At 37.7% G+C, this 288,358-nt stretch overlaps 6 protein-coding genes and 2 non-coding genes across 8 annotated transcripts; 3 read left to right on the top strand and 5 right to left on the bottom strand.

Moving 5' to 3' along the window:
- The first annotated feature begins 9,861 nt into the window (after positions 1-9,861).
- LOC120419526 (dendritic arbor reduction protein 1-like) lies at positions 9,862-210,858 on the top strand. The gene is made up of 6 exons (XM_039582238.2): positions 9,862-10,803; positions 93,898-94,102; positions 98,077-98,846; positions 98,906-99,338; positions 113,595-113,654; positions 209,383-210,858. Exons 1-6 carry the CDS (start codon positions 10,750-10,752, stop codon positions 209,568-209,570), a joined length of 1,710 nt encoding a protein of 569 aa, XP_039438172.1. The 5' UTR covers positions 9,862-10,749; the 3' UTR covers positions 209,571-210,858.
- Positions 159,439-159,510, bottom strand: Trnap-cgg (transfer RNA proline (anticodon CGG)). The gene has a single exon. It is a non-coding gene; the product is annotated as a tRNA-Pro (tRNA).
- Trnap-ugg (transfer RNA proline (anticodon UGG)) lies at positions 159,686-159,757 on the top strand. Its single transcript has one exon. It is a non-coding gene; the product is annotated as a tRNA-Pro (tRNA).
- A 23,661-nt stretch (positions 210,859-234,519) lies between the features above and the next one.
- LOC120419519 (BTB/POZ domain-containing protein 6-like) lies at positions 234,520-235,931 on the bottom strand. Its single transcript, XM_039582228.2, has 2 exons — positions 235,772-235,931; positions 234,520-235,709 (listed from the first exon to the last, which is right to left on the bottom strand). The coding sequence occupies exon 2, from the start codon at positions 235,706-235,708 to the stop codon at positions 234,584-234,586; it is 1,125 nt and encodes a 374-aa protein (XP_039438162.1). The 5' UTR covers position 235,709; positions 235,772-235,931; the 3' UTR covers positions 234,520-234,583.
- Positions 235,932-248,054: 12,123 nt separating this feature from the next.
- Positions 248,055-249,723, top strand: LOC120419528 (BTB/POZ domain-containing protein 6-like). The gene is made up of 2 exons (XM_039582240.1): positions 248,055-248,192; positions 248,259-249,723. The coding sequence occupies exon 2, from the start codon at positions 248,260-248,262 to the stop codon at positions 249,391-249,393; it is 1,134 nt and encodes a 377-aa protein (XP_039438174.1). The 5' UTR covers positions 248,055-248,192; position 248,259; the 3' UTR covers positions 249,394-249,723.
- Positions 249,724-250,034: 311 nt separating this feature from the next.
- LOC120419527 (laminin subunit alpha) lies at positions 250,035-273,806 on the bottom strand. Its single transcript, XM_039582239.2, has 11 exons — positions 273,502-273,806; positions 266,084-266,387; positions 265,661-265,807; positions 261,672-261,908; positions 261,432-261,602; positions 261,153-261,369; positions 260,224-260,433; positions 259,890-260,162; positions 259,687-259,824; positions 250,278-259,627; positions 250,035-250,214 (listed from the first exon to the last, which is right to left on the bottom strand). Exons 2-11 carry the CDS (start codon positions 266,321-266,323, stop codon positions 250,083-250,085), a joined length of 11,115 nt encoding a protein of 3,704 aa, XP_039438173.1. The 5' UTR covers positions 266,324-266,387; positions 273,502-273,806; the 3' UTR covers positions 250,035-250,082.
- An 8,432-nt stretch (positions 273,807-282,238) lies between these two features.
- On the bottom strand, positions 282,239-283,680 carry LOC120419540 (prostaglandin E synthase 2). The gene is made up of 2 exons (XM_039582249.2): positions 282,816-283,680; positions 282,239-282,760 (listed from the first exon to the last, which is right to left on the bottom strand). Exons 1-2 carry the CDS (start codon positions 283,550-283,552, stop codon positions 282,295-282,297), a joined length of 1,203 nt encoding a protein of 400 aa, XP_039438183.1. The 5' UTR covers positions 283,553-283,680; the 3' UTR covers positions 282,239-282,294.
- A 645-nt stretch (positions 283,681-284,325) lies between these two features.
- On the bottom strand, positions 284,326-285,339 carry LOC120419516 (proteasome subunit beta type-1). The gene is given in 3 exon segments (XM_039582216.2): positions 284,326-285,002; positions 285,005-285,051; positions 285,153-285,339. Coding segments are annotated over 3 exon segments (666 nt in total). The 5' UTR covers positions 285,236-285,339; the 3' UTR covers positions 284,326-284,466.
- Positions 285,340-288,358: the final 3,019 nt, after the last annotated feature.

Consider the following 288,358-nt stretch of genomic DNA (forward strand, 5'->3'; position numbering starts at 1 on the left):
TCTTGCCGATATCCTCTGACTCACCCTGGTCACGCCGGAACCGGTTACCGGTGGCCACTGGGGGACACTTCCGGAGTATGCAGGGAAGCATATCATGCGACATATCAAACTTCATGAAATTGAAAATTATGACCATCTGAGGTCATGCCAATATCCTCTGACCAAACCTGGTCACTCCGGAACCGGTTACCGGTGGCCACTGGGGGACAATTTCGGAGTATTCAAAGAAGCATATCATTCGACATATCAAACGTCATGAAATAGAAAATTATGACCATCTAAGGTCATGCCAATATCCTATGACCCAACCTGGTCACGCCGGAATAGGTTACCGGAGGCCACTGGGGGACACTGCCGGAGTATGCAAAGAACCCTACCATGCGACGTATCAAACTTCATGAAATAGAAAATTATGACCATCTGAGGTCATGCCAATATCCTATGACCCAACCTGGTCACTCCGGAACCGGTTACCGGTGGCCACTGGGGGACACTTCCGGAGTATGCAGGGAAGCATATCATGCGACATATCAAACTTCATGAAATAGAAAATTATGACCATCTGAGGTCATGCCAATATCTTATGACCCAACTGGTCACGCCGAAACCGGTTACCGGTAGCCACTGGGGGACACTTCCGGAGTATGCAGGGAAGCATATAATGCGACATATCAAACTTCATGAAATTGAAAATTATGACCATCTGAGGTCATGCCAATATCCTCTGACTCACCCTGGTCACGCCGGAACCGGTTACCGGTGGACACTGGGGGACACTTCCGGGGTATGCAGGGAAGCATATCATGCGACATATCAAACTTCATGAAATTGAAAATTACGATTATCTGAGGTCATACCGATATCCTATGACCCAACCTGGTCACGCCGGAATCGGTTACCGGTGGACACGGGGGGACACTTACGGAGTATGCAAGGAAGCATATCATGCGACATATCAAACTTCATGAAATAGAAAATTATGACCATCTGAGGTCATGCCAATATCCTATGACCCAACCTGGTCACTCCGGAACCGGTTACCGGTAGCCACTGGGGGACACTTCCGGAGTATGCAGGGAAGCATATAATGCGACATATCAAACTTCATGAAATTGAAAATTATGACCATCTGAGGTCATGCCAATATCCTCTGACTCACCCTGGTCACGCCGGAACCGGTTACCGGTGGACACTGGGGGACACTGGGACACTGGGGGACACTTCCGGGGTATGCAAGGAAGCATATCATGCGACATATCAAACTTCATGAAATAGAAAATTATGACCATCTGAGGTCATGCCAATATCTTATGACCCAACCTGGTCACGCCGGAACCGGTTACCGGTAGCCACTGGGGGACACTTCCGGAGTATGCAGGGAAGCATATCATGCGACATATCAAACTTCATGAAATAGCAAATAATGACCATCTAAGGACATGCCGCTATTCTTTAACCCAACCTGGTTACGCCAGATCCGGTTGCCGCTGGACACTAGGGGACAATTCCGGAGTATGCAAGGAAGCATATCATGTGACATATCAAACCTCATGAAATTGCAAATTATGACCACCAAAGGTCTTGCCCACGTTTTGCCTTTCTTACTAAAGAAAGGTATAGGTTTTACTTTAAGCCAGGACGTCATTTCCATTTTCGTAAATATGTCGATTCAGCATGAATTTTAATCGGAAAAATCGTCAAAAAATCACACTGCATCGATTTTTGACGCTCTATCGATTCACCTTGACAGAACTCGTCTATCTCCAACCCTCGAATTTTGAGAAAATAAATTCCGTGGAGGTCGAGTGATGTTCGTATGTGGTAAAATTTTGCTAAATTTTGTGTCGCGCCGTTCTCAGCTCCCATATATCCGATTTCGATTCTTCTAAATGCAGATGAAAGCTAGTATGCTGAACCTGGGCGAGTTGCCGTGCAAATTTCGAAATATCCATCTGTTTTCGGATGCGGCCAGACTTTTCAACAAAATACACAGTTTTCAAATGAAAATATGGTAATTTTTTTTCATTTTCATATCTTTTATTTATCTCAAAAATTGCATTTTTTGAGCCCTACAACCTCCCAAATTTTCATCCAGATTCATAATATGGTTCTGGAGTTAGAGCCGTTTGATTGACCTACCATAAGAAAAAAAATCCCTAAAAAAAGGTAAAAGCCCACCTGGTGAACTTCGCCAACATTTTTCATTTCTGATTTTATTCAAAATTTCTTGCTACATTCATAGTACAGACCATGAGTGAGCATCTGAAACAAATTTGACATCGATCGGCAATCCCGATCAATTTTTAGAACGATTTACTTTTTGCCTTTCTTACTAAAGAAAGGTATAGGGTTTACTTTAAGGCAGGACGTCATTTCCATCTTCGTAAATATGTCGATTCAGCATCAATTTTAATCGGAAAAATCGTCAAAAAATCACACTGCATCGATTATCGACGCTTCGTCGCCAAGTCGTTGTCAAGTTGAGCTTCAAATACTGGCGCGAGAATGCTGGCGCATATATTTGCTGGCTCGACTTATACTCTTTTGTAGTAGCTTGTCTACCGATGTTTCCTACAACATGTAAGATATCGTAGCTTTTCGGTTTCTTTTACCCTGTTTGTTTTTGCATAACTGTCCTATGTTTATTTAAAAACTTTTGTGACATAGGACATTCATCCCGCTACAATCTATTTGTTTTCCGTGGGCTCCGAAAATCGCCTAAAAGTAGACTAAATTTTTTCGTGATTTCGTAAGTTTATTTAACAGGGTTCATTGGATTCCAATAGGAGCTTTCCAAGCTTTTCATCGTTTATATCGTTTTCAAAGTTTTCAATGCTGGCAACTGGATGAGTTGAGGAGTAGTCCGAACTGTTACAGCCCCACGGTCCAGTACGAGGTCCAGCGGATGAAGGAGTACACGGCCGTACTGAAACACACCATCGAAGAGCAGCATAGTTTCGAGCTGGGGAACACGCAGGTCCTGGATCAACATCGCCGCTCAGCTGCCCTGGACGTTTTAGAGATGTGCCATATCATCAACACAGATCACACCGTAAACAAACGGAGTGATGTTGATGGTATTAGTAGCACCTACGCCGGCATTTTGCATACAGTGAAGAAGATGTGTAGATCGAGACAGTCTTCACAAACACATGCCCCAAACCTTAGCTTCCAGTAGTAGTAGTAGTAGTTACTCCCATTCTCCCCACCTTAACCCACTATTTGTTTCCCCCCACACAAGTTTTCGATCTGTTTAGTAGTTTGATTGCAAGTTTCCGAAAAGTGGTTCAAAACAGTCGTTCGTGCCAGTAATAATGTTAATTTGTGTCCATCTACTCTCCCAACTCTTACATTTCGACCTTCTTTACAGCAGGTTGATGCTAGCCCCCCTTTTCCATTTCCTGACCGTTGATGCCCAACTAATTAGGCCCCCAGACGATAAAACGATTATGCTCTGTAAGATTTTAGACAGCTTTTGCTCTTGGGTTATTTTTATGTTTCTATGTTTAATGTTTTTGTAGAATCCCTGAAGAAGATGTCAAATACATCGAAACGTCGGAAGTAGAACAAAAACGGATCGTTTTTGATTGATTATTTACGACTGCTAAGCCGAAAACAGCCATATTAACTGTCCCAGTCGAGATAAACGAGTACCTTATCAAAAAAAAGTCAAGAATTGTTGTACAATTCGACAATATTTCACTTGAAAAATATATATTTTTTTGTTATATTTATAATAACTTTTTTTTGTTGATAATTATTTTCTTGGTTTTGCGTACACATTTGGTTTGATTGTTCTATTTAAGCTTTGAATGTTTTGCTATTTTTTTCAATGATTTTTTGAGTGAATTTTGAAGTAACAGTAATAAGTTTTGAATTATTCGTATGTTATAGGAAAAAATCATATTTATTGAAATTTAGAAGTTTATTTTGCTTCGAAAAAATTGTATTATTGAACAAGATAAAAAAGTGTTTTTTTCAATGATTTTGAAATTTTTTAAGATCTTTTCGTACGAAGTACAATCTTCTCGTTTCATTTTGAATCAAAGATTAGGGCACAAAAAACAAAAAAAAATCAAAAATATAATCAAATAGAATTTTTATGTTCTGTCGATTTTTTAGGATAACAAAATTGAACCAAAAAATATTAGCTCGGAATACATATTTTATAATTTCTTAATTCAATATTTCTAACAAGTTTTAGTCAGAAAGTGATCTGATGTTTAGAACTGTTGGATTTTTATTTATTCTTAGTATTTTTAGCAACGTGATTCCCAGATAATAGAAAGTGTTTGTCACACTATCACATTCATAATTTTATATTTTTAAAGGAATGAATGTTTCATATTCATTATTTCCAAATTTAGTAATTTAATCGTTTTATAAATTCTTCAGGAAAATAAGGCACCACTAGTTTATTACTTCCCACGACCTTATAAATATTGTAGAAACCTGAAATCAATTATGGTTATTTCGTCAAAAAAAACATATTTTTTCTTTTTAAAGAAACTTAGTTCTTGATTTCTCTAGCGAACTTCATATGAGAACGCAAAGTGGTCCGGATTCCAAAATAATTTCAAAACCATCCTGATGGCCGTACAGAAGACCTCGGTAAGCCACATACGGCCCGCAGGTCGCATTTTGGTGACCACCGCCTTAGATGGTTATAATTTTCAAATTCATGAAGTTTGATACGTCGCTTGATATCAGGGTTACCAGGTCTGAAGAGTAAAAAATCTGGCAAAAAGACTGGGAAAAATCTGGCAAGCCACTTTTCTCAAAGTAATAAGTATTTTTTTGTTCAAAAACTGTGTATTTTCACTTTTTATACATTAAAACTTCACAAAATAAACAAAATACGTCAATAAAACAATGTGAGGAAGAAATAGAAAATTATTTTTTTCTAATTGGCGCTCAAAAAATCTGGCAATGCCAGATTTATCTGGCAAACTGGCACCCCTGCTTGATATGCTTCTCTGCATACTCCGTAAGTGTCCCCCAGTGGCCACAGGTTCCGGCGTGACCAGGTTGGGTCATAGGATATGTGCATGACCTTAGATGGTCATAATTTTCTATTTCATGAAGTTTGATACGTCGCATGGTAGGGTTCATTGCATAATCCGGAAGTGTCCCCCAGTAGCCACCGGTAATCGGTTCCGGAGTGACCAGGTTGGGTCATGGGATATCGGCATGACCTCAGATAAACGTAATTTTCTATTTCATGAAGTTTGATGTGTCGCATGATATGCTTGCCTGCATACTCCGGAAGTGTCCCCCAGTGGCCACCGGTAACCGGTTCCGGCGTGACCAGGTTGGGTCATAGGATATTGGCATGACCTTAGATAGTCATAATTTTCTATTTCATGACGTTTGATATGTCGCATGATATGCTTCCTTGAATACTCCGGAATTGTCCCCCAGTGTCCACCGGTAACCGGTTCCGGAGTGACCAGGTTGGGTCAGAGGATATTGGCAAGACCTTAGGTGGTCATAATTTTCTATTTCATGACGTTTGATATGTCGCATGATATGCTTCCTTGCATACTCCGGAATTGTCCCCCAGTGGCCACCGGTAACCGGTTCCGGAGTGACCAAGTTGGGTCAGAGGTTATCGGTATGACCTCAGATGGTCATAATTTTCAATTTCATGAAGTTTGATATGTCGCATGATATGCTTCCCTGCATACTCCGGAAGTGTCCCCCAGTGGCCACCGGTAACCGGTTCCGGCGTGACCAGGTTGAGTCAGAGGATATCGGCATGACCTCAGATGGTCATAATTTTCAATTTCATGAAGTTTGATATGCAACATGACGGGTTTCTAGCGATACCATTATTGGAACCGTTTTGGTGGTACCCTGGAACCGGTTCCGGATTGGCCACAGTTGGCCGGAACGATCCCAAACAGTCAGGGGTAGTATGTAGTGTACGTATGTAATGATTTACAAAAAATCCGGTTGAAAAAATTTACTAATGTGTTGATTTTATAACAAAAGCTGAAAAAATCATGTTTTTCGGATGTTCCGGGTTAACGGAACCGGTGTCCACTTTTGACAAATCATCTCTACGGGAGCTTAAAGTTGAGGTTATTACCCGTCAAATGCAACTGGAAGCAACCCGCTATGTGTTATCGTTCCGGAGATACAGGTCCTCAAAGTCGGGGCCTCAAAAAGGACTTTTTTCGGTTGTAGCAGGTTCCCGGTGGCCACAGTGCCCAAAACCGGTTCTGCTAGTCGGAATCGCAAAGTAGACATTCTAACCTTTCATTTGCGGCCAAGACATCCAAAATCGGTCAAGGTTCCGAATTTTGGCAGCCAAAAACATTTCTGGGTCATATAGACCCGAGTACCATAAGTGTGACTTTTTTTCTGGGGGGCACTTCCGGTGGCCACCGGAAGTCCATTTTTGGCTCAAATGTGTGTCTTGGTAAGATACACAAAGTCATAAAATTTCAGCTCTGTAAGTGCCAAAGGTCAAAAGTTACGATAACTTTTATCATGCTCTTGGGTCATATAGACCCGAAGACCATGCCCGGGTTAAGAACAATAAATTTGTAACAAAAAGCCAAATTGATGCTGATATGTTGATGTTGATTCAAATTTTAATGCATAACATTTTTTATCGATTACTATGCATTCAACTTGTCATCTACTCCCTACAACCAAATCTGAATTTCCAGACCAAAATTTGATTTTTTTTCATTTTCGGGACTTTTCGGGACAAATTATAAAAAAAATCCCGGGATTCGGGAATTCCTGGTTTTGGAAAAATCCCGGGATTTTTGTCCCGGGAAATTCCGGGATGGACGCACTATTGAATGCAGAATAGCTTAAGGAGATTTTTAAACAATAATAATTTTGACGTTTAAAACAATTAAACCACTCATAAACATTGATTGAAATAATATTATTTTCATTCAAATCTGTTTTAATCTGATAACATAAAAAATATAATGCTTATTTTTTATTCATGATTGCACTCCCATGAACTAAATATAAGAAATTAATATAATTAACATTCTCAAATTAATCAAAAGAGAGTACTTTTGCAAACAAGTTTAAAAACATTGGATTTCTATTTCATCCACATCCACCAACAATAGCCAAACTTCCCACAGGAGGAGAATTACTCACCGGTTGAGAAATTAATTTTGATTGTTGTAAAAAAAGGCAACAACAAAAACTTTTGGAAAAATCTCATTGATTTTTTTATGGTTTAAACGATAAAACCGTTGCCTCCATTTACTTCTCTAAGTTATAGTCACGAATGAGAACAGAAAAAAAATAAAATTTAATATCCTTTTCTTTTTTTACGAATAACAGTTGCCTTAAGAAAATTAAACACTTTTCCTTTGAACGTAAAAAGAAATCCTTGACAAGCCTCTTTGGACATTTGAAATGATTTTGTCTTACTACAGGAATGAAATAATAAAAACTTTTGGCAGCAGCAAAACTATAGTTTTTTTTGTAGCAAGATTTTTTTTTATTTAAATAAACAATTCTTTTCCTAACTTGAACCTAAGCAAAAGCCGATAGAATCGTAGAGATTAAATGTTATTTTAGGCATGAAAATTATCAAAAACAAAGAAAGTTTGAAGTATCAAACATTATATACAAAAAACAAACACAAAATCAATTGTATTTTTGTGCAAGCTTAAATAAAAAACTTGTTTGCTTTCCATTTCAATCGCATTCTCTCTAAAGATTCCACAGTGGTCCAGATCGCAAAATTAAGTAGAAAACGGATTTTCCAAAAAAATGTAAAGTGCAATTTTAAAACTCAAATTCGATCATCCCACATATTCGGAACAGTTTACAGATCGGTCAGTGTTAATAAAAAACATAGAAAATCGATAATTGAATATTATGATTCACTTCCAGAGTTTTTTTTTTTTGAAAAGGACCAATAAACTATTGTCTTTCATATGTTTATAGGACCTAATAAAAAAAACTCTAGACTTAAATCTTCAGTCGACGTCGTTGTACTATCTTGTCGCATCCGCCATTTCGACGTTCCGAGAAAAACGCGTTTTAATGTTTGACCTTGAATTGAATACAGAGCACGCAATATAACGAACGAACGAAGTTGACTTTATAGCTGTCGGCCACCATTGCTAGTACCAACCACTAGTGTCTTCCTTTTTATCTACAAGGACTTCGCCGCCCTGGGCTCCTAAGTGTATGAAAGTATGGCACGGAGCGACGGCGCCGAATACCCATATTTACACAAAGAATTTTAGAGCGCCCGCCGCGGGATTCGAACCGGCGACCTCTGGATTGTGAGTCCAGTGCGCGGTCCGATTGATCCACACGGGCGGGACAGTGACGCAATATAAACAATAACAAAAACGTTTTGTTTGGCTGACCATTCTGTGCATTGTCCCGAAGTTTGGTTGAAGTTTTGCTTTTAAAGTGATTGCTGGAGTCCCGAGTTATAATTACACATGTTTACAGTAGTCTAACTTGTACGTGCGTCAAACGCGTTCTGACCTGAAATCCCTTTGGCCAGTTGTCGCTTTTACATCAATTTTCAAAGAGTGACAAGATGAAAAAAATGCACGGAGTATTTTCGGTTTTTATTGAATATCTCAGGATTGAAATCGAATTTTGGGGATCTGTCAAGGTCAAAAGGTGAGGCATTGTTAGCTGCCCGAAATGGCATTCTTAACTCAATTTGGCCCAGAATGCACGTGCGACGGCGACGATGTGAGAGCTTTTCTTGTAAGTTCAAGTTTTTAAAGAAAAACATTGTCAAGGGTCAATCCACAAATTCGGTACATTTTTTTCACGGATGTAAACAAACTTTGGTTCTATCTAGGAGAACTTTTTTTCACAAAATAATGTCTTCACACAATAAAACCAATGAATTTCAAGCATAGTTATGTTTTATGAATGGTCTGATAACTGTTTTGTGAAAATGTCAATTAAATTCAGGTGTTCCACAATTGCTATAGGCACATTAACATCCCACAAATATGGAACAGGCAATTTGGAGGCAGTATTTTGCTGTTGTAGGTAAATTAGTCTTTAAATGCACTTTTTTTTGTTTTAAAACAACTGCTTTTACCAGTGAAAAGCAAGAGAATGTTAAAATAAAGGTCTGAATCGGCTCTCAGAATTGCCAAAACCAAAGTGTCCAAATATCGATTTTGGTCACATAGCAGGTTTCAATGTAGAATAATCATTTAACCAACAAAAACTTAATAATACGACAAATCATCGATTTTTATACTCAATTGTGGAGACCACTTTTTTTCTGGAAAATTCGATATTTTCAATTCTAATTATCTCGAGTTTCAAAAACTAATAACCTGAGATTTTTTCAGATTAAATAATATAAACAAAAAAACTGATTCGAGTAAAGTGCTGTCCACCAAACGTATGCTGAAATTTAAAACCAAACCACCAATACTACACTTAACAACAGGTGGTCACCACCCACCAAAAAGATGCAAAACAAAAAAACAAGCGGTCCGTTACACTTAATGAAACCCCTCTCAAAAGAGACGAGCCAAACCGCATCCCCACCTGAAGATCATCTTCCACGCGCGCATCACCAGTAGATCACCACACGCATCAAACGGCACCACAGACAAGACGCGTGCCGCGATGTCTGAATGAAGTCTCACCTGAACGATCTAGTGTTCCCCCTCTAACGTACAGCGTTCAACGGCTGCAGTTGAAACGGGACCACTCTACCACCACCTCAGAACAAGAAAGAGAGCGGTGATACGCCACAGGTGAGCGAGGGTCTCTTTCGTCGACTTCGCTCGGGCGGCTGTTTTGTGCCGTTTTTCAGCCGCCGCTCACTTTTTGAACTCGCGGGGACTCTACGGAGACCTACGAAGTCCAAGCGGCGGCTTGCCGGTGTTCAGTGTCGGTTCGACTGGCGGTGAGTTCGTACACACAGCGCACAGACACGTGTCCGTAGTTGCGGTGAGTTCAGGAAGAGGAGTTCGTGTTTTTCATTTTTGTGCTGGCGTTTAAATCTGTCGCGTGCACGTTTTGGAGAGAAAGAGAGAGAAGGTCTACGCCCACGTGCGTGCGGATCAGCGTGGATCAGCGGATGCTGTACCTGTACATCACACAGCTCACGGAAGCTGAAAGAAGCTGGTGACCTGCAGACGTTTGTCGGCAACTACGTAACCGGAGGCTACGGAAGAACGGTGGAACGCTATAGGTGTGAAACTGAAGAAACAAAAAGTTAATCGATTTTGATGTGGCCAATTTACCGCCGTCATTAGGGAAGAGGGTAACTTCCCTGGCAGTAGTAGCGACAGAGTGAAGATCCGGAGAAGAAGAGTGCTGAACACAGGCGGAACAACCTTTCTTTTCGGCGCTCAAGTGGTTCAAAGTGGTTCAAATTGAGCATAAAACATGAAAACAAGCCGGTGATTGATAGCATTAGGGCTGCTGCTCAATAGTTTACACCTCCTGGGAAGAAACCATCGGAGAAGAGAGTTTTGTGAGGAGGTCCAAATTAAGGGTGATGATTTTACGTGCTGGATGATAAATGGATAGCTGAAGCAAACGGGTGGTCCAGATCTTCAACGCATCGAAGACTGCTTGGGAAGATCGAAGAAGAAAGTGAGAGTTGTGAATTAACATCAACAATTGTGAGTGTGTTTCTGAAGGGATTGCTCGACTGGACGAGGTGAAGAAGGAGTGATCTGTTTGCAGTTATTGCATAGTGTAGCAAATCGTGAAGAGAAGCTGCGCATTTGTCGTCCACGCCGTTTGGGTTGGACGTTTATGGATACAATAGGCGATCAGATTGTACCGTCGCCAAGCTTTTGGGTAATGCAGGTTAGTCAAGATTTTTTTTTTCTTTTTTGACAAGTTGTTTAGCAAATATTGAAGTTAGAGCTAACAAGACTGTTAAGTTATTACCTGTTATGAATAAGTTGTTTGAATAGTGAAAATCACCAAATTTGATATCCGGAACTGGCTTGGACGACTTTGTCCAAATCAGTGTCATTCGCTCCGAGTTCCTATTAGTTTTTTTTTAATATTGTCAGCAGGGTTGCCAGGTTGCCAGATAAATCTGGGAATGCCAGATTTTTCAAGTGTCAGCCAGAATAAAGATTTACTCTTCTCTGTGCCAGATATTGACAGATTTTGCCAGATTTTTAACACTATGCCCATTTTAAACATATTTTTTAATTAAAATAAACTTATTTAATTGAAAATCAAACAAAAACAGAATGTGATTTTCAAAAAGAAGATGTAAATTAAATATTTTTGAGGTCATAAAATCAGTTAAACCATCTTAATTCTACAAATTTTTGAATCAATTCAATTTCCCCTCCCCTTTAACACTCAAAATTGTTAAATTTTCGTCTGCCAGATTTTCCCAGATTTTTAATCAATATTTTGCCAGATTTTTCTAATTTTGACCTGGTAACCCTGATTGTCAGTGACATTTATTGACATTGGGTCTGGGGGTTGAGATTGGGTCAAAGTCATTTTTTTACGGATTTTACCATTTCTTGGGTTCTTCTTAATAAAACAATAAAACTAAATTCAGTTAAAAGGGTTGTGTAGGGGACTTCTTAAGATGACATAGCTGAAAAAATCTCGTTTTGGTAGCTGTCTAAGTCTAAGCTGTTATTTACTTCGTTTTTGTTATTAACAAATTACGAGAGGTGTATCGTTTTTTAACCCATAGTCACCCCTACTGACGATGTTATTGAAATAAGTCGAATATTTAAAAAAAAAACAATTTTGGTTAGAATTGCAAAATTTGTAAAATGGATGTGTTTTATAAGATAACCTGTAATGTTATACATTTTTAGAAAGGTACTCTAAAATCCTTTTGCTATCGTAGGTATATTTATTATATTTTATGTAAGGCAGTTGATTTTTGGCTACTTGATGAGTTTTTAAGTTAGCTTTAGAATTCTGATATTAAATTCATAATTTGTAGAGTGTACATTTGAAGGCTGAATGAATGTGAGGAAAGCACCAATCACTAAAAGGTGAATTTTGAAACGTTTTGAGAGTAAAACGATTTTTGTAAGTTTATTTCTTTCTTTAAAATTAAAAAAAGAACCGTAATCCGAAGAAACTTCGATGGAATTTTGATATATTCCACATTTATTGATAAATCAATAAGGTTTGTTTCAAGATGACTTTGACAGTTACTGTGTTTCTTACAAGTTTAAGATTAAAAGTGTGCCAAATTGAATTAAGTACATCAAATGGGCCATAAACAAAATTGTTTTTTTTTATTAAATTTCAAAAATTCACATGAAAATGTGTTTTAAATTTATATATGTGTTTTAAATTTATATATGACCCATACCGAAATTCGGTTGTATAAAATCACACAGTGCTCAAAACATACAACATTGTTCAGCAAAGTTGTAATTTATGAGTTTCTCTACCTAGGAAAAAATGTTTGAGTGGTTGTTAATGGCCTTTTTGACGACCTAGAACATCCTGAAAACCTGAAATTTGGAATCTTCCGAAATTTTTGAATAAAAATCAAGCTAACAACGATTTTTCCAGGCAAATGAAGTTAAGTTATAACCAGCCACAACCTCGCGACCATTTGGCACCACTTCGATCCCTTTGGATCTCCTTTGGGATGTTCTGGGTCCTCCAAAGTGTCCTGGAATACAGATCTTGGAGTCTACCGCCGTAACAACAAGATTCTACCAAGTTTCCGATTATGGTTCATATTCCGTGATGTCCCTGGGACCCTTTGGCAACACTCTGCATTCCAGGACACTTTGGAGGACCCAGAACATCACAAAAGTGATTCACATAGCTCAGAGTGTTGCCAAGGGGTCCCAGGGACATCACTGAATATGAACCATAATCGTAAACTTGCTAGAATCTTGTTGCTACGGTGGTAGACTCCAAGATCTGTATTACAGGACACTTTGGAGGACCCAGAACGTCCAATAATGAAATGTAACTTTTTTTGCCTGTTTCTGTTTAGTTATGTAAAAATTTAAGTACTGATACCAAAATTTTAGAATAACACAGCTCAGAAAAATTCAGGCCTGAAAGGGTTAAAATCCAAAAAATTCAAAATGCCAATGACACATTCTCCGGCAATGTACACCTTAGGATGAAATTTTGAAAAGCGTGTATGAGCTATTTGGATATTTTTCCTCGATTCTAGACTACTTGAAGCTTCAAAAATCATGGTTTTCATTAATTGAACTTTTGAATATCATTATGTACAAGTTGATTAAGTTATGCAACAATTTGTGATAAAATCAGCGTTTTAAAACATTTTTCTAAAAACTCCTGGTTTTCAGCGAAATAAAATCCAAAAATTATTCTTTTAATTGCATTTTGTAGGTTTTTGGATGTACTAAACGGAAATGTCATGGATTTACAGTTTATCTTAAGTTAAGTATTTTTTCAAACTAGTGTAAGTTTACCATTTTATTGCGTTGCAACGTCACGAAAAAGGGACAGTTGTTTATGTCAACAGAAAACTAAACATTCAATCATTTTGATATTTCGGATGCTCTTTGTACTTGGAAAGAGCTTTCAAATGCAACCTAGAGCGACTAAATTGGTTGTCTAGATCCAAAGTTACAACAGGTTTAAGTTTGCGTTGCAACGTCACGAAATTTTAAATCATATTGGTCACATGGCAAAAAAGGTGTATGCGTAGTTGATTGTTGGAGATCAAAGGATAATAAATATTATATATGTTTTATATAATGTTTTCGAGCCTATTTACAGAAAAATTGTACATGGGTCATTCACAAATTCCGTCACTTAGGTTTGTAGCAACTCGAAAAAAGTAGGTATTTTATAAAACTTGTTGAGTAAATCAAAAGAGACCGATGTTCACAATGGGGAAAAATTCTATAACTTTCAAATAAATAATCACGTGGTTACTGGATTGCCCCTTTATGATAAACTGATTTATGTGAGGGTTCATTCTAATACAACGCAACGAATTTTTTTATCGCACACCCTTATGTAGGTCAATTTACGATGAAATTCACCAAACAATAATAATCACGTGATTCGATTGTTTTTTTACAAACGTTTGTCACTTTGTTGTTGGACGAACCCTTACCTAAATAAGTTGTATGTAAAGTTTAGTTGTTCGCAATTAAAAATGTTATGTTGCGCAGGTAAACAGTTTTATTATTTCCTCAAATCTTCTATATATATAAAAAAATTCGACGGTTTTGTTCGAAAGCGAATCAGTTCAATACGGAGAGTCGGATCGAGGTGGTCTTTGTTGCGTTGGGTTCGTATAAGCCCAAGGAAGGTTCTTACGCCAAAAAGTAACAACTTTGGCCACTCTGGAACCGATTCCGGAAGGTCTGCAGATTGTATGGGAAAAGTAACGTAAAATCAAATTTTGATCACAGGAGGCTGAATTAGCAAACAAGCATTAAACGTCAGGAAAATTAAAAAGGGCAAGACGAAGTTTGCCGGGAAGAGCTTGTTTAATTTAAAAAGCACAAAAGTCAACAAAATAAGTTACGTTGTTTGCAGATCACCCCTTAGGGGCCATCAACAAACGATATGGGCACTTTAGTTAAAAATTTCTGCCCTCCTGAAAACTTGAAGCTCCATACCTCCCTTCTAAAACTTCCACGTGTTTTATAAATTTCCCAAAACGATTAAAATATTAAGGGAGCGTTCTTGCATTACGTAACAAAACATTTATATATTTAGACCCCCTCCACCCCCTGGTAATACATTTCCGATACATTTTTTTTGTATAAATCCTCGAACCCCGCCCCCCTCCCCCTTGATATTACGGCGTTACGTAATGCATGGACGCCCCATAACATGGATAGAGGAGGTGGGAGTGGGGAGGGGGGGGGGGGTGGCTGTCCTTCGTGATAATGGAATAATACAAATATTTTTTTTACTTTGAAAATGCTTGGAAAACTTCGTATATCGTACTGCTACTGTGAAAGCGGTATAGGGGGAGGGGGGGGGGTCTAACATGGGCGGGCCAATCAATTCACATGTCCTTGTACTGTCTATTAATGTCTTATAATAAAATCATAATCTCAAGTTGCTCAAACTAACAAAAACTATGATTTATTTTGAAACTAAAATTTCGTGACGTTGCAACGCAACGAAAAACCCTGTTTTCAAAAACAGTGCGTTGCAACGTCACGAAATGTTAATGGTCTTTAAAAATCGAGGTTTGATTTTTTCGAAAAACTAATGATTGCATTCGATTTGTTGGCCAATTTTACACTAGAAATGGAAGAAGAACTCCAAATTTGCCATTTAACAGAGCAGAGTTAATGGCGAAACATGAATTGGGTCAGGATTGAGAAAAAGTCACGCGTTGCAACGTCACGCTACATATTCCCCTCTCAAAAATAGAATATTCGCTTAAAATAATGTTTCAACATTGTTTCTTATAGGAAATTTAATGTACTTTCCGAATCTGTAATAACATATGTACCTTTTCAATGTATTTTTTTAGTTACAGCCGAAATACTGAAAAAAGAAAAGTCAAAGCGTTGCAACGTCACGGCGGAATGTGTCCAATACATTAAACAAATATTTTAGATTTTCTGTTTCCATATCATTTTAAACTTGTTAGGCTGATACAAAAATTATAAAAGGTTTTTGTCCCTCGACTCTCCATTCATTTTTTTATTCATTTCGTCAAACATACACAAAATGCTTTATACATTTTTACAGTTATGCTTTTGACCGAGTCACGTAGCCTAGTGGTAACGCTTCCGCCTCGTAAGCGGTAGATCGGGGTTCAAATCCCGACTCGGACCTACACAACTGGTGATCGTTTCTCTTCTGGATTCGATTGCTTAGTAAAGGGAAGGTAGTGCATCGTCAAAAGCTGGACCTTATCAATGACACCTTAGGAAGGCGACTTATGGAATGTTAACATTAATCTTAACATGTTAACATTAGTTGAGTTAAAAACTGCCACTGAATCCGCTTTGTAAATGCCGGCCCCGATACTCTTCAAGGGTGTTCCCCTCAGGAACTGGGAAAGATTTACTTTTTTTTACCAAAAATTGTAAAATATCAATAAAATTATAAATTTCTTTTTCCTGATGTTTTTTGTCAGTTTCCGATTTTTGGTCTTAAAATTAATAAAATTGCAAAAAATCCAATAGTGTCATTTTTGATAAAAAAAAACAAAAAAAAATAACACAATGTATTTAAAATTGTTCACAATTAGAGGGTGACGATTCTCGAGATTTTCAATTTCCCGGGAATCGAGAGTTGAATTTGGCCATTTCCCGGGAATTCCCGGTACCCGGGAGTTTTTTTTCTACACCAATAGTGGCAATAATTTCTTTTCAATCAATTAAGTTACATTTAACCCATACTTATTCTATGAAACGTTAACTTCAGTATCCTCTTTATATGAGGAACTATATCTACCTTTTGATTATTATTTTTTACTGAATCTGCATATGCAAGATCGTTTCTTGTGATTTTTGGTACTCAAAATTGTAGTTTGAAATGTTATCGAATCTTTATTCGCACTGAGTGATTTTTCAAAAGTTTCACAAGCTTGTTGCAAAATTTTTGTGAAGTAAAAAAAAGCTTATATATAATTTCCCAGAATCGAGATATTTGCAATGCAACGAATTAAAAAAAAACAATTTAAACTTTTCCCGGGAGTCTCGACCAAATTTCCCGGGAATCGAGAGGCCCAAAAATGGTCGATTTCCCGGGAATTCCCGCTCGTCACCATCTATTCACGAAAGTCTCCAAAAAATCTAAAAATATAGTCCGTTTACTTCGAACACTATTTTTCAATCTCAATCTGATTACATTCTATTCCTTTCGTACTCAATTCGCATTTTCAATTTTGCAAAAAATAAAAATAAAGACATTGACACTCCACTATCGATACTCTCCGGTTTACGGTAGCTGTTTTATTTCACTTTATGTATCTTTTATTATCGTATGTTTTTGCAATATTTAAAAAAAAGCAACTCTTTGAATTAATGTTTAAAGTAGATAAGTTTTTCATGGTTTTTCGGCATTTTATAAATTATAACTTAATTTTATAATTATACTATGCGTCAAATATCAATATAATTCAAAAAATAAATTCAATCATAAATTTTGACGTAATTATGTAATCTGGTTGATCAAATTTGACTTGTCTATTTCTCAACTTGCTGATTTTTCATATGAATCATGTTTGCGAACATGGATGGAGTAGTTCGTTGATATTCTGTCTTGGACGGATATACATTTAGAAAATTTCAGAATACACTTTCCTCTGTTGTGGACAGTTGTCAATTTAGGTATGAGACGTGGGTAATTGCCAACCCATTATTTGAGTAATTTTATTAAAATAATGTGTAAAAATGTGAAATTCAACACTAACTGATGAAAATTCCACCAGTTTCGTTTACAGCGTTTTTTAAAATGATTTTTCTTCATAAAATATCCTATGGGTATCATGTACATATCCATAAAATGTCTTATTATTATACCTTGAGAGACTTAAAATACAGTGCAACCTCTTTTTACGCGATGCGTTACGTATTTCTAATTTGTCACTTCTCTGGAACAACGCAACAATTTTGCAATTTTTTAAAGCAATTTGTAGGTTTTGTTCAGATTTACAAAACGCTTGCAAAAATATTATATGGTTTTAGAGAAATCTACGAAACAAAAAGCGTAACGCCACCGCATAAAAAGAAGTTTCTCTGTATAATATTTGTCTGATATTTGACCCCCAATAAAAAAAAATCCAAAGCTAAATTTATCAGATTTATAGCTATATTTGTAATTACCAAAAAACTTCAAGCTCAAAGAACCAACGTACACCCAACTGGCAGTCGCATGATTGTGATGCATGGCGGCATGAAAGTATATCAGAATCTGCATGAAATCTGTCCTCATGCATTTTTTGCGATATAGGAGTATGACATTTTTGCCCCTTACCGACAATTATCGACATTACCGACGGCTTTTTGGTTGTATTTCACAAAAAAAAAACACTTATGAGAACGAGGATTGAACCACCAACTTCTTGGTTATTGATCCGACACGCTACCACCGCGCCAAGGACGCTTGATGATAAGTGAGTGAAAGAGCACCAACATATGCTTCTCTTTGGAGTGTTTCTCGGGGACGGGCCAGCATTATATGTGTTGGTGAGAACTGCAGATCGCTGGAATTTTTACATGCGGGCAAAAATTATCTACGGGCTTGCTGCAAAAAATGTTATAAAATGTGACATTTTCTGCAGCAAATCCAATGTTACAGATTTTGAGATATATTTTTCCTTTGGGTGATAGTAAAACTTTTTGTTTGTTACATACGGAATCGACGTAACACCTTATAATGTGGCCCTCTTAAACCTTGCGGTTTCGACAACGGATCCACAGGCGTGTATCGTTCTTTTTGCGACAAGACTCCGCCTCCCGGGTCTCCTAACTGTGAAGGTATGGGCACGGGGAGAGAATTTTTTGCGTCCGCCTCGGGACTGCTTTGCTTTGCTTGTTAAAATTTTTAATAAAAATTAAAATAATAAAAATACAGCTATACAGCTGAACTAAAAGGTTTACAATTTTTTTTCAATCCTGGACCATATGACATCGAAACGAAACTATTGGCACTACGCCCCCCGGGGCATGGCCTTCCTCTAACGTGGGATTTCTGCTCCAGCGCCTCTGACGAGACAGGAGAAACCGGGACCGACGTTTTACTTCACCATCCGATAGAAGCTCAGTGGATAAGGCGGGAATCGAACCCGCGTCTCATAGCATCATCGGGATCGGCAGCCGAAGCCGCTACCCCTGCGCCACGAGACCCACATATGACATCATGATATTTAAATATATTTTCGAAGCATTCACATCGTAGAAAATAGTTTGTAGAACAAGTTCACAAAAAAGAATTAGCTTTGGTTCGATACAAGCTGAGAAATGCGCAATTTCATAAAATAAAAAGTGAAATTTGCAATTCCCTTTCACATGATAAACACCATATTGAGCTCTTGCAACTTCTAACAAAAAAAAAACCAGAACTGTCATTGAAATTTCCCAAAATTTAAAAAATAAACTGCTTCAGTCATGCTCAAAGTGATAACAATGCAGTGCAATGACCTACAAAAAAGACAAAAATGACTCAGCTCGATGGGAAGCATGAAGTTGGGGTCCCTAGAAACACGTGCACTTTGAATTTTTCTAAATATGTGGGAGAAGCGAACAACCATGCCTCCCCTCGAGTAGAGCCTGCGTATTAATTTTGTTGGTCGGTGTTATCGGCAGAACAATGCATTTGAAATTGTTTTCAGTTGATTAAACGTTAGGGTGACAAGAAAAATTTAGAATTTTGGAAAATCTTAAGAGATACTCCCTGGCTCGATTTGTTAGATAAAAATAAGTAACTGTGTAAATTTTGACCTATATCAGTCAAAGTTTAGGGGTCGCTATTGAACTTTGAAGTTTGTAAAATCAAAAAAAAAACAAAATCAAAAAAGGTGGCGTTAAATGTGTAGGATCACTGCCAAGGGTGCGATTCTTATGTGAAATTATATGACAAACAACAAACAACTGATTTAACCATGACGAGTTATTTAAAGAAGAAATTTTTATATGAAGAGATTTTATTTCACCAACTTTAATGAGCCATAGCAATTATTCAACCTTAACCGATTTGGCTAAAAATTGGCACAGTTACTTATTTTAAACTCTAAAAAATATTTGCAATAGAAAATTTTGTTGCAAAAAAAAACATAACACCAACTAACACACTCATTTAACAACCTTAACTTTCAATAACATCAATAACTAGTGACGAGATTTAAAAAATTATGCAGAACTAATCTCGATACTAGCAGCAGCAAAATACTCTTTAGTCTCACCTAGCAAGACTTCATAAAGATATACTCGTCCCCGATGACACCTTCGTTGGAGGTTAGAGTAAATAAAATATTATTCACGGAGAGAAATCAATCGCAATAGAGGGGGGAAGTGGCTTTTGTGCACGCTTATGATAATTTTGTTTATCGCGGAATGGTCATTTGTTTGCACTCTCGACGACGACGACTGGACTTGATCACACACACGTGTGCCGAAGGTGTAAGAAACGTGGAGGCAAAACGCAAACGCAGACGCAGATTCAATGAATGGACACATTCCTTCATTCAGTGCGTCTCGCGATGCGTTTGAAATCTTCGCTTGTGCACGGGCTTGATTAGAAAGCCAACTCCTTTGATTGATTATGTAAATTAAATGTGTTGGTAAATAAATCATAATGTGCGATAGTGTGTTTATTAATCACTTCGGTCCGAGGGGCGTTAAGCGATGATCGTTTATCGTACGATTTGTGTGTGTGGTTCTTTTGAAAACTTATTTCGAAATATTGTGCAATTTACGTGTCGAAATTTTTCCAGGTGCATAAACCACGTGGCCTTCAAATTGGAAGCTTGGTTCGACTGAGCCGATTTGTCTAGCCTGTCCGAATCAAGTCAGATAAGAAGTAGAAAGAAGAAGACGTGGTTCCCCTCATTTGCCTACCCATGTCTTGTAAGAGGAATCGATAATTGATAGGAAGTTTATGCGAAACCAAAATCGTGTCAATCCATCAAACTAATCGATGTAATAACAGCAAACGAAAATCCCCAAAGAAACAGAAAAAGTGTTCGTAAAAAAAGCCCACAAAACTCAATCCATTGAAACCAACCGGACAGGAAGAGGGCAAGTCAGCGCAGACCTTACATCATCCGCTGAACCTCCCCGCCACGGCTAGTGAGTAACTTTTGGTGATTAGCCCCGAAAATGACAGAAGACAACATGTGTTAGCAGCCCCGTTGAGTGAGTAGCAGCCCGTTAGGGGCGTTATGATTGAGTACCCCTCGACACAGTACGAGGCTCGCACTAGACTGCACGGCTGGGGCCTCTCTACTATAGAGGTGACCTAGGTGGAGAGGCCCGGTTGATAAGAGTTCGGCTTTAATGGATGATGCGTGGGTGTCAGGCAAGGTTTGGCGTGGTTTCAGTCTGATAAGGGAGGGTGATTCGGTTTGTACTTGGAATTTACGGGCGAATCACTAAATTAATGTGCGATTTGTTGTAGAAACACTATAGAAATTAGATAATTAAAATTGAAATTTTCTAGCAATATTTTTGACAAAATAAAAAATCAACCGCGAATGCAGTTCACCAAGACCAAACCTCAAACCTTAATCACAATCCAAACATTCAAAGCTAAAATCGCATGGAAAGCCCCCGCCCAAAAAAAGCGCATAAGCTTGTGCGCGACAACGTATTAATCACCGCGTGGACGCATCCGTTCCGGTCTCCGGTCCGAGCTGAATAAGCCGGTCCAAGCCAAGTCAAACGAGCGCAGATAAGACGTACCCTGGACTCGCGTAAAAGTGTTTGCGCAAATTCGCGACAACGTGCGCGCAGAACACTTTGATGATAAAACTGTGTTCTCACAGGCTTGAACAGCTCAAGTCGCGAATGATCGCCAAAATGTGTTTTTCTTATGCTGTTGGTTGAATGTCTTAAACAGGTTATCATACTCATTTTACAGGTATCATACTCATTTTACTAATATTTTAATTATTTGTTTGCTCCGAAAAAGTTGATTTATTGTATTTTTATCGAATCTCAAAGCACGAGACTGCTTTGGGCATTTTGGGGACGGTTATAAGCCAATAGCTAACACTGGTATGGCTGTAAAAAAATTGAGATTGTAATTTTTTTCATACATTCACAAAACTATTACGATTTTTATTGAAACTTTATAACCATATTTTACTTTAAAAAATCAAATTATTCGCTCAAATTATTGCCTTGGCGTTCTCGATTACGAGATTCCTACTCGAAGTTAGGTGTCCGAAGGCTTGATTGTTGAGGCAATTGCAAACCTCTTTTTACACCTTAGCTTCCATCCACCCCGAGATTCGACCTGACGACCTTTGGATTGTTAGTCCAACGGCCTACAGGCGACTCCACCGAGAAAGGACCCAGGGAGACGACTCCTACACCTGGATTAAGCTAACGACCTAACCTCTAGGTTAGACCAGGGCCAACATTTACTTCCTCGTCCGACGGAAGGCTCGTTTCGAAAAATACCACCGAGACCTTGTCACTCCCTCATTTCTGAAGCACGCATGAGATCAGTACAAAAGAAGTTTTAGGAGTTGCAATGGTATTGGTTTCCCGTCCCCAAACCACAGAGAAGCAAACTACCTAAGGTTCGTTTCCAATGGAACCAATTTTTACTAATCGAGCCCTCCCAAATAAAGAAACATTCAAATTTTTACAAACAGAAAACACAGAGAGACTTGTTTAAACGTACTTACATCTATTTGGCGAATTAATAACTATTTGGCGTCCTTATCCACTAGATGGCGTGCCTAACCTAAGTGTGTTGTGTGAGTGTCAGAGTATCCCACGGCGGCTGCTCCAACGGTGAACTGCCCGGGCAGAATCCTGGTAGGCCACCGGCATCCTTGCGCCGGCCAACCGGTGCATTCCCCGCCGCTTCCGTCGGCAGGATGTCCCCATCGCACTCCACAACCACACCACAGCTTGGTCAGCCATGATGGAAAATTTAGCAGTAGAATAGAAGAGAAGGCCTGGCGGCACATTGTTTCGATTAGACAATGCCAGTGGGTCTCGTGGCGCAGGGGTAGCGGCTTCGGCTGCCGATCCCGATGATGCTATGAGACGCGGGTTCGATTCCCGCCTTATCCACTGAGCTTCTATCGGATGGTGAAGTAAAACGTCGGTCCCGGTTTCTCCTGTCTCGTCAGAGGCGCTGGAGCAGAAATCCCACGTTAGAGGAAGGCCATGCCCCGGGGGGCGTAGTGCCAATAGTTTCGTAGATGCTAATATGAGCCCTCGATCTTCAAGTTGGACGTTTAAGTGGAGTTCTTGGCTTACCGATCTCAGTGTTCAGTGCGTCTACTCAAAACGCCGCATTGCAATCCTCCGTAAAACAGTTAGTAGTTTCCTCATCCGCTCGTAGTTCGTTTTTCCACAATGTTCGACTCAGCTCTTACTGCCCACTGTGGCGAGACGGCTGTTCTTACACAGTACCGCAGCTCAAGCACATGCCCTCAGGGGCTAATCACGCTATCGGTCAGATTTCTTGAACGCGCACTCTTCTTTTTATCACTCGATCACACTTCCAGCGAGATTCGTGGACCTCCAGCCAAAAGCAACACTAGTCTGCTTGACGCTCAACCGATAACTACTAGCGATGCTAGTGTGATGTCCGCTTTTACTGCTTCTCCCTCGTGGGCTCAATCTCAACTTTCGCTGCTCAACTGGTGTTCGGCGATAAGGAGTTATCAGCTTCAGAGAGTGAGATCCAGCGTCGTTAGGGTGGACGCGCAATTCTAAACCTTGTTTATTCTTCGATCAGCCTTCTTGTCCACAATTGTGACCAAATTTCCATCAGTCAGTTTTGATGTGCTTTCTTCTCGAATGCCTTAACCGAGATCGTGTGCACCAGGGGATTACCAGGATTGATCGTCCAACAATTGGCTATGGACAATCTTATGATGATCTTTGTATAGTGTGCGTGTTGTTTGAGTAGTGGAATTTAACAGATTGTAGTAAAGAGAATTTCAATCTGACTTTATTCAGGATGGCCAAACTGACTGTTAACGCGGACAAAGGATAATCTGCTCGATCAGGTGATAAACGGTAGGTTACAACCTTCTGAGATCAAACCCAGGCCGACTGGGTGAGAAGCAACCACGCTTACCCCTACACCACGGGTCCCAAACATGATGCAAAGTATGATTTTTCTATTTAGCAATTCTCTATGAAATCGTTATTTTTTTTAATTTTAATTTTTGTATTTTTTAATCCAGCTGAAACTTTTTTTGAAGCCATTTTGCATCATTAGTTCGTTCATATAATTTTCCATACAAATTTGGCAGCTGTCCATACAAAAATGATGTGTGAAAATTCAAAAATCTGTATCTTTTGATGGAATTTTTTGATCGATTTGGTGTCTTCGGCAAAGTTGTAGGTATGGATAAGAACTACCAGAAAAAAATTATACACGGTAAAACAAATTTGGTGATTTTTAATTTAACTTTTTGTCACTAAAACTTGGTTTGCAAAAAAACTCTGTTTTTATTTTTTATTTTTTTTACCTGTTTTTATGTCCTCTAAAAATGCCAACTTTTCCTAAATTTCCAGGTTGTGCAAAAAATCTTTGAACGAGTTATGAATTTTTGAATCAAAACTGATTTAAAAAAAAATGAAATATTGGTCGCAAAAATTTTTTAACTTTATTTTTTATTAAATCAAGACTAACATTTCAAAAGGGTTAAACATTCAATATTGTTTCCCTTTTGAAATGTTATTCATGATTTAAGATTTTTGAAAATATTGTCTTTGAAAAGATCAGAAAATTTCACGAATGTTTCATATTTTAACATTGTAAATCTGACCATTAGTTGCTAAGATATCGAAGTTAGAAAATGGTGGGTTGTTTGTGTGAGGCTTAGAAAACATAAATTTTTCTGTTTTTAAACCATTGCATGGCAATATCTCAGCAACTAAGGGTCGTATCAACAAAGTTCAGAATAGCAAAGCATAGAAAATTTTCTCAGCTTTTCAAAAATATATTTAAAAGAAATGAAAAACTGCTAATATTTTCAAAAAAGTTACCTAAAAATGGCTTTAACGGTGCACATCAACCAAAGCTTTTGCACCAAGATTTTTGTTACAGACATTTTAGTATCTTCAAAACTACGGGTACCTACTATCGAAATATTTTTTAAATTCATCCCCTGAAGTACTGTCCACAAAGTAATTTACAACAAAGTTTTATTAATTTTACATGCCCGTTATTGCAGGATTGGGTCCGTCAGTTTGACCATTTTGAAATAAGAAGACAACAACTTCCTTCGTTGCTGTGCACCCTTAACTTGAAAACGGTGCACTTTATCAAAATTTCAGTTAAGTACTTTTTGATTGCAAATTTGATTTTACATCGAAAAATGAAGTTGAAAAATTTTTGCGACCAATATTTCGATTTTTTTGAGAAAATCAGTATTGATTCAAAAATCCATAACCCGGTCAAAGATTTTTTGCATTACCTGGACATTTCTGAAAAGTTGGCATTTTATGTCCCCAAAAAAAAATCATGAAAATAAAAATATAAAAATAGTGTTTTTTTGCAAATCAAGTTTTAGTGACAAAAAGTTAAATTAAAAATCACCAAATTTGTTTTACCGTGTATTATTTTTTTCAGTGTATTCCTTGTAGTCCTTGTAGTCCCGAGTCACCAAATCGATCAAAAAAATTCCTTCAAAAGATATAGATTTGATACATCATTTTTATATGGACAGTTGCCAAATTTGTATGGAAAATTATATGGACAAACTAATGATGCGAAATGGCTTCTTTGGGTATACCGAAGGCACCAAAAAAGTTTCAGCCAGATTAAAAAATACAAAAAAAATCGAATGACCGAAATCTGAGAGAATTGCTCTTATCAAATATTATCTAAGGCGTCATCCATAAAGTACGTCACGCTCTAGGGGGGTGGTCCGCGAGACCGTGACGTCACGCTAGATTATTTCTTGAATACTGAAAATTTAAGCTTAAAATATATATAAAAAATGTTTAATGTTTGATAAACTCAACTCTTAAATGATTTAATGGCTTTAAGAAACAGAGTTTTTTAAATGATAGAAAATTCAAAATTCGAGATCGAAAAACATCACAAATTGCTTTAAACACCATTACAGTTATGCTACTATAAAAAAATTGCAAAATATGAATGAACTTACAAAAAAAAATCTAGCGCTTTTGAGTCTGTGGTCCCAAACTTCACTTTTTTAAATTATTGAAAAGTATTTCATTTAACCTTCTAACGCCCATGGTAGCACCAGTGCACCAAGATTTTGACATCGAATTTCACGAAGCTATGGCAATATTTTCAAGTTGCTCTTTTTGAACATGTTTAAGTAGCATATAAACTAACTTCTCACCAAATTTCCACTTTTGAAATTTGCAATGGCCTCAAATTCTACCCATACCTTGCACATTAGGGTGCCCAGAATATGGGACTTTTTTCAAAACCTCGCTCCACAAGCTGAATATTGTTCCTTGAGCTATTTTAGGACTCTGGGCCAAATATGAGCAAAATCGGTCGGAGGTGAAGTTTGTATGGGAAAGATCGAAAAAATGTCTGGAAAACCCAAGTTTCTTACGGTTTGGTCTGCACGGTGCGCTACTTCCATCCAAATATTCCCAAAAGTGAGATTCTTATTGAAAATTTAATGCTCTACAACTTTGTAGAACATACCAAAGCTGTAAAACTCGATCCTGAAAAGTTATTAGCGATTTAAAAAAGTCATTTTTGTATGAAAAACAATTTTTCGCCAACTTTAGGCTCGGGTACCAATGGGTTAATCTCATCCAATTTCGCTCAAGATTTACACAGATGCTTAAAATAACCCAAAAAACCGTTTTCCGCTTGTGGAGCAGGGGGTCATTTTTCTGGGCACCCTACTGCACATGCATCGGATTGCAAAATCGATAAGACAGCAACAGTACAACAGGTACAACCTTAACGACAAAGAACAAGACAACTGTGAGGCAAAATAAAGGTAAACACCGAAATTTCCATCGCGCGTGTCCACGCGTGCACTAGCCGTGCGGTCGTCGCAACCGCGTCAAAAAGAGTCTCACATTGACACAACTAACACAGCAAGTTCCTTCGCTTGGCCGCGACAAGTTCATTGGAAAGTAAACATCGTAAAAGTGTTTCAAGTTGACGCGGCCGGCACCAAACCGCGCGCGGGAATTGATAGGAAGTTTCGAAACATTGACATTTTGGCTCGACTCGACGTTGGTGATCGATGTTTGCATTCGGATAAGCGCACGGATGTTGGGTTTCATATATATATTTTAATATTTGCACGACGCGCAAGGTGAATCACGCCGAGCTGGGTGGATTCTTGCGCAACGGTGTTTGCTGTCGAGAATTCTAGAAGAAGTTGGCAAAATGCCCTTATACGACCGGCAGCAGAACTTGCATGCAAAGCTTGCGCGCTGCAGTTCGAGCCCATCCTTTTGAAGTCGCGCAGTCTGTAGTTTCAGCGGTTCTGCAATTTTAGAGACTGATTGCGCGGAGGCGTTCTCATCCGTCTGTCCGCTGAGTTGGGTTGGATGTGTACAAGTTGTCGCGCTGACGGGTTCCTCCATGTGCCAAGTTTTGACGTAATTGTGTCAAATTGGATGGCGGGTTTGGAGACCTTCGGGGGTTCCCTTGAAATCTGTTATGAATTTGAAAATTCCTAAAACTTTCAAAACAACTACGTAGCTGACAAAATTACACTGACCTACAAAAAATAGATCAACTCGAGGGGAAGCATGAAGTTTGGGGTCTACAGAAACACGTGTACTTTGAATATTTCAAATATATTTAAACCGGACGCTTAAGAAATATACTTCGAGTCCTGCAAAACGATGTGGAAAATTAATTTATGTCAAAAAACGCGTAATAAAAAACCTTGGATCAATAACAATCGCTGACTTTTCACCTCAATTTTAAATACTAGCAACTTTCATTTATTCATGAAATATTGTAGCTTTCGCTATTCAGTGATTCAAATGTAGGAGGTCCTACATGTACAAAAGGGAAAACGGATACCTTAAAACTAACTTAAAAACATTTTGAGATGTTTTATTAATTTGTGCTCTTATTAATCGGCCTTATTGCAATGTTTTTTTTACGGAAATTAATTATTTTTTATTTAAGGGTGCACAGCAACGAAGGAAGTTGTTGTCTTTTTATTCCAAAATGGTCAAACTTACGGACCCAATCCTGCAATAACGGGAATGTAAAATTAATCAAACTTTGTTGTAAATTACTTTGTGGACAGTACTTTAGGGGATGAATAAAAAAATATTTCGATAGCACCCGAAGTTTTGAAGATACTAAATTGTCTGTAACAAAAATCTGGGTGCAAAAGCTCTGGTTGATGTGCACCGTTAAGGCTAGCAAAAAAGTTTTTTTTAAAACAATCAGTTGCAATCAATTTAAAATGCATTCCCCTGAGTTTCATTTTAATTGTGTTTAGGTTTATTAAAAAATCTGCAAAATTATTGTGAATTTTCGATGTACAGCAACCCAAACAGTTTTTTTCATTGCTAAAATTTTTGTTCTCGCCGAAACAAAAAAAAAATGTTGTCGCAAAAAGTTTTTTTTTTTCTATAATTTTTGTTTTTGTCAAATTTTACATTTTTTAAAAACTAATGATTGCAAATCAACTGAACTAATGTAAAATGAATTTTAAAACTTGTTATTTCAATATATTTTTTTTAGGATGGTTCTCGATTAGGGTGTTTTTTTTACAAAATTTCAACGTTAATTTTAGTGCAAGCAGCTGAAATCAGTTTAAAATGTACTCCCCTGCTTTCAGAATCATTTTAATCATGTTAAGGTTTATCTAAAAATCTTCAAAATTATTGTGAATTTTCGATTTACAGCAACCCAAACAGTTTTTTTATTGCTAAAATTTTTGTTCTCGCCAAATCATACATTTTTTGATTGCAAAACAACTGAACTCTTATTGAATGCATTTTGAACATTTTTTTTATTCAAGTGTTGAAACTATGGCTTGTTATTTGATATTTATATTTTTTTCATTTTTTTTGACAGTGTCACCGCTAGAGTAAGATTGATTTTGTATCAAGTATTCAAAAGAATTTTTGAGTAAAAATTTGACAATCTTAGTTTACATTTAATTACCTTATTATTAAGTTATCTGAAATTTCATGAGGATTTTAATTTAGTCGAATTGAAACCAAAAATGTCTTCTTGGATGTCTACAAGGCAAAAAATGGTGTTAATGTAAAGCAGAAAAGTCATCTTCCATTGGAGCAACTCTCTACGAAATCGGCCGATTTCGACCATTTTTATTTTTTGTATTTTTTGATTTGACTCAAACTTTGTGGGGGCCTTCCCTATGACCAAATAAGCTATTTTGTGTCATTGGTTCGCCCACACAAGTCTCCATACAATTTTGGCTGCTGTCCATACAAAAATGGTACGTAAATATTCAAACAGCTGTAACTTTTGAGTGAATTTTCTGATAAATGTTTTAGGAGACAAAAATCCGCAACTTGCTGAGTTGCTGAGATACAGCCGCTTTAAGAAAAAGAAACTCGAAAATTGATGTTTTTTTTAAGTTTCACCAAAACAACCCAACATTTTCTAATGTCGATATTTCAGCAACTAACGGTCCGATTTTTAATGTTAAACATGAAACATTCGTGAAATTTTCCGATCTTTTCGAAAAAAATATTTTTTTAATCTCGAAAATAAAAAAATACGTATTTTGGGAAATCCGCAATTTTTTTTCCATGTACCTATTTTTTTCTTAATAACTCAACAATACCTACAACTTTGATCAAAAAAATCACTCAAAAGTTACAGCTGTTTGAATATTTACGTACCATTTTTGTAAGGACAGCAGCCAAAATTGTATGGAGACTTGTATGGGTGAACCAATGACACAAAATAGCTTCTTTGGTCATAGAGAAGGCCCCCACAAAGTTTGAGTCAAATCAAAAAATACAAATGAAATCCATTTCCGGTTTTGGTAGAGAATTGCTCATTGTCATAACAGTTATAGGTAACTATAGGCTTGTAGTTTATTTTGTTTTGTTCCCCGAACAAACACAATTTTATTTCTCTTACTTCACTGATTATACTTTGGTAAATCTGTTGTTTAATATCTCAGTAAAACTAAATCGCTAAATCGTATTTATACTACCGTCAGTGGGGGTGACTATGGGTCAAAAAACGATACACCTCTCGTATTTTCTTAATAACAAAAACAATTTAAATAACATCAAAAATCTTTCAACGTAGATTTGTTCTTAGATAGTTTACTAACATTTTCCCAAAATATGGTGGATTTTGATGAACACTACCTTAAATGCCAATTGTTTGAAAATTAACCCAATCTCACCCCTTAGAGGGGGTGACATTGGGTCAAATGAAACTAAAATGATGCTCAAATACAACGATATGGTAAAAACAAGTCATCCAACAGTGTTTCTTGTTCGAGGGAATCGTATTGACATGCCACAATGTTTGAAGTGGAGATTTTCAAACATTTGGGTAGTTTTCGAGCAATTCTAACAAAAATAAAAGAAAAATGATTTTCCGAGAGGTAATTTTTGGCCAAAAACGTACCCCAACTTTAGACAGCTGCCAAAATAACAGGATTTGTTCTAGGAACGAGATTTTTTCAGCGAAGTCTTCTTATGATGTCCCCTACACAACCCTTTCAACAGAATTCATTTTCATTGAGAAGAACCTGAGAAATTGTAAATTCCGTAAAAAATCACTTTGACCCAATCTCACCCCCCAGACCCAATGTCACCCCCACTGACGGTACTCAAAGTTATTACTAAATCCTTTCCGATTTATTCAAAATTGATCTCAATACAAAAAAAATCTCTGTTTAATTCAATTTGATCCAAACAAAAAATAATAATTAAAACAAGCAAAAATATAAATCTGGGTAATCTTAGGCTAGTTTTTGCCCCTCGGCTCTGGTTGAGGGTCAAGGAGGGGGAAGCAATAAAAAATATAAAATATCATGCCTGGTTTTAATACAAATTTAAAGTTATGCAGCTGTAAAAAATAGCAACATTTCAACGAAATTATGAAATAATGTTGGTCTCTAGTTAAAATCTCATAGTTAATCTCAAACAAAGGGTTGTCGCTTAGGAACCTCCGAAACCCCCCACCAAAAGTGAGGGAGTCGTTGCAACAGTTGTCTCAGTGATTAATTATTTGTTTTTCAAGTCTCCTTCCTCTTCACTCTCATCTACCTGCCTTGATCCCAAACCCCGTAGAGCGAGCTGCATTCGACTCACCTCCCATGACTCTCGTGGAGTTTCTCCCCGGGCAGACTAGCCCCCCAGGCTGGTGACACCCGCTCTAGTGAGACACTGAGTAATAGGAAAATAAAATGTAAATAAACGACCACCATAAATCGAAAACGGAGCTTTCGAAATCGGCGATATCGACGACGAGTGCAGCGGTTATGGGCAACCCATTTGAAGAAGTTCTGGTTCCCACGTTGATCACCGCTGGTTGCGCTTCGGGTATTAATTTGAGGCAGGGAGGGTGATGCAACCTTAAAACAAGGGGACCGGAAAGCGGAAATAAGCTTTTTTTTTATCTGACCGTTTAGCGTGACACCCTTGAGTGAGGTTCGGTAATATTCAAATTGAGCAAACATGTTAAAAAGGGAATATTGGGAACACTTTTCGCGCTTCAACAGGTTGATCGGGGTCCCGTGTGATTTCAGAAGGGGGAAGTCCCCTCTTTTTCGAGGAAGTTCTTTCGCGCTTTCACACAATGTTAATGCACTTCCGGTCGGTGTCAGTCAGGCGTGGAAAATTTAGTTGGGAATCGATTGGAGTCGACAAGCGTGAAAGGTTCCGGAATTGATGGGCTTTGTTTTACTAACTGCTTTTGATAATATCATAAATGTCAGTTAAAATTGAATTCTACTTAAACAAGATTTCTTTTTCCGTGCCCGATTATTCACAAATGATGAAACTACACAATATTTACCAATCCATTTGAGCCACCATCAATCTGATGAGTCGGGAAGACGCCTCTTTTCGCCGGTGGGCTCCAGTTAATGTGTTAATTTATTTTCACGTGGCTCGTAAACAACGCCAAACATCGACACTTTGGCTAATGGCACCGAGAGAGGAAAAAAGGGGCGATCTGCCATCATCAGTAAGCAAGCTCAATTGCAACAGCTTTCATAAATTTGCAGTTGCACACCCCCAGCCAGCAGCAAATCTGGGCAGACTTCCTTTTGATGGCATAGATGTAAGGACGTGAAAGACACGTTTATTTTTATATATTCACAAAGGTTTATTAATCCATAAAAATCATATTTAATTGATTTAAAAGAAAAACAAAACAAATCTCTTAAATGAGCAATATCTGAAAAGTGTGTAGATATTGACAACTGATTTTGACTAAAGTTGCATACATTTTGAAGTAAAGCCAGTAAAAAATGTAATTTTTCTAATTAGTTAAGGTTTGACAGATAACGAAAAGTTATCATCACAACTAGATGGCGACAGTTTCAACAAAACTTCCCTTAAACAAACAAAAGTTTCGTCTGCTTGTCTGTGGTGATACCTACTTACAACTAAATTTAGAAGCTCTCCACACGGTTCGCGCTCATAAAGTGTTGTGTACCTACTAATTTCCGCGCACTTTTAGCACATACAGACACACACACGTACCAAGGGACGGAGTCATTATTCGGGGTTTCGGTGTGGGTTGGTGCCGGATGAGTGATTGCAGCTTCGAGGCACCATTTCGTCTGTGAGTGATGATGATTCAACCGGGGTCTCTGCTGGGGCATGTTGTATGTGTGCGCGCCGGGTTGATTTCAATGATTTCGACATCGGTGCGCGAGTGCGCATTTAGAACAACGATTTGCCCCCAAGGGGACTGCAAAGATATAGTCACGGTCGAGGTATTGAAGGGCCCGCTGTCTGGTACAGGTTTAAGAATAATCTGACTCTTGAAGCTTGACGCATTTTTTCAAATACTTCAAGCCACTTTTTTGAATTCTAGGAAAATAAAATGGATTTTGAATTAAATTGAGCAAATATCTACATCAAACTCAAAAATTGAGACTTATTCTGAGAAAACTGATACATCTCTCTACCAAACGGTCTCTTTCTTTGTCATTTCTACGCTCTCAAATTGCTCTATGACGACGCGACACATTTAAATGTGTATAAGTGACTGAAGTTCAATGAGCGTGTACGTAATTCTGCTCAATCAAACACTGTTGAAATTTACACTATACATTATCACATTATAAATAATTGAAAATAAAATGAATCTTTTTTTTCATTTCAGGTCAGTATTTTTGGAAATTCATCATATTGTGAAGAAACCAAGATTCGTCCAGAAAAACCGGTAAAACAAATCACCAGATATTACCCAAAAATTCAACTAGAATCAACGCTCTGAATTTCATCACGCTTCAAAGCGATCGATATTTATGGCTCCGGAAATTGAGGAAAAAAGCAGCTCTTAAACCTCCTCCCCCAACTTTCCCACTATCTCACCTTCTACCTCTTGACACATGTCTGGATCGATTTTCCACGACACACCATCGCGATTTCTGGATGGCCGGACGAAAAAAAACGTTGACTTGACAGACAGTTCACATTTCGTGGTTCGGTGAGTAGCGATTGTTCCGGCAAAAGTGTGACGATGGTTCAGCAAAGACTGAGTATCGATTTTCTGGCGGTGAGCATATATGTATCAGAATGTTACAGTCACTGTGTTTGCGCTATGTACACAATACTTACACAGGCAAACAACTTTACTTTGTTTCATCGGAATGACAAGAAATGTTTTTGGATGAGCTGATGAAACTTTAACTCAGAGAAAAAAAAAATCAAATTATTTTCTAGATATTGGCATTAGCCTTTGAATATATAAAGTATATAAAGTTTGAATTTATAAAGTAGTACTATAGTATAAAGTATAATTATCTTGTACAAAAATTAAAAATGTGTACATGAAAAATAACTACAAATCACTAACATCTACCTTGGTTGCTTCAGCCGGCGTTCAAAATGGCTTCCTCACTTTTTTGTGCTACAAGATAACAATAAAAATAAAATCCACCACAACATTAGCGTCGGCGCGTCTATTTCTGCCCTCCCCCCACTCATCAACAACCCACAGCCACATTTCCACCCACCACCCACCGTCAGTGAGAACCATTTTCATCCCACTCTGGCCGCCATCACGACGAAGAGAGAATTGAAGAAAAAAAGCAGTGCAGTGCCAGAGGGGTGGCTGGGAAAATCAACTAACAGAAGTAAGGAATGAGAGAAGGAAAGGGGGTCAGGAAAAGCGATGTGATTTCCTGCTCTTCCCACTCTCCCACTCTCACACGCAACCTCAGTAGGCACTCTGCAACCAAAAATGATGTTCTAAATGTCTGCCAACAGTGGTGGTAGTAGACGGTGGTGGAAGTTTGAAGTGGTGGTGACGACGGCGGCGTCGGTTTTCCCCCTTTTTGTTTTGCACATGAATAACCGCACACACGCACACACTCAAGTTGCGGCTTCTTTTTTTGTGAGTGAAACTCTTTCAACACGTTCAATTCGGTAGCGTTCAACGGCGGCGGCGTGTTTGTGTGTGGAAAAGCGAGACAAAACACACAAAAGAAACGGCAAAACACATACCACACCCACAAACGTCATCGTCGTCGGTGGAGGCATCATCGGCGAGTTTTTTTTTTCGTAGGTGTCATTATCATTTAGCAGTCATCAGTGTCGCTTCCCTTCCCCTCTTCTTCACCTACGTTGACTGTGGGGAGCTAAAAGTAACAAAATGCCCGCCAATGTTACCAACGGAGAAGTGATGCGCATGAGTGAACTCTGGCTACTACTAATACAAACAATGTACTACCATACTAACGATTCTATAGCATGATGGCTGAAATAGCAGCTTTAAAAACTAAAATGATTACACTCTGTTCTGAAAGGTTTATTTTGAATCATGTTACTAACTTCGTATATTAACTAGTCTTGTCCCTTTATCACTCAACTTTTCTTCATCTTAAAAGTTTATTGCTATGATGCTTAGTTTTAACATTTATAAATCAACATTTTTTATTCTTATCAATTTTTGCCGATTTTGAATCTAGGGGAACTATACCCTTTCTCAGCCTATTTCTATTATCGGCCTCTCAGCACTTTGATCATGAATTACAGCTTTCATAAAGTGTTTTTGGCTATTCCAAAGTAACAAATAGCTCAAGTAAAAGTGAGCAAGCAACTCTCCATTGTTGATACATCTAAAAATGTTGATTTAATAGTGGAAAACGGCAAAAGTGATTAGAATTGGTCGAACGGCTTAGAGTGATTAAAATGGGTATATTTCCCCTATATCTGGAATAGTTTCTTTTTGTGCAATTTTATACTACACGATTATTATTCACCACTTTATTCGGAAAATCCATAAATCAACGGCATGTATGTTTGTCCCATCTGAAAAATGCTCAGAAACAGTATGTTCTGAACTCGTCTATATGACTTTTCTTAGTATTAAATTTATTTAGCTATACATCAGTACGTCAACATTTTTCTTCAATTTGTGTACATGAAAATCTATGTAATCTTTCAACAATTGAATGTTTTCACTTTCAAAGAATCTAATTTTACCATTTCCAACCGAAAAAAATTACTGTGAATACAAAGAGACGAGTTGTTCCTTTTAATTCCGCTATATATTTTTAATATCTTGACAGATACGTATTTCGTCTACTATTTGCAGACTTCATCAGTGTTCTGTTCTCGACGAGTCGTATCTGTCAAGATATTAAAAATATATAGCGGAATTAAAAGGAACAACTCGTCTCTTTGTATTCACAGGTTCTATTAATAATATAAAAAATCATCTGTGATTTTTTTCATTTAATCAATTGTTTTAATAATTAATGGCCTTGTCAAACGACTCCATAATTAGGAGAAAACTGATTTGCTATAAAAATACTAAAGTTTGGTGTCCGAAATTCGACAGTTTTGAACATTTTTAAATATCAGAATAAATCAAATTTATTGCTATGATTCAAAATTTTAATCTTGCTCTTCGCCGAATGGTTTTTCTCCTAAGTTTGTATGGAGAATTAGTGCTGTTCGCGAAATATTGCAATTTTTGGCTTGTATGCTACAGCGACAAACCGCCCTAATGCTCCATACAAACCTTGGAGAAAAACCATTCACATTCATCAACATATCTGAGACCTCAAAAAAAAAAACGAAGTTGACTTTATAGCTGTCGGCCACCATTGTTAGTACCAACCACTAGTGTCTTCCTTTTATCTACAAGGACTTCGTCGCCCAGGGCTCCTAAGTGTATAAAAGTATGGCACGGAGCGACGGCGCCGAATACCCATATTTACACAAAGAATTTTAGAGCGCCCGCCGCGGGATTCGAACCGTAGACCTCTGGATTGTGAGTCCAGTGCGCCGTCCGATTGATCCACACGGGCGGGACAAGACTTCAAACTAAAGCCAAAAGAGCATTTAGAATTTCGTCAAAAAAATCCTGATTTAATTTTTCGTATTTCAATCTCTACAAAACTATTTGAAGAAAAGACAACTTTGTTGAATAATTCAACCTTTAAATAAAGTTTCAAATAATACTCTACGTTTTAGATTCAATTTTAAATCTTAAAAATGATTTTAGGATTTTTTGTGTGTGTATTTTTGATGCTTTCCAACAAACACAAAAAAAAAATCAAAAAATAGAACGTCCGTCAAGGGACTATCTATAAACCACGTTAACACTTTTTTGGAAATGTCACACCTTCTCAAATTACTGATTTTCGAACATTTTCATGGTACTTCTCCATTGACCGCCCTGAAATCTGTATGGAAACTTGTATGAAAAAACTAATGATGCAAAATGGCTTATTTGTATCATACAAATCAAAAAATAAAATGAAATGACGATTTGTGAAATAATAGAGGATTGCTCGAAATCGTTTTTGTAACAAACCTTTTAAAGTACTGGACTTAATAATTTTCAACAGAGCAAACGGATTTTCTTCAAAAATTGTTACATTCAATCCCAACCCAATATTTGAACAATTTCGTTATTTTTTTATATCTGATGTTATTCCTTACAATGTTAATACTTCAGACAATACTGTAAAGAGAACGATGGATTCTGTAGTTTTAAAAACTAAAATATATATAAAGTAAGAAATATCCAAAATTTGTGTTACTAATATACTCCACCCTCTTTATAGAACGCAATCTTGCTTTGTAACTTAATCTAAAACAATTCTAACAGGATTTGATTTTCCAAATGTGTACAGTTTGAATCTCCCTGGTTACCCTCTCTCCCTGGTCAATAACCTTGAAACTGGTTCCAGGGAAATGAGCCCATTCACGCATAACCATCAACCACCAAAAACGCACTGAACCAGCAAATATCAAGCCATAAAAAAAAATCTTCCCATATCGCTAAAATTCTACACCTGGCTGCACTTTGACGTTCCAGTACACTTCCATAGCCGATCGGTTCAACCGCCGATTTTGAAATGACCTAAACTTCCGGTATTCACGTGGAACATATTCCACGGGGCCCTTTGTCATGTCACCGGTCACCGTAATTTATGTGTGCCACTACCGGAATGCCTCGCTCCCCCCACCCATCGGAGAAGACCCCGAGACAATAGCGAAATTTTCCACTTGACTGAGCTTGAGCTTGAGAATTTTTCGATTTGTGCGCGCGCAGCAGCAGAACTACGGTGAGCATTGTTGTGCAACCGGGGGGGGATTCAACGTCAGGGAAGTTGTTGATCAACATGTCAAACTCTGGGTCCGATGCGTGGCGTGCGTTGGTGGACGGAATTCCCGGTAAATCGGACGCATAAATCTTCCGGTTGAAAAGGTTCCAGAACTTTGCGTTTATCTGGTAATTGTCTTTCGCTCAAATTGGGCGCCATTTGTCAAGGTCCGTGAAGATTTCTTTTTTTCTGTCCTGTATATAAAAATCTGGCATTTACATGTGACAAAATGTCCTCTGCCGAAATTCCCTTAGGCCAGTTGTCACATTTGCATTTGGAGTGACAAGATAGCACGATCAGATAGCAACTACTTTCTTAAGGAGGCTACGGCAAACAAACAAACACTGTCAAACACGAAAAGTACGAGTTTATTTTCAGAGTTTTTTTTTTAAAGGACCAATAAACTATTTTCTTTCATATGTTTATAGGACCTAATAAAAAAATACTCTAGATTTGTTTGTTTGTCATCGTCAAATACTTTCTTTATGTAGAATGACAACATTGCAATGAGTTTTTGTGGTTTTTGTTGTAAATCTCGGTAAAGAAAACGAAGATCTAATAGAAAAATAGATGTTTTGACTAATTGAACATTTGTTATGCATGATTTCATAGAAATACAAAATGTAAGAAATATCCAACTTCCTAGAGATTCTTACAACTGTCCCGCGAATTCGTCGCACTCCCAATCCGCACTCCCTGAAGTGACACTTTTTCGCTTCCATCAAATTATTTCCAACCGTTTATCGGCCGCGACCGATCTTAATGATCGTAATTTGTGTCTGTGCTGAACGTGGCAATAACCGTAATGAGATGCAAACACGTTATCCACCGCGAGTGACCGTGGTTGGTTGGCGGCAAAAGGACAACGTGGAATTAAAGTTGACCGGGAAAAATTAGTAATTATCGAAATAATAACAATAATAATGGACCGAAGCCACGCGAAATGGGAGAATAATGACGTTTGAAGTGGATGCGGCACACGATGATGGAGACAAATCACGCAGGAATCGAACGGACGGCAACTGGAGTTCACTTGGTTGGAGTCTGCTGGAGTGAGATGGGAATAGAATTAGAGGCCAATGTTGAGGTAATTTGCTGCAGTCATGTGCAGATCTTTGGTAATAGTAGATCCCAATCAAGAACTCAGTTGTACTAATGTTCAATCAGGTAAAGACATACGACGATTACAAACGATTTACAAACAAAGAGCTTCGGTTTGAATCTCGGTGGATGCTGCAGGGTCTTCGTCATTCAAAATAATGCAAACATTATAAATATATTGACCGGGTAATAATAACCCGAAACAGACTATTCTTACTGAAGCGTGTACTTGGTTTTGACAGCGAATGAAAAGAGGCGCGTGTTTATGTTTACGCTGTGGACAGTTGAGAGTGAACGTTTTGGCGTGGAAGCGTGAGTGTGATTGAATTGTGCTGGAACCGGTTGGCGAAATCCGGAACAGGATACGACGGAAGCGGACATGAGGTCAGTGAGTGGCAGCGATGGTGCTGCGTGCGGAGCGTCGTGTCTCAAGAAGTCCCGGTTGCGACTCTACAGATGTGAAGCATTCTTAAAACGATTGCAATTTGTCAGAATTGAGTTCGCATTAGATATCAGAATGTCGTCTTCTGTCAATTGATGTCAGAGCTTGATAACATAAAATCGAATTCCAGATATAATCGTTAGCTTGCTCTTGGACAAGACTGTACCGTGGTCACCTGAAGATTCTACAAATGGGATGATTCATTGGTCATTGTATTTGTTACACAAAAGTCCTCAGATATTCAAGCTACGTTACCGCTCGTTACCGCCAATTTGTGTTCATAAATACCAAATTACAACCACCTCAAGCGATCGGAGCGACACGTGTCCCGCCAATCGAGACAAGCATCGATCAACATTGTCACTAATCCGCTCGCTCCCGGGCCTCAACACCCAATATCCGAGCCGGCCACATATCTGTCACTCAAATTGCAACGCGCGTGGCAAAATATCGCTGTATTCACCTTCGAATCCATAGCCGTCGCACACAATGTACTCTACGGGTTGATTATCTACTAAATCGATACAATTAGACCCGGGGTCTGCGACAAGGCACCCATCGGGGGGACAATTTTTCACGCCCGCTTACTTGCGAGGTTAGAAGTGTGCTCGCCGTTGTTCTGATCTCTCCAACGCACCGTTTGCGACAATCCGAGCGAAATCGTTTTGGGACACCCAGTTCTGTCCCGCCAACCTGAAAAGATTGTCATTATAATTATCTCCCGATAGATCAAACCGAATAAATCAGCTCTGCGTGCGTACGTACGGCTTGGGCAGCAGATCTTTGCTACCGCTAGCCAGATAATTATGATTCATTATGCGAAATTAGCACCGCACGGGTCCTAAAAGTGTCTGGCTGGGACGGCGCACGGAAAAGATCAACTCATGATGGTCGCGAACAGCCTGAATCATGAAGTCGCGTTTCGTTCCGTGCATTCCGGGGTTCACCGCCGTCTTGGCGACACAATTACTCACGTGGACACTCACGACCCGTGGGTCCTGACATAGGGCGGCACGTTCACTTTCCAAATCGCCCCCCAAGATCGTGATCTGAGAACGTCAAGCGGGCTCCACTGCTAAGTGAGATACATCAGTGACAACAAAATTGCGCATTTTTCACGAGCGCTGTCAAACGGTGTTCTGCGGACGCGTAGCTGTGACTTCGTTTTTGTGGCGAAGAAATGTCACCACGCTGGATGGGATTGTTGAGTTGGCGAATCTACGACTTTATTCTTAATGCTGAACAGAAACTTGACAGAACCGTCAGTGTGATTCACGAAAGCCCTCTGAAGTTCTACAGATTGGTTAAATTCTACAAAGGCTTCGTTTGTTACCCGGTTGATCTAATTGACTTCGGATTCTTTGCAAAGGCACCTTCAAACTATTCAAAATCTCTCCAAAATGTGCAGTGTACTTCTGCGGAGTCCTGTGAAGCTCTACCGATTCATAGAATTATGGATAATAGCGTATAAGACTTGGTTGATTCTTCAGATCATCAGAGAATTCACATGGTCTAGGTCAGACTCTAGCTCCGAGCTATTGAATGGTTTAGATTACTCTGACTGCTTCGACGAGATGTCAACATGTCCAGTGTAACTCCATGAAGTCCCTTACAGTTATACCGACTTACAGAATGTCCCAACTAGTATAGCTCCATGAGGTTGAACTCAACCCCCCGTTCTCCAATCACTCAATTAGGGTCAACCCAGCTTGGTTTTATCTAATTATTGCCTGCTGGTTTTTCGCCAGAAACCGTCCAACAGCCCCAAATCTTTATTGCAGGTCAAACTGCATATGTAACCAATCACCGGAATGCCCAAAAGGTTAACTCCACATCAGTACCGCTCGAGGCTCTGTCACCCCGTTTCAGCTTTCGGGTAGCCTGTCAAAGGTCTCGCGCTACCTCCGCGTATGACAGCTACGCTGGCAGTGACCTAGCTGACTCCGAACCTACCGCTGATGACTACCCGTCTTTGCGCGAAGGTTTGGAAAGGCAGCACACATTAGAGGGGCCCTCTCGTTGACTGTTCTTGGGGGCCAGGATGTCGTACCATGGCTCGCGCGCAACATGTAATCTAAGCGAGCTACCGAAACAGCAGACCTTTCCAACTCGACGGGCGGAGCGATCTCCGGTGTGAGATATATAATTTTCATTTCCACATATTTCACCTTTCGGGAGGGGAGGGGAGAGTCAGACTCGCGCCGGACTAAGTGAATTATTTTTTCGCGTTAGCACGAGTCCATTTCCGAAAGGCGTCAGACGTCGAAAAAATGAAGCTTGACGCGCGGCGAAGGTGGTGTACGAAAAATGAAGGGTAAATGACTCTGCGTGATGCCGCGCGCCACGGTGGTACCATCCATTAATTAATGAGCGAATGGGGTGGCAGCTCATCGCGGAATTCTTGCTCCTCGATGGGTAGTCGGGTCTATCCACCTAGGAGAGAGGTTGTATAAGATAACTGTGACTTGATTCACGGGTATGAATCTTCAAACAATTTTAATATGGTGACTTAAATCAGAATAAAGTAAGGCCTTTTCGCTAGTTCTCACTGTTCTGTGTTTTGCGTGCACGTCCGCAAACATCGACCACACACATACTAATACAAAGCGCCACCAAGAGGCAAAAGGTAATTACGAATATTTTTGGCACTTTCGCTAAAAAAAACACTATCAAACTTGTAAATTGTTGCTGATTTGTTCGAAAATTTTATAAAAATAAAAAGTTTTTTGCAGCACCCCTTTTGGACATTTCTGTTGCCACCTTTTGGTTCCTTGGATTAGCCATGGATAATGTCACAGTGTAATAATCAGGGCAGCTACTCCACGCGGCGCCACCGTTTTGAAGGAGAAAATGATACAGGTTATTCAGACGAGTTTCAATCCCCTGCTTGATTTCAGTCGGTTTTAATAGCTTTTTTTATTCTTCTACAATTTTTGACTACATTATCGTTTGAAGGAGTCACTTTAAACAAATTTTCTCAACAATTAATTTAAAATATCAAAATAACTGGACTAAATTTTTGGCATGATTTGAATTTGCTGGCAAAATTAATGCCACCCTTACTAAAGTGAAATTTGTTAATATTTACGATTTTCGATAGAATTTGATTGAATTCGACTCCACTTCTACTTGATTTGACCTCAATTTAAATATTTGACATCCTCTCCATCCTCCTTCAACCCAGAATGAGAGAATTTATGGTTGACCCCATTCATTCTAAGTCTGACATTCTTGTCTTCTGATTTTATTAGACTCCAACACATTAGATGATGCTCAATTTAACTATCTCAACATCACATCAATTTAATATAACTCCTCTGAGACTCACAGTTAAAAAAATAATCTCTTTTTGGTGTGCTTTAACAGAAATAAATTTTAAAAAAATCATTTTATTTATGATTTTATGTCAAAAATTGTGTAATTTTAAATCAGGAAATCTGTTTTTTATACATAAATTAAAGCAAAATTACACAAAATTCAAACATCAAATTTTAAACCTTCTATCATTCAACATTTTTAAGGATCCAGCTCATTTCCCCGAATGACATTTCCCCGAATACCATTTCCCCGAATTCCATTTCCCCGAAAATCATTTCCCCTAATTGGCCACATCCCCGAATACCACTTCCCCGAATACCACTTCCCAGAATCAGCCACATCCTCGAATGCCATTTTCCCGAATATCATTTACCCTAATCGGCCACTTTCCCGATTTCCCCGAAGTGACACTTTCGCCGATTAGGGGGGGGGGGGGAGGGGGGGGGGAATGGCGATTGTCCACGATCCATACAAAAAAGTTTATGGATGGTCCCTTATTTGAATTTTAATTTTATTTCATGACTAACAGTTATTTTCATTTAAATTTCACCAAACAGCTTTTTCGGGTATGCTGTTGATTAAATGTTGTAAATTATTAGATTTTTTATGTTCAATTAACTTTTATATTCAACCGCATAATTAAATGTTGTTTTTGAGAAATTTGCAAGTCAATTTGTCTTTATTTCGAATTTTGTTCATGAACCATCCAAATATGCTGATTTACACTATTGAACAACTTTATATACTTTGATAGAAACTTGCTTGCTCAATTATTATTGAGCTATTTATCACTCGATTTCAGTTGAAAACGCTTTTACTGAGCTGTAATTGTATTTCAAAGTGCTGATATGGCAACAGTATAGGCACGTTGGAATTAGATGCTGTTCCCCTACATAAGGCTGGTACATATTTTGTTTAACCTCTACAACCCAACCCCGCCTCTAGACGGGCTTCGATTAAAAAAATCGCCAAAAATCCATTTTTCAACCAATTTTTGATCTTCAAAAAGCATTGGAAAGAAGAACTTTTAAAATTTAGGAAAATTTTAGGGTTGGAAGTTTGACTTGTTTTATGTGACTTTGCCAATGTTTTTAAAAATGTATTTTTTTAGGGGTCAACTTTGGCTGTGTTTTTTACTAACATTTCCTATATTTTAAGTAAAAAGAAGTACGCAGTAATTTGTCTAGTGCCCCAGACTATGCCTTTACGCATTTATTTACAATTTAAATGATAATGGTTTCATTTTATAGCAGAAAATGTGAAACACATGCAAAAAATTGAAAAAGTTACTGTAAAAACATGCAAAAATTAGATAGGCAAAATGTAATGATAGGAGGTGGTAGAATAGGCCAAATACTACCAAAAACAAACATAAACTAAACAAGATAAATGCAAATTAAAATACTAAAAATGAAACAAGAAAAACATAAAACAAGAGAAGTAAAGTTTTTCGTGGAACAAAAGTTGCTCAAAATGACCTCCTAAACAAGGGAAAAATAAAAAATTTCGAAAAAAAAAAATTTGGGCAGTAGAGGGTTAATGTTTTTATTGGTTATACTTTTCGCCATAAAATTAAATCCCAAACCAGCAATGTGAATAAAATGATCAGTGTGAATGGGGTTCTGTACTACGCAAATCGCACGGTATGTTTTTTAAATCATAAAAAAATAACAAAACTTCTATTGCATCAAAAAAAGTATTCGTTTTGAGAATATATAAAAAAAAGTCTGTAACAATATTCATTGTATTTGAATGGATAGTCACTAGGGTGGGTACGTTTTTCAAAAAGTTCTCGGAGCAAGTTTTAGTATGGTTCCCCTTGTAGGGCATGTCCATAGGGACTTTCATGCCAAATATCAGCTCATTTGGTTGTAAACTGGCTGCGCGCATCAGAGTTGAAGTTTACATGGGAATTACTATGGGAAATTTGAACTTTTTGTTCAAACGCTCCTACAGGTCTGGGAAATTCACGCGCCAACTTCTGGTATAGTCAGGCCTATGGGGAATGGTCTGGAGAACACTTTTCCCGAAGAGAGCATATGGATTCGTTGTCCCTAGACCTGGCGCATCGGCAAACAATCCGATGTCTCCGGAATCAACGGTTTTTCCGCAAAAAGCATCAAATTTTCCTTAGCATGCTATGAAAGCTTGATGAACACCGCGACGCCATACGTCAGGCAGCTACCACGTGGGTGAGAAACGGCTGAAATATTTAATTGCAAACCTTCTTTTAACTAGAAAATGATCATTGCGAGTAATCCTGAAATTTTAAGTCGAATTCAGAATCTTTGCATAGCAAATTTGTATTTTTTTTTTTGCAAATATTTCAACCACGTGGTAGTTGCCTGACGTATGGCGTCGCGGTGTTCATCAAGCTTTCATAGCATGCTAAGGAAAATTTGATGCTTTTTGCGGAAAAACCGTTGATTCCGGAGACATCGGATTGTTTGCCGATGCGCCAGGTCTAGGGACAACGAATCCATATGCTCTCTTCGGGAAAAGTGTTCTCCAGACCATTCCCCATAGGCCTGACTATACCAGAAGTTGGCGCTTGATTTTCCCAGACCTGTAGGAGCGTTTGAACAAAAAGTTCAAATTTCCCATAGTAATTCCCATGTAAACTTCAACCGTGATGCGCGCAGCCAGTTTACAACCAAATGAGCTGATATTTGGCATGAAAGTCCCTATGGACATGCCCTACAAGGGGAACCATACTAAAACTTGATCCGAGAACTTTTTGAAAAACGTACCCACCCTAATAGTCACATACCTTCAAACACCCCTTTCCCCCTAAAATGTTACGTCTGCTCTGAATGGAGCCAAAAAGAAAGTTAATCATTCAAGGCCAATACGAAACTTTCAAGAAATATTATATGTATGAAGTGATAAAAATTAACATCAATTTTTTTCTTATGAAATACAATTTCCGCTTGACCGCGTTCGGGGAAATGGCGTTCAGGGAAATGACTAATCGGGTAAGTGGCATTCGGGGATGTGGACGATTAGGGGAAACGGGAAATTCGGGTAAATGGAATTCGGGGAAATGCCTATTAAGGGAAGTGTCTTTTCGGGGAAGTGGCATTCGGGGAAATGTCTCTTCGGTATTATGGGTTTCGGGGAAATGTCATAGATTCCATTTTTTGCTATGCTTGGTTTGACTCCACTTCACACTTAATTTGATTATAGTTCAAAATAAACAAACTACGCTATCGCTTTACTCATTTCATCAAATTACTGTGTCATCTTCACTGTAAAATAAATCATGGTACAAATACATCTGGGATTGGGTACATCTTTTGTGTCTGAAAAGATGTGAAAAATTACCGCTTTTTCGGTCTAATCAGAACCCTTGGTAAATCATCAATATAACGCCTCTCCCAAATGTTCCAACATTTTGATAAATCGATGTAAATTTTCAATGATTTATTAGTTGTACTTTAAATCGAAGGTCCTGATTTTCAAAGATCAGAAATCACTCACTCATCGCCGAACGAATTTTTGCCGACTAGAGCGCACAACCAGTCGCGAGCGAACACGACTCGCTAGCTGCCAGCGTCTTGATCAATCGCTTCACACAGCGATACAAATACTTCGTGAATTTCTTTGCCTACTCCGTCCGTTGACCCCAATCTTAGCAGAGTGGTAATTGTTATTAAATGTGTCTTTGATGTTGTGTTATCAACAAAATTGCAAAACATTTTTGAAAACATTAATTTTAAGCAGTTTAATAAATGAGCAAAACAAAGGCGGTCGCAAACTATTTCGACTCAGATTTGAGCGCCCTAACGCAATAGGTCTCTCTGAGCCCGATTGGAGGGAGAAAGTGAACACAATTCTAGATTTCGGGATTTGTTTTTTTTTCAGTGCACGAGTGAAAAAGTCTGTTTTGAGTAATCATGACCCTTGTTTTAAATTGATGATTATTATATTTAAATAAATTTTCAGTTGCAAATAATTTCAAAACATGTAATTCAATAATAATTATTAACATTATTATTTGAAGTATTCATGAAATATACTTATTAAATAACAGCCGATTATAATTACAGAAGGCTGCAATTTTTTGCCTTATCAGATTAATGCACAAAATCAAAAGCTCATCAATCATGATCATGATCATGATAAATTCTAAAGAAATTTGAAATTTTCTAAGCCTGCTGAATTTGATCTTTGGCAAAGAGGTTTCGTAAAATATTTGACTCTACTGATTCTGCGGTGGAATCCAAATCAATATTGTTAATTAGAAAACTATGTTACTCCACATTTAAAACATAATGTACTATGTTAGTACCCAGTAAAAAGTTTAATTTTGCAACATGCAGCGGAAGCACAATTTGTTTTAAACGCAATAAAAAATAATTTACAATTTAGAGCATTTTTTTAGTTAATGATTAGAGAATCTTGGTGTAGTTTTTGGATGGAAATTAAGAAGAAAATTTATCACAAAAAATGTTCATTGATTTGTAAAGCATTACTGAATTTTTTTTAATATCTCTATATTTTTTTCGATCTTTTTTATTTTTAAAAAATAATTCAAAAAAGTTAAAAGTTTGTATCCGACAATTACTAATTATACATATTTTCAAACTGTTGATATTTTTGGAATTTTGGAATTGTACAAAAAAGAGTCACTGTTACGCAAATTGTACCTCAGCTGAGTATTGTTACTTTGGGTGACCCCCATGCTTTAAAATCCCAATACTTTTCTCCCTAAAAAAAAACATCATAAACCACCAACCGCTTACTCATCACCAGCTGGCGCACACGAGAGGCGCTTGTTTACCTGTAAATATAGTGCTTTTCCACGATCCTTGCGCCGGGTGCTTTTTTACGAGCACTTGGCCTAGGGGGTAAAACAACGTAGACAAAAAAAACCAGGGGGTGAAATTTTTCGGTCCACCCTCGCTAATGGACTGACCGCATGCCGCCTATTTGCGTGTCTATTATCTCATTAAATCATCATCAAAAACTGTACGGCGATGACGATGGAGATGTTCCGATAGTCGGGACCACGGACAATTTATCGCCTTTTTGAGTTGTTGTCGGCCGGATGTGGCGCTTTAGTCAGAATGTTTGGAACCGTTGAAAAAAAGAGGGGGAGGTTCGTGCACGCACCGTAATTGCATGTTTCGTGTTTAGTGTGATTTATGGAGGTTAACTTTTTCGGGAAATCAAATGATGACCTAAAAGACATTAGCTGGAAATTGCTGAAGCATGCGTTGTTCAATGCCAACTTCAAATGTTCTTGATCATTCCATGCAGTCTACAAAAAGGGCACTGATTTTCAATTCGCACCTCAAACCTTGAAATCCGAAATTTATTCCAAAGTGACTGTATCGACTTGAAACCGCTCAAAATGACTAGCTTTGACGATCGGTTGACGATCCGGTCGTCAGTGTCAGTTTTCGTCGTCGTTGCTCTGAACAAGCGCGATCACCCGCGATCAAGATAATGGGCGGCCCCCTCCGACTCGGCTGGGGGGTCGGGGTGGAATATGGTCTAACTAACGGTAATAATAGCTCGACGCGAAGGTTAAGCACCAGGGAACCAGAGCGAGTTTGGCCAACAATCGACGGCGCTTTTTCGAGTGGCACAGCTCAAGTGGTGACAATGTGTACCGTGTGCTTGATCTGGACGCGTGGTTGAACCGATGTCTAAATTACCGCCAATTAGAGGAAGGGAAGGAAAACAAAAGGTGACTCGTACGTGGTAGAATGTGAGTTTGACGTTGATTTGTGGAGCTTTTTCAGAAAGATCAATTTTAAGAAGTCATGATCTTTGAAAAAAATATGTTTTCCAAGTCCTCTAATTCAATTCATTTGCCCACCATTCATCGCCGCCACACCGTTATGACCTTCATTATAATCAAATCAAACTAATTACTCCCATCCTGCCCCCTTTCTTTCCAAAAGCCCATTTATCATCGTTTAGTCATCGGAGCAGCAGACGGCAAGGAGGTTGGAGAGCAATTTTACGCCACATTGTACTAAACACCGCTTGACACGAACTCCATAAACCGGCCCCTCGGACCCCTTGCCAGTTCAAAGGAGTGAGGAAAAAAACAGTACCCTCAAGTTCAAACAGGAACAAGCCGCCAGACCGTGTTTGAAAAGTTCTTCCTTGCGCCGTAACGCTGCTTAAAGCTGAACGCTCTCACCTTATTGATTTAGGGTAGATGTTCGTATGCTTGAGTTTTGGAGCTCCTTTCAGCTGTGTGTTACATCATAATCCATTTTGGAACAATTGTTGCTTGTAGTTAAGGGGTTACCGAAAGTAAGAAAAAGATAAGAAAAAAAAACTTACTAAAAAAAAAACATACTAAAAGCTTGACTCTATATTAGCCCGGGTCAAAAAAATTAAAGTTGCTCAAATCAAAAATTATATGAGATTGCCCGAAAGAGTACTCAAAATGGAGGCTCAGGCCAAAATTTCAGCCCATTTGGTTGAAAACTGGCTTGCCTTGAGCAGGAACAAGTTTAAATGGGAATTAACCCGTAAAACTGGAGCATTTAGGTAAATTGCTCTGTACAATTCAGCCGTTAACAAATGGCGACTTTTGCATACCATGGGGTCCTAGGGGATGGTCTGGGGAACAATTCCTCCGAAGGGTGCAAGACGATCCGAGGCCCCTGGTCTTGCCTTGAACCGGATTCATTCCGGCGTCGCAGAAATTCTCATGGTCCCAGCTAAATGTATAGGGAAAAATCAAAGCACACTAAGAAGGCTGCCTCGATCAGAGGACGCCACATGGCAATCAGCCACCACGTGGCAGGAGGGTATCATTAATTTTTGCTTTCAAAGTGGTTTTGTTATTGTTAGGACACTTTATTCAACCAGATATTTGACCAAAAACACCTTAACAACGCTAAATGTAATTTTGAAGCCGAATTTGAAGTTATTTTCCTGCCACGTGGTGGCTGATTGCCATGTGCATGCCTGATGCTTTGATTTTTCCCTATACATTTAGCTGGGACCATGAGAATTTCTGCGACGCCGGAATGAATCCGGTTCAAGGCAAGACCAGGGGCCTCGGATCGGCTTGCACCCTTCGGAGGAATTGTTCCCCAGACCATCCTCTAGGACCCCATGGTATGCAAAAGTCGCCATTTGTTAACGGCTGAATTGTACAGAGCAATTTACCTAAATGCTACAGTTTTACGGGTTAATTCCCATTTAAACTTGTTCCTGCTCAAGGCAAGCCAGTTTTCAACCAAATGGGCTGAAATTTTGGCCTGAGCCTCCATTTTGAGTACTCTTTCGGGCAATCTCATATAATTTTTGATTTGAGCAACTTTAATTTTTTTGACCCGGGCTACTCTATATCCTAAATAAAAAAATAAAAAAAATATCAAAAAGAAACCTTCAAAAAAGATCACATACATTTTGAAAAATATCAAAATACGTTCTGTTACCCTACCCACACGTGACGAACGGCGGCGTCCATTACGCGGATACGCATTAACACCGAGTCATTCGGCGTTAATCTATTATTTAGCCTTTGGCGGGCTGGCGTTTGTTTTCCGCTTAGCGTGCGTTTTTTTATCTCCTTTCAATTTCTTCGTAGGTAGGATTGATCCTCCACGCGAGTCACAATACACTGTTGAAAAGATTCGAATGGAACCTAACTAAAAGTTTAACAGGAATTTCAACTGGAACTGCCCCTAAAATTGATTCTGAAACTACCCCAGAAACTGCCACTAAAACTTCATATGAAGCTGTGACTGAAACTACAAATAAAACTGCCTATGAAACTGCCTCTAAAATTATTTTCAGAACTGCCTGTAGTTGTAACATGAACTGCCACTGAAACTGCCAATGAATGTACCTCCGAAAGAAGCTGCATATTAAACTGTCATTGAAACTGTCCCAGGAACTGCCTCTGAAACATTGATTGAAAGTGTGGTTTTGAACAGTGACCGAAACAGCTAATCAAACTGCTTATGAAGCTGCCTCTGGAGTTGTCACCCGAGCTACTTGTAATTGTCACTAGAACTGCCAGTGAACTGCCAAAGAATGTAACTCTGAAAACGCTACTGGAACTGCCGACTAATACTGCCACCGAAACGGAGGCTGAAACTACTACAGAATCTGTCACTGAAACCGCATATTGAAACTGCCTCTGAAACTGTCATTGGAACTGCCACTGAAACTGCCTCTTAATCTACTACTGAAACTGCTACCTAAACTGTCTACTACCGGAACAAAAGCTGCCAGTTAATTTTCTGCCTAAAACTACTTCAGAATCAACCACTGAAACTGTCAATTAAACTGCTATTGAAATTGTGGCTGAAAAACTGTGACTTAAACTGTGGCTGGAACTGTAGTTGGAACTGTGACTAATACTGCCAATTGAAACAAAAACTGCCTCTGAAACTGCCACTGAAACTGCCACTGAAACCACCACTGAACTGCCACTGAAACCGCCACTTAACCTACCTCAGAATTTTCAACTGAAACATTCACTGGTACTGCCACTACTACTGGAACTAAAACTGCCCCTTAAACTATGGCTGAAACTATTTCAGAATTATAGCTACTGAAACTGTCACTAAAACTGCTACTAAAACTGTGGCTGAAACTGTGATTTAAACTGTAGCTGGAACTGTGACTGCCCACTGAAATTGCCGACTGGAAGTTCTGCCAATTCTGTTAAATTCTGCCTGAATTCTGCCGAATTCAGAATCAACCTCTGAAATTTCCACTGAAACTACTGATGAAACTGAGACTGGAATTGTTAAATGTAAAATTTACTGGAAATGCTACTGAAACTGCTTCTGAAACTGCCACTGGCACTACGGCTGAAACTAAGGACGATACTGAGATTGATACGTGATTTATACTGTAGATGGAACTGTGACTGATACTGTACACTAAAATTGCCGACTGTACGTTCTGCCAATTCTGTTCAATTCTGCCTAAAACTACTTTAGAATCAGCATCTGAAACTGCCACTGAGATTTACATTGTTGACTGTAACAATTACTGGTACTGCGACTGAAACTGCCTCTGAAACTGACACTGAAACTACGACTGAAACAATGGATGAAACTGATACTGAAACGGCCTACTGAAACAATAACTGGAACTGTCTCTGATACTGCCACTGAATTCACCACTGAACTTTAGCTAAAACTGTCACTGAAACTGCTTCTGAAATCCACAACTGAAACTACAACTAAATCTGCCACTAAAACTGCCTCTGAAATCGCCACTGAAACTACCCCCAAAACTGTCACTACGAAAACAATAACTGTAACTGCCTCTGAAACTGCCACTCAACCGCCACTAAAACTGTCACTGAAACTATATCTGAAACTACCGCAAAAACTGTTACTAAAACTGCCTTTGAAACAACTGAAACAATAACTTAAACTGCATCTGAAACTGACACTGAAACTGTCACTGAAACTACCGCAAAAACTGCCTATGAAATTGCCACTGAAATCACCACAGAAACTACCGCAAAAAATGCCACTGAAACAACCGAAGAAACTGAGACTGACACAATAACTGGAACTGCCTCAGCAAACTGTCACTGAAACCACAAATACTATTAAACTGCCGCTGAAACTACGGATGAAACTGAGACTTAAACTACCGACTGAAACAATGACTGGAACTGCCTCTGAATCTGCCACTAAAATTGTCTGTGAAACTGTCACAAAACTGTTATACCAATACTGCCTCTGAAACTGCCACAAAAACTGCCGACTAAAGCAGTTACTGAAATTACTCACCAAAATTATGCTAAAAACTAGCCTAATTCAAACGTCATATCAATCTAGTTCGAAACATGACCATGTTTTTCTCACTGTCCCCCTCGCTTGACCCTCACTTAACCTCCCCTTTATCGCCCGTCCTGCCAATTCTCCGTGTCCTGTTCCCACATGTGCAACACGGGAAGAAGGAGCACAAGGCAAACAAAAAAAAAACGAAACAAAACACGCATGTCCAAACAGCGACGCGTGGCACGCAATATGGAAAATTTACATTACCTGCGCGCGCGGGACCCCTCGTTCGGACGGAATAGATCGGTCACCCCTCGTTGCATCCGCGAAAGGGGTTGTTTCGGAAGACTTTGTAACTTTTTTTATGTACGGCTGATGACAGTCGTGGTGGGGGGAGTTAAAATAGCCGCTCGCTTGGATGTTAATTGATTTGATGGGCACACTCTGTAAAAGTTTACGACTTTTTAAGGGATCGATACTCTCCCACTGATATAGAGTTTCTCTCTAGGAGGGTTTTTTGTTGTCGTTGTGCGAAGATGATCAGTTTCTCCGGTTACGGTACTTTTTTACGATCTGTTTACTCAGCACACGCGAGAGATAGTGTAATTGAGATGGGTCGTGTTGTGGGAATGTTTTGATGGGTTTTCATTTGCAATTAATTTAACTAAATTAAAGAATAAAAACAGATTAGACGCAAAAAAAAAAATACCGGATCATAATAAAAAAATGCTCCAATTATCGAAATAAATTATATTCTTGATGAATGAAGATGATGAATGTTCGACAAATTTGAAGTGACTCTCAAAAAAATTACTCGCTTTTTTTTATTTAACATTTTACACCAAATAACCATTTTTGAAAAATCAAATTTTTGGATATGTGTTTGATGACAAAAAATGAAAGCAATTTTTTCATAATTAATTTGGTAGTGTTTGCATTTTTTCGAAAAGATCATAGTTTTTGAAAACGTGGAAAAAAGTCGAAAAACTTTTTGATTTAATTTTTATATGTAAAATCAATTTTGCAATCACAAAGTACTTTACGAAAAATTTGATGTAGTGTACCATTTTCAAGTAATAACCACTTTATATTCATTTTTGTTGGTGAATTTTTTTGGTGAATTTTAATTTCACTTTTTGTCACTAAAACTCGATTTGCAAAAAAACACTATTCTTTTTTTGTTTTCTGATATGTTTTAGAGGACATAAAATGCCAACTTTTCAGAAATTTAAAGAATGGGCAAAAATCTTTGACCAAATTATGATTTTTTGAAACCATACAGATTTTTTCAAAAAATCGAAACATTTTTCGATGTAAAATCGAATTTGCAATCAAAAAGAACTTTAGTAAAATTTTGAAAAAGTGCACCGTTTTCAAGTTATAGCCATTTTTAGGTAACTTTGTTGAAAATAATCGCAGTTATTCATTTTTTTAAATTAGTGCTTTTTTGAAAAAAATATTTTTGAAAAAAATAAAATGAAGTTGAAAAATTTTTGCGACCAGTATTTAATTTTTTTGAAAAAATCTGTATTGTTTCAAAAAATCATAACTCGGTCAAATATTTTTTGCTAGTTCTGGAAATTTCTGAAAAGCTGGCATTTGATATCCTCTAAAACATGTCAGAAAATAAAAAAAATAAAAACAGTTTTGTTTGCAAATCAAGTTTTAGTGACAAAAAGTGAAATTAATAAACACCAAAAAAAATTTACCGTGTATAATTTTTTTCAGTGTAGTCCATATTCATACCTACAACTTTGCCGAAGACACCAAATCGATCAAAAAAATTTTTCAAAAGATACAGATTTTTGAATTTTCACATATCATTTTTGTATGGACAGCTGCCAAATTTGTATGGAAAATTATATGAACGAACTAATGATGCAAAATGGCTTCTTTGGGCATACCAAAGGCATCAAAAAAGTTTTTAGCCGGATTAAAAAATACAAAAAACAATCTAATGACCGAAATCTCAGAGAATTGCTCTATAAGCTTTTCCATACCAGGCTCCATACAGTTTCGCAGGTGAGTCATACAAAACAGGAATGTTTAATAAAAAAATAAAAGGATTTTTTGATCAATTCGGTGTTTTCAGCAAAGTTGTAAGCTACGATAAGGACTTTCCAGAAAAAAAAACATAGAAACACAGAAAAATAAATCTTGAATTTATTATTTCACATTTTATAACTAAAAGGTTATTTTCCAAACAAACATATTTAAATTATTTGAAATTTATTAAATAAATTAAAAAATCACTTTTTTAAATAAATGCACTGTTTTCAGTTCAGTTTCAGATATTTTGTTTCCAAAAATGTTTTTTTTGCAATTTGAAAATACTTCCTAAAAGCTAAAATTTCATACAATTCTTCTTTTTGACGTTTTTGATCGGATTGCTGATTGTTGAGATACAGCCTCTTAATATTTAAATAATGTGAAAAATGAATTTTCCCCAGTGTTATCTAATTAGCCCTCATTTTTCCGCTTGTTGATGATAAAAAGGCACTTCTGTGCAGCGATGGAATAATCATCATCAAAAGAAAATCTTTCGATGTTCATCAAGAGAAAAAATCCGAAGGGAGCATGGCTCTCCTCTCTCACGCACGAGAGATCGGTAAAGAGAATCTAAAAAAAACATCATCTTGATTATTCGGCGGAACATATTTTTCACTACTACACTTGCAAGTGTAACGTCACACGTCGAAAAATGACCTGTCACATTTTGTAGATGGGTAATGGTGTAAACAAAGTGAAATAAATATTTTTTAGAAGTGCTGACAAGGAAATTCACAAAACATTATCAGCAGATTGATTTTCTTGGAGAATTTCGGGAGCGATTTTCTGCTTTTTTTTCAATAAACATATTTTTTTGGTCTTTTTGGAGAGCAAACAAACTAGATTAAATTAAATGTTCGATCAATTACAAGCGAATTCCAATACAGAGGTCATGTATTCAATTCCCCGCACAAGGGATGATGAAGTTCTAATTTTTAATAGCCAATAGTAGAATGCCATTCTAATCTATTTAATTTTTTTCTCTTTCCAGGTATGAACAACAACTGATCCTATTCTAAGTCTTGGTAAGAAATTTTGGATTATGCTTGTAATTTGAAAATCATCGTTTATCAAAAAATACAGATAAAAAGAGCAGATATTTCACAATATTGCACCTTATTGTTATATTTCGCTCAAGGTTTTTAAAATACTACTGTCAATCAAGATTCGTTTTCCGCAAAACGTTTAAACTATTCTCGTTCTCATCTCAGTTTCAATTAAAACATAAATAAACCCCGCAATACTAGTAGGTGTTCGCGACCTCAAACTAATATTTTACCGCCCTAGAACCTCAAACTGCGTTGGACGTGACGGATTTACGGGTGCCATCAATTACAAAAAAAGCCTTCTAGTACCCTCTAGTAAAATCACACTTACCCAACAATGTGCTTGACGTTAAGTATGACACACTCCTGCGTCGAGACGACACATCTCGATCGGTAGCGCGCTGCAAGTATTAATTGATGATGATGCTTAACGACCACTTAGAGCCTGCCAGACGCCTAGCTACGCAGTAATCTCCAAGTAGTAGGCAGGCAGTCAAAGCCGTCTACTTGGCACATTAGTCGCTGGCCGTAGACTACCTTGGTTACGCCGCCGTGCAAAGTCTTGTTTCCGATATTGCATTTTTAAATCTGCATCATTTGAGAGATGAGTAATGCGGTCGATAGCTCATTACCATTTCAAATTATTAACGGGGTAGGGGAGTTCTGAGGAGGGGAGGATTAATGATTGGTGATGCTTCTGTCACAGATAAGGTGTATACCCGCACAAATGAAACATGGGGTTGATAATCAATTAATTCAACAGTGTCAAGAAGGTGTCATCATCCGACGTGTTTTGTTGTGTTTCCCGATTCACGCGCCGTATTGATCACCTTTGGATCGGTTCCCGATGATCCAAGTAGACTGGTTCAATATGTTGAGAGATGATGAAGTTGAATCAAATTTTGACCACTAGATGTCGTTTTTAGCTCTAGTTTTGGGTAGCTTCAAAACAGACATTACCTAGGCGACCTGAAGAACAACTTTGCCGAAGACCTCAAATCGATAGAACTGCACCCTGCAGAGTTAGAAGGAATTATTTTGAGGAAAAATATGAATGTTTTGAAAGCTATTTTTCATTTTACAAAATTATGCAAAATTTGGACAAGTCTGATGTTAAATTTAAATTGACGCACCCCTCACTAGCAAGCCGATTACAACCTTTTACAAAATTAGAGACGCAAAGTAAGTGCTAGTGACAGTTCAACATTGTGTCAATTTGTCTGAGCGCTGCATTCGATTACAGGCCGGTTTGTGCATAATTACCCTGGCTGCAGCAGGGTCGTGCGTCGAAATGATCGATGGGGAGTCGGGGCTCATTACTTGATGCGCTCTCTGCTCGTTGATCTGCCGGAGGTGAATGTCAAATATTTGATTGTACGGTGTCAAATGGTTTGACATTTGAGGTGCGTTCGCTTTCTCGGTTGGGCTGAGCAGATTGACTTCAAAGGAGGTTTGAGGTATTGTAGTGTTGTAATTCTCTTCTATCTTCTATCTTCTATCTTCTATCTTCTATCTTCTATCTTCTATCTTCTATCTTCTATCTTCTATCTTCTATCTTCTATCTTCTATCTTCTATCTTCTATCTTCTATCTTCTATCTTCTATCTTCTATCTTCTATCTTCTATCTTCTATCTTCTATCTTCTATCTTCTATCTTCTATCTTCTATCTTCTATCTTCTATCTTCTATCTTCTATCTTCTATCTTCTATCTTCTATCTTCTATCTTCTATCTTCTATCTTCTATCTTCTATCTTCTATCTTCTATTTTTTTTTAAATTCTCATAAATCTTACGAAAATTTTCATTGGAAACAAAAAAAATTGACATTCAGATAAACTGTCACAACTCTGCCTCACCGTACACCAGCCTCCAGCTGTGAACTGTTCCGACCAGCATTCAGACTACAAAATGTCTGACAAATCGCGGTTCCGAACAAACCACCGATAAATTTATCAACCACGCGTGAAAGCCCCACAATGCGGACCCAGTGTGTGTGTGTCTCCCCCTCTATTTGTACGACGACGCATGCGCCGCGACCAGTGAACAATGTTGAGTTGTCAAATACACAAAAGTCATTTTGAAACGCACACACACACAGAGACATTGCAGCGAAACCTACGACGACGATGGCTGTCGGACCCATTTTTTTCCAACGCCGCAGTTGTTTGAGCGACAGGGTGTCCAGAAAAGATTCGCAAAAAAATGTACCTACAAAACTGTTTCAAGACGTCGAACCACTTTGAGCTCTTCGACAAATCCACAAAGTCGTAGAAAATGTAATTTCTCATAAGAATCAAACTTTCTGTGGCGGTTAAGTCAGTCAAAATTAGTTTTTTTTTTGTAAAAAAGATTTGAAAAATATCCCCATAATCGGGCCACCCTAGTGAGCAAACATCGATCAATGCACTGCTGCATTCGCAGTGCGTTTTCGTCCCAGTTGGTTGTCGAGATTTGAAATGCAAATTAGTCACGGTTACAAATTATTATGATTATTAACCTTCTTTGAGCTGAGGGGGTTCCGTGCGCGTGTGTGGCAAAATTTATGGTGATTTGGCAGCACTTTTTTTCTGTCATTTTTGACGTTTGCATTTTGACACGGTGGCATCAAAGTGTTAGGAATCGAACAAGTATTCTGATTCCACGACCTCACGTGCTTACTAGGAGGTAGCTAACAAGTCTACGCGCAACTTTAAGTTCGATCAACAGTGTCGACACGTCGTGCTACTATTTCGATAGAAATATCGACAACTTCAAGTGAGTACGCAAGCTTGAACAACATTGCGCCGCGCCGCCTGGAAGTGATTAAAATTCCAATTTTAGAGTACGCAACTCTGGAGAGAATTATAATTCCACGGTCAATGAATGCAAATTTGACCCGGCGCAAGTTTAATTATGCGCTAGACAGACACATCAATGGGGGTCTCCCTCTCGATTCAGCGCTACCACCACCACGATCCAAGAGGCGGATCAATCACATTAAGTGCGTGTAGCCGATCGCGGAACGAATCTCGAAACTAAATCGCAAAACGACCCCATCGAATCGGGGGGCTCTGTCGCGAGCTTAAAATAAATAAATAAAAACCCGTGAGGAACGATGCATGAAGTGTGTGAGTGTGTGGTTGGAATTAATTCTGAATCGATTGACATGGGGAGAAAACCACACACCTGGACACCAAAGAGCGTTTATGCCGCGAAAACCTCCGCGATATGCCGTCAACATGGGGCATAATTTAATTAAAGTTTGATGGCCGCTAAAGTAGAGGGGGAGGTTTTGTGGATATTGGAAGACACTAGCAACAATATGTGGCAGAAGTTATTTTGCAAGTGCTAGAAAACATCGCTGCAAAATAACTTTGTAGTGCAAAAATTATCATGAAGTGATATTTTTTTTATTCAAAAGTCTTAAAATCTGCAAGATAATTTAAGAGGCAGTTTTTGTAAATTTTGCTCGGTTTGTTCTAGAGGTCGTATCGAGGTGCTCCGATTTGAATGAAACTTTCAGCGTTTGTATGTCTGTACATAAGATGAACTCATGCCAAATATGAGCCCTCTTCGACAAATTAAAATGGGGTGAAACGGGCTTTGAAGTTTGAGCTCCAAAAAACTTCATCAATTCCAACTATCTTAGTTGCATTTGAAAGGTCTTTTGAAGCACTTCAAAATGTGACATAAACATCCAGGTTTGATAAATTTTTGCTTTATTTTTTTTTTTGCCAGATAATTTCAGGTTTTTTTTTGTAAGATAATTTTCGGTAAGACAACTTCTGGTCGATTTCATTAAGACATCTTTCAACAAGATAACTTCAGGCAAATTTCTGCAAGATAACTTCGGATTTTGGGCTGCAAGATAACTTTGGAGTAGCCCAAAAGCACTTCAGTCTGGTCAAACAATTGAAACATTTTCATAAATATAACAATATCATGCAGCCTTGCTCTATGAAACCAGCTAAAGTAATCTTGCAGGATATGATTTTTAAACGGAATTAACTTAAAAACTAACTTAATCCACCTATGTGGTTGGAGCCTTCCTCACTCATTACCAACAATGGGTGATATGATGGGGTTGGACACAAATATCATCTATTTTTTAGATCCGGAATAAAAAAGTACATAAATATCGCTTAAGAGACCATATCTCGAGACAGGGTTGCCAGATCTTCAATGTTTTGGATTCGTTGGAAAGGTCTTTTGATAACCTAACCATTGATATATAACATGATGATATTTGGTGCAATTTCCTGCCATTAACATTCCAACGCCCAAGGCTCCAAAAAAGTTGGAACGGTAACTTCAACTCGCTGGATCTCGGGCATAACTCATCCAATCAAGATGGTTCTTTTTTCCAGTGATTTGTTAGGATGTCTAGATGATTCTAGAACTTTGCAGAACTTAATTTGATGAAATCTGTAATTTTTGCGATCAAAAACATCGTTCCAACTTTTTTTTTTGCGTGTAAAAAAAAAATCGCCAAAAATTCCCCAGAGGCAGTCTTTTTGAAAAAGTTGGAACGATGTTTTCGGTCGCAGAAATTACAGATTCAATCAGATTGAGTTCTGCAAAGTTCTAGGATCATCTAGACATTTTAACAAATCACTGGAAACAAGAATCGTCCCGATTGGTTGAGTTATGCCCGAGAACCAGCGAGTTGAAGTTACCGTTCCAACTTTTTTGGGAGGCTTGGGCGTCCGTGTAAGTTGGACATGCGTTGGGCGTTCCAGTGTTAATTCAACTTCCGAAAATATGTGAAAACACATTTTTACACATAACTTTTTAACTACTTATCAAAACTTCAAACAATTCAATAGCATCGTATGGGACCCAAAACCAAGTCGAATGCCACTGGTTTGGTCAAATTCGGTTCAGCCAATGCTGAGAAAACTGAGTGACATTATTGGTCATATACACACACACATACACACAGACATTTGTTCAGTTTTCGATTCTGAGTCGATATGTATGCATGAAGGTGGGTTTTCGAGCTTTAAATAAAAAGTTCATTTTTAGAGCAGGATTATAGCCTTACCTCAGTGAGGAAGGCAAAAAAATGAAAATATTCGTTCAATTTGTTTACCAAAATAAATGTTATCATGCAGTTTGGTTCTATGAAATCAAAAAAAAAACATCATCATCACCGATGTTTTTTTATCCTCGCTTACTTTTTCAAAAGGTCCTACGTACATTGGAAACCCTTGGCGCATTGGTTGTTTTGAAAAAGTACTCTAGAATTATAAAGTACTTGCAAGAAAACTTCTAAGTAATTTTCTAAAATTTCACCAACTTTTGAATATTTTTTGTTTTGTTTTTTTTTTTTAGATAAAACTTTGTCTATGCATTCCCTATGTCAAACTGCGTCATTTTGCATCATTGGATTTTTCAATACAATTGAGAACTAGTCATACGAAATGGGCATGAAAATGTTCAAAAATCTGTATCTTGAGAATGGATTTCTTGATCGATTTGGTGTCTGCAGCAATCCTGTAGGTTATGATTTGTATTTTTCATCAAAAATTGGTTAAAAAAATATTATTATAATTACAAGTCTAATTTTCAAAATATTTTTTATAACCTTTGATTTTTTTTTTTGTATGTTCTGATGGACTAAAAACTGCTAGAGCCTAGAATGGTGCAGAATCTGGTACCAGAGATATTTTTTTAAATATATTTTTTGGGAAAACTTGAAAATGCTGTAAAAAAAATAAAATCATTTTGAAGATGCAAAATCAAATTTGCAATCGAAAACGACATAAAACATTTTTAATTATTTTATTTGAAAATACTAGGAAAAGCACCCCCTCAAAAAAATATTAAAGAAAAGCTAACAAAACTTCTTACAGTTTTTCTTTTTTTTACATTGATGATCGGAGTGCTGGTTGCTGGAGCACAGCATCTTAAAGCTTAAATTTTGTGAAAATTTAGATTTTTCAGTATGGCGTCATCCATAAAGTATGTCACGCAAAAATCGGCCAAAATTAACCCCCCTCCCCCCTATGTCACACACTTTGTCACGCTGGCTCTGATTCCCCTCAAAAAGTACGTCACGTTTTGCTGGACCCCCCGCCACCATCTTGTTTTTTGTGCAGTTTTAGCATGATAGCATAGCATAGCATTGGTGTCTACCCGTAGCTGCTACTTCGTTATTGACCAGGACCCCCAAAAATTGCTCCGTGGACCACAGATGAAAAGTAGGAACCAATCATCACCCCTTCGCAATTTTCAAAGATCCCTATCATGCTGATCAATACCGACGCCGGCCACGACCAGTGGTAAGACACGGGGAAGTGGATGGGAATGTTAGTCCGATACTTGAGTGATGGGACCGCCAAATCGACTGCGTCTCCGACAAAGTATCACATGAGTTTTGAGGGGTTAGTAAGATGGGTATGAGGTCAGGATTCACCGTGGTAGGTGATGCGACCATAAGCAATTTGTTTATCAGTTGCAATTTTATAGGTCTTAGGCAGCCGGCTGCTGTAAGACACACCATCAATGATTTAGAAATAGTTTTAATTCGTACGCGGCGCCAAATAATCATTCATTCCCCCGTCGGCGTGCCTTCCGAGCAACGACGCTGTGAGAAGGGCTTTTTCCTCCTTTTACTATTTAAGCAAAATATTAAATTGTATTTTCTGTGCTTTCCGATTAAATTATATCAAAATTTTATAGTGAGGTTTGCAATGATTTCATCGTGTTGCAGGATTTTATGACGAAATGTTCCGAAAACATTGATCTACGAGACCGACAAAATTGCGAACAACTAGTAACTGAAAATTTTGTTTCGAGCAGTTATTGATAAAGTGACACAATCACGAATGGTACGTTTTTACGAATGGTACATTTTAAAGCCGAAGTCGTTATAAGTGGTTTTATCTTTTATGTTATATTTATAATTATCGGAAAATAAGATCAGAGTAAGAGGAGAACAAATCCGTAAAAACGACGCATGAACTCGAGTTAGACATTCTCGTTTAACGACCGGTATATTATTATTTACGCGACTTTAAGGAAGGAATGAAGAAAAAGAAGAGGGAAAGTGGTAAAAAATATGTAAAATATAAGATACATACAAAGATAAAATAAGCATAAGCATAGGTGCCTTTTCTAGAAAGGCAACAAAAATCAAGCGCGACGCCTACGACGTAAACCGGCAGAGAGCGCAAAACTAAATATTTCCCTCCACCACACTACCGAATGCAAACAAACACTGCCACCGAACTGATGATGGAATATTTTAAATTATTATCCCTCCACCACACCACCTCATGCACACAAACACGTCACAACGAGAATAGAATTATGCTAATATAAACGAACTAATAAAAAAATAACGAATACATTTCTGGAAATACTATTTGCACACCAAGGGTTACTTTGAGACTTAAATCCCATACATCCTCACACATTCTCACAGCAAGCCGTATGCGCCGCAGCGCAATTACGGCTCGCATCTCTTTCCTCAATGAGATAAAAGAAAACAAACAAGACCCGAAAGAGAGAATAAACACTCATACAAACACATTTACTCTCTCGAACATGCGCTCACTCAAACTCATTCGTAGAATATTCAAGTACGGCACACACACAACACACAAAGAACGCTCTCACCCGGGTCACAGCATGCCGTGAGTCGCGTTTCCTTTGCTCGATCGATCTCGCCTTCTCCTCTCCGGGCAACGGACGAGCGTTGAACCGTCGTCCAGCACCCCGTTACAGACGCTGAAGTCACAGGGCTGAAATAGCAGTCTCGCCTCCGCAAAACAAATGCAGCTGCCAACACAAGCACAGAAAGGGGAGCTTCCTCTCATCATGCCCCCTGCTTCCATCCATCAAATATAAACCAAAACGAATTTTCGAAAACAGAACTTCTGCTTGTCTGTGACTAAAACTGCCACACCACACACACACACACACACACACACACACACACACACACACACACGATCACCCGATGCTGTGCCATTTCTCAGCAGCACACCGCGATCATCTTATACGCCACTTGAGACGCGCTCTCATCTCATCCCTTGGGTTCGGTGACTCTCTCTCACCATTCTCCCGTCTCACATTTTCACTCTTTCACTACCGTTAACACAAATAAATCGCTGTTCGGATCTCTCGCTCTCATTTCCTAAGCTCTCCCGTTTTCACTTCTAAAGCACACTTCTTCCGTTCAAATCTCCCCTCTCTAATTCTCTTTAGAGCCACTCTCCAACAATTTTCGCTCTTCCATTGCTCTCACGCTCGCCGTTCTTTTTTCGCTGGTCGCCATTTTGAACCATCGGGCTATTTTCACAAAACTACAAAATTTTATTTTCAATTTTTCACAATCATCACTGTGTTTTTCCAAACAACAATCTTCTCAGATCTTCTCCTCTCACACAAAACCTAGGTAAGGCCAACATCCGGGTCATGATCGAAAGAACCGCCGCGGACCGTGCTGGATGTCGCCTTTATGATCCGTCAAGAAAACGGGTAAATTCACGAAAAAACAACATTTTCACAGCAAAAATCAACTCCTTCCACGATTACACGTCTTAACACCAAAAACTTTGTACAACAAAATCTAAAAATACGCAAAAATTTAAAAAACCACGACGACCCGAGACCGAAGACGTCTGCTCTCGCCCGCAGCTCAACTCGCTCCTTTTTGTGCAGTTTTAGCATGATTTATAAAAAGTATTATTTTAAAATACGGAGTTTGCTCGGTAAAGTTTTTTCTGTTGTAGTGACAGAAATTTCCAGATTTTTTTTTTTTGAATCTGATGATTTAGGCATATTCAATCTTTTATCAAAAACACTGTTTTTTAACAGCTTTGAATCGTGTTTGATTTATGAGTAAAGTTTGCCAAACATTAAACTTTTTTTAGCTATATTTTAAGACTGAATTTTCAGTATTCAAGAAATAGTGTAGCATGTCGTCACAGTTTCACGTACCCCCCCCCCTCCTCACCCCCTTGTCACACTTTGTCACACTTGCGACAACCCCCTCCCCCCCTAGAGCGTGACGTACTTTGTGGATGACGCCTATCACCAAAATTCTAGCCTAAAATTTGAAAATGTCCAAAAAGTTTTGCGTGCATGGAAATCTGAACAAACAACAAGTCTGAAAACTGTTCTTTTTTAACACAATCAATATACTGATTATTTAAAAAAAAAAATTAAAGCGAAAAAAATGTTTTTTTTTGTGTTTCAAATGATGCAAAAATGCAACATAACTCACAAAAAAACAGAAAATTTCCTCACAATTAAACATTGAAGGCAGAATAACTTTTTGCAATAGCTACAAAATAGCTGTACAAATCACCAAGAATAACAGTGCTGATAAGTTCATTATTTATTATAACAGTAATTAGAGTGCAAAAAGTTCATAAAAAAAAATTGTTCTTGGTTCGATTATCTGAAGTTCTAAAGAAAGCTTTGGAATACCGAACTTTGGATAATCGTATTTCCGGATAATCGAGTTTAGACTGTATTTTAGAATTTTGCTCCTTTTGGAAATATATTCAATAATCTATATTTTCTATTATGTTTGAGGGCGAACATTCTGAATATAATAAAAATGATTTAAAGTATGTTTGTAAAATAACAGTTGAAATAAAATCAAATCAGTGACATAATTTTTTTGGAAGAATGAAGAATATTTTAAATATTTGTATAAAAGTTTTGAACAATTTCAATAAAATATTTAATCTCTTTTTACAGTTCATTTCTTTTTTGAACTGCCAGAGAGGGATGCTTAAATCATACGCGCGATGATTCGTGGGTCTATGATTCATAGCCGTTGCTAACCCCTCGACTCGTCGATGAAAATCTAAAATTCATAGACATTTGCCAGGGTTTTCAATTTTGCCTCAGGAACACGATGTGTGTTGGTGACTCTGTTCAGCGCCGCGCAAGCCAACAGCTTGTAAATCAGGGGAGTTCTAATAGAGACACATACGCCTGCAAGCGTATGTGAAAGATTTATTGCAAATTTATGAAAATATTTCCCACCCCAACGCCGCTTACAATGTTGTGCAATCGCGTGTGTGGAGGTGTGAAGAGGCTTTCACGTAAAGTTGCAGAAGATTTCCTTTAATTGGTATCTGGTGATGCAATAGTATTTTGAAATTTAAAGTAATTTATAATTAAATTAAATGAAACCGTCCCCAGTATTCCCTAGGCTATGAATAACAAGAACTGATCGATTGACAGCGTAATTAAGTCATAATTGGATTATGTTTACATTTCCCTGCAAGTTACGACCCCGCACGCGGTCTTCCACAGCCAAAGCGGCATTATTTTAACGAGATAATTGATGTTGTTTACCTTAAGGGGAAGAAGCTTGGAGGGGTGGGGTGGGTTTAAGTCCATGCCTCACACGTAGCCATCATCAGCATAAATCAAATTTGTATATTTTGGAAACGCGCGGGAGATTATAGAAAACAACTTTGTCAACCTCGATTTTTTTTCGGAGAGGAAGCTTTTGGAAGACTTCCAAAAGTGGGGAAAGTGGTGAAGGAGGGAGGTCAGCAGTTCATCGGGTGGCGAGCAGCGTATTTTACGACATGAAATATGAGAAAATAAATTTTACAATCATTGCTATAATGAGAGACATCAGCAGCAGCGAGCGGTGAGGTGCGAGTTGCTGCTATATTATTATCATAAAAACTATAAACCTTTTACGGTCGCGAGCTGGCTGCCCTGCCACAAGACGTATTTTTTTCCTTGGCAGGTTAAGCCACCTTCGATTGGTTCTTGGGCTAGGGAAGGACAGGTATAAGCTGTCGATTTTAATTTCAATATTTGTTTATTAAATTGATGACCTGCACGGAATGATGAATCACGAAAGTTTCAATAGTTTTCAGTTTATTTAGATACATTTTGATCAACATTTTTCTTCGATTTTCATATTTTTATGATTTGCAATTCACAACAATTTTCCGTCGCGAAATAATTGCAAAACATATTTTTTAAGAGTAAGTGAAAAGTTAAACTGGAGTATTTTTCTTTAAAAAATAAATAAATCAATCCAATTTTAATCTAAAAAACCTAACTTAATCCACCTATGTGGTTGGAGCCTTCCTCACTCATTACCATCAATGGCTGTACACAAATTTCATCTATTTTTTAGAACTGGATTAAAAAAGAACATAAATATCACTTAAGTGGCCATATCTCGAGACAGGGTTGCCAGATCTTCAATGTTTTGGACTCATTGCAAAGGTCTTTTGATAACCTCACCAACGATAGGTCGGATGATGGACCCGGACAGAGTTTACATACATTTAAGTGAGATCCGGCTTCCAAAAAGTACATCAATATCACTTAAGTGGCCATATCTCGAGACAGGGTTGCCAGATGTTCTATGTTGTGGACTCGATGGTAAGGTCTTTTGATAACCTAACCAACGATGGGTCGGATGGTGGATCCGGACATAGTTTACATATATTTAAGTGAGATCCAGCTTCCAAAAAGTACATCAATATGACTTAGGTGGCCATATCTCGAGACAGGGTTGCCAGATGTTCTATGTTTTGGACTCGATGGAAAGGTCTTTTGATAACCTAACCAACGATGGGTCGGATGGTGGATCCGGCCATAGTTTACATACATTTAAGTGAGATCCGGCTTCCAAAAAGTACATCAATATCACTTAAGTGGCCATATCTCGAGACAGGGTTGCCAGATCCTCAATGTTTTGGACTCGTTGGAAAGGTCTTTTGATAACCTCACCAACGATAGGTCGGACGAGGGACCCGGACATAGTTTACATACATTTATGTGAGATCCGGATATATGTGAAAACACATTTTTATACATAACTTTTGAACTACTTATCGAAACTTCAATCTGTATAAAACTCGATCTATGGGACCCTAAACCAAGTCGAATGCAACAAGTTCGGGTCAAATCGGTTCAGCCAGTGCCGAGAAACATGAGCTAGTTTGTTGGTCACATACATACATACACACACACATACACACACACATACACACACACACATACACACACACATACACACACACATACACACAGACATTTGTTCAGTTTTCGATTCTGATTCGATATGTATACATGAAGGTGGGTCTACGACGTTTTTATACAAAGTTCATTTTTAGAGCAGGATTATAGCCTTACCTCAGTGAGGAAGGCAAAAATCAGTCAAAATAAAAAAAATCGTAAGCATTACCTGTGTACAACAAAAATAATTTTCTTCAATCAACTTTATTTTAAATCAGTCACTTAAGACTTGAATTAAACAACTATAAACATGTATCAGAAAATGTATGTTATGACTCATAACCAAACAAGTCCCAAAAACAATGCTTACAAAAGCCTCCCTCAGGGGTCGTACTAAACCACCTCACCACGGTGGTAATTAGGATGGGAAAACCTCCAGAAATGATCTCCCCCTCCCTCTAGTCCACCCCACCAGGCGTGACCCGCAAGAAAACCTATAATTTACAAGCCGTCCGGGCGCGCATCCAGCTCCTACGCACTTTCGAGAGAAGACTTTAATGACACATAAACGACGTAGTTAATATGCATGCAAAGTTTTAAAACCAACAAAATTATCGACCTCCACCCTCCATCCCTTTTCACAACAGAAAGAGAGAGAGAAAGGAGGCAGAACAACAACAACGGTCGGATAATGTTCCATAAAAATTGGCTTTCGCGTGCTGCCACCCGTTCAAGTCTCTCCCAAGCGCATGTTGATGCGAATTGCACCGGAGCTTAGCCTTAACGTGCAGGTCCGTCCAGGATCTGCTAGCGAGGAATTTCGCGTAATTATTGAATGTTTGAAAATTGCACTGTGAGGAATTTTAAATACTGTGCGCGCGCGCTCCAAGCGTCGAACCCCGGCTGCTTGGGGATAATTTTATTTTGCAAATATCTCTCCTCAGTAAGGAGGAGGGGTTACAGGTAGTGAGCTTTTAGGAGGAAAAAAAGCTAATCCACACACGCGCTCGGAATGGGAAAAATGTGTGCCGGCGTATCGCGTATATTTGCATTGTTAAATGAACAAACACACACACGCGCACACACTTATTAGCTTCTTTAGCGTATGGACGTGGTTTTTTGCGCGCGAGAAAATATGCGAAAATTCGCACTGTGACGAGGGGTGAGCTTATGAATTTTTTCTCAATAATGAATTTTGAATATTCACTTCTTCCATTATATTACATTTTCAGACAATTTTTGATATTGGTTTTCTTAGTTTCAATAACCTTAAAAAAGTCCTTTATTTTTGTGCTTTAAACCTTTACAACCCAACCCCGTCTTTAGACGGGCTTCAATCTAAAACTTCGCCAAAAATACGTTTTTCAATCAATTTTTAAAAAGCATTGCTTAAATTTAAATTTAAGAAAATTCTAAGATTGGAAGTTTGACTTGTTTTATGTGACTTAGTCAATGTTTTTGAAAATCGACGTCGTCGTGCTATCTTGTCGCACCCGCCATTTCGACGTTCCGACAAAAACGCGTTTTAATGTTTGACCTTGAATAAACAAAAACGAAAGCACGCAATGTAAACAATAACAAACAAGTTTTGTTTGGATGACCATTCTGTGCATTGTCCCGAAGTTTCGTTGAAGTTGGTTGCTAGAGTTATAATTACAAATGTTTTTGGTAGTCTACACGTGCGGTAGTCTGTACGTGCGTCAAACGCGTTCTGACCTGAAATCCCTTTGGCCAATTGTCGCACTTACATCAATTTTCAGAAAGTGACAAGATAGCACGACAAAAATGAAACTTCTTTCATATGGGGTAATTCTCCGCCAACTCACACAGCAGTTGCCCCGACCCCTCTTCGATTTGCGTGAAACTTTGTCCTAAGGGGTAACTTTTGTCCCTGATCACGAATCCGAGGTCCGTTTTTTGATATCTCGTGACGGAGGGGCGGTACGACCCCTTCCATTTTTGAACATGCGAAAAAAGAGGTGTTTTTCAATAATTTGCAGCCTGAAACGGTGATGAGATAGAAATTTGGTGTCAAAGGGACTTTTGTGTAAAATTAGATGCCCGATTGGATGGCGTACTCAGAATTCCAAAAAAACGTATTTTTCATCGAAAAAAACACTAAAAAAGTTTTAAAACTTCTCCCATTTTCCGTTACTCGACTGTAAAAATTTTTGGAACATGTCATTTTATGGGAAATTTAATGTACTTTTCGAATCTACATTGACCCAGAAGGGTCATTTTTTCATTTAGAACAAAATTTTTCATTTTAAAATTTCGTGTTTTTTCTAACTTTGCAGGGTTATTTTTTAGAGTGCAACATTGTTCTACAAAATTGTAGAGCAGACAATTACAAAAATTTTGATATATAGACATAAGGGGTTTGCTTATAAACATCACGAGTTATCGCGATTTTACGAAAAAAAGTTTTGAAAAAGTAGGTCGTCATCGATCATGGCCGTTCATGGTCACCCGCGACAGACACGGACGACGAAACAAAGAGAAATGCAAAAAGTAACTTTTTCAAAACTTTTTTTCGTAAAATCGCGATAACTCGTGATGTTTACAAGCAAACCCCTTATGTCTATATATCAAAATTTTTGTAATTGTCTGCTCTACAACTTTGTAGAACTTTGTTACACTCTAAAAAATAACCCTGCAAAGTTAGAAAAAACACGAAATCCTAAAATTAAAATTTTTGTTCTAAATGAAAAAATGACCCTTCTGGGAAAATGTAGATTCGAAAAGTACATTAAATTTCCCATAAAATGACATGTTCCAAAATTTTTTACAGTCGAGTAACGGAAAATGGGAGAATTTTTAAAACTTTTTCAGTGTTTTTTTCGATGAAAAATACGTTTTTTTGGAATTCTGAGTACGCCATCAAATCGGGCGTCTAATTTTACACAAAAGTCCCTTTGACACCAAATTTCTATCTCATCACCGTTTCAGACTGCAAATTATTGAAAAACACCTCTTTTTTCGCATGGTCAAAAATGGAAGGGGTCGTACCGCCCCTCCGTCACGAGATATCAAAAAACGGACCTCGGATTCGTGATCAGGGACAAAAGTTACCCCTTAGGACAAAGTTTCACGCAAATCTAAGAGGGGTCGGGGCAACTTTTCCCGATTTCGTGTGAGTTGGTAGAGAATTACCCATGGAAAGTGACAAACATTTTCGGAGCCTTTTTGGTTTTCCTTGAATATCTCAGGAATGATATCGAATTTTGGGGATCTGTGAAGGTCAATAGCACGACGGCGACGAAATGTCATATTTTCTGAAGTCAACTTTGGCTGTGTTTCTTACTAACTTTACCTTTTTATTATGTGAAAATAAGTATGCAGTGATTTTTTTTAGTGTATTTAAAAAGTGACTTTAAAAACATGAAAAAAATTAGATAGGCAAAATGTAATGATAGGAGGTGGCAGATTAGGCCAAATACTGTAAGAAACATACATAAACTAAACAAGATAAATGCAAATTAAAATTCTAAAAATGTTAATCTCTGTAGTGTCAAAATTGCATTTTCTCAGAGGAATGTTCGTCGTGAAATTTCCTACAATCAGCATGCATTGGGTTTGCTAGGAAAAATGGGCTAAAGCTTCGAAAAAATGCGAAAAAAGTCAAAAACTCAAGTTTTGGTCTTATATTGATAGTGCATCTTAATCTATGGACAAAAACCTATCATTTAAGCAAAATACACACCAGATTTAAACAGTTTTTGTATTGATTCCAAGCATTTTTAGAAAATTTGTTCGAAAAAGTGACTTTTTTTGTAAATTGAATAGGGGTGCGAGAAAGTATTTTATTATTTTTTCTTGTCTTAGAAAACATTGTACCTAACAACATAATCTAACATTTAAGAAGTGAGCTCCTAAAATTTCTCGACATGGGACAGGCTATTTGTGCGAAATAAGAAAATTGTGTCGAAAAAAAGTATAATTTTGCATACAAAACTGTATAACATTTTCCAAAAGATGTGAAATTTGTAATATTTACTTTTAGTTTTTTATATTGTTACTTTATTTTTCACACATTCGGTAAAATTTAAATTTTCACTTCGGTTGGTTCGATTGAATCGATTGCAGACTATAATGTAACATAACATGATGTTTGTAAATGCATTTTTAATCAAATAATGGCTTTTTAATCCGGCAATTTTTTTTATTTGGGAACGCAGATCAAAGAATGACTTAAAACCCCAGGAAAAAAAATTTCAAAAATTGATTGATATTTTTCAATTTTTTTTTGATCTTGGTTAGAGTTGAGGGGCAAAAACTTTTAATAAATTTTGTACTTGCCTTAATTTAATCACTTGCAAAGATGTGTAATAACTTTTTCAGAATTTTTTACATGCTTTTATGATTTTTCTGCTAATGAAACAATTTAAATTTAAATGCACAATCAGTGCTGAAAATGTCAAGGGTCATAACTCGAAAATCGGCGACGCTGACACGAATTTTTGAGATCCATTCACTAAACCGTAAAACCGTGACATAAACAAACCCGGCGCAGTCGTGAGTGCCCTAGCTCATTGAGCAGCTGCAATGCGAGGCAGTAGTCGACCAACGCTCATTCGACGTTGCACGCACACACATAAAGAAACAAGTTTTTACACAAAAAGTTCGTATTTATGCGTGGAAATTGAATTTTGAATATAAGTTATGGTTGTTTTAAGTGTTTTGCACAGTCTACAACCATTCAACTGTCTGAAAATAGTCAAAATAGTGTTTAAAGAGGATTTTACGAGTCAGTCATATGACACGAATTGAGTGAGTGTAGCTCATTTTTTCACGTCTCTCATTCTCCAGCAGCCGACCGGCACAAGTCAGGCGGCAGTGGTTGAATAGACACAGTAGGCTTGCAGTCACATGCTAGCAGTGAACAGACATTTTGGTTTGCTTCATGTGTACGCTGGGTTGGAAACTTTTTGCAGGCCTGTGCACAATGTTTTGGAGATATTGATTTTATTTTACACAGTCAAAAAATAAATAAATTTGTAATTGTATAATTCCACTTTTTCAATATGGTTTTAGCTAAATTTATGAGCAATAAGTAAAATTACAGATACAGAATAAATGTAAATTTTTCCATTTGTTACATACCTTGTTTTTAACTATGTATAAGGCCGTTGCAAATATTTTTTGAAGTTTATGTCCCTTGACTCTGATCAAAGTCGAGGGGGGGGGGAGGCAAAAAAAAGGTAAAAATTGAAATTATAGGCCACAGTGTCAACATTTGAATGAAAAAAAGCGTTTTGAAATGCATCATACACCTGTCCAGTTGTTTTGCAATCATTGATTTCCAAAATTTCTAAGAACTGACGAAAATTTTATTTTTGCTTTAAAAAAAAGTTTTTGCGGTGCTGTACATTGTAATTTCATAAAAGTTCAAAATATTATTGAACAAGTCCAAACATGGAAAATAAGATTATCAATGCAGGAAAAGGCGATTCAGATTGTTCTCAGTAGATTAGACTTCTATTTCCATTGAAATTTTGATAATTTTTTGAAGAAATATTTTTTTGCCCCCTGATTTTTCGGATTAATTTTGAAGGGGGGGGGGGGGGGCGACATAAACTTTGAAAAATATTTGCAACGGCCTTATTTAATGAAAATAAATCACTGAAAAATTATTTATGACATGCAAAGAAATTGTGGAATAAAAAAAGGCTTATGAGATTATGCTTAATTTGCATCAAATAATATTTTTAAAGAAAAAATACAGGACCAACCAATATCCAAGTAGGTTGAAAAAATAAAACTCATGCAAAATAACATTGTACAGAAATGGCCTTTATGATAAACCTTAAGCGGTATTCAGATTGCTAACGAAAAAGATTCTGCAGTTATCAGAACCATTATTTTATTAAATCCAACAAAAGATTGGTTTACATTTTTTTCGCCAACTTTAGGCTCAGGTATCAATGGGTAAATCTCATCCAATTTCGCTCAAGTGCCCACTTTGATGATAAATGATGCAAATAAACGATAGCGATAACGACATTAAATTTGAAATAGATTACAATAACTGAACAAGTTTTATCATTTTTACGCGGTGCGTTACGTTTTTCTAATTTGTCGATTTCTCTGGAATGACGCAACATTTTTGCAATCTTTTGAAAGCAATTTGTAGGTTTTGTTCAGATCTTCAAATCACTTTTTGAAGCTTGCAAAAATATTGCATGGTTTCTCTGTGTAAGCAATAATATTTTTAATCTATGATTTTTTGGGAAATTTTGAGAATAGGGTCACATAAATCTCAAATTTACATTGGCCTAATGTTCTTAAAAAATGATGTTTTTTTTTTGTAATTTTCATAAATTTTTGATTGAATTACTTAAAATTTGTCTTCTGAATCACGAAAAAGTTATAGACTTTCTTTTAATATTTTTTTTAGGTTGAGGTAGTTGCAAATATTTTTCAAAATTGATGTCGCCTCAAAAGTAAAGTGGATTGTTTCAATAAAAATATAACATGTTTCCGAACGCTCTTTGAAAATCGATGCTGAACTGAAACTTAATAAAATCACGCAATGCAATAGAGGCTGTAATGATTTTTTAAATTGAACAAAAAAATGTAAATCTTAAACTTATAAAATATTTTCTCAAGCCTCCTCAAAAGATTGAATTGAAAAAAAATAGCTGACGAACAAAAATATCCATAAGAATACTGACATTTTCTTGAAAATTATCCTGCAACACCATCGCTTGACCCCCCGTTGCGAAATGCGTGGGATGACGAGCTACGATTCGCGGCCCGAGCGCACGCTCAAATAGACTTGCTAATAATAATAATCAACCAAAGTCGCTGACTCTTGCCGGCCAGCCGGCTTACAAGAGCAAGATTACACAGAGCAGAGGACATATCCGCCAGGGAACCCTCCGAGGTGTAAAAAGCTTCGACTCGGAGTGGTCATAATTTGCGCGAACACAAAATGACGATTCCGAACATAAAAGCGTGCATAAATTCGAAATCAATTCGTGATGCGTTGGATGCGCACACGACTCATGAGGAGGTCTTTGGGAAATCGGAAAAATACGTTTTTTTGTTTGAAACTTTATTTTATGTGAGTGTCCAGGACTTGAAGTTTTAATTTGTAGAAAGATCTCTGGATTTTCCAGAGAACTATTCTGCCAACTTGGAATTGAAACTCGGACTAGCAATGTGACCAGCGGGATGCAAAGTATCTGTGATTATTTTTAGTACGTCAGGTGGCTGACGATCGCGGGCAGGTCGTGTGGCCTATTTTACGATCCGTGCTGAAGCATGGAGGGGAGTTGGAGGGAAGAGATTTTCAATAAATTCCCCGCTGATGTTAATTGACTGAATAGAAGCGATTGCAACTATAAACAGAGAGTGCAACTACCGGCTCCGAGGATTGGCCCGAGAGGGGCTATTGAACGGCTTTTTATGTGATTCTTACCCTATTTGCATGAGAAAAGCAAACCGAGCCATGTGCTAATTTGCTTCAATAAGAGTGTAAAGTGTAACATAAATAAGGATTGAAGTCATTTCAAACAAATGGAATATTTGAATATTTTCTGACTTAAAGAAACAAAAATCAGAGCTTTTGATAATGATTAATCAAAGTTCAATTTATTTTTTTAATTAAAATAATCAATTTTGACATTTTGAATATTTCAATTAGTTTCTTTTGAACGCAATTTATAAAAAACTAGAAAGTGAAACCATCTTCAGTTCCCATGCTGTGCGACATTCAAACCGACAAGAATCCTAAATTCCAACACTTGCTCCACCGCAATTCCTCCCAATCAAACCAAACATTTCTCACAGCAACACGCCAGACAGATATTTCGATTGGCTATAGCAGACTAATCACGGCTTCGAACCCACGTCCACGAATTAGGCACCGGCCACATTCGTCAAAAATCGAACGAAACAGAATCACGCTCCGGAGACCTGCGCGAGTGACATGTGTAAAACAAGCGACGAACTCGTTTGCCAGCAACGTTTCGCCCGCGATAAAAAGTGAGAAAGCTGCCAACACATGGAGGGTTGAGAGAAAAAAAAGTACACGAAACATATCACGACACAATCATTGCAACGCCGCTCGTTACCGGCTAATAGTGCAGCACGACGTTTATGATTGTTTCTCATAAATTCAAGAAATGCCTCGGTTCTTTTTTGTCGTGTGAAATGAAAACGTTGCACTGGCCAGCGAAATCAACTCGGTGGTTTTTTGCCCGGTTTTTCTTCTGGGATTGATTTCTGCAGCTCGGGATACTTTCTAAATGAAGGCATTAATTAGCGATCTGATATATGTACTGCTTCGTTAGTGACGGGTTATTTCGCTCCAGACGACCGAAAAACATATACATTCGACCAACGTTATTGGTAATCTATGCATATTTTATGCTCGCGCGATCCGTGCTTGATTACAAAATAGAGGTTTTTTTCTGAACTGTGAAAAGTAAGAAAATTTACAACGTACTTCTGGCAGGAATGACATTTGGTGTGATATTTATGAACAAAGTTAAATTTACAGTTCTTCTAAGAGCATGTTTCGAAAAACGAGCAATTTCAATAAAATGGCTCAAAATAACTGGAATTTTAAATTTTATTTAGTCTCTCGTCTCTTATCGTCTTAACTCCGTTTTAAAATAATAAAGAAGCAAAACATATCACAAAATACTGTACAGAGCATTTTTAGTAATTTTAGTAATTTTAGTAATTTTGGTAATTTTAGTATTTTTAGTAATTTTAGTAATTTTAGTAATTTTAGTAATTTTAGTAATTTCAGTAATTTCAGTAATTTTAGTAATTTTAGTAATTTTAGTAATTTTAGTAATTTTAGTAATTTTAGTAATTTTAGTAATTTTAGTAATTTCAGTAATTTTAGTAATTTTAGTAATTTTAGTAATTTTAGTAATTTTAGTAATTTTAGTAATTTTAGTAATTTTAGTAATTTTAGTAATTTTAGTAATTTTAGTAATTTTAGTAATTTTAGTAATTTTAGTAATTTTAGTAATTTTAGTAATTTTAGTAATTTTAGTAATTTTAGTAATTTTAGTTATTTTAGTAATTTTAGTAATTTTAGTAATTTCAGTAATTTCAGTAATTTTAGTAATTTAAGTAATTTTAGTTATTTTAGTAATTTTAGTAATTTTAGTAATTTTAGTAATTTTAGTAATTTTAGTAATTTTAATAATTTTAGTAATTTTTGTAATTTTTGTAATTTTTGTAATTTAAGTAATTTTAGTAATTTTAGTAATTTTAGTAATTTTAGTAATTTTAGTAATTTTAGTAATTTAAGTAATTTTAGTAATTTTAGTAATTTTAGTAATTTTAGTAATTTTAGTAATTTTAGTAATTTTAGTAATTTTAGTAATTTTAGTAATTTTAGTAATTTTAGTAATTTTAGTAATTTTAGTAATTTTAGTAATTTTAGTAATTTTAGTAATTTTAGTAATTTTAGTAATTTTAGTAATTTTAGTAATTTTAGTAATCTCAGTAATTTTAGTAATTTTAGTAATTTTAGTAATTTTAGTAATCTTAGTAATTTTAGTAATTTTAGTAAATTTAGTAAATTTAGTAATTTTAGTAATTTTAGTAACTTTAGTTACTTTAGTAATTTTAGTAATTTTAGTAATTTTAGTAATTTTAGTAATTTTAGTAATTTTAGTAATTTTAGTAATTTTAGTAATTTTAGTAATTTTAGTAATTTTAGTAATTTTAGTAATTTTAGTAATTTTAGTAATTTTAGTAATTTTAGTAATTTTAGTAATTTTAGTAATTTTAGTAATTTTAGTAATTTTAGTAATTTTAGTAATTTTAGTAATTTTAGTAATTTTAGTAATTTTAGTAATTTTAGTAATTTTTGGTAATTTTAGTATTTTTAGTAATTTTAGTTATTTTAGTAATTTTAGTAATTTTAGTAATTTTAATAATTTTAGTAATTTTAGTAATTTTAGTAATTTTAGTAATTTTAGTAATTTTAGTAATTTTAGTAATTTTAGTAATTTTAGTAATTTTAGTAATTTTAGTAATTTTTGTAATTTTAGTAATTTTAGTAATTTTAGTAATTTTAGTAATTTTAGTAATTTTAGTAATTTTAGTAATTTTAGTAATTTTAGTAATTTTAGTAATTTTAGTAATTTTAGTAATTTTTGTCATTTTTGGCATTTTTGGCATTTTTGTAATTTTTGTCATTTTTGTCACTTTTTTTTGTACTTTTTTGTACTGTTTTTGTACTTTAGTATTTTTAATTTTTTTGTAGCATTTCAAAACGCATTTTTAAAACAAAATTGAGAACAAGACACCAACTAACAAGCTACCAAAGCATTAATAAAATCCCATCGCTACCCGTAACTGTCTAATAAGTCACCTGATTCGAAGCAGGCACTAATTGAGAGAACCCCCTTGCTTAAGATTGGGGCAGCCGGCCCGGGAGGCAAAACTCTACAGCAGACAGAAGGTAATTTTCCGCGCTGCTAAATCTGTAAATGGCAACTGCTGCTGCTGAAGTAGAAGCTACAAATGTCAGAAGAACCTGTGCAATCGAGCCCAGCCAACAGAGACGTTGAAGCAGTTGTCGCAGTCGTGATAAAAGCTCACCTCCCCTCGAAAACCCCTTTCCCCTCCAAAATAACAGCATAAACATGAAACATAAGCCTCCCCTGCGAACAGTTGGAATCAGAACTGAGGGGGGAGGGGGGTTGAGGGGACAGTCCGGACCATCACGTTGGGTTGTGAAAATTACATAATTTCTTCTGCGAGGAGAAAATGAATTTAATCCGCTGCGAACGAGCGCTGGACGAGTTTCAGTAAGAAACGAAACATTTGCCGGGGTTTGTTAGGGAACTTACACTTGGTGGCATATTAGGCAATGAGCTTTGTTTGCTTGGTAGCAGAAAGGTACAAGGGAGTTCTTGTCACTGAAGAGATTGAACCTTTTGGAAGAGGTGAAAAGAGCAACATTTACAGGTTGATTGATATTGTTGATTAGTTTGATTTCACGTTGGTTTAGTTCGATTTTTAACATTTTTATTAATCGGCAAAAATTGAATAGTTTTACTAGTTCTGTCATCAAATAAAAAAAAACTACAAAAAAAAACTAATCAATAAATCAACCAAATCCACAAATCAACCAATGCACCAAAAACCAAATCAACAATTCAACAAAGCAACAAATCAACAAATCAACAAATCAACACATCAACAAATCAACAAATCAACAAATCAACAAATCAACAAATCAACAAATCAACAAATCAACAAATCAACAAATCAACAAATCAACAAATCAACAAATCAACAAATCAACAAATCAACAAATGAACAAATCAACAAACCAACAAATCAACAAATCAACAAATCAACAAATCAACAAATCAACAAATCAACAAATCAACAAATCAACAAATCAACAGATCAACAAATCAACAAATCAACAAATCAACAAATCAACAAATCAACAGATCAACAAATCAACAAATCAACAAATCAACAAATCAACAAATCAACAAATCAACAGATCAACAAATCAACAAATCAACACATCAACAAATCAACAAATCAACAAATCAACAAATCAACAAACCAACTAATCAAGAAATCAAGAAATCAACAAATCAACAAATCAACAAATCAACACATCAACAAATCAACAAATCAACCAATGCACCAAAAAAAATCAACAAATCAACAAATCAACAAATCAACAAATCAACAAATCAACAAATCAACAAATCAACAAATCAACAAATCAACAAATGAACAAATCAACAAACCAACAAATCAACAAATCAACAAATCAACAAATCAACAAATCAACAAATCAACAAATCAACAGATCAACAAATCAACAAATCAACACATCAACAAATCAACAAATCAACAAATCAACAAATCAACAAATCAACAAATCAACAAATCAACAAACCAACAAATCAACAAATCAACAAATCAACAAATCAACAAATCAACAAATCAACAAATCAACAAATCAACAGATCAACAAATCAACAAATCAACACATCAACAAATCAACAAATCAACAAATCAACAAATCAACAAATCAACAAATCAACAAATCAACAAATCAACAAATCAACAATTCAATAAATCAATAAATGAACGAATGAACAAATCAACAAATCAACAAATCAACAATTCAATAAATCAATAAATCAACAAATCAACAACAACTTGCAATCCCTTTTGCAACGCTCCTTTCAAAACCCTTTTTTTTCGCAACCGTCATCTAGGAAATATTTATTTAGACTCGAAATTTAGCTCGATCTTAATTGAATTTCTGCGGTGACGATTGAACCTGCGCTGACCAAACAGCGCCGTGTTGGCGTCGTGTCCAATTTTTCAATTATCTCGAATTGAGTCAGCAAAAGTCGTCGACGCCGCCGCCAAGTGGATGCTGAGGATCTTTCCCTGCCAAGACAGATCAGCGCAGTGAGAACAAAATATCAAAGTCGTGACCAATTTCACATATAAAGCGCCGGCATTAGCAAGCAAAGTGAGCATAATTCCCTGGCTCGACGGCCGGCCGGTGATTATCCAGTGCAGTTTGCAGCAATGTGCCAGAGTAGTGATTTGCACCCTCTTTTTTTTGCAGTGTGAGAGTGAGGGTGGGATTTGAGTGGGAGCCAGGCGATTGCGCCGGTAATTGCCTAGGAAATGTATACCGCTGACGAATGGATCTGAAAGTGATAAAGGTTGACCACAGAGCTGGCAAATCAAAATCGTGGCTGGGACGGTGGCGAAACGTTCTGACATTTGAGAATAGAAGATCTTTGAATTTTTTTAGGAAATCAAGGAGTTGCAACAAGCACAATCAACATCAACAACACAGTCTTATTAAGTTGTTGATTTGTTGATTTGTTGATTTGTTGATTTGTTGATTTGTTGATTTGTTGATTTGTTGATTCGTTGATTTGTTGATTTGTTGATTTGTTGATTTGTTGATTTGTTAATTCGTTGATTTGTTGATTTGTTGATTTGTTCAATTGTTCATTTGTTGATTTGTTGATTTGTTGATTTGTTGATTTGTTGATTTGTTGATTTGTTGATTTGTTGGTTTGTTGATTTGTTGATTTGTTGATTTGTTGATTTGTTGATTTGTTGATTTGTTGATTTGTTGATTTGTTGATTTGTTGATTTGTTAATTCGTTGATTTGTTGATTTGTTGATTTGTTGATTTGTTCATTTGTTGATTTGTTGATTTGTTTATTTGCTGTCTTGTTGACTTGTTGATTTGTTGATTTGTTGATTTGTTGATTTGTTGATTTGTTGATTTGTTGATTTGTTGATTTGTTGATTTGTTGATTTGTTGATTTGTTGATTTGTTGATTTGTTGATTTGTTGATTTGTTGATTTGTTGATTTGTTGATTTGTTGATTTGTTGATTTGTTGATTTGTTGATTTGTTGATTTGTTGATTTGTTGATTTGTTGATTTGTTGATTTGTTGATTTGTTGATTTGTTGATTTGTTGATTTGTTGATTTGTTGATTTGTTGATTTGTTGATTTGTTGATTTGTTGATTTGTTGATTTGTTGATTTGTTGATTTGTTGATTTGTTGATTTGTTAATTTGTTGATTTGTTGATTTGTTGATTTGTTGATTTGTTCAATTGTTCATTTGTTGATTTGTTGATTTGTTGATTTGTTGATTTGTTGATTTGTTGATTTGTTGATTTGTTGGTTTGTTGATTTGTTGATTTGTTGATTTGTTGATTTGTTGATTTGTTGATTTGTTGATTTGTTGATTTGTTGATTTGTTGATTTGTTGATTTGTTGATTTGTTAATTCGTTGATTTGTTGATTTGTTGATTTGTTGATTTGTTCATTTGTTGATTTGTTGATTTGTTTATTTGCTGTCTTGTTGACTTGTTGATTTGTTGATTTGTTGATTTGTTGATTTGTTGATTTGTTGATTTGTTGATTTGTTGATTTGTTGATTTGTTGATTTGTTGATTTGTTGATTTGTTGATTTGTTGATTTGTTGATTTGTTGGTTTGTTGATTTGTTGATTTGTTGATTTGTTGATTTGTTGATTTGTTGATTTGTTGATTTGTTGATTTGTTGATTTGTTGATTTGTTAATTCGTTGATTTGTTGATTTGTTGATTTGTTGATTTGTTCATTTGTTGATTTGTTGATTTGTTTATTTGCTGTCTTGTTGACTTGTTGATTTGTTGATTTGTTGATTTGTTGATTTGTTGATTTGTTGATTTGTTGATTTGTTGATTTGTTGATTTGTTGATTTGTTGATTTGTTGATTTGTTGATTTGTTGATTTGTTGATTTGTTGATTTGTTGATTTGTTGATTTGTTGATTTGTTGATTTGTTGATTTGTTGATTTGTTGATTTGTTGATTTGTTGATTTGTTGATTTGTTGATTTGTTGATTTGTTGATTTGTTGATTTGTTGATTTGTTGATTTGTTGATTTGTTGATTTGTTGATTTGTTGATTTGTTGATTTGTTGATTTGTTGATTTGTTGATTTGTTTATTTGTTGATTTGTTGATTTGTTTATTTGTTGATTTGTTGATTTGTTGATTTGTTGATTTGTTGATTTGTTGATTTGTTGATTTGTTGATTTGTTGATTTGTTGATTTGTTGATTTGTTGATTTGTTGATTTGTTGATTTGTTGATTTGTTGATTTGTTGATTTGTTGATTTGTTGATTTGTTGATTTGTTGATTTGTTGATTTGTTGATTTGTTGATTTGTTGATTTGTTGATTTGTTGATTTGTTGATTTGTTGATTTGTTGATTTGTTGATTTGTTGATTTGTTGATTTGTTTATTTGTTGATTTGTTGATTTGTTTATTTGTTGATTTGTTGATTTGTTGATTTGTTGATTTGTTGATTTGTTGATTTGTTGATTTGTTGATTTGTTGATTTGTTGATTTGTTGATTTGTTGATTTGTTGATTTGTTGATTTGTTGATTTGTTGATTTGTTGATTTGTTGATTTGTTGATTTGTTGATTTGTTGATTTGTTGATTTGTTGATTTGTTGATTTGTTGATTTGTTGATTTGTTGATTTGTTGATTTGTTGATTTGTTGATTTGTTGATTTGTTGATTTGTTCAATTGTTCATTTGTTGATTTGTTGATTTGTTGATTTGTTGATTTGTTGATTTGTTGATTTGTTGATTTGTTGGTTTGTTGATTTGTTGATTTGTTGATTTGTTGATTTGTTGATTTGTTGATTTGTTGATTTGTTGATTTGTTGATTTGTTGATTTGTTAATTCGTTGATTTGTTGATTTGTTGATTTGTTGATTTGTTCATTTGTTGATTTGTTGATTTGTTTATTTGCTGTCTTGTTGACTTGTTGATTTGTTGATTTGTTGATTTGTTGATTTGTTGATTTGTTGATTTGTTGATTTGTTGATTTGTTGATTTGTTGATTTGTTGATTTGTTGATTTGTTGATTTGTTGATTTGTTGGTTTGTTGATTTGTTGATTTGTTGATTTGTTGATTTGTTGATTTGTTGATTTGTTGATTTGTTGATTTGTTGATTTGTTGATTTGTTAATTCGTTGATTTGTTGATTTGTTGATTTGTTGATTTGTTCATTTGTTGATTTGTTGATTTGTTTATTTGCTGTCTTGTTGACTTGTTGATTTGTTGATTTGTTGATTTGTTGATTTGTTGATTTGTTGATTTGTTGATTTGTTGATTTGTTGATTTGTTGATTTGTTGATTTGTTGATTTGTTGATTTGTTGATTTGTTGATTTGTTGATTTGTTGATTTGTTGATTTGTTGATTTGTTGATTTGTTGATTTGTTGATTTGTTGATTTGTTGATTTGTTGATTTGTTGATTTGTTGATTTGTTGATTTGTTGATTTGTTGATTTGTTGATTTGTTGATTTGTTGATTTGTTGATTTGTTGATTTGTTGATTTGTTGATTTGTTGATTTGTTGATTTGTTGATTTGTTTATTTGTTGATTTGTTGATTTGTTTATTTGTTGATTTGTTGATTTGTTGATTTGTTGATTCGTTGATTTGTTGATTTGTTGATTTGTTGATTTGTTGATTTGTTGATTTGTTGATTTGTTGATTTGTTGATTTGTTGATTTGTTGATTTGTTGATTTGTTGATTTGTTGATTTGTTGATTTGTTGATTTGTTGATTTGTTGATTTGTTGATTTGTTGATTTGTTGATTTGTTGATTTGTTGATTTGTTGATTTGTTGATTTGTTGATTTGTTGATTTGTTGATTTGTTGATTTGTTGATTTGTTGATTTGTTGATTTGTTTATTTGTTGATTTGTTGATTTGTTTATTTGTTGATTTGTTGATTTGTTGATTTGTTGATTTGTTGATTTGTTGATTTGTTGATTTGTTGATTTGTTGATTTGTTGATTTGTTGATTTGTTGATTTGTTGATTTGTTGATTTGTTGATTTGTTGATTTGTTGATTTGTTGATTTGTTGATTTGTTGATTTGTTGATTTGTTGATTTGTTGATTTGTTGATTTGTTGATTTGTTGATTTGTTGATTTGTTGATTTGTTGATTTGTTGATTTGTTGATTTGTTGATTTGTTGATTTGTTGATTTGTTGATTTGTTGATTTGTTGATTTGTTGATTTGTTGATTTGTTGATTTGTTTATTTGTTGATTTGTTGATTTGTTTATTTGTTGATTTGTTGATTTGTTGATTTGTGGTGATTGCTCTAGCAATTTTGTTGTTCTGGGTGTTGAAACAAAAGAGGCTAAGATTTCGTTGACGGATTTTCTGAAATTTGCATTCAAAGAAACGTCATACTTTAATAATTCATAAACACTCAATCCACTTCCCGTTAATTCTGCTCACCTGCCGGCACGGCATCGCTCTGAATGCATAAATGTACAAACCCTCATTGATTTGCGCCGGTTTTGATTTCCCATTACACTTGCCAATCTCGCCGCCATTTCTTGCAACTCCACGTGGAAAGCCGGCACGCCGTCATCATTTAAATTCATACAATCCACCGCCGCTAAATGCCTAAAACGTGAGATACCGATGTTGCACTCACCGTCTGTGCGGTGTTCAGTTTGAAGGAATTTGTGCAGGCAGCGCGTGTGTCGTCACCTTATCTGCCACCAGCCAGCCGGCAGGTCCCTTGGGGATTCGACCGACCTGTAAACGGTGATGACAGCGAAAATGCACTTTAACTGCCGAGCCGTTTTAGGTTCTCTTCTGGCGCTCCATAATGTCAAGCGCGTCCAATTTGAGGCATTTCGAGAAATATGAGAAACATCTCCTCGGAGGAGCCCCCCTTTCGGCTGGGAAATATCGACTTCTGAGGTGCTGCTGCTGCAGTGCAGGTTATCTTGATTATGTCATGCGATGTGGGACCATAATTCTCAACGGTTCGAGGTGGCTTGGCGCTAAAATATTGCAGAAATAGTTTGAATTATTTATATTTTTTAAAGAGGTAATCGTTTGAGACATGAATAAGGCAAATGCTAAAAGCAGTTCTCAAACTACTTTCCAGTTGTAGGAAACAATAAATCAAGCCGATGATCACAAATTAAATTTTTGAAGTAACTGTTGCGATCTTTTCTTAAATTTCATGCAAAAAACTTTAATCCAAGCTAGCTACCAGAAAACCTGATGGCGTTGACGACCGCCCTACACGTCCCAAAGTGACACCCGCTCAGTTAACCCTCAATTGTCCCAACAATGGAGACACCCATGCTGCGTTGCCCAACAACAACAACAACAAAACTAAGCTTAATTGACAACCGGTGCGCTGCCGTTTGACATCCACGAGTCACACTACACAGTCCAGTCTCCGCGGGATGGGACGTTTGAGCAAGCCTCCGTTTAGTGTACCTTGCTTTTTTAATGGACGTGTGTACTGCAAATAATGCACAAAAGAATACAGATTCGTTGGCACAGTTGAAAAAATCATGCCTGGATCGAGAATCGAAACGATGCCCTTTGATCGATAGCGTGGCTCTTTACCTCAGAGCTACGCTAGCTTGATGCAAAAAAAACTATTTTTGCAATTCCGTCGTGAAACTACTTAGTTTTCCTGTCATTCTTGAACGACGAAATAGCCTACTTTTCTGTACCAAAAATAACAGAATCGAATAGCAACACTTTTCAAAATAAATGCTGAAAAGTTCTACTTTTCAGCACTGAAATGGGTGCTGAAAAGTTGAACTTTTCAGCACTTGTTTCGAAAAGTAACACTTTTTAACATTTTTTTTATTTAAACGATTTATTGACAAAATACATGAAAATTCGACTTAAAATTTCACTCAATGGGTGTTTTTCGAAATTGCAAAAAATGTTGTATGGAACTCGTTGCAAAACTTGATTTTTTCAGCACTCGTCGTATTTATCCAACTCGGTGAACCTCGTTGGATAAATGTACGACTCGTGCTGAAAAAATCATCTTTTTGCAACTTGTTGCATAAACTACTATTTCACAATTATTTCTCACCGTGCCACCCCTAGGGCAGCTGTCCGATTGACAATAAATAGCCAAAGCACCACCGCCGAGAAGACTGAAAAGTAGTCGAAAAGAGTGCCAATAGGTGGAAGTATTGCGCGCGACACAAATTTGAATTGAATGGAACGCCGTGATGGAACGCCATCAAAACTTCTTATGCGAGTGTGTGTCATATGGTTCCAAAGTACTGTGCTGACCATATTCCGGGTCTGACACCAGATGGACAAGTGACAAAAGTGCAGCAGGTCGCGGGTAATCGAGGGAGGTTTGTAGGCGCACAACGCCAATTACTGACACGCGAATCGGCTGGTCAACTTGCTTGCTTGCTTGAGAATGGTTCGAAGGTTAGAGATTAGACCGGGCATGGACGGTAATCGATAACTAGGGAGCTTGATATGATCATTAAAATTCAATTACCGAGTAGTGCTGAGCTCTTGTTAGGAGACATGCCATTCTTGCATTAATCTTTACCAAGAAGCTGCTGAAATGTGCAATCAATCATAGTCAAGTGTCTAGGAAGTCGAGGGTTGAAGGATATTTTACATTATTCTGCGAAAAAAAAAGATTAAATTTAATTTAAATAGGTTTAAAACTCTTTGAAGGAATATGACTGTAGGATATATGCCTACAAAATTTCATCAAAATTGCGCAAAGATATTTAAAAGATATTTATAATCTACAAATGAAGAGTTTTTTTTAATTGGACCTTTTCAAAAAAAACTCTAGAAATCCTTTCCTCTATATTCTCCCAACACATCAATAACCATTACAAGAGTCTTAGAGTATTTGGTAAGGTATGTCCACGCATCCTTCCTCCCCTGTTGATTCTGTGAAATGTGATCCATCCGCAGAATCTTAACACATAGTAAACCTGGCCGCTTTAGTGGTTGTGTTACATCTTCTGGGAAACTCGGGTATATTGCAATCTTTAATATTGACGAGAAAGAACTTGAGGCGTGATCTAAGTTATTCTAGGATGCTTTCTTTAAACTGGCAGCTGTTTATTTGGATTAGATTAGGTTGGATACACAGTAGAAAAAATCATAGTATTATTACATCTGGGTTTTTAGTCTAAATTGATGAAAATTACATCATAAAAGAGGTAACCTTCCAAATTAACACCATCCAAATTAACAGAATTTCATACTGTGTGTTTGAAATTAAATTGTAGAATTCTCCAGACGAGTCACTAAATGAAATAATCTGCCATTATTACATGTAGGTACGCAGTAAAAAAAATCTGTGTTAAATCGCATTCAAAAGCATGCACATCACCTTTGCGAGCAAAAGCATGTAATATTGTATAAGAATACGTGTACACAAAAAGCATTTACTGAAGAAGAAAAATATATTTTGCAGACCCCAAAAATATCAACAATCTGTTGAGAGTCATATCCAGATTTCCAAGTCCGCGCCCCAACCCTCTCGGCTATCTCGCCGCTGTGAAATGGTCTGGATCAATGCCGATGTACCTGTAAGTTCCACATACAATGTTGAGCTGGTATACAACGTACGGAAAAGCTACTGCTACATTGGCGTTGAACAAAACAATTACAAGACGGAGAGATAGCTGAGATAGTTGGGGCGCGGACTTGGTAATCTGGATATAGCTGTCATCAGATTGTTGATATTTTTGTGGTGTGCAAAATATTTTTTTCTTCTTCCGTACATGCTTTTTGTGTACACGTATTCTCATACAATATTACATGCTATATATATTACATGCTATATATATTACATGCTTATGCTCACAAAGGTGATGTGCATGCTTTAGCATGCGATTTTACACAGAAATTTTTTACTAAAAAAACGATCAATTTCATCCCTATTGTGCTGGATTCTAAAATTGATAAAAATAAAAATTGTAATAATCAGAATACAGGCTGTCATTACTTAAATTTTTAAATTTAAAAAATAAAATAAAGAAATACCTACATGTAATAATGGCAGATTATTTCATTTACTGACTCGTCTGAAGGATTCTTAAATGTCATTTCAATTTCACAGTATACAACTGTGTAAATTTGGAAGGTGTAAATTTGGAAGTTGAATATTACCTCTTTTATGATGCAACTTTACATCAATTAAGACTGAAAACGTGTTATTACACCAGAAAAGCGTTAAAATTACACATTTTCAGAGGTAAAATAACACATTTTTCTAATATAAAAGATGTACCCCTTCCCAGATGTAATATTACCATGATTTTTTACTGTGTACTGTGTTGTGGTTGATTTGCATGTTTCGATGTGATTTTGAGGATTTTAAAATATATTTTTTGATATAAATAAGCCGAATTTCGTCAAGACAAGTATGTCGGATTACTTGATTTAGTCCTCCCTACATGATCGTTGACCGGAAGGCACAAATATAAGTTTGGTTTTATGATATTTTACAAATTGTTGTAATGAAAGAAGTTTTTCTACACAGATAAAAAAAATGAAATTCAGAAGTATGTACCGAAATTTTGCCGACGAGTTATGATTTTAATTTTTAAACAACGATTTTTGTAAAAAAGAAATAAATCTTATACTTAAAATTGGTTGGCCTCATTTTGTTATATAAAATTTTTTTTAAGTACATTACATTTTTTTTTTTTGATTATGTGCACCGTTTTTAAAATATAATCAAGAAAATTTCCTGCAATTTCGTCTAAGAAACATTAAAGACAGGAAAATTGATTTTTTTTTTCAAGTCTCACCCAAACCCTTTTGAAATGTTAGTCTTGATTCAAAAAATTTCAAAATATTGTTTTCGAAAGACAAAATTGAACATTGAAAATCGAACCATTAGTTGCTGAGATATCGACATTAGAAAATGGAGGGTTGTTTGCACAGTAAAAAAAAGTGGTAATATTATATCTGGGAAGTGGTACATTTTTATGTCAGAAAAAATGTGTAATTTTACCTCTGAAAATGTGTAATTTCACCATTTTTTCAGACTAAATTGAGGTAAAATTAAAACATTAAAGAGGTAATATTCAACCTTTCAAAATTACACCTTACAACATAACATTATTTTTTATTGTGTGCGTGAGACTTAAAAAACAATTTTCCTGCTTCTTTTTCTTTATCCGCTGTATCTCAGCAACCAGTGGTCCAATCTTCAATGTTTCCTGGACGAAATTGTAGGAAATTTTCTGAAGTTTTCGAAGTTTTTCGGACAAAATTTAACTTTTTTTCAATAATTATTTTTATTAGCCAGGTCTCAGTACCGAAAAGGACGGTACTGACACCTGGTTAGGACCGAGTCGGATTTTGTAATTACATTTTACTTAAAGGAAGGCCCCCACAAAGTTTGAGCCTAATCAAAAATTATAAGTAAAATCCATTTCCGGGTTTGATGGAGGATTGCTCTTATGCATATTTTTGTATGAATAATGCATATGATTTTGCTAACTCGGTAAAACCCGGTTTGCAAACTTTTCAAAAACCACAGTAACGAAGAATTTGAAAAATAGTTTTAAAAATTACAGCAAGAAGTTTTGCTGCCGTAGCAAATTCTTTTTTGAATAAAATGATCAAACTTGCTTTAATTTTTTTATTTGGAATTTATTTAAAAAAAAAAAATTTCGACCCCTACTTTTTTGGGCAAACTTTGAAGAAACTTTACCAATATTTGCAAACGGCCTTATAAGAAGATCAAAAATGTAACTTCTTTTGACCCAACATTGTTGACAACACGGAAAAAATGATGGTAATATTCATCAGGAAATAGTGACAGATTTTGTGTAAAAAATGATGAATTTTACCCCAGAAAAAGATAAATTTTCATCAGTTTTTGAAAAATATTCATAAGGTTCACATTTTTACACATTTTTTATGTAATATTACTCAAAAAAGAGGTAATATTCAACCTACCAAATTTTCAACATCCCAAAATTCAACTTTTTTTCTGTGAACAACTCTCGGTCATTTATCTCCTATAACTTTACTCATTTCAACCACTTAGCACACTACTTTAGATGATAGCTTTGTTTGCTGAACACCCCCTCTCCCCCTCCCCCACCACCGCTCGGCTCGTATAATTCATTTGCGCGCCCCGCTAGCGCAAATTAAGAATATGAATAAACAAGCACTTGAATGAGCTTTTGAATAATTTTAATGCGATTTTAATCACACATTCTAACATTTAAGTCACATCTCTTTCGAGTTATAAAAGGTAATTTAACTACCACCAAGTCGTCGTCACCGTCGTCACCGTTTGTCACCGCATAGCTAATGGGGTTGTCGCTTGTGGGTGGTATGCTGGCAGGTTCTCCCCCTCCCTCCCCAGAGGGGGAGGTTGACTTGGGGCTCGAGGGCAAAAATGCTATTAAAAGTACAGTGCGCATTTGTATGGCTCGTTAAATGAATTACGACGACGACGACCGAGTTGGGGTCCCTCTGTCGCGGATCATGTCGTTGGGCACCCCAATCCTTCTAGGCTTAAAGATCAACACTCCGCTCATGTTCTTCCGAATGTGCTAATTTCTTTAAAATGCTGCTGCTACCAAACAAATGTGTTGCATTGATTGGATTGCAGTTGTAACCCCGCTTCAGCCCAAGCTCTGAAAATTCTGCAAAAGAAGAAACTTTGCAGAGATTTATGGGTGCAATCGTTTGATGCGAGTCGTTAAACAGACATGTTAGCATTTAGAACCCGAGAAGGAAAACATGATTAGTGCGATTTGAACAAAGAGCTGAATAGGGGGGACGGGAAAGGTATTTAAATTTAATTAAGCCTACCGGGGGTGCCGATGTCCTAGATTTTGCTTGAAGGGCTGAGATTCACGCTGCGAGAAGGTGTTCTCTGAAGAGTTGCTTAACTTATTTGGGTGGTTGATTGTGAAAGGTTACATTTGTGATCACCAATCAACTATGGTTGATTAGAGGGGGAACTGGACGACCTTGCAAGAACTAAATTTCTGAAGTCAGATTGCTTGCTATTGATCTATTTTTCGTCTGCACTACTTAACTTTTGTTATTAACGGTATTTTTCTTAAAACTGCTTTAAAAAAACTCTACCGAAAACTATCAGAAGGGCATGAAGAAATATTGAAGTTTTGAGGAAGTCATGTTAAAATTCTGTGATCTCGATAAATTTGTACTCCACGAATTCATCCCAACAATCCTATCATGAATTCCTCAAAGCCATCGACGTTCGATGACAGCAGCCAGTCGATCTCGCTCCGGAGAATGCGTTCAAGGTCCAAGCCTTAATTACGAAACGCTAAATTTTGTAATAGTCGATCCACTTTCAACGGCCTAAACGCTGCCGCCGCTCCGCCGTCGTCACCATCGATCCGAGCTGCTGCTCCACACACTAATGATCTGGTGACCGGAGCTCGTCATCGAACTATCGGCTAATTTAAATCTCGTTTGAAGCCACCAACCGGACGGTCACCAACCGTGATCACGATCCACTTGCCCGGAGTTGCTCACAGTCTGAGAGGTGACGATGAGTGTTGCCCACCGTCGTCGTCGTAGAGTTGGACACAGCCAGACCAGATCTCCACGGTGAGGTGCCTCGCTGTCAATCAAAATCACCGAGAACATTAATTTACATAAACACCGTCGTGCGCCGGAGTTGGAGGAGGAGGAGGAGGATAGACGGACTGCAAGGCAGATTATCCTCTTTTTCACTGTCTTTCCCTGGTGAGCACACGGTGGGTTTGAATGTGTAAAATCAAATTTAAAAATCATGGATTGAATCAGAAGTGAGCGACTTCCAAGTAAATCATTTACTTGTGACCAACTCACAAGCATGTTACTCACAAGTAAGTGACAATGAAGTCATCGAATCAAAATTGAGTGCCTCACAAATGAGTAACTCTCAAATGAGTGACTCACAGGTGAGCAACTCATAAGTAAGTAACTAACAAGCGAGCAACTCACAATTATGTTACTCACAAGCAGGGATGGAATAATCGCAAAAAAATCATTTTCGCTTTTTTCACCCGCGAAGGAGAGAAGAGGCAAATCACGCAAAATAAAATCGCTCCTGAACTTCTCGAAGAAAATCAATCTGCTGATGATTTTTTGTGAATTTCCTTATCAGCACAACTTAAAAATATTTATTTCGATTTGTTTACACATATTGCCCATCTACAAAATGTGACAGGTCGTTTTTCGACGTGTGACGTTACACTTGCAAGTGTAGTAGTGAAAAAGATGTTCCGCCGAATAATCATGATGATGATTTTTTTAGATTCCTTTTACCGATCTTTCGTGCGCGAGAGAGGAAAGCCATGCTCCCTACGGATTTTTTCTCTTGATGAACTTCCAATGATTTTCTTTTGATGATGATTATTCCATCGCTGCTCACAAGTAAGTGACATTGAAGTCATCGAATCAAAAGTGAGTGACTCACAAATGATTACCTCTCAAATGAGCGACTCACAGGTGAGTGACTCACAAATGAGCAACTCACAGGTATGTTACTCACAATTAAGTGACAATGAAGTCATCGAATCAAAAGTGAGTGACTCACAAATGATTGACTCTCAAATGAGCGACTCACAGGTGAGCAACTCATAAGTATGTAACTAACAAGCGAGCAACTCACTAGTAAGTGACAATGAAGTCATCGAAACAAAAGTAAGTGACTCACAAATGAGTAACTCACAAATCAGGGATTCACAGGTGAGCAACTCACAAGTAAGTAAGTAACAAGCGAGCAATTCACAAGCATGTTACTCACAATTAAATGACAATGAAGTCATCGAATCAAAAGTGAGTGACTCACAAATGAGTAACTCTCAAATGAGCGACTCACAGGTGAATGACTCACAAATGAGTGACTAACAGATGAGCAACTCACAAGTAAGTAAGTAACAAGCGAGCAACTCACAAGTATGTTACTCACAAGTAAGTGACAATGAAGTCATCGAATCAAAATTGACTGACTCACAAATGAGTGACTCTCAAATGAGTGACTCACAGGTGAGCAACTCATAAGTAAGTAACTAACAAGCGAGCAACTCACAAGTATGTTACTCACAAGTAAGTGACAATGAAGTCATCGAATCAAAATTGACTGACTCACAAATAAGTGACTCTCAAATGAGCGACTCACAGGTAAGCAACTCATAAGTAAGTAACTAACAAGCGAGTGACTCACAATTATTGTACTCACAAGTAAGTCACAATGAAATCATCGAATCAAAAGTGAGTGACTCACAAATGAGTAACTCTCAAATGAGCGACTCATAAGTGAACGACTCACAAGTGAGCGACTCATTAGCGATTATTTTTAGAAGAAAGTTAAGTAAGAGTTAAAAACTGCAAACCACTTTTTTTTCGTAAAATAAGTATTAAAAACACCGCGCACCAAAGTCGTCGCAGTTCTTCACCACGGCACTCTAGCTTCTCCGCAGAAGTTGACTTATGGGTTTATAGAAAAAAAGAGAAAGAGACGGAGCACCATTTTGAGGGGCCCGGTTTGTCCGCGCCCGGGGCCCCCGATTAGATTACTCCGGACCCCCGACTTAAGTGACTGCGGTAAATGCTACCTGTCGTCGCGATAGGCTTATTTGGACAGTAGCAGCGGCTTAAGTAGCAGACGGATCAGCTCTCGATACCCATACTAGTCAGTCATCTTGCGGTCGTCTAATTAGCTGGGATCCAGCTATCTAACTGCTTTAAGGGGGCTATCGATTGACCTGTGTGTGTGTGATTGAGCGGTTTGGAGGCTTTCATTTGACTGGGATCGGACTGTGGTTGGTGAGTGGTGCTCAATTAAGCAATTTGGATCGTTAATAGTGATTTGAAGCGATAAGTCCAGGGAATCACTTTGGAATAGTTTCAGCTTAGTGAATTACGTGATCTAGGGTTAGAAAGGTTATCATAACACATTTGTTTTCATTTATTCGATTACCGTAAACCGGGGTGACATTTATAGGTTGAAGTTTTTTTTATGAAAAATGACATAAATAAACATAATGGTATGCATTCATACTGAGCTTAGTTAAGAATCAAAGCAAAGCACTCACTCAATACGAAACACATAATTAACATATTTTTAATTTGTTTTTGCGCCATAAATCGCTATATTACCCCAAAAAGCTCAACCATGAAACTGAAAAATACCATAACTCTCATAAAGTAAGAGGGAAGAGTGGCTATATCAGTTCTAAATTTGCATACAATCGACCATAACCTTTTATCCTGTCCCGTTTGTGATGCGTTTGCGCACCGCGTGGCTGATATTTTTTGCGCTCAATTTACGACCGATTTCTGATTGCCGCCGCGGCATACTAAACTACAAACCAACAACGGCGATTGCTTGGCCTGTCTAAACGCCCTTCCTCATGGCATGACAGTTTTATGAAATGACTGTATCTACTAGCGGGACAAGTTGGTTATTGATTGATTTGTGTCGTGATAGTTTCGAACTCGTCGCAGAAATGCGTTAAATTTACGGCAATTGTTCTACCTGGCAAACATAAGAATGCTTTCGCAAAATGATTTCCTCAATTTGTCATCTGGATAAATATTTGTTTAATTTATTATTTTTTCTCTCTTTCTCTCTCCCTTTCAACAAATTTCCAGTCACCAGAATTAGAATTTCGGCATGAGCTGATGGGGCGCATAAATAAATTGGAAAGCGATGTCGAGCTGGACGTGGTTCCGATTAATCAACATCATCCATCATCCGGCTCCCCGCCGCTGTCCCACCACGCCGTGGCCACCGGGCTGGCGAGCGTGTACGGAGGTCAGGGCCACTATGACCACTACGGCAAGGAGTTCTTTTTCGGTAAGTTTCGTGTCCTTTCTTGTTGTCCTTAGGTTGGTTCAAATTTTGTTGATTTGTTGGTTTCGTCGCTGTCGTGCTATCTTGTCGCACGTGCATTTTGGGTCAAATTAAGTTAAGAACGCCATTTTGTAAAGCTCACAATGCCTCACCTTAAGACCTTCACAAATCCCCAAAATTCGATTTCAATCCTGAGAGAAGGGGCGCCGACTCTGGGGGGCATGGTACTTTTTGCCCCCCTTAATATTATGCGAGGAAGGCAGCCCATACATTGTGCCTCCCCCAGAAATTTTGGAAGAAAAATATTCTTATTTTAAATATCGAAAATAACATTTCACAGAAAAATTTAAAAAATAATATTTAAAACATAACTGGAACATTTTTTGTTCAAAAACACACACACAAACAATCTGTAAAAATCGTAAAATCCATGTTCAAAAACATTTGCTATTTTCTAAATCGATGACAACAAAATCGTTAGCATTTTTCTAGATTTCAATACAAAATAATTTACAGTCCGTGGCAGTTGAAATTACAGGCCATAGTATGTATTACCGTTTGAATGAAAAATGTGTTTAAAAATGCATTTTACACCTTTCCAATTGTTTTGCAATCATTAGTTTTTTTAAAATATTCAAGTATTAAAGAAAAAAAATTAATCACCTTTTGGTGGCAATGAACTGAAACACTTTTCCATACTGAAATTTTTGACTGGTTACAGTTACAAAAATGCAAATAAATTTCCTGATTTGTTTAGCAAATTAGGGAAGTAAATTTTAAGAACTTTCAAATGAATTTGAGACATAAACAATTTTAGCCGAAACAAATGTGTTAAATAAACAAATTTTTGAAGACTGGTCCTTTTTGTTAGAATGATTTTTGAGGACCTTTTTTGTTACAATGACAAATTCAAACAAAATCCAAAACAATTCCCCATAATAATTTTAAAATACACTCGTGTATCGCCTTCTTCAATTTTTTATAGGATTTGAAAATATAAATAAGACCATTGCGAATTCAGACTCCTCCTTTTGGTAAAAGGTCAGAGGTCAAATAATTGTACCAAACATAGAACCATTTTCAGGAAAAACCTTTTTTCATTGGTTGCCAAGCATTGAGAATTGCATTTTACTTCTGCTTTGGCATGCATTTTTATTTAATTTGTTGAATTTTACACTTATTTTAAATTTTGTTAAATTATTTAAGTTTCTTAATTTTCTTGATTTTTTAAATTTCTAGTATTTCTATGGTTTTTGAATTCCATATTTTTGTAATATCTTGATTTCTTCAAACTTCTTAAACTTAATTGAAACATTTGAATTTCATTATATATTTTTTTATTTCTTGCATTTTTCAAATTTTAATTCGTAGCTTCTTGGATTTCATTTAAATTCTAATTTTTATTTATTTTCTATTTCTCAATGTTTTTTGTAAAAAGCTTTATAATCCTGTAATCTCACATTTTCAATGACACTAGTTTTTTTTTTAAATTACGGGATGAGCTTCTAACGTTTCATGTCACCGCTAGCAAACAAAAATTATTATTATTGTTGAAATTTCCTGAATTTCTTGGATTTTTTAAATGTTTCATTTTAGTTTCTTAATTTTTATAAATTATTATGATTTTACGAATTTACAAACAAAAATTACACCTTTATTTATCAAAATTTTCAAGTTTGCATTTGATTTTTTTTTTTAATTTTATTGGATCAATTCATAAAACTGTATTTTATGAAACTATTTAAATTTTTCAAATTTCGCCAATTCCTAAAAATTTTAGATCTCTTAAACTTTATTAAAATATTTCAACTTCTTAATTTTTTAAATTTCTTCAATAAATACATTTTTGAGCTATGTGCCACTGCTTACAAGCAAAACTGTGTCATTTTGATAAAGTACGCTTAAGGGGTTACATACATGTAAATCGAGAAAAAGTCAGAGGTTGGTATGAGCACATATTGAAACTTTTTTTTGAATCTGTTTTCAGGGTATTAAAATATACATTTTTGCAATTCCGTTGTGAAACTAATTAATTTTCCTGTCATTCTTGAACGACGAAATAGCCTACTTTTCTGTACCAAAAATAACAGAATCGAATAGCAACACTTTTCAAAATAAATGCTGAAAAGTTCTACTTTTCAGCACTGAAATGGGTGCTGAAAAGTTGAACTTTTCAGCACTTGTTTCGAAAAGTAACACTTTTCAACATTTTTTTGATTTAAACGATTTATTGACAAAATACATGAAAATTCGACTTAAAATTTCACTCAATGGGTGTTTTTCGAAATTGCAAAAAATGTTGTATGGAACTCGTTGCAAAACTTGATTTTTTCAGCACTCGTCGTATTTATCCAACTCGGTGAACCTCGTTGGATAAATGTACGACTCGTGCTGAAAAAATCCTCTTTTTGCAACTTGTTGCATAAACTACTATTTCATCTGATAACAAAACAAATTTAACGACATTTGGTCGTATCATTGCCGAGAAATAGCTATTTGAAGTTAGCAGTTTCGAAAAACGGGTGCCACGATATCTCTACACCAAATCAGCTCAAAATTTTAATGAAGACTAGTTAAACCAGTCCCGTGTGCATGACGAAGGCCGATTTTCAAAAAGTTTATTTAAAAAAAATGATAAAAATATTTTTATGTTTTTCATAATTTTTTTTGTCAGTTTTTGATTTTTGTATTTTTAAAAAAAGCAAAATTTCTAAATAGGGCTTCGTCATGCACACGGGATATATCTTAAGAGTCTTCACCTCAAATTTCAGCCAATTTGGTCCATCCCATCTCGAGATATCGTGGCACCTGTAAATGAACTCGGTGTTTAGAGAAAAACACTCTCAAAGTTTAACAGTCCGCTTTGCGCATGGCAATATTATTAGTTTAAATCGTCTCTAACTCAGTTTATTCATGAAATTTCTTCATGAAACTTTCAGGAGTTATTGAAAATCATCTTTTCAGGGAATTCAATAAATTTTCTGAATTATGAAATTTTACGATTTCTTACATGTATGTAACCCCTTAAATTCCTTGTTTTGAATAATTTTAATTTCGCGGGTTTCTTATTTTTTATTTGTTTTATTTATGTTATTATCTAATTTAAATTTATGGAATTTATCTAAATTATTTGAATTTCTTAAATTTCTTGAACATAAAATATTTTTAAATTTCATCAATTTCGCATTCACTTCAATTCCTTGATTTTTGAATATTCTTTGCGGGCAAAACATATTTTTTTTAAGTTCAAATGTTCAATGGAACTGCTTTGGCATGCATTTTCATTTAATCAATCAAATGCAATCAAATGAAATCAATTTGAAGTGCATTCCCCTGCGCTTAAAATAATTTTAAGCATGTTTGTATTAATTAAAAAATCATTGGAGTTAAGTTTTTTTAACCATTTTTTTCTCAAATCTTATATTTTTTCAAGAATAATGATTACATATCAACTGTACGGGTTTATAATACATTTTTCAATAGTTTTTTCACAGAAATGTCAAAATTCTGGCTTGTTATTTAAATATTTATATTTTTTTTCCATAAATGCATTTTTAGTCAATATCAGGTAATAAATAGCTTATGGGAAGTGACCAAGCATGTTTCTAACAAAACGTTCGCAATAATTTGTTAAAATAGGGAGAATATGTAAATTAGACGGAATCCAATTTGAATCATTAACCTTCCAAACATACAAGAATTTCCCCAATTAACATTCTACATAGTTTGGAGTTAAATTATCTTTTTCCACCCATGGCATACGTACATGCCCGACTACTATACATTTTTTAATTATAACTCGGGACTCTGGCAACCAACCAACCATGCACAGAATGGTGTTGATTTGTTGATTTGTGGATTTGTTGTAATTTCTTGTTGATTTTCAAAATTTACCCAAACTTTGAACCAGCCTAGTATAACCTCTATCAAAAATAAATAACAAATATTCGTTTTGATCAACAATACCCCACAAACAGGCAGCAAACACCGCGATGCACTTTGCGGCGTGTCAGCGGCGGACGGGGACGACTCGTTTCTGCGGCCTCCCCTCTGGGAGGACATTACCAGCTCGATCCAGAACATTGACCCGGAGAACGCCATCATGCTCGGGTCTGCGACAACGACGACGACTGCAATTACTCCGCAGGTCAAAACCGAAGCCGTGGACGACACCTTCCTGGAACCGCTGTCGTCGCCGTTGCTCAGCCCGCTGGAGATCAAGACCGAGAAGAGTCACGCGGGGTTGAGCCACAACCACCACAACAACAACAACAGCATACACCAAAATCAGTTACTTAGCGATAATAGTTGTAGCAACACCTTCCTAACCAATAGCGAATCTTCCGCCTACCTGCACCATCCGGTTTCACACCCGGGCTCGATGGCCACTAGTCACGGTCACGGCCAGCAGCCACAGCAGCACAATCTCAACGGCTACATGGGCTGCACCAACGGGCTGGTCTCAACGCAACAGCACCAATCCCATCAACCTCATCAACACCAGCAGCAGTCCCACCAGCATCACCACCATCAACAGCTGCAGGTGAACCACAACAACAACAACTATTACCATTGGCCACCGTCGAACCATCAACCGCCCGGCGGTGGTCAGATGTACCACCCAAAGTACCACCCGCCGACCCAGGGCGGAGCGTCCACCATTTGTACACCCATCTCGAGGCTCATGTACGTCCCGCCGCTGACCCCGCCGAACTCCGACCCGGGCAGTCCCGGGACGACGCTGCAGGTAAGCGATGCCTTCTTCAAGAAGGACTCCCCAAATTCTGACCTCCTCTTTCTCCCCAGAACCCACCCCGCCGAACTCCACCCCCACCATATCACAACCAGCAGCAGCAGCAACTCCACCTGATGACCTCGAGCCAGGGTCATTCCCACGGGAGTACCGTCGTCGTTCCTAACGGATCTCAACCGCAGGTGGGGCAAACTCACCTGCACGCGATACCAGCTCCACCTCCACCAGCGGTTGTTCCGGTGACCACCACTAGTGGTCCTGCTAGCGGAGGTGGTCGATCCGGTGGAAGTGGCAGCAGCAGTAGCAGTAGTGGTAGCGGAAGCAGTAGCGGGAGTGGTTCCGGAACGGGTCGGAAGCGGGCCTCGCAGCACAGTATCAACAGTGTGCTGAGCAGTGTCGGGGTTGTGAAGCACATTGTGGGGCGGTACAACCGGAGGAACAACCCGGAGTTGGAGAAGCGGAGGATACATCACTGTGATTTTATGGGTGAGTAACTGTTTCAACCTTCAAATTCTTTTAAGAACTACCCTGGAATGCATCCACTCCCATGCATGTTCGCGATCAAGTTGAAGCCTGCAATTTTGCAGAACTCGGTGTCCCCCAATCAATCAACTTTGTATCACCCACCCCACTGCGTCTGTACGTAACCCGTTGAAATTCGCTGCGGTGATTTGTACGCTTCCCAGGCGGGGAACCCTCCCCGCTGAGTCATGTGGTCGAAATGCGTTGTAGATCATTTGTTCTACTCCACACTCGCATGACGAATGATGGCATTGAGCATAATATGTTTTATGTTGTATACATTTGAACAACTCACTTTGCTATTAATTGATCATCACTCGCGGCGGCAATGTCCATAAATAATACTGAGCGCGGGATGAAAAATTCCCAACAATGTTGTCCAGACCATAACGTACTAATTACCCCGCGCTCACGCGCAATAGAGCTGAATGGCCATTTTCAAACTGACTAATGATCGACGCAGTCGGTTCGGAGAAGCTGCTGTCCGCTGCTGGAAAAGGAAAATTTCACACTTTTCACGCTGGCTGGCGGTTTTCCAGCCCGAGCAGTGGGCGATAATTATCGCGAAAGGTGGTTTTAAGCAAATGCCTAATAGGTGATACCTTAATCGCTCCATCAGGCGAATGGATGGTCGGTACTTGGGACTTTTGACATCATAATCAGCGGCGCGTCGTGTGTGTGTGAATATCTCTCTATTTGAGACGTCGTTTGGTTCGTTTGGGATTTTTCTCACATTCCTTGTGGGGAAAACGTTCCCAGAGGAGAAAATTACCACGCTCTTAATTATCTTGCATCGCAGTTGCTTGATTTGGCAGAGTTGTGTATTCCGAGAAGGCGAACAATATGAGTATGAAAGTGTCTGTTGAATTGATGTTAAACGTTTAATGCACCCCCTCTTCCCCTATATCAATCAAGGTACACAAGTTGATGCATGTTTGAACGATTCCTTGGTAGATCACTCCCTCGCCGCAGAACCCTACTTGTCGAGTCGCGGGTGTACTTAGCTACCTTCAACAAGCTTGTTCTATCATTTAATCCAACAATTCTCAGCGCAGCAGCAGCTCCCTTCGAAAACCTCGGCTAGTAGGTAGGAGGTAGCAGTTCGATTTCTCACTGGCAAATTGATCCAATCAGGCACGGTTGGTTTCGCTCTCCACGATCGCAATCCATGCTGGCAAAACATGGCGCATTAATCATAAGTTCAACAAATGTGACTGTGCAAGTCAAGTTTGCTCCTACGGTATTGTTCTAATCTCCTCCCCCTTTCGCGAGGGTGGTGGAGGGCGTAATGAGCCTGCGCGTACTAACGAGCCTTATTATTAATGATTTTCCGATACCACAAGTTAGTCCTACCCGGCAAGCCAAGGAGGTGGCTAAAGTGTGGTTAGCCGATTAGCCATTTGTCGATTGTCACGACGACGTCAACGTTGTAACGGGAGGGAAAAAGCTGACGTTAAAAATTGTCACGACACGATCTACCAAATTGAAATCTTATCAGATCGAGCGGATCTTCAGTTTCACCCAAGAAGAAACACACCTGTCCAATCTGTCGTCCATCAGGAGCGTTGGAAACTAGTTCAACCTCGAAGCCCTATACGTGGAGATGCACTTCATTGGTCGCCGAGAGCTTGTTACACTAACGAACTGCAGTGCGTCGTGTTTGTTGCCATAAAAATGGAGGGCATTTCTTCTGAAGAAGCAAGATGCGAACCCATCAGGTGGCATTTGATAGTGGTGCGATAATTGATGTCACTTTTTCACTCTTGAATGAATGCGACTCTCTGGTTTTACTTTCGTTTTCTTTGGACTTGCTGAAGATGCAAATAACCCATCTAGGGGGAGATCGAACTGGACGAATTGACTTTCTAGATTTTTTTTTTGCTTTTGTATTCCAGTCAACGCTTTATCAATCATTGCCAATATTTGAAAACTTCTGAAAATTCTATGACAGGGCTTCCAGATCATCACTTACCAGAAATCAAACTAACATTTCCAACCATATCCAGAACTGGTTTCAGAAGTGGTTTATTAAACAGAAAAAAAATATTTCACAAGAGTTTTAAGTCCGGTACTCGAACATTGTGATCAAAGTTGTTAAAGATGGTATCTTCATCGCTGGTATTATGACTGAAACGTTATCGTCATCTATTTAAATAAACAGAAATTTTTCATCAACGACATCACTGACTATCGAACATACATTCTATTGAAATGATTTCATTTAAACTAACTAATATGAACAATATTATTGAAACCATTTTTTTCACAAAACACCTTCTTAAATATACTCAAATATTTATATTCGATATATTTTGTGGAAATTTAATATGTTAAACAAAAATCGCTTAATACTTTATGATTATTTTTCCAAGCAATTAATCCGAAATTTCAACATTCGACAGGAACAATCAATTTCGCTTGCGAACTTTATTCACCCGCGAAAGAGAGAGGAGGCAAATCACGCAAAAGAAAATTGCTCCCGAAATTCTCCCAGAAAATCAATCTGCTGATGATTTTTATGAATTTCCTTGTCAGCACCACATGAAATTATTTTTTTCACTTTTCAGTTCATTTTTCGACGTGTGACGTTACACTTGCAAGTGTAGTAGAAAAAAAAGATGTTCCGCCGAATAATCAAGATGATGATTTTTTACATTCTTTTTACCGATCTTTCGTGCGCGAGAGAGGAGAGCATCCTCCCTTCGGATTTTTTCTCGTGATGAATATCCAATAATTTTCTTTTGATGATGATTATTCCATCGCTGGACAGGAGGTAAACATTCTGAATAAGAGAGACTTGCATCATAAATTTTAGCTATTTGGTGTGAAATCCTATCCATTTCGATAACTTGAACTTTGAAACTCCAAAATAATCTCTAAATAAAGTTTTATGATTTTTGTTATGCCCATTTCAAATCTGTAATAACAAAAAAGCTTAGTTCTTCAAAAAAAAACGAGTTTATACAAATTTTGCAAAGTTAAAAGTGGACAGCAACTAAAAAAAGTTATTAAGTCTTCTTTTAAAATTGTCAACATTACAGACCCAATCCATCAACTTTCTGATTGAAAACTAACTTAATCCACCTGTGTGGTTGATGCCTTCCTCACTTTTTACCAAAAATGGGTATATGAGTGGTTTCATCATTTTTTTAGATCCAGAAAAAAAGAACACAATGTATAACTTGTGTGGTAATAACTCGATACAGGGTTGTCAGTTTTTCAATACTTTTGACTCATATGGAAAGTCCTTTCAATTACCTAACCAACGATGGGTCGGATGATGGATCCGGACATAGTTTACATACATTTAAGTGAGATCCGGCTTAAAAAAAAGTACATAAATATCACTTAAGTGATCATAACTTGAGACAGGGTTGCCAGATCTTCAATTATGTGGACTCGTTGGAAAGGTCTTTCAATTACCTATCCAACGATGGGTTGGGTGATGGATCCGAACATAGTTTACATTCATTTAAGTTAGATCCGGCTTCAAAAAAGTACATAAATATCACTTAAGTGGTCATAACTCGAGACAGGGTTGCCAGATCTTCAATGTCTTGGACTCATTGGAAAGGCCTTTCAATTACCTAACCAACGATGGGTCGGATGATGGATCCGGACATCGTTTACATGCATATAATTGAGATCCGGGTATTTGTGAAAACACATTTTTATACATAACTTTTGAACTACTTATCGAAACTTCAAACAATTCAATAGCGATGTATGGGACCCTAAACGAAGTCGAATGCAACTAGTTCGATCAAAATCGGTTCAGCCAGTGCTGAGAAAACTCATTGAGAATTTTGGTCACATACATACATACACACACATACACACACACATACACACACACAGACATTTGTTCAGTTTTCGATTCTGAGTCGATATGTATACATGAAGGTGGGTCTAGGAGCTATTAATAGAAAGTTCATTTTTAGAGCAGGATTATAGCCTTACCTCAGTGAGGAAGGCAAAAGAAACAGTCAAACTTTGTTGTAGACTTTTCTAAGAGCTAGTGATTTTTCACGGCAAAAAAAAATAAATTTTAAGGCATGACAATTGAAAAACATTGAAATTTCACGGCATCTGCTTGCAAAAAAAGCAAAAAAAAAATGATTTTTTTAGAACAATTCAGTAAAGTAATATAGCTGTGAAAATGAGCAATGGTCCACGATACAAAATAATACCCTCTGACACAAAATATCCTCTTTGCTTGAAGTCAATTTACTGACATTTTAAATAATTTTCATCTGCTGAATTTTCGATTCGCTACAGATCTCAATCAGCATATTTAGCAAAAGTTTGCATCAAAAGTATTTTCTTTAAGTATTTCAGAAAAGTTTAAAAAAAATATATTTGTATTAGTTCTTGTTACTTTTGGTATTGATAAATCCAGGAAATATTTTAAACATGAATTGAATTTAAATGCGTTAATAATCAATTTTTTTTTTCTCACGTTATATGCAACTTGGATACTTATTTAAGGGGTTACATACATGTAAAAAATCTCAAAAAATCATATTCCCGATTATTTATTAAATCCTTTCAAAAGATGATTTCCAAACACTCCTCAAAGTTTCATAAAGTTATTTTGTGATTTAAGTGAATCGAAGACGATTTAAGTTTAAAGTTTTGCCATGCACAAAGCAAACTGTCAAACTTTGTGAGCGTTTTTCTCAAAACACCGAGTTGATCTGCGGGTGCCACGATATCTTGAGACGGGATGGACCAAATTGGCTGAAATTTGGAGTGAGGGCTCTCAAGACATATTCCGAAACCCGATTTTGAAATTTAGGTTTTTAAAAATATACAAAAATCTAAAATTGTTGATTTTTTATATGAAAAACAGAAAAATATTTTTATCTTTTTTTATAATAAACTTTTTGAGAATCGGCCTTCGTCATGCACACGGGACCCGTTTAGTGAGTCTTCACCAAAATTTTGAGCCGATTTGGTCAAAGCAGTGTTGAGATATCGTGGCACCCGTTTTTTTTAAACTGCTAACTTAAAATAGCTATATCTCGGCAATGGTACATCCAAATATCTTCATATTTATTTTTTTAATAGATAAAAATGTATATTTTAATACCCTGAAAACAGATTTTGAAAAAGTGGAAATGTCTGCTCATATCAACCTCTGACATTTTAGCCAATTTACATGTATGTAACCCCTTAACAAAACTAAACAAGGATTTAAAAAATTTAAAATCTGCAGCTGGTTTGCGTTTTTTTTTTATTTTATTTTTGAATTACTTTATTTATATTCTTTTTGAAATTTTCTGTGATTAAGAAAAAAGTTCTTTTGCTATAAATATAAATTGAAACTTTACATTTAAATCTATCCATGACATTTGTTTCAATCAATGTAATTTCGTTGTAAATTTTAAATTGATTATCTTAATTCAATAAACCATTGCACTGAACAATACCTTTTAAAAGTAAGATCGAAATGCACGGCTTTTTATTTTTAAAAACTGATACCAAAATTCTTGTTCAAGACCAAATTTCACAGATTACGTGGCTCCGCGAAATTGCGCATAATCAATATGCCTAATTATGCAGTACACGGAGAAAAAAGTGTTCCCAAAATCGTGAACAAGCGTTCATCGAAATGGGAACCTCGAACAAAGTGTCCAAATCCCATGGTACGATTTTGAAAAATGTACCATGAAATTTGAACACTTTGTTCGTCGTTCCCATTTTTATGAACGCTTGTTCACGGTTTTGGGAACTCTTTTTTCTCCATGTAGACAGTACTTTAGAGGATGAATCGAAAATTATATCTATAGTTCCCGTAATTTTGAAGATACCAAAATATCTGTAAATTGTAATAATTTTTGTCAACATTTTCCAAGTTTTTCCCAGCTCGTTGGCGTTTCTGAAAAAAGGCTTAAGTTTGATTGTGTCATTCTTTATTGAGATAGTACGAATTTTATTAAAAGTGTTTGTCCCTCGGTTTTGGACGAAGTCAAGGAAGAAGCAAAAATTAAACTAAACTGTAAATTTCAAGTTCAAAATTCATAATTTTGAAGCAAAAAGTATGATTAAATGCGTTATGCAATGCCATGAAATGCATTATAAAGAGTTACAATCGATTGTAAAAGTCTATAGCTTTTTTTGCCTATAAACATATGAAATTAAATAGCTTTTAGGACCTTGTTAAAAAACTATAGAAGTGTTTTTATTTAAAATTACAAAACCTGTATTATTAGCCCTAGATTTTTTTTGTACAAATTTTCAAAAGTAAAAGCGACTAAAACTTAAAATACAATTTATATTTGACTTATGGCTCGGATATGGCTATGATTCATGTTATGTATATTTTTTAACTGGAGGGATACTGACAAATTCGAGTTAGTTATTGAAAGTTCAATTCATTTATTTCTTATTAAGCAAATAAATCAAATTCTAGCAAAACATGAGACATTACAAATGTTTGCAAGGTCAATCTTAATATTTACTGTGACTCTCGAAGGGTACAAGCAATACTTATTTTAATCGAAATTACAGTGTTTTCTTGACAATACCCACCTTCGAAGAACATTAAATGTAACTCTAAAGACACATTCCAGCGTTATAACATCATGACATTTTTCGTAAAATGTCTCGTTTGATTTAGAAACCATTCCAAAACTTAAATGTTATCACAAATTTGGATTGGAAATTAAACTTTCTACAAGTAGTGACTATTGCAAACACATTTAAAGTAGAATTTTTCTTTGCCATATCGATTTCTCCGTGACGTTGCAACGGAGTGAGGAATAGCGAAATTTCGACCCTTTTTTGTTTTTTAAACAAATTTATAACTCATGTTTTAGTTATGATAAACATATGTCATTGTTTATTCAGCAGCGATTGATGGCTGGACCAACAGAAAAACGAATAAATATTTAAAATGTTCAACCTATCAGCCGTGTCGTGCCGTGTCGTGTCGTTTTTGTCGCTGGATGTATCAAAATATTTTCTTGCACTGTTTAAGTTAAAGTCTTGAAAGTAAAATTTAACATAAACCTTGAAAATATGTACAGGGCTTATTAGAAATTAAACAAAGTGTGACCTGAAAATAACATTTTACGAAAATCAAAAGTATTGTGGAACTTTAAATAGTTTTTATTTTTATATTTTTTATAATTACTTTTGCTCAAAGTTTTGATAATACTGTTTTTTTATTTGCTTGAATCTTTTCAATTATTTGAATCTTGTATCTTGTAGGCAAATTACAAACACTACGCCTAAAATCGAACCGTTCCCATGCTGCTCATAACTCATAATTCACAGTTCTCAATAGATCATAAAGCGGAGGGCAACGCGCATACAATGTCTCCTCTTAAAAATCACACTTCAGTCCCATTCAAACATGACAACAGTTCATACAGACAAAAAAAAAGTGAAAGGGGAGTTCGATGGGAAGCCAATTTTCCCAAACTCCAACCAGCTCAACAGCCACAGTTTGCCGACATATGTCGAAACAATCTTCGCCCGACCCCAAACTGTGTGGCCCCCGTCATTGCGCTCGTTGTGTGATGCTGTGTTTTTCGTTCATTTAAATAATTTCTTCATGAATGCTCGGAGTCGCTGCATGTGACGCGGTATCAGCAGCATTTCGTCATTTTCAAAACTCTGCTGCCTTTCATCTTTTGCATATATGCCAAGTTTGAACGAAAAAAGAAAAAAAAGGACCAGCCAGTGTACTAACAATAACAATAACAGTAGTGACTGAAGCGATCAAAAGTTATAAATGATCAGCAAAGAGCGTTATAAAATTCAATATTTTATTTTTATTTCGCATTGTCGAACTCCGCGGACTCTGCGCTGAAAGACGTCTCACCGGGGGCACCTCCATATCTGAAGACTCTTGAAGGGGTCTTGTCGCAGGGATAATGATTTTTTTTTTCGGTTCAGCAGCATGGGACTGGAGCTGCTGGGAAGTTGAATTGATCTTTATTGGTACTGACAGTTGCGACTGACTGGCTGAAATTGGCCCCGCGCGGTCGTCGGCGATGATTGGAGAGCCCAACCGTTGAAAACGTGAAAAATAGTAGATAGATTATAATGTAGTTTTATTGGAATTTATGGAGCAATGACCAGTTCAACATTGGTCTGCAAACCGCGGGGTTTATGAATAATTTTATTGTCGCGGATCGTGCCTCGTGGACGGGCTCAATGGAATAGAATAGAACATGAATATGGGTTCATTTGCGGGACTAGATTAACATCTCAAATCCAGCGATTGCCACATCGGTCATGAAGTTGTGGAAGGTTATGGGTTTTCGTTACTCTGGCTTAACGTACCTCAAAGAAACTCGTAATTTAAGACGAAAAGATATGCTGTAAACAAGTATTTAAATGAAGTTAAATGATTCGCATAGGGATTTGATCATAAGTATTGGACAAAAAACTCTTGATAAAAAAAAATGTGATTTGATTTTTTTTTGCCAAATTTCCTGTGTTTTGAAAATGTCATTTCTCAAGGGTCAACTTTGGCTGCAATTTTCAGGTTGTGTCATGATAGGATGATCAGATTGAAACTTCTTTCATACGAAGAGTCATAAAAATGTATGGAGTTTTTATACGGTTTTGCCTTCCTCACTGAGGTATGCAGTTTCGAATTGAAAAAATGCATGACAGATTTTTTTGAAAATGTTGTTCATAAAAATATTATACAAAATGCAGATAATTGACTAAAATTTTGCCAAAACTTCATTAAAATACTAAGATTTCCCTACAGCTGAAATGTAGGGAAAAAACATAATTATACTAAACTGATTTTACTTTTACTGATGAATATGACGTTTAAGATTGTGCTTTTTTGATATTTTAGCAAATGATTTTTTTAAAATCTCAATGAAATTAGAAAGGCTCATTAATTCAACTAACGGAAATTCAGCAAAATTTCCTAAAATTAATCCAGAACAACTTTTTTTGAAATAAATAATTTGTGTCAGGGGTATTTATTGCATATTCAACTACTGCTAAATTTTAAGACACTTTTCTGTTCATAGTTAGGCCAAGAGACCACATTTTGACGTATTTTTTTGAGCAATTTTTAGAGTACCATGAAATTTAAATATTTGAAAGACCCTTTCAAATGAGTCCAAAACGTTGGCAACCCTGTCTCGAGCTATGACCACTTAAGTGATATTTATGTACTTTTTCCCGAGCAGGGGTAAATAACACGGGAATACCAAATTTTGGTATTACTTGAGCAAATAACAGCGACCAAAATGTGCCCTTGGTTGCCCAGTAATAGATGGTAAAATACCATGAAATCATACCAAAATCTTGTATGTGTAAGGGCACAACAATACCAAACCATGTTATTCCAAGGGTAAAATAATACCTCAAAATAAATCCATTTTAATACCAAGTTGAGGTCTTCTGGATTTTTGAACGTTGCTTGAATACCAAAACTTGGTATTGCCATGGTTTTATTTTTAGGTATTCCCGCGCCCTTGGAAAATCATATTTTGGTATTTCTGTGGTCTTTCACATACATGATTTTGGTATGATTTCATGGTATTTTACCATCTATTACTGGGCAACCAAGAGCACATTATGGTCGCTGGTATTTGAACAAGTAATACCAAAATTTGGTATTTTCATACCATTTTTAGTGCAGCAGTTGCAGTTAGTGAAAAACGGAAATTATTCATATGCAACAGCCAAATCTACTCACCTGATGATTCCATGTTGTTATTAGTGATATTCTTCACCACACCGAATGCATTTGTCATTGATGAACGGCCTGTGCTTGAAGTTCTTAAAGCTTCTGAAAAATAACAAGATTGAAAAATAAGTATTATTAGAATGAAACTGAATTGAAATTCACCAAAATTCATTAATCTGTCGATTGACTCGTTTTTCAAAGTATTTGGTTATCCCGACTTAGAGATATTTCAACGTTTTTGAAAAAAATATTAGTGGGTATATTACACTAATTTTTAAAATCATCTTTAACATTTTTGGGTTTCAAGTCATTTTAGCGCAAAATTAATTAACTCGTAAAAATTTTTTAACAAATTTTCCATAGTTTCAGAGAAAATTGATGAAACCTTTCAATATTCAAATAATACCAAAATGTGCCATCCTGACTTAGAATATTTTCCACAATTTCAAGTCATTTCTGTAGGGGGTATATCAAAAATGTTTAAAATCAAGTTTGAAATTTCCGGTTTTGAATGAAAGCATTCGCTTTGAGACATCATTTTAGCGCAAAATTAAGTATTTTGTCAAAATTGGTCAAAATTTTCCCACAGTTTCAGAGGGTGGTGGTTAATTTATTTCAGGCAGCTTTAACAATATTTGTCATTCGCTGCCTAAGTTTCAGAGGAATTTGATAAAACACTTTAATACCAAAATAATACCAAAATGTGGTGTTCGATCATTGACAAATTCTGCAATTTTGCAATATCAAAACAATACCTTTAATTGGTATGATACCACATTTTGCTCTTGCATAATCCTTAAGACAAATTTTAAAGGGTCCAGGAATACCAAAATTTGATATTGATACCAGAGAAAGGTATTATTACGCATTTCCCTTGTTATTTACCCATGCTCGGGTTTTGAAGCCGGACCTTCTTTATGTGTATGAAAAGTATGTCCGGATGAGTTATCCGACCCCCCGTTGGTTCAGTATTTAATGTAGTGCGTCTATCCCGGGAATTCCCGGGACAAAAAAATATTAAACTATTCAGACTTTAGTCCCGATTTTCCCCAGTTGGCCAAACCAGAATAAAAACAAAATTTATTAAATCCACTTGAATCACTCCTGAAAGTTCCATGAAGATATTTCATTATTGAACTGAGGTTTGGTTTGGTGTGTTGTTTGTACTTATGGCATGGAGACGACTCCTACACCTGGAATGACTTAACGGCCTAACAACCAAGGCCGGGACCGACATTTTACTTCCTCATCCGATGGAAGGTTGCAGCAGATGGGAATCGAACCCAGAATCATCCGCTTACAAAGCGGACAGCGTAACCATTCGGCCACGCACTGCCACTGAGTAAGAGATCTAAAGCACAAAAAATTGCCATGTGCAAAGCAAACTGTCAAACTTTGTGAACATTTTTTTCTCAAGATAGGATAGACCAAATTGGCTAAAATTGGGGAGAAGACTCACAAGACCTCCCGTGTGCATGACGATGCCCGATATTTTTTTTTATCGGCAATGGTACAACACAAAGTTTTCATATTTATTTTGTTGATAGATGAAAATATATATTTCAATGTCTTGAAAATAGATTTGAAAAAGTTTAAATGTGTTCTCATACCAAACTCTGACATTTATGTAACCCCTTAAGCTATTTAAAAGTTGTCGTCTATGTTTAGACTGAAGTGTAGATTATCACCAATTAGTATAATTGTGCTGATTCTATGATTTTAAGTTTGAAAACCTAACAAATATAATTAAAATAAAGATTTTATGGCTGTTTAAAAAAAATCACGGGATCCCGGGGATTCCCGGGATTTCAAAAATATTTTTCCCGTTTCCCGGGAAATTCAAAACCCGGGAAAATTGCACGCCCTAATTTAAAGAGCATGAGCATGAGCATGAGCATGAGCATGAGCATGGTTGACTGCTAATGAGCTGCTACTCCGTTATTGGCGGATCAGCTGAAGTTACACAATGCACCAACAGATGAGTAGTGGGAGCTAATCATCCTCACTGCATAACCCCTGAAGATCTCTGCTTTAAGTCAATACCGGCGCCCCCCAAGGAGATGCAGTTCAACAAAGGTAGGAATGTTAGTCCGATAGTTGAAGTTGCAGACTCATCAGACACAGAGTTTGTCGCTCTATACCTGTTGACACCGCATGAGACCGTTGAATCCACAGCATCTCCTTCAAGCATCACGGGAAGTGGGGGAATTGTGTTAGTAGGGGAAGGAAAGGGAAGGTCAGGATTCATCTTGGTAGATGATATGACCAGAAAATGAAGCATGATCCTTGCCTTCCGAGCTACGACGCTATGAGAAGGACTTATTCAATCGCGTATATTTTGAAACTTCATACCGACGGCGTGCCATCCGAGCAACGAAGCTATGGGAAGGGCTTTCGAAACGAAGAGTTATTATAATTAACGTTTTAATCCGTGACGTGCAGTTCATAATACAATATTTCAAAGTATCAAATAGCTCTGCTACACCGCGTACGACACAGCGCCAAAATTCACACAAAGACACGAATTCCCGAATTTCCACTACTATCTCGCGGGTTCTCGCGCGTCGATTCACGAACCGATCTCCCCCACGAACACTACTCGACTGAAAGCCAAATTTCCATGGCCACACCGCGAACACTTTTTTGAAGAAATTCCAGAAACTTCCATCACTTTTTCGCGGGCTCTCGAGCCCCTAATTTAAAGAACCTTCCCAATAAGTCTAAAACATTGAAGATCTGGCAACCCTGTGTCTAGTTATGACCTCTTAAGTAAGATTTATGTACTTTTCTGAAAACGGATCTCACTTATGTGAATAAAAAGTATGTACGGATCACTCATCTAAAGCATCTTTGGTTAAAAAGACTTTCCCAAATTTTTTAAAAGTTTGCAGATTTTTTAAAACCACATAGTTTTAAGTGGATTAAATGAGTTTTTGTTGAATATCTCGAAATTGAAATAGAATTTTGGGAATCTGTGGCTTTCAAAATGTCAGGCATTAAAAGCTGAAAAAAAAATTGCGTTCTTAACTCAATTTGGACTAAAAAACACGTGCGGCGAAATATTACGACCACGACGATATGGAACCCTACCGATCAACCCGGCTTTAATTGTCAAAACAAGGATTTAGTCACACCAGAAGTGACACAACTATCACTCTTCAACTGGCGTTGAAAACTCGGTTCGATCAATCGACTTTTCCTCTGACAATCTCGGCCACTGTGAAGAGTCACGTACAGAGAATAGCAGTACTCAACTTTGCACTGGGAAAAAGGGCTTGCCACTCTGACTTACAGTTGTCCATGGATAGACGAACCGCAGACAGTCTGCGGACAGACCGCGGGCACAACTCTCGGAAAATCAATAAATCATTGTTCCCTTTCAGTCACCTATCAGTCTGCAATTATTAAATACTATTATGTGATAAATCATGATTGAAAATGCTAACACGTTTCGTTTCGATTGGCGAAGAGCTTGAAAAACCTGAAGAAATAGTGCAGCAGCAGCTGAGCTACGCTGTGACTTAAGCCCTCCCCTAGTCAGGAAAGTGTTAAATTAAATGATCTACACCGTCAACAGATCGTTAAAAAAAAGTGAGCGACTTCGACGAGTGAAAGAAACCGAACCCGATTTTATTACTGGTTTCGCGTTATAATTGATTTAATTAGAGAAATCATTACGTGCCTCATTAAACAATCGTCTAGCGAGTGGGGCAAGTTGAATGATACAGAGCTGAAGTGATGGTTTCGCAATGCTGGAATTTATTATTGGTTTGAAATTATTTCTCGACGTGCAAAAATTAGAGCAAATAGCGGGGTTCCGGATCGGTGCGCCGCCAGCCGATTAAGGAATCAGTTTCTCTTGTTACTGGACACCAAGACAAAATATTAGCTACTTTTTAAAAACTTTCTCCTGAAAATAAAATAATCCAAAATATCGCCCCAAGCACCCGCTACCGTTGAAATATTTCCCAAAACTTATCAAGATCTCAACTAATTGGCCACGGTGTGCGTGCCCTTTTCTGGACATCCCTAGGTATCAAATTACTCTCATCCAACCCACCAGATAACACTGACCACAAAAGTGTCTTTTTATCTTCCTGTGCCAGCCGCCGCCGCCAGTATGTGTGCCGTACTGTGGGGTTGCCAATTTGTCAATAAAAATCCTTAAATGACTTTGACATTTAGCACTGGCGCGCGCAAAACTTTTATTACCGCGCTGCTTCGGAAGACGACTCGACTTCTCCTGTACCGAAACAGTAACGGGGCCCAACTGTAATAAAAGTTACTGACCGACTGCCGCAGGGCTGAGAGATGGGAAGGGGAAATTTTACGAGTGTCAATGTAATTATTCTTTTCTTTCGTTTTTTGTAATTTTAATTAACCACTTGTTGATTTTGCGTACTTGCGCAGGTTGAAGTACTGCAAGCTACACAATAAAGATTAAATTTCGTCTTATAGGTACTCGCAAGCTGAATATTTTCACCACTATTATGTGACCAGTTAACCATTTCCGTTTTTTTCATTCGATGGTATTTTATATTTCTTTGCAGGTTGCACAAAAGTCTACACCAAAAGCTCCCACCTGAAAGCCCATCAACGAATTCACACAGGTAAGTGTTTTTTTGTCTCTTCTCAATTGTTTTATTTGATCAGTAAAGAAAACTAATATCATTTGAAATGATTTTTCCTAAACTTATTTTTTTTATTTTCGTAAAAAAACTAAAAATATATTTAACAATGTTTGATATTTAATGGCAGAGTTGCCAGATTTTCAATGTTTATTGTTCATCAAATGAGTTTTTTCAATTACCTTTCAACCGACGCAATTCTTATCTTATCTTCAAGCGTTGAATACTATGTGAATTTTACGTAAATTCTCACAACTTTAAACAGTGTTGCCAAATCAAAGATATCTTTTCATCTTTAGAAAGAAAATCCGCAACCTTTCTTAACATTTGTAATATGATGATTCTTTTCGAAGTCGCCAAATCCAGTAACTCTGTGTTGACGAAACTTTGAACATTGAAATGCATCTGAAATTGTCATCATTTCTTATTTTAACAAATTCGACAACATAAAAATATCGGATTTGTTTTTAGATTGTACCATACCATAATCGGACATTTTACCATGCGATTTCCCCTCTTTATGTAAGAGCCTGGGCACGCTACTGTTTTAAAGTTAGATAAGTCAATGAAAATGATATCCGGGTTCATCATGCGACATGTCTTTAGTTAGAAAATCGAAAGACCTTTCAAATGAGCCTAAAACATAGCGGATCTGACCACCCTATCAAAAGTTATTAGCACTTAAGTGTTATTTATATACTTTTTTGAGGCTGGATCTCAGATATTTGAATGAAGATGATGTCCAGGTCCATCATGCTACCTGTCGTTAGTTAGATAATTAAAAGACCTTCCAAATGAAATTAAAACATCAAAGATCTGACAACCCTATCAAAAGTTATCAGCACTTGAGTGTTATTTATACACTTTTTGTAGGCCGGATCTCAGATACTTCAATGAAAATGATGTCCGGGTCCATCATGCGAGTAGTCGTTAGTTAGATAATCAAAAGACCTTCCAAATGAGCCTAGAACATTGAGGATCTGACAACCCTATCAAAAGTTATTAGCACTTAAGTGTTGTTTGTACACTTTTTGGAGGCCGAATCTCAGATATTTCAATAAAAATGATTTCTGGGTCCATCATGCGACCCATCGTTAGTTAGATAATCGAAATACCTTTCAAATGAACCTAAAACATCGAAAATCTGGCAACCCTATCAAAAGTTATTAGCTCTTATGTGTTATTTATACACATTTTGGAGGCCGGATTTCAGTTATTGTGATAGAAATATTGTCTGAAGCTTCCATGCGAACTGTCGTTAAATAGGTTTTTTATCAGACCTTGCCGATGAGCCAGAAATATTGAAGGTCTGCGAACCCTATCAAAAGAAATGAGTAATAAAGTTGTTTTGTTAAACATGTTAAGGAGGAATGTTGCTATTTTTACTGAATGTATTGACTTTATGAATGTGAGGAAGGCACTAACCACCTAAAGGTGGATTATTTAACGTTTTTAAACAAGTGTTTTGGGGTCATTCATACACCACGTTTCATGAAAACGTATGAAATTCTGTATCTTGAGAAGGGATTTTCTAATCAATTCGGTACCTTCGGAAAAGTTTAAGGTTAGGATGAAGACTTTTCGGAAAAGTAGTAAGCCGGAAAAAAAAGATTTATTTAACTAACTTTTTTTTTAAATTTACGATTTTTTATGTAAAAATACTTGTATAGGTAAGCTTTAACAAATTTCCAATCGACGATAACTTGAACTAATTTTTGAAAAAGTGCACTCTTTTGAAGTTACAGTCACTTTTGGTTATAATATTTGAATATATGAACATTTTATTTATTTGTTTACATTTCATAAAGAAAAGCCAGCTTAAAAACGTATTTTTGAAAAACTGACACAATTTCCTACAATTTTCTTTCTGAGACTTTGAAAGTTGGACATATAATTTCTGAGATTCGATTCAATTTGAAATAATTTGAATATAATAAAATTTAAAAATTAAAAAAAATATATCTCTGGAACAAGATTTTGGTTTGGCTCAAAGGTGTATTTTCAAATCCCATAATTCATAAAAAATATTAAAATTTTTAAAAACGTTAATTAGTAAAATGGATATATTTTTGAGAGTTTAACTATTTTTCCGGATAGCATTAATTATGATCTACAACTTTGGCGGGGACACCAAATCGTTCAGAAAATCCTACCTCAAGATAAAGATTTTCATATCTGGAGATTTTTTTTGAGTCCAATGAACCAAATTTTATTTTCATGTTCGTTGCTTTTTTGATGTTTTTGATAGCCTTTGACTGAAGGCTGTTTCAAGACACTCAAAAGCAAAAATAGTAAATTTTGTTTATTGGACTATTTAGAAAAAAAAACTGTAGATACATTACCCAGCCCACAAAATGTTTGAAGACTTGTACGGAATAATGAATGATGGGAAATAGCGGCTTTTGACTTATAGAAAGTATGGACAAAGTTTTATTCAAACAAATAAAATTGAAAATATACAAACTGAAAAATTGCGAAATAATTTGCGAAAATACAGAGAACTCAGCAGTTAACTTTGAAAGGAGGCCTTTATGGACGAATTGAAGTAGCAGCATCAGCATCACTTTGTACTTGTTACTGTTCCGCTGTATTTTTTTTTTTTTTTTTTGAGAATTCATCATTTTCAATATGATATTTCTCATCGTGATCTCGATCACTCAACACCACAATACCCCGTTTATGCTCGAAATTCCATCAAATTATCCGTCATCGTGCCCACACAGCTCAAACACCTATAATTTGCTTAAACAGTTGCTCACGCCTAGACTGCCCTGCTGGCACTGAGCCTTTTGATGACAGCTTAATAAAAGATCACTCGTCATAAGATCAGCTTCGGACAATAATTACCAGCTACGAGGGGACGAATGATACCCTTAGCCTTGGTTGAATTAGCTTCGGTTCAATTTGAATGTATACTTAAATGTATCTCTCTCCGCGAGTTGGACAACATTATACGGTGGGCAATTACCGTTGCGTCCCTCCTAAAAGGCAGAGGCAGGCAGTGTTTCACTGCAACGACCAGAAACCAATCATTTACAAACCGCCCATCGATCCTAATTTGGCTCGTAAAAGCTTCTATTGGTCACTGCGTTAAAGCTGTAGGTTTCCCACCCATTCAAGTCTTCGCACAGATCGGCTGAATGGATTCCCGACCGCTTTTCGTCAGATCAGCTATATTTAGGATTAGGACCATTCAAACTCGGTGTTCCAGGGGCATCTCGACTAATTTATCACCGGGTCGATCATTTATCTTTCGAAGCGGCCTAGACAGTCCGTCTCCGACTTGAGGATCGTCTCACACTGTTTCAATCGGTTTTGCGCCATCCGAGTGTCTGAAATCAGATCTGAATTTTGGTTCGCAGGCAGTTGGAGATTTCCCTTTCGATTGGACGGCGACCAACACCGGGTATGACCTCATTACCTGGTAAGTTCTTTTGGGTTGCTTTTTTTGGGTGGACAGAAGCCAATGGGCTGTCAAATAAAAATCGTAGAGTACAGCCAAGAGTACTTTATGTCATGAGTTGAAAACGAAAAAGGAGTTGCCGACTTCAAACTGCATGATTGTAGTTGGATAAGCTTTACTCTGATCGTTGCAGTTCCGCAACAGTTTGTGGTCATAATTTAAAAGTTTTAATTTCTCGTATCCAAACAAATCTGGGTGTAAAATAAATTTCGCATTATTTTATGAAGTTTCCTGCAATATGTACCACATTAGTATGAGAAATCTCTTGACCGAAATGTCAAGCTCATATATGCGTTTATCGTTTCCGTTCTTCTAGCCGAGCGGGCTAAGGCACCAGTCCTTACTGTTGCTGCTAGGTATGAATCCCGTTGGCTGCAACTTTTTTTGTGTTTACAATAATTGTACATGCAGTGTGAGCAATTCTCTACAAAATCGGCCGATTACGACCATTTGATTTTTTTTTATTTGGCTCAAACTTTGTGGAGACCTCTCCAATGAGCAAAGAAAACAGTTTTGGGTCAGTGGTACACCCATCAAAGCCCCCATACAATTTTGGCAACTGTTCATACAAAAAATGGTACGTTAATATTCAAAAATCTTTAACTTTTTAAGGAATTTCTGATGAATTCGGTGTCTTCGGCAAAGTTGTAGGTATTGATGAGAACTGTTCAAAAAAAATATGTGCACATAAAAATCTTACCGATTTTTTAATTACCCTTTTTTTTACAAAAACTCAATTTCCTAAAATTGTTATTTTTGATTAGCGAGATTTTTTATACGTTTTAGGGGACCAAAAACCGCAAATTTTGAGTCATAGTGAAGTATGGACAAAAAGTATGCTACCGAGTTATGATTTTTGAAAAAATAGTGATTTTTGAAAAAAAATCTTTTAACATTTTTTTCCAAATTTTGTATGAAAATTTGAATTTGCCATCAAAGTTTCTTTACAGATTTTTCGATAAACACTGTTAAGTGTCTTTTTACAAAGGTGATGTGCATGTTTTGCTTTGAGCAAAGTAAGGAGTAAGAAATTTACTGTTCGATTTAAAGAAACACAAAAATTAACTAGGACTATTAGGAAGTAGGCACACGAAAAGCAATAAGCCATTTTAATAATTTATTTTTTTATCACAAAATTAATAAATCTGACTATTTTAACCCCATTCATTTTTTTTTTTTGATTTTTGATATGCTCAAGTGGACAAAAAAAATGACAAAATGTGCCAAATTTGAGCTTTTGAGTGTGACAGACGATGATGATTCGAAATCCGGACACTTAGTAGCATATCATTTTTGTTATAGCTGACAAAAAAACATGAAATAAGTTGGAAATGAAGAAATATCATCAGGATGTAGAATTAACAGTCAGTTTTAAGAGAATGCATGCAAAATATGTCTTTTCTAACAATTTTTCATCCGAATTTGAAAATTAAATGACTTTTTGTGCTTCGAATCCCGGACACTGATAAAAGCTGATTCAAAATCCGGACACTTTTGCTTCGAATTCCGGACACTCGTTTCTGCTAATGAAACGCACAAATTTGGACTGAAATGTTAGTGCATGGCATTCTTTAGGTCTCAAATTAGCTGTTAACATCAAAAGAATCGATATTTTATATAAAAAAATTGCTTGAATTTAGGGAAATCAAAACCATAAATTTCTGCTTTGCCTTCGCGGTGCTTTGAACGCCTTTGAAATATTTCACGTGAAATGTTTCGCATTTTTTGTGATCTTATAATTTTATTTTTTTAATTGTTTTGGCATTAACTACAGCGTTCAAACAAACTGGAAATGAAAGTTGATGTTAGAATTCATCAAAAAACACAGTTTTGACATTCATAATGTGAATTTATATCCAAATTATTGATAAAACAAGATGAGGTGTCCGGGTTTCGAAGCGTCCGGGAATTCGAATCATGACGTTATAATTTTTTAACATAAATAGTTTTTTTTAAGTACCGAAAATTCCCTCAAAAAAAATTCTATCGATCATTTTTAAATATAAAATTGAATCTTGAATCAAAAGAACTTTTGTAAAGTTTTTATAAAATGCATTGTTATTGAATTAAAGCCATTTTATGGGTTAATATTCAAAAGGAAATTTATCCTTTTAAATTTTTAAAATAAAAACAAACGCTGAGAAAATCGACCTTGGACATTAATGATTCGATTTTTTATGTCAATAAGAGAAATTCGTGTGAAGTTTTTTACCCGAGATTTCCAAAAATGTGTGGTTTATGGATGGTCTCAAATCAAAAACCAAAAACTCACCTTCTCAACTCACATGAATTCGGAAACAGTTGCTTCAAGGCCTCGTGGGCGCAGTGGTTAGCGGCTACGGCTGCCGATCCTTACCCAAGTAGCACACTTTGTTCACCAAAAGATTTCCGAACTTGTTGTTGAACTCGTTTACTATGTTTTTCCAACGTCCCTGAGGACTCTTGAACGCTGGAAAAAGCGCACGTTTTTCAGTTGTTGAACATCTCTCATCCGTCAGAAATGTGCGTGGTTTAAGTTAGTTTTGCAAATGCAAATCATCCTTGCATAGAGAACGTTTGTTAAACATCTCATAAGAACTCTTGTCTATAAGGTTCTGAATTGGGTTAGGTGAACGTTGTTAGAACCGTTTAACAACATCCTGCCTTTAAGATTCAGAAGTGAGTTAGGAAAACGTTTTGAGAACCGTCCAAGAACATATCGTGGCAGACAAGAAATTTAAAAAGGCTTTTCATAATATACGTCCCAAGTATTCACTTTAAATATATTTTCTTTATTTTAAACTTTATTTGTGAGTAATGTCAATTTACGATACTTTAACTACTAGTAATTGTGATTTATCAGTTTTGACAGGGATACGATGAATAATAAAAATATCAACAAAAAAAATCATTCAATTTCATTATTATGCTTCTGGAGATATTTTTTTTTCATTTTTTTAGTACTAATCAACATCGCTTGCTGCTATATACACTCTGCTGCTGGTTCCCCCCCGGTGGCTGCATTTTCAGTTTTCCTTTTTGATGAAGAATCCTCACGGCAAGTATCGAACCCTCGATCACTCCAAATGTCAAGTCCGGGCGCGCGTCTGCATCTTTCCACGAGGGGTTATGTTGGATGAGCAGGCCTAAACGTCAATTAGAAGTCTGCGGTCATCTAGCTTTTACCAAGTTCACTAACAGTTTGCTAAAACTTCCCTTGAACATAAGCTGTTTCTATTTTTAGAACTCTCTGTGCTTGTTTCATCAACATGTTCTTTCTCGGTTTTTAAAACACGAAGGCAAACTACACATAAACAACTTGTTCACGAGAAATCCCAGCCGAAGCCAAAGGTCAAATCTACTATGTTATCATGTTTAGCAAACTGAAATGAAACATCATGTCTGCAAATTCATTTTGCTCTCCGAGTTCTACAAGCATGTTTCATTTAAGTCAGAATTAACTTCAAAATGAACTTTTCGTAATCCGTTGCTAGATTTGGCATTTATGTTACACAACCATGTTTAACAATGGTTTTTTGAGCAAAATTTGAACAATTTACCAATTGATATGACACTTATTCAATAATTAACGTATAAAAACGCTTGTGCAGCAATTGTTCAACAAAAATATAAAAAGCGATGTTTTTCTTGCTACTTGGGTAAGTTGCTATGGGGCGCGGGTTCGATTCCCGCCTTATCCTCCTGGCCTTCTATCGAATGGGGAAGTAAAATGTCGATCCATTTGCGTAAAAGAGGTTTTGGGTGACTCACCACACATAACCTTCGGACGCCTAGAAATGAGCAGAAATTTGCAACAGAGACCACAAAAGATCCGGGGGTCGTTAAAGTGGATTGCTTTCCTTTTTTTTGCTTTAAACCCTCTTCGCTAAGAGATAATTTTGATACCTGTTCGCGATTCCTAGGTCCATTTTTCGATATCTCGTTACATTTTTCTGGATTTTTACTAACGTTTTCCAATGAAGCTCGAAACCTTGAAATTTGGTGTCAAAAGGGTTTTATGTACACAGTTAAAAAAATCTGTGTAAAATCGCGTGCAAAAGCATGCACATCACCTTTGTGAGCAAAAGCATGTAATATTGTATAAGAAAACGTGTACACAAAAACCATGTAACGAAAAAAAAATCTGGTCTGCTCACCCCAAAAATAACATCAATCCGGCGAGAATCATATTCAGATTACCAAGTCCACGCCCCAACCCGCTCGGCCATCTCACCACTGAGAAATTGAGCAGATCAATGCCAATGTAACAGTAGGTTTTCCGTGCGTCATATACTATGTTAACTGCATACGATGTATGGGGAACCAACAAATACATCGATGAAGATCCAAAATTATCTATAACGGCGAGATAGCCGAGAGGGTTGGGGCGCCGACTTGGTGAACTGAATATGACTCTCGCCGGATTGATGTTGTTTTTGGGGCGAGCAGACCTGATTTTTTTTCTTCGGTACATGCTTTTTGTGTACACGTTTTCTCATACAATATTACATGCGTTTCCTCAAAAGGTGATGTGCATGCTTTTGCATGCGATTTTACCATCGGATTTTTTGCTGTGTAAAAATGGACGCCGAAAAGTATTTTTAATCCAAAAAAGCAAAACAATAGTTTTAAGATCGCAGTCATTTACCATTACACATGCATTTCAGATTCAGATTCAGAATTTTAAAACTATTGTTAAAAATATGGAATTAAAAGCTTTTCGGCGTCCATTTTTACATAGATTAATTACAACTGTCATTATTTTTTATTTTTTGTAAACTTAATGTACTTTTCGAATCTCTGATGCATTTTAACAAACATTTTCAGATAAAAAAAATCGGATTTTTGTGTGCGAGGGTTACTTTTCAGTGAGTATCCATGTTCTATAAAGTACAAAAACAAAAATATTTATATAGAAACCTAAGGGGCTTGCATGTATTCTTCACGAGTTATCATAATGTTATAGGAAAAAAAAATCCAAAAAAGTGACAATTTTGAATCAATTTTCCAAAGTTTTAACGAACATCTCTTGAGTTTCAGACGCATACCAAGAGCAGTTCCCGTTCGATAATGGATTCTGTTTTTTTTTTTTTTTTACCACCGCATAAATTGACACAAAAAGATTCCATCACTGCAGGTGAAAGTTTCCTGACGCAATTGTTGTTGTTGTTGAAAAGTCCAGTGTTGCCAAATATGGACGGCCCCTGCAGCAGCAGCAGCAGCCAGCTCGAATCTTCTGCCACGCGGGACCCTGAATGCGCGTGTGGACCAGATGATTGACAGATCAGATGAATGGACCGGACAGTGATTGTGCGCTTCCGGCGGGGATGGCTTCCCAAAAGGCCGATTTGTATGGGGTGGAGAGTGAACGTGGGGCCAGAAAAAGGGCACGTTTTGGCTCGAGCGGGTTTTTATTATTTTTGCACGACTTAAGGTGAGGGCAGCTGGTTTTGACGAATTGCGGATTTTATTTGAAAACCGCTGAAATTTTGGTTCGAAATAGGGCCGTTCACCCTTTATATGGTGGTTTGTTGGCGGATTTTGTAAGAAATGAAAGTGATTGGCGGGTGCCGAAACGGAGGCTGACATGGGCACACTGCAACGCATCGACACTTCCTTCCGTTTTGGGATGTCAGCAGGGACAAAGGGTTCGACGTCGCAACAGGACTCGAAAGTTTGATTGAGATGTTTCGTCTTTTGGAATGTCTGGCTGGTTTTGGAGCAGAGTGAACTTTTGACTTTTGAAATTTCACTGAGCTTTTAGTAGCATTCAAAAGATGCAATGAAGGTTTAAATCAGTCAAAAGGTAGTTTTATTCAAAATCAACTCTTTGTAAACATATCAACCCAAGATCAGATCTCAAGCCAGACGTCTTGCAATAGATTTTTTAGAGTGTTGCATAATTGGTACCCTCTTATAATCTAATTCACGATCAAATAATTTTGTACTTCCAAACTGCTTTGCATTCAACACCTTGCTACTCCCAATCTCCACTCCACGAACCGCTCAGCGAGTGCCTTTTTCCGCATTCAAGTACTCCATCAATTCACACTCATTCTCACTCACATACCGACCTCCAGCTATCCAGGAAGCCGGCTGCTCTGAAGGACCCCGCGTACACCGCCAAAAGCAACCTGCTGAACGCGCGCTCAAATCCCTTAGAAGGCAGAGCTCTTATCCGCACCGGCTAACCCGGCTATTATTTCCATATTTATCTTACATTTCGAGTACACATAACCACACTTTCGTGCGCCATTTGATTTAAGAGCCACGATAAGCGTCCAAAGCGGTCTCGTGACTCCGCAGCCGGTTGCTGATTTCAATAAATCTCGCTCAATCCGGCACGGGCTGTATCAGGTCGATGGAAATTGGATGCCGACCGACCAAGATTGATGTCCAGCGTGCCAAACTCGGTCAAAATTCGGCGAAAACAGAAACAAGAGCCGCAGCCACCTCCACAAGGGCTTACGTAAGGTGGGCCAATTTGGATAGATCACCGCGGGACACTTTGAGTGATGCTGGGGCTGGAAGCGATAGGCTGCGGTTCGGAGCGCAGCAGATCATGATGGAAATCTGTTCGGAATGGTGGATTGCTTCCAAAAATGTCGATTGATTCAACTAAGGGGGTGAAGTCTTCCTTTACTTCTTGGTTTCGATGGAGTTCAGATGTGAAAATCGCCTTGAGACGGTCAGTTCAGGTCACATTGAGACGGTTAGAAGAATTCAGTTTGGTATTGATGGTCTCATAAAATCACTTTAATATTAGATGGTCAGTTTAAACCGTTTAAACTGTCTTATAAACGAAGGTCAGTAAAATTCACATTGTTTTGAAACGATCGGTTCAATGTTATTAGTTTGAGACGGTCGTTTGAAATCACTTCGATTTCAGATGATCAGTCCAAAAAATAATTCTGCTTCGTCTGAGACGGTCAATAAAATTGGTTATTATTTGAGACGGTCAGTTAAAATCATTTTTGTATGAGACGGTCAGTCCTATTATTTCTGATGACAAAAGTCAGTAGAAACCTCCTAGATATGACGGTCACTTAAATTCATATTGGTTTGAGAGGGTTGGTTAAAACTATATTGGTTTGAGACGGACAGTCCTTTTATTTCTGTTTGCAAAGGTCTGTAGAAATCACCTAAATAGGAGACGGTCTTTTGATTTCATATTGTTTTGAGAGGGTTGGTTGAAATTATTTTGGCTTGAGACGGTATGTTGAAATCAAGTTATTTATGTTATAATCATTTAACCTCATCATGGAATGAGACGGTCAGCTGAATGTACCTCGATATGAGACGGTCAGGTCAAATTATTTAAGCTTGAGACGTTCAGTTGAATTCATATTGGACGGTCAGCCTTATTCTTTCTGTTTGATATCATCTTTTTTATATATTTTTATGATGGTCAAAATAAATATTTTTTGTTTTAGGCGGTAAGTCATTTTGGTATGAGATAAGTAATCCTATTATTTTTGTTTGTAAGTGCACGCAGAAAAATAAGGCTTATTTGAATCAACAAAACATTTTGTTGATTTGAAAATCAAGATTTTTGTTGAATCAACGCTAAACGTCAAAGCAACTTTTTCAAAACAACAAAAGAGTTTTGTGGAATTGAGAAAATCAAGGTTTGTTTCAACGCAAAATCGGCGTTGATTATATTCAACAAAATTTTTGTTGAAACAAACCTCGTACAGGCTGATTCTACAAAACATTTTTCTGCGTGTGTCAGTTAAAATACTCTAGTTATGTTATGACGCGGTCAGTTTAATATACCTTAATATTAGACAGTCAGTCAAATGCACCTTTATATGAGACGGTCAGTTAAAATCACTTTGGTCTGCGACGGTCAGTTGGATTCAATTTAAATTGAGACGGTAAGTTTAAATCATTTTGGTATGAGACGGTTTATGCGTTTTATTTAGTTTGAGACGGTCAGTTGAAATCAGTTATGTTATGATCATTAAAAATCATCATTATATGAGACGATCAGTTGAATGCAACTTGATATGAGACGGTTATTTGAAATCACTTTAGTCTGAGACGGTTGAATTCATATTGGACTGGGAGGATCAGTTCAAATTATGTTGTTTTGAGACGGTCAGTTGAATTCATTTGGTATGTGACGTTAGTCCTATTATTTTTGTTTGCGAAGGTCAGTTAAATCACTTAGATATTAGACACCCATTTCAATTCATACAGGTTTGAAAGGACCAGTTGACGACTAGTTGAAATCTTTTCGGTATGAGACGGTTAGTACTATTTATATTGTTTGAGAAGGTTAGTTGAAATCATGTAGTTATGATATGATCATTTCAAATCATCAATCATCATTGTATGGAGACGGTCAGTTGAAATCAGTTTGGTCTGAGATGGTCAGTTTAATTTATATTGAATTAAGAGGGTCAAAAAAATTATTTTGGTTTGAGACGGTCAGTTGAAATCATTTGGTCTGGGACGGTAATTCCTATCATTTCAGTTTGCTGTTTGAGACGGTCAGTTGAATCTCAGTTTAATATAAAACGGTCAGTCTAATTTGTTAGAGACGGTCAATAAAATTTATTATAGTATGAGACGGCCAGTTGAAATAATGATGGTATGAGACGGTCAATCCTATACACAGCAAATAAAGTAGTCATCCAGCTGAATGTAAAAGGCCTGGGTGTAAAATAAATTTTGCATTATTTTATGAAATTCTGTGTAATATTACACCCTGAAATATGTAGCCCATCAGTATGGGAAACCTAATTGACCGAAATATCAAGCTCACATATACGTTTATCCTTTCCATTTTTTCTTGTTGAATTTGTAAACATTGAATTGTTTCCAATATCGGCAACGTTTTTGTCGATTTCGATGTAAATGTTTTCGAAATCAACAGCATTTTTCCCAAAATCGAAACAAATGTTGACGGTTTTGGAAACATTTCAAAGTTGTCAAATTCAACAACACAGAGTTACCGGATTTCCTTACAGGACTTCTATCCGTGCACTTATCAGTAAACGACAAAAAAAATATTATAGTATGAGACGGTCAAGTGAATTTATCATGGAATGGTATGCTCAGATGATTTCGTCGTAGTATGAGACGCTCAGTTGAATTTTCAAGGCTTGAGACGCTCAGTTGATTTGTTAAGATAAGAAACGCTCACTTGATATCTCCGTCTAACACCGCTCATTAGAGTCCTTGAAAGTAGAAGACACTTAGTTGGTTTCCAAAGAAATGAGACGCTTAGTTGATTGTTATTACATGTGAGACGCTCACTTGACCAACTATCATTAAACGACGAATAAATCAATAATTTCGAAGCAATCCTCACACCTTTCAGACACAACAAAGGCAACCCCGAGCAATATGGATCACCGGGTAAAAGTGCCCAAAAAGATAGTCCCAAATAGTCGGCGTGACCCGCAGTGTGCGATCAATCCGCTGCCAAGCATCCGGCAGCTGCCGCTCCGGAGAGTGTCTCCGAATCTGATCCAGCCCGCGTCCAGTGATTGATTGCCGCGTGCTCGCGTGTCACCCGGAGTACCCGGGCCCCCCCTTGGGGTCGAACCGTGAAGCCGCGCGAGGTTTATTGGAAATGACTGCCAGGCAAATTACTAGTTTACGCTGGGGTCTCCCAAGATCGGAGTTGGGGGGCTTGTTTAAATCAATTATTCCGAACTTGGGCCACGAAAGAGTTGAAGAAAAATGAAGTGACCATAATCCACGCGGCGGAAGCCGTTGCGCGGGGTGAGGGTTGGATATCCACTTCAGATTAAAGAGCGCTACGTTGTGTTGTTTGACATGGTAGCTAAAGGGCTCTCGCGTAGTCGCGATCGTCAACGTTGAGGGTGGACAGGGTGGCTGTTTGATTTGAGAAGTTGAAAATGTTACAGATTATTTTCATCTATCAAGGCGATTTTTTGGGACGGTTAGTTTAATTCAGCTTGATTTCAGACGGCTGGATCTATCGTAGTATGAGATGGTCAGTTGGTTCTTCTGTAGATTGAGACGATCAGTTGGTTCTACCGTAGACTGAGACGGTCAGTTCAATTCAGCTTAATATCAGATGCTTAGTTGGTTCTACCGTAGACTGAGACGGCCACTTGATTCTAATGTAGACTGAGACGGTCAGCTGGTTCAGTTGATGTAACTGCGATATCAGATAAGTTATTTGAAATCAGTTGCCACCCTGCCGCCAAAGTCATGTCTGCAACCCCAAGAGTCTCCACAGCTGTCCGTCAGACTCTGACTCCGCGATCATTCCATCCGTCCACTTGAGAGGGTGTCCGCGTCAGGCCCCACCGTGTCCAGTGATCCGTTTGTTGTTGGTTGCGCTGACTGCCGTTGTTGATCCACACTCTCGAGTCTTCAAATCGCGCTACACGTTCAACACTCTCACTCTTTCAAGCCCGTGTTTTCGATACGCATAATGTTCCTGTCACGCTTCTGGGCTCTCGGAATTGTTGCTCAAATCAACACAGAAAATCGCTGACCATCGGTCTGGACTGCTCGGGGTTGACCCAGATCCTGTCATTCTTTTGACGTGCGCCACTCAGACCCAGCTCGGTAGCTTAATGGTTTTGATACGCATTTGGCACACGATTGGCCACAATGAAAAGTGCCGAAAGGGTTCGTGAAAGGGGCTTTGGGGTTCATTCATTTGCCAAATGGTTTGTGTGCTTTGGGTTATCCAAGGGTTATTATTCGACTGCTTTTAGCTGTGATCTACACGAAATCGTTTGGAAATTTACGTCACTTCTTTGAGAGTGGTCGATTTTGAGGACCACCGGAGCCGGATGTTATGAAATAAGGCAAGAGTGTCTTGTTCGGACCTAGTCACACTTAAGCTTGGACATTTTGTTAACACTGAAAGAGTTATTAAGAACATAAACTTGCAAAAACTTGCAAAAAGTTGATCTTTCAGTTCCAGAGTTGCTGTGACTATATCCAGTTCCGTGTGAGTCATACGTATGAAGCAGTTCAATTCAATTCGATGATCTCCACACTAGATCCAGTCGCAGTCCAACCTTCAAATTATGCTAAGTACGCACCTCATGAATGGAGTCAGACGCAAACATTCCGGGCGAGTCCTTCTCACACACAAAAAAATCCATCTAATTGGGTGTATCGATTTCGGATCAAAGCATTCACGCATTCAACGAGCAATCTACGCCCGATCTGTGACAACTTCCAGAACTTTGCGAATGCAGCAGCAGCATTCGCACCATTTCAATTGCCGTAAAACGTTTTGCGCAGATTCATTTGCCGCGAATTACCGCGGATGACTTTGGGATAGAGCTAAACTGGTATTATGTGATCAGCCCTTGGAGTGGGTCGTTCCACCGAATGGTAACTTCGTCGAAAAAAAATTACTGTGGCTAGACGTCACCTGCAAGATTCAACTTATTGATCCATAAGAAAAGATCTTTTTTAAAGTTTCGATGAAACGACCACCAATAATATAGTTTGCAAAAACAAGCCATTTCACCGAATTTCAATTATTTTCATTCTTGTTTAATGCTCTGAGTTGGAAACCATTTTATCGAACAGAGTCATTGAATATTTTTCTTCAAATGAGTCGTTTGACCGAAACTTCACCGAATGGTCACTCTGTCGAATAAAATCTTCTTTAAAGCAGTCGTCGAAAGCAACAACTACTTTATCGATCTGAAAAAAAATGTTTTTTATCAGTTTTCGGTGAAACGACCACTCTACGAAACGATTAAGTTTGCCGAAAAATTGCCATTTTACCGAATCTCATTTATTTTCATTCTTTTTCGATGCTTTGAGTTGGAAACCATCTAATTGAATAGATTCATTGAATCTTTTTCTTCAAATGAATCGTTTGATCGGAACTGATTAGTGTGGATCATTTCACCGAATGATCACTCTGTTGGAGAAAATTTTATTTAAAGTTCAATGCAAATTCCAACTTCTTTGTCGATCTTAAATATGCTTTTGGCAGCATTCGATGAAACGACCACTCGGCGAAACAGTTAGTTAGCAGAAACAGGCCATTTCACCGAAATTTAATTAATTTAATTCTTTTTTCATACTTTAAGTTGGAAATCATCTTATCGAATAAATTGATTGAATCTTTTTCTTCAAATGAATCGTTTGATCAGAACTGATGAGTATTGAGTATGAGTATTTCACCGAATGATCACTATGTTGGACAAAACCTTATTTAAAGTAAACGTCGAATGGAAATTCCAACTTGTTTATCATTTTGAAAAAAAGTTGTCTACAGCATTCGATGATACGATCACTCTGCGAAAAACTATAAGTTTGCAGAAACCGGTCACTTTACCGAATTTCAATTATTTTTATTCCTTTCTGATTCTTTGACTTGGGAATCATCTCACTGAATAAATTAATTTGACCGAAAATGGTAGGCATATACCATTTCACCGAAAAGATAATTTCGTCGAAGGGTCATCACGTTTTAAACCCAGCAATTTATACGTAAGCAGTTCGTAGAGTTAGCCTATTCGACAAAACAGTTTTCGGTGAAATTACTCAAACACCTTACAGTTGAGCTGTTTCCAGAATAATTAAGAATTGTAAAAACAGGCCATTTCACCGAATTTAAATATTTGTAGTCCTATTCTGATGCTTTGATTTGAGAGTCAACTCACCGAATGTATTAATTAAATCTACTTAAGAATGGGTCGTTTGACCGAAACTGGTCAGCATAGGTTATTTTACCGAATATGCCATTGCATCGACTGATCATCACGTTATTTACCCAGCAATTCATACGGCAGCAGTTTTTAGAGATTTTTTATTCGCCGTAACAGTTTTCGGCCAAATGACCCAAACGCCTTACAGTTGACCCGTTTCTGAAAAATTAAGAATTGTTAGAACATTTTCTAAGCTGTCCACCACATTTCCATTATTGTTGTCCTAAATCCTTTGAGTTAAGATATAGCTCACCGAATGATAATTGATCTTCTTTCGAATGTGTCTTTTGACTGACACTGGTTAGCATAAGCCACTACACCGAATAAGTCATTTCGTCGACTGTTCATAATGTTTTTATCTTGCATCGATTCGTTGAGTTGTCCTTCTTGCCGGAACAGTTTTCGGTGAAATGACCCATACGGCTTACAGTTTATCCGTTTTCGGAATAATTTAAAGGCTATTTCACCAAATTTCAATTTCTTGTCTTTTCTGATGCTTTGACTTTAAAACCATCTCGCCGAATGGATTAATTGAATCTTCTTCAAAATGACTCGTTTGACCGAAGCTGGTCAGCATATGCCATTTCACCGAATAGCTTATTTCATGGACAGATCATCACGTTCTAATCGTGATTCATACGGTAAAATTTTGTAGAGTTGTCCGATTCGCCGAAACAGTTTTCGGTGAAATGACCCAAACGCCGTACTGTTGACCCTATTTCGGTAGAATGTAGAGTTGGCCATTTCACCAAATTTCACATATTTTTGTTCTTTTCCGATGCTTCGACTTGGGAGTCACAACCCACCAAATGGATGATTTGAATCTTCTTGTGAATGGGTCATTTGACCGAAACTGGTAAGCATTGGCCATTTCACCGAAAGAGGTCATTTCGTCGACTGTTTGTTGTAGATTGTAGATTTGCAGTTGAACACAGTTGTCGAAATAAATAAGAATTTCTAAAACCTTTTCGAAAGCAGAGAGCTATCTCACGGAATGGATTAATTTAATCTTCTTTTGAATGGGTCGTTTGACCGAAACTGATGAGCAAAGGCCATTTCTCCGAAAAGGTAATTTCATCGACTGATCATCGCGTTTGTTTCTCAACAATTCATACGGTAGCAGTTTGAACTGTTGTCCTATTCGCCAAAACAGTTTTCGATGAAATGACCCAACCTCCTTTTCCATAGAGTTGGGTGACCATTTTGCGACTACTAACTTAACCAGCAGAGTCTGTTTCTGCTGCTGCCAAAACGATAACGATCAAGTGACTCAGCAGCGCCTCCAGCAGCATGACAACACTTACAGGTCTAGGCTCGAGCTGCGGCCGTGTGCCAAGGGACGATCGTCATTGCTCATTTAGTTTGAAAATTAAACCACCCACACACGCCGCCGCCAGTTTCTCGTTTGCGATGCGGTAATCAAAAGATGACTGTGGCAAATGATACAAACGGGGACTTTGAGGTGAGGAAAATCGGGAAAGAAAACTCATCATTTTTGCTAGTTAAACGGTATCTAATTTCTGCGATCAGTACGGCGTCTGGCAACATCTGTTTCGAGTGTGGGGTTGTTGTTATGAGCTGCTGAGCAGCGTGGTTGTTCGAAAACGTCTCGTGTAGGGAATATCATGTCCTGGGAAGAATGACACTCGACGGTGACTTGCGGTGTAGACTTGACATTCATTCAGCAATGTTGAGATCGCTTCGGTCGAGATATCGTTGAATGGCAATGTCATGAGAAGAACATGCTTTTAATTACGTTCTTGTGTGCTTTTTGTGCCTCTTTAATTGTTAATTAAGAAAGGTCTACCACAGATCATTTCTTTAGTAGCCTTCAAAAGTTAAAGATATTTCAAACATCAATAAAGTTGACTATGTATCAGTTCAATTCAAAAACTCGTCAATCTCACACTCTTTCAAACCCCATCACCAATTAATCCACCTTATTAGCCACCACAAAGTCCATAAACATTCCCACCGCTGCTTGATATCCGCTCGATCTACGACCCGTGAAACCCGTGAACTTTGACAAGTCGTCAACCTAAAAGCCGGTTGGAGGATGAGTCGATTTAATTTAAAACATGGCCGCGCGCGATCAACACTGTGAGTGAAAGAGCATAAAATCTGAATAACAAATTTATCACAAAATCACCACCCACACCCCTACAATTTCGGATGTTTGTTTCGCGTGGCGAACATAAAACACACTCCGAACCAACTCGGCACGCTTCAAACTCATCTTAAACAACATCGCTAAACTCATCACGAAAGGCAACTCTGCAAGTTGGGGGTCAAAATGTCAGCCCCATCAACCGACGAGCAACTTTATGCTAAACACGCCTCACCTTCAGCGCAGAGAGAAGAACCTTGTCAAGTCGATCCCCAACCAGCCGGCCACGGACTTGAAGTGCGGTCCATTGCTCTCCTCCCCTTCCGTTAACCAGCTTCACCCACCACGCGGCCTAAAAGGTTGTGAAAGAAGACGATAAAAGCTCGTTGACGGCGTGGAAGAAGAAGGCAGAAGTTGAGCCCGATAAAGAAGATTTAATGAATGAAGCCGCGAAGAATGAATGAATTTGTACAACATTTCCTGTTTTGCGCCTCCCCTCTGCCACTTCTCCCGGAACTTGTTTGGGGCCACCTTTGCATACACGCCAAGAGCGCCTGACTGTTCGAGACACACACCAGCCAAAACCCCGAAGGGGCTTTTCATAGATCTGGAGCTTTTCTCAAGCACCCTTCCCATTCACTGGAGCCGAAGAACTTGCGCCCAGGGAGGGATCCCAGAACTGGTTTTGGCGTGTTTCATTGAAGAAATGGTCAAGAAGTGTTTTTTTTTTTGTTCCACATCCCATTCTTCTGCTTGAGCTTGTTATAAACAGCTTAAAATATGTACCAACCAGCTTCGGTCAAGCGTGGCTGGAGTTGAGTTGAGTTCGAGGGGTCTGGAGTGCTGGAATGCCATCTCTTGTCCGGGCCAATTTGCATGTTTTGCGTCCGCGCGCGCGGTGATAACGAAATCGCGAAATTTATGAAGTGTTTTGAATATTTTAAACTTCTGTTTATGCATTCTTGGCGGGACCTATAGATTTGTGACTAGGGAATGAACAACGGACTAGACTGGAAAAGTAAATGAGAATTGTGGCACTACTTAAGCAAAGTTGGCTAAATTTCTTAATGATACCTATTAATGTATCCCGGGACCGGGACGGGACCGTGGTGTAGGGGTAAACGTGATTGCCTCTCACCCAGTCGGCCTAGGTTCGATTCCAGAAGGTCCCGGTGGCAAATTTTGAGACGAGATTTTCCGAGCATGGGTAAATAACAAGGGAAATGCGTAATAATAATACCTTTCTCTGGTATCAATACCAAATTTTGGTATTCCTGGACCCTTTTAAATTTGTCTTAAGGATTATGCAAGAGCAAAATGTGGTATCATACCAATTTAAGGTATTGTTTTGATATTGCAAAATTGCAGAATTTGTCAATGATCGAACACCACATTTTGGTATTCTTTTGGTATTACAGTATTTTATCAAATTCCTCTGCAACTATGGGAAATTTTGACCAATTTTGACAAAATAATTAATTTTGCGCTATAACAATGTCTCAAAGCGAATGCTTTCATTTAAAACCGGAAATTTAAAACTTGATTTTAAACATTTTTGATATACCCCCTACAGAAATGACTTGAAATTGTGGAAAATATTCTAAGTCAGGATGGCACATTTTGGTATTCTTTTGGTATTAAAGTGTTTTATCAAATTCCTCTGAAACTATGGGAAAATTTTGACCAGTTTTGACAAAATAATTAATTTTGCGCTAAAATCATGTATCAAAGCGAATGCTTTCATTCAAAACCGGAAATTTCAAATTTTATTTTAAACATTTTTGATATACCCCCTATAGAAATGACTTAAAATTGTGGAAAATTTTCTAAGTCAGGATGCCACATTTTGGTATTTAAGTGTTTTATCAAATTCCTCTGAAACTATGGGAAAATTTTGACCAATTTTGACAAAATAATTAATTTTGGGCTAAAATGATGTCTCAAAGCGAATGCTTTCATTCAAAACCGGAAATTTCAAGCTTGATTTTAAACATTTTTAATATACCCCCTACAGAAATGACTTGAAATTGTGGAATATTTTCTAAGTCAGGATGGCACATTTTGGTATTATTTGAATATTGAAAGGTTTCATCAATTTTCTCTGAAACTATGGGAAATTTGTTAAAAAAAATTTACGAGTTAATTAATTTTGCGCTAAAATGACTTGAAACCCAAAAATGTTAAAGATGATTTTAAAAATTAGTGTGATATACCCACTAATATTTTTTTCAAAAACGTTGAAATATCTCTAAGTCGGGATAACCAAATACTTTGAAAAACGAGTCAATCGACAGATTAATGAATTTTGGTAAATTTCAATTCAGTTTCATTTTAATAATACTTATTTTTCAATCTTGTTATTTTTCAGAAGCTTCAAGAACTTCAAGCACAGGCCGTTCATCAATGACAAATGCATTCGGTGTGGTGAAGAATATCACTAATAACAACATGGAATCATCGGGTGAGTAGATTTGGCTGTTGCATATGAATAATTTCCGTTTTTTCACTAACTGCAACTGCTGCACTAAAAATGGTATGAAAATACCAAATTTTGGTATTACTTGTTCAAATACCAGCGACCATAATGTGCTCTTGGTTGCCCAGTAATAGATGGTAAAATACCATGAAATCATACCAAAATCATTTATGTGAAAGACCACAGAAATACCAAAATATGATTTTCCAAGGGCGCGGGAATACCTAAAAATAAAACCATGGCAATACCAAGTTTTGGTATTCAAGCAATGTTCAAAAATCCAGAAGACCTCAACTTGGTATTGAAATGGTTTTATTTTGAGGTTTTATTTTACCCTTGGAATAACATGGTTTGGTATTGTTGCGCCCTTACACATACAAGATTTTGGTATGATTTCATGGTATTTTACCATCTATTACTGGGCAACCAAGGGCACATTTTGGTCGCTGTTATTTGCCCAAGTAATACCAAAATTTGGTATTCCCGTGTTGTTTACCCCTGCTCGGGTTGTCTGATCACGCCTTCCGTCGGACGGGAAGTAAATGTTGGCCCCGGTAAAAAGGTTAGGTCGTTAGCTCAGTCCAAGTGTAGGAGTCGTCTCTCTGGATCCTGTCCAGGTGGAATCGCTGGTAGGCAGTTGGACTAACAATCCAAAGGTCGTCAGTTCACATCAGACCATCATTTCAATATTTAGCAGTTCTCTAAAAGATCGACAATTTTGTGTCTTTATTATTTATATTTTGAATTTTTTAGGGACCTTTCAATGAATGAACATGACAATGACAATTTTCAATGAATGAAACATTTGTGAAATTTTCTGATCATTTCGATAAAAAATCATTGAAAATATTTGAATCAGGAATAACTTATCAAAAGGGCGTAACATTGAATATCAAATAAAAATCATACAAATAAAATTCAATCCTGGAATTCGGGAGCAGATTTATTTTTAAATATTTTTTTAGTAAACCTGCTATGGATCACTTTTCCCAAAAACCGAAGTGTTTTTACATGCAATTTCACTATTTTAATTGTAGATTGTAAATCTGGTTAAAATTTTGTGTTTGTCTCTCAGTCCTGGTCGACGTCAAAGGGGAGGACAAATAAACTAAATATTATACTTTAAGCCCAATTTCATAAATTCAAGCAGTTGTGTCACTGAGTAATTCTCTAGAACTGCTAAAGTTTGCAAAATTATTTTTTTATCGAAAATAAGGTCAAAATTTATGTCGTAAAATTAATCCAAAAAATCAGGGGGCAAAAACTATGTTTTTTTTTTCAAAAAACATAAAAAAAATCATTGAAAATAGAGGTCTCATCAACTGAAAACAGCCTTAAATGCCCTACGTCGGTCCATTTAAGTTAAAGAGGTTTTGGGCGACCCACCACACATAACCTAAGGACGCCTAGAAATGAGCAGAAACTTGCAACAGAGCCCACAAAAGACCTGGGGTCGTTAAAGTGGATTGCTTTGTTTTTTTGCCCTATTTTGAAATTGATAATCATTAGGCATAGTGATTTTTCATGCTAAGAAAATGCAATTTTACGGGGACCACCCCAAAATCACAAAATTTGACGGATCGTAAAAAATGCTAAAGTAAATTATAAAATCTAATGGTAAACAAACTTTAAGATATGTATTTACAAAATTTCATTAAAAGGATCCAAGCTACGTGATTTTTCAAGCTAAAAATTTCCAGTTCTCACGGAGACCGCCAAATCCAAACATTAAACTTCGTGGAAATTTCACGAAACATGGAAAAAAATGATCCAAAATGGCTGATTTTTAAGACTAAAATAATATTTTTTGCAATTCCGTCTTGAAACTTCCTACTTTACCTGTCATTCTCGCTTGACGAAACAGCCTACTTTTATCTACTAAAAATAACAGAATCAAATAGAAACACATTTCAAAACAAATGCTGAAAAGTTCTACTTTTCAGCACTGAAATGGATGCTGAAAAGTTGAACTTTTCAGCACTAGTTTTGAAAAGTAATACTTTTCAACATTTTTTTTTATTTATACGATTTATTAGCAAAATACATGAACATTCGACTTATAATTTCACTCAATGGGTGTGTTTCAGAAATGCAAAAAATGTTGTATGGAACTCGTTGCAAACCTTGATTTTTTCAGCACTTGTCGTATTTATCAAACTCGGTGAACCTCGTTGGATAAATGTACGACACGTGCTGAAAAAAAAATTCTTTTTGCAACTTGTTGCATAAACTACTATTTCTGGACTAAATCGAGTCTGAAACTTCAATTCTTATAGAATTCTATTAAAAAAATAAATGGTAGTCAAATTATTATTCTAAGAAATTTGCCTTGTACATAAAACACTATTATTAGTTTCCAAAAAATTAGATTACTCAAAAAATATGACGAAAAGAACTCTTTGTCGAACTGTACAAGGAAATTCCACTTAAATTAAAAATCGTGCTAAAAGTGACAATGAATGCAAGGTGTTCGGTGTTCACCGAAAAAACCCCACCGTGCGCACACCCGTGCGCCCACCGTGTCAACTGACAGTTGACAGCAGAACAGAAACGTCAAACGTCATCCGCGAAACGCGCGCAAAGAGGCGCTCGCGTCAGAACACGTCCGATCGTCGGAGAGTAAACACGTTTTAGCAGTAGTGTTAAGTTTAGTGTTGTGAGAAGCAGGAGGAAGAGTAAGAAGGAGAAATAAACCAAGAAAATCCCAAATTCCCGGTGTTTTCCTCCCTCCTGCGGTCCCGCTGCAATTCTACCTAAATACAGTCCACTGAAGATTATCGGCCAGCCCCGAACACAAGGAAATGAATTTGTTTTCAGTTGATTGTACTTCTTTTTCCACTTCACATTTCGAGGTTATCAGAAAAATAAAGTTTTTTTTTCATCTTTGTTATCTTTGGCAAATATTATCCATTAATAAACAATTTTACATGATACTTTTAAAAAAGTACAGCATATTATTAAATCATTAAAAAAAATCTGATGAGAAAAGTTGTTGTTGATTTTATTAGGGAATCTTCAACCCTATGGGTCATTCGCTCCCGTAGATGTGATAAGGGTATTTCTAATCTGAAGTTCCGAAACTTCAAATTTGCTTAAACGTGCCAAAAAATAAAACGTTCTAATAAACAAAATACAATGTAGCGTACTTCATGCTAAAAATAACAATAAATCATTGAAATTGGTAAAATAAACATTGTATTTGGTTTATTCGAACTTTTTTTTTGCGCATTTAGACTTTTACAAATTTGAAGATTAAAATACCTTTATCAAATCAGAATATTTCTGGCACCTTTTTAATGAAAACTAATCAAATTAATACTTATATCGTTTGTGGATAAAATATTGGAAACATTTTTTTTGCCATCCTTGAATTTCATCCGCGAATTTCACGCTGTCCGCGAAATCGTGAAAATTTACCAACCCTAATAATCATGTTTCGCATGTTTTTTCACGTTTTTTCTCTCAGAAATAAAATTTTTGTCAAAACTTATAAATTTTGGAAACAAAAGATGGCAGTGCGTGGCCGAATGGTTACGCTGTCCGCTTTGTAAGCGGATGATTGCAAAATCCATTTCCCGAATGACCCATTTCAGAATTGCAGCGATTTTGGCGGTCACATTTGAGATCATTGGGCATTGTCTGACCCCGCCTAAACATAGAAACATGCACCAAAAGATTCTCGAAGTCCCATCAGACGAATCGATGCGTATTTGACATGAGCTTCGTGACAGTGTTGATTACTAGGGATCATTTCTCTACTACTGATGGCCAACGAGTTTGTGTCCTGAAATTTTGGTAGTTGTGAGATGGAATTCATGCCGATCAAATTTTTTCTTCAATTCCAAGGTTAAAATTTCAATAGGATCGACCGGGATTTGATCCCTTATCCTGCTGCTTTTGAGACATAAGTTAAAGAGTCGGTATCAAGAATGATGAACTCGCTTTTACGAAGGGTACTAATAGTAGTTTATGCAACAAGTTGCAAAAAGAGGTTTTTTTCAGCACGAGTCGTACATTTATCCAACGAGGTTCACCGAGTTGGATAAATACGAAGAGTGCTGAAAAAATCAAGTTTTGCAACGAGTTCCATACAACATTTTTTGCAATTTCAAAAAACACACACTGAGTGAAATTTTATGTCAAATTGTCATTCATTTTATCAATAAATCGTTTAAATCAAAAAAATGTTGAAAAGTGTTACTTTTCGAAACAAGTGCTGAAAAGTTCAACTTTTCAGCACCCATTTGAGTGCTGAAAAGTAGAACTTTTCAGCATTTATTCTGAAAAGTGTTGCTATTCGATTCTGTTATTTTTGGTACAGAAAAGTAGGCTATTTCGTCGTACAAGAATGACAGGAAAAGTAAGTAGTTTCACGACGGAATTGCAAAAAGTCAATTAAAACATTCAGAAGGTCATATATCTTGGTGGTTACCAGGTTTGCTGAAACAATCATTTGACAACTTGTTTTGGCAAAATAGCATGGTTCCTCTGTATTTCATATAAAACACGACTGTTCTTAACAAAAATCGGCAAGTTATCACATTTTCTTCATCTTCTAGAATGCCCAAATCGTCACCTGTGTGCTATCTTGCGACATAGACCATTTTGGTCGAAAATGAGTTAATGATGACGTTTTGCTATACTTAATTAACACTGCAAGAAGCTTTAATCCGATTTTGGAAACTAGCTTCCGTTTCCCGGATATCGCAATACACACTTGTGACATATACCAATTTATCATCAAAATGATCGTGCTTTCTTGTGACACGTCATACTTGTTGTTGGAAAATGTGGAAAATTTTTCTTGTTTTTCACAAATTTATGTACACACATACTTTCTAAATGCAATGCAAACTTTTGTTTTTGAAAATATACTGATTAAGTCGGTTAAACTATAGATTTAAGCCTATTTTAGTTTTTATGGGAATTCTGTGCAAACTTGTGACACGTAGTACAATTATGCTTTTTAAACACACTTGTGACACGTGCTTTTCAGATTTTTGTTTACATTATTTTCTGTATCTTTTAACAGGTGTAACCAAATTAGTTGAAACTTGGAGCGTTTGTTAAGCGATAGTATACGAACCGATTGCTTCAAAAAGTTTGGCTCTATCATTCATAGTTTTGAAATTATTTACCAACAAACTTTAAAAATCGATTTTCTCGAAAAGTACTAAATGGTCGTTGTCACAAGATAGCACACAACTGACGAAATGTCAAGCCAGCATGACAACAACGACTTCGTTCACCTTGCTCTTTACAGCAGGATGGCATCTCATTTGGACAAATTAACAAAGAGAGAGATAATTAGCCTTCCAAGTGTGCGGTAATAGAGTTGTTTTGTCAAGTCTCACCAAAATACAGGTCGTAAACATAAATATGGAATACCTAGTACCTTTACTTCAAATGTGGCGAGAGCCCAAAACCGAGTCTGTGTCGCTCGTGTGCGCTCGTAAATCATTTCGCAAGGAAGTTCCGAAATGGAGTCCACGCGGCTTTTTGATGGTTGGTGTAAATTTGTCTTCACGTGTGTTTATGGAGCACATGTTCTCGTTTCCTTATGGTGTTTATGATAAAATGTTGACGATGTTTTTGGCAGATTTATTTAAATGGGTATTTTAGGGAAAAATTACCATTCAATAAAACATCTCTGTACTACCTCTTTGTACTATCAAACGAATGATCTTAGGCCGGCTATGAAATTATGATAAACTTTAAACTTTTTTTACAGTTCAATGTTTCCTTAAAGACAAATTCCTCAATAGTTCCAATTTGAAATTTAACAGCATATATGAATTGTTGAGTCATGCTAAAAGCCTAAAGCATTGACGGCAACGAACTCGCGTTGCTCGAAGCCTAATCCACCTGAGAGATCACTAGCACCACCACCGGGGGGACGTTTTATGACCACCGGATGACCCCCAGAGCCGGTGCGTAAACTGTGTCGCACGGTTGATCGGTTGGGGCCACCCCGATTTAGAGAGGGGGCCGATCCACGGTACTTTGGCCCGGCACGTTATCGTCAATTCTCGCATTTTATGGGCCGTAAATTTTGTGATAATTAATAAACATGCGCGGTGTGGAGTTGTATTTCTAGCTAGGCAAAATCCGGCAGTTTGGAGAAGCAGAACTAGTGGGCGATTCCACGGTTATGGTTATTCGATAAGTGAGGTTAGGGTTATTAATTCATTAAAAGTTCTGACCGATGATTGGCCGATAAGTTGTGTGTGGGAAAATTGCCACCAATAAATTTAACACGCAAATTTTTACGACTGCTCCCTTGGGCAAGTTTCCACTGTCCAGAGCTACCAGATATTGTAAACATGCCTCCTGTCACACACAACTTGAACTGGATTTAATCTTTCCAAGACAATACTCCACAACCGCCGATTAGCTATGCAGTTATGCATAAAACGGTAATGCACAGCCGCCGCTGCGCGGCCAGAACTATCTCGACACTCGTGTACCGCCGCGATATCTGACAAATCTCACCTTTCATCTGTTGCAGGATTTATTGCTGCACGTTCGCTTTCATAAACTCTTGGAACTGTAGCCAGGCAACCAGCGCGATCTCCATTCTCAACTCATTAGCAAATCGCGTGTTCGGGGTCCAGGGTTGCACTGCATACCGACGGCGGTGACTTCAACAGGACAGCGCGACGAACGCGCAAAGTGCCTTTGGCCTCGCGTAGGTACATGTACTCTGTGTGCTGAACATCGAACCTGAGCATGTGTAGTTGCTACCGAGGTCTCTGGAAAGTTGAATACTGTTTTCGCACAGTGAAGACACGGGCACTATTTTGACGTAATGTGTAGACTTTAGACTTGTATGACCAGGTCTTCAAATATCTTCCTGGATTTTAAATTGGAGATCGTGATATCTCACGACTGGGTTGCCAGTTTTGATCTATGATATTATTCGGAACGTTTTTTTTATCTAAGAATATTAAAAAGGGTTATATGGATGTCCATGTCATCTAAATGTACAACACAAACCTTAAAAAGATTTATGATTCCAACTAAAGTATCGATATTTTACGACAAGGTTGCCAGATCACCGAATATTATGAATTTTCGGAGTGCACTTTTATCACATCTTTTGTTATGATGAAAATGGCTTCGTAAGTGGTTTTTTAATTTGATCATAACTCATCATTACTCATCAAAACTACATCGACCTTCCAAAGTTAATTACTCATAACATAAGACAGGGTTGCCAAATTTTCAATTTTGTCGTTTTGGTATATTTTGTGATTCTTAAAAAAAGTTAATGCAAAAACTACCAAAGATCTGAATTGATTGAGAAACTGCTCCCTCGCCACTGTCCAAGTTAACATTTCCCGCTTCGACCAACTCCACGTAAACTCGCCGTTCAAGGGTTGTACTTCTCACTTGGCAAGTGAAAGAACGCCGCTGTCCGGGCAGGCAGTAAGTCATATTTTCACCTCTCCGAATCCTTGGCCGTCGGTTCCACTTGCCGCAACTCCTCCGGTTCAACTCTCGCTTTCTACAACTCCACACACATGCCAAAAGTTAATTAAAGACGCTAGAATACCCCGAGCGTGTACTGCAACGAGACTCCGGGCAAGGGCCAACGAGCCACGATATCGCGCTTGAAAACCAACCAAACCAGATCCGCGCGCGGGACCTCGCGTTCCAGAGGATAGCATTTCAGCGAACAGGTCATGCCCTAAAGCCGGGCGCGCAAACCTTCTAATCGGTGCGTCAAACTTGAACGGGCGCAGGATTTATTTATTATCAACAAGTCCAGGGGGGAGTTTGTCAAAATCCCGAACAACAGCACAACACGATCACGTAACTCGGTCAATTATACCATTGTCACGAGAAGAGAAAACGGACTGCATTCCGAGATGTGTGAGACACACGTCAGGCAAGTTCAGAGAACACAGATTTGTACAGGGTTGACGGTGGACAGGCGACGAACCCGCGTGTGTTCTAGGCTTGCGCTCTAAGCTTCTCGGCTGTCACGTTGAAAATGCGAAACGAGATCTCTCCGTTTGAACTGGGGGTGACTCACTCGATTAGATGTCAGGATCTGTGCGGGATTGAACGGTTTAGTGCAGCGTATCATTGAGATTTGCCACGGACGTTACAGAGACTTGGCTGTTGGGTTTTGAATGGCATGGGAAACTTCCCTTCAGGACGAAGTTTGCAGAATTTTGTAGAAAACTTACCCTCTACTGGGGGTCTGAGGTTGATACCCAGATCAAATCATTGAAAAATCAAGTTTATTTTGATCAAATCCACTCTAGAACACAACTGATTCCCAATCCATAATTAGAAATTAAGTCAAACTCGATAAACAAACTAGCTTCCATTTCCGCCCAGCGGGTGACCGATTCTCTAAATCACCCCCGCAGCTTTTGGTCGCCAGCGGCACAGAAGGAGCACGTGCTGGCCGGCCAGAACCTGCCCGCCATCTGGTTATATTGGCCAAAGCTGTCGAAGATGGTAAACAAACGATAGGCCATAAAAATGCCTTTTTCGTGCCCCGAGATAAATGATTCCAGAAGCGTTAAATAATACGGCGAGGGAGAAGAACGTTCATGACACCTCTCGATTCTACGGGGGTCACACACCGCACATTCCAGGAAGGAATTTGTTCCACACTCTTACGGCCAATCCGGTGGTCAAGTGGCCGCTAAGGAGAAAGAACCTCTTATCGAGATGAAATTTTCCTTTTACGAAAAAAAAGAAGAGAAGAACGGACCGACCTGAAGTTCCGTGAAGCTTTAAATGGCCATAAATATGACATAATTTACGATTATGATTTGTTATTGAGTTTTGACCTGACTTCGGGGTCCTGCATCGTGTTGGCGAGCCTCGCGCGGGATTTAGATTTTCTTTTTGATTGTTTTCTTTGCAACATCCTCCAAGGCCTGCGCTGCGCTCTCAGCTGTGGCGAGGTGTTATAATTGCCGATCTTCGTCGACCGAACGACCGGATGGAATTCACGACTGTCCCTCATCTGGCCACATGGTCTGGTCCGGGCCGCGGCGTAGCCCAGAGCGATCGCCGTGTGTACCATTTCTTCTCGCGCTTCTTGTTTGGTCACTTCACTTTTTACGAGTCAATAAAAATTTTAATTTATGCATCGATAAGTTTGGATTTCCTATCTTTGTTTTCGCGCTGGAGTGTGCGTTTTTTTTTTACTTATTTTTATTTATTTTTTGTTGAAATACCTCCTTTTTATCTACGGCCTCAGGTGTTTTGGTTGTTCTGTGGCAGATTAGATGGTGTTCTCAACCAAGTTGTACAATAGAATTCTACCAGAAATCACCCTTTTTAAATTTGACTTAAACTTTGTGGGACTCTTCGATATCACTACTTCATTCGTCGGTAAAGTATCCTGGGATTCGAACCCAGAGGTCGCCGTGTGAGTCCAGTGCGTGGTCCGATTGATCCACACGGGCGGGACAAATACAACATGAAAAACTTTGAAAACAAGACCTAAAAAAAATCAAATTATTTTAAATGGAAAATTTGATTTGGACAATGTTTCGGTTTTTTAAAGAGATTAGATAATTTCTTTAAGAATTGCAGAATAAAACCTTGGAGTCCAGAATAACGTTTTCGTCATGTAGAAATTAAAAAATTTCATATTACAGAAAATTTATTGAATGCACTAAAAAGATGATTTTCAATCACCCCTGAAAGTTTCACGAAGATATTCCATGATTAAACTGAGTTAGAGACGATTTTAACATCAACATTTTGCCGTGCGCAAAGCGGACTGTCAAACTTTCTGAGCGTTTTTCTCGAAACTATTGCGCCCATTTTTTCTGGGTTTTGATTTCCCGAGAAATGGGAAAAATATTTTTTTGAAGGGGGTAGGCGTGGCTGAATGGTTACGCTGTTCGCTTTGTAAGCGGAAGGTTCTGGGTTCGAATCCCATCTGCTCTTATCGAGAAATTATGGAAAGAAGGAATTCTGAACACTTGAATATGAACGAAAAATTCATTAGTTCGCGGCGGGGTTCGATCCCCCGTCCTTTGGGTCAGCAGACAAAAATGCTAAACACCAGACCATCGAGGTTAAGTTGACTAGAAGGAATAAGAATGCTATAAGAATCCAAGAAACTTGATGGGAATCTGAGAACCATAGAACAGACAATGCAATATTGAATGCAAAGTTGAATTCAAGAACTTACTCGGCCGCATACTCGTTAGCTGAATATTGAACTTTCAACACGACCAGAATTCATCACAAAAAAGCTTGGTGAACCGAATTGGAAAGCTTCCAAGATGAATCCAAGAACATACGAAGAATTAAGGACAATAAATAGATTTGACCGGCCGCATCACTTACCACGGTGAATCCTGGCTTCACACCCGTCTTACTAACACCCTCAAACCTCACGTGAGCAGTTCTCTAGGATTTCGGTCATTCGATTTTTTTTGTATTTTTTAATCCGACTGAAACTTTTTTGGTGCCTTCGGTATGCCCAAAGAAGCCATTTTGCATCATTAGTTTGTCCATATAATTTTCCATACAAATTCGGCAGCTGTCCATACAAAAATGATGTATGAAAATTCAAAAATCTGTATCTTTTGAAGGAATTTTTTGATCGATTTGGTGTCTTCGGCAAAGTTGTAGGTATGGATACGGACTACACTGGAAAAAAATAATACACGGTAAAAAAAATTTGGTGATTTTTTTATTTAACTTTTTATCACTAAAACTTGATTTACAAAAAAACACTATTTTTAATTTTTTTTATTTTTTGATATGTTTTAGAAGGCATAAAATGCCAACTTTTCAGAAATTTCCAGGTTGTGCAAAAAATCACTGACCGAGTTATGAATTTTTTAATCAATACTGATTTTTTCAAAAAATCGAAATTTTGGTCGTAAAAATTTTTCAACTTCATTTTTCGATGTAAAATCAAATTTGCAATCAAAAAGTACTTTACTGAAATTTTGATAAAGTGCACCGTTTTCAAGTTATAGCCATATTTAAGTGACTTTTTTGAAAATAGTCGCAGTTTTTCATTTTTTTAAATTAGTGCACATGTTTGCCCAGTTTTGAAAAAAATATTTTTGAAAAGCTGAGAAAATTCTCTATATTTTGCTTATTTGGACTTTGTTGATACGACCTTTAGTTGCTGAGATATTGCAATGCAAAGGTTTAAAAACAGGAAAATTGATGTTTTCTAAGTTTCACCCAAACAACCCACCATTTTCTATCGTCAATATCTCAGCAACTAATGGTCCGATTTTCAATGTTAATATATGAAACATTTGTGAAATTTTCCGATCTCTTCGAAAAAAATATTTTTGGAATTTTCAAATCAAGACTAACATTTCACAAAGGCCAAACATTCAATATTACGCCCTTTTAAAATGTTTGTCTTGATTTGAAAATTCCAAAAATATTTTTTTCGAAAAGATCGGAAAATTTCACAATTGTTTCATATATTAACATTGAAAATCGGACCATTAGTTGCTGAGATATTGACGATAGAAAATGGTGGGTTGTTTGGGTGAAACTTAGAAACACATCGGTAGAACTTGAGATTCAAAAAGAGGAACTTATACAGTGCTGCCTCTAGCGGTGAAGAGCTCCAACTATTATAACAGATTTTATAATAGATATAACCGAGGGGTTGATCAACAGCTTGATTTTTTCTCCAGCCGGAGCAAATAACTCGAAATACAACTTGAGAGCCCCTTGACTGATAGAAACTGGAATAAACTGTTATACACATAAAAGAAAACAAAATCGTAGCTGGCCATGCAAAAACAATCTTCTAATGTTTACAAATTTCCGTCCATCTTCAAGAACCATTTTCGATCATCTTTCATTGTGTCCTAAAAAGAACGGATTTTCATTTTAAAAAACATAATCCGAATAGAAAATGATTTGGGTGAACATTGTTCATCATCATCATCATCATTTATCGAGAACCGGAGAAGTGCCAGCTGAATGGATTGTTTTCCGGTGGTTGGTTATAGTTGGATCTGTTACTAGCTTTATTTTTTATGATTCTTGTACCAAGAAGACATAAGTTGAACCAAAATAAACATTACGCTTAAAAGGTAGGTTAGTTATTTAGTAAAATGTTTCAACGGAATGTGCCTCCAAGTGATCACTTCCGTTGTCTTTGTTGGTGTCACCAGGCCAAGTTTTTCAACTTTAAATTTCGAATTTTGTTGGGATAGCTGTTTATGGAAGATGTTACACAAAACGCTTAACATTGAGCGGAATGGCCAGTTTACCGGAAACACAATTTCACTCAATTTGATGCAGATGCAAATCGTGATGAGCTTGTTTGTTTTGATTCGTTGCTATGAATGTCAGTCTAACTGGTATACATTTGCTTTTATTGGATCGTAGTGTGCTGAGAAATCATCCTGGACAAATTTATCGTAGAACACTAATGAACTGATTTCTCGTCACACTTTTTGAACAGAAATTTGTTCAGAGTTCCACGGATGTGTTAGAAAACATCAATTTTCCTGTTTTTAAACCTTTGCATTGCAATATCTCAGCAACTAAAGGTCGTGTCAACATAGTCCGAATAAGCAAAATATAGAGAATTTTCTCAGCTTTTCAAAAATATTTTTTTCAAAACTGGGCAAACATGTGCACTAATTTAAAAAAATGAAAAACTGCGACTATTTTCAAAAAAGTCACTTAAATATGGCTATAACTTGAAAACGGTGCACTTTATCAAAATTTTAGTAAAGTACTTTTTGATTGCAAATTTGATTTTACATCGAAAAATGAAGTTGAAAAATTTTTACGACCAAAATTTCGATTTTTTGAAAAAATCAGTATTGATTAAAAAATTCATAACTCGGTCAGTGATTTTTTGCACAACCTGGAAATTTCTGAAAAGTTGGCATTTTATGTCTTCTAAAACATATCAAAAAATAAAAAAAATTAAAAATAGTGTTTTTTTGTAAATCAAGTTTTAGTGATAAAAAGTTATATAAAAAAATCACCAAATTTTTTTTTACCGTGTATTATTTTTTCCAGTGTAGTCCGTATCCATACCTACAACTTTGCCGAAGACACCAAATCGATCAAAAAATTCCTTCAAAAGATACAGATTTTTGAATTTTCATACATCATTTTTGTATGGACAGCTGCCGAATTTGTATGGAAAATTATATGGACAAACTAATGATGCAAAATGGCTTCTTTGGGCATACCGAAGGCACCAAAAAAGTTTCAGCCGGATTAAAAAATACAAAAATTAAAATTGAAGAAAAAAGACCGATTTCGTAGAGAATTGCTCACGTGATACTTTGTCGAAGACGCAGCCGAATTAGCGGTCTTCATCACTCAAGTATCGGACTAACATTCCTATCCACTTCCCCGTGTCTTACCACTGGTCGTGGCCGGCGCTGTGATTGGCTAGCATGATAGGGACATTTGAAAGTTGCGAAGTGGTGATGATTGGTTCCTACTCTTCATCCGTGGTCCACGGAGCATTTCTTGGAGGTCCTGGTCAATAACAGAGTAGCAACTACGGGTAGACACCAATGCTATGCTATGCTAAATGGGAAAAATATTTTTTGAATCCCGGGAAATCCCGGGACCCCGGGAATTTTTTTAAACAGTAATGACATCTGAGCAATTCTCTACGAAATCGGTCTTTTTTCTTCAATTTTAATTTTTGTATTTTTCAATCCGACTGAAACTTTTTTGGTGCCTTCGGTATGCCCAAAGAAGCCATTTTGCATCATTAGTTTGTCCATATAATTTTCCATACAAATTTGGCAGCTGTCCATACAAAAATGATGTATGAAAATTCAAAAATCTGTATCTTTTGAAGGAATTTTTTGATCGATTTGGTGTCTTCGGCAAAGTTGTAGGTATGGATACGGACTACACTGGAAAAAAATGATACACGGTAAAAAAAATTTGGTGATTTTTTTATTTAACTTTTTATCACTAAAATTTGATTTGCAAAAAAACACTATTTTTAATTTTTTTTATTTTTTGATATGTTTTAGAGGACATAAAATGCCAACTTTTCAGAAATTTCCAGGTTGTGCAAAAAATCATTGACCGAGTTATGAATTTTTTAATCAATACTGATTTTTTCAAAAAATCGAAATATTGGTCGCAAAATTTTTTCAACTTCATTTTTCGATGTAAAATCAAATTTGCAATCAAAAAGTACTTCAGTAAAATTTTGATAAAGTGCACCGTTTTCAAGTTAAATCCATAATTAGGTGACTTTTTTGAAAATTGTGGCAGTTTTTCATTTTTTTAAATTAGTGCACATGTTTGCACACTTTTGGAAAAAATATTTTTGAAAAGCTGAGAAAATTCTCTATATTTTGCTTCTTCGGACTTTGTTGATACGACCTTTAGTTGCTGAGATATTGCAATGCAAAGGTTTAAAAACAGGAAAATTGATGTTTTGTAAGTCTCACTCAAACAGCCCACCATTTTTTAATGTCGATATCTCAGCAACTAATGGTCCGATTTTCAATGATAATATATGAAACATTTGTGAAATTTTCCGATCTTTTCGAAAACATTATTTTCAAAATTTTCAAAACAAGACTAACATTTTAAAAGGGCGTAATATTGAATGTTTGGCCCTTTTGAAATGTTAGTCTTGATTTGAAAATTTTGAAAATAATGTTTTCGAAAAGATCGAAAAATTTCACAAATGTTTCATATATTATCATTGAAAATCGGACCATTAGTTGCTGAGATATCGACATTAAAAAATGGTGGGCTGTTTGGGTGAGACTTAGAAAACATCAATTTTCCTATTTTTTAGCCTTTGCATTGCAATATCTCAGCAACTAAAGGTCGTATCAACAAAGTCCGAAGAAGCAAAATATAGAGAATTTTCTCAGCTTTTCAAAAATATTTTTTCCAAAAGTGTGCAAACATGTGCACTAATTAAAAAAAATGAAAAACTGCCACAATTTTCAAAAAAGTCACCTAAATATGGATTTAACTTGAAAACGGTGCACTTTATCAAAATTTTACTGAAGTACTTTTTGATTGCAAATTTGATTTTACATCGAAAAATGAAGTTGAAAAAATTTTGCGACCAATATTTCGATTTTTTGAAAAATCAGTATTGATTAAAAAACTCATAACTCGGACAATGATTTTTTGCACAACCTGGAAATTTCTGAAAAGTTGGCATTTTATGTCCTCTAAAACACATCAAAAAATAAAAAAAAATTAAAAATAGTGTTTTTTTGCAAATCAAATTTTACTGATAAAAAGTTAAATAAAAAAATCACAAATTTTTTTTTACCGAGTATCATTTTTTTCCAGTGTAGTCCGTATCCATACCTACAACTTTGCCGAAGACACCAAATCGATCAAAAAATTCCTTCAAAAGATACAAATTTTTGAATTTTCATACATCATTTTTGTATGGACAGCTGCCAAATTTGTATGGAAAATTATATGGACAAACTAATGATGCAAAATGGCTTCTTTGGGCATACCGAAGGCACCAAAAATGTTTCAGTCGGATTAAAAAATACAAAAAAAATCGAATGACCGAAATCCTAGAGAACTGCTCATCTACGTTTTCATTAAGTTTGTTATGTTTTTCAAGCTAACAATAATAGAATATTAGCTTATTACTGTTAATTGGTAATAATCTAAACAACAATCTGAACATGAACAGTAGATTTTAGCCAGTTAAAAAAATTTTTTTTGTTCTTTGTTGTGCTTTGGATTTTTAATGAATCATGATTTTTAATCCAATGTGATTCAAATTATATCATATTATTGATCATAAAATTCTTGTTATTTAATTTCTTTGATTTTTTGATATAATATGTTTACAAAAGCTTAACAAATTTCATTGAAATTGTTAAAAACAAGAAACGAAAACAAATAAAATGAAACCATCTAATGTAAAATTTAAGAAAAGTAAGAATTTCATGTTTTGTATAAAACATCCCAAGTAACATTTTTTTTCAGGAGTTCTACAAGAGCTCTTCAAGATAGCTACAGCATAGCAGTTTGGAACGCGGTAGGATAAAACTCTCTTCAAAGGCTCTTCCAAACTCCTAAAGAAGTTTTGAAGAGAATTTTATCCTACAGCGGTCCAAACTGCTATGCTGTAGCTATCTTGAAGAGCTCTTGTAGAACTCCTGGGAAAAAAATGTTACTTGCGATATTTGATGAATTTTCTTTAAGTCACTACTGCCAACTGGGGAAAATCGGGACTGAAGTCTTTATAGGTACAGGATATTTTTGAGCAAAAAAATGAAAATCGGTGTTCTAATTGTTTTGTTAATAAAAACAAATATCAGAAAATTATGCAAAAAATATTGGCTCAAGGTCATAGAAGGTGTCTTTCACTTTTGGGGCAATGACTGTCAATGATGATTCTGATTACAGGGTCCAGAAATAGTAGATTGAAATGAAAAAAATCTCGGGTGAGTTTTCAAAAAGCCGTAAAAGCCATTGGTAAACAAAGCTCTTTTTGCATCGGTATTCGACCACGATGTGTAAAATGCTTCTACAAACAACACAAAGAACCCATTTTTTGATTGAAATATTCTGAATCAAGATTTGAATGTTTTTTATAGAACAAACATGGCCGCCAAATGGCCGATCTGGAGTGATGCCTTCCAGAGCCTTAAATAGCTGTCCTAACATTCCAACGCCCAAGGCTCCAAAAAATTTGGAACGGTAATTTCAACTCGCTGGTTCTCGAGTATAACTCAACCAATCAAAATGATTCTTCTTTCTAGAGATTTGTTAGGTTGTCTAATAGATTATTCTAAAACTTTGCAGAACTCAAATTGATCAAATCTTTAATTTTTGCGATGCTTCTAATTTTTTTTCGCGTGTAAAAAAAAATCGCCAAAAATTCCGCGGAGGCAGTCGTTTTAAAAAAGGTGGCACGATGTTTTCGGTCGCAGAAATTACAGGCTTGTCCATATCAAGTTCTGCAAAAATTTAGAATAATCTAATCATTCTTACAAATCGCTGGAAACAAGAATCGTCCCGATTTATTGAGTTATGCCCGAGAACCAGCGAGTTGAAGTTGCCGTTCCAACTTTTTTGGGAGGCTTGGGCGTCTATATAAGTTGGACATGCGTTGGGTGTTCCAGTGTTAATTCGTTACTATTGACCTAATTTGCTCCAGATGCCGGTGTTTAATGAAAAATAATTTAATATGATTTTTTTCAAGGTTAAAATCATCATTGAATTAAATATTTGAAAAATAAATAAAATTAAATGGAAAATATTTAAAGTGCTAGGCTTTTGCGGATCCATAAACATAAATTTTATAATTTTCCCTTATAAGCCAAATAAATGTTTATATATGGGTCATTCCATCTGAAGCGGAACAGCATTTGAAAATTACCCTCTCCGATCCTGCTCAAATTTGGCAGAGCTGTTGATACTATCAAAACAAGCAAGAATCCCGAATTTCATCCAAATCGGACCACCCCCTCCATTTTTGTACCTCCCCAAAAAATCGACTTTTTGGCGATTTTTGACCAATCCTCTTAGCTTCAAACGGCGATAGCTCAGGAACCACACATCTTAGAAGGTCGGTCTAAAACTCAATTTTGAAGGAAATTGGACGTAGAATCCATTTCTGTGATCAAAATGGTGATTAATTTATTTTTTCTACCTGTATTGCGCAATTGAAAACTTTAAGCGGCCGTCTCTCAAAACACCCCAATTTATTTTTTTTATTTGACCTCACCATCGTGTTCCCCGGCCAATTTTACATAAGAATCACTTATCGTCAGAAATGAATATGTCTCGTTCCAGAGATATCGAATTTTAAAGTTTTGTGTTTTCGAGATTACCTACATCAGCTTCATTCGCCGCATCTGCTAGAAGCACACAGGCGGGCTGATCAATAACTGCTACCTGGTCATTTATTGAAATAATATTTCATCATAAATAATCTTTATCAAATTGGGCAAAAATTAACTGTATAACACTGTAGGAAACTGGAGTTAAATCGCGAATATTTATCTGCTCAAAAAAATTAATGAAGTGAATTTCTGTGTAACTCACAGGACAGTGCAATAACGACACACAGTAAAGGGCAGAATTGGATTCCGACGGAGCGAGCAGGAAAATGCAATTAATCTTGTTAGTAACACTGAACAATAAGTGCACGATACATTATTGAGTATAAAATATGAATTTAAATGATTACAATTTGTTGATACGTTGTACTCTAGTAAAGACGATCACAAGGAGTAGGAAAAGGATTTCCGGAAAGTATAAAACTGAAAAATGTAAGAAAATCACATTTGATCTGCTGCAAAGCGGCTAATTCCGCTGCGATGATTTCGACACCGTCCGAACAAAAGTGTTGTTTTTCTTCTATCATTCTTTGATTCTTAGAACACAATACGGCTGCTGTCCTCACGTATAAGGATTTTTTTCAATTAAATGTACCAACCAAAATCATCTTTTAATCAAATGGAGCTGGCTCACAATATAAAAATTGATTTAATATGAACAATCTTTTAAACCATAAATCATATTAGCCAAATTATGGGATAGTGTCAATAATAAACTTTAATAATAATAATAATAAAGCAGGTTTTGGGGTTTTTGCTGAATGGCACTATTTTGCTACCGCCCATGATAAAGGCCCTAGTCATGGCCTCGGAGTTACTCTAAAACGGTTAGCAACACGTAAAAAACGGTGCATTGAAAATAACCCAATAAATATTCCTTTCACAAAAATAGATTGATCAAGGTAGAGGAACAGCATCTAATTCCAGTGTTCCTCTAATGTTGCCATATCAGCGCTTTGGCATTCAATTACAGCTGATTAAAAGCGTTTTCAACTGAAATCGAGTGATAAATAGCTCAATAAGAAGTGAACAAGCAAGTTTCTATCAAAAGTTTTGCAAAATTTGTTGTTTAAATAGTGAATATGAGCAAATTGGGCGAAACTAGGAGCGAGGACTTAACCTACCAATCATATGAGAATTTCCCCAATAAGCCATTTGAATAAATATTTGCGTAAAATTATAAAAAATATAAATTAAATTAATCATCCCCCAAAACGCCAGGTAGCAGTTATTGATCAGCCCGCCTGTGTGCTTCTAGCAGATGCGGCGAATGAAGCTAATGTAGGTAATCTCGAAAACACAAAACATTAAAATTCGATATCTCTGGAACGAAACATATTCATTTCTGTCGATAAGTGATTCTTATGTAAAATTGGCCGGGGAACACGATGGTGAGGTCAAATCAAAAAAATAAGTTGGGGTGTTTTGAGATACGGCCGTTTAAAGTTTTCAATTGCGCAATACAGGTAGAAAAAAATAAATTAATCACCATTTTGATCACGGAAATGGATTCTACGTCCAATTTCCTTCAAAATTGAGTTTTAGACCGACCTTCTAAGATTTGTGGTTCCTGAGCTATCGCCGTTTGAAACTAGGAGGTTTGGTCAAAAATCGCCAGAAAGTCGATTTTTTGGGGAGGTACAAAAATGGAGGGGGTGGTCCGATTTGGATGAAATTCGGGATTCTTGCATGTTTTGATATTATCAACAGCTCTGCCAAATTTGAGCAGGATCGGAGAGGGTAATTTTCAAATTTGCACTTTTTCGTGCACAGTTGAGATGGAATGACCCATATGCCGAATACAAATTTGCTAATGGTTTAAAATTCTTATCGATTACTTAGTATTAAACTGTCACTTTTTTCCACAACCAAATCTGAATTTCCAGTCCAAAGATGGATTTTTTTGAATTTCGGGGATTCTCGGAACAAAATTTAAAAAATCCCGGGATTCGGGAATTCCCGGTTTAAGGAAAATCCCAGGATTTTTGTCCCGGGAATTCCCGGGATGGACGCACTACTCGAAACACCAAGAACTGACGATTTTTTATATGAAAGCAAAACTATTTTTTTTTTCTTTTTTTAAATAAGTTTTTTTTTTAAATCGGCCTTCGTCATGCACACAGGACTGGTTTAACGAGTCTTCACCAAAAAAAAAGTTGCTTACACCAACCTCTGACTTTTTTTGTCGATTTACATGTATGCAACCCCTTAATGGATCTAATTTCGACTTATAAGTTATAACTGCAGTGTGTAACTTATCCAAAACATTTGAATACATGTTGGTTCTTGTCCTATAACCCTTGCTATAAGATTAACAATTGTCAAAATTAAATTTTATTTAAAAATTTATATTAAATCAGGAGGAATAATTTTCAATATCAGTTACATTATTCATTAGATTAGGTCAAAAATGAAAACTTGGCCTAAAACGGGGCGATGTACCCTATACTCAATTGGTGTAAATCGAAAGTACTCAACGTTGCTCAAATTTATATTGGAGATTGATAGTGTCAATCACCACTTAAAAACTCCCACTCGGGTTGCCCACAAATTCCGTAGAGCTGTAAATCGCATTCGCTAATGGACAAATTTATCAACATTGCGCGCACTTGCCTGCTTTATGGTTGTCAACCCGCTGCGTGGTCGAATCAGAGCGCAAAATATGCGATTATAGTGACATATCGACCGACAAAAGATCGAGCGTAAAGCCCGTTTTTGTTACCAAAACGGCCAGCAGTGACAAGATACCTTGCAGTAAACAAGCTTATTGACGGAAGCATTCCATACCTCAACCTTCCTACCGATTCTAGAGCACAAGGTGGAAGAAATGAATGAACGTAACGATACCAGGAAGCTGGTACCTTAAAGTGGTTGAGGTTCATGGGGTAAAATGGTTCGCTGAAAAGTTTAAGGTAGCTATTACACACTATCAAATACTTATTTCTGGACACAACCCGGTCATAGAAACAAAGTCATTTCGTGTTTTGATCAACATTCCAGCGAACCCCAACTGTCCGAACCTGCTCGGAACATTTCACCCAAACCCCGCATTGACAGGGCCCTCTTTCGGACCACCACCTTCAAGTGTGCGGTCCAGCTTGGTCCAGTGGCCACTCTCACTCACTGTACCCACTTCGACCCACTTGTTCCTGAAGTGGCTTGTCGCGATGTCGCGTTTGTAAAACTTTTTTTTGTCAAAATAAAGCAAACTTGAGGCGTAAGTGGCCGGCCAGAGCCGGTGGCAGCCAGGCAAGACAAGCGTGAGAAAATAAACAACTGCGTAGGTCTCTTTGGACGAGAGATGGTGGACCAGCTTGGGATGCTGTAGGTATAGACTGGCAAGGGAAATCTGGAACTGGTAGCACTGAAACACGAAATCGACAACAGTTATCTCAATTTGAAATTAATAGTTAAATTGGCAACACTGCTTAAACTTCCAATTAGTTTGGTCTCCAAATCCTGCCAAATTCGTTACAAATTGAAATTTTGTAAAGATTTCAACGTTGTCCAGTCTATTCTCTCTGCTTCCAACTTGAAACTCTTTAGCGATTTGGCCGCGGTCAGTCTTCGGCATAGTGCACACAACCCGTACCAGATAGTGGTGGCATAATTTATCTTGTGTGAGTCTTGCCTGGCACTGAACCGGGTAGGGTATGGGAGGCCCAGTACTTCTGGCTGGCTGGCACACTTGTCGGTGGCTGTTGACTGTTGTATAACGAGTTCGGCGGTTTTCGGTGGTCTAAAGAAGCAGCAACAAAAAAAAAGCCCAAATTTGCATTTCGAACAAATGGTGCCGCGAAAGTGTGTGGTGTTGTACTTGAAGAAACATTGTTGCCAAACAAAACATTAGGCGAAGAGAAATTTGAGAAAAAAAAGCCACACACCAAAACCAAGCCTGCTCCGGTAAGGCCGCTGGTCGGCGGTTGGTCTCGCAACTCAATGGTCGTCAGTTCGAATCCTAAAGCCATAATTCTCATTGGGATTGAATGCCTCTTGATTCGGAACAATAAAACATTTTTCAAAAGTAGTATGCCTACTCGCCTGTAAAACAAAAAAAAAGTAAATAAACTTTTTTTTAAATACTTGAACATTTTGAATATATTTTTAAAAATAATTACATTCACCGATTTGGACCAAACTTGTAGGAAACTTTCATCTATTGATAGTGAACAGAAATCTTAAGTTTGGTGCTGATTGGACCTTCCCTCTAATTTTGGCACCGCCCTCTTTTTGACGATTTTCTGAAAAACTTTTTTTTCTTTTAATCATAACTTTGCAACTATTTGAGCAAAAGACTTTTTACAGGTTACATGTTATAGAAAATTGTCCAAGGAATTCGATAAAAATAAAATTTTGACCTTTAAATCCCCATTAATATTATATTTTAACGTTTTAAGCTTTAAAATTCAGTTTTGACCTATTGCTTATATTTTTATTTGTTTTAATTTATCACCATCGTGTTTCTCGGACAATTTTACATAATAATCAATGTAGACCTGAAACTAAAATGAACTGTTGGCGAGATACAGCGATTTTACTGGAAAAAGTTTGATTTTGCGCTGCATTCTGTCCTATGAATTCAAATCCGAAATAAGTTTCTCACATATAAAAACCGAACTATGTGGGATTCATCCCTTTTTGTTGTTAAGTACACGATGTACTTCCGAGTGCTGCGTAAAATTAAACTTTTTTTCAGTTAAATCGCTGTATCTTGCCAATAGTTCATTTTAGTTTGAGGTCTACATTGATTCTTATGTAAAATTGTCCGGGGAACACGATGGTGGTAAAATAAAACAAATAAAAGTATAGGGAATTGGTCAACACTGAATTTTATTACTAAAAACGTTAAAATATAATATTAGTGGGCATTTAAGGGTTCACATTTATTTTTATCGAATTCCTTGGACAATTTTCTATGAAATGCAACCTATAGAAAGTCTTTTGCTTAAGTATTTGCAAAGTTATGATTAAAAGAAAAAAAAAGTTTTTAAGAAAATCGTCAAAAAAGAGGACGGTGCCAAAAATAGAGGGATGGTCCAATCACCACCAAACTTGGGATTTCTGTTAATTATGGATAGATAAACGTTCCCTTCAAGTTTGGTCCAAATCGGTGAAGGTCGAGTCCAAAAGTGTACTCAGTTGACCTGGAATGACCCATATTTATAGAACTTGAACTACTAAAATTGCTCAAATCAAAACATACTTAAGAAAATTCAAAATACGTAATAAGAAATAACGCTTATCTTTAAAAAAAATTACAGTTAAAGCCGTTGCTATTTTTTCTAACATTTATATCGCCCTTCCTTCAAAATTGGTCCAAAAAAATTAGTAAAAAAGTTCAAAATTCCTTTATATTAAAAATTTTGCATCCTTTCCTAATTTAGTAATTCGAAAAACCACATTACTTAATAAGAAAAGGTGGCAAAATCTGAAAATAAAGCAATTGTTGTTCACAAACATAACCTTAATTCACTTTAGGCTAGGCTTAATATAAGCTTGGTCAAACTTTCAAAAAGAGATCATATCCTGGACAACTCCACTACTCGAGCAATATCAAATTCCTCACCGTCACCTCTTTCCTTCCTCCCACAACGCAATCATCCTAAATATTTCGTTTATACTGCTTTATGTCCCATAATCTCCTTCCTGTCGCCGCTGGGTCCGATGTCATCCTCTTCATCGTCTTCTCCGCTCACAGGTCACAAGCAAGACCTGCGCGACCACACCGTCGTCGTCGTTGTCGTCTTCGTCAGCCCTAGTTCTTCAGTCAGTCTTGCACCACCAAGATGCAGGCAAGAGAGACCTGCAATTTTCTGCGAATCCTCCTCCATTGATGACACTGCGGATCTCCGGATCTTCCGCACCAGGGTGGACGAGAGGTCTTATTACAACCATAATGTTCGTCCCCCTTTCCCTGCGCAGAGCGCTGTCTGGAGAGCTGTCCCCTGTCATTAGCCAATTGTTCTTCTCGTTCGCGCGAGAGTTGCTGGGTTCTTCTGGAGGTCCAAGGCGGGGCCCCACCGAGAGTCGTCTTGTAGGTCGCTGTCGCTATTAATTTATTTAATCCCTTTATTCATGTTCAAGTTCAAGTCTTTATCTCTGGTCGTTCGTGTTCGGTGCACGAGGGAACTCCGCGCAGACCGCCCGATAATGTGGTGCTTGTTTGTTTTTTTTGCGCGCCGTGTCCCGTCCGGGTCCCGCGGGAAGAGAGGGTGTCAGACTGACAAGAGTTTTCACTCCCGCGGCTGATCCTCTGTCACGAGCGCGCGCGCGGGATTCTTGGAGGTTCGGTGGGGGAAACATGACCGTCGAGCTGTCCACGGGACGAGTGTTGGCGTTAGAGAGCGTTAGCGCACAGAAGTTGACAAGCCATCATAGCTAATTGCGCTTGGTGCACAGGTACAGGGTTAGCGAGGAATTTGCGGTAGACTGGTTCGAGGGCTAGAATCTTCGTAGATCTTTAAGATTGTAGGGAGTGAGGTTCGTAAAGGTTTTATAGGATAATTGAGGTTACGGTGTCCTGATCGTGTTCAAAACTGAACCAATCTACAGCGTTCAGCGTTTCCTTCTCCCAAGTTATCACGCTCGCAACGGGTCAGGTGGATATCCAATATCTGTATCGTGATATCTGTGTCAAAACATGCTCGCAGAGCAAAAAAAAAACTGTCATTGCAAAAAAAAAGTGTCAGGAAACGGGTCTTGCGGCTAACGTTTAGTCGCAATTTAGTGCAGCTCCGATCCCCATGCCCCGGGGCCATGTTCCGTCGCCGTCCAAACTTTTGTCATCCAATCAATCGTTTCACGAAATCGAGGGGGAACCGTAATCGCGCCAAGTTGACATTCTTAGTGATAAAAATGCGCTGATCTCGCTAAGTCGACATTAGATAGAGTGATATAAATTGCTACTATTTTTTGCTGGCTTAAGATGCCCCCCCTGGGCAGGTTCTTTTTATGGGAACCAAAAAACAACCACCGATGTTGGTTGAGATGTTTTGTGGGCCAACAAAAGTCCAACGCGCGGCGATCGTGTACGCCCGTGGGCTATGATTGGGCGGCAGGTTTTATGATTGGGGTTCAATTTTATATACGACTCTGTCTGATTTCGTGACGATTGCGATCGCGGACGACGTGTGTGAAACTGGTGGCGTGCCGATTTTTGGGGCCAATTGATTGCGGTTATCGTAATTTCGGCGTTCGCGCCGCGGGATCACGAAGTGGTTTGAGCAAAATTCCAACCCAGCTAGTGGTGATGGGAGATTTAAAAAAAACGGGCTCAACCGGGATTTGAACCCGGGACCTCTCGCACCCGAAGCGAAAATCATACCCCTAGCCCATTGAGCCGCTTGGTTACACTTTTCCCTTCTCTTTAATTTCAGATTTGATAAAGTTTTATTCCAAGCACAAAATAAACATTGCTCTTCACACGGGTATTGAAGCGAAACCGAACAAGAACTGGCAAAGAGTAAAAAGCAAAGCGTTTTTTTTTTCGAGATTACAATTCATATAAAATATAAGTGGCTCAATGGTCTAGGGGTATGATTCTCGCTTTGGGTGCGAGAGGTCCCGGGTTCAAATCCCGGTTGAGCCCAAAAGTTTTTTTGAAGGCTGGTATCGTTCAGCAAATCTCTTTATTCTGTATTCAAACATTTTTTCTCAGTTCCTCAACCTATGAAATTGTTTTGATTTAATTTAAAAATACTAACTAATCGTGTTGTTTTATTTTTTCAGGTATGTACTATTTCTGTCGGATAAATTTCTTGTAAGTACTTTAAAACTGTTAAAAATTAACCATCTTTTATGACAAACTGTAAAAGTTCTTGGTTAAGATAAATTTGTTATTCAATTCAAAATCTTGACGCATTCATTTTATTGTATGTCCAATGTACAGTACGGTGACAACAATACAAATGGGTAGGCTTAGTGATTTTTCACGCTAGAAAATAGCAAATTTCACGGGGACCTCAAATTCAAAACACCAAATTTCACGCAAATTTCGCGGAACGTGGAAAATGTTAAAATAACCCCGAAAATCTTAGGTTTAAATCACAGAAACTACTTTTTAAGCTTCATTATACATTATTCTTCACTAAACTAAAGAAAATTCACTAAATTTGAACGTGACTCAAAAAAAATCTCCAATTTTCATAAAAGTTCTCAACTAGTTTATGGCTCTTTGTATATTTTGAAACATAATGTAGGGCATGCGTAACTATTCTCATTTATTGAACTGCTTTTTTAATATTCGACGAATGAAGCTAAAAAGTTTTAGCTGATTTTCTTCTGTTTTACCAGTTTACATTTTTTGCCTTCCTCACTGAGGTAAGGCTATAATCCTGCTCTAAAAATGAACTTCGTATAAAAACATCGTAGACCCACCTTCATGTATACATATCGACTCAGAATCGAACACTGAACAAATGTCTGTGTGTATGTGTGTGTGTATGTGTGTGTGTATGTGTGTGTGTATGTATGTATGTGACCAACAAACTAGCTCATGTTTCTCGGCACTGGCTGAACCGATTTGACCCGAACTTGTTGCTTTCGACTTGGTTTAGGGTCCCATAGATCGAGTTTTATACAGATTGAAGTTCGATAAGTAGTTCAAAAGTTATGTATAAAAATGTGTTTTCATATATATTTGGATCTCGCTTAACTGTATGTAAACTATGTCCGGGTCCATCATCCGACCCATCGTTGGTTAGGTTATCAAAAGACCTTTCTAACGAGTTCAAAACATTGAAGATCTGGCAACCCTGTCTCGAGATATGGCCACTTAAGTGATATTGATATACTTTTTTGAAGCCGGATCTCACTTAAATGTATGTAAACTATGTCCGGATCCACCATCCGACCCATCGATGGTTAGGTAATCAAAAGACCTTTCCAACGAGTCTAAAACATTGAAGATCTGGCAACCCTATCTCGAGATATGGCCACTTAAGTGATATTGATGTACTTTTTTGAAGCCGGATCACCCTTAAATGTATGTAAACTATGTCCGGGTCCATCATCCGACCCATCGTTGGTTAGGTTATCAAAAGACCTTTCCAACGAGTCCAAAACATTGAATATCTGGCAACCCTGTCTCGAGATATGGCCACTTAAGTGATATTGATATACTTTTTTGAAGCCGGATCTCACTTAAATGTATGTAAACTATGTCCGGGTCCATCATCTGACCCATCGTTGGTTAGGTTATCAAAAAACCTTTCCAACGAGCCCAAAACATTGAAGATTTGGCAACCCTGTCTCGAGATATGGCCACTTAAGTGATAGCGATGTACTTTTTGGAAGCCGGATCTAAAAAATAGATGAAACTTGTGTACAGCCATTGTTGTGAGGAAGGCTCCAACCACATAGGTGGATTAAGTTAGTTTTTGAATTTCATATCAAAGCAAGATTTGACAATCTTGTCCAGCCAAAATGAATAAAATTGTTTGAATTTTCTGCGACATTTAACCCATTCAAAATAATTTTTAAGGTATTCATCTCATTTCAAAAAGTTAATTTAAAATCAATAGGCAAAAATACAATAATTTGTAACGAAATCGAAATTTGTAATCAGAATGAGAACAGAAAACAAAAAAGGTGGAATTTTTTAACTTTCACGGGAATCATCCACCCAAATAATAACGTTAAAATTAAACAGGACTCTGAAAAAAATCTGAAATGTTTTTCAAATGTGATTTTGAAGATAAAAAATACTCTTCATTTTATTTTGATTTAAACAAATCTTGAATCTTTAAATTTCGTTTGAAATTATTTTTCTGCTATTCATAACTTGTTTTTATTAGGTCCTTTTAGGTGCAGAAATTTTAGGTGCTGTGGATTTAAAATTATACTTTTCAAATAAAATAGTAGAAACATTTTTAATACAGAGAATGAAAATAATACTAAATTTAGTTAGTTTCTAAAAAACTGAAAAATCTGAATAATTCTTCAAATGGTTCAAACATAGCTTATCAATTGAAATTACATAAATAACCTCTGTGGTAGAAATATTTATTACGATCTCATATGAAAAAAAAATTGCTAAATTTCAAGAATTTGACATCATCCGCGAAATCGTCAAAATTCAATAACCCTATATTAGTATAATTGAACAAGGGTATCCACTTGCTTAATTCTACTCTAGTTCTATTATTTTCATTCCTATTTGAGTTTTATAAAATATTTTGAGAAAAATCGTTGCAGTTTCACACAAACATAAAATTTCACGGGATTTCGCGGAAAAAGCCAAATTTCGCGGATTTCACGCTGTCCGCGAAATCGTGAAATTTCACTAACCCTACAAATGGGCATTAGGGTTACCCCGCGGCTCAATTCTATAGGCAAAATTAAGCATTTTTGCCAATTTTGAACAACAATGGTTAAGGTTTAGGGGTCGCTATTAGGCGTTGAAGATTGTACGGGAAAATCGAGAAATTGCATTGACTAAACATCGCTACTGGATTTTCCCGACGATGGCGCAGGTCTCGTCCAAATGTACTTAATTGTGAAATTAATTCATGAATTCAATATCCTACAATTTTGTCCAAGGGTGCAATATCCAAAAAGCTTTGGAGTGCTACACAAAAATCCCAGTCGTATCAATCAAAAAGCGTCATTTTGTAAAAAAAAAAACACAGGTAGCCGTGTGGGTTGGGGCGCGGACTTGGTAATCTGAATATGACTCTTGCCGGATTGATGTTTATTTTTATGGTGAGCAGACCTGATTTTTTTCGGTACATGCTTTTTGTGTACACGTTTTCTCATACAATATTACATGCTTTTGCTCACAAAGATGATGTGCATGCCTTTGCATGCGATTTTACAATCGGATTTTTTGCTGTGTATATGAGGCTGGTTTTTGAATCTTTTCAAAAAAATTTGGATCTTTTCAAAAAATTTCTAGCTACCTTGTCACAAATAATCATCAGTTTGTGCATAAAATATTCATGCAAATTTGTCCATACAAAAATGGTATTTGAATATTCATTTGCATCTTTTGAAAGAATTTATTGATCAATTTGGTATTTCGGCAAACAATTATGGATAAAGAATACACCGAAAAAAATATACGTGGAAAAATGTGTTTTTAGTGATTTTGTAAATTACGTTTGCCACTATAAATTGATTTCTTAATTCTAGAATCAGCCTCAATATCTCGAGACTAATTGTTCGATTTTAATTGTTCAAAATTGAAACAACATTTTCTGCATTTTTAAATAAAACATATTTCATAATTTTATAATCTAGCCCAGCATTTGCAAATGTCCAAAATAAGTGCTAACATTTCGAAAAAAAAATTCACTGTTAAAAGCAACTAAATTTAAAAGTAAAATGCAGGAAATTTTCTTAGCTCCTTAATTTTTTTTCAAAAATGCTCAAAATTTGTCACTGTTTACAAAAAATGGAAAACAGCGACATATTTTAAAAAATACATAAAAATGCCTATTGATATAGCTGTGCCCTTTATCAAAATTTTACTAAAGAACATTTTAACTGCAAATTTGATTTAATATTCAAAGTGAAGCCAAAAATAATTGTTATATAGCTTTTTGATTTGATTAAAATCAATATTGAAAAAAAAAGTCATTAGATTAGGAAGTCAAAGATTTTGTGCCTTTTTTGAAAAGATGGAATTTTATGTTCCCTCAACATATAAAAATATAAAAATAAATTAATGTAGCATTTTTTGAAAATATTTTTTCATTCTAATCTAATCTAATCAAACCCTAGTGCAGCCAATCTTTTCAAGGGATCCTGGAGAGTGCCTTAGGTTAGATTACACATAGAACTATTCTTGTCATTTATTAACATTTCTACATTTGTACATTTGCATTGAACTATCACAAACGTTAAAGTGGCCAGACGTACTGCGTAACGTTTACCGTAGTGATGATTCGTTGAATTAGATTGAGTTTGAGCACGTAGTGTTCAAACAACAATACAGTTCTGAATCTACAGAAAAGGAAGAAGCGTTGGGAGCACCGTGATAAGAAGCTTTGGTGCTCGGTTCGGTTCAGTTTTTTTTTAAATCACCAAAATAATTGCCGGGTCTCATTTTTTTCGATGGTCCTCATCCGTACCTACAACTTTGCCAAAGACACCAAATCGATTAGCACATTCCTTATACAGATAATAGATTGAAATTTAAAAAAAAAATGAAAAAGGGTTATTTCGTAGAGAATTGCTCAGTCCCCTAGAATTGATTTATTGTTGATAAAAGACATTTTTCAAACCCCTGAAAATATTCGAAAAGATCAAAAAAAATCCAATCAATTTGCTTCAGAAGAATTGAATTAAAATTAAGTTTGCTTTACATCTCTAAAATATCGTCAAATTTTTCAATAACTATAGCTCAGCAAATATGCCTCCATTGTCCAAGTCAAAAAAAGAAAGTATCGCACGACTTTCCAATCTTTCCAATAAAAATATTTTTAAGGCAACCTCATTATTTGGAAAGTAAGTTTGATTGTCGATTTGATTTTTTGGAAACACAAGTTTTGGTTCACAGACTCTGTTTTCAATTTGCCTTTGTCTTTTTTTTTTTTTTTTTTTTTGAGACAATTTTCTTAATTTTGTTAAGATATAAAATCACATTGATCAAGTATTATCAATAATTACGTCATAGAATTATAATCACTTTGCGACACATTTGTATCAGGATAGAATTTTCTTAGGGGCATTAAGAGGGATACATCTGAAACAGGCTAAATTAGTTTGGTAAAGATATCCGTGAAATGGAATAGTTACAGAGATTTTCAATGTAATGCTCAATTTTCTTTAACACTTACTTTTTTCTGAAATCTTGGCGTAGTTTTTCTGAGCTCCAAAATTATTATTTCTTTCACACCTCTTAAAAAATATCACAATCTTCTTGTAAGATTTATCGCCACATATTTATACATTTTGTTACTTCAACTTGTTCCGTACCTCCTAGCACTCGGATCACAGTTTGTTCCCGAAGCGCCCCGTTTCGACCGCTGCCCAGCTCCAGTTCCAGTCCAACCCGCCCAGCTTCATCCCCGGATACGAAACGCCCACGCGACCAAAGCTCCCTGGGGAAAACAGAGAGGCGAGAGCGACGCGAGAGATGATGTAAGGACTGACAAAGTCCTACAGACAGGGCCAGGCAGATCTCGCCCAACAAGCAAAGAGCCTTCTCAATGGACGATGCCGGTCTTAAGAGGAAACGAGGGGTTTTGAACGAGCGAAATTAAGGCTTATTTTCTTCGTCCCTCGTCCCGATCCCTGCGGAACAATGCAATATTGTTTCCAACTTGGAGGGGATCTCTCCCGGCCAAAAGCCAGAAACCCCTCGCGGCGTTGATAACGTCTGCTTTGGGACAAGTTATTTCCGCAAATAATATATCATAACACGGCCCGTGAAGACCACGCGGCCATGGGGGTCGGACTCCGAAATCGGTTCCGTCCATCGCGCGCAGCTAGCTGGGTGGCCAGCCGGTGCTGTACGCGGATCAGGTCCGAGGTTCAACGACGACGTCTCTGACAGAGTACGCGACGTGGGACAACACTTAATCGCTATTAAATTAATCCACTTTATCAGCTGAACCGTCCTGTTAGATCTCGCGACTTGGTCGCGCTCTGTAGATCTACGAAGCGAGGATCGACTTGTTTTGCCGAAGGGGGAAGACACTCACCCCGAGTCCATCAAAACCCACGCGCGATTTGTCCTCTGTGGCGTCACTCTGCGAGCTTCAAAGAGGCTTAAAGTCTGCGCGTTCTTCTATCATGTATAATTAACATTTTATCACCCAACAGGCCGCTTTGAGCAGGGAATTAAGCTCCCGAAGCGAAAATCTGCGCTATCAGCGCGCTCCTCGCCGGTCAATCAAACTAATCATCATTAATCAAAACGGTTTAGAGAGCGCGACTTCGTAACTGAGGTCGTTCTGTGAGAAGAATCAGGTTATAAGCTCCACCATTTTATTGGCACCAAATCATTGGCCAATATCTCACCGGGTCGATCAAATTAGCTATTTTCGACCCGTTGCAAGTAATTATAGCTCCGGTGATCGAACAGAATCGATACACTCTTTTGTCATTTTAGATTGGAGCAAAAAACTAACTTAATCCACCTATGTGGTTGGTGCCTTCCTCACTTTTTTCCAAAAATGGATTTGGACACAAATTTCGTCTAATTTCGTTAAGTTTCGGAATACAAAAAACACACATATTACTCAAGGGCTCATAAGTGGCATCTTAGGTGGTCATAGCTTGAGGCAGGGTTACCTGATCTTCAATATTTTAGACTCGTTGGTGAGGTCTTTCAATTACCTAACCAACGATGGGTCGGATGATGGATCCGGACATTGTTTACATACATTTAAGTGAGATCCGGCTACAAAAAAGTACATAAATATCACTAAAGTGGTCAGAACTCGAGACAGGGTTGCCAGATCTTCAATGTTTTAGACTCGTTGGAAAGTTCTTTCGATTACCTAACCAACGATGGGTCGAATGATGGATCCGGACATTGTTTACATACATTCAAGAGAGATCCGGCTACAAAAAAGGTACATAAATACCCAAAGTGGTCAGAACTCGAAACAAGGTTGCCAGATCTTCAATGTTTTAGACTCGTTGGGAAGGTCTTTCGATTACCTAACCAACGCTGGGTCGGATGATGGATCCGGACGTTGTTTACATACATTTAAGTGAGATCCAGCTACTAAAAAAGAACATAAATATCACTAAAGTGGTCAGAACTCGAGACAGGGTTGCCAGATCTTCAATGTTTTAGACTCGTTGGAAAGGTCTTTCGATTACCTAACCAACGCTGGGTCGGATGATGGATCCGGACATTGTTTACATACATTTAAGTGAGATCCAGCTACTAAAAAAGAACATAAATATCACTAAAGTGGTCAGAACTCGAGACAGGGTTGCCAGATCTTCAATGTTTTAGACTCGTTGGAAAGGTCTTTCGATTACCTAACCAACGCTGGGTCGGATGATGGATCCGGACATTGTTTACATACATTTAAGTGAGATCCGGCTACAAAAAAGTACATAAATGTCACTAAAGTGGTCAGAACTCGAGACAGGGTTGCCAGATCTTCAATGTTTTAGACTCGTTGGAAAGGTCTTTCGATTACCTAACCAACGATGGGTTGGATGATGGATCCGGACATTGTTTACATACATTTAAGTGAGATCCGGCTACAAAAAAGTACATAAATATCACTAAAGTGGTCAGAACTCGAGACAGGGTTGCCAGATCTTCAATGTTTTAGACTCGTTGGAAAGGTCTTTCGATTACCTAACCAACGATGGGTTGGATGATGAATCCGGACATTGTTTACATACATTTAAGTGAGATCCGACTACAAAAAAGTACATAAATATCACTAAAGTGGTCAGAACTCGAGACAGGGTTGCCAGATCTTCAATGTTTTAGACTCGTTGGAAAGGTCTTTCGATTACCTAACCAACGATGGGTCGGATGATAGATCCGGACATTGTTTACATACATTTAAGTGAGATCCGGCTACAAAAAAGTACATAAATATCACTAAAGTGGTCAGAACTCGAGACAGGGTTGCCAGATCTTCAATGTTTTGGACTCGTTGGAAAGGTCTTTCAATTACCTATTCAACGATGTATATAATGATGATGTTTGGTTCAGTTTACTGCCATTTATTCAACTTCCAAAAATATGCGAAAACATATTTTTATACATAACTTTTGAACTACTTATCGAAACTTCAAACAATTCAATAGCACCGTATGGGACCCTAAACCAAGTCGAATGCAACTGGTTTGGTCAAAATCGGTTCAGCCAGTGCTGAGAAAACTGCGTGACATTATTGGTCACATACACACACACATACACACACACATACACACACACATACACACAGACATTTGTTCAGTTTTCGATTCTGAGTCGATATGTATACATCATGGTGGGTTTTCGAGCTTTAAATAAAAAGTTCAATTTTAGAGCAGGATTATAGCCTTACCTCAGTGAGGAAGGCAAAAATGGATCGTTAAACATACTTTGCTGAAATTGGAATCGTGTGGATCATAAAGCAAATATGTTTAATAGGCGAGGATCAATCTTGTTGATGGATTTGGCTTTCATGGGTGATACCTGTTTAAGCTGATTAATTCACCAGATTGTTGGCAGACGGTGATGGAATTTCATGAGTTCATAAACTTGTTTTTTTTTCATAAAAGCTGTTTTAAATTTTAGTCAAAACCCAACATCCTAATCTATCACCTTACTCTTTCTTCTAAACTGGACAGTCGTTTTTATGTACCTTCCGCGGGCAGTACAAACAGAATAATTGTAGTTCTCTGCAGCTACAACCGCAGTCAGCATGACCAGAAATTGTACCATGTCATCATGTTGTCACAACATTTTTTCCTCCGAACCGGCAATTCCGCAAAGCTGTTTTTTAAAACGGTAAAGCACACACTCACCCCCATCGGCATTTCATTACACACTTTTCGCGCGCACCCAGAATAAATCAACCATCAAACTGTCATAATTCATAAAATTGTTGCAATTAGTCAAGAAGGGGGTAACCAAACACCAACTCTACAAATTATAGTGTTTCACACTAGCGGGGCATGGATGATTGACTGACCGGCTTACAATAGGGTCTACACACCGAACTCCGAAGCCGGTTCGATTTCATCTATTTTTTCCCACTGAACGAGTTTTTTTCGTCGTCATCATACCGCGTGTTTGCTATACTTAGCCCGGCTTCTTATCGCGCTTGAGCCAAAGTTCCAAATGAGATACGAGCGGAGATATGAGCTCAGCCAGGCGAACGCAAACTCCCATAAGACACGATGTAAATTGCGCGGTAGCAAAAGTAATCAAAGTGTTGCTACCCCTCGACTCGGCCACGACCCCTGGCCCCCACAGCAGCGGGCCGCGGTCCTGAAAGGGAGTTCAGAACCGTGGAATGTGGTTGATTTTGTGTAAAAAGTGGTCAGAATCGTCACTTTTTTGAAACTTTAAAACATATCGTCGTGATCGTGCTATCTTGTCGCACGTGTATTTTGGGTCAAATTGAGTAAAGAACGCCATTTGGTGCAGCTCATTTAACCTTCACTGATCTCCAAAATTTAAAAATCTAAAAATCTTCGCGTTGTTACTCTTCACCTTCAAAGAGATTTTGGTCAGAACACGTTTGACACACGTACATGCCCGACTACTGCGAACAAATTCAACCAAAATTCGGAACAATTTACAGTATGGTCAGTCAAACAAAACATGTTTGTTCTGGTTTACATTGTGTGCTCTAGTTTTTGTTTATTCGAGGCTAAACATTGAAACGCGGTTTTTCTCGGAACGTCAAAAAGTGGCGTGCAACAAGATGACACGATCACGTCGATAGCTGCGAAAGACATCTCCTCAGAAAACGCTTACCAGAACGCCAAATCTCCTAAAAGTGTTTTCTTCAAACATTTACTTTCTGCAGTTGCCCTGACCCCTCTTCGATTTGCGTGAAACTTTGTCCTTAGAGATAACTTTTGTCCCTGATCACGAATCCGAGGTCCGTTTTTGGTATATCTCGTGAAGGAGGGGTGGTATTTTCAACATGCGAAATATGTGGTGTTTTTCAATAATTTGCAGCCTGAAACGGTGATGAGATAGAAATTTGGTGTCAAAGGGACTTTTATGTAAAACTAGACGCCCGATTTGATGGCGTACTCAGAATTCCGAAAAATCGTATTTTTCACCGAAAAAAACACTATTTTTTTTAACTTCTCCCATTTTCTGATACTCGACTGTAAGAATTTTTGGAATATGTCGTATTAGGGAAATTTAATATACTTTAATGTACTCGAATTTACATTGACCCAGAAGGGTAAATTTTTCATTTAGAAAAAAAAAATCATTTTAAAATTTCGTGTTTTTTCTAACTTTGCAGGGATATTTTTTTAGAGTGTAATAATGTTCAACAAAGTTGTAGGGCAGACAATTAAAAAAAATTGATATAGAAACATAAGAGTTTTGCTTATGAACATCACGAGTTATCGCGATTTACGGAAAAAAGTTTTGAAAAAGATGGTCGTCATGGATCATGGCCGTTCATGGGAACCCACGAACAACACGGATGACGAAACAAAGAGAAACGCAAAAAGTTACTTTTTCAAAACCCCTTGTGTTTATAGGGGAAATATACTCATTTTAATCACTCTATGCCGTTCGACCGATTCTCATTACTTTTGCCATTTTCCGCTATTAAATAATCTTCTTCAGATGTATCAATCCATTGCTCACTTCTATTTGAGCTATTTATTACTTTGAAACAGTCAAAAACACTTTAAAAAAGCTGTAATTCATGATCAAAGTGCTGAGTGCCCCTCCGTCACGAGACATCAAAAAACGGTCCTCGGATTCGTGATCAGGGACAAAGTTTTCTCTTAGGGCAAAATTTCACGCAAATCGAAGAGGGGTCGGGGTAACTTCTCGCGATTTCGTGTGAGTTGATAGAGAATTACCCATTTAAAAAGTTGCAAAATCTGCAAACAAAAATACCAAAAATGCAAGAAGTATTTTTCAATCATATCGAGTTAAAAAAAAATATTTTAAAGTATATAATGCCCCAAAAACTGATGCTAATCATTATTGACATTTTTGTATGGGTGGATTTGAAAAAAAAAAAATACAAACTGAATCTAAGATATTTAAAAAATATAGCGGAATTAAAAGAAACATCTCGTCTCTTTGTATTCATAAACTAAATCCATCTATTTGGTTGATGGATTCTACACTCATAGAAAAAAAATGGATCGCATAAGAGATCCGAACTTCATTTTGATAAAACTATTTCGGGGAAATATGCCCATCAGTGTTGCAAATGAGTGATAGAAAAGCTGTCAATAGATTATCTCTGCACCAAAAATATCCGAGAGTATAGCGGCCGTCACGATAGCTTGTGAGATCTCTTCTTGTGTCTCATGATTCCCAGCGATGTCATTCTCTCTCTATCACTCTTGCCCTTTTCCTTGACTATGCGCTCTCACCGCTGAGTCTCTCAATCTCTCCGAAAACTGCAATGAGAGAACGCGAGATGGCGATTAGAAGCCGACCACGCATGACGTCCCGTTAAACTGCGTTTGCGAAATTGGTTTTGTGGCGGCTTTTGTGGTTAAACGCTGTTGCGGTAGGATGATCGTGGAAGCGGGAATGAGAGGGAAAAGGAAAATGTCAATCGCGAGTGTGTAAACACGAAAACGTGTTCGGCTATTTTCGGCGCTGAGAGTTTCAATGAAGAGAGAAGAGCAGTTATATTTGAGGCATGAATATTCAGGCGGGATAATTGTAGTTGCTGAGAGCTGATATTTTGATATTTTAACAACCCTGATGCCCATTTTAAGCCTAATAAGCGGTCGTGTTTAAATGATGCTGGATAATCTAGATTGTTCCTTGAAATTCACTAAAACCAAGTACACCAACGAGTAGAGCAACTTTTTGTGACCATTTCTGTTTATTTTCACTTTTATTAAAAGTTATGCTATTCCTTTTACAAGCATGTAAAAAAACTATTTCAAAAATGTATTCTAATCAGTCGAGTGCATTGGGCCACGCCCATTTTTCTATTTTCAGCTTAGTTCTTTTTTTCTTCCAGCGCTTTTTTGGGTCTGCTTAGTGCTGCCAAAATTAATGAAATTTGAAGCGAACACTCACGAAATGTAGCATTTATAGCGAAAGTTTTCTGGCAGCACTTGCTCACTCTAACAGGCGCTGAACCAGCATGTTGGTGGTGTTGGTGGCCACCCTTTGTTCTTTATTTGCCTTCGCTCCTCATTCGGTTTTCTTCAGCCTTCGATTAGAATCGGTATTCAAAATTGAAACGTCAAAAGACTTAGCGCGTTTATTTTTTGTTGGTGCTTGCTAATTATTTACTTTTTTCGGGATTATTTTTCAAGTGAGTGACTAAGTAATGGTCAAAAGAACATGTTGCCGGTAGTTGGAAGCAATTTTATATCTTAAGCGCTTTGAAATCGTTAGCGCAAGTGAAAAGATATCGATGGCGACTTTCGTTAAGCAGTTAACATCTGATCTTGCGTGTGGATGTGTGTGCCACCAAAGTGATGAGAAATGGTCTCGCAAAATAGAAATTATGATCAAAAGGGCATTAAATTTGATCTTTTTGGCCAGTAAATGGCATAAATTTGCGTGCTTACTCGAGGCGGTGCTGTTGCTGGTAAGTTTATAGCCTAAATAGTATTTTTGGAGCTTTAATCGAGCATCAAACTCTCCATATGACGAAGATAGGTGTTTGATTAGAAAGGGTATATTTCCCCTAAATATCAAGAGCGCAGGAAACTCGGACCTTTTTTAAGAAATCCTTCAACATGTCTGCCTTACAAATTCAAGACTAACATTTGAAAAGGGCAGAAGATGTTAAATTTGGCGCTTAACAAATTTTAGTCTTGAACATTTATCAGAAATTTTAAAAAGTTTCACATTTTGTTGATAATTTGAGATTAAAATTAAATTTGCATTTAAAAATTAAAAGATGTTTATTCAAATCTTTCCGAAAATTTGTGATTTTTTCATAAAATTGGCAACACTGCCAAATACCTTACATTTGACACAACAAACATGTTTAAAATACAATTGAAAAGCCAAAAAAATATGAAGAAAACTTATTTACGATTTTTAACTTATATTTGTCACAACAATTTGAATTTTGTTTTTCTGTTGATTTTGTATTTTTGTTAATTATGCATCCCTAAGTATATTCAGCAATTCCCCACGAAAACAGCATGGAAAAAAAAACAAAAGTACTCGGATCTGAGAGTTCCCTAGCCGAAATAATCCGACCCGTATTTTTTTTTTTTGGCCATTAGGGTGACCTACGCTGTGTTAGGGTGGTCCGAAAAATTGCCATTTTCGTCGATTTTTGCAAAAGCCACTTTTTCATAAATTCATGACTCCCCGCCATTTCAACAGATTTTAGCTGTCCGATACCAATTGAAAGGTGATAAGTTGGCCTTTCAAAGAAAAATAGTATGAATAGTCGTTTGAAACTATAAAATGCCATTTTGACGGTGTCTGGACCAAAGAGCCTATGTCTGGAAATATTTTTATTGGATTCCTCGGACAGTTTTACATATCATACTTAAAAACAGGAGAATTTAATTAACAGGATTTTGAGATATCGCAGTTTTAGTGAAAATGTTGATTTTTTCTCGTTTTTGCGCGTGGCGCGCCAAAAAACACGGATTGGCCTAAAGTTAGTATGGAACTTCTAAAAATTTACTTTCGGAAATTTTCACTTTTTACCTCTTCTTGAGAAAATTTTCCAAAACCCTATCAAATTTTCCTACTCATGGTCATGTGATATCGAAAATTAATTACATTAAATACTTAGAGTATTGGTTTCAGAAAAAAATAATTTTAAAAGCGTCTACAAATCCCTTGACCATAGTTCTCCTCGCGATAGTGCCAGTAATGGCGTCTACCAACATGCTGTAAACCGAAGTAAGGCGGGTGGCTGCGGCGGCGTTGGAGTTACACCGGCCCAGGGCCGCCAGCACCATCGCAGCACACAACCAGATCAATTATGAAAAGCGTTTTAAATCCAAAGCCATTGCCATTGATTGCCGCCGGTGTCACTTGGCTACAAAATATTTATATATCCACACTAGCGTGGTTCACGTTTCTATGAAAAAGACAAAAGTTGTTATTTTGTCTTGCATCAACCGGAATTTCGTTCTTTTATGTCCCCAGAAGCACTCCTGAAAATTTGAGCCCATTTGGTAAGGTCTAGGAGCTCCAGTTTTAATTTGAAATTTATATGGGATTTTGATTTATTTTCCATGGGAAACTATCTTTTTTTACATTGTATTAGGATTTTTTTTTTATAAATCGATGAAATGACTTGATTCTTATAGTAGGAGACTTTTAGATGGTGGCTTTTGAAGTAAAGCCCCTTCAAAAGCCACCATCTAAAAGTATCTGTATCTTTAAAGGATCACTTCCTAGCATGTTGGTATGTTCTACAAAGTTGTTCCCCAGTTCAAAACCTATCTCCTACTATAAGAATCAAGTCATTTCATCGATTTATAAAAAAAAATCCTAATACAATGTGAAAAAAGATAGTTTCCCATGGAAAATAAATCAAAATCCCATATAAATTTCAAATTAAAACTGGAGCTCCTAGACCTTACCAAATGGGCTCAAATTTTCAGGAGTGCTTCTGGGGACATAAAAGAACGAAATTCCGGTTGATGCAAGACAAAATAACAACTTTTGTCTTTTTCATAGAAACGTGAACCACGCTAATCCACACACACACACAGTACAGGCACAGGACAGGACAGGGACTCGAACCGGGGTGGCTGTAGTCCGGCCCCGGCCACTAGAAAAGAGATAATTCATAATTATTAATTGTAATGGAGCAAAATGCGAGCGAATAATTCACGCTGGTTCTACCGCCGGGGTACAGGGTCTGGAGACCGGCGGCGGCGCAGTTTCTGAAGAATGTCTGAATTAGCATAGCATAGCATTGGTGTCTACCCGTAGCTGCTACTTCGTTATTGACCAGGACCCCCAAACATTGCTCCGTGGACCACAGATGAAAAGTAGGAACCAATCATCACCCCTTCGCAATTTTCAAAGGTCCCTATCGTGCTGATCAATACCGACGCCGGCCACGACCAGTGGTAAGACACGGGTTTCTGAAGAATGTCTGAATTTAATAAAAAGTAGAAGGCGGAATTGAAAGCGCTGCCTTCCGTCCGTACGCTTGCAGACGTTGGACATTCAGTCAATAATAATCGCTGGTGTGTCGGCAACTGGCACAATCGGATCGGAGAGCTTTCGAGGATATTCGTCAGACCTCGACGCGCGCGGATTGTTAGATCTCATTTTACAAAGGTGTAGTGTATAAATCATTTGGCCGGGTTTGTTATCTAACCTCCCCCGCAAAACTGGAAGATTTTCTCGTGGAACAGGGGGTAGCTTTTAACCTTTTGCAACCCCTTGCGGGCTGTTCAAGGTGACGCAGCTGCTCGGTAGACTGGGTAGTTTTAGATCAAGGGTAATTGGAGCGCGGAGAAACTCCGTTGAATCAGCTTGCGCTACTAGACAGTGGAGTGATTCATGAATATGATTTGAACTTGGCCGGAACTGATGGCGGCCAAGGTTGGGATTCGGAATAGGGACGAGCTTAAGATTGATATTAGATGAAATTTGAACAAATCTTCGTTGGAGAAATTAACTGAGTGTAGACTGATTTTCTAATAGGGTATAAATGCAAATCTGTGAATGTCGTTCGAATTACAAATAACCCATGACAAAATGCCACCACAACCAGCTGAACCAATTTGTGCCAACCGACGTCCAGCTCAAATTCCATTTCCATCCCCGTGGACTGCGTCTAATTTGCTTCATTGATTTGTTACTATTTAAATCACCTTAATTGAGCCAAGTTTGGCATCGTAGTGGAGTCCCCTCGTTAGCGAGCAACTCTTGATGAATGAACTCCACGCGCGCGCTTTCCAAGAACGCGACACACAACACAACAAACAGTAGCCGGTCCTTGTCCCCGAACCCGGGGCTCGAAAGAAAACCGTGAAATTTACCGCCCAGCGAACCTGGCCTCGGACCTCTCGAAAACCGCGGTAGCACAACATATCACACCATTAATTCATTCGCCGGGGGGGAGGGTGTCTCCCCCAGTGACGAATGTGATGATCGGTATCGGTTGCAGCAGAGCCACGTACAGAAACATATGGACGACCAACGGGTCGAGCCTGCCAGTCAGTCTCACAAACAAACATTAATTTAGATGTAAATTTATTCGCGAATATAAATGAATTTAAGTTCTAGGAAATTTTTCAATTAACTTTTTGTTTGGTGGTCGAACGGTACCGGGGGAGGGAGTTAACCCTGAGCTGTCACTAGTTTTAAGTTGTTTTTCCTTGTCAACTAGATTTTTTTTCCAGAGTTGCCAAAAGAATCTTATTCATTTTAAGTTTTGCTAATTAAATATCTAATTTGAAAACTAATTAAACTCGAGCTTCTTGAAAATATTGACTAAATATGAAATGTTGGTTCACACCAGGGTTAAAGGAGTACCACGGCAGCCGTCACAACATCATGTCATATTGATGATGCAGAGCTTTCCCTTGGCGGCTGGCAGCAAACCAGATTACTTCATCGTTGAGACTACCGCGACGTCACATTTTATGAAACGGCAGATCGGCGTTGTGAACGATAGGCATATTTGCCAACTTGTTTAAGGAATGATTTGAACAACACATTTGTGGCGAAATTCTATCGATAGATGTCTTCCATGAACAATGTAGGTTTTCCTGATTTTCAACTTCCATTCATTCAAACAGAACCATTTTGGTTTGGTTGAAATTGAGGTCTTGTATGTTTTGTTTTTTTTTTTTCAACTTTTGAAATAATCAATAATGCATTTCTCCATGAATTCGGTCAGTTTTACAAAATATTATTATGTTATATGTTTCAAATTTGACTATTTTGCATCATTCATATTTACATAACATGCACATTTAAAAAAAATCTTTATCTCAGGATGAGATTGAAAATCCATTTTTTTGTGAGATTCCCAAAAAATGCAACTTTTGAACCACTGAGAAGTATGCAAAATATTATGTTTACGGCAGGGGTGCCCAAACTCCGGCTCGCGACGGCTTTCGAAAATTGTTCGGATATTCGACTGGACGTCTGGACTATATAAATATTGTTTGTTTAAAACAATTCAAAACATTTTCTTTCGATTTAATTTGTTTTTTTTTCTATTTTCAAGATTTTTTTGTTTCAAAAATGATAACAGGAAACTATTTTACATTTCGTTAAAATGTAAGTTGTTTCGAAATCAATTTGAAAATCAAAATGAAATTTAACGCTTTATACGAACATTGATATTTTAGAAGGAATGAGTGAGCAAGATTTTCATAATTAAATTACAAGAGTGCATTCTGTTTTTCAAAGTAACTTTTGATAAAAGTGTCAAACAAAGTTTGAAAATATTGATAACTTCTTTTTTAAAAAATAATTTTTTTTTCTAATACTTTTCAATGATTAAAAAATTTCTTTATAAATAAAGGAGCAAAAATGTGCAAGCGACCACAAAAGTTTTAATATTTTTAAGTTAATGGTAACAGGGGTTTCATTTCAATCACCAAAAACAATTTCAAGTTAAAAACTAACTTAATCCACCTGTGTGGTTGATGCCTTCCTCACTTTTTACCAACAATGGGTAATATGAGTGGTTTGGACACATTTTTCAGCTATTTTTTTAGGTCCAGAAAAATAAGTACACAGATATAACTTAAGTTGTCATAACTCGAGACAGGGTTGCCAGATTTTCTATTATGTGGACTCGTTTGAAAGGTCTCTTGATTACCTAACCAACGATGGGTTGGATGATAGTTCCAGACATCGTTCACATACATTTAAGTGAGATCCGGCTTCAAAAAAGTACATAAATATCACTAAAGTGGTCATAACTTGAGACAGGGTTGCCAGATCTTCGATGTTGTGGACTCGTTGGAAAGGTCTCTTGATTATCTAATCATCGATGGGTTGGATGATGGATCCGGACATCGTTTACATGCATTTAAGTTAGACCCGGCTTCAAAAAAGTACATAAATATCACTTAAGTGGTCATAACTCGAAACAGGGTTGCCAGATCTTCAATGTTGAGGACTCGATGGAAAGGTCTCTTGATTATCTAACCAATGATGGATCCGGACATCGTGTACATGCATTTAAGTTAGACCCGGCTTCAAAAAAGTACATAAATATCACTTAAGTGGTCATAACTCGAGACAGGGTTGCCAGATCTTCGATGTTGTGGACTCGTTGGAAAGGTCTCTTGATTATCTAAATAACGATGGGTCGGATGATGGATCCGGACATCGTTTACATGCATTTAAGTTAGACCCGGCTTCAAAAAAGTACATAAATATCACTTAAGTGGTCATAACTCGAGACAGGGTTGCCAGATCTTCGATGTTGTGGACTCGTTGGAAAGGTCTCTTAATAACCTAACCAACGATGGGTCGGATGATGGATCTGGACATCGTTTACATACATTTAAGTGAGACCCGGCTTCAAAAAAGTACATAAATATCACTTAAGTGGTCATAACTCGAGACAGGGTTGCCAGATCTTCGATGTTGTGGACTCGTTGGAAAGGTCTCTTGATTATCTAAATAACGATGGGTCGGATGATGGATCCGGACATCGTGTACATGCATTTAAGTTAGACCCGGCTTCAAAAAAGTACATAAATATCACTTAAGTGGTCATAACTCGAGACAGGGTTGCCAGATCTTCGATATTGTGGACTCGTTGGAAAGGTCTCTTGATAACCTAACCAACGATGGGTCGGATGATGGATCTGGACATCGTTTACATACATTTAAGTGAGATCCGGCTTTAAAAAGTACATAAATATCACTTAAGTGGTCATAACTCGAGACAGGGTTGCCAGATCTTCAATGTTGTGGACTCGTTGGAAAGGTCTCTCGATTACCTAACCAACGATGGGTCGGATGATTGATCCGGACATCGTTTACATGCATATAATTGAGATCCGGATATATGTGAAAACACATTTTTATACATAACTTTTGAACTACTTATCGAAACTTCAAACAATTCAATAGCGATGTATGGGACCCTAAACCAAGTCGAATGCAACTGGTTCGATCAAAATCGGTTCAGCCAGTGCTGAGAAAACTTGGCAAGATTTTTGAACACATACATACATACACACACACACATACACACACACACACATACACACACACAGACATTTGTTCAGTTTTCGATTCTGAGTCGATATGTATATATGAAGGTGGGTCTTCGAGCTTTTAATAAAAAGTTCATTTTTAGAGCAGGATTATAGCCTTACCTCAGTGAGGAAGGCAAAAAAACGAATAAACACATTTTTAAAGCTTTCTCGAAGGATAGGCCGTAGCTTATAGGACCTTCAAAAACTTCAAGATTTTTTTTTCTGGCCCGCCACTGGTTACAAAAATCCAATCTGACCCAAGCTCTAAAAACATCCATCAGTGAACGCACACGAAGTTGAAACGAACGAAAAATTAGCTCGGCACTCAAGGAACTGCTCGACGCGAAGGCACATGCACTCTCTTTCTTCTCTCTTTACCACTCTCTTACTCGGGAATCAACTATAATCATAGACACGTTCGTTGAATGTTCGCTGAAGGAGGTATGAGACTATGACAAACAACCCAAAAATCTCGTAATTTTTCGTGTTTGACAATTTGCCAGTTGATAGTTTGGTAGTCTGCCAAACTGTTAAAAAGTGCGATTTTGATTGTTGTTTTGTCACAGTTTAATACCTCCTTGACAGTGCCGATCATGATCGTCATTTGAATGCGATCGCCAGTAGACACACACGAAGTTGAGACAAGAGAAGTCCGAGCTCAAAACTCTCGGAGCCGGACGACATCCTCCTTCTCTTTCTCTCTTTCCGTATTTCTTTCTTGCTTGTACGGGTAAATGTGGTGACAGCAATCAATTGAATGCAGTCATGGGGAAAGCGATAGGAATTTCAAAAGAAAACGCTCTACGCGAATGTGTTTACGGAGAGAGTCAAATGGGAGCGGGGGGAAGGCGGTTCGAACTTTTTTTTAATTTGTATGGAAATTTTGTTACGATGGGATAGGTGGTCTAAAAGTTCAAATTGTTACGCTACATAATAAATGAACGTTCTCAAATGCGCTCATTTTAAATGTCAAAAGATTCCAAATTTTAAACCTAATTCTCTAAATTTCTAAATGAAAAAGAATCACAGAACGCTTTTTACATTGTAACAGTTATGCTTCGGTTTCAAATTCACAAAATATCAATGCAATTATGAAAATATTTGCTTTGCTTTCCGATCTGTAAAACCAAAGTACAATATTTGTAAAATGATAAAAAAAAACCATTTGCTTAAAAAAGCATAAAATAAACGTTTAATAATGTATCAAGTTAACAATCGATGTTCATTTTTTTCAGGAAAAATGAGAATGGTGGCCAAAAACTTGAAATCAAATTTGCATTGCATTTATTTTTGCCTTCCTCACTGAGGTAAGGCTATAATCCTGCTCTAAAAATGAACTTTTTATTAAAAGCTCGAAGACCCACCTTCATATATACATATCGACTCAGAATCGAAAACTGAACAAATGTCTGTGTGTGTGTGTGTGTGTATGTGTGTGTGTGTGTATGTGTGTGTGTATGTATGTATGTGTTCAAAAATCTTGCCAAGTTTTCTCAGCACTGGCTGAACCGATTTTGATCGAACCAGTTGCATTCGACTTGGTTTAGGGTCCCATACATCGCTATTGAATTGTTTGAAGTTTCGATAAGTAGTTCAAAAGTTATGTATACAAATGTGTTTTCACATATATCCGGATCTCAATTAAATGCATGTCAACGATGTCCGGATCCATCCTCCAACCCATCGTTGGTTAGGTAATCAAAAGACCTTTCCAACAAGTCCACAACATTGAAGATCTGGCAACCCTGTCTCGAGTTATGACCACTTAAGTGATATTTATGTACTTTTTTGAAGCCGGATCTCACTTAAATGCATCGAAACGATGTCCGGATCCATCATCCAACCCATCATTGGTTAGGTAATCGAGAGACTTTTACAACGAGTTCATAACATTGAAGATCTGGCAACCCTGCCTTGAGTTATGACCACTTAAGTGATATTTATGCACTTTTTTGAAGCCGGATCTCACTTAAATGCATGTAAACGATATCCGGATCCATCATCCGACCCATCATTGGTTCAATAATCGAGAGACCTTTCCAACGAGTCCACAACATTGAAGATCTGGCAACCCTGTCTCGAGTTATGACCACTTAAGTGATGTTTATGTACTTTTTTAAAGCCGAATCTCACTTTAATTTATGTAAACGATGTCCGGATCCATCATCCGACCCATAGTTGGTTAGGTTATCAAGAGACCTTTCCAACGAGTCCACAACATCGAAGATCTGGCAACCCTGTCTCGAGTTATGACAACTTAAGTTATATCTGTGTACTTATTTTTCTGGACTTTAAAAAAATAGCTGAAATATGTGTCCAAACCACTCATATTACCCATTGTGGGTAAAAAGTGAGGAAGGCATCAACCACATAGGTGGATTAAATTAGTTTTTCTATTTTTTTATCGATTTAAACCGATTTTTATATGATTGGAGTCATTCGATCCGTCAACAATTTAAAAAAGGTCCTTTCTAAAATTATGTAGCTAAAAACGCTTTATTTAAAAATTTCAAAAACTTTTTGGCAACGAGTGTCGAATTACAATTTCATTTCTTTTGGCTGTTCAGTCCAATGAACAAAAGTGACAACCTTTGCCCTTCGTTGTTCGTTGGACTGAACATCCAAAAGAAAGGATATTGAAATTTTGCAGTTTCTTGGAAAAAAATACAACTACCCCTCATTCTTCAGAGCATTTTTTCCGCGGTCAACTGGCAACACTGTTATGGAGACTTTATTGGAAGTCATTGTTATTTTTCATGATAAGTTGATGTAAATTTGAGAAAAAATACTTCTGGACCATCATTTTTAAAATAATTGAACATTTATTTGACATTTCTGATAATGTTTGAAGACCTGGCAACACTGCTAGTGTTTTTTTATAGATTTATACTTAAAACTTGTTTTTCAATAATTTTTTTGAACAGCATTGTTAATCTTCCTCAGCTAAATACAAATTAAAACTGACTGTTCCGGTTTGAACCTCAAATTGAATTGCGACAATATCGAACAACGTCAACGAAATGGGCGCAGCCCGTCTACTCACCAACCAGGAAAACGAAACGGGGAGCGCTTTTCCATTTCTTCGTCGTCGTCGGAGGAGACTCGGAAAAACTTGTCCTTGTCCTCCGTCCCTGGTTGGGGTGAGCTCTCTTAATTAGAGCAGTTTTCTTTACTATTGGACACATTGCAGCAAAGCTACACACAGACATTGCTCTTAATTGGCTCTGCGGGATGACTGAGATTGTGGTAGCAAAAAACGACTAACCCCGTGCTCATATCACAATAAATCACGCCGAAGGCGAACTTGCGAATATGTTTTGAATATGTTAGTATTCAAAGCAGGTTCATTTGCTTCTGGTAGGAAATTATGCATACTGCTAATTGATTTTGATTACATTGTTGCGTTGAGCTTTTAACTAAGAGATTTGAAGATTGAAAAAGTTTACAAAATCATGCAATTTAACAAAATTGGTAAATTGGCAACTGCACCCTTCAAACAGCAAAATTTCCTTCACTCCAAATCTTCCCTTTGGGTACCATCAATCACAAAACTTTGCCCATTTTCAGTACCAACCCTGCTGAATATGTAGCCATCACGCCCCCCGATTTCGCCAAGCCACAGAAAACATGTCATCTACCCACCGCCAAAAGGTTGCAAAAAAAAGCTATTCACGCACGTCAATCAGCGCGCCCCAAGAACCTCGGCGCGAGCGTGAAAGTGCACAATTGCGCTTAGATTTATGCAGCTCAAATTAGTCACTAAACACACGACGGCGAAGTGGATGCTGCTCCCACGTGCTAACGAGATATGGACGACCCCCTGCCGCCGGGAAGAAACTTGCACAGAACACGCATCGGAAAGGTGTTGCAAGCGAAATAACTCTTCCAGCCAATTAATTGCTGCTCATTGTCTTTATGCTAATTAATTCCTAATGACTGGCTTGGGATTGGGATCTACGCGGGGTTGGATGGGGAGGGGGAAGTTAAGATTAACTTTGTTGGACCGGCGAACAAATCGATTTGGGCTCAATATGCAGTTTTCCGCCTCGTTGCTGAACAGGGACTTGATCGGCTCTAGGGCTAGGGGGTTGGACTATTTTAGCGCAATTGTGCTGTCTCAACGTATGCGACTGTTTCGATACTTTGATAAAATATAAGTAACGTAAAGTAAGTAACACAGCAAATAATGTAGTAATCCAGCTGCGTGTAAAAGGCCTGGGTGTAAAATAAATTTTGCATTATTCTATGAAATTCTGTGTAATATTACACCATGAAATATGTAGCCCATCAGTATGGGAAACCTACTTTATCGAAATGTCAAGCTCACATATACGTTTATCCTTTCCATTTTTTATCGGTCTGATGGCCGAGCGGGCTAAGGCGCCAGTCCTTACTGTAGGTGCTTGGATTGAGTCCCGTCTGTTGCAACTTTTTTTTTGTGTTTACAAAAATTGTACATGCAGCGTGTAATATTAAGTGTCTTTTTTGACGAAGGTGATGTGCATGCTTTTGCATGCGATTTTACCATCGGATTTTTTGCTGTAAAGAGCAACACGAGTCAAAAGAATTACGCCGAACTTCGCCAAGAGATCACAACGGCGATCACAATTTGTGACTGCGATCCCGGCAATTACAGCGCAGCGGTAGTGGCGATTGTAGTTCTCCCGGAATAACTATATAGCTATCTCTCGCAAAACTTGGACGACGACGACGCTGCCTGATGGTAATTTATTGATTGTTACCCATTGGCGTTATTGCTGTTATTAATATTAAGTTATTTCACCCTCGCAGCTTCCCAGCAACAGTGAAGGTGGAGGTACTGTCCCAAGTCTTGGAGCGATACAAATATTGATCTAGAAATGAATTGGCTCGCGCTCGATTATTATTGCGGTTACTGTTTGTGAAAGCATCAATTTGTTATGCCCGAGCAGCGGCAGTGTTGCCAGATGGAGGACATCGCCGGCGAAGATTTATGGGATGGAATTCGAGCGCTGCCGTTTTGCCACGGTTTTCAATATTATTGTTATTATGTTTCCAATCGGAGGTTGCGAAAGATCACAGGGATTATTCATTTGAAAAGTCGTTGCAACATGAAATGTCATGCGGTTCGATGTCGCTGGATGTTGTGAGGTAGCTCAACGACAGCGCGCAGTGCAACAAAGTGCAGTATCGTGTACTCCAGTTATTGGCGTAGAGTTATTGTCATTTGCGGCTCTTAGAGCTAATTTATATGATCAGATCACAAAGGATTGTCGTGAGAAAAAATCTTAATTATGAGTTTGCTGCCATAATTATCAATAGGGCTAGGCAAAAAGTTACTTTTTTTTCATTGAATGTTCTTGCTTCTAAAATGTCCTAAATTACAGATCTTGGAGTCTACCGCCGTACCAACGTGATTCTACCAAGAATTTGATCAATATTCATGTTCAGTTATGTTCCTGGGACCAGTTGGTATAACTATGAACTGTTTTCCTAGATACTTTAGATGACATTTAGATGGCATCACTGATTATGCACCATGTCCGAAAATTTGGTTAAATTGTGTTGTTTACGGCGCCGAGATCTGTACTTCAGGACACTTTGGAGGACCCAGAATATTCCAAAAGAGCCTTTAACTACCACTCAATAATTTTTTCCTAGATTGAGAAACTCCACAGTAAAAAAAATCATGGTAATTTTACATCTGGGAAGGGGTACATCTTGTATGTCAGAAAAATGTGTAATTTTATCTCTGAAAATGTGTAATTTCATCACTTTTCTGGTGTAATATCACATTTTCAGTCTAAATTGAGATAAAATTACATAAAAAATAGAGGAAATATTCAACCTTCTAAATTTACACAATGTTTTACTGTGTCGCTAATAGCAACTTTGCTTAACAATTTTATATGTTATGAGCACTGTGTGAATTCATACAACTAATTTTCAGTAAGGGTTTAAGATTTTTGAGTTATTGTACGATCAGTTCCTTGCTGGACTCGGTCGTAGGAAACGACCGTCGGATCAACGGTCGACGAAATAGGCGGCGGGCCAGATGCGGGCATAAAAATGTCAACCCCCCCCCCCCCCCCCCCCATCACTTCGTCTTACAATCCAGCTGCAGCTTTGTTGACAAACAAACGGAGCACGCGGTCGCATGGTGGCGGCATTGAGTCAGAATTAGGGGTGATCATGTCATTAGAAATGAAACTTTTTTCAAGAATAAATATATTTTTCCGACTAAATTAAAAAATTGCGAGCATGTTCAAACAATGATTCCTGATGTCGAAGAAGTGATTAAAAATCAAAATTTTAACCCATAATTTTACTGTAAATTTAACTTTTTCACTCCAACTGGGAACCCCTAGGTCTATCCACGACCGTTTCCAATGACCGTGAGAAGATGCCAGAAAATCCAGCTAGCAGCTAAATTCACAATATTGGCAGCGATGGAATAATCATCATCGAAAAAAAACTTTAGATGTTCTTCTAGAAAAAAAAAAACCAAAGGAAGAATGCTCTCCTCTCTTTCGCACGAAAGATCGTTAAAAGGATAAAAAAAAATCATCATCTTTATTATTCGGCGGAACATTTTTTTCACTACTTCACACTGCGAGTGTAACGTCACACGTCGAAAAATGACCTGTCACATTTTGTAGATGGGCATTGTGTGTTAACAAAGTGAATTAAATGAATTTAAGTTGTGCTGACAAGGAAATTCACAAAAAATCATCAGTAGATTGATTTTCTTAAAGAATTTCAGGAGTGATTTTCTTTTGCGTGATTCGCCTTTTGTCTCTTTCGCGGGTGAGCAATTCTCTCAGATTTCGGTCATTCGATTTTTTTTTGTATTTTTTAATCCGACTGAAACTTGTTTGGTGCCTTCGGTATGCCCAAATAAGCCATTTTGCATCATTAGTTTGTCCATATAATTTTCCATACAAATTTGGCAGCTGGCCATACAAAAATGATGTATGAAAATTCAAAAATCTGTATCTTTTGAAGGAATTTTTTGATCGATTTGGTGTCTTCGGAAAAGTTGTAGGTATGGATATGGACTACACTGAAAAAAAATGATGCACGGTAAAAATTTTTTTGGTGATTTTTTATTTAACTTTTTGTCACTAAAACTTGATTTGCAAAAAAACACTATTTTTAATTTTTTGTATTTTTTTATATGTTTTAGAGGACATCAAATGCCAACTTTTCCGAAATTTCCAGGTTATGCAAAAAATCTTTGAGCGAGTTATGAATTTTTGAATCAATACTGATTTTTCAAAAAATCGAAAAATTGGTCGCAAAAATTTTTCAACTTCATTTTTCGATGTAAAATCAAATTTGCAATCAAAAAGTACTTTAGTAAAATTTTGATAAAGTGCACCGTTTTCAAGTAAAATCCATTTTAAGGTGACTTTTTTTTTAAAATAGTCGCAGTTTTAATTTTTTTAAATAAGTGCACATGTTTGCCTACTTTTGAAAAAAAGAAGATCGAAGCAATCCGTGCGCGTAGCCGGACGTAACTTTTTCGTGCTGTCATTTTTCAAACCTAATTTTTTTGTTTAAAAAATCATAAAGTTAGTGGAAATACGGATATTTCGCCGGTTAATCTGTTGGTGGCCAGTGATAGCCATAGCGGTGAAAGATTGCGGAAAAAAGGCGGATTAACAGCAGCGGGTGAACACCACTAAGTTGCCATCGATTTCAACGTCCTGAGGTTCCAGTCCCGATCTTTGTTTAAAAAATTTTAAAATATTTTTTTCGAAAAGATCGGAAAATTTCACGATTGTTTCATATTTTAACATTGAAAATCGGACCATAAGTTGCTGAGATATCGACATTGGAAAATGGTGTGTTGTTTGGGTGGGACTTAGAAAACATCAATTTTCCTGTTTTTAAACCTTTGCATGGCAATATCTCAGCAACTAAGGGTCGTATCAACAAAGTTAAAAAATGCAAAATATAGAAAGTTTTCTCAGCTTTTCAAAAATATTTTTTTCAAAGGTGGGCAAACATGTGCACTAATTTAAAAAAAAAATGAAAAACTTTGACTATTTTCACAAAAGTCATCTAAAAATGGATTTTACTTGAAAACGGTGCACTTTATCAAAATTTTACTAAAGTACTTTTTGATTGCAAATTTGATTTTACATCGAAAAATAAAGTTAAAAAATTTTTGCGACCAATTTTTCAATTTTTTGAAAAAATCTGTATTGATTCAAAAATTCATAACTCGCTCAAAGATTTTTTGCACGACCAGGAAATTTCTGAAAAGTTGGCATTTGATGTCCTCTAAAACATATCAAAAAATACAAAAAATTAAAAATAGTGTTTTTTTTTGCAAATCAAATTTTAGTGACAAAAAGTTAAATAAAAAATCATCAAAAAAAATTTTACCGTGCATCATTTTTTTTTCAGTGTAGTTCATATCCATAACTACAACTTTGCCGAAGACACCAAATCGATCAAAAAATTCCTTCAAAAGATACAGATTTTTGAATTTTCATACATCATTTTTGTATGGCCAGCTGCCAAATTTGTATGGAAAATTATATGGACAAACTAATGATGCAAAATGGCTTATTTGGGCATACCGAAGGCACCAAAAAAGTTTCAGTCGGATTAAAAAATACAAAAAAATGGAATGACCGAAATCTGAGAGAATTGCTTATATGTTAAAAACAGATTTGATTTGTTTGGAATTTATCCAGGTCCAGGGGGGAAGGTCTGAGATTTAAAAAAAAGTGTTCACGTGGTTAATGGATGGACCCTAACTTTTATCAGTAAAATGTTATTTGAAGCATTGTTGTTGATCCCTCCAGAGAGCAAAAAAAGTTGAGAAATCAATCTTAAAGATCAAGAAAAATCCATACAAACTCAGTCATGGAATTAAACCATGGCCATGGGAATATCTTCTCCAATGTCTAGAACGCGGAAAATGTTTCGATTTGCCATGGTATGGCAAAAAACTTCATAGCGATCACTTAAATCATTTCAGATCTCACTCGGTTGGCATTTCTATTACCGTTTGTGCTGTAAAATCCGTCACATTCATCACTTTATGCAAATTAGTCCACGTCGTAGCAGTAGCCGCAGCAACTGCAGCAATTCTGGCACGCAACTATGCTACTAAAGGCTGTGCGCAATCGTCATGGAATTAAGTCATCCGCGCTGCTGATCACTAAACAAATTATTTAATCGAAGGAATGATCTCTATCTCCCACAAAAGCTGCCCCCTTGCCGAGCTGTCCTCACCACGAGAGAGATCCTTGAATGGTTGTAACGAAAAACCAAATCAGATTGCGCGCGCTGGTACAGAGACTTAGGCGCGATTTCAACATGCCAAACAGGACAGGCCACGGTCGCGAAAAAAATTAGACGCTGGCGCGCGCGCCATCACGACGACATTGCATCATCGCGGCTGCACGCCATTATTTAGCGTGGAAATCGACTCCTCTCGCGCCAGGCCAAGAATTTCTGACCGCGTGCAACGAGCCAAGCTAGACAAATCTCGATCCTATAAATCAAATTTCCATCCGTCCAGCGGGTCCCAGGCCAGGGTGCTGAGCGCCATCATCAGGCCTCCTCAAATCCAATATGGCAATTACGCAGTTTGCGGAGGCATACCGATCACCTCCAGCCCGGTGAGATTTAGAGAATGAGGAGAAGGTCTATGGAAAATCGTCTTTTTAGTATGAAATCAAAGAACTTATATCACAAATGTTGTATTCCACAAACTCCAATCTTTATCTTTTGTGTAATCAGCGTTTTTCAAACTTTTCACTTTTTCCATTTTTTTGATTGATTTTTACATTTTTTTATATAAGTAACTAGCTGTTGTCTTCTTATTCAAAAAAATGTTGAACTTACGGACCCAATCCTGAAATAATTTGATTCTAAAAAATGTCAAATTTTGTTGTAAATCCTTTTCGAGATAGTAACTTAGGGGATGCATCAATTTCTGTCATATTCGATCTGCATTTATTTTTTTCAATCAATGATTTATGCAAGTGATTTTTCGTGACATCACCGCTGAATCCGGTAAATTTTTCCTTGGCCGTGAAATCTAGTAAATACATTGATTTTTAAAGGCTCAGCAAAAAAAGCAAAGCAATCCACTTTAACGACGTTTTACTTCTCCATCCGATAGAAGGCCAGGAGAATAAGGCGAGAATCGAACCCGCGCCCCATAGCAACTTAGGGATCGTCAGCCAAAGCCGCTAACCACCGCGCCACGAGGCTCAGCAGTCAGAGACAAATTCAATAAATTGTAGCTTTTTTTTTCTTTTTTATTCCGAAGTTTCGACGCAATATGTCGTCATCTTCAGGGATTAGAAAAAAACACAAGACAAGCATGTTTAAAATATAATACATGTTGATAAAAAATTTGTTTAGCACTTTCCAAAGTTTTAAGATTTACTGGCATAATCAAAAGTTACAAAAAATATCTTAAATGGAACTTTGCCTAAACTTTTCCAAAAAATTAAATGTCCCTTTTGCTTAAAAAACCCAAAAACAATTAAAAATGTATTTCACTTATTTTACTTATTTTATAAAGTCTCAGCAGAATTGCAATTTAAAAAAATGAAATCGACGTAACACCTTACAGTATGGCACTCTTAAACCTTACGAGTTCGAAAACGGATCCACAGGCGTGTATCGTTCTTTTTGTGACAATACTCCGCCTCCCGGGTCTCTTATATGTGAAGGTATGGATCGGGGAGAGGGCACCGAATATAAAATATTTACACTAAGATTTTTTTGCGTCCCCCTCGGGATTCGAACTGGCGACCTCTGGATTGGAAATCCAGTTAAAATAACTGAATCAATAATTTAAATAATGAAAATTTTGCAAAAAAAAACAAAACTAAGTAAGTTTCCTCTACAATTGTTTATTATATCGCGATTTTTGACAAAGAACTTTGTCCTAAGGGCTCTATTCTGGTGAGGTGTCAATCCAGAAAAACGAAAAATGTCGCGCGTTACGAAAATGTTGCATGCTTGGTACTGCGGAAGGGGTCTGCAACGAATGAAATGTGGCAACAATGGTGCAGCATTCTCGCGTGACAGTTCCAAGAAAGCAGGAGACGAGGCAAAATTTGCACCATGTTGCCACATTTTATGCTAACTATATAAGCTAACAGATAGCCTCTGAACAATTTTAGTTTTATTCGAAAATCCGTCAGAGACGGATCGACGGTGGTAATTTTATTGCTCACACACACATGCACACATTGAAAGACACAGGTTGTGCACCAACTTGGGAGGAATTCTGTTCTAACGAAGATTGTTAGATCGGTCACTCGAAAACCAGAATGATTTAAGGAAACGGGGTTGGGACCAAACTGGTAGGATATTGGCCACACCCGGAGTGGCCATGGCCCTGAGGGAAGGTTCTACCGGGGGGACATTTATCGAACCATTCGACTTGGGGCAATATGGGTATGAAAATTCATGGTTTTTGATACTGGTAGTGAAAATGGCCATTTTGACAGGATTGGCCACACCCGGAGTGGCCATGGCCCTGAGGGAAGGTTCTACCGGGGGGACATTTATCGAACCATTCGACTTGGGGCAATATGGGTATCAAAATTCATGGTTTTTGATACTGGTAGTGAAAATGGCCATTTTGACAGGATTGGCCACACCCGGAGTGGCCATGGCCCTGAGGGAAGGTTCTACCGGGGGGACATTTATCGAACCATTCGACTTGGGGCAATATGGGTATCAAAATTCATGATTTTTGATACTGGTAGTGAAAATGGCCATTTTGACAGGATTGGCCACACCCGGAGTGGCCATGGCCCTGAGGGAAGGTTCTACCGGGGGGACAATTATCGAACCATTTGACTTGGGGCAATATGGGTATCAAAATTCATGGTTTTTGATACTGGTAGTGAAAATGGCAATTTTGACAGGATTGGCCACACCCGGAGTGGCCATGGCCCTGAGGGAAGGTTCTACCGGGGGGACATTTATCGAACCATTCGACTTGGGGCAATATGGGTATCAAAATTCATGATTTTTGATACTGGTAGTGAAAATGGCAATTTTGACAGGATTGGCCACACCCGGAGTGGCCATGGCCCTGAGGGAAGGTTCTACCGGGGGGACAATTATCGAACCATTTGACTTGGGGCAATATGGGTATCAAAATTCATGGTTTTTGATACTGGTAGTGAATATGGCCATTTTGACAGGATTGGCCACACCCGGAGTGGCCATGGCCCTGAGGGAAGGTTCTACCGGGGGGACATTTATCGAACCATTCGACTTGGGGCAATATGGGTATCAAAATTCATGATTTTTGATACTGGTAGTGAAAATGGCCATTTTGACAGGATTGGCCACACCCGGAGTGGCCATGGCCCTGAGGGAAGGTTCTACCGGGGGGTCATTTATCGAACCATTCGACTTGGGGCAATATGGGTATCAAAATTCATGGTTTTTGATACTGGTAGTGAAAATGGCCATTTTGACAGGATTGGCCACACCCGGAGTGGCCATGGCCCTGAGGGAAGGTTCTACCGGGGGGACATTTATCGAACCATTCGACTTGGGGCAATATGGGTATCAAAATTCATGGTTTTTGATACTGGTAGTGAAAATGGCCATTTTGACAGGATTGGCCACACCCGGAGTGGCCATGGCCCTGCGGGAAGGTTCTACCGGGGGGACATTTATCGAACCATTCGACTTGGGGCAATATGGGTATCAAAATTCATGGTTTTTGATACTGGTAGTGAAAATGGACATTTTGACAGGATTGGCCACACCCGGAGTGGCCATAGCCCTGAGGGAAGGTTCTACCGGGGGGACATTTATCGAACCATTCGACTTGGGGCAATATGGGTATCAAAATTCATGGTTTTTGATACTGGTAGTGAAAATGGCCATTTTGACAGGATTGGCCACACCCGGAGTGGCCAGTGTCATGGGGAATGTTCTTCCGGGAGGACATTTACGGAACCATATAAATTGGGGCAATATGGGTATACAAATGCATAGTTTTTGATGCAGGTAATGAAAATTGCCATTTTGACAGGATTGCCCACACCCGGAGTTGCCAGTGCCATGAAGAAGGTTCTACCGGGGGGACATTTATCGAACCATACGACTTGGGGCAATATGGGTATCAAAATTCATGGTTTTCGATACTGGTAATAAAAATTACGGGAAGGTTTTCCCGGGAGTGTTCTGTTGGATGACGTTGTAGGGCTTTGGTGTATTGGGAAAAGTTGTAGGGGAGAAAATTTCATGAAAGTTTGTCAAAGGCGCCAAATTTGTAGCTCTTAATCTACTCGAGATATACGCCATTTTTGCAACAATGGTTAAAAAGCACTTTTTTGGTGATAACTTAAAATGTTAGCATTTTAGCGGCCTACTATGTTCTGAAGAGTTGTTTATGACATAAAATTACCCATCTTTGCCGAAGACAGCAAAATGTGTTGAGCCTTTATTGAGGAGTTATAACCATTTTTGAAACTGCCACAGAATCCGCTTTGTAATTGCTGGCCCCGATACTCTTCAAGGGTGTTCCCCTCAGGAACTTTTACTTTTACTTATAACCATTTTTAAGTTATTTTGAAACTATTTTCAAGTTGTAATGTTTTCAAAATGGCGCATTTTGGCGCAAAACCGAACAATGCACATGAAAGTACACACTTTCAACTAGATTTTCTGAATATATCTCCATGTCTATCGGTGTCTATTTTTAGATATCTCAATTTGAATTTGACGGTTTTTAATCAATTTAATTATAATTTTTAAGCGGAATCTTATTGAAACGTGGTAATAATCGGTAAATTGATCGTTTTTTATGGAAAATACATTGTTCATGCTTAAAATTATGATATATATTTTAAAATTATGAATAAAAACATGTTTTCTCAAAAATAATGTAAGTGAAAATTTTAAATGATTGTCCGTATTTAGAATTAAGTATTTCCTGTTATATTAGGTCACTCTGGAAAAGTTGTCGTAATTTTTCATAGACGATGTAATTTCCATAAAAATCTATCAATTAACCCTTCAATTTACCGATTTTCACCTTGTATTCATTATGATTTCCAATAACATTCATAAATAAAATTATTAAAAATCTGACGAATTCAAATTGAGATATCTGCAAATAGACACAAATAAACACGAAAATATTTTCAGAAAATGTAGTTGAAAGTGTGTACTTTCAGGTGCATTGTTCGATTATGCGCCAAAATGCGCCATTTGAAAACATTGCAACTTGAAAATAGGCTCAAAATCACATAAATTTTTTTTAAACTCCTCAATAAAGGCTCAAAACATTTTGCTGTCTTCGGCAAAGATGGGTAATTTTATGTCATAAACAACTCTTCAGAACATAGTAGGCCGCTAAAATGCTAACATTTTAAGTTATCACCAAAAAAGTGCTTTTTTACCATTTTTGCAAAAATGGCGTATATTTCGAGTAGATTAAGAGCTACAAATTTGGCACCTTTGACAAACTTTCATGAAATTTTCTCCTCTACAACTTTGCCCAATACTTCAAAGCCCAACAACGTCATCCAACAGAACCCTCCCGGGAAAACCTTCCCGTAATTTTTATTACCAGTATCGAAAACCATGAATTTTGGTACCCATATTGCCCCAAGTCGAATGGTTCGATAAATGTCCCCCCGGTAGAACCTTCCCTCAGGGCCATGGCCACTCCGGGTGTGGCCAATCCTGTCAAAATTGCCATTTTCACTACCAGTATCAAAAACCATGAATTTTGATACCCATATTGCCCCAAGTCGAATGGTTCGATAAATATCCCCCCGGTAGAACCTTCCCTCAGGGCCATGGCCACTCCGGGTGTGGCCAATCCTGTCAAAATTGCCATTTTCACTACCAGTATCAAAAACCATGAATTTTGATACCCATATTGCCCCAAGTCGAATGGTTCGATAAATGTCCCCCCGGTAGAACCTTCCCTCAGGGCCATGGCCACTCCGGGTGTGGCCAATCCTGTCAAAATGGCCATTTGCACTACCAGTATCAAAAACCATGAATTTTGATACCCATATTGCCCCAAGTCGAATGGTTCGATAAATGTCCCCCCGGTAGAACCTTCCCTCAGGGCCATGGCCACTCCGGGTGTGGCCAATCCTGTCAAAATTGCCTTTTTCACTACCAGTATCAAAAACCATGAATTTTGATACCCATATTGCCCCAAGTCGAATGGTTCGATAAATGTCCCCCCGGTAGAACCTTCCCTCAGGGCCATGGCCACTCCGGGTGTGGCCAATCCTGTCAAAATGGCCATTTTCACTACCAGTATCAAAAACCATGAATTTTGATACCCATATTGCCCCAAGTCGAATGGTTCGATAAATGTCCCCCCGGTAGAACCTTCCCTCAGGGCCATGGCCACTCCGGGTGTGGCCAATATCCTACCAGTTTGGTCCCAACCCCGTTTCCTTAAATCATTCTGGTTTTCGAGTGACCGATCTAACAATCTTCGTTAGAACAGAATTCCTCCCAAGTTGGTGCACAACCTGTGTCTTTCAATGTGTGCATGTGTGTGTGAGCAATAAAATTACCACCGTCGATCCGTCTCTGACGGATTTTCGAATAAAACTAAAATTGTTCAGAGGCTATCTGTTAGCTTATATAGTTAGCATAAAATGTGGCAACATGGTGCAAATTTTGCCACGTCTCCTGCTTTCTTGGAACTGTCACGCGAGAATGCTGCACCATTGTTGCCACATTTCATGCGAACTATATAAGTAACAGATAACCTCTGAACAATTTTAGTTTTATTCGAAAATCCGTCAGAGACGGATCGACGGTGGTAATTTTATTGCTCACACACACATGCACACATTGAAAGACACAGGTTGTGCACCAACTTGGGAGGAATTCTGTTTTAACGAAGATTGTTAGATCGGTCACTCGAAAACCAGAATGATTTAAGGCAATTGGGTTGGGACCAAACTGGTAGGATATTGGCCACACCCGGAGTGGCCATGGCCCTGAGGGAAGGTTCTACCGGGGGGACATTTATCGAACCATTCGACTTGGGGCAATATGGATATCAAAATTCATGGTTTTTTATACTGATAATGAAAATGGCCATTTTGACAGGATTGGCCACACCCGGAGTGGCCATGGCCCTGCGGGAAGGTTCTACCGGGGGGACATTTATCGAACCATTCGACTTGGGGCAATATGGGTATCAAAATTCATGGTTTTTGATACTGGTAGTGAAAATGGCCATTTTGACAGGTTGGCCACACCCGGAGTGGCCATGGCCCTGAGGGAAGGTTCTACCGGGGGGACATTTATCAAACCTTTCGACTTGGGGCAATATGGGTATCAAAATTCATGGTTTTTTATACTGGTAGTGAAAATGGTCATCTTGACAGGATTGGCCACACCCGGAGTGGCCATGGCCCTGCGGGAAGGTTCTACCGGGGGGACATTTATCGAACCATTCGACTTGGGGCAATATGGGTAACAAAATGCATGGTTTTTGATACTGGTAGTGAAAATGGCCATTTTGACAGGATTGGCCACACCCGGAGTGGCCAGTGTCCTGAAGAAGGTTCTACCGGGGGTACATTTATCGAACCATTCGACTTGGGGCAATATGGATATTAAAATTCATGGTTTTTGATACTGCACCCAGAACTGGACATCGGCATTCGAGAGTATAAAGAGCACGATTCGGTAGTAAAATGTTACTGTGTGCGGACTGAGAGGATAAATCCCGAAATTACCGAGAGTACTTTACTCATGGGTTCATCTTCAAAAAAAGTTCATCCATAAAAAAACGAACCGGTACCGAGACTCGAACCCAAGACCTTCGGCATATTGATCCGTGCCTTTGCCGTATGGGCCACCATGGTTCGGTGACTGAATGGTGGTCATTTGTCCATATAAGCCATTCAGTAGGATGAACTATTCCAATGAGCGAATGAACACGCGAGAGGACTATACTCTCGCAAAATAGCACTTTCCTCACGCTTCTTTTCGTTAGGACTATCCCCTCGTTCTTTAACTTTGGGTGTGGTAGTGAAAATTGCCATTTTGACAGGATTGGCCACACCCGGAGTGGCCAGTGCCTTGGAGAAGGTTCTACCGGGGGGACATTTATCGAACCATTCGACTTGGGGCAATATGGGTATCAAAATTCATGGTTTTTTATACTGGTAGTGAAAATGGCCATTTTTACAGGATTGGCCACACCCGGAGTAGCCATGGCCCTGAGGGAAGGTTCTACCGGGGGGACGTTTATCGAGCCATTCGACTTGGGGCAATATGGGCAATTTATATCCACAGGGGTGCCATTGAATGCAAATATTTAATTAGAATTAATTACTCAGGATTAAATAAATTGGCAAAGAATAAAAAAATATAAATAAAAATAGCATGATTTTTTGAGTTTTGTACAAAGTTCTTTGTCATATTGGTCATGTAGAACATAACCACCTGCACCTTTTTTAATAATCCTTTTTAAAAAGTTGTTAATTTGATAAATTAAATCAATTACACAAAACATGATTTCCAACGCTTATTTTTTCATTATTAAGCAAACTCAAAACTTCAAAACTTAAAAATTTGTGAAAAAAGACTAGATTTTGTTAGACATTTTCAAGGAAACTTTGAAATTTTCTGTTAAATTTTGTTTTATTTTTATTCTTAACTTATTTTTATTAGGTCCTTTTAGGTGCTGTGACCAGGCTAGGACCGAGGATCGGTCAACGACTAATATATAATAATAAAAGAAAACTTCATACATTCCATACTTTGAGATCATGTAACTGACAAGGGTTACTGTTAAATTTTGTTGTTATACTTTGAGAGATATTTGCTAATATATCGTTAACAGGAAAACTACTGTTTTTGAGCAACTAAAATCTGAAGATTAATGTTAATGTTTTCTTTTAAATAAAAAAAAGAAATATTGAATATCGATTTAAGTTTATTAATTGAACAATAATACTGATATTTTTAAAGTGTGATAGAGGATGGTCAGTTCCTGATGTAAAATTACACATGTTTTGCTTTAAATTATCCATGAAAGATTTGTATTTAAAACCCGATTTAATATCACCAAAAGGTGAAATAGAGCCTTTCTTCCAAAATGATAACACTCCGACAAAAATATTGGTGCAATTATTTTTTCAGAAACATAATGGATAACACCCAGTGAGAATGTGACATAAAGCTTCGAATCTTTTTAGGCTAAATCTCGAAGAAAAACATATTGGATTCACGGTTCGGAAAAAACGGTATTCAGTCTTCAATGTTAGTATATGATTAAATTTAAAAAATATGTATCGATATTGCACTTTGTCGATATATCATGACTTTGAATTTGATGTTCAGTATATGATTCTGTATAAAACCAAAAAAAATAATAGGCAAAAATTGGGTAAAAATAAAACGAAAAACACTAATATAGCTAAATCTATGGAAATAAATTTTGGAAGAGCTTCAAATTTTGGGTTGAAGCAGTTTATAGCGCATGTTTTCGAATGGCATTTTGTTTGAAATTGAATTCTTTTAATTTGAAAGTGTTATCTGTAAAAAAAAGTCCAAAAATACCGTCGAAACGTCGGATGAAGAGAAGTGTTTTGATTCCCCAAACAGACCGAAAGCCAAACCTAACCTGAAAAAATACTGATACGGTCGAATAAACAGCAGAGCCAAAAAATACCTTTGACCACATTTACTGATCCAAAATTGTGAATCGAAAAATAGAATGCTCGTCTTCGACCCCACGACTAAAAATCTGAAATATAAAAATTGTGGGTTTTACGAGCAGGTTTCTAATGATGGAAGACACAAATTTTTAACAGTGGATACAGACATCGCACAAGTATTTCAGAAAAAGAGGCATTGAGTTCCGGGTTTCGGGGCGAAATTTAATCGAAAGAGCGCATCAAAACCATCAAATTAGTAATAGATATTTTTCTGGACGATCTTTTAGAGATTTCTGAGTAAAGCGTTTTCCAAAAGCATACCATGAACCTTTCTTTTGTAAGAAAGGAAAATAGGTGTAAATTTATATCTAGTAAAATTTGCATCAGTGATTGTTCAATTTCATATTTTTACATGATATTTGAGGTAAAATACTCAACCTTCCAAAATTTAACATTTTTCATCGTGATTTTAAAAATGAGTTGATCGAATCATTCATTCTAATAAAATGGTTAACATAATGAGTGTTATCTAAATTTAAGTTATATTTAAAAATAAAAAGAAATGAATGAATTTTCAGAGAATTTATCTACCTAACCAGTATTGCTGTTCGCAATAAGGTTCACCCCATGAGTCAAACACTCGCAACGCGCAGTGCGCTGTTCTCGGCCCAGCGTCGGTAGCAAGACGTGCGCGAAGAGGAGCGCAACCAACTATGCGCCCCAGATTCCATGGTCAACATGCGCTCAGCGGCTCTGATCGATGACAAGATCCCTGGGCCACTGCAAGGGGGTCTGGTGCAGTGTCCAACGGGGCACCATTTACCTGTCTTTGGTCGGATGATGAGGCCTCTCCAGCAGCACACCTGGGCTTAGATTGTTATTAATTTCGTTGATGATGACGATGGTACAAGAAACGCGGTTCTGTTTAAACGTTTGCCATTGATTCTGAGCGGGGATCAGGCTTTGACATTGTATCGATCACTTTGGCACTGGTGGAACCTGTGGGCAGGGTGGTCAGCGCTAGAAAATATTCTTAACTGTCTTCCAAATCAAAATTAACAAATTTACCTCTAAAAAGTAAAGCATTGATATCTTATAGCAGGGTTGCCAAATCTTCAATATCTTAAAAACCATCAAAGTTAAGTCTGGTATCTATCCAAAGATTTACAGTAAGATAGTTGTAGACAAGTTTTCAACTAGTTCGATATTGGAAAAAATAACACTTAAGTCCACCCTGCAGGTCACCTTGAACCACTCTGGAAGCCACCGCCACATCAAGCCACCCAGGTGGCTTTCCAATTTCTGTTGTAATAAATGATTAATTGAAAAGCGCGCGAGTGATGAAACCGCGCCGATCTAATTCAATTGAATCCGATCCTCGGCCTCGGCACACGTCGCCAGTCAATCCATAATGATCGGATCGCCGCCACCGCCGTGGACCGGAATCCCGAGTGCCATTGACATCGAACTGTCCAATCTGTTCTGTGGCGGCGGCGCCATTTACAAACCATTTCGGTGCGGTTGAATTAGGAAATAAATTACACTTTGTTCATACGCGGATGGAGTTTTTTTTTTGTCACGTCACGAGGTTAGACGTCAACACCGGAGCGGCGAGTTCAACTCCCCCTTAAGGCAAGGTCCCTTTAGCTGGGACCTTATTGATGAATGGGGTTGTTGGATTTGGTTGCACGACATTTTGTACCATTTTATCAATGAGAAGTGAATTCTTCAAACCCCATTAGAACCCCATTAGAACGAATTCCAACAATAACGTACGATCGTTCAAAATGACTAAATAAACTGTTGGGACAACAGACAACCACCGCACCAAAAACCGTACAAAAAGTGTGCTCTAGAAATTAGCGGAATATGAAGTTGCGGCCATACTTCATAAATCATTGCGGACAGCTGGCTGAGGCCTCGAGGGAAGCCCGTAGAACGGCCACAACAAGTAACCAACCACACAAAAGGTCGGGTCAGTTATTATGTTGTGGAGCTGAAGTGTACGGCCGATCGATGTGGCGCGTGGCGTCTAATTTCTGGGCTGTCGTGAGCCATTTACACCGCACTCTGGTGTCATTTGAAGTCTTCGACAATTGGCAAAGTTCAAGGTGCAACACAGTGCTGGGAACAACCGGAAGTTCTGCCAGGGTTTTGCAGGGGTGATTCATTTGAAATTGTGGGAAAATACGCTTTTGAGGTTATTTTTCTGAACACAAGTTCATCAACAATAGAGGAGAAAAGCGTGACGTCAGAAATGAACTCAAATCACTCAAAGTTCATTTTGTGAGTGACTTTAACAGTTTGGCATTGTTTGACAGCTACATTGTCCCCAGTTTTCTGTGGGAGAGAAAAGGAGGCGAATACTTTATGAAAATCATACCTGTCAAAATTCCTAGCCTCAAAATTTTGTCGCGGGTTGCTTTTCTCCTCTTATAGAGTAGATGTCAATGGTTTGACAGGTGTCAAATCGGGACTTAGCATTTTTTTGAATTTGAATTTGCTTTCGATTACGCGAAACGTCATAACCGGAGTTTTTTTCCGTATTAGTGCCCGTGTGCTTGTCCGAGCTGTTCGTGTACGTGCACCTGACCACGTAGTTACCTGTTCCTGGTCGATCCCGTGGCCGTGCTCTAGGCCGTGTCCTTGTCCGGACTCTTGCCCGTGTTCGTGCCCGTGCTTCTGGCCGTTTTCGTGTCTCTGGCCGTGTAGGTGTCTGTTCCTGGCCATTCCCGTGGCCGTGTCCTTGCCCCGTGTTCCTGGTCGTGTTTGTGTCCATGCGAAACGAAACAACCGGAACAAAATTATAATTTTAATTGCTAAGTCCCGGAACTGACACCTGTCAAAAAAGTTCATTCGGTTGTTTGCCTTTGAGGTTAAGTTCCGATCTTTTCTCCTTTATAGAGGAGAAAATCGTGACGTAAGAAATGAACTCAAATCACGAATGTAGAGAATGAGACGAGGATAGGCAATATTATGCAAAATTACATCTGCAATTGAATTATTCTTCGGCAAATGAGTGATACAAATTATATTTGGCCATTTAAAATGTTGGAGTCGAAATTTGATTGTGAGATGCAACGACGACGCACACAAAACGAGGACAACCTCGTGAGTGACCGTCCTAGTGTGTGTGCGTCGACCAGGTTGAGCTTGTCTGTCTGCGCAACGCGAAGCGCTGGCTATGAAAAGAGAGAGAGAGCGACAACGAAGACAACGAACGAAGTCATCGATTGCTGCGATGTATGCACGGCGGGCGCAAGTGATGAGCGTCGGGTCGGTTACGCTCTAAAAACAAATAAAAAAACGAGAGAACCGTATGTGTGTGTACGCTCTTGAAATGATCCTGGAATGATCGGGGCCAGTTCTTCAGTCTGGTTTGGAAATTTGCAGTGGTTGGTCGTTTGACGACATTTGCAGTTCCCATCTTCAAGATGGCTGCACGAATAAAAAAAAATGGATTTGTTTACTACAACGAAGAGTTCATTTTGTGAGTGACTTTAACATTTTGGCCTAGTTTGACAGCTACATTGTCCGCAGTTTTCTGGGGGAGAGAAAAGGAGGCGAATATTTTATGAAAATCATACCTGTCAAAATTCCTAGCCTCAAAATTGTGTCGCGAGTTGCTTTTCTCCTCTATTACTGGAACTTTTTAAAGCAACTTTGATGTATCATGATACCAAAAATCTTATTTTCTAAGAATGAGTTTTTAGAATGTTGTCAAATTGCCTAGAAATTTATCGAGATTTTGGGTACGATTATTATAAGTTATTTTTTTTAATAAAGTTACTAAATTATTTACGTCTGTTGGTCGGTATGTCCACGCATCCTTCCAACCCTGTTGAAATGGGCTCGATTGGACGAAAACTCGAGTAGTCCAAGCCAAATACAAAATTGATTAAAATGTATTATTCATGCTTGCAGTGCATGAAAAAGTTAACATCACTTGATTCTGGTTAACTTGTATCAACTTGACATATAATTAAAATAATTAGTCTGTGCCAACAATGTAACCGATCTCGAGGGGTGTCACATTGTCATTGACATTTGCGAATAATCTCAACCCGATTCGTTTATAAAACATGCCTTCGAGATCTCATATAACACTGCCTAATGCTTAAGCACCGAGCCTCTGTCTTATGAGAACGTACATCAATTTGCGCGAGGTAAATATTTGCCAACAGTTCCATCACTCTCCGTCAACGATTTATTGAACGATCACTCTAATAAAGCATATTTGTAAGCCGCTCGGCATCATATCATCTGCCAACCAGCCTCCGCGAGTCGCCCGTGCTCACCACCACCAGGTATTTACCACTTAACTCAACGCGATTAACTTAATCGGCCGGTCGTGCCGCGGGAATGACTTGCTCGCAGCTTCGAAAACACTACTTCTAGCACCTGGGCTGAGGATTTGCAGCTTTGCCTCACCTCGAGCTATTCGAAACGCGCATTGCTTCAGGCCGGGCCTGCACTTTTGATACTAATGAGCGATAATCACTCAAGAGAAGAAAAAGTTCTTTTCTCACCTGCCGACACTTGACTGTGCGGTATTCCGACTGGGCGGAAAGATTTTCGAGAGATATTTTACTCATTTCAATCACGTCGCGCCACACTCTTGACTGAGATGTAAACAAAAGTGACAGCGTGATTTGAAAGTGCGTGCCGCAAAGAGCGGATCTTGCTCGTGATGAGCGCGATAGCGCACTGGTACTCATTGCGAGCAATTTGGAGCTTTTTCCGATTTGAGTTTTGAAACTCAGTCGCCAGTAAAAGCTCTCGAGAGAGCTTAGTTTCACGTGGAGAGTGCACACGAGCCGATTATGCCCATAATGAGCACTGCAGCTCTTTTCGATTTGAGTTTTGTAACACTGTCAATGTGCTCTTCATCTATTTCCGCGAGCACCGACTGCTCCTGCTTCTTTGCTCGCGAGCATACTCATTAGGAGCATTCGTTTAGAGCTTGGCTCAGCGTGCAATGGGAGCTTACTACAAAAAAGGAGCACTCAAATCGAGCTCGGCATCTAATTGCTGTGGGTCTCGTGGCGCAGGGGTAGCGGCTTCGGCTGCCGATCCCGATGATGCTATGAGACGCGGGTTCGATTCCCGCCTTATCCACTGAGCTTCTATCGGATGGTGAAGTAAAACGTCGGTCCCGGTTTCTCCTGTCTCGTCAGAGGCGCTGGAGCAGAAATCCCACGTTAGAGGAAGGCCATGCCCCGGGGGGCGTAGTGCCAATAGTTTCATCTAATTGCTGCTCTCATTCGAGAGCACTTGTTGCGAATTCGCAAAAAAAAACCTGCTCCCTTTTAAGTGGCTCACGAGCAAATGCAAATTTCGCATCACTGACTTTGCTCAACTTCTACACTGCTCAAGCAAGCAAAACATCGCTAAAACAAGAATGAAGCCGTAAAACAGACCGAGAAACGTGGATCGATAATTGAATAATAATTATGATCGCGATTATCGCGCTCCGCGGCCATTTCCTTGCGCTCGGATTCGCCGAGCTCAAAAGCAGAAAGAGCAGCAGGAAAGGGATCGTTCGGGCGCGCGCTCGCGAGGTGTTTGCTCAATTTGATTAATAATATGTTTCAAAAAGTTATTATATTTGCTGATGTTATCAGTTCCGCAGCGTTGAAAAATTCGCTGGAAAAAAGCGCGAGGGGGTACGGCGGCGACGACTCTATAAAAAGCCCTGTTTGCAGCTGCGACCGTGACAGGGATCGTGTGAGAAAATTGAGTTCATGAGAAAAATTAAATGTTGGGACTTTCCGTATCGCCCTGCTTCGATCACTCGCCGGACCTCTGCGCGCTGAGCGGATCGTCGCACCGATTTTGCATACGCGAAAAGGTTAAGCCGCGAGAGGACTAGAATTTGCTTATATAGGAAATGCCATCGCGCAAAGCTCATATATCCAGGGGGCATTTCGTTTGAGCTGTTGAAACATATTGGTGTTGATGCAACTGGAGAAAAATGTTTGCTCGGAGATGGTGCCAGTGAAGGAAACGGAGCTAATCCAAGGGCGTTAATTAATCACGTTAATTTTAGACCCATTGAGTTCTCGGGATGACGAGTTAAAATCCTAGACATTAGAAAATAAATCATATTATTATATTAAATTTTATGTAAGATTTACAAGAAAAAAACCAGAGCAATTCCTTTCCTATGACCAAAAAAGTCATTTTGTGTCATTGGTTCACCCATACAAGTATTCATACAATTTCGCGATTTTCAAATTTTAATTTTTCCCTATTTCCCCCTTTTCCCTATGTCAAAAAAGTCATTTTATAACATTAATTTTGTATATTCAAGTCTCCATACAATTATCTCTAGAAGGGATTATCTGATCGATTTGGTATCTTCGGCAAAGTTGTAGGTTATTATTAGGACTTTTCGGAAGAAATAGGTACAGAAAATATAAAATTCCGATGTTTATATTTAACTTTTTACCAGTGAAAGTTAAATTCCAAAAAAAGCAGTTAAGTAATTTTCGATTTTTTATACATATTTTAGGGTACTAAAAAGACATTTTATTAACCATAATGCGTGATGGTGCAAAATCTTGTTTAGGAGCAATGAATTTTTGAAAAATAATGTTTTTTTTGGAAAATAACGTAAATTTGGACAAAAAATGCCTCACAAAAAATTCGAATCGATATCTCGGAAAGTATTGGTCCGATTTCCAATGCTAAAAATTTAAACTTTTGTGAAATTGTCTGATCCATTCAATAAAAAAAAAATGTAAATCAAGCATAACTTAAAAAAAAAAGTCTAAAAATAGATAATTTTACTGATTTAATATTTTCGGACAAATCGTTTAAAAAATATCGTCAGTTGAAAATTACAGGCTGTTTAGGTGAAACTTAGAGTAATTCATTTTCAATGGTATTTCAGAAACAATTAGGCAGATTTTCAAAGTTCCAGAGAGAATATTGTCAGGCTCTTTTCACATTTTCAAAAAAATGTTTAAATAGAAGTGCGTTTTGTAAGAATCATTTTTTCAATTAAAAAACCTAAAAATAATGAAAATGTATACCTTAATCGGCACAGAGAAAAAAATCAATAACTTGTATAGAAATTGATGCATTGTGCCATTGTTGAATATGAAAAAACTTGAAAACAGTCGTTTATTTTGAAAAAAATGTAAGGTACTACCGATTGCAAATAATGCTTTAAAAACATGTTTTAATTTTTTTTATCCAGATTTTCGATATTTTCCAAAAAAAAAAACTCATATCTCATTAACCAGATTTTGCATCATCACGAACTGAAACTCAAAAGATGTCTCATATCAAAAACATATCAAAATTTCAAAAAATAAAAATATGCGAATTTTCGGAATTAACCTATTAGTCATAAAAATTAAATAATTAAATGTGATTTTTTCTCGTGTACTTTTAATTTCTGAAAATTCCTAATCATAAACTACAACTTTGCCGAAGACACCAGATCGATCAGAAAACAGAAATTATGATAAAGTGCACCGTTTCCAAGATGTGGGCAATTATTTAAACTACAGATTTGCAGATATCTATCTATATATATAAAAAATTTCGAAGGTTTTGTTCGAACGCGAATCAGTTCAATACGGAGCGTCGGATCGAGAAGATCTTTGTAGCGTTGGGTTCGTATAAGTTCAAGGAAGGTTCTTACGCCAAAAAATTACAACTTTGGCCACTCTGGAACCGATTCCGGAAAATCTGCAGATTATATGGGAAAAATTACGTTAAATCAAGGCAGAACGAAGTTTGTCGGGTAAGGCTTGTTATTTTTAAAGAAAAATGTCCGAGAGTGACCATTTCTGAAAATATTTGTTGCGAAAAGTTCAGCAAATTTCCTTTAAAACTAAACATCTTTGAAATTTTTTGAGCTTTTCGAAATTTTTTGAAATTTTTGGCATGATATTGAATATTTGATCTTAATGAAATATTATTCTAGATTTCAAAAAAATGTGGGTAAGATTTCTATTTCTAAAAAAAAAACATAATATTTTCAAAAAATCATGACCCTGGGTTTTTCATCAAACAAAAAATCAAACAATTTCAAAATTTTAAAAATACAGGTTTCGGGAAATTGAAGTTTGATAAATAAAAAGTTAATTTTAAAACCTTAATTTTTTCCGCGTACTTCAAAGACACCAAATCGTTTAGAAAATTACTTTAAAATATACAGATTTTCTAATATTTAAGTACAATTTTTGTATGAAGCGCTGCCAAATCCAATGACATGAAATGGCCTCCCCCAAAATTAGAGGCAATTAAAAAATACAAAAAACATGAAAATGCACAAAATCGGCCCATGAGGTTTAACCCGTAAAAAATATTTTTGAGGCACTTTGGCCACTAATGCGAAATTGTAAAAAATAACAAAATTTGAAGGCCATGTGCTCAAAATATTAATCTACATGCCAGTGATGTATAAAATAATCGTATTAGTGGCCAATGTGCCTCAAAAGCCGACATTTATCTTTTTACGGGTCAAATCCTATTTGAAATTCAAAGGCGAAGCGCCAGCTTCTGTTACGTTCAATAAAGCTCATATTTGGGATTTGTAAGCCCACCGAAACAAGCCCCTGAATTCCCGCATCCTAGTACAAACCACTTTATAACTGGAACGATGAAATATTGATATTGATGATGATTCTTGAACCGTTTCGGTCCACGTAGACCAGCAGCATCCCACTAACAACTCTTCAATCTAATCAATTCCCACGGCTTCCGTGCAGCATCCCATAAAACCCTTCAAATCCTGCGCGGGTCAACCTTCGTCTGGCCACTAAAAGAAGCTGAAGAAAAAAGCCAATTTCACTTCCATAACACATCTCCAGCGCGCGCGACCATTTCGCAACCTTAAGAGGCCCCATCATAATCGTTAAAATAAAGCCATAAATCTCGCCGCCATCATCTCACGTGGTGCAAGAGTGCATCAAATGTGACGGATGCAACGCAATAACTCTGCAGTGGATAGAAGAAAAAACTTGTGAATTCATGGCACGTAACGCGCCACAGCCACTTTGGCTTCGAAGGGGTCGTGAATCAAATTCTAGATGGGGCATTTGCGAACCGAGCGGGGGGAACAAACTCATTTTGAGGCTGGTTGTTTGTTTTGAAGGTGTTATTTGTGAAGAAATATTGCAGATTAAATAGAAATTTTACACTTGGTCTAATCAATATCAATATAATGACATCCATGAAAAAAAAGATTCATGGAAGCATGAAATATATTCACGATGACATGAATTTTATTCACAATAACATAAGATTATTTTTTCATTAAAAGTGACATTAATGGGTGTAAGCAATAAACGTTATTCGTTACGTATGCTGCGTTACCTGTTGTTAAAGTTTCTTGGTTTTGAAATACAGTTAAACCTCGCATAGTGCGCAGGCGTTACGCTTTGTATTTCGTCGATTACTCGAAAACGACTTAAATTTTTTGCAATCTTTCTGAAGCTTATTGTAGATTGGAACAAGACGAAGAAATTGCTTCAAATAGATTGCAAAAATATTATGTCGTATAGTGAAATCTCGGCTAGTGCGCAGGCGTTACGCTTTGTATTCCGTCGATTTCTGCGAATTAACAGAACATTTTAGCAATCTTTTACGAGCATTTTGTTCATCGTGAGTCAATCTACAAATCGCTTTCAAGAAATGCAAAAAATATTGTGTTGTTTTTGTGTGAATTTGACAAGATTCAAAACGTTCTGCTTGCGTTTGTTCAAGGTTCAAATATTCACGGTCAATATTCACGGTGCAAAAGTACATTCCCATGTAGCAAAGCGAAACTCGGCTATCTCCCAAGGTCTTTGAGACCTCTTCAGAGCAATTCTCTACAAAACCGGCCGATTTCGACCATTTTTATTTTTTGTATTTTTTGATTTGGCTCAAACTTTGTGGGGGCCTTCCCTATGACCAAAGAAGCCATTTTGCATCATTAGTTTGTCCATATAAATTTCCATACAAATTTGGCAGCTGTTCATACAAAAATGGTACGTATATATTCGAAAATCTGTAACTTTTGAAGGAATTTTTTGATCAATTTGGTGTCTTCGGCAAAGTTGTAGGTATTGTTAAGGACTATTTAGAAAAAAATAGGTACACGGAAAAAAAAATTTCCCGATTTTTTTATTAACTTTTTTTTCACAAAAACTCAAATTCCCAAAATACGTATTTTTTGATTTTCGAGATTTTTTGATATGTTTTAGGGGACAAAAATCCGCAACTTTTGAGCTATAGAGAAACATGGTCAAAAAATCTGCCGCCGAGTTATGATTTTTTGAAAAACTGGTGATTTTTGGAAAAATCGAAATTTCATACATAAAATTTTTTTGACCTCATTTTTTAATGCAAAATTGAATTTGCAATCGAAAAGTACAGATTTTTTGATAAAGGGCTCCGTTTTCAAGATATAGCCACCGAAAGTTTGATTTTAGCGAAATATTTGCAGTTTTTTCAATTTTTAAAAATAGTGACCATGAGTGACCATTTCTAAAAATATTTTTTTTGAAAAGTTCAGAAAATTTGCTATAAAATTGTCTAAGAGACATTGACGATTGGACATCGGGTTGCTGAGATACAGCGGCTTAAAGAAAAAGAAACACGAAAATTGAAGTTTTCTAAGTCTCACCCAAACAGCCCACCATTTTCTAATGACGATATCTCAGCAATTAATGGTCCGATTTTCAATGTTAATACATGAAACATTCGTAAAATTTTCCGATCTTTTCGAAAAAAATATTTTGAAAAAAATTAAATCAAGATTAACATTTTAAAAGGGCCAAACTTTGAATATTATGCCCATTAAAAATGCTAGTATTGATTTAATTTTTTTCAAAATATTTTTTTTGAAAAGATCGGAAAATTTTACGAATGTTTCATGTATTAACATTGAAAATCGGACCATTAATTGCTGAGATATCGTCATTAGAAAATGGTGGGCTGTTTGGGTGGGACTTAGAAAACTTCAATTTTCGTGTTTCTTTTTCTTTAAGCCGCTGTATCTCAGCAACCCGATGTCCAATCGTCAATGTCTCTTAGACAATTTTATAGCAAATTTTCTGAACTTTTCAAAAAAAATATTTTTAGAAATGGTCACTCATGGTCACTATTTTTAAAAATTGAAAAATTGCAAATATTTCGCTGAAATCAAACTTTCGGTGGCTATATCTTGAAAACGGAGCCCTTTATCAAAAAATCTGTGAAGTACTTTTCGATTGCAAATTCAATTTTGCATTAAAAAATGAGGTCAAAAAATTTTTATGTATGAAATTTCGATTTTTTCCAAAAATCACCAGTTTTTCAAAAAATCATAACTCGGCGGCAGATTTTTTGACCATGTTTCTCTATAGCTCAAAAGTTGCGGATTTTTGTCCCCTAAAACATATCAAAAAATCTCGAAAATCAAAAAATACGTATTTTGGGAATTTGAGTTTTTGTGAAAAAAAAGTTAATAAAAAAATCGGGAAATTTTTTTTTCCGTGTACCTATTTTTTTCTAAATAGTCCTTAACAATACCTACAACTTTGCCGAAGACACCAAATTGATCAAAAAATTCCTTCAAAAGTTACAGATTTTCGAATATATACGTATCATTTTTGTATGAACAGCTGCCAAATTTGTATGGAAATTTATATGGACAAACTAATGATGCAAAATGGCTTCTTTGGTCATAGGGAAGGCCCCCACAAAGTTTGAGCCAAATCAAAAAATACAAATAAAATCCAATTCCGGTTTTGGTAGAGAATTGCTCTTCAGCATTTTGTTTACCTAACTAATATTTGACCTTTCTCCCTATCTCTCTCCCTCGCAGGTGAAAAGCCGTACACCTGCCAGTGGCCCGAGTGCGAGTGGCGTTTCGCGCGGTCCGACGAGCTGACGAGGCACTACCGCAAGCACACCGGTGCGAAACCCTTCAAGTGCATCGTCTGCGAGCGCAGCTTCGCCCGGAGTGACCACCTGGCGCTGCACATGAAGCGACATCTACCAAAAAATAAGTGAAGAACGCCCCCGCGGTCGTTGGGCGGAAACGCAGCAAATCTAGAGCAATTCAACTATCTCTGCTAGAGTTAAGCCTTTTGAAGGACGTTTTACGCATGTATTTCTAAGGTTCGGTGTTCCAGTTCCAGAATGTGTGTGCGCGCACCCCTCTTAAAACACGACTTCCGAAGATTTTTGGTTCCCACACGAACGAAATCGAAACCCAAACACAAAGCTTAGACGCTATTGCCACACAAGCCGTACTGCCGGAGATCTCTCCAGAGCAAATATTGACACTGACAAAGAAATCAAACGAAGGCTTCTACACCTATTTGAAAAAAAAACTACTGATCAAATCTACCCCTCGAAAAACCTATTGATGAAGGGGTTGATGGACCTATTTTGTACCTAAGATAGCGTGACTTCTTCTAACTTACAAATTTCGTCATTTTTCCATACACATCAGACGATAAAAACACTTTGTTTTGGTGCTGCCATCTAATTATTGAAACAAGCACTAACGAGCATTGCATGCAAGATTGCTTACAAGTCAAAGGATGGTGAATAAACTACGCACTACATTTTTCAGGTCATCGATAGGCGCATCAACCCTATACATCAAACATTTCACTGCCGGTTGCGTGCGACCAAATCTATCACTTTGCTTGTTTGTTTCTCACCGCCTTTACGCTCAATTCGAAGTGGACTCACAAAAAAAATCAATAAAAATTTCACTGAATTGAAGCAGCTACTAAAATTTCTATCACCCCAGTACAAACCCCACAAACTAATATGAAAAATTCGAACAGTAAATCGATCTCAATGGAAATTAAAGCCTACATCAAACTCCTCGAAAAACAATCCTCAAAAACTATTTTCCCCATCAAAACCTACGCTCTCTTTCCCTCTATATAAATAAACAACCTAGTTTACACCGAATATTGAGTGTAGCAAAATTTGCTAAATGTTACCACATAAACTACGCACAATCACACAAAATCACACAAACTAAATAAAAGTCGAACTTGGACGCAACTTGTAAATGTTACTTTTAAGGCAGCAGCGCATCTTATTTAAGTACAACCCTTTTTCCACAGCTGAATGTCGTGTTCTTTAGTTGCCATTATCATGTAAGATTTGAAACAAAAAAAAACTGTATTTGCACAAAAAAGTATTTCTAAATGTACAGTTTTCCTTTATCGAAGTAAAAATATTTTCCGTACTCCTAGGTTAAGTGAGCTTTTATTTGTGTTACTTAGGGACCATCCATAAACCACGTGGACACTTTTAGGCGGGGGGGGGGGCGGTACGGCGATTGTCCACGATCCATACAAAAAAGTTTTTTTGTATGGACAATTGTCCTCGAGGGGGGGTTATACATTTCCAACAAAGTGTCCACGTAGTTTATGGATGGTCCCTTATCTGTTTTCATACTTTTATCTCCATCTCTACCCTTTAAACTCGTTTTGTTGTACTTTAAACTCGTATTCAATAGTTTAGTTTATATTTTTCCTAGTGAAAAAAAGACACACACAAACAAACACCTATCGCGATCCGTACTTATGTGTAATTTATTGAACGTGATTGAGAGGCACTCTTTCATCAATCTGTATGTGTAAGAACCATTTTGTGGAAATTGAACTTTCATCACACGTCGTATATAAACTAGGATATAAAAAAAATCGTACTCTTTTTTCGAAGACTCTTAATGTGTACAGTGACTACCACCATATTTTTTTGTGAGCAAAAACTATTTTACCCGTGTAAGTAAAAACTCCTGTCGAGCAGTGCGACAACTGTGTGTTGAAAATATATCAATGTTTTGAAATGAAGAATGGGAAATTTGTATCGGAATAGACTGAAAGAAAAATGTCAACTTCAAAACTGCGAAAATAAAGAAAATAATGTTGTACTTTGTTTTTGCTTTCCCTTATGAATTTGTTTATTTCTGTATTTTCCTCTTCCCCTTTCCATCATTGGTCTACAATAACAAAGTTTATGTTGTTTAATCTTTTTTTAGTTGTTAAATCACTTGACATTTGGAAAAATCTGCCAAAGTCCTCAAAAGTTGACCATTCCCAAACACAGTCCATACTCGATTATCCGAATGTTTGTATAAGATTTCGGATAATCGAATCATGAACAAAAAAAACGTATTTTTTATTTTATTACTTCAAACATCAAATTCGAGTTCTGCGACCCCATTTCTGTCAAATTTGCATGGTTGATTGACGATTAAATTATAATGAATTTTCTCAATTCTTCATTGCTGCTATTTTGCGCGCCATGTTGGATTTAAATAAAACTACTTTTACCAACAATGGGTAATATGAGTGGTTTGGGCACAAATTGCAGCTAGATCCTGATTTAAAAAGAACACAAATTTAACTTAAGTGCTCATAGCTTGAGACCGGGTTGCCATATCTTTAATGAGTTGGTCTCGTTGGAATGGTCTTTTGATTACCTAACCAACGATGGGCTGGATGATGGATCCGGACATCGTTAACATACATTTAAGTGCGATCTGGCTTCAAAAACGTACATAAAATCAGTCTGACTTATGCGACCCCACATTTGACTTGAATAGAGCTATCTACGTGCAAATTTCTAGATAACAGTTAACTATTTAACAAACTCCGCAGTGGTGGGAGGTCAGCTATTGTTTTATACCTAAAATTTTGTATTTTGTAGCTGGAAGCTTGTGTACCCAAGCAACATTGTAGGCTTTGTCAAAGCTTTCTCAACCGCTATAAAACCTATCAGCCAAAACCAACATTAAAACCACTTAGTAGACCTCCTAGAACCCCATTAAACCTCACTTAAACCCCAAAAGGACCTCCGCAGAAGGTTGTCACGGCAAATTTATACAAACCTACATAGGAGTTCAAGGCTTTACAACTAAATCCCAACAACATCCTCAAAGCCTTGATAAAACCTTTGTTAAACCCTAGTCTGGAATTAAGGAAAAATGACATTTCATACGTCTTCAAACGTCATGCCAAATAGGTTTTATTTTTGGCTAAAAATGAGTCCTTGTCTTGCTAAATGATTAAATGGAGATGGTTTGCAAAAATGGCAATGATAAAAAATAGATTTTGGAGGTAATCAAAACAATTTGAAAGCCTATTTATCACAATTGGTAACTGTAGGGGAGATAGAGTTAAATAAAATAAACTCGCTTCATAAAAAATCATTCTTTTGTAATCATAGTTACAAATGTTCAAAAAAAATATTGCAATTCTTTGAAAAAAATGTACACATTATTTTAAAACATCTATCGCTGTATTAATTATATTAGAAATTCAGCATAAATGAGTGTTTTCGTCAAATTTAAATCAAATATCTCAGTTCTCTATTTTTTTTAATCAAGATGGCTTCAATCACATTCAATCAGAACACACGTTTAGCGCCATATTAATGCACTGCTAATTGGCAGCGTTAAAAGCTTTTTCAGGAGCTTGTGGTTTTAAGTAAGCTTTTAGCATGCCTAGTGGCACTTGACAGCTAAATCACCCTTGGTTTTAAAGAAGCATGCGATAAAACCGTTTGGCATGACATTGCCAATCTCAAGTAACATTTTTTTCCAGGAGTACTACACGAGCTCTTAAAGATAGCTACAGCATAGCAGTTTGGACCGCGGTAGGATAAAACTCTCATCAAGTACTCTTCCAAACTCCTGAAGAAGTTCTGAAGATAATTTTATCCTACCGCAGTCCAAACTGCTATGCTGTAGCTATCTTGAAGAGCTCTTGTAGAACTCCTGAAAAACAATGTTACTTGGGAATGGGTCGTCCTAAAAAAATATTAGTTTTTTATTTAACAAAAAAATAATAAGATTGTTATGTACTGAATACGATAAGTTCAAACTTAATTTAAACTTAGCGGCACTTATGCCGTATTATACAAATAAAATTAGACGTCCGATTTGATGGCGTACTCGGAATTCCGAAAAAAAACGTATTTTTCATCTAAAAAAACACTTAAAAAGTTTTAAAAATTCTCCCATTTACCGTTACTTGACTGTAAAAATTTTTGGAACATGTCATTTTATGGGAAATTTAATGTTTTTTTCGAAACTACATTGACCAAGAAGGGTCATTTTTTCATTTAGAACAAAATTTTTCATTTTAAAATTTCGTGTTTTTTCTAACTTTGCAGGGTTATTTTTTAGAGTGTAACAATGTTCTATAAAGTTGTAGAGCAGACAATTACAAAAATTTTGATGTATAGACATAAGGGGTTTGCTTATAAACATCACGAGTTATCGCGATTTTACGAAAAAAAAGTTTTGAAAAAGTTGGTCGTCATCGATCATGGCCGTTCATGGTCACCCGCGACAGACACAGACGACGAAACAAAGAGAAAACGCAAAAAGTTACTTTTTCAAAACTGTTTTTCGTAAAATCGCGATAACTCGTAATGTTTATAAGAAAACTCCTTATGTCTATAAATCATTTTTTTTTTTGTAATTGTCTGCTTTACAACTTTGTAGAACATTGTTACACTCTTAAAAATAACCCTGCAAAGTTAGAAAAAACACGACATTTTAAAATGAAATTTTTTGTTCTAAATGAAAAAATGACCCTTCTGGGTCAATGTAGATTCGAAAAGTACATTAAATTTCCCATAAAATGATATGTTCCAAAAAAATTTACAGTCGAGTAACGGAAAATTGGAGAGTTTTAAAACTTTTTTAGTGTTTTTTTCGATGAAAAATACGTTTTTTCGGAATTCTGAGTACGCCATCAAATCGGGCGTCTAATTTTACATTAAAGTCCCTCTGACACCAAATTTCTATCTCATCACCGTTTCAGACTGCAAATTATTGAAAAACACCTCTTTTTTCGCATGTTCAAAAATGGAAGGGGTCGTACCGCCCCTCCGTCACGAGGTATCAAAAAACGGACCTCGGATTCGTGATCAGGAACAAAAGTTACCCCTTAGGACAAAGTTTCACGCAAATCGAAGAGGGGTCGGGGCAACTTTTCCCGATTTCGTGTGAGTTGGTAGAGAATATTTTACTTTGAACTATTAATACAATAAGTTGTTTCAAAAAGTACTTCAAAGATACTTGATCTGCACATTTCGGTAGTAGGCAGTGAATCTGCGTTTGTAAACAGTCTATCCCCCTCTTACCAGACGTGAACTGTCACTTGAGCAAAAGGGATAGACTGCTTGTTTACAAGTGCAGATTCGCCCTGTTGAAATGTTACTACGGATTTAGGGGAAATATACCCATTTTAATCACTCTAATCCGTTCGACCAATTCTCATCACTTTTGCCGTTTCCGCTAATAAATCAACATTTTCAGATGTATCAACAATGGAGAGTTGCTTGCTCACTTTTATCTGAGATATTTATTACTTTTTAACAATCAAAAACACTTTATGAAAGCTGTAATTCATGATCAAAGTGCTGATAGGCCGATAATAGAAATAGGCTGAGAAAGGGTATAGTTCCCCTAGTTCCGAAATTTAAATCGTTCAGTAAATTTGACTGAACTCAAGAATGAGAGTTTGGCGTGTAGAGTCACGCTTCAGAACATTTCATGAATCCTCGAATCGAAGAATTCAAGAACTGAATTTCGAAAAGATTTCTAGATTTAAAATTTAAAAATGTCAAGAAAACTCATTCAAAACTATCAAAAGAAAGTGCCCGATGCCATTTGAATAATTTATCGCGACTCATGTCCAACATTGAGCTACAAATTGAACCGAAAGAAGAAAGGGGAAGCGCGAAAAAAGTGGTTCGGCTGAGGTGACGGTAATAAAAATAAATTAATTGAATCTATTTAGCCTTACGAGTGTACAATCGTCGACGCGTATGCAAAATAACCGTCATAAATTTGCCAAAAACAAGATAAACATTTTACACACCATGTGCCAGCACAACACACACTGACACAGACAGGAATTAGCACTAATTTATACCTTGACGGCGGCGGCGGCGGCGGAAATGAGCCTTCTCTCTCTGGAGCGAGGTTTCTTAACATAATGTGAAGGAGGAGACAAGGAAGGAAGAAGCTCGCCGTTTGCTCTGCGAGTTTTTCTTGTGTTTTTTGGGGCCGCCCCGAGAGACCGTGTCATTTGAATAATTATTTAAACAAGCCAATTTGTTTGCACGATTTTGGTCACCGCCAGATCTTCGCCTCTCCTCGCTCGGGTCTTCGGAACCAGCGAGATGGTGTGAAATGACAAATAATATTAATTAGGATTAAGGAACGTGGCTATTTGGAAATTTATCACTCGTACTTATCATTAAAACGGCTCATTTGCATGATTCTCACGTCGGGCCTTCGACACACACTGGGGGAGGAACGGGACGGGAAGAGCTGAAGCTCTGGAATCCAGATTGGCTCTGTGAGTGAGCAACGGAGTCGAAATTTGGATGTGTGATTTAACAATGCTTGTTTTAGATCATGATTAACTAGTATATGGAAATAGTGCCGTATTGGGTGGTGAATCGATGCCATAATTCTTGGAAATTTGAGCCGTCCAAGCATATTGCCGGGCTTTGTGGGTTCGCTGCTTGAAGGTGTTGAAGTCTCTTGGAGTTGATTTCATGCTTAGCTGTTTCGCGATATTGAAACAGTAGGATTTTTGTATGGAGTTTTATTTATATTCAGTCAGTAAAATTGCAATATAATTTAATATAAATCTGTCAAATTATACAGATATTGTCAAAATCAATATAAATGTCCAACAATCATTGCTAATCCTGTTACTCCTAGTAATCTCCCCTGCTGGGTAGAATCACCCTCTAATCGTAATCTATCACCTCCGTGAAAGTCAACGAAACTATTTCGCTGTCAATAAACGTTTCATTTACATTTCACTCCAACAGTGCGATTTCCATTTCCGGCTTGATGAAGTTGCACACGCGCGCCCGGCCAGATATTAAAAATTATTGACAATATTGCAATAAAAGCTAAGCAGCAGCAGCCTCGACAGCCGCGCTTGTTTATCTCAAAACGCGTCGCGTACTTACATTATTGTCGCAGAGGCGTTTTGCGTGCCAAGTACAAGTACTCTCGGGCGCGTTGTACACCGTAATGTACTTACATGAGCCAAAAGGTGCATTTATAATCGCAGTCGCGCAGCCAGGGGGCAACAACAACAACAGCAGCGGTGAAACACGCACACGGAATGCATTACTGTTCATTAATAAATATGTTAATTAATAGATAAACAATAAACGCTCTCGTGGGCCACCACCTGGTCCACCACAAACGGACAGGGCTTTTCTTGCTAATTTTGTGCACACACAAGTGAGCGCGCTTAGTGAAAAGTTGCCAGTTATTGGCAACAATGTAAACGCTTGCTAAACTGGATTGTTACCAATTTGTTACAGTTTGTGCAACAATTTCTCGTTTCAATCCGAAAGTGTCCCAAAAATCATCTCCACTAAGGTATCCTTAATTAAACACGTTGAGCCTGAATAAAAGGATTTTCAGGAATAACATCTCATATAAAATTAAGATTTATAGCAAAACATTTTTTTATTTCTAAAAGAACACAAATTTCAAAGGAAACAGAAGTTCATTTAGGCCGCTGCAAATATTTTTTGATGTTTATGTCCCTCAACTCTGTCGAGGGTGGCCGGGCCAAAACAAAAATGTTGAAATTGCAAGCCATGGTATTAACATTTGAAAGAATAAAGTTTTTAGCATTGGGTTTAGGGGGTGAGATTGGGTCGTACAAAAATGCAGATATTTGTATGACCCAATCTCACCCTCCAGGTCCAATGTCACCCATATCGACGGTACGCTACATTGGAATTTCACATATTTTTGTAATCGATCCCAAACAACAGGAAATTGCATTTCCATCTATTTTTTTTTTTTTTTTTTTTTTTTTTCATTTGATCAGACGATTATTTCTACTTAAACAGGGGTAACCAGAGTATGGCCCGCGGTCCCAATGTGTTTTTGTGGCCCGCGGATCTATTTTTGATAAACATGTAGTATGGCTCTTTGATCATCTGCAAATTGATTTTATCATTCTAAAAAATGTAAATCAAACATTTTGCTGCAAAAATAGAAATTTCCATTATTTTTTTTGGAAATTAGTTATAAAACGTTCAAATCTGACTAAAGTACCAAACCAAATTAATACAAAGGACAAAACACACATTTCGTCTATAAGCTGGCTCTCAAACTTATTTTGCATTTAGAAACCTTCCACCTCGGGATTCGAACTCATGACATTTGCGTTATTTATTCAATTTTTATTGAAATAGGAAGAATTACAATTGAAAAATACTTTTGCGAAGATTATCGATTACGCGTTTGAAAAACACTTATATTTAAAAAAAATCAGTTAAAATACATGTGTTTTCAATTAGATTATTTAATTTTATTTTTGCAATTCCGTCGTGAAACTACTTACTTTTCCTGTCATTCTTGAACGACGAAATAGCCTACTTTTCTGTACCAAAAATAACAGAATCGAATAGAAACACTTTTCAAAATAAATGCTGAAAAGTTCTACTTTTCAGCACTGAAATGGGTGCTGAAAAGTTGAACTTTTCAGCACTTGTTTCTAAAAGTAACACTTTTCAACATTTTTTTGATTTAAACGATTTATTTTTCAGCTCCCTCCGTGTACGCACGAGAGCATGCAGCTAGTGCTCAGTGCTCCATCGTTTTTTCGATTTTTTTCGCCGTAATTGATTGTGGTTACCCGCGAGTTTGCTTCTCCAGCATGCCAAAAGCCGGCCGTGGCCGTGGCAGTTCGAGTGCGGCCTCGAAAAACCCGCGAAGTTCGTCTACCGGCCGTGTGCAAAAAGGTAAACAAACCAACGCCGTGTCGGCCGCCATCGCGCAGGGGAGCGTCAGCGCTGAAGGCATCGACAAAAAGTTACTACATCCCGGATATGTCCCAAGATCACCAGTGCGAACCCGTTCCGGTACTTCCGGTGCCATAACCAGTGGCACATCAACATCCGCCAACATCCCCATCAGGAACGAGTTCCAGATGCTGAGCGACGACGAAGAAAATAACAACTCTGACGGTAGCAGCACTACCGACGACGACGACGACGATGATGGTCGTGCACGGAAAAAAGTGCCGACGTCAAAATAGAACAACTCTCCAGCGGAACGTAGACCACCTCCAATTTTTGTTTTGGACACGTTAGCGGACGATGTTGACGAGTTGCTGGAAGGCCTCGGATATTGTCTGAAAATCGGTAAGTCGGCAGTGCAAGTGATCACACTGACCAAAAAGAATTTCGACCTGGTGTTTGAAGAATTGAAGCGTAGCAACTTCAACTTCTACACATACAACCCCGAGAAGCCCCCTGTTAAGGTCGTCTTGCAGGGTTATCCCTGAAGGGTCACCTTTCGGACGCCGGAATAAAACCGCGGGAGATTAAAGTGCTCTCGCGCAAGACAACGGTAACAGGTACACACACACTGTACCTGTTGTACTTCGACCGCGGCACCGTCAAGATCCAAGACCTGCGGCGGACTAAAACGTTGGACGGTTTTTGGGTAAACTGGCGGTTTTACACCAAAAACCCGACGGACGTAGCGCAATGCCACCGGTGCCAGAAATTCGGCCACGGCTCGCGGAACTGCAACCTCCGGCCCCGCTGCGTGAAGTGCGGTGAGTCACACCTCTCGGAGGCGTGCGCACTGCCACGAAAGGCGGACTTGGGGGACAAGGCAGAACAAACCAAGCCGCGCGTAAAGTGCGCGAACTGTGACGGCAACCATACCGGCAATTACCGCGGATGCGTCGCGCGCAAGGCCTACCTCGAGGAGCAGGAAAAGAGGAAGAAGAAAGCGTCCCACCCTCCTCAGCGAAGTACGAGCGCAGCCGTTCCTGCAGCTGGACAGCGTACGGTTCCAGCGGAAAACTCAGCGTTCCCTCCTGGTTGGGGGCGTTCGTTCGCCAGCGTGGTCGCTGCCGGTAGCGGCAGTACGGCCCAGCAAGAAGTCACCGGGGAAGATCTCTTCACCCTGCCGGAGTTCTTTGCTCTCGCGGGGGAGATGATGACGCGGTTTCGGAGCTGCCAGAACAAGGCAGAACAATTCCTGGCCCTTGGGGAACTGATGATCAAATACATCTACAAAGGATAAATATTCTGTGATCTAGATATAAGCTTTCTCTTCCTCTATCCCCTTTCCTTTGCAATTTCTGTAAGTTTTTTTTATAGTTTTTTCTTACTCTTGCTAGTGCCTTAGTTAAAGAAATAATTGTTCCTAAATGGATTATGATGCAACACACAGCTGTAAGGAACTCCAAAACTCTGTTATGCACTTCAAAATAACTTATTGTATCTTGATTATTCACCAATAAAACCGAATTGAAATTGAAACGATTTATTGACAAAATACATGAAAATTTGACATAAAATTTCACTCAGTGTGTGTTTTTTGGAATTGCAAAAAATGTTGTATGGAACTCGTTGCAAAACTTGATTTTTTCAGCACTCTTCGTAATTATCCAACTCGGTGAACCTCGTTAGATAAATGTACGACTCGTGCTGAAAAAATCCTCTTTTTGCAACTTATTGCATAAACTACTATTTCATTACATTTTCAATCTTTAACTAACCCTCGGCCTTGACCTGAACAGGGCAAATAAACTTCTTTGAAAAATATTTGCAGTGGCCTAACTTGATTTTATTGTTTGTTGAGGCATAAAAATTGCTATGAAAAGCTATATTTCTGGCTTCTTAAGGGTTTTGTTGATTTTAACCAATTTTAACTAATTGATTGGAAGTTTTTCAAACAAAACTGTTGGAAAAATTTCAGTTTTGGATCATTAACATTTCACAAAAATGATTGCACCGTGATTTAGGAATAGTTAGAAAAAATCACCTAAATTTAAAAAAAATCCACCAGTTGAATTTATTTCCAGTTTTATAGATTGAAACATAGTAATTTTTTTTTTTTAATCTATAAAATGAACAATTCTTCCCATTTTCCCGCAAGCTCATGTGAGCTTCAAATTTCAAAATTTTGAGCACCCCTGTATTAAATTTTTTAAGTTTTGTGGAAAAAATATACTGGAAAAAGATACTAATAAATGGTCGTGTTTGAATGATGCTGGATAATCAGGAGTGTTCCTTGAAATTTACTAAAACTAAGAACAAAAACTAACTTAATCCACCTATGTGGTTGGAGCCTTCCTCACAACAATGGCTGTACACAAGTTTCATCATTTTTTTAGATCCGGCTTCCAAAAAGTACATCGATATCACTTAAGGTGCAAGTAAATGTGGGGGATTTTCGAACATGGTAAGGTTTTTTCTCAAATCTTTTTACCTGCAAAATTCAAGTACTCTTTGCTGAACATTTTGCACTAAAAAAGTTTTTGAATTTTTTTTTGTAATGCCGGGAAACTCTCTTTGACAACTTTGACTCAAAATATCTCCTAATAGTTGTTAGAAAAGGTACCTTTTTTACGACATACGAAATTCGAGCAACTCATCCTCTACATTTTGTTCTTTGGGACCAAATCTCTAGGATGAATAGGTTTTGAGAAACAGTAACCTATGAGATTTTTCGCGCCAACTAGCCGGCCCCGCGGCTTTGCCTTTCGCCTTAAGTGGCCATGTCTCGAGACAGGGTTGCAGATCTTCGATGTTTTGCACTCGTTGGAAAGGTCTTTTGATAACCTAACCTAACCAACAATGGGTCGGATGATGGACCTGGACATAGTTTACATACATTTAAGTGAGATCCGGCTTCAAAAAAGTACATCAATATCACTTAAGGGGCCATATCTCGAGACAGGGTTGCCAGATCTTCAATGTTTTAGACTCGTTGAAAAGGTCTTTTGATAACCTAACCAGCAATAGGTCGGATAGAGGATCCGGACATAGTTTACATACATTTAAGTGAGATCCGGCTTCAAAAAAGTACATCAATATCACTTAAGAGGCCATATCTCGAGACAAGGTTGCCAGATCTTTAATGTTTTAGACTCGTTGGAAAGGTATTTTGATAACCTAACCAACGTTGGGTCGGATAGTGGAGCCGGACATAGTTTGCATACATTTAAGTGAGATCCGGCTTCAAAAAAGTAAATCAATATCACATAAGTGGCCATATCTCGAAACAGGGCTGCCAGATCTTCAATGTTTTAGACTCGTTGGAAAGGTCTTTTGATAATATAACCAACGATGGGTCGGATGATGGACTAGAACATAGTTTACATACATTTAAGTGAGATCCGGCTTCAAAAAAGTACATCAATATCACTTAAGTGGCCATATCTCGAGACAGGGTTGCCAGATCTTCAATGTTTTAGACTCGTTGGAAAGGTCTTTTGATAACCTAACCAGCAATAGGTCGGATAGAGGATCCGGACATAGTTTACATACATTTAAGTGAGATCCGGCTTCAAAAAAGTACATCAATATCACTTAAGTGGCCATATCTCGAGACAGGGTTGCCAGATCTTCAATGTTTTGGACTCGTTGGAAAGGTCTTTTGATAACCTAACCAACGATGGGTCGGATGATAGACCCGGACATAGTTTACATACAGTTAAGTGAGATCCAAATATATGTGAAAACACATTTTTATACATAACTTTTGAACTACTTATCGAAACTTCAATCTGTATAAAACTCGATCTATGACAGCCTAAACCAAGTCAAATGCAACAAGTTCGGGTCAAATCGGTTCAGCCAGTGCCGAGAAACATGAGCTAGTTTGTTGGTCACATACATACATACACACACACATACACACACACATACACACAGACATTTGTTCAGTTTTCGATTCTGAGTCGATATGTATACATGGAGGTGGGTCTACGACGTTTTTATACGAAGTTCATTTTTAGAGCAGGATTATAGCCTTACCTCAGTGAGGAAGGCAAAAACGAGAAGAGCAACTTTTTGTGAGAGAGTGTTTTCAGTAGCGATTGGTGTAGGGGAGAGTGGGGAGACTTGATCCCCGGGAAGACTTGATCCCAAGCCTGTATCTCGTCAGCATGTGGGTAAAACAATTAGCTTTGTTCTAGAAAGTTGTGCGAAATTGACTAAAACTCATTGTAGAAAACAAAGAAAAAAAAATAAAAAAATGTTTAGATTGAGTCACACACATATTTCTAAAAAGTGCTGCAAAAAACTTCCATGAGATCTTTTTTATTTGTTTTGATAAGTATAGAAAACACTCAAAAATTATTAACAAAAATATTTTATACAAATGAATTGTTTGATAAACATATCAACTCCAAAACCCTTACCCATTTGACGTTAAATTTATCATCATACTATTTTCACAATTAATTGTTTAAAAAAGTGCGTTTAGGGAGACTTGATCCCTGCATTTTTACAGTCACTGGAATCAGCCTCAAGATCAAATAATTGGGCTGGGTTTTTGTACATAGTTTTCTTTAGTATAGTTGTACATAACTTACTGCAGTTTGAACCATTTTTCAAAAGTTTTGTTAACAAAAATTACCAGCTTTTGTAAACCTGCTCAATTTTGGTCTTAAAAAGATAATTTTAAGTTTTTAAATATTTTGCATGCTAAACTTGTTATATTTTGAACACCAACGTACAGGTTTAATGTAAAATTGCTGTATCTTATAGAAAATTAAAAGTTTGGATGAATAAGAAACATTTTGCTTAAGATTTCTTCAAAATGTTGAAAGGGGGATCAAATTACCCCCAACATTTTGAAAACGCCGGTTTAAAATAATATTTTAAAACGCTTGGCATGATTCGAAGAGTTTATCTGATGAAATACCCTTATCAGCCAAACATAGTTGAATGTTTAAGCTTTCAATTCATGCAAAAAGATCATAGTTTTGTGAGAAATTGACAGAGTTATGTGCGATACAAAAAAAGGGGATCAAGTCTCCCCACTCTCCCCTAGTAGTTTCAATTTTATTAGAAATTCATCTGAGCAGTTTTAAATCGCGTCCGATTTATACTCGCGAGTGAAAACGTCGATTTTGAACAATAGGACCATTTTTAAGTTAAATTCTTCAAAACAAAAATGAAGGTCCAGTTTTCTTGAGTACAAATGTGTATAAGCTTTGGTTGAAATCCAAGCAACAGCCAAATTATTATATGGTGAGATTTGAGAAATCGTCTGATTTTAGATCAGACAGTAGAATTTGACTAGTATTGTTTTTATTGATTAATTAAGATTGTGAATTAAATGTAATTTCTAAAGCGATTTTCCCTTATTCACAACTGTAAACCTACGAGAAGACGCAACTTGGCAACGCAAAATGTCTCAATCGAGTCCGTGGGTAGCGAGGGACTGACAAACGGTAGTAATCACCTTGTGGCGAATACTATTTGCTGCCTACCTATACCATCACACCACTGGGGAGTCTTTATTGTTATTGTAAATGAATTGATGAAATGCAAATTCATCCCGCGATTGCGAGAAATTTGTACACTGCAAATTGACACAAGCTTAAATTGAACAAGTTAGCACTATTTAAACGATAATGTGGCACTAAATCAGCTTTTAAAGCGGATATAAGGCTAATGATTGACCATATATGATTATTGTTGCAGTTTTCAGTTACAAATAATGTTTAGAAACTGCAACAAACTTATCGCTTCAACTTCGCAAGACCTCCTACCTCCACGTTTGCCACATGGTGGCAACCCGGCCCTCATAAATCACTGCTAAAGGATGCGCTACCGGCGCGGTTCAAGAGGCGCGCGTTATCGCGTGCTGTTCATCGCACTGTTGTAGGTCTTTATCATCGAAGTAACGTCTCGAGTGATCTTCGGAAGCTGGAGAGCGTTCTCTTCACCGCGGGGTAAGGGGAACCAATTTGAAGATTGTTATATTGAAAGACACGAGTGTTAATGGCTTGTAATGAAGTGCTATCAATCGATGTAATAATAATGTTATCTCGTTGAAGCTGCCAACTGTGGAGTGGAGTTGGCACGGTGTGAACAGTGAAGATGTTTGAGCAGTTGAATGGTCACGATTTTTGTTTGTGATGCACATATCTCAAGATTTTGAAAAGTGAATTCGACTTAAGATGCCATCAAACCGGCTCGGCAAAACCCCTTCCAGGAAAGTGCCATTATTTATGCTTCTCGAGCGCATATATTCTTGTCCGACAATCGATGTCGACGTGTTTGCTTCGGCGCTATCATTATGAATTGTTATTATTTCGCTGCGATTTATTGCGATCTTTTTGCACTTTGCCTTCGATATTAACTTGGCGGCGGTGGCGGCGGCTGCGGCGGGATTTCATTGAATGGTGCGCTGTAAATCTTAGGGCGGGAAAATCATTCACAGATGCTGAGGGGGGACGTTCGAAATCAATTTTGAGCAATTTATGGGACGTGCATTATCTAACTGTGAAGATTGATAGAGATTTGTTATACCGCACATGAACTTAGGATATTTTTAAGTTTTTTGTATGTTAGTTTTTAATATGAAATTTCTTGTTTCTTGTTTCTTGTTTCTTGTTTCTTGTTTCTTGTTTCTTGTTTCTTGTTTCTTGTTTCTTGTTTCTTGTTTCTTGTTTCTTGTTTCTTGTTTCTTGTTTCTTGTTTCTTGTTTCTTGTTTCTTGTTTCTTGTTTCTTGTTTCTTGTTTCTTGTTTCTTGTTTCTTGTTTCTTGTTTCTTGTTTCTTGTTTCTTGTTTCTTGTTTCTTGTTTCTTGTTTCTTGTTTCTTGTTTCTTGTTTCTTGTTTCTTGTTTCTTGTTTCTTGTTTCTTGTTTCTTGTTTCTTGTTTCTTGTTTCTTGTTTCTTGTTTCTTGTTTCTTGTTTCTTGTTTCTTGTTTCTTGTTTCTTGTTTCTTGTTTCTTGTTTCTTGTTTCTTGTTTCTTGTTTCTTGTTTCTTGTTTCTTGTTTCTTGTTTCTTGTTTCTTGTTTCTTGTTTCTTGTTTCTTGTTTCTTGTTTCTTGTTTCTTGTTTCTTGTTTCTTGTTTCTTGTTTCTTGTTTCTTGTTTCTTGTTTCTTGTTTCTTGTTTCTTGTTTCTTGTTTCTTGTTTCTTGTTTCTTGTTTCTTGTTTCTTGTTTCTTGTTTCTTGTTTCTTGTTTCTTGTTTCTTGTTTCTTGTTTCTTGTTTCTTGTTTCTTGTTTCTTGTTTCTTGTTTCTTGTTTCTTGTTTCTTGTTTCTTGTTTCTTGTTTCTTGTTTCTTGTTTCTTGTTTCTTGTTTTTTGTTCTAAGTGAGAAGGGATTAAATCAAAATTCCCTTCCCCTAATGCGGCAACAATTTGTTCATCCCGAGTCGATCGACCCGGTACCAGATTCGGTTTGGCACACGCAAGTGCACGCGCGTCTCTTCCATGCCGTGACTTCAAACTGCCCTTTTCCTACTCAGTGGTTATGCTCCACAAGAACTGGTGGTCCCCGATCCCGGGCATTGTTCGAGCTCATTGAATAACTCTGGCTGGCCACGCGCGCGCTCTCGACGAAGATCTTTCTTGCATCATCGTCTGCCGTTGGCCAGGAAGAATTTCAAACGGCCAAAGTTTATGCTGCATTCAAAGAGGCCTCAGTGACGCCATCGCGACGAGATAACGATCATTCCTGAAAGATTATGTTGGCTGTTTTCTATAGAGATTCAACGATTTCATAACTCACAATTTCATCTAGCAGAGAAAAATATTGAAAAAAAATCATGAACAAAAACAACAAATCTAAAACAAATACTCACTAGAAATATTTAAAATTGTTTTTGACGACACCGTTTTTCCAGAGAATCACCCTCCAGAAACAATAACGACCAAACATCTTTAATTATTTATTCTTCGATGAGATGCTCTGCTCGGCGCTCGTGGATCTCAAAAGGGTCGCCGTGGTGCAGTTTATCGATACTGATAAACTTGTAAAATATCGACATCGAAGGGGGGAGTAAAGATTAAGAGATTCCTTGATTTTTTTTCGGTTCTTTCTTTCAGCCTTTTGCATGCCACGGTGCTGTTGGTGGTGCTGGGCGACCAAGGAGAACCGCCTCGGCGACCCATCGCGCAAGTGTGTCGGAGTTATTTGTTATCGAAAATTATTTACCTGGAACAGCAATTGCGAACGGCAACGACACATGGGAAGAAATACCTACCTACGTGAACAGGGTAATTTGTATTTTAAGATTTTATTGTTGCCCGCGGCCATCCCTTGATGTTTTCATCTGTGGTCCTTGGACCGAAGGAGATCGGGATATCGTAAGATGTTTTGTTTTCAGGGTCAGGTTAACTTATAACAGATCCTAGTGAATTAACCCTCTACAAGAAGAACTCTTAAAATTTTAGAAAATTTTAGGGTTGGAAATTTAACTTGCTTTATGTGTCTTTGTCAATGTTCTTAAAAATATCATTTTTAAGGGGTCACTTTGGCTGTGTTTTTTTACTAACATTTCCTATATTTTCAGTAAAAAAAAGTGTGCAGTAATTTTTGTGGTGTCCCAGACTATGCCTCTACGCATTTTTTACAATTTAAATGATGATGGTGCCATTCTATAGCAGAAAATGTGAAAAACAAGCAAAAAATTTAAAAAATAACTGTAAAAACGTGAAAAAATAGATAGGCAAAATGTAATTATATTAGGTGGTAGAATAGGCCAAATACTACCAAAAACAAACATAAACTAAACAAGATAAATGCAAAATAAAATACTAAAAATAAAACAAGAAAAACGTAAAACAATAGAAGTAAAGTTTTTAGTAGAACAAATGTTGCTCAAAATGACTTCCTGAACACGGGAAAATAAAAAAAAACAACGAAAAATTTTGGGCAGTACAGGGTTAAGAAAAAATGATCGAACTAATCCAAGATAAGAACAATTCTAAACAAAATCGGACATTCTAGAATCTTGAGAACGGCGTTTCTGATGAATTTGGTGTATTTTAAATTATTTAAATATCTATATCTTGACATAGGATTCTTTGTCAAAGTTGTAGGTATTGCTGAAAACATTAAAAAAAAAGTTACCTGCACTCTATGAAAAAAAAATCTACTATTTTATTGGACTTTTCACACACAATTATAAATAAAATCATAATTCCTTAAAATAAAAGTTTTATTTTTTTTAAATTCGGCCTCAACTTTTGAAATGGCCCAGCAACACTTATTATCAACCAAATCAAATTTTATGGTTGATCTGAAAATTTCTGAATTATTGTCTCTTAAAATTTTAAGGCTATTTTGGTGACGTAGAGAAAAACATTTCTGATCGTTTATTTCCAGAGGCTTAATCTCAGAAACCTTCGTCCAATCTTCAATGTCTTTCAAGCACAATTTTAGGAAATTTTCTGAACATTTTTCAGAGAAGGTCCAAGCTTAGTCATGTCCAGCGATGGAAGAATCATCATCAAAAGAAGTTCTTTTGACGCTCATCAAGAGAAAAAATCCGAAGGGTACATGGCTCTCCTCTCTCGCGCACGAAAGATCGGTAGAGAAAACTCAAAAAATCATCATTTCGAATACTCGGCGGAACTTCTATTTCACTACTACATATGCAGGTGTAACGTCACACTTCGAAAAATGACCTGTAATTTTTTGTAGATGAGCAATGCGTGTAAACAAAACGAAATAAATAATTTTCAGTGATACTAACCTGGGTGCTGAAAAGACAGAATGCGTTACGTGATTTTCGAATGATCCCCACTGCTCCCCACGAATAAAACTGCACTACAGCTGTAAACATAAACAAAGTTGAAGGCTATGTTCAAGCTCAAGCGTGACATATTTTTTGCTGCAAAAGTGACTTGTTTTGAAACATTTTGGATATGTTGATGTTAAAGTTTTCGCTGAAAAATTAAGTGTTTCGCGCGTTGTTTGTTCGTAGACAAAATGATGGGCGGCCAAAAGACGCTTTTTTTGTTTTCCACGTGACGAAAAATTGCGTCAGAAATGGCTGGAATTTAGTGAAACCAAATGGATGTCCTGAGATTATGAGTCTTTGAAGTGCAGTGACAATATTGGAGTAACATTATTCAATATTATGTCGCAGATGCCATTCTTAGTAATTGATAATTCGTCGTTTACATTTCAAAAAGCATCATAAACATAGGCTTTGCGTGAGATAAAGCGCTTATTGAAATGTTAGCGACGAATTATGTCAACCTCGATTTCAACCCTCTTAAGATTTATTGACTTTGAATACCTCAAAAGTTCGACGCCATCAACTTTTTTTTATTCCTGACAAAATAAAGTATTGATCGATTACAATACTTGCTACTTCTTGGGAGCATTTTGCGAACCGTAAATTGGTTCCGCTTTGACAGTTCTAAATTGAGGCCGCTTTGCGAACCACTATTCAGCACCCAGGTACTAACAAGGATAAACACCAACAATCTTCTAGGGCAGCGAATGACCAAGAAGGTTAAAGCTGCCAGAAATAAATGAATTAACAACAACAATAACAACCAACAATCTTCAGCTGATTTTATGCCATTTACTGGCCAAAAAGATCAAATTTAATGCACTTTTGATCATAATTTCTATTTTGCGAGACCATTTCTCATCATTTTGGTGACACACACATCCACTCGCAAGATGAGAGGTTAACTGCTTAACGAAAGTCGCCATCAATATCTTTTCACTTGCGCTAACTATTTCAAAGCGCTTAAGATTTAAAATTGCTTCCAACTACCAGCAACATGTTCTTTTGCACATTAGTTAGTCACTCACTTGAAAAATAATCCCGAAACATGTAAATAATTAGCAAGCGCCATCAAAAAAACAAACGCGCCAAGTCTTTTGACGTTTGACTTTTGACGACCCATTCCAATCGAAAGCTGAAGAAACCCAAGCGAGAAGCGAAGGCAAAAAAAGAACAAAGCAGCGCCTGTTGGAGTGAGCCAGTGATGCCAGGAATATTTCTCTATAAATGCTACTTTTCGTGAGTGTTCTCTTAAAATTTCATCAATTTTGGCAGCACTAAGCAACACAGAAAAAAAAATGATGGTAATATTCATCAGGAAATGGTGACAGATTTTGTGGCTAAAAAAATGATGAAAGTTACCCCAGAAAATGATGAATTTTCATCAATTTTTGATGAATATTCATCAGGTTCACATTTTTACACATTTTTTATGTAATATTACTCAAAAAAAGAGGTAATATTCAACCTACCAAATTTTCAACATTCCAAAATTAAACTTTTTTTTTCTGTGAAGCAGACCCAAAAGAGCGCTGGACGAAAAATAGAAAAAAGCTGAAAATAGGAAAATGGGCGTGGTCCAATGCACTTGACTGATTAGAATGTATCTTGGAAATATTTGTTTTAATGCTTGTAAAAGGAATAGCAGAACTTATAATAAGAGTGAAAATAAACAGAAATGTACACAAAAAGTTGCTCTACTCGTTGATGTACTTGGTTTGAGTAAATTTCAAGGAACACTCCAGATTATCCAGCATCATTCCAACACGACCGCTTATTAATGGGCTTAAAATGGGTATATTTCCCCTTTGTATCGAATAATATTTGTTTACGCTGCTTTAATTTTTGAGATGATATTAGCAGAGCCTCGTTAAACAAATACCGTCAGTGGGGGTGACTATGGGTCAAAAAACGATACACCTCTCGTTATTTCTTAATAACAAAAACAATTTAAATAACATCGCAAATCTTTCAACGTAGATTTGTTCTTAGATAGTTTACCAACATTTTCCCAAAATATGGTGGATTTTGATGAACACTACCTTAAATGCCAATAGTTTGAAAATTGACCCAATCTCACCCCTTAGAGGGGGTGACATTGGGTCAAATGAAACTAAAATGATGCTCCAATACAACGATATGGTAAAAACAAGTCATCGAACAGTGTTTCTTTTTCGAGGGAATTGTATTGACATGCTACAATATTTGAAGTGGAGATTTTTGAACATTTGGGTAGTTTTCGAGCAATTCCAACAATAATATTAGAATAATGATTTTTCGAGAGGTCACTTTTGCCCAAAAACGTACCTAAACTTTAGACAGCTGCTAAAATAATAGGATTTGTTCTAGGAACGAGATTTTTTCAGCGAAGTCATCTTAAGATGTCCCCTACACAACCCTTTTAACAGAATTTAGTTTCATTGAGAAGAACCTGAGAAATGGTAAAACCCGAAAAAAATCACTTTGACCCAATCTCACACCCCAGACCAAATGTCACCCCCACTGACATGACCATTTTTGTAGCGTCTTTTCATAATCCTACTTCAGATAATAAAATTCATTAGTTATCGACGAAGTAATGCTATCTAGTCCTAGTATCTCCGAAAATTTTCACCACAAGCTGATTCACTCTCAGGCATATCTTCCTCGTGAAGTATCTAATTCCTTCAGCATCCCCACAAAGCTATTCGTCCCCAGAAAAAAACGTTTAATTTTCCCCCGGTTATTGATTCCAGCCATAATTCACACCAAGCCGAGTCCGACTTTATATCTTCATTTGTTTATGATTTTCGATAACTTATATCTGCACTTCGTCATCGTACGGTCGTCCTGTTTCGGCGTGTGTATTAAGTTTTCAGGTAATCTGCCCCATAACTCTCCTGGGCCGAGAATCACAAAACCTCGAGGGGCCAAGAGAAAAAAAAGAGGTTAAAGCGAAAAGGCATACCAACCAGAAGTGCTGGTTTGAACAATAAGTTGGAAAATTCAAAAGTATGGCGCCTCCAACCCCGGTAGATTTATAGCCGTTTTTTTCTGCGGGCGATAATCTTTTATACTGTTTGTGCCGTAAATTGTGCTCCCTTCGCAAAATGCTGTTTTGCTCCGAATCGTGTTACCGTTTATTTTTTAGCAAAAATAAAAAAGTAGCGTGGTTTAACTTAACCAACTGAAAACAAAGTTTTAAAAAATGTACTTAAATTTCTTATCACATTTGTGCACTCTAGTATTCAACCCCAGTACAGATCCCTCCGGTATTCTCATCCCATTAATTCCGTCGCGACGACCTCCTCGGTGGCGCACCAAGCACCATCATGTGCTGTAATTACAGCGTATGATAATTTGATTAACACACGGCTCGTTTAGAGTTAATGTCTCCCAACCAATCACCCGAGTTCACTTTTGCCATATAATCCTGGTCTAGCTGGCAACACTGCACTCACGCAAATGCGGATCAGACCCGAATGTGTACCCCGGGAATTCAGAATCTCCGCGTCTGCCGTCTGTTGTCATGTATGAATATTTTAATAACAATTTCCTACACAACACGGGCAACAACAGCTACGACGGGGACGTTCATGAACGACGTACCGGGTGGTCCGAAATGATGTGGTATGTTGAGAAGAAATTTTCTGATCGATTTGATTTCTTCGGTAAAGTAGTAGGTTATTACTCGGGTTTTTCAACAACAAATATGGAATCACGGAAAATTTATTTTGGATTTTTATTTGACTTTTAATCTCTAAAAATGTAATTCCCAAAATACGTTGTTATAAAATTTTGAAATATTTTGGAATGTTTAGGAGGACTTTAAATGTCATATTTTACACAACAGTTCAGGAGGTTGCACAATCTGGTACCAGAGATATAATTTTTAGAAAAAAATATATTTCTGAAAAAAACGTTACTTAATCCACCTTTAGGTGGTTGGTGCCTTCCTCACATTCATAAGGTCAATACATTCAGTAAAAATAGCAACATTCCCCCTTAACATGTATAACAAATCAACTTTATTACTCATTTCTTTTGATAGGGTTCGCAGACCTGATAAAAAACCTATTCAACGATAGTTCGCATGGAAGATTCAGACAATATTTCTATCACAATATCTGAAATCCGACCTCCAAAAAGTGTATAAATAACACTTAAGTGCTAATAACTTTTGATAGCGTTGTCAGATCCTCGATGTTCTACACAGAAAAAATAATGTAAATTTGGAAGCTGTAATTTTGGAACGTTGAATATTACCTCTTTTATTATGTAATTTTACCTCAATTTAGGCTTAAAAAGTGGCATTACACCAGAAAAGTGGTAAAATTACACATTTCCAGAGGTAAAATTACACCTTTTTTCTGACATAAAAGATGTACCCCTTCCCAGATGTAATATAACCATCATTTTTTTTTCTGTGTAGGCTCATTTGGAAGGTCTTTTGATGATCTTACTAACGCTTGGTCGCATTATGGACCCGGACATCATTTTCATTGAAATATCTGAGATCCGGCCTCCAAAAAGTGTATAAAGAACATTTAAGTGCTCATAACTTTTGATAGGGTTGTCAGATCTTCAATGTTTTGGGCTCATTGGGAAGGTCTTTTTAATACCTTTCTGAAAATGTATAATATGATTTCCTGCAATAAACACCCTTTTAACAATCTTTCGGACATACGCCAAAATCGTTTTTCTAGCATGACTTTTGAAGTACTTAACTAAACTTGCTGGTTTTAAATAGAGACCTATGTATACGTGAAGGTGAGTCTACGAGGTCAAATAAATAAGTTCATTTTTCGAGTGATTTTAAAGCCTTTCTTCAGTAAGGTGAGGAAGGCAAAACTGTAAAAAGTGTCGAACAAAAGTAAAAATATGCAGATTCAAATTTGCAAAGATTATATATTTTTTTTGATAAAATGCATAGTTTTCAAAATAAATAGGGATCATTAATTTTGGTCACTGATTACAAATCCAAGGTCAATTTTTCGATATCTCGTGACGTTTATAAATCTAAATTGTTGTTTTTATCTGCTATACTACAACTTGTACAACTGTTGTATGTTGTTACACTATAAAACATAAGCATGCAAAGTTACAAAAACACGTAATTTCAAAATGCATAATTTTGTTCCAGACGAAAAAATTACCTCGCTGGGTTATTGCAGATTCCAAAAGTACATTAAATTTCCCAAAAAAATACATGTCTCTCGAATTTTGATAGTTAAGTAACGATTTTGAAGCTGTTTTTTGTTTTTTTTTGTTTTTTAAGGGAAAAATATTTTTTTGTACAATTTGAGTGCGCCAAATTTCTCTTCACGGTTTCGAGCTACAAATCACTCAAAAATAGCATTTTTTCGAAAAAAACAGTTTTTGCAGTTCAAAAATATTTGATAAAGGAAAAAAGACCTATGCAAACATTATTTCTAAAAGCTGTGAAAATTTGCTACAATTTTAAAATTTTACAGTTTAATAAATTTATTGATATTTTGCTATTTTTTAATAGCAGCATAACTCTAACACATGAAACATTTTTTGATACTTTTGAAAATTTTAAATTTAATTTTACATTTTTGACTGTAGTTTTGAGCTTTGAACTGATTGTAGCTTGATTATTCTTAAATAAAACCGAATTAAATTGGATTTAAACAATTGCTGTAAAAAACACACATTTTAAGGACGACCCCCGTACTCGCAGTCTTGCGCGCCACCACTGCTCCATAATGATATAGGTGTAGAGTAGGCAGCACGGCGGAGCCCGGCCACCGGGGAACCGACCCGACCCGACCCGAGGGTTGCTCTTGATGACTTAAATGCCCGGCCACGGACGGGTCAAGTCGCGTGTGCGTGCGGGCACCAACAACAACGGTAAGTATTAAAAATGCTCACGAAAGCCTAGAATTAAGTTGTAATCTAATAAAAAAGAACGCAATTAAGGTTAAGTCGAGTACATGCGCTACCGTCGAGCTCGGAGACTTCCTGCTCCTGGTGAAACCGATATACCTGACCCGCCACAACCTAATAGAGCAGTTTACCTGGCCACCGGGCACCACCGGGTCGCAGCCGTGCGAAGGAAGGAATGTAATGAGAACACGTTTTTAAAGTGAAAAATTTATCGACGGAGAAGTATGATTAATTGATTAAGGTATGCGCGACGCCACCGGCTTAAAATGCGTCGCTGAAAAGCGGACTTCAACGCGACGACGTGTGATGAACTAATTGAGGGTGGGGACGGCGAACCACAGGTGTATTTTGCACAACAATTAAAACAAAAATCGAACATAAGGTTAATAATCAAAAGATGAAATGAGATGAGATATTTTGAGATAAAAACAAAAAGAGTTGAGAAGAGATGAGAAGAGAGGAAAGAAAATATATTTTAAAAGACTCGAGATGATTCAACTATAAGTTGTAAAAAAAAAGAAAAGTCAAGACAAACGCATTTTTTTAAATTCATTCAACATTTTATTGCTATTTAATTTTTGTTCCATTTATTGTTTACTGTAAAGCATGTGAGCCAAGCAATTCTGCTTGATATCGGTTGTGTAAGTCAACATCATCAGCGTATTCCATGTGTTTCCAACAGGTTGAAAGTAATCTAGATGAAACATATCTGAGAGTGGCTCTACATCTCCATCCAAATGAACGACGATTTGATATCGTTTATCTTTTTGCAATGTTATCTTTTTGAAAAACATTTCAAATATATACAACTCTCCGTTCACTGGAACTGTCGTCTTCTCATCTAATTCATGATTGCCGTCTTCAGCTATGATTTTCACGTACAAATTAACTGCGTTTATGTTTTTGGATTTGGTTCCAATGAAAATTCCGAACCCGTACAAATTGAAACTCTCATAAACATCGACGAACATATCCGTCAAAATTTCATCAGCATAGCGAAACGCTGAAAATGCATACAATTTTTGACAAAGCAATTCCCGACCGCTTCGTCTCACAGCCAAATAGAAGAAATCCTTGGAAGCCGTTTGTCCGTTTTCGTTGCCCTCCAACCATCTTTGAGTGGCATTTTCCAGATGGTCTTCGAGGCAGTTGATCTTCGGACTGTCCAGTATCAACTTCAGCGAACTTTTCTCCATTTTCAGAAACCGTTCCTGCTCGAAACACTCCAACGGGTTGTCGCAAATCACGCGCAAACAGACGGTATTGATGTCGTCAAACTCGTACCGTCGATTGTCGTTGAAGATCTTCAGCACATTATCCTCCTTGATCTCACCCTCGATGTACTTGTCGCAAACATCGACCAGCTTGGACAGCAGGTACTTCTTGGCGGCATAGTACAGCTCCACGAAGATTTCATCGGTGAAATTAACCCTTTCGCAGTACATGAAGCGTAAAATCTCCAAAAATACCACCGGACTGATTTCCTTGACCGCGATCGGATTGTCGCGGCTGTTGCTGATGGCATCGTGGAACTGGCCGTTGAGTTGGGCGTACAGCACCTCGCTGGCCGTCGTGATTACGTTCTTGTGGGCAAACATTGGCTCGCCGGCTTCGCCCACCTTGAAGAACACGTCCGCGGTGTACTCGCTGTTGACCAGCTGCTCCAGGCGATCCTCCAGGCACAGATCGTACGCGAAGGGTTTCTGCGCCATCCTGTGGGGGGAAAGACATTGAAGCACAAAATTTAACGTGATGTTCTAGTGACAATCACGTACCTCAAACGATTATCAAAATAAAATCACCAACAGCGATCGACCTCGAACCGCTTTGACAATCTAAAGAAGACTCATAACTTAATTTGAAAACAATGTAACACAATGAAACGAGAGACGAGTGAAAACGGTCGGGATTGCTGAAGTGGCAGATTCGAGATAGTAGAAAAAGACAAACAAAACATACCCAGCTATACAGATAATGCTTCACTGAATTTTTGGTCATCAGTAACTTCAAAATTAAATGAAGAGCGCGATTTGTTAAATTAACCATATAAAATTTACTATTTTGTTATTTTTTCACCCATGATTGTGTCTAATGATCCTAATAAATCCTAATAAACCGAAAAGAACCTAATAAAAATAATTTTATGAAAAAAAAATCATCATAAGGGTTAGTGAATTTTAACGATTTCGCGGACAGCATGAGTTCGTGAAAAAAATAAATATTTTTTTATACAATTTGCTATTAATTGAATGCTAACCTAAAGAAGAAAAATAATCATCCAAATCCGAAAAAATCATCAAATTGTCCAAACTCCTAAGGGTAGGATGATTACAGTAAGCTGTTAGAAGGGTCTGATAATCCCGTTTAATGAGACAAATGTTATTAATCGCTATTTGGATTATTTTATTAACTTTTTTTTCGTAAACTTACTAAAATAAATAATTCTTTCATTCCATGTAAATACAATTTTAGTACTTAGGGACCTATGCACCTCCCCCCCTCCCCCTCGTGGTCAAAAACAAAACAAATCTTTTTTGTATGGGGCGTGAACAATCGCTGACCCCCCCCCCCCCCTCATAGGTGTCCACGTGGTTTATGGATGGTCCCTTATCATGTTTGTTATGAATTTTTGTTAATATTTTTTCATTGCATTTTTTTTTTAAGTTTATATCCCTCGAAACTGACCCAAAGTCCCGATTGGGGGGTAAAAAAACTTAACTATTGGAATGCCAAGCCATGGTTTTAACATTTCAATGTAAAAAGTGTTTTAATGTGATTTCTACACAAGTCCAGTTATTTTACAATCATTAATTTTCAAAATATCTAAAAAATTACATTTTTTTTGTTTTGCTCCAAAAACATTGGAATTTTACAAAAAAAAAACAAAATATTTTTTATTTTTTCGATTTTTTTCAAGTTTCTATTTAAATTAAGGTATTTGATTTGCACCCTGGATTAACGTACAAAGTGACTAAGCCTAATCAATGAAACCGTAATTCAAAACACAAAATTTCACGGAGCGTGAAAAATTCTAAAATAATTTATACAATCTTATGTAACACAACCGGAATGATTTGTGTATACTTGATTAAAAATATCCAGTTTTTACGAGGACCATCAATCAAATCATAGAATTTCATGAGAATTTCACGGGACAAAGAAAAAACTAACATATTTTAGAAAATTGCTGTTTTTTTGTTTATTAAAATATGATTTAGCCCATGTAATTCAAGCTTGAATAAACCGAGTTTGAATCATCAATTTTCATTTGAAATTATACCGTTCAATAGAATTGTAGAAAAAATCATTAAATAAATTTGCATGAGCCTAACTGCAATCTTGCTTTCCTCATTTTGAGAGCATTTGATGATTCCCATAACAAAACAAGTTGTTTTAGAGCAATTCCAGCTCAAATCGGGATTTTTTTTTGTTACTTTTGTACTCTACCCTCTCTGATTTCAATGAAACTTTGTAGACATGGTATCATAGGCCTATATAAGCCATTTTTGTGTACATGGAGCCAGTTGCACTCGAAAAACACATTTGAGATGGGCGTTAGTTATTTACATATTTTTGTATTTCGTTATTTAAAAATTACTGTAACTCGAAGCCGTTGCATCGTATCAAAAAGTGGTCAAAACAAACTTGTAGGAAATTAGACGGGCTTTCTAAAAAAAATACACTGAAATAAAAATATACGCCACTGCTATGAGATTTTTTTATTTTTAAGTTTAAAAGTTAAATTTTAAGGCGATGTCACGATTTTTTTTCGTTTTTTTTTTTTCATTTCAAATGTTACAAAAATACTCAAGAAAAATGCAGGATGGTATATCTCTCCTAAAAAAAGGTGCAGGTGGTTATGTTACACATGACCAGTATGACAAAGAACTTTGCAAGATGATTGTTGAAATTTCGATTAAAATGTCCGGTCCAAATTTCCCCATGATTCCCTTATAATTAACGTTCTATCGAAAGTTACCAAGATGCGGGAATGTTTTTGTAAGGCTGTTGCAAGCAATCGGCGGCAGTGAAGGAAATTTGAACAGCAGACATTAAAACTGCCCTTTACAGGGCTCTAATTGATTACGAGATAGTTATTCTAAATTTCCAGAAAAAGATTTTCGCAGCGGCCCAAAAAAAATGTGCATCGCAGTAATCTATTCATTACTTCCTGCCTAAAAAGCAATTTATTTTAACTGCTTAACTTCAGATAATGGCCAAATGCAACTTTTTATGTCCAGTATCAAAAATCATAAAGTTTGATACCCATATTGCCCCAACTCTTACGGTTTGGCAAATGTCCCCCCCATCGGAACATCCCCGGGGCCTCCGGCAACTTCGGATTGTGGCCACTTCTGCCGAAATGTCTAATTTCTTATCCAGTATCAAAAATCATAAAGTTTGATACCCATATTGCCTCAACTCTTACGGTCCGGCAAATGTCCCCTCTCCGGAACATCCCCGTGGCCTCCGGCCACTCCAGTCCAGGTGGTGGCCAGTTCCAATGATCGACTCCCGCGACTGGCATGTCTTAGCTGGTCCTTGCCTCCAGGCCGTCTGCTACCGGGCCAACAAGCCATCTACTTCTGATGTGTTCTCGTCGACGTCCAGCAATAGAATGAATTTTCGGGACCGATCGAGCCGCGTTTTGTTGCCTCGTCGACGATCCGAAAATTATGAGGTAGAGTGGGGGTGATTTTAGATACATCAATCTCACGTCTCTCGATTGACTGATTGGGAAACGTTCGTTCATCCAACCAGCGTGCACAAAAAAGAGGGGAAATTTGCCGAGAGGGGAATTCGTCACGTAACGTTTTCGCTTCGCGAAAATTTTGGAATGACACCACGTATAGAAACCTTAGGACAAAGTTCTTTGTCAAAATACAAAAATCATTTACTAAAACTGATTTTTTAAGTGATCTAAAAGTCAAAATTTTTAAAACCCGGTAGTGGGAATCGATTCCCCAGACAATTTTACATAATGTCTCCATATTGACCATTGTTCTATGCCCAATCCTAGTGATGTTACAGCGGGTTTAACAATAAATATGGTGAAATATAGGGTTTTCGGTGGTTTTTGGCAATTTCTTTATGACAGACTTGATTTTTCAGTCTCGTAAATATTTTTACCGGAAAGCTCGTCCAATTTCCCATAAGTTTGTCCTTTAAAACATTTTAATTTGGCTCGTTTTAATATTTACGTAAGCTTATTTACTATACAGGTTTCTACCACACTTAAAAAATATTCTTTTTTGAGTTATGAGCAATGTAATTTAGCTTATATCTGTAAGCCCATTCATCCAATTGAAAGGCTGTCAAAGACAAACTTACGGGAAATTAGACGAGCTTTCCGGTAAAAATATTTACAAGACACCAAAAAACCTATTTTTTCAACATTTTTATTTTCAAACCCGCTGAATCGATCCTTCAAATCCACAAGATTTCGTGAAAATTATGGAAATTTCACGAATTTCTAGCTGTCCGCGAAATCGTGAAAATTCACTATCCCTACTAATAATTATTATTTATTTTCAGCCAACTTTCGTAAATTAATAAGAAAAGTCGATTCGATATAATAGCATTAAAATACTTAATTTAGGCTTGGGGCACATACGTCACATTTTTAAAATAACCATGATGACTTAGAACAATAGTATCCACTTGTATAACTTTGGATAATCGAAACACAATTGTTTCGATGTCTTATTTTAAACTCTAAATATTGACGACCGCGATAATACCCGTATTTTTCTTTTAAATCCTTAGGTTTTGAACTTTTCCGAAAACACTATATCGATCAGAAAATCTCGTTCCGAGTATCTTTGTCGTAAAACATTTCAATTTCGTATAGACAAAATTGATAAAATTAAAAAAGAAACTAGTCAACAATGAAAAGGTGCTGCTTTACTCAACTATTATGCGAAACAAAAGTAAGGTCAGTTTACAAGTTTATCTGCGCAAACAAAATAAAACTAAATTAGAGCACTTTTTGGCTCGAAAAGAGATTCGTTAGGCTCCTCCAGAGTAACGATGTCCAGATGTATAAATTGCCCTCAATAAATTACGTGGCGCTGCTGTTTGCTGCTAGGCCAAATGGGTTGATATAGTAAAGCACCCCCTCTCCCCCATTCAGGATTGCAAAAATATGCATTTAGTGCCAGTTGAATGTGAAGTCAAATGGTAGAAAACATAAATAAATAAATCGATTAGATAAAGTCAATTTAGAGAGATTAATGTGAATTTGCATAGCAAATGAATAACACTTTCGCTCTGGCTGTGGGCTCTGAAATGTGATTTTTTTTTGCTTCATAGTTTAATAAGATTGGAGGACCGAACCGGCGGCGTTGACGACGTCAGTCTGTGATGATGGTTATCTTTAGTTGCCTCAATTTATTGAGTCCGTGAGATGTTTTGGTGCGCAATTGAATTAATTTGAGGTTGAATGGTTCAAACAGTTCCTGGGCAATTTTCCTTGTAAGCACCATATCTAAATAATTATACACACCACTTTTCAGTTTTGCGCTTCTGATACAGTTTTGCTGTAGAACTCTAAAGTGTTTGCTCTAGTAAGGTAATCGCTTAAGTTATAATCCCATAAAATTCCGCGACATATCGTCGGCATATTCACCTATTTATATTATCGTAATTTATGGAGAGCAAATTGCGCCATTCATTCGAAGGCAGCGCAGCATCTCGTTGGAAAAAGAGCGTTGCAGGCAAGTTCCGCGAAACTAATGCTGTGCTCTTCCATAAACTAGCCATTAGTAGAGTGCACTAAATTGACAGGCCAGCTCTGCCAGTCGGCAAGCTGACTGCATGGGGACAGAACGTATGTGCGGGGGCCCTTAGAAAATCAGGCAGGCAGATCGTCGTCGAGGTGCGATTTATGTTCAACAAGAATTACACGTAATTCTAGTTCAAGGACTGCCGGTTTTCGACTGGGAGAAACGTCTCGCCGAGAGGTGATGGAAAATGATCGGGGTTGAAAGAGAAATTAATTGTGTGAGGAGTTTTTAGCTTAGATTTTTTTTTTCAAATTTTACTGAATATTTATCTATAAATCTGGAGTGGCCAAATTTTTTGTCAGTGAGACTGATTAAAATTTTTGAAGTGCTATGAAGGCCATTTAAAACAACTATTTATTAGAGAATGAATGAATGAAAAATTCTTATACCCGCCGGCGGCTTGGTCCAGTTCACAGGTGTTCGCTTGATCAAACAGATCGTCATCTTATGTTCAGTAATCTGTACACCAACGTACATATGTTTTTTTGTACGAATTTTGTTGTTACTAATACCAGTGCTTAAATCAAATGAAATTTCCAATCCCCCCAAAGCAACGGAAATTTGTAACAGGTGTAGGGACACATCACACAGACGCCCTTGTTTAAAAGTAGATATTTATTAGAGTGTAACTAAAATGACTTTTTGGCGGGCATTCAGGGGCTGGTTCCGGTGGGCGTAGTGAGCCCAAATCCCAAATATGAGCTTGATTGGACGTAACAGGAGCTGGCGCTCAGCCGTTCAATTTTAAATGGGATTTAACCAGTTAAAATACATTTTATCAAAAATGTCTTTTTTGAGGCACTTTGGCCAACAATACGTTTACCAAAAACATCACTTGCGCATGTTTTGGTATATATGCTAGGATGCTCAAAATTTCCATGTTATAAATAACAAAACATGTGCAAGGATCTGGCCTACACGTCAGTGATGTTTTTGTTAAACGCGTTGGTAGCCAAAATGCCTCAAAAATATACATTTTTGAAAATAAATTATTTTTACTGGTAAATCCCATTTAAAATTAAAGGGCGGAGCGCCTGCTCCTGTTACGTCCAATCAAGCTCAAATTTGGGATTTGGGCTCAGTACGCCCACCGGAACCAGCCCCTGAATGCCCGCCAAAAAGTCATTTTTGTTACATCCTAATATTTATACACCATATTCTTTTTTTTAAGTCACCTTCTTTTAAACGATTCTCAATTTACGCAACTTGTTTTAAGTCCATGACTTAAATCGTGAATATGATTTAAATTAAGAATCTTTGGGATTTCGTAATATTTCGGATAGTTTTCAAAATGTATCAATTGTTATTAAAACAAGTAAGCATAGTTTTGAAACATCTGGGATGTTCTAGTCCATCCGAAACTTCCGGGAATTTTGAGCAAGAGGTTTACCAAAAATACAAGTCGAAACTTCAAGATTTTGACTACGGATCCAACCCAGACTACTTCAGTGATCACATGCTCCTTGGTCAAAAACTGCCAACCTCTTGCTTGTTACGGCGGTAGACCAACAGATCTTAGTTCTAGGGAGTCCTTGGATGACTCAGGACATCCAAACACATCCCAACACATCAGCCAAGTAGTCTACCATACTCACTAGAGCTATGCGGGTATGTTCCGGGCTCAAAACCGTAGACCTCTTGCTTGTTACGGCGGTAGACCCACCGGTATTAGCTCTAAGCAGTTTTTGGATGACCCAGATCATCACAATAAGTTGTTACAACAATGCACTGTAGCCTACCACACTCACTGAAGCAGTCTCGGTAAGATTCGTAGTCAACATCTTGATGTTTCAACTTGTATTTTTGGTAAGCCCCTTGCTCAAAATTCCCGAACGAATCGGATGGACTAGAACATCCCAGATGTTTCAAAACTTTGCTTACATGTTTTAATTACATAAACTAAACAAAATAAAATTGAAACATTTTGAAAACTCTCCGAAAAATTACGAATTCCCAAAGATTCTTAATTTAAGTCATATTCTCGATTTATGTTATGTATTATTTTTTTAAACGATTCTCGATTTAAACACCCACATTTCGTTGTGTAAATCAAGAATATGATGTACTTTTTTCGTTAAGTTTAAATACAGTACAGTTGTTTTCCAATTAATAATTTCCACAAAATCTTGGTTTGAAAGATTTGCGTGAAACTTTGTCTTAAGGGGTAGCTTTTGTCCCTGATCACGAATCCGAGGTCCGTTTTTTGATATCTAGTGACGGAGGGGCGGTACAAACACGAGTTATCGCGAATTTTCGGAAAAAGTTTTGAAAAGGTTACTTTTTGCGTTTCTCTTTGTTTCGTCGTCCGTGTCTGTCGCGGGTGAAGGCTGATACGCAGATGGGAAGGAAAGCAAAACTCCATACAAAAAAAAACGCCCAAGAAACGGTCAAGGAAAGGGTCACGAAAAGATTTTTCTTAAGTGGTACGCAGCTGAAAAGTAACAGAAACGGAAAGATTGCCTTTGACGTTTCTTCGCGCGGTGCTTGTTTTAATATGTTTTGATGAAAAAATCAAAGAATTGTAATTTTTCTTTTTGAATGCGACTGATAATTACAAACGTTTTAATAATTTTGTATTGGAGATAATAATATTTAAAATTCCCGCCGAATCTCAAAAAGCAGAATATTGAAACTAAAAGGAAAGATTTAGTTTCGGTCGAAATGGAGTAAAAAAAGAAGTTGTCTTTATAGATGTCGGCCATCGTGTCACCAACAATTTATTGCTAGTACCAACCAGCTACCTCTGGATTATGAGTCCCCTGCACTGTCCGATTTATCCACACTCGCGGGACCAAAATGAAGTAAATCAGAGTGAAATTAAACTTGACAATAATCATACAAATATATATGTTCTTACTGAAAATACAATAATAATCTGAAATTTTGAAATCCAACCAAACAACAAATTCAAAAATGTGAAAAAAACAAACATTTCAGAAATTTAAAATAACATTTTAAATATATAATAATAATAAAGAAAATTTCAACAAAAATCTGAAATTTGGAAAATCAAAATTAAAAATATGCAGAATTGAATAATAATTTTAATTTTTAACGTTTTTATGAATTCCATAGATCAAAAATGTTAAAATTCGAAACGAATGTACAAGTCGAAATTCCAAAAGTTTTAAAAATCGGAAATATAGAAATTCGTAAATACAAATTTACGAAAACCTCGAAATTATAACAATCAATAACTCTATTTCTTCCAAAATTAAAAAATGTAGAATGAAAATTTAAGAATAAAAAAATTAAAAAAATTAAGAAATTCAAAAAATGTAAAAATTTAGAAATAAAAAAAATTTAAAATTTAAGAATTAAAAAAATTTAAAATTTTAGAAGTTAGGAATTTAGGAATTTAGGAATTTAGGAATTTAAGAATTTAAGAATTTAAGAATTTAAGAATTTAAGAATTTAAGAATTTAAGAATTTAAGAATTTAAGAATTTAAGAATTTAAGAATTTAAGAATTTAAGAATTTAAGAATTTAAGAATTTGAGAATTTAAGAATTTAAGAATTTAAGAATTTAAGAATTTAAGAATTTAAGAATTTAAGAATTTAAGAATTTAAGAATTTAAGAATTTAAGAATTTAAGAATTTAAGAATTTAAGAATTTAAGAATTTAAGAATTTAAGAATTTAAGAATTTAAGAATTTAAGAATTTAAGAATTTAAGAATTTAAGAATTTAAGAATTTAAGAATTTAAGAATTTAAGAATTTAAGAATTTAAGAATTTAAGAATTTAAGAATTTAAGAATTTAAGAATTTAAGAATTTAAGAATTTAAGAATTTAAGAATTTAAGAATTTAAGAATTAAAGAATTTAAGAATTTAAGAATTTAAGAATTTAAGAATTTAAGAATTTAAGAATTTAAGAATTTAAGAATTTAAGAATTTAAGAATTTAAGAATTTAAGAATTTAAGAATTTAAGAATTTAAGAATTTAAGAATTTGAGAATTTAAGAATTTAAGAATTTAAGAATTTAAGAATTTAAGAATTTAAGAATTTAAGAATTTAAGAATTTAAGAATTTAAGAATTTAAGAATTTAAGAATTTAAGAATTTAAGAATTTAAGAACTTAAGAATTTAAGAACTTAAGAATTTAAGAATTTAAGGATTTAAAAATTTAATAATTCCAGAAAAAAAAAATTAAACATTTGTACCAGCCGTATTTTATAACTTCAAAATTTCATAACTCCCTAATTTCCTAGTTTCCGAATTTCCTTATTTCCTAATTTCCATACTTCCAAAATTCCTGATTTCTTAACTTCCTAACTTCCTAAACTCCTAATTTCCTAGTTTCCTAATTTCCTAACTTCCTAATTTCCTGATTTCCTAATTTCCTAACTTCTTAATTTACTAACTCCCTAACTTCTTAATTTCCTAATTTCATAGTTTCCTGATATCCTAATTTCCCAATTTCCTAACTTCCTAACTTCCACACTTCCTTATATTCTTATTCCTAACTTCCTTATTTCCTAATTTCCAAATTTCCTAACTTCCTAATTTCCTAATTTCCTAATTTCCTAACTTCCTAATTTCCTAACATATTATTTTCCTAATTTCACGATTTTCTAATTTCTGAATTTCCTATTTCCATTATTTCATAATTTCCTAATTTCCTAGCTTTCTAATTTCTTAACATATTAATTTCATAATTTCTTAACTTCCTAACTTCCTAAACTCCTAATTTCCTAGTTTCCTAATTTCCTCATTTCCTAATTTCCTAATTTCCTAACTTCCTAACTCCCTAACATCCTAATTTCCTTACATATTAATTTTCTAATTTCTAAATTTCCTTGTTTCATAATTTCATAATTTTCTTATTTTCTTTATTTTACTAATTTGCTAATATCATAATCTCCAAATTTCCTAATTCCCTTGTTTCCTAATTTCCTAATTTTTTAATTTCCTTATTTCATAATTACATATTTTTTTAATTTCAGTTTTTCTTGTTTTAGAATTTAAGAATTTCTAAATTTGCTTTTATTTATTGATTTCTTTATTTTGTTTATAATTGTTGTTAAAAGTTTTAGAATAAACATTTTTAATCTATTTAATTTAAAGTTTTGAATATTTTTAATCTTTTTATTTTTTCCTCGAAAGAACCTCAAGCGCGCACACCGTCAATCGCGCTCATACCGAACTTTCAACTTTTCTTAGGGGGGTCACGAAAAGAACACGCAACATTTCTTGACCGCGTTCCTTCCGATCAGCATACCGTACTTGACGATGAACGGCCATGGCTTGGCCATGGCCATGATCGACGACGACCAACTTTTTCAACTTTTTTTTCGTAGAATCGCGATAACTCGTGATGTTTATTAGCAAACCCCTTATGTTTATATATCAAATTGTTTGTAATTGTCTTATTACACTCTAAAAAATAACCCTACAAAGTCAGAAAAACACGAAATTTTAAAATGAAAATTTTTGTTCTAAATGAAAAAATGATCATTCTGGGTCAATGTAGATTCGAAAAGTACATTAAATTTCCCTTAACCCTCTACAACCCAACCCCGCCTTTGGACGGGCTTCGATTTAAAAAATCGCCAAAAATCCATTTTTCAACCAATTTTTGATCATTTAAAAAGCATTGGAAAGAAGAACTCTTAAAATTTTAGAAAATTTATGGGTTGGAAGTTTTACTTGTTTTATGTGACTTCGCCAATGTTTTTAAAATGTCATTTTTTTAGTGGTCAACTTTGGCTGTGTTTTTACTGACATTTCCTATACTTTAAGTAAAAAGAAGTGTGCAGTAATTTTTCTATTGTCCCAGACTATGCCTCTACGCATTTATTCACAATTTGAATCATAATGGTGCCATTTTATAGCAGAAAATGTGAAAAACATGCAAAAAATTGAAAAAGTTACTGTAAAAACATGAAAATTAGATAGGCAAAATGATAGGAGGTGGTAGAATAGGCCAAATACTACCGAAAACAAACATAAACTTAACAAGATAAATGCAAATTAAAATACTAAAATTGAAACAAGAAAAAGATAAAACAAGAGAAGTAAAGTTTTTCGTAGAAAAAAAGTTGCTCAAAATTACTTCCTGAACACGGGAAAAATAAAAATATTCGAAAAAAAATATGGGCTGTAGAGGGTTAAAATGATGTGTGCTATCTTGTGACATAGACCATTTTGGTCGAAAATGAGTTTATGATGACGTTTTGCTATACTTAACAAACACTACAAGATGCTTTAACCCGATTTTGGAAACTCGCTTCCGTTTTCCGGATATCGCAATACACACTTGTGACATAGACCATTTTATCATCAAAATGATCGTGCACACTTGGGACACGTCATACATGTTGTTGGAAAATGTGGAATTTTTTTCTTGTTTTTCACAAATTTATGTTGACACACATTTTCTGAAGGCAATGCAATCTTTTGTTTTTGAAAATATACTGATTAAGTCGGTTAAACTATTGATTTAAGTCAATTTTAGTTTGTATGGAAATTCTGTGCACACTTGTGACACGTAGTACAATTTTACTTTCGAAACATACTTGTGACACGTGCTTTTCAGATTTTTGATTACATAATTTACTGTATCTTTTAACTGGTGTAACCAAATAAGTTGAAACTTGCTTCAAAAAGTTTGGCTCTACCATTCATAGTTTTGAAAAAAAATATCATCAAACTTTAAAAATCGATACCTCGAAAAGTACTAAATGGTCGTTGTCACAAGATAGCACACAGCTGACGATGTTCCAAAAATTTTACAGTTAAGTAATGGAAAACTGCAGAGTTTTTTTAAACTTTTTCAGTGTTTTTTTCGATGAATAATACGTTTTTTCGGAATTCTGAGTACGCCATCAAATCGGGCGTACAATTTTACATAAAAGTCCCTTTGACACTAAATTTCTATCTCATCACCGTGTCAGGCTGAAAATGATTGAAAAACACCTCTTTTTTCGCATGCTCAAAAATTAAAGGGGTCGTACCGCCCCTCCGTCACTAGATATCAAAAAACGGACCTCGGATTCGTGATCAGGGACAAAAGTTACCCCTAAGGACAAAGTTTCACGCAAATCTTAGAGGAGTCGGGGCCACTGCTGTGTGAATTGGCGCAGAATGACCCATACCAAAGGTACCTAAACAAACGTTTGCATATAAACGTATAACAGCCCTGCTAGTTTACTAAGTTGAATGTAGATAACCACACTAAGTTATGTACTTTTTCTACACAACTTATCTAATCTAAGCAACTTAACTAAGTTAAGTGATTGTAGATAGCCCATGATATTCGTACACCACTTCACTTTGTCGTTTACGTAGATTAGACGGCATTGTTATTACCGTCTGCTAAGAACTAACAACAAACAAAGCAGTTGACAGATATTTCAATTTAAAAAAAAATATTACGCATCTGTTGATTTAAAATAAACTCATTTAGGAGGTAGGCATCAGTTTACATCATTCAAATTTTAAATTATTATGAAAATAACTTTATTCGAATGACCAGAATGGCAGATACCGCTTTTTTGTTCAACGTACCCTTGGGGGATCGTCTGGAGCAGCTGGTCAACAGCGAGTACGGCGCGGACGTGTTCTTCAAGGTGGGCGAAGCCGGCGAGCCGATGTTCGCGCACAAAATAATCATCACAACGGCCAGCGAGGTGTTCTACGCCCAACTGAACGGAAAATTTGAAGAGGCCACCAAGAACACCCGCACCGACCCGATCGCGGTCAAGGACATCAATCCAACGATCTTTCTGGAGATTTTGCGCTTCATGTACTGCGAAAAGGTGAATTTGAACGGCAACAATCTCGTTGAGGTGAACTATGCCGCTAAGAAGTACCTGCTGTCCAAGTTGGTCGATATTTGCGACAAATTCATCCAGGACAAGATCAAGGAGGAAAATGTGCTGAAGATCTTCAACGACAACCGACGGTACGAGTTTGTCGACATCAACACCATCTGCCTCCGGGTGATTTGCGACAACCCGTTGGAGTGTTTCGATCAAAAGCAGTTTCTTGCCCTGGAGATGGGCTCGCTGAAGTTGATAGTGGATAGCCCTGAAATGAACTGCCACGATGACCAGCTGGTTCTGGCATGCGAAAGATGGTTGAAGACAAACTCCAATCGTCAGCGAATTTCAAAGGAATTTTCTCAGGTTATGAAAGGACGAAGCTGTCGAGAATTACATTGTCAAAAGTTGCATGCTTTCTCCAAGTTCAGCTACTCAGATACAGTTGTTACCGACATAACAATTGAGGTATCCAAGCCGTTCAACCTGTACGGGTTTGGAATCCTGATCGGAACCGAATCCACCGATATCCAGTCGCTCAAGCTGAACGTTGAAGTGAAGGTGGAATTTGATGATGAGTGGGAAAACTGCTTCTCGACAGTGGTGGTCGTTCCAGTAAAGCAAGAAGAAGTGTACGTTTACGAGGTGGTGTTCAAGAAGATCATTATGGAAGTGCACGGAATGTATCGGATTGTGGTCAAGATGGAAGAAGATGAAGAACCGCTGGAGGATATGTTCCATCTGAATTTATTTGAACCAGCTGGCACAGCTTGGAAGAATTGGATGGAGCTGTCCTATACCGACGAAGAGGATCAGAATTGCTTGTCGTATCTACTTGTGAACAAATAATAAGTTATTTATATATTTAGAGTTTCGGATTAAAAAAATAATAAATGCTGTATTTGTAGCTTTAGGACTATTTTATTGGAAAAGTTAAAAAGAGAAATTCATGGCACATTGGTGGCACTGTAAGTGGATAATTATTCTTTGAGTTTATTCTAGAAGTTGACGTAAAGATCTGTTTTATTAAATCGTATAAATTTTTGAATCGTAACAGATTAAAACTGAAATCCCACTGATAATATATTACGAAGGGATTGAACAAGAATTTGATCAAACATGCGGATGTCATTTTTTAGCTTGAAAGTTGTGTGCCAGAATCAAATTATAAAGATAGAGTTTATTCTCTAAAAACATAAAATTATAACACAGACAAAAAGATAACATCTATTTTCACGAAAGCACTGGAGGAATTGTAGACGTTACTTTGATTTTAGTGAATTGATATTTATAAGAAATTTTTGTATATTGAAGATTTAATCTGAAATTAATTTGAATAAAAAACGATAAAGCTATCCATTTGTCTGTGAGTAAATCTTTCAAGGTTGAGTAGCCAAAAGGTCGTCATAAAAGTTTCCATCATCACCCTAATCGTGTTCCGTATCGCTATTCCTAACGCAAAAATCCTTGAGCTGTAGCGTTTTGGTCCGTTTCCAAAAAATCCCGTACGCAACTGGTTTCGTTTCGTTTCGTTACATCTAAATTGTCGGACAAACTCCGGTCTGCACGTTGCCGACCGACATCTTTGGTGTGATTGGTTCCTGCTGATTGCGGATCACCACGTTGCGGATACAACCCTGGAAGGGTTCGCGCGCCGTCAAGCCACGAATCTGTGAAACAAGAGTGAGTTTATTAGTACAAGGTTTCCTGAGCGTCTCGAGCGTCGGACTTACCCTCTGCAGATGCGGATGTCCTCCGAGGAACAGCGGCCGCGTGGTGTCCGTCGATCCCGACCGAGCATCGCCAATCGCCGGGTTCGAGCTGACGTCGTTGACCTTGATCGTGATGACGTAGAACGACTTGATCGCCGTAATTGTGCGCCACTGACCATCGCACAAGTTCTCGCTCGGATCGGGCACGTACATCGCGGTGAAAGGCTCGTCCCCGTTGTTGACCGTCAGGCTGATGTTGCCGTTGACCAGCTCCAGCACGAAGAAGGCGCGCTTGCCGTGGACAGACATCAACAGACCCGTCGGCGATCGTGGCTTGATGTCCATGCTCACGGTAAGTTCCGTGCCGACCTTGAACTTTTCGCGCAACTTTAAGAAGCCACCGCCCTTGCCGAAGAACACACCACTCTCGATCTGCGACGAGCACGGAATCGTTTGGGTGATATTCGACGGAGGTCCGAGCGGTCTGTTGAACGCCTGAATGTCGTTGATGCATCCCACAAACTGATCGCGCTCCAGAATGTTCTTGTCGATCTTCAGATTGAGCGCCACATCTTCGTAGTGCTCCCCACCGGAAACTCCACCGACGAAGAACGGTGCCTGAACCTGCATGGTTCTGGTATTTCCAACGGATTCTCCATGCACTTCATCCTCGCTGTCGACCACAAGTTTACCCTTGTTGTGATAGCGCGAGAAGAATACCGTGTGCCATTCGTTGTCGTCGTAACGCCGTTCCGAGCTGATGTTTGCTGAGCCCGATCCACAGTTGAACGAGTGGAACACCTTGCCATCACGCAGGTACAGCGCGATAAAGTCGGTATGACGAGAGTCTGCCGCGTAGAACAGCACTCCCTCGGAGAACTCGGTCTTGAAGCTGAGCGAGAACTCGTACTGCTTCTTGATCTTTTGCGGAATTTCGCTAAACTCGATGTGACTAAACGGTCCCGTTCCGAAACGATAGCCCGCATCAAAGTCCACATCCTGATCGGGAACGATCGGTAGCCTACAGGTGGGCTCTGGTTTCTCCGGTGGCGGTCGTGGACGTCTCGTTGTTGTCGTAGTGGTAGTCGTTGTAGTGGTCGTTGTTGGTCTCGTGTACGGTGGAAGTGTCGTGGAATCTTCGCCCTCTTCTTCCTCATCCTCTCGAATAGGCGGAATAGGTCTTGGACGTTCCTCTTCTTCGCCCTCAATTTCGTTCTCGCTGTCTGGTTTAGCTTCCTCGGTGTCAACGCGTGATCCAGTGAACACAACCGGCTCACTTCCACCGTCCGGATAGTACAGAGGAACATCGCCCGGTTTCACAGCGAATATGTCCTTCGAGCAGTGATCCAAAATGGCCGATTTTTTGTCCTTCAGATTAGCAAAGTTGACGTTCTGACCGTTCACGATCGCATCTCGAATGCATCCCCAGAAGTATGCTTGCGTGGGAATTGCATCCCGGTGCGGAACAAAGTTCTTCGGAAGTCCTCCGAAATAGATTTCACCGTCTTCAATGTACAACGGCGGCGGAGCCATGTCCGACATGAACAACTCATCGTCAACGGACAAGCTCAACCGGTTATTCTCGTGAGTAGCGGTGACCAAATGCCATTCTTCATCGTCGTAGCGTTTACCACGCGATCGTAGCTGTTGCTTCGAGCTTGTCAGTACCAACACGCCATCCTCCAGAGTCAGTCCGAATGTTCCGCTTTGATCATTGTTCGATGTGTAGAACAATATTCCGTTCTGCTGGGTTGTCCTGAACTTGACAATCACCTGCAATCCATTCGCCGAAGTCACTCCCGGCTGGCTAACGTATCCGAACTGATGCGGTGGGAACGACAGCAGCGACGAGAACTTCATCGGACAGCCCGGACGAACATCCAACGTCTTCTGGTTGATGCTCAAATCCACCTTAGTTCCCAAGATGTACACATCGTCAATACAGCCATCGAAGCCCTTGGTTGTCACATCTGTGTGGTTGATCTTGCCCGGATACCCACCGAAGAACATCGACTCAGACACCTTCAACGGCTCGGCTGCACTCGAAGTCTTCTGGTACACCGTATTTCCATCCACCGTCAACTTGCCAGTTCCTCCATCCCGCTCAGCCGAAACCGTATGCCAGACATCGTCATTGAACATGCCATCCGATCCAATCGTCACCACCTCACCATGCTGACCCAGCTTGAACTGGAACACGATCGCACCCTGTTTCATCTCAACGGAAATAAAGTGACGATTTCTGCCCGCGTAGAACAGCAAACCGTCCTGCGTGTCCAGCGTTGCTTTGAAGCGGAACTGGATCTGCGAACGATGCTTGAACGAGTGAGACTTGGCATCCACCATCACGTAACCATTTCCACCAAACCGGAATCCAGTCGTAGGCTTGTCCTCATCAAGCAGCTTGTCACGCTCCTGGCTTCCCGCCACATTTTCAGCCTTGACAAAGTTCCACAAACCAACGTGTTCTCCACCAACCTGCAGGTCCTGAATTTCACCATCAAACTCGCCCGATTTCACATCAAGAGGCATGTTGTACTCGGCCGGATATCCTCCAACAAACAGTTTACTGTTCTGATCAACGTTGAACAGCTGATAACCACCCGGAAGAGTTTGCTCCTTCGGATGATACATTTCGGTTCCGTTCTCCAGCTCCTCCCTAATGGTAAGCTTGACGTTGTTTCCATTACGATCAATGATCGCCTGATACCACTTATCATCCGCAACGTACTTCGGATTGATCACCTTCTCTGGATCATTGCCCAAATCGATCGACAGCACCGGATATCCGTTCTCAATCTCCAGCGCCATGTAATCATCCAACGAACTCTTCTTAGCGTCCGGTTTCACCTCGTTACCCAGGTAGAACAAGAATCCTTCCGGTTTATTGGTCTTGAAGTAAGCCGACACCGTAGAATTGGTGATCATTTGGTTCAGCGACTCTGGAGGCTTCACTTCTAGCGTCGTGTTCGGGTGGAACGTCATTCCAAACTTGATGCTGTTGGCGAGCGATCGTGCACTTGCGATTTGCTTCTTCAGCGATTCCAACCGATCTCCAATGTCACTAACGATCGAGTCGATTTTGTTCTGCTTCGCTTCGACATCGTCAACCAGTTCGGCCACCTTTGGAATCATTTTCTTGTACTGTTCAATTTGGTTGGACACCGACTGAATGTCCTTGTTTGTACGATCGATATCCTTGGGCAGCTGTTCGGACGAATACACACTCTTCGGCAAATCGGTGATGATCGGATCCAGAATCTTGATAGCGTTCTGCGCATCTCCTTGAGCTTCGACCGCTTGATCGCGTGCGGTTTCCCAGTTGTTCGTGTAAGATTCCTCGGGAATACCATCAAGCGATTGGTTGATAAAGTACAACGCCTTATCGCTTTCCTCGTTGCTCTTCTGGATTTGGTCGACAGTCGCTACCGTTTTGTTGATGTGAGGCTCCAGTTCAGTTTGCAGCGACTGCAGCGACTTGACTGCATCGCTGAACAGCTCTCGGGAATCACTGTCGGATTCTCCAGCACGACGTTCGATTCCTTGCGTGAGCTCTGTAGCGTTCTGGGCTAGCTGGGCTGCCTTTTCAATGTTGTCGTTTGCTTCCTTTACTGTGTCCGCAATCTTGGAGTAAGCAGTCGCAGCTTTCAGTGCAGTTTCCGAGTTAGCCGTGATGTCTGAGTAATTTTCCGTCAGACGTTTAGCTTCTTCGTTGAGGTTAGCGGCGTAATCGATGGAATCTTGAATCTTGGGAAGCAGTTCCTTATATTCACGTTCATTATCAGGCAGTTCATTATCAACCTTGCTGTTTAGCTGCTTCAACTCAGAGTTGATATTATCCAATTCAGTATGAGTCGTGAAAATATCCAGGCTGATCTTGGACGAATCTTCAATCAACTTCTTGGCATTCTCGATGTTATCCAGAGCTTCCTTCGAATGAGCGGAAACAGTATCGAACTTGGAATCCAAAGCACCCTTGTTCTTGTTGTTCAGCTTGGCCGTGGTACGACTTTCTTCCTCAATCTTCAAACTCCAGTTGTAGAGATCTTCCAGCTTTACATCAAACTCTCCGATGTTGTAGATCAGCTTGTTCAGCCGCTCTTGTTGATCTTGGATTGGTTGGGCAAAGTCTTCAACCTTGGCCAGCAACTCTGTCGCGTTATCAAGCTGAACATTCAGACTTCCCGGGGTTGCCGAGTACTGCTTGATTAGTTCCAGGTAGTTGACGGCTTCAGCGTGAGCCTGCTCAAGTTTATTGCTGCCAGCAGATTTTCCCAGGTTCTCGGACAGTTTCTCAACCTCATGAATGGTATTAACAGTGTTGAGATTGGCAAATCTGCAAGCATCCCGAATGCTCGATGCGTTCTTTAGCAGCTGTTCGCTTTCTTCCGGAAGGTTGTTCTCGTCCTGATACTGGATCTTACGATCAAGCGCCTTTATTTCAGCTTCCAATTTTTCAAGCTCGTTTCTGGAGGGACTCAAGTTCACGCCTCGTGGGTCTAGTCGTCTCACGACTGGTTCCAGCTCATCAACCAAATCGTCAAAGTGTTTCAACTTTTGTGACGTGTAGTAATCGTCTGCGATGGTTTCAATATCGTGCAAAACCGGATCAATAGTGTCCTTCAGCTCATCAGTTACGTCCAACAGAGCGTGATGACATCCGTCACACTCCTGACAGCCTTGATCTGGAATCAGAACCCATCTATAAGGACAAGAATCACACTTTTCACCTACGACTCCCGACAAACATTCGCACTGTCCAGTTTGTGCATTACAGCCGTAACCTCTGGAGTAATCCGTATTACACGAGCACGGAACACAACCTTCCTCAGAATAGTTCCAGTAACCTGGTTCACAGCGATCGCACTGTCGTCCCGTGACTCCCGGTTTGCAAGCGCACTTCCCGGTATGATCATCGCACTGCGTACTGTTCGAGGCAATTCCACAATCGCACGGTGAGCATCCTCGGCCCGATTCAAATCCGTAATGATCGTCCTCGCAACGATCGCACTTTTCGCCAATCACGTTCGCATAACAGTTACACGTTCCCACAAAGTTATCGCAGTGTTCCGTACCGACAGCGTCGCAAATACAGCTTTGGCAATCCTTCAGCTGAATTGCGTCACCGTAGAATCCGGGGGCGCACAGGTTACAGGCCCGACCGTACGTGTTGTTCAGACACATCAGACATTCGCCCGACACGGAATCGCACGATCCAGGCTCCTCGGGGTTGATGTTTCCAGAGCAGTCGCAAGGTTTGCACACTTCGCCCTCGATCTCCGGCTGTCCAAAGAATCCTGGAGCACAGCTCTGACACTTTTCTCCGGTGTAACCAGGTTTGCACTCGCAGTGAATCTCGTACCCATCTTCCGAAACGTCGCAAGAGGTTGCAAAGTTGTTCGAATCAATCGGCAGTGGACACGCGCAGATCATACAGTCATTCGGAGATCCTCGAGTAGCGTTGCCGTAGTATCCTTCAATGCACTGATCGCAGTGATCACCGGTCGTGTAGTGTTGACACGTATCACAGATTCCGGTGTTGCAATCGCATGTTTCGGCATGACCGTTGCACTGGCACGGTACGCAGTAACCTCCGTAAGGTCCGTTCGGATCGCGGTAATAGCCCGGAGCACAATCCTCGCAAGAAAGGCCAGCGTAACCCGGTGGACATGAGCAACGCTCGACGGATAGTTCTTCGTACATGTCGTAGTTTCCAGGATCATCATGTGCCATGGTAAGACTGACGTCTGAAACAACCGTGGATAGTCCGTTCTCCCAGTACGACGCACGGACGTAGATCGCCTTCAAATCCCGTAAGATCATCATGAACTGCTCACGAGTTACCGATGCACCCGATGCGGTTTGGAAGTTGGTTTCGACCATTTCGACACGTCCATTGAATACGGTGTTGGAAGCTGGCTGCTCAATGCTTTGATGAGTGATCACCATGTTCTTGCCCTCCAGGATTACATCGGGGCCGATCAGGGCGCTTCCGAAGAGTCCGTGTGTGTAGTAGATCTTGTAAGTTAAGAACCCACCGTAAGCTGTGATGTGACTGTTGAGATCCAACAGGTAGTCAATCATTCCAAAGTACGACAAACCGGACAGCAACTCCTCGTTGTCAACGTCACTCAGCGCAACTTCAGCGGACGTCTCGTTGATAAGAACATCGCCTTCCACAACCCATGGAGAGATCACAGGCTTTCCGCCGGACAGCTTGATCGTGTTCAGCGTAACATCCTTCATCATTGAAACGTTGAACGGTCTCAGGAATGCCGTCTCACAAACTGACGTGTGTCCGAAGCAGAAGCACTTGGTACAACCCTCCGGGTTCGTTGCCTGCAAGTTGTACGTTCCGTCAACGCACTGACTACACTCGCGACCCTGCACGTTCTTCTTGCAGAAGCACGTCTCATCCTGCTGATCGCAAATTTCAAACGTCGTTCCTCGGATGTCACACTTGCAAGGTTCGCAGTACGGGAAGTTGAAGAATCCAAACTGGCACCGATCGCAGCTACGTCCCACAACGTTGGACTTGCACTCACAGACTCCGTTGTCCAGATCACACTGCAGGTTGTTGTTGGCCACACCGAGCGGGTTGCAGTTACACTCTTCGCAACCGATGATCTGATCGTATCCGAACGTGTACGGCATACACTTGTCGCACTTCTCACCCGTTACACGATCCGGGCAGATACACTCGCCGGTATCCTTCTGGCACAGCGCGGTCGATGGACAATCGCATGGTTTGCAATCCGGGAATCCGTAGTATCCGGTCTTGCACGCTTCGCACTGACGACCGATGATGTGTGGCTTGCACTGGCACTGACCACCAAACTGTTCACACTCGAAACTGGTCGATCCGTAGTAATCGCAGTTGCAAGGCAGTGCTCCACTGTTGTAGTCCGCAGTCAGCGAGAACACGGCGTCCTTGCAGAACTCGCTGGCATTCAGTTGAATGTGGAAGTGATCTTGGCCGCACTTTTGAATGAACTCCTTGGTTTGATCGAAGGTCTCTTCCTGGAGCAGATCATCGTGGAACTGATCAGCTGGCACTAGCAGGATGTAGTCCAACCAAACACCCTTGGTGGCACCGCTCAGGAACGTGATGTCGAACGCATCCTCAATGTCAAACCAGATGTATCCGTTGTCTTGCTTGAGGACTTCACGACATCCGGAGTTTGCTGGGCAATGTCTAAGGGGCAAACGGCCGTCGTAGTTCTGGCGATCGGACTCAATCCTGTACTGAATGTTGAACAGTGGATGGTTTGGCTGGTAGAACTTAACAATTACCACGTAGCGATCCGGATGTGGGACCTTAGCCTTGATGTTCAACGACGGCTCATCCTTGTCAAGGTAGATCAGCTTGGTAGCGTTGTCGAATATCTCGCTTGGGATCGTCTCCGCAACACGATCTTCGTTATCCGTTTCGAACTCGATCTTCTTGGAGTCCGGAGCAGTTCGATAGCTCGTTAGGACACACTTTCCCTTCTGCATCACGCACACCGGACTCGGACTGATGTAGTCGATGGACCACTCCTCGTACGGGATTGCCGTGATGGACTTGATCGCAACGGCACCGGTCGGTTCCTGGCTCGATACGGTGATTGGTTTGCGGTTGTTTGGGTCGATGTAGAAGACCTTTTCGCGGGACTCTTTGTCTATGACGGGTTGGCGACAAACTGTGGTGTACGTGCAAGGGTACGCTGTGACGGTGCCGTCTTGCTCGATGTCTCCGATTTGGTTGATTTGAAGGACCGAAATTTCCGGGTAGTTGCGGTTGGTGATGTAGTCTACAACGAGGATGTAACGACCCGGTCTGGGCACATCCAGAACGTAGTTTAGCTCAGACTGATCGACTGTCAGCAGGGGGAGACTTTCCTCCTTGATCACGTCCAGATGTTCGTAGTCTCGGAAGAACTCCTCAGGTCGCGATGCTTCGTGGTCTTCGATGATTTGCGCTTCCATATGGGGGTGGAACTCGATGATGTTCGGGTACTTGTAGTGACGGCACAGACCCAGATCGGTGATCTCGCAAGGGTTTTCGATCTTCTTGGTCAAGATGGGAGCTTCGTAGTACGCGGCAGGAAGAAGCACAAAGTAATCCAGAAATACGTTCTTGTCGGTCTTGGTACTGATCGTGTATCGGCCTGGATCAAGGACGACGGGGGAAGGAATCTCACCCTTTGAACCCGACACCGTAACAAACTCGGGTTTGTCATTGGGCTTCAATAGCACCTTAGCTTTCTGTTCAAGCTCGGTTGGATTGTCCGGAGTGATGAGAATCTGCGCGATCACGTTTTCTTGGGTGGGATTCTTGTAGCGGATCACAAACCGATACACTGAGGACTTCATAACGCTAACTTCGTTGATGACTTCGTTCTGAAGAGCCGAGAATACGGCGTAACCTCGCTTGCTGAACTCGGGGAAGACATCTTCGTGGAACTGGTAGCGAACTTGAGCTCCCGAGGGAGTGTAGCCGTCTTCGTATTCAAACTGGAATTGGTACAGCGTTGGGAAGTAGTGCGTTGTCAGAGGGTACGTACAGGTTCTTCCCGTAACTCTGGGATGACATCTGCATTGACCTGTTTCTTTGTTGCACACGTTGTCAGCAGATCCTCCGATGTCACAACCGCAGTCCTTACAGCCGAACAAGCTGGCACCAAACAGATCAAAGGTTCCGTCCTTACACTCCGAACACTGACGACCCGTTACGGAAGGTTTGCAAGCGCACTGACCCGACTTGGTATCGCAAGTGTCCAAGGCACCGATCGTTCCGTCAATGAAACACTCACAGTCTTCACAACCATGAGGATTGCTAGCGTTCAGGTTCCAATACAGAGGTCTACACTTGTCGCAGATTCTTCCCTGTACCCGCTCCTTGCACTGACATAGCTCTCCCGCCGGTACGGAACCACATCCAGCAAACTTGGCTATAACTCCCGCCGGGTCACAGTTGCACTCCTCGCACGCCGGGAAGTTGTAGAACCCTTCCTTGCACTGGTTACACGTCTTGCCGTCAAAGTTGTACGCACACTGGCACTGACCCTCGGTATTACAGGACAACCCGATCGATCCATGGGTATCGCAATTACACGGCAGACACTCCGGATACTGATAGTAACCCGGCATACACATGGTACACTGGCGGCCGGAGAAGTTCGACAAACAGGCACACTTTCCAGTTACGTCGCATACCGTAGACACGGAACCCGCTCCGGAACAGTTGCACGGCACGCACTCAGGGTAGTTGTAGTAACCAGCGATACACTGGTCACACCGGGGACCTCCATAACCTTCGCGGCACAAGCACTTGCCGTTTCCCTTGTCGCACACCTCGTCCAGCGTTCCCCGAACATCGCAGTTGCAGTCTGAAGGAAGAAGCGGTTCTTAGTCTTTGGTCATTGGGGTGATCCAAGCTAATACTTACAGGTACACGTCGGGTAGTTGAAGAACCCGTCCTTACACTTGTCGCAGTGCTGCCCGGCAAAGTTGGGCTTGCACTGGCACTGTCCAGACTCGTAGCTGCACACGTGGCTCACCGAGCCGATCTCGTTACAACCGCAAGCTGAAAACAACAGATTTTCATGTAGGATCAACTCTATACCTGTAATCCCCAAATAGAATACTAACGTTCACACTCCGGAAAATCGTAGTACCCCTCGGCGCACTGCCGACAGTGCGCACCGCCAAAGTTGGGCTTGCACGGGCACTCGCCGTTGACCGCTTCGCAGTGGTAGCCGATGGTGCCGTTCAGGTTGCACTCGCACGGTCGACAGTTCGGGTAGCCAAAGTGTCCGTACGAGCAGGAGTCGCAGTTCGGCGGGTTGAACTCCGATCGGCACTCGCAGCGACCCGTTTCCTCCTCGCAGTTGCCGGTCGAGTAGAAGTGATCGCAGTTGCAGGCTGAAAGTGTTGCAAAAACCTTAGAGATATTCAATTACTCAGCGGGTTAAAGGCTACTCACGTTGGCAGACGTCGCGATCGCTCCACACCTTGCCGTACGGCCGGTAGAACGTGCTCTTGCACTTGTTGCAGTTGATGCCTTCGGTATTATCCTGGCAGTTCTGGCAGATGCCGCCGCCCTCGTAGTTACCGTGGATGTCCAGCGAGAGGCGCTTCTCGTCGATCTCCTCCGAGTAGACGCACTCGTTCGAGTGGCCGTGGCAGTTGCAGGCTACGGGGAGATATTTGTTGATAAATTGAGATTGATATTGAAGTTTTGTCGCGTCAATTGTCCTGGAGATCGGGTATATATCAACAGTTTCGAATTGGTAGAGCTTCAGTACACAACACTGAGTGAATTGCTGAAGATCGGCAATCAAATTGGTACTCAAAACTGTCCTGGAGATCAGAAATTGAAGTTCTGTTGAGTCAACCGAAAGAAATACGATGTCCCATCAACAGTTTCAAATTGGTAGAGCTTCAGTACACAAAACTGATGGAATTGCTGAAGATCGGCAATCAAATTGGTACTCCAAACTGTCCTGGAGATCAGATATTGAAGTTCTGTTGAGTCAACCGAAAGAATTACGATGTCCCATCGACAGTTTCGAATTGGTAGAGCTTCAGTTCACCAAACTGAGTGAATTGCTGAAGATCGGCAGAAAAAATGGTTACTCCAAACTGTCCTGGAGATCAGATATTGAAGTTCTGTTGAGTCAACCGAATGAAATACGATGTCCCAACGACAGTTTCGAATTGGTAGAGCTTCAGTACTCCAAACTGAATGAGTTGCTGAAGATTGGCAATAAAATTGGTACTCTAAACTGTCCTGAAGGTTATACTCTATTGATCTAACTGATCAACCGAGACAAATACGATGCTCTAACAAAAAAATTACTGCATAGACCTGCACTAAACTTCAACGACATATTTCTAGGTTCAATATCTTACGTTCACACGAAAACGGCCGCGCGTTCGTGTTCTGACGCCACTTCTTCTGCTCAAAGCCCTGGCAACACTCGTTACACTGAATCCCGCAGGTATTGTGCTGACACTGGCAGGCCAGGATGCGAGTCGGCGATCGCGGGTCCAGCACGTTACAGGTGTTGGCGTGACCGTTACACATGCACCGTCCTCCGATGGAGATATCCTTGATCGAGTAGAAGTACTGCGAAGAGAGAAGATCAGTTAGTTGAGTTGAAGGCGCGATCGAGGTTTCTCTGAACTCACTCTTCGAGTAACCGTCGGATCCTGCCGGGCCACCGACATCAAATGTCCGAGCAAGTTCTTTGTCCGCAGCAGACGAATCCTGACGTTCGTAGCGCGAGTCCACTCCTGCAGCGTTGTCGAGTTGAAGTAATTGTTCGCCGAGGGACGGTTGTTCAGCAGCATAACCGGGATCTACAACAACAAAAAAGTCGCAATCGTCAATACAAGTCATAGATTGCCAACCCGCCCGATCGTACTCACCTCGCCACCTTCGAGCGGGACAATTTTCGAGTACTCGGTCGTGCAGATCACGTCGTCGTCGTTCATGATCGGGCGCAGGCTCTGGCGGCCGAAGAAGGTCTCACAGTCGGCGGGGGAGTCCGAAAAGTGCTGCCACGGTTGCCACGACTCGCCGTAATCGATGGACTTCTCCAGCGTCCACAGGCCGGGCCGGGGCGAGTTGCCCATCCGGATGAACAGATAGGCCACGTGGAATTCCTGTGGGCGGGAGGAACGGAGAAAGGTCTTTATCAAGCGGTTTAATTGTCGTTGAAATGCTGCTGATGCTGGCAGATCAAGTTGCAAATTTTGCACTGGCTAGTTAAACCAGTGGACGGCGGAACTGGCACTATGGAAGCAATATCGCGCCGCGCTATGCTGATGGAGCGTTTTAATTGGAAGTGCAATCAGCGAAACGAACTGAGCGCGGCGAGGATAAGTCGAGCTAAGCTTTACTGCATTGTACTGATGGTCGTTGAAAGGGGAAGTGTGTTTCCGGGAATGAGGTCAGAAATATGTGAATATTTTTGAAGATTTTGAAAAAAACAGCATCCTTTTGTTCCAGAAAAAAATCAAGCTGTAGAATTCTAATAGACTTTAAGTTTAAATTACTTTGAAAACTTTTTTTTAATAAAAAGTATTGAAATCATTAAATGTTTTCAAGATTGTTGAAGTGTTTTCATTTAAAAAATCAATGGAAAAAATCAATTATTTTTATTCAGGAATAACCTTTTATTTTATTTCAGGAGAACCGAGATAATAACAACTGAAAAGCTATTAATATGACAAACTTGGCTGGAATTGAAAATTTCTTGCTTTTTTTAAATTAAAACATTCAATAAGTGCTCTAAAACTACTGTCTCCTTTCAGTATGCAGTCTGGATTTAACCCAGTTGAAGTCTTCATGAACATGTGCACTTTGAATTGTTCAAAAATATTTAGACAGGGCCGAATGATTTTTCTCCAAAGTTTGTATGGAGAATTAGGGCGGCCCGTCGCTCTGGCATACAACTCAAAAATTGCATGCAATATGTACGATCAGCCCTCATTTGGACATCGACTACATCGATTTTCATTGTCTAAAATTGATACATTGTGAAATTGTGTCATCTTCTTGAACAACATATTTTCTAAATTTTTTAATCACGTCTAACATTTCAATAAAACGAAACAATAAGTAATAAACCCTTTTGAAATGTTAGACCTGATTTTGACATTCTATTTTTTTTCTCAATAATGACAAAATTCCACAGGTTTTATTTTTTTACACTAAAAATCGTAAAAGTTGCCAAGATATCGTCGACTTTAAAATAATGAGTAGCACTTATAAATAATTATTATTCCTAATTTGTATACTCTGATAAAGCCATATCTCAGCAAACAAAGGTCGAATCAACAACGTTAAAAAAAATGTAGTTGTTGTCCCAGCATTTTGAGTCTATCTTTTTCAAAGATGGATGAGGATGGATACTATTTAAAAAACTTGAATGAAGACATATTTTTTAATTTGACCTTAAAATTGTTATAACTTGAAAACGGTGCACTTTATAAATTTCAATTTTTAATCTTAAAATATTTAGGGAGCGTTCTTTTATTACGTAACGCAACAAAAAATGGATTTTTGACAAAGAACTTTGTCCTAAGGTTTCTATACGTGGTGTCAATCCAAAATTTTCGCGAAGCAAAAACGTTACGTGACGAATTCCCCTCTCGGCAAATTTCCCCTCTTTTTGGTGCACGCTGGTTGGATGAACGAACGTTTCCCAATCAGTCAATCGAGAGACGTAAGATTGATGTATCTAAAATCACCACCACTCCACCTCATAATTTTCGGATCGTCGACGAGGCAACAAAACGCGGCTCAGTCGGTCCCGAAAATTCATTCTATTGCTGGACGTCGACGAGAACACATCAGAAGCAGATGGCCTGGTGGCCCGGTAGCAGACGGCCTGGAGGTCCGGGAGCAGAAGGCTTGGAGGCAAGGACCAGCTAAGACATGCCAGTCGCGGGAGTCGATCATTGGAACTGGCCACCAACTGGACTGGAGTGGCCGGAGGCCCCGCGGATGTTCCGATGGGGGGACATTTGCCGAACCGTAAGAGTTGGGGCAATATGGGTATCACACTTTATGGTTTTTTATACTGGAAATATATTGCTTATTAGGCAGGAAGTAATAAATAGATTACTGCGATGCACATTTTTTTGTGCCACTGCGAAAATCTGTTTCTGAAAATTTAGAATAACTATCTCGTAATCAATTAGAGCCCTGTAAAGGGCAGTTTAAATGTCTGCTGTTCAAATTTCCTTTACTGCCGCCGATTGCTTGCAACAGCCTTGCAAAAACATTCCCGCATCATGGTAACTTTCGAGTGGTGAAGGAAAGTCAATTGATTTCACTTCGATTTCTGTTTCAGCTCCATTTGCAATTTCCTTCCCCTTAGTTCGATAGGACGGTAATTATAAGGGGGAAATTTGGACCGGACATTCTAATCGAAAATTTCAACAATCATCTTGCAAAGTTCTTTGTCATAGTGGTCATGTGTAACATAACCACCTGCACCTTTTTTACCCACTTCGAGTAATTATTCGAATCATCCGTTATGCACTACAGCTCAATAGTTGTCACATCCGGTTCACTAATCCGAATAAAAAAAATTAAAAAAAAAATCGGTTTTAAAAATAAATAAAAAACGAGTAAAAAAATCCGTGTACTAATTTTTTCATAAAAGTCGTAATTAAATTTTAACCTGCAACTTTGCCGAAAATAACCTTCTCAAGATACACGTTTTCGATCATTTTCAAAGCACTTTCATATCGCAGCTCCCAAGTTTCTAAGGAGACTTGTATGGAAAAACGAATGGTGCTAAATGGCTTATTTAGACAAAAGGAATCGATGCACAATGTTTAATCCAATAATATTGTAACTATACAAAATTACAATCGCGAATCTTTTTTTTTTTCAAAAACTTAAAAAATTGAATTGAATCATTCTCTACCAACTCACTCGAAATCGGAAAAAGTTGCTCCGACTCTCTTCGACTTACGTGACGAAGGGGTTGCGTTTGAAATGATTTTGAAATATTGTGTCAAAGGATCTTTAATGTTAAATTAGACATCTGATTTGATGGTACGCAACCGTTAAAAAAAATTGGGGAAATATGATTAGACGGGAAATTGAATGTATTTTTTTAATCTGCAACACCCTTGAAGGGTGATTTTTTCACTTAAAACAAAACATTTAATTTAAATTTGCGTATTTTTTTACCTTACCGAGTTTATTTTTAAGTGCATCATTTTATTTATTTTTCACGATAACTCGTATAGTTACAAGCAAACTTTTTATGTGTAAAGACCAAATTGTTTGAAATTGTCTGCTCTACAACTTTGTAAAACATTGATAAACTCTTAAAAATATCCCTGCAAAGTTACAAAAAATACTACATTATTTTATTATGGAAAATGTGTTTTCTAAATGGAAAAAATAACCCTCATGTTTTATGCACTACAGCTCAATAGTTGTCACATCCGGTTCACTAATCTAAATAAAAATCTTTAGATTACAGACATTGTTCGAACAAAACAAGATTGTAAAAAAAATCTGGAGCAAAACTAGAAAAGGGCGGATAAGCATTTTGACAGTTTGAACTAGAGATTTGCTGATTTACTTTTTCTCAGGCGAACAAAAACTTTTTTACAAAACTTGAAGTGTTAAACAATAGCTAGCCTTCCAAACTACCTCTAAACACTGCGGGGTTTTTTTTAAATAGTTACCTGTTGTCTCGGAATTTGGAAAATAGTTCCAGCTGTCAAATCAAATGTTGCTTCAGAAATTAGCATTTATTTGCTTAATTAGCAATTTCTGATTGTTTATCTTTTTTTTCTTAAAAATGCGTCAATGATGAATTTTCAGAATTTATGAAATTTATGCTTAATAATCTAAACCAAAATCTATAGCGAACGCCTAAACCTACCTGTCCAAAGTCGATCGTCAGGTTGACCTCGTTGTACTTCATGCCGCGGGACAGTGGCGGACTCTGCCACCAGTTTTCCGTTCCGTCGGTGGCATACTCGGCGGGGTGGCTCTTGTCCGTGTAGCCAGGTTTGCAGATGTCACAAACCTACAACGTTAAAGAAAGAAAATTTACGGTTAGAAACATCGAATTTCGAAATGTGTGTCCGAAGGCTCCAACGTGATAACGTTATCAACGCACTCATGCTGCTGCGTGAACTATGCTCGTTTCCGGTCAACAATCGTTAATGAAGCTGCGATAACGAGCGTCAAGTCTTCCAAGGGAGACTGCTTTGGAACGGCTCTAAACTTACATTTTACTGAAGTTGTAGCGATTTTAGGTCATTTATTTGATTTAAAAAGGCTATGAAAGGAAATGACTAACCTGTCCCTGGATGACCTCGTACTTGTTCTGGTGATCGTTCTCGGTGTTGGCTCCGACCAGCTTGCAGTACAGTTCGTCCCCGTCGGTGCCCACACCACAGGTGGCGGATGCGGTAATCTTGCGACCCTCGGCCAGATTAAAGTACGGTGGGGTCAGTTCCGACCGGACCACAGTTACTGCGGACAGCAGCAATAGGGTCGCGATCGTCGTCGCGGATGGCACTTTGCCGGTGCCACCCATGGTTTTGGGTCGTTGAAACACGATAGCGGAGGCTGCGCCTTGCACGAGGGATCTTAGTGGAGATCTGGTCACCAAGAATGAGTTTGGTTAACGATTTTATTGAAATATGAACGATCGTAGAAAATGTCGAGTTTGGGCGAAGAATAACTTAAAAATCACGAATTTTTGGGTTTTCTTAAACATTTTAAAAGATTTCTTACTAGGGGCATCTTCAACTAAATACGGCATATTTTAATTCTAACAAAAACTAAAAAAAATCACCAAGGTTCTATCAACTGTCTATAAAATGCAGCGAATATCATCATTCTTCCCCTACTTGAGCAATCGTCATTCTTATATTTGAATTTTCAATCGATTACGCAATCTCCAATGATCTCACACAAAACATACAGCACAAACAGAAACACACACAAACACACTCCCAAACAAACTCATTTGCCCAACGCCTTCCGTCCGTAAAACCGCGCGCACCGACCAAACATCTTCTGTTTACTTTATCACAGTCGCCGAGGCCGAGTTTTCGAACGAACCGTCCACATGTTCCTCTATAGTTCGACATGTGCTGCAAAGACCATCATCGCCGTTCGAAAATCCAGCAAACCGGTTGGACGAAAGTTTAGACGAGCATAAAATTCTAAATTTACACACTCTCATATGTTTAGACACACAAACACGCAGACACGGCCATCATCGGGAATCTTTCCCAGAAATCCACCAACAAATGGCCACAGAGAAAAAAAGATTCATAATACCCTTCTTCATCTGTCCTCCTTTTTGCTTTGGTTGGCTTCTTCTATACACAAGTTTTTAACTCCTCCAAACATACTAAACATGTTACAACTTTCAGGTTTTGCTTCACAGCGGTTCACGGCAGGGTGGTCACTTGAGCTTTAGTTTTGAAAAAAAAAACTCTGGTTTGATATTTTTCCGTTGATAACTGAATTTTCAAAATTAAACTCTTAAAAGTTTTGCCGTGTCCAAGTGATCGTTTTGAGCAGCATATGTTCTTAAAAAAATAATTTTCTCTGGTTTAATGTTTTTCTTCTATTTTTTATTCTTCATGTTTTCATACTTTTTATAGGTACAAAGAGACTGTCCCTTCTAATATGTACATAAAATGAGGTTGAGTTTCTCAAATTCCATTTATCAAATTTCAAGATTAAGTTCAAAAGTGGTCAACAAGGTTTTATTTTGTTTGATGTTTTTTTCTCTCTCACCTACTAAAAAAATGCAAAAAAAAATTGCTAAAAATTGGAGAGAAAAAAGTATTTAAATAAAAATAGCTTGACTGTTGATTTACCACCACCCTTTTTTGCCTTTCGCACCTTTCTGTTCATGAAATATTAAATAAATTAGTTGAGCGACTAAATAAAAAAAAATTGCGTTCAATTTTCACAATTTAGTACAGTTATTGAATATGACGCATTGATTTTTATGTTTTTTATGGTTTAGCTTTCATATACACTCAAACCCCGACAGTTTGACACCATCCAACGAACGGGGTCACTTTTTAGTTTGACACGCCTTTCACACGGAGCTCACACACACTACCAAACGTTTGTTTTGATAGTGTTCGCGAGCGCTGTGTTAAAAGTGACAGTTCGTCACTATTTAGTTTGACTTTGAACAACCAACGAGGTACAAACTAAAAAAGTGTCAAACGAAAAAGTGACCAACCACCGGGGGTTAAATGTATTGGGTAATTCTCTACCAACTCACACGAAATCGGGAAAAGTTGCCCCGACCCCTCTTCGATTTGCGTGAAACTTTGTCCTAAGGGGTAACTTTTGTCCCTGATCACAAATCCGAGGTCCGTTTTTTGATATCTCGTGACGGAGGGGCGGTACGACCCCTTCCATTTTTGAACATGCGAAAAAAGAGGTGTTTTTCAATAATTTGCAGCCTGAAACGGTGATGAGATAGAAATTTGGTGTCAAAGGGACTTTTATGTAAAATTAGACGCCCGATTTGATGGCGTACTCAGAATTCCGAAAAAACGTATTTTTCATCGAAAAAAACACTAAAAAAGTTTTAAAAATTCTCCCATTTTCCGTTACTCGACTGTAAAAAATTTTGGAACATGTCATTTTATGGGAAATTTAATGTACTTTTCGAATCTACATTGACCCAGAAGGGTCATTTTTCGTTTAGAACAAAATTTTTCATTTTAAAATTTCGTGTTTTTTCTAACTTTGCAGGGTTATTTTTTAGAGTGTAACAATGTTCTACAAAGTTGTAGAGCAGACAATTACAAAAATTTTGATCTATAAACATGAGGGGTTTGCTTATAAACATCACGAGTTATCGCGATTTAACGAAAAAAAAGTTTTGAAAAAGTTACTTTTTGCGTTTCTCTTTGTTTCGTTATCCGTGTCTGTCGCGGGTGACCATGAACGGCCATGGTCGATGACGACCAACTTTTTCAAAACTTTTTTTCGTAAAATCGCGATAACTCGTGATGTTTATAAGCAAACCCCTTATGTCTATATATCAAAATTTTTGTAATTGTCTGTTCTACAACTTTGTAGAACATTACAGTCGAGTAACGGGAAATGGGAGAATTTTTAAAACTTTTTTAGTGTTTTTTTTCGATGAAAAATACGTTTTTTCGGAATTCTGAGTACGCCATCAAATCGGGCGTCTAATTTTACATAAAAGTCCCTTTGACACCAAATTTCTATCTCATCACCGTTTCAGGCTGCAAATTATTGAAAAACACCTCTTTTTTCGAATGTTCAAAAATGGAAGGGGTCACGAGATATCTAAAAACGGACCTCGGATTCGTAATCAGGGACAAAAGTTACCCCTTAGGACAAAGTTTCACGCAAATCGAAGAGGGGTCGGGGCAACTGCTGTGTGAGTTGGCGGAGAATTACCCATTAATAATTCAACATACTATTTGCATTTTGCCTATTTTTAAAATAAAAAAAATATGTTCGAAATTAATTAAGGGTGCACAGCAACTAGAGGGTGACGATTCTCGAGATTTTCAATTTCCCGGGAATCGAGAGTTGAATTTGGCCATTTCCCGGGAATTCCCGGGACCCGGGAGTTTTTTTACTATGCCAATAGTGGCATAATTTAAAAAGAAAAGTATAAAATTCGTTACTCATTCGTTAAATTAAGTATCCTCATAATTTAGAGGAACTATATAGTTTACTTTAATAGTTTAAAATGTTCACGAATCATAATTCGCACTGAGTGATTTAATATATAATTTCCCAGTATCGAGATTCTTGCAATATGATAAATAACGACTCAAAACAACAATTTAAACTTTTTTCATCATTTTTAAGGTCAACTTTAAATTTTAATTTAAGATATACATATTTACAGTTATCAGGAAAACTGGAGTGTTTACAATTGGCGAACCTTAACTTTACAAAGATTACCGCTCCAGAGTTTTTTTTTACAAAATATAATTAATATTGAGGTTGATGTGAAACATAAAATGGCCTTTTACACAAAAAAAAAAAAGAAATTACCTTGATACAGCGAAATAACCTTAGGTACTAAGAATTAAAAAAAAAATATATAAGCATTGCTATGCTCGAGAAAAGATATGGAATTTGAACTTATCATGAAAAAGCTATAACCTCTTATAAATAATAAATAAAAAAAATATTTCTAGAGTTTTTTTTTATAACGTCCTATAAACATATGAAACCCAATATCTTATAGGACATTTAAAAAACACTGGATTTATAAAAAAAAACATTAAATTTCATTTCTGGGGTGTAAATGCAAAGTATGTTTTAAGGTGTAAATGCAAAGTATGTTTTAAGGTGGGGTCCAAATTTTTTTTGTCTTCTCTCGATTATGGTTATTGAAATTTTTGACAAGTTAAAATTCAAAAAAAATATGAATAGAAAGATTAGAGAAACACTGGTTTATTCGAACTTGAACATCGAACATTAAACATCCAATGTTCCAAACAATTTTGAATTTTTCAAATAATTCTTGATTAGTTTATATAATTTTGCTTCAATAGTTTAAGTTTAAAATTTCCCGGGAGTCTCGACCGAATTTCCCGGGAATCGAGAGGTCCAAAAATGGTCGATTTCCCGAGAATTTTTTCCCGGGAATTCCCGCTCGTCACCCTCTAACAGCAACGAAGGAAGTTGTTGTCTTTTTATTCCAAAATTGTCAAACTTACGGACCCAATCCTGCAACAACGCGATTGTAAAAATAGTCAAACTTTGTTGTAAATTACTCTGTAGACAGTACATTAGGGGATGAATAAAAAAATATTTCGATAGTTACCGTAGTTTTGAAGATACTAAAATGTCTGTAACAAAAATCTGGGTGCAAAAGCTATGGTTGATATGCACCGTTAAAAACAAAAAGTTCGAGTTTGATTTTTTACTAATGTAAATTAAAACAATTTTTTGATTGAAGAAATTACACCAGAAAACACAATTTTCAATTTCGGAAATATGTTAATTATTTGAAAACAAAAACATGGATTTTAGCTACGATTCCAGAACAGAAGAACAAACGAAATATAAATTTCTAACAGTTTTTACTGCGTTTACTTCAAATTTGAATTTATCTTTTTACAGAAATATAAATAAAATTTATATTTTTTTTCATTTTAAAAATATAAGCAAATTTTTCATTTTGAAAAAAAAAGTTGCAAATATTTTTCAAATTTTAAAAGGTATCGTATTTTTTTGTATTTTCAAAAGAAAGTTTTTTTTCCTCTCATTTTTTTCCAGCAAAAAACTAAGCTTCAAGTCAAATTTTCACTATGTTAACCTTTTTTCTACAAAATACATTGTTACAGGAATGCCATTATCAAAATTGTGTAAATTGTAAAATATCAATATCAATATTTCAATATGAAAATATTTTTAATGTTTTTTTCTTTTCTTAACCTTTCTTAACTTAAAACAAAAAAAATAAAAAAAATGGATAAAAAGTTAAAAAAAAACAGTTATTAAATGTAAAACATTTTACAATCAACTGTTTCTGAATATTGCATTTTGTACACATATTTTTCCTTTTTTTTTCGGAGAAATATGAAAGGGGGAAAGGATCAAACTTGAGTTAAAATTTGCATTAGTTTTAAATTAAAAAAAAAACTATTATTTTTCACCAAATGTCTCCACTTAAAATTGTCTCAATAATTCAGAGAGCAAAGCTATATTTTTTACCAAAGCTTGATATATTTATATTTAAAAACGAGTTTTATTGTTTCAGTATGCAGTATTGACACTTAGGAACTAATCAAAAAATAATGTTATTGAAATTTGATAATGATTGAAAATAATACCTTTCTGAAAAAAATTAGCAAAGCATTTTGGACCAGGGTCTTGCGACGGAACCATCATATTTTTTTATTATAGACATTTTACCACTTTTGTGGCATTCATGCCTCGCGGAACCTTCATATAAAATGAGAAAAGCCTTACAAAACAAGAAGATAAAATTATTTAATGAAGAAGACTTATAACGGTTTAATCATAAGTTTTTTATATGGATTGTGAATTTTGTTGATAGCTGGATTTTCTAGCATCTTCTTACGGTCGTTGGAAACGTTCGTGGAAAAGCAAAAGGGTTCTCAAAGGAAAAAAAATCAATTAGGAAAAAAATTATGATTATAATTTTTGATTTCAAATCACTTCTCTAATATCAAGAATGTTTTTTTTTTTCAATCTTTGCACAAAAAATAGCTAAAAAAAGTTCTTTTGGTAAAAAGTTTCACAGGATTCCTCTTAAAAGAGAAACTTTCTCTGTACTGTATTTGATCATTTCACAATGTTCAGAATGTTGCATATTTTTTTCATATTTTTTCTAGTAGGTACTCTGAAAAAAATATTATTTTTATCCTCGATTAAATGCAGAAAAAAATTCAAAGCATATTTTTCATGTTAAGAGCGAGGAGAGCTAACCCATCTCGCGTCGACCGCACCAATCTGCCTGAAATGCCAGGGTTTGTTTTTCTGTTGAAATGTATGTAACTAAAACAAATTTCAAAATTCAAAAAGAACCTGAACCCCCAAACTGCATCAAAATGAAGGGCTGTTAATCCCAATTGATTAAATCTAAAGTTATTTGCATTTTAGTAAAAAAAAAAAGCAAAACCCATCCATGTCATATCAACTCAATTCGACCTAGAGCATTTAGGAGACAACTGGGACTACCATCTTAGACTGAGAACGGTGTGGGTATCACAGTTTAACATATAAAATAGAGGCTTTTCTTGAGGGTAATTTTTCAGTTGTAAATATTTTTCTTGAAATAATTTTATCAAATTTGAGTTCCTGCACCAATTTTACAATAGAAACATTTATAAAAATGTTTATTTTCATCAATTTATACCCTTCACCAAATTAAATTTAAAAAATAGAATCTGCTTTTTCTCGTGGAACATCTAGTATCTTTCGAAACTGATTTTCAATAAATAAATTAAAAAATGAATATAACAATTGACATTCCTAAGATTTTATTATCAAATCAATAAAATTTGTAATATAGAATTCAAATTTCCTTGATTTGGAATACAACAAAAAAATTAAGAAAGCAGCCACCCTGCCCATTACGCCCGGTCAATGGATTTTGTGCAACATAAAAAAAACAGGAAAAAAAGATTAAAAATACGACACCGACGACGACGACCTACGACTGAATGCATCTTCATCGGCTTTCCTCATTCTCACTTGCTTCGTCCAGATCTCATCATCATTCAGCAGCAGCGGCAGCACCACAACCAACAACGTCATCGTCTTCTTTCACTGCACTTCCCTGCATGCTCAAACTCAAATTAACCGCTGGTGGTGGATGCACTTTTCAACCAAGACACCGACCACACTAATTTCATGCTTCTTTTTATGACTTGATGCCTTCGGGCAACTGTCTGGCTGCCGATCTTCCTGCCCTGGTCAGGCTGAACGTCGAACTCATCAGGACTCTCGATGTTCGTTGATGAGCTCATCGACGCAAAAACTCGAACTTCTGCATCCAGACTCTTCATTGCACAACGCCAAGTTCTCCGAACTCTCCCTGAAGTTGAGCAAGCACTTCTTCTAATGAGGTTTTCTTCTTGTTGGTGTGACTTAAGCCAACCCAAGTTACACCCAAAACGTGATAAGCATATTTAAAATCTTCGCCCAAACGACAAAACTCACGATCTTCGCCTCTTTCTTTCTAGCAGTTCCACACAAAACTCGTATTACCTCCTCTTCCTCGCAGCATTAATTATCGCCAAGTCTCAAAAAGTTTAATACTCCTGCCCCTCCAAAGCCAACCCGCTTATCTGCCCCCACTTGGGTTCATTTGAATATTTCCACAACACACTCACACACACTGCTTCTATTTATTTTTCTAAGTCTTCTTCACTTTTCAAACCTTTTACTTCACTTGTTTTCCCTTTGGGGAGCTTCCACTTTTCACGTCCGTTCGGGTCGATCTTCTGCGCGCAACTGAACTCAGCTCAGCTCATCCTCCTCTGGATCGAGGTTTGAAAATAGAACCTTTGCGCGGCGCCGGTTTCTCACAGACGATCGATCGCAGAAGGCGTCGCGCGCGCCGGGCTCTCTCTCGCGCAATCTTGGCGTCGTGAGCGGGCGTCCTTTTCTGGGAGAGGGAGAGTGCGCGCGCGCTGTTTTGGAAATGTGAGAGGAGCACGTGGTGGTTTGGTTGTTTATTGATTTCTAAAGTTTTATTTTAAAAACTGTTAAAATAAATAATGCATGCTAAGTTTTTTTTTTTTTTAATTTCAAATTTTAATTCGATAAGAATTTGAACGGTGTGCGTCGCGGTCATCACGCAGGATTTTCGTTGCCGTTTCCGTCTTTGTTGTCCCCCCGATTGTGTGTGTATTTCGATCCGGGCGGTTTCGCGTTTTCGCATTTTAGTTGGTTTTATCTTTCCACAGCCTGTTCCACAGGCTGTCTAAGATTAAATCATTTATGCTAAACTCAACACCAAATAACCGGGAATAGTCTCATCCGCATACTCCGACTGATTGCCTTGAGAATGCATAATACATCACACCATTAAACAAAATTTATTGATTATTGGGTCGCATCATCATCCTCTATGTTGAATCCTGGCCATTACCCTTACCTACTAACAAAATCCCAAGTAGAAGTAGTTTTCCGGCACACGCGGGGGTGTGGATATCGTATAGAACCCACCCTTGGTAGCAGCCTGTGCTAACTAACATTCCCGTCCCATTCCCTCGAGATCTACAAACTGACATGGCGGGCGCCGTTGGTGGCCAACGACTGTTTCCTATTCGCACCGGCTCTAGTTTTGATGATCGTGATGTTTTATCTTTTCAGCGCATTCATGCATGCTGTTGATAAGGGAAACATCATTTGATCTTTGAAGCGTGTGACCGGTTGTGCTGATGGGATATTATGGTCCTGTTCAGCAACGGAGAAGGACAACCATGGGTGGTCTTTCATGCTCATGCTCATGCTCAATTTTAAATTTTAATTCGATAAGTTTTTCCGAAATTGTATTGCGATTTTACCATCGGATTCTTTGCTGTGTATTAGCCTGTCCCATTTTGAGGTCATGTCAAGGAATTTCAGGTGCTCACTTCTTAAATGATAGATTATGATGTTAGGAACAATGTTTTCTTAGACAAGAAAAAATAATAAATAATAAAATCACTCCCTTGTGGACCACCGATCAGTGAGGTACTCCTGGATATTAGCTCCTGAAAAGTGCTTTAAAAGTGCAAAAAAATGCCTCACGGCAAGAAAAAGAGGCGGTCCTCACCAGCAGGATCAGCAGATTTGAAGAAGCTAAAGAATGCCGAAGCGCTACCTGCAAAGCCAGGCAGTTTGAGCAAGGACGCTCAAAATTCGTCTGGAAACCAGTTCGCTACCCTCCCTGTGGACGTGAGCGAGAAGGAAGAATTTGAACGACGGGAAAAGTTGCCGCCCATTTTTGTGAAAACATCGTCATCGGATTCGGTGCGAAAGTGGCTGACCGGGTTTATCAAATCTGGTGCTTTACGAGCTTCCATTCGCTTGTGTGCTGATGGACTCAAAATTCTGCTACCTACCAGAAAGGATTACAACTACGTTCGGGATTTCCTGAACAACACAAAGATTGAATACTACAGCCATGACGATCCAGGTAAACGCCCCATGAAACAGGTCCTCCGAGGCCTGTACGACATGGATGTGAGTGTGCTGAAAGAAGAGCTCAAAACTCTTAAGTTGAACGTGATCGAAGTCTTCAAGATGACGAGACACAACAAGGACATCAAGTATCGTGATCAGCTGTACCTGGTTCATCTCGAGAAAGGATCGACAACGCCGTCTGAGCTGAAAGCAGTTCGGGCAATTTTCAACATCATCGTGACTTGGGAACGTTATCGTCCAGTGCATCGTGACGTGACACAGTGTTCGAACTGCTTGCAGTTTGGACATGGTGGAAGGAACTGTTTCATCAAGAGTCGTTGTGCAACCTGCGGAGGTGAGCACAAAACTCAAGCTTGCGAAACAATCAACGAGAACATCGAAGCTAAATGCTTCAATTGCGGCGGCGACCATTCGACCAAGAATCGGAGCTGCCCAAAACGTGCTGAGTTTGTAAAAATTCGGCAGCAAGCGACGACGAGGCACCAACCAAATCGTCGCAAAACACCACCAGCATACACGGACGTGGATTTTCCTGCTTTGGCGTCGCCAGGAGCGGGATCTGTTCGAGTGGTTCCAAATCTGCAGCCATTGCCGTTGAATCAGCGGCAAAGAGTTGCAGAGAATACAACACCTCCAGGCTTCAGTCAGCAACCGAAGGAAAGCCAACCAGCATCAACGGATGAAGGCAGTAGTGACCTGTTTTCACCACAAGAACTTCTGAACATATTCATCGAGATGACAACAACACTGCGTGGTTGCAAAACTCGCCAGGAACAAGTAAGAACGCTTGGAGCATTCATCTTAAAATACAGTTCGTAGTTTACTCGTTCTAATGATTTTGAATATTTATGAATTATTTTTTTTTAGTTTTAAGTTAGGATTAGTTGTTAAAGTGATTTTTTTTTCTTTTTTACCCAAATGTATTCGATTCAATGCAATAATGTAAAACAATTTGAAGTAAATAAAATAAATGTGATCAGTTAATAATAAAACAAAAAATACAACAAAGATGAAGAGCATTAGGCCATACCACTTAGCATGTAAAAGAAATGTAATTATTATAAGAAAGTTCAATAAAGACATATTTAATTTCAAAAAAAAAAAAATAAATAATAAAACACTTTCTCGCACCCCCTCCTCAATTTACTGAAAAAAGTCACCTTTTTGAACAAATTTTCTAAAATCGCTTGGAATCAATACAAAAACTGTTTCGATCAGGTGTGTTTTATCTTCAAACGATAGGTTTTTGGACCAAAATTTAGGTTTTTGGACTCTCCGAGGCGGATTTGTGTCGAAAAAAACGCATTTCTTCGAAGCTTTTTCAGAAATGCTCATTTAATTTAGGGTAGCCTATTTTTCCCAGTAAAACCAATACATGCAGCTTGTAGGAAATTCCATGGCGAACATTTTTTCCCCTGAGCAAATGCAATTTCGACACTCCAGAGCCGAAATATTTGAGTTTTAGTGAGAAAAAAAGTGCCAATTGGGTCCTAAAATGAAGCTTTGATTGCTGATATTATTGTTTACAGCGATAAAGCTTATTTTTCTGAGTACAATGACCCTTTGTACGACCATGAAGAGTAAAGTGGATTTTTAAATCAATTTTGAGAAATTAACCTCGCGGTCCTTCTTGACAGAAAAGTAAGTTCGGTCATACTTTTCTTGGTTTTCGTTCCACTTTGATTGTTATTTTACTCACAGAACTCTTTATGTTTAATTTTTTTTACGTTCTGATTATGTTTTAACAATGTTTTTAGCAATTCGGAAATTGCATATATTTATTTGGCGGGGCTTATGCTAATAAGGATTTATAATAAGAGAATACCAGAGAAAATTTTAGGAAAAGTTGCTGCATTTGAATAATGTTGTTTGGAAAATTGCATTAAAATATGTTCTAGAAGACTTTTCCGAACATCTTTCATAAAAAAAAATATTTAGCAACCATAAAGAAATGCTTCAGAATTTTAAGTATTCTCTATTTATCAATCAATCCTTAATTCTAATAAGTGTGAAATATCAATCAAAGTGGAACGAAAACCGAGAAAAGTATGACCGAACTTGCAAGCAATTTAAGTTGCAGCGATTTAAACACGCAAATAACATTCCAAAAGGGTGTAGCTCCAAAACATCACTGTTTATACGAAATTTGATATCAGATTCGAATTCAGCGGCAAAAATTACTATAAGAAAGCATACCCTGACCATTAAGACATATGCTTGCAACATCGTGTAATTAGTAGGCCTTGCCTCTAAACTCTGAAATTTTTTGAAAATTGTAACTTTTTTTCTCAATAAAACTCAAATATCTCAGCTCTGGAGTGTCGAAATTGCATTTGCTCAAAGGAAAAAATGTTCGCCATGGAGTTTCCTACAAGCTGCATGTATTGGGAAAAATAGGCTACCCTAAATTAAATGAGCATTTCTGAAAAAAGTTTCGAAAAAATGCGATTTTTTCGACATAAATCCGCCTGGTCCAATTTGGTCCAATATTGATAGTGCAACTTAATCTATGGACAAAAACCTATCGTTTGAAGATAAACACACCTGAAACAGTTTTTGTATTGATTCCAAGCGATTTTAGAAAATTTGTTGTGGCAAATAGGCAGTATTCATGATTGCTGAGTGTCGCAGGACTCTCGCCCTTTGCTATTAGTAAGTATCCAGCAAAGCAAAGGGTATAGCATGCATTTGATACTGTCAACTCCCATTCGGCTGTGTTCTCGTCGCTGTCATGTTGTAAACTGGAGCCGAGGGAGGTCCTGTTGTGAATTCTAGTTGGAGGTGGTCCGAAGATCATTGAAGAAGGTAGAATTCGCCTTCACCCAAGACACGAAGGCACGAAGGATAGACCATGTCTTGGAGGGTGAAAGAATGATAGGATTTAGTGATAATACCACAATTTAATATTTGTCTTTCTCTCTTATTTCAGAGGATGCCTGGTCTGAGTTCTAAGTGCTGCAGAAGCCTTCCACTCTACACAATGGAGCCTTCCTTCTATCATTTCCTGTATTTTGAAAAAGGTGATGCGCCGAATGTGGACATATAGTTTATCTCACTTACTCCATACGGTGTGAACGTGAAATGCTGTATGTTTGCAATTGGTGCATTGGCTATTTTCAAAACAAGCTAGATTTTTCCTATTATTTTAAGATAAAATTTAGTAAAATCTATCCATCTATTTATTTTGCTATTGCTATCCAGCTTTTTAAGCGAAAATGGCGTTCGAATGGTGAACGCCCGAAATGTCAAAATCACGCAGTGGTACCAACATTACGAACAAAGTGTGCCATGGCATGACAGCTGCATTTTTTTTCTAATGTTGGTGCTACTGCGCGATTTTGACATTTCGGACGTTCAACATTCGAACGCCATCTTCGCTTAAAAACCTGGATAACTTGTCCCTTACCTCACAAACTTTAACTACTCTATTCTTTAATCTTGGAATCGCAATACATTATTGTAGAAATGTAACTGCTGAAAAAAAAATGGTAAGAAATTTGGGCATAACTGTTATTAATATGATTAAAGGTACGTTCAATCTGTTTTATTATATATATTAACTATTCTAGTTTGCTTGTCCTGTCCCATATTTCACAACTTCAGTTGTTTTCTTGTAAACTTCGCGTTACAAGTTGGTAGTTCTGTCTAGTTGCAAAATAAGGTTTCTGTATTCTTTCTTTCTGTGTTAGTCTGTTATTCAATGTTCGATTTTATTTTACATTGTACTTATCCCATTTTTTCTCTTTTTCTCTTTCATGTACCTTGCGAGCATACGATGACCGAAAAAGTCATTGTATCAGCCAACACACGTGTATTTTCCACAAATCCGCGAAACAGAACAAGTATTTTTATAAGTGCGTGAATAACAATCGGTCGTTGAAGCTCAAAAAAAAATGTGATAACAATATCGCGCCGTGGTTCAGTGATAATAAGGCGAAGAAAGTAGACGACGATTCCGCATGAAGAATATGGCGGAAATTATGTGTTAATTGCACAATGGATGAAGGTTTGAAGTTGACACTATCAAAAGGGAATGGTAAGATGCAATAGTAATATTGCTAGGTTTGATAGTGTCAAAAGGTAAGATCAAGGAATAAGGATTATATGAACCTATATTGTCATAACTATTGTATTCACTGAAAATTCTATCCACTTTCTACCCCCAATGTGTCCTGCACTGGGGGTGCCTGGGGTAACTTCGAGTTGACCTGGGCCGCCCGAGGAATTATGTCGTAGGTGGCTCATGTACCGGTTCATACACCTCTCCTCGCGGCAAGGTTTTCCGTAGGTCTACACTCGAACATGCAACATGGGACAGCATGAATCTTCAGCTGAAGCCGGACAAATGTATTCCGAAATTACAGAATTACAGAATTACAGATTCCAAGCGATTTTAGAAAATTTGTTCAAAAAAGTGACTTTTTTCAGTAAATCGAGGAGGGTGTGCGAGAAAGTATTTTATTATTTTTTCTTGTCTAAGAAAACATTGTTCCTAACATCATAATCTATCATTTAAGAAGTGAGCACCTGAAATTCCTCGACATGACCTCAAAATGGGACAGGCTACTGCACCAAAAGGTATTTTTTTTTCAGTTTTCAATGTGATTTTGACATAGGACTATGTCTTTACTTACTATACTGGGGGGCCAGTTCAAAATTTCGATCCCAAGCGTCACATTTGGCGAACGTTATTTCAAACGGTAATATCTTCATCCAGACACATTGGAATTACATAATTTTTGGACCATTCGATTCGGAAAACCTTCAGCAATTTTCTATAAAATTCTCAGTATTGGCAGAATAGTATAACTATTCAAACAATTCAATGTTTTAAAATGCTTAGAAATAGCTAACAAAACGAACGCTTTTGAGGGGAAAACCGCCGCAGCAGAACTGGTCGTCGACGATCGTGAAAAGAGGGGAAGTAATAGCGAAGTAGAAGTATAAAAATGCGTTCTTCCCTTTCCACTCCACTTAGTTGCCACCGAGATGCTGAACAAGTCGGGTCGGCTCATAATATCTGAGCCGCAGACGGGTGAAGCAACAGCAGCAGGGAGAGATAGAGCCCTAGCAACGCAAATTCTCTCTTCCGGAGAAGGATTTCTTCTGCAAAATTACCTTTATTTTCTAGAGAGAGAGAGAATCGGAGAGCAGCACCGAAGAGGGCAAATTGTGTGCGAATGCCGTAGAATGACACACCAAATGCCGTAGGATGGCAGATTCAAGAAAATTGCCAAATGCGCGTTCACCCACACATACACACACACTCCCGTTTCATAGTACACGCTGATTGGGTTCGATGCGTCGAGTTTCCCTTCCACGGATGTTCGATTGATGTATCTAAATTCGTCACCTGAAAAGGCCATCAGAGACTGCGACCAACTACAGATACACCCGGGGACGAGCAAAACCGCCAGCGGAGGCAACTTTTAAGCAGTGGAGTAAAATCGCTTTACCTAGTAGACTGTGTGAAAATTGTTGTAGCCCTGTTGTATGGGTTAGTACAACGAATCTACTATGAGCTCGTGTAATTGGTCACGGCCCCGGGATGCACAGCCGGGTTAGTCAGGAAGCTTCCCCCAATTCGTTCGAAGATTTCGTTTACGCCAGTGGTGGCCACAACCTGGAGTGGCCGGTGCCCTCAAAGAAGGTTCCCCCGGGGCCTGGGGGGACATTCACAGAACCATACGAGTTGTGGCAATATGGGTATAAAAATTCATGGTTTTTGATACTGAATATGAGAATGGCCATTCCCCTGCCCTCAAAGAAGGTTCTTCCGGTGCTTGGGGGCCTTTTACAGAACCATACGAGTTTTGGAAATATGGGTATTAAAATTTATGGTTTTTGATACTGAACATGATAATGGGCATTTCGACAGTGGTGGCCAAAACCTGGAGTGGCCGCTGCCCTCAAAGAAGGTTCCCCCGGGGCCTGGGGGGACATTTACAGAACCATACGATTTGTGGCAATATGGGTATCAAAATTCATGGTTTTTGATACTGAACATGAAAATTGCCATTTCGACAGTGGTGGCCACAACCAGGAGTGGCCGGTGATCTCAAAGCAGGTTCCCCCGGGGCCCGGAGGGCCTTTTACAGAACCATACGATTTGTGGCAATATGGGTATCAAAATTCATTCAAATAAAATAATCCTATTCCAGATTTCACTAGCAATCCAAAAACTCATTCAAATTGTTTTGTCCTATGTCTTTCGGTTATGTCTCTGACATACCATCTTGAACTTTTTTATATGAAAGATTTCATTTTTATTATGATTCAATAATTGCAATGAGCTTTAAATGCGTTTTCTTAACTCAGGACTCAAAAATATTGACCAAATAAGGTCTGCAAACCATTGAATGGGAGTGGATTTTTTTTTCAAAAATTTGCTCCCGTTACCAAAAGAAATGGCTGGCTAAAAATCAAATTTCAACCAATTTGTTCAGTTCACGGAGCAAAAGATTCGTTTTTCAATTTGTGATTATGCGTAGAAGAGCAAAAGTTTACAAAAAAAAAACTATTATCTTTCCAAACATGTAAAAAAATTGGGGAGTTTCTTCTTTTATTGTGCCACTACAGCCAAAACGCTGAATTTTTTTTGGGTTTTTTTCGAAAAGGAACCGAAGGATCGGTCAATATAAATAGTATGTCTAATGTTTTGAAATCTGACGCAGTCAGTAACTCGAGTAAGACGTAATTCAACGTAAAAAATCTAGCCGAGGTTAATTTACCCTCGAACGACAGTACGTAATTCCATTGCTATATCGAATACGGTTTGAGGTCCTTCGGATTAAATAATGTAAAAGAAATCTTAAAGTCATAAATTTTATTATAGCAACAATTCTAAAATCAACACACAATTTCATCTCAAACCACCTGTCCCCGGTGGCTCATCACCTCCTTCTTCATTTCGTAGAACCAACCGCCGATTTTGCTGTTGTCCAAACAGTCCTTAAACGCCTGGCAGCCCTCCATACTGCTCAGCACTCCGAACACCGCCAAATCGGCCAAATTGGGCTGCTTTCCGCCGAGGAAGGGCGTCTTTTTCTTCTCCACCGCGACGGCCCACTTGTCGCACGCGTCGTAAATGTGTGACCTCACGTCGTCCGTCAGCTGGTGGCGCTTCTTCAGCCGCTTGGCGATCGCCCACATGGCCATGGCACCGACGTAAACCATCAGGTCGCGTTCCCACTTGGGAAAGTGCACGCCCCACTCGCCCACGTCCGAGAACCACTCGAACGTCTCGAACGCTTCGTCCTTGGTGCGGTACACGTTCGGGGAAATCAGGTGGACCAGGTGGTCGTCGGCCCAGGTGCGCCACTTGCGTTCCTCGCTGAAAAGATAGTGGTTAGTTGGATTTTAAGAAGTCATGAGGGAATATTGCTTACTCTTGTGCATCATTCTTCTCCTGCCTCTTTGCGTCCTGTAGCATCAAAAAGTACTTGTTCATGATGTCGTTCGTCTTCCTGCCCGCATCGTTCACGTACGAAATGGACGGATAGTACTTGGCCAACTCTCCAACATCCTGCTGCTTGTCCCGCAGGTAGCTCGACAGCACCGACACAATCATGCTGGAATCGGTCAGCTGCACGTACCGCCCCGACTTGGTCCGCACCAACATAATCGGCACCTTTTTCGTGTCCGACCACTTGATGCCCTGCCGGAGGACGGCGTCCACCTCCACAACCGAATACGACAACCCACTATAGTCCAAAAACGAACGCACTTTGCAGCAAAACGGACACGTCTGGAACTGGAACAGCACCAACTCCAGCCCCGAATCATCCTTCGGATTGACAACCTTCCGCGTAATCTTAACATCCGGCAACCGGTTCAAAAACGTCGGTCCCGTCTTCTCGTGAATCATGTGGTCACCGGCGTCCCCCTTAAAGTAAGTGTACCCGGACCAACCCGTCCCGAGCAGCGCCCCCACGGCCATTGCCTTCACCGCCAGCCGGAAGTTGCTTTGCGGTGCCGAAGAACCTCCCACAGGGCTGGCGTAACATCGAACCAAACTGAGCCGGGGTTGCTGCTCACGTAAGTGGTTGGTGAAGTTCCGGCCAGCTTGCGACGAAAGCCGGGCGGCGAACGTGCGGCCCACGATGCCCAACCGATAGGTGGCCATTACGTAAAAAGGGATTCACTGGTATCAAACGTAAATAACACAACCGGAGGTAATCGAACTTATTTTTGCGAAATCGGGATGTTTTTCCTTATTTTTTGTGATGGACTTTTCGCGAATCAGAACTGTCAGATGTCTTTGGCAGAAAGGGTGAAGTTAGCCCTCTAGGAAAGTACATGGAACTCGTCACGATTCGTCGAAAATAGTTTTGCAGAATAAAAAGTATATATAAACTTTTAAATTACTAAAATTTAGCATTTAATGCTGTACATCCTTACCAAAAATCATGATTAAATCGTTTAAATGGGACGAAAGGCCGTAAGAGCCATGTCGAACCGCCCCTTTCAAATATTGATCCAGATTTTCTGAGTTCAATATCCCACTTTTTCATATGATTTTTTGAGTTCAGGTACTACAACCAAAAAAAATGTTTAATAGGTTGAAATAAAGAATTCGTATGAAAAGTGAGATATTGAACTCAGAAAATCATGATTTTTGGTTCGTGTGTAAGTTTTATATGTGTTTTCGTCTAGTGGAGTCACTTCTTAAAGTTCCTGTGAACCTTTTTTTTTAATTTTTTGGGTGTTTTGAAATATTCCCTACTAAGGGAGTATTAAAAAAAGTATATTTGGATGGTTATTAAAAATTATTAATCATCAGTTTTTTACTTAACATTTGGAAAAAAGAAATTACAGGCCTTCACATCTTTCACCTTTTTCTTTCTTAAAGTTTAGCTACTTTTTTTCAGAAATAAATGAAGGACAGCTGCTTGCTCGAATGCTTATGATCATATTTAGTTATTTTATTTGGGACAGTTGAAAACGCGTTATTATCCATGATTTTTAAATTTATTGGATTAATGTGTATTGAAGCAAAAAAGAATTCCCACGCCAAAACGCGCGCGCTCGGCACCCCGCTTAATCCTTTCGCAGCTGAACGACCTCTTCCTTGATGCCATCCTTAGTGATGATGTTGATGATCACCGAATCCCCCGTGTAAATATCCCGCTCCGTAGCCGAGATGAACGTATCCTTGATGATGGACACGGCCTTCCCCAGCTGCACCGGCTCCGTACTCGCCCCGACCATGTTCTTCAGCCCGATCTGGTTGTCCAGCACCGGCTGCAGCAGCGGTCCGGCCGATCCTCCCGCACGGTACGTGGTCTTTTCGCAGTGTCCAATCGGGTCGTAGCTGTACACGACGCCGCGGCCCTCCTCGTCCAACCCGGCCAGCACGTTCGACACGTAGTACGGGAAGAAGCGCCGGTTGTACATCAGAATCGACAGCATCTGCGCTACGGCCGGCGTCGTCATGTTCTTCTGGTGCTGATCCTTGTACATTTGCATGCGCACTTTGACCAGGCTGGTCAGGGCCAGGGTGTCGCACCAGCAGCCGGTCGACGCCAGCACAGTACCCTCGGACAGCCGGAACAGCTTGTTTTGCGTGCGCGTGTGTCCGCCCCGATCACGGCAAAGTCATCGCCGGCGATGGCCACCACACTCCTGCGAAAAGAGAATCCGGATTCAAAATTAGTTTGTCATCCAACAACAGACATAACCTCACTTGAAACTAAACTAACAACATCGAAAGCAAATAAACTTACCCTCCATTAGATTCGTAGGGGTAGAACTGGACCTGGCGAACGCCGGGAACTTCGTACTCGGGGAAATTCTCGAATCCGAGCATTTTTATTCGGGGATTTCAAGAAACAAGCTAAAAACGGGACCGAAAACTACAAAAGTTGCTGACTGTTTGTTGGGCTCTCGGCAGAATATTTTGACAGACTGATTTTGTTTGACAGCGCAGCAAGGCAGGGTCGAATCGAGAAATTTTAGGGAAGCTGGTGGTGGGTGATGTTAGCTCATCGGGCGTGCACTTGTGTACACGGTCAAAAGAAATCACGCACGTTGAGTAAAAATTACACATTCTTTAATTGGGTACTAAAGCTCTGTGTAAATTTTTATGCACAGCGGTAAAAAACACGATTAAAACCATTTCTGATCACTTTTTTTAATTTTTATGCAAAAAAAGGTATTGACAAGTCAACATATTTTCGATGGATCAACTACGGTCCCCTTGGAAAAAGCTGTCAAGTAGGACCTTTTCTGTCAAGAAGGACCGTGAGGTTAATTTTTCAAAATTGATTGAAAAATCCATTTTAAACTCTTTGTGGTCGTACAAAGGGTCATTGTACTCAGAAAAATAAGCTTTATCGCTGTAAACAATGTTTTTAACAATCTAAGCTTCATTTTAGGACCCAATTCACTTTTACACGGATTTTTCTAGTAACTCGGATCCAACGTTGTGGGGTCCTTCCCTATGACCAACTGAGCTATTTTTTGTCATGAAATAAATCATTGTTAGCATCAATCAGTAACTTTGTGAACAATTATCTGATCAAGTTGGTGTCTTCGGCAAAGCCGTAGGTATTGATTTGGACTATCTAAAAAAAAAAGCAAAAAGAAATTGTTTTGCCGATATTGAGGTTTGCTTATTTTTGCGCAAAAATTCAATCATCCATCCATCCATCCATACTTTTTTAATTTCTTGAAGTACGGGCAAAAAATTTGGTTATGAAATTTGAAAAAAATGTGTTTATTTTTGAAAAATAGAAATCTTAGCCAAAAAAGGTTGACTTAAAACTTTTAATATAAAATCGAATTTGATATAAGAAAATACCTGATACGAATTTCAATAAAGCGCACTGTTTAAGAATGATTTTAAGTGACCATTTCTAAAAACATTAGTTTCGAAGAATTCAGAAAATGTCCTAATAGGTACTTCATCTAAAAAACAATGAAGATTGGATCTCTGGTTGCTGAGTTACAGCGGATAAATGAAAAACAGGCAGGAAATTGAAGCTTTTAAATTCTCACCCAAACAGCCCCCTATTTTCTAATGCCAATAACTCAACAACTAATGGTACAATTTTGCTTACCAATCCAAAGGACTACACAAATAATCAAAATCTTGAAAAATTATGCAAACTTCAGAATAAAAAATTTCAAAATTCGCAAATTCAAGAATTTTTAAATTAAAAATTCTAATATCATGGATTCAAAAAAAAATAAAATATAAATTCTTGAACTAAAAATTAAAAAATAAAAGTATTTTTTTTAAAACTAGTAACTAAAAATTGAAAAATCAAAAAAGAATATTTCACAAATTTTAAATTTCATAAATCAAAAACCTAGTTCCAAAAAATCCAAATTTAATCATTTGATATGATGAAGATTAAAAAATGCATTTTTTTTTTCGAAAATCCAAATTGAGAAAAAAATTATTTGTAATTTCCGAAGGTTTTGCCAAAAATTTACACAGGATATTCGATTCAGGTTTTTTTTTGAATTCAGAAATTTTGAAATTGGGTACTAAATCCCAATGTAAATTTTTATGTACAACGGTAAAAACACCATTGAAAACTATTTCTGATCACTTTTTTTCATTTTAATGCAAATTTTTTTTTTTGACAAGACAACATTTTTTCGATGGATCAACTATGGTCCCCTTGGAACGAGCTGTCAAGTAGGAGCTTTTCTGTCAAGAAGGACCGCGAGGTTAATTTTTCAAAATTGATTTAAAAATCCATTTTAAACTCTTTGTGGTCATTCAAAGGGATATTGTACTCAGAAAAATAAGCTTTCTCGCTGTAAACAATAATATCAGCAATCTAAGCTTCATTTTAGGACCCAATTCAAAAATCAAGGGACTTCAAAAATATTAATCCAGATTTTTAAGGGGTTACATACATGTAAAAAATCCCAAAATTTCATATTTCCAATTATTTATTAAATCCTTTCAAAAGATGATTTCCAATCATGCCTGAAAGTTTCATAAAGATATTTCATGATTTGAGTGAGTAGAAGACGATTGAAGTTTAAAGTTTTGCCATGTGCAAAGCGAACTGTCAAACTTTGTGAGCGTTTTTCTCGAAACACCGAGTTGATTTACGGGTGCCACGATATCTCGTGATGGGATGGATCAAATCGGCTGATAATTTGAGGTGAAGACTTTCAAGACATATCCCGTGTGCATGACGAAGCCCGATTTTGAAATTAAGTGTTTTGAAAAAATACAAAAATCAGAAACTGTCCATTTTTTGTATGAAAAACAGAAAAAAAGATTTTTATATTTTTTTAAAATAAACTTTTTGAAAATCGGCCTTCGTCATGCTCACGGGACCGGCTTAACAAGCCTTCACCAAAATTTTTGAGCCGATTTGGTCAAAGCAGTATTGAGATATCGTGGCACCCGTTTTTTGAAACTGCTATCTTCAAATAGCTATATCTCGGCAATGATACAATCAAATGTCTCAAATTTATTTTGCTAATAGACGAAAATGAATATTTTAATGCCCTGAAAACAGATTTTAATAAAGTTTAAGTTTGCGCTCATACCAAACTCTGACATTTTTGCCGATTTACTTGTATGTAACCCCTTAGCTAAAAATATTTTGAATGTATGTAAAATTCCTATGTACCGTTTTTTTTAAACAAATAATTGGGTCCTAAAATTAAGCTTAAATTTGTGATATTATTGTTCACAACGATAAAGCTTATTTTTCTGAGTACAATGACCCTTTGAACGACCGCAAAGGATTTAAAATGGATTTTTAATTAAATTTTGAAAAATTAACTTCACGGCCCTTCTTGACAAAAAAAAGTTCCTACTTGACAGCTCGTTCCAAGGGGACCATAGTTGATCCATCGAAAAAATGTTGTCTTGTCAATTTTTTTTTTTTTTGCATTAAAATGAAAAATGTGATCAGAAATGGTTTTTAATCGTGTTTTTAACCGTTGTACATAAAAA

The sequence above is a fragment of the Culex pipiens genome, chromosome 3 (assembly GCF_016801865.2).
Source record: "Culex pipiens pallens isolate TS chromosome 3, TS_CPP_V2, whole genome shotgun sequence".
NCBI classification, from domain to species: Eukaryota; Metazoa; Arthropoda; class Insecta; order Diptera; family Culicidae; genus Culex; species Culex pipiens.

Bases quoted from the DNA above. Each gene is read 5' to 3' on its own strand.
- LOC120419528 (XM_039582240.1), top strand. From the start codon at position 248,260: ATGGCAGATACCGCTTTTTTGTTCAACGTACCCTTGGGGGATCGTCTG.
- LOC120419540 (XM_039582249.2), bottom strand. From the start codon at position 283,552: ATGGCCACCTATCGGTTGGGCATCGTGGGCCGCACGTTCGCCGCCCGG. The intron at 282,761-282,815 runs GTAAGCAATATT...CTATCTTTTCAG, and splicing joins GAGAAGAATGATGCACAAGA to CGAGGAACGCAAGTGGCGCA.
- LOC120419526 (XM_039582238.2), top strand. From the start codon at position 10,750: ATGGATACAATAGGCGATCAGATTGTACCGTCGCCAAGCTTTTGGGTA. The intron at 10,804-93,897 runs GTTAGTCAAGAT...ACAAATTTCCAG, and splicing joins CAAGCTTTTGGGTAATGCAG to TCACCAGAATTAGAATTTCG. The intron at 99,339-113,594 runs GTGAGTAACTGT...ATTTCTTTGCAG, and splicing joins ACATCACTGTGATTTTATGG to GTTGCACAAAAGTCTACACC.
- LOC120419527 (XM_039582239.2), bottom strand. From the start codon at position 266,323: ATGGGTGGCACCGGCAAAGTGCCATCCGCGACGACGATCGCGACCCTA. The intron at 259,825-259,889 runs GTTAGTATTCTA...TGTTGTTTTCAG, and splicing joins CGATTTTCCGGAGTGTGAAC to CTTGCGGTTGTAACGAGATC. The intron at 250,215-250,277 runs GTAAGTCCGACG...CTTGTTTCACAG, and splicing joins GACATCCGCATCTGCAGAGG to ATTCGTGGCTTGACGGCGCG.
- LOC120419519 (XM_039582228.2), bottom strand. From the start codon at position 235,708: ATGGCGCAGAAACCCTTCGCGTACGATCTGTGCCTGGAGGATCGCCTG.